Below are 232,250 nucleotides of genomic sequence, written 5' to 3'. Positions count from 1 at the left end.
TCAAGCTACCTCTGGAATAAAACCTTTCCTTGATGCCTTAAGAAAAAAAATCTCATTCTGGCTGCTGTGTAGAGTTGGATTTTCGGGGGAGGAGGGTGAAAAAGAGTGGCTGTGAGTAGATCGCTCTTGTGCAAGTCTTTTGTTTTTTAAAAAAGGTCATGTGACTTTCTAAGATTCACGGGGTCAGTAAATGAAATGGCTGGGCAATTACACCCAGATTGTCCAAAAATTTTCCAGGATGACTTTTTATGAATCCTATGCCTTCCAAAGAATACTGAGACAATGGGGGTTCTGAAGGGTAACAATAGACTCTGTTGCTGGTAACTGAATCCGGAACTAATGTTGGGGGGGTGGTGAGGAATGCCAAAGGCATTTAACGCCATTCAGCAAACACAAGTTTTGTTACATTGTTGTGGGAGCTTCAGCATCTGAGTGATTTGCAGCATACAGTCCTGAGAAGAAATTCCAAGGGTTCCTGCTGAGATTTTCATTTTTGTGACTTTGAAGCTGGGGCAAAAACTTTTTTGGTGAAGCAGATTTTTTTTTTTTTTTTTTTTTTTTTTTTTTTTTTTTTTTTGCTGTTCATAAGATTACTTCTCAGGTAATGCTTCACAAGCAAGTTTTTGGCTATTTCTGCCCATGATTGTTATCAATTTTGTTTTCTTACACTCTGTGGTAGGTTGAATTTTTACCCACTTGTCCCAGTTCTTTATACTTCCCTGTATTACACTCATGTTCTTTCCCTTGTGGCTTTGTGATTGATTCGTCCTACTATGGGTAGAATATTTTCCCCTGCTCTGTTGATACTAAGGTTGGCCATATGATTTGCTTTGGTCAACGGAGCATGGAATGATGTGAGGAGAGCACAGAGGCTTTCAATGTATTTGTATGGTTTGGCTTGGCTCTCTTGCTCTGGGAAGCTGTTGGTGCAAGGAATGTGAGAGATACTTGGACCAGACTAAAACCTAAACTACAGCCAAACCCTGCTGACCTGGAGTCTGAAGCAGATCCACTGAACTGAGCCCACTCTAGATCAGCCAAACCACAGTTGACCTATACAGATCCAAGAGCAGGATAGTAGGGGCACCTGGGTGGCTTAGTGGGTTAAAGCAGAGGGCCCAGACCATTCCTGCTCTTTTCCAATAGACTGCACCATCTGTCTGAATCCCTACTGATGGAGAAATTCTCCAATTATGCTTCTATGATGGTCTACTCTATAGCAAGGGAGAGCAATGACCCATATCTACATATATCAATCTGAGAAGGTCTCCAAAATAAAATGTCATTTGAAAATAACCAAGATGCTAAATGACACATACTCAGTAGGCAATTGGTGCACTTTAAAAAGAAAATAACATTGAGTGTGCTTAGGTGGCTCAATTGGTTAGGTGACTGCCTTTGGCTCAGGTCATGACCCTGGAGTCCTGGCATCAGTCCCGCACTGGGCTCCCAGCTCAGCAGGGAGTCTGCTTCTCCCTCTGCTCCTCACCCCTCTCATGCTCTCTCTTTCTCCCTCTCTTAAACAAATAAATAATATCTAAAAAAAAAAAAAAATACAGGGCGCCTGTGTAGCTCAGTTGGTTAGACATCAGACTCTTGATCTTAGTTCAGGTCTTGTTCTCAGGGTTGTGAGTTCGGTCTCCGCTTTGGGCTCCATTCTGGCTGTGGCGTTTATTCAAGAATAAAAAAACAGGGGCACCGTGGCTCAGTGGGTTAAAGCCTCTGCCTTAGGGGCATGATCCCAATGTCCTGGGATCGAGCCCTGAATAAGGATCTTTGCTCATCCGGGAGCCTGCTTCCCTTCCTCTTTCGCTGCCTGCTTGTGGTCTCTGTCTGTTAAATAAATAAATAAAATCTATAAGTAAATAAAATTTATAAAAAAATAAAAACAATAAAACCAAAATACGTATCCTTTCTATCTGTGAATGCTGGCAAGTAAGCACTGTTCAAGTTTCTCCTCCTGCTGGCATGTTGAAGTCAGTCTCCCAAAGATTCTGAGCAGCTGCAGAGTTCTTCATGGGAGCTTTCAAACAGCTGATGAGTCTGAGGAGCCATTTTGAGCAATGCAGAAAGCTCACGGACTATGTGGTATAATGAGAGAGCCAAACACTAAGTGCTTCAGGGGGCAGGTGCATTGGAGAGTTGTGGAACCAAAGAGAAGATTCTCAAAGACCTGGTGCCCACTTACTTGTGAAAAAGACTTTTTGTTGGTGACATTAGAGAAGACACTGAAGAACATCACTTAAGAGATTATTCTGAACACTATGGGGAAATTGAAGTCATTGAAATCATGGCTGACTGAGGCGGTGCCAGGAAGAGAGTTTTTGCTTTTGGGATCTTTGATGACCATGACAAACTGTCGTGGTCAAACTGTCATTCAGAAACACCACACTATGGGGCGCCTGGGTAGTTTAGTTAGTTAAGTTTCTGCCTTCAGCTCAGGTCATGATCCCAGGGTCCTGATATTGAGCCCCACATAAGGCTTCCTGCTCAGCGGGGAGCCTGATTCTCCTTCTACCTCCGCTTGCTGCTCTGCCTACCGGCACTCTCTATATCTCTCTGTCAGAAAAGTAAAATCTTTTTTTTTTAAAAGATTTTATTTATTTATTTGACAGAGATCACAGTTAGGCAGAGAGGCAGGGAGAGAGAGAGAGAAAGAGAGGAGGAAGCAGGCTTCCCAGTGAGCAGAGAGTCCAATGCGGGGCGATCCCAGGACCCTGGCATGACCTGAGCCGAAGGCAGAGGCTTTAACCCACTGAGCCACCCAGGCGCCCCAGAAAAATAAAATCTTAAAAAAAGAAAGAAAGACCTGCTATGAATGGCCACAACTGTGAAGTGAGGAAAGCCCAATCTAGCAGGAGATGGGTAGTGCTTTGTCCAACCAAAGAGGTTGAAGTGACTCTGGAAACATTGGTGGTGGTCATGGAAATGGTTTTTAAGCTGGAGAGTCTTTTTTTTTTTTTTTTAAAGATTTTATTTATTTATTTGACAGAGATCACAAGTAGGCAGAGAGGCAGGCAGAGAGAGAGAGGAGGAAGCAGGCTCCCTGCTGAGCAGAGAGCCTGATGTGGGACTCGATCCCAGGACCCTGAGATCATGACCTGAGCCGAAGGCAGCAGCTTAACCCACTGAGCCACCCAGGCGCCCATGGAAATGGTTTTGATGGGAATGACAACTTTGGTCATGGAATAGCTAGTGGTTGAGGTGGCTTTGGTGGCTGCCATAGCAGTGGTTGCATATGGTGACAGTGAGGAGGCTGTAATGGATTTGGTAATAATGGAAGCCACTATGGAGGTGGCAGAAGCGATGATGATTCTGGCAATTACAACAATCACTCTTCAAAATCTGGATCCATGAAAGGAAAACACTTTGGAGGCAGAAGCTCTGGGCCCTGTGATGTTGGAGGCCAATACTCTGCCAAACCACAAAACCAAGCTGGTGATGGCAGTGGCAGAAGGTTTCAATTACTGCCAAGAAATAAAGCTTAGAGAGGGAGGAGAGCCAGAGAAGGAACAGGGAAGCTACAATAGATTTATCTGTGAAACCCCCCAAACACCATGGTGGCAGAACCTAACTGCTACAAAGAAGACAAGTTTTGGGGCACCTGTCTGGCTCAGTCAGTGAAGCATCTGCCTTCAGCTCAGGTCATGATCTCAGGGTCTTGGGGTCGAGCCTCGCATTGGGCTCTCAGCTCAGCGAGAAGCCTCCTTCTCCCTCTCCCTCTGCTAGCTGCTCCCCTGCTTGTGCTCTCTCCCTGTGTCAAATAAATAAATAAAATCTAAAAAAAAAAGGGGGTAAGTTTTAGATAATATTCATGTGTATGGACAAAAAACATAAGGACTGTATTTGTGACTAATTTTTTTTAAAGATTTTATTTATTTATTTGACAGAGAGCGATCACAAGTAGGCAGAGAGAGAGAGAGGAGGAAGCAGGCTCCCTGCGGAGCAGAGAGCCCGATGTGGGACTCGATTCCAGGACCCTGAGATCATGACCTGAGCCGAAGGCAGCGGCTTAACCCACTGAGCCACCCAGGCGCCCTGTGACTAATTTTATAATAGAGGTTTTTCTGTTTGTTTCTGTCAGTAAAAAGTTGAAGCATTCCAATAAAGTCTTTTTTTTTTTTTTTTTTTTTTTGAGAGAGAGAGAGACAGAGATAGCCATAGAGAACAGGAGCTGGGGAGGAGAAGCAGGCTCCCCACTAAGCCGGGAGCCTGATGCAGGACTGGATCCCAGGACCCTGGGATCATGACCTGAGCTGACGGCAGAAACTTAACCGACTAAACTGTTAGGGTCTGTAATCAAAGGAGCGAGACTGATACAAAGCGAAGGTCAGGCAAAGCTTTATTTCACACCAAGCATCGAGAATCAAACTGACTGGTCAGGGCCGTCTCTTGCAAAGAGGCGACCCCTCCCCGCCTCACAGACTAACTCTTATAGAGGTAGTTTAGCAGGGCTATACACGCCAATGATATTGCAATACACAGGGAAAACTGCACAGTCACGCTAGGTCTGCCACACACAGAAAAAACTGCTAGGTAACACACGGGTGGCCAATTGAATTTCAATTTACACTAGTAGATATATGCGTGCCCCACTGATTGGATGTCTTCACCTGGCTTGACCCGCCCTTTTATCTAGGCTTTGCAAGTAAGTTCCTCTGGGAGAGGCGGGGTCAATCTAAGTTCACTATGTAAACACATAATGACTCCCTCTGGCCAAGCAGGCCCTTAGACAAAACCACCAAGGCACCCCCCCCAATAAAGAGTTTTAATATAGATTTTCTTTTTGCGTCCATACTTTTCATTGCTAAATGTAATCATCTGATCATGATGCTGAATAAATGTGTCTTAAAGCCAATACAGAGGCAGTTAGTAGCCTCAGTCGGAAGAGCATGACTCTTGTCAAGAACTCAAGCTCCACACTGGGCATAGAGCTTACTAAACAAAATAATATAAAAATAATATTGTGTTAAAAAAAAAAAAAAAAAAGGGGCACCTGGGTGGCTCAGTGGATTAAAGCCTCTGCCTTCGGCTCGGGTCATGGTCCCAGGGTCCTGGGATCGAGCCCCACATCGGGCTCTCTGCTGAGCGGGGAGCCTGCTTCCCCCTCTCTCTCTGCCTGCCTCTCTGCCTACTTGTGATCTCTGTCTGTTAAATAAATTAAAAAAAATAATATTGTAAGTTGCTTATATATAGAGAGAGAGACAGGAGTTAGGGGACTGAAGGACAAATACTAGCCTTCTGACAGTGGCTGTCTCTAAGGAGTGGAGCAGGGATATAATAGGGACTGATCATCTCTTTGGCCTTTGGTGATACCCATAAGGGTTTATTTCTTTTAAACATGACAGGAAGCAATTTGAAAAATACTAACCCTTGTTAATTCTGGATGGTAGAAATATGGGTGCTTATTATGTTCTTTTTTTTTTTTCCTGCAACTTTTATATTTCTTAAAAAAAAAAAATATTTTTCTCACCCCACAGCACTCCTACCTATATCCTAAAACTTGCCAGTCTGCCTCCTCTCAGTTCCTGACCCATGTGTCTCTCTCCCCTATCTGTCCATGACCTTCCAGAGGACTGGCTATTTTGTGTCCCATGGTGCTCAGGCAAGCCATGATACATTGATCTGTTCAATAAGCAGTTATTGAGCGTGTGTGTGCCAGGGATGTGCAAGGGGCTGAGGATGGCAAACAAGACCTGCTCTCCTGAAGCTCACAGGGGAGGGGTATCCTGGGGAGTGAGCAGGCAGCTCAGAGGGTGGGGGAGTATATGCACTGAGGAAGCATGTAAGAGGGATGCCTGCCAGGCAGTGGTGGGGACAGAGCTGGAAGGGGCTGGGGGAAACCTTCAGAGATCTGAAGTACAGGCAGTTCAACGAAGGGGTGGAGAAAGAATATTTCCCGCCAATGTGACAGCTTTCCTGCAAAAGCTTTAAGGGAAGAGACAGCATGGAGGATCTGAGACACTAGAAGAAATTCAGGGTGCTGATTCAAAGGGGAATGAGGCTGGGAGAGGAAGATGTGGGCAGAAATGCTGATTTTGATAACACAGCCTCACAGTCAGGAGGAGGCCTGTGTCCTCATCTATAAAATGGGGATTACAATGATTTACTCCAAGTTGCTGTGAGAATTCAAGGAGAACATAAGCACAGAATGCTTGGCCCTTGGGCAGGGCTCAGTAAATGGCAGTTATTATCTTTATTTGGGTATGAGGACAAAGCCATGAAGAGATATTAAGAGGTGGTTCTGACAAGGGCGAAATTGTGTTTCACAAAGATGGCTTTTGTAGGCAGCAGAAGGGGAAGGCAGCCAGACTCATCAACTGCTGCAATGCTTTGGGAATTTACCTCTCTGTTTTCACTATTTCAGGAACCACTTCACCATCTTCAAGAGTCTGAGATTAAAAATGCAAAAGAATGGGGTGCTGGAGTGGCTCAGTCAGTCAAGTGTCTGCCTTCAGTTTAGGTCGTGATATCAGAGTCCTGGGATCGGGCCCCATATCAGGCTTTCTGCACAGCGGGGAGTCTGATTCTGCTTTTCCCTCTGCCTTCTCCCTGGTTGTGTTCTCTCAAATAAATAAATCTTTAAAAAAAATGCAAAATAAAAAGGAGAAAAATTCCCAAGAGGATTCCTGTGCATGGATGGGATTTTCTGCCTTCCAGCACACCACACTTATGTCCTTGGGCCAGGGATGCAGTCTCCAGGTTGGGTTGCAGGTACCACCTCCCAGATAGGTAACCCCACTGCCTGCTGCCTCTGCAATGGGTAACTCAACTGGCCCCTCCCCGCTTATGAGCTACAGCCAATCAGAAGGCGTGAGACCAGCTGTAGGTGTGGCTGCAGCCGGAGCTGGGCAGAGCTGGGCAGAGCTGGGCATCAGAAGAGTTGACCAGGGGCGCCTGGGTGGCTCAGTCAGTTAAGCATCTGCCTTGGGTTCAGGTCATGATCCCAGGGTCCTGGGATGGAGTCCCACAGCGGGCTTCCTGCTCAGTGGAGTCTGCTTTTCCTTCTCCGCCTGCCACTGCCCGTGCTTGTGCGCTCTGTCAAACAAAATCTTAGCAATAAAAATAAATAAATAAATAAATAAATAAATAAATAAATTTTAAATAAAAGAAAGAAAGAAAAAAGAAAAGAAAATGAAAGGTGACCAGTTCTACCCTTTGTATCTGGGTAGCCACAGGCTGGGTCCCTTGAAGAGTCACTGAAGGGAAGAATTACAGGGCTTTCACATAGCCAGAGTCAGGGGGTTGAAAAGGACTTCACCAGGTCGGCGCCACAAGAAGTTCTGTGAAAGCAGCCTATTCATTCACCCATGACATGTTTACACAGCTCCTCCCATAATATGTGAGGGGCTGTTTAAGGTGCTTCAGGAGCCAGGAGAGCCCAGAGTGAATAAAACAAAGTTCCTGACCTCAAGGAGCTTACCTTACAGGAATGAATATGTACGAAGTTACAAGTGCTGCAGAGTATAAAGTACATAACGGTGAGGCAGAATGGGTGGGGATACACCTTTAGGAAGGGTGATCTGGGAAGGCAAAGATCTGAGAGAACATATAGAAACATGGGAGAACATTCTGGGCCCTGGAGACAGCAAATCAAGTGAATGTATCATACAGTGGGAGCATGCTGTTCAAGGAACTGCAAAAGGTCTGTATGTGAGTTCTATTCAAACTGCTTCTATCTCCTCAGTGTAAAGGGAGAAGACACTGGAAGTGTAAGATGTTATGACTCATCCATGACCTTGGAAGTTGCTTAAAAATTAGAATTTTCTGGGGCACCTGCGTGGCTTAGTGGGTTGGGCCTTTGCCTTTGGCTCAGGTCATGGTCTCAGGGTCCTGGGATCAAGCCTCACGTCGGGATCTCTGCTCAGCAGGGAGCCTGCTTCCCCCTGCCCTCCGCCTGCCTCTCTGCCTATTTGCGGTCTCTGTGTCAAATAAATAAATTTAAAAAAAAAAATCTTAAAAAAAAAAAAAAGAATTTTCTGTAACACTTCTTGAGAAAAGTCCCAGAAGCAACTGCAGAGATGAGGTGTCTGTCACGGCAACAGGGCAGGACATCACAGAGGATTCTTAATCAGCATGGACCAGTCCTTATTCTCAGGAGGCCCTACCAAGCTAAGATTCTGTAATGGGATTCGCTAAAGAAAGAACACTTAATAGATGATTAGTTTCTCCCTTCTAAACAAAGAAAATGTGTAGGAGAGTACTCTTCTCAAGTAATTGTGAAAACTAACAGAAGCACAGCTGCAAGGCAGAATGTTCCCCAAATGTAAAAGACTACATGGATGGAATTGTGTTGTAGAAGCCCAAGAATTAGAAAAAGCCAAGAAGGGACACTGGGCACTGCTTTTCCTCTGGACAGAGGAAGAACATCCTCAGAAATCATGCTTCTCTCTGGGACATGTCGGTGTGTTAGAGAGCCATGTTTTCAGTCATTTGGTGGAAAGAGGGAGCTGAGAATGGAGGGCTCGCAGCCTAACTCATGGATGGATAGGAGGATGTGATAAAAGGCAAGACCCTCTTTACAGTAAATGAACGAACTTATTTATACTCTATCTAGTTTCATTAGCAAGTCAAGCTCTTACCCAAATAGGCTAGTATTGGAAACATATTTGACTTGAATTTGTAACTGCTTTCTTGCCCCTCTGCCAAATGAGAAAGTAAGGTGCACTATTTAAAAATCATACCTAGGGGCGCCTGGGTGGCTCAGTGGGTTAAGCCTCTGCTTTTGGCTCAGTTCATGAACCCGGGGTCCTGGGATCGAGCCTCGCATTGGGCTCTCTGCTCCCTCTCTGCCTATTTGTGATATCTGTCAAATCAATAAAATCTTTAATAAATTATAAATAAAAACATACCTAATGAGTGCTGTGAATTGTGTAAGACTGACGATTCACACACCTGCACCCTGAAGCAAATAATACATATTAATTAAAAAACCCATCACACCTAAAATACTGCTCAGCAACCCTACCCTACATGGTATGACTCAGATCTGAATGAGTCTCAGTGGTTTCTGAATACCAAATTCTCTCACAAGATAATTTGTTACCACTGAGTAAATTTTATTTTGTTTTAAGACTTTATTTACTTCAGACAGAAAGAGTGAGAATGAGCTCAAGGAGGGAGGGGCAGAGGGAGAGAGAAAGAAGTAGACTACTGGCTAAGCACAGGGCCTGATGCAGGGTTTGATCCCACCACCCCAAGATCATGATCCAAGCCAAAGCCAAGAGTCGGACGCTCAACCAATTGTGCCACCCAGGTGTCCCCCACTGAATAAAATTTCAAAGGTTCACTGCAGGATCAGAAGGTCATGCAAAGCAAGAGTCCTTGGGGCAGTCTTCAGAAAATGGTGAAACCTCACGACACTTGAGGTAAAATTTTAATCTATTACCAAGCTGTAAGAATAAAATAAGAGGAAAAAAAAAAAAGAATAAAATAAGAGGGGTGCCTGGCAGTCTCAGCCGGTAGAGCATGTGACTCTTTATCTTGGGGTTTGAAGTGTGAGCCTCAAGCTGGGTGTAGACATTACTAAAAAAAATTTTTTTTAAAGATTTATTTTGGGAGAGCGAGTGAGCAGAGGCAGAGGGAGAAAGAGCATCTCAAGCATACTCCATGCTGAGCAAAGAGCCCCACGTTGGGTTTGATCTCACAACCCTGAAATCATGACCCAAGCCAAAAATCAAGAGTCAGACACTTAAACAACTGAGCCGCCCAAGTGTCCCCCCTCTTTCTTTTTTTTTTCAAAAGGATGAAATAACAGCCTTGAGAGTTATTTGAAAGGTTTTCAAAAAAAATTTTATTTTCATAAATTAACACACATAACAGTGGGAATTTTAGAGTCACAAACTACCAAACAGAAAAGGAACTGCAGGGGCATCTTGTATGCCAATGTTACCAAAAATGTACAAATTTCACTGAACTATTGACCATGATAATATATAAACACTTCAGGCAGCTATTTACTGGCCCAGACCAGCCCAAGGAGATGCTGAGGCCTCTCACCAGGAATTCAAATCCAATTCAGCACCAGGGAGGGGCTCATGAAGACACACAATGAACAAGCATCAAATCTGAGAATATGCTGTGCTAGACGGAGGGCTTTATGGGGACCCTCACTTTATAATCAAATTAGCATTTGCTGCTCAATTTGTGGTTAAATGGTAATATGAAACTTTGATTTTTGTAAAACTAAGCCTTCCTCCGAAGTCCGCTGTTTGCATTAAGAAGTGCAGTTGTGGTAAGGCACCCTTCCCATGGATGAATCCAGGAAAGGCTATTCCATACCTCTGGCCAATTATTTAGACTTTGGATACAGCCACCCACAATGTGGTGTTTAAGAGGTCCTTTCCATGATACCAGGGGAAAAGCTTCCAGAAACAAAACAAAACAAAACAAAACAAAACAAAACAAGGGAATTAAAGAAAGCACCAACTGGGTACTTCTCCCTCGGGTGGTGGGAGAAAAGTATCACTTACTAAAAGTTGGTCTTTCGCAGATCTTACTATACATGGAATTATGAGATGGAATCCCAGCCTGGGGACGGAGCGCTGGCTGTGCGTTCCATTAGGCTGTGCCAATGCCTTGGCTCTGCTGCCTTAGTCCCACACACTCCACAGGATCTCAGTCTGGTGGGCAGGGAGTGAACCCTGGGGGGAGGGATCATGCCCAGATGGTAGGAACTGGAATTTACCTCAGGTTGGCTCTGGTGCCCACGCGAAAGACCCTTTCAGGCAAAACTGTGACAAAGTGTCATGATTTTCACAGCTCGTGAAGGAGCGCTGAGTTTGGGGATTCACAGCATGAGTTTCTAAGCTCTTCAGGCTCCAAGTAAGGCAAACGCTACATGTCTTTCCATTGTACCTCCCTCAGCTGTAGCTCTTAGAGTAAGGTCACTAAGAAAAAGTGGACATAATATGCTTGAATAGGTGATGAGGTACATTTAAACGAATGGAGAAACGAAGCTGGAAAGGTGACCAAAAGAGAAGGGGAAAGTGGGTGGGGAGCAGATGAGAGGAAAATGTAGCTATAAACTGAAAAATGGGGAAAACAAAAACCCAAAAAACAAAAACAACAACCCATCTTTGAAGTTTCAGTGAAAAGCTGATGGGCAGAACCCTGATTGGACCTGAGTTTTTTCCTCTCTTTCCTGTATTAAAAATACTAAACCTCTGGAGTTGAGTTATAGCTGAGTAAGTCACAGTTAATTTTAACTTCCCACCACTTGGGGTAGGAAGTCCCCAGACTCAGAAGTTGTACCAGCCTCCAACCCAGGAGACCTCCAGTAGCTCTGGACAGGTGGTGTGCCAGCAGCTGACTAATGCCTCCCATTGCAGGCAGCTTCCACAGGCTCCAAGGACCACAGAAAGCATTGAAGCTGGCCAGGCCAATGATGAAAATGGATGCTAAGACAGGTTGGCTGAGCGTGGTTAGAAGTTGATGTGTCGACTTCAGGCAAGCAATTTCAAGTTTGCAATGGGGGCCCCTTCTTAATTTTGGAGCAGGGGAAAGCCCCTAGTCCGGGGTCAGGCCAAGATTTTCAAGGATAGGCAGGGCTGCCTCAGAGCTGCTTCTCTCCCACATGGCCAGGACAAGGAGAGAGCCCAGGCCTCACTTCCTCCATCCCTCCAGTGTTCCAAATCACTGCTCCTGGCTCTTCCAAGTGCCATGCCTATAAAGGGCAAACTTGAAATTGTGTTTCTGTAATGGTGGTGATGCCATAGCTGTGCTCACTCAACTTCAGTCTGGTGGAGGACATGGCTGCCACATTACTAACTGGTCTACACTGGCAATGGAGCTGGCAAACAGGGCTCTGTTGAGTTGCTAGGAGTTTGCACGCTGTCCAGCAGCACTCCCTAAAAACATCTGTCGGAGGATACAATGGATTACTAATCCCACTCCTTTAGGCAAAAAGAGAGAAGCATTTAGTGTCTAAGGACCTTGTCCTAGGAAGGGAGAGGTACTGAGGTGAAACACAGGTCGTGTCTATACAGTCTGGGCAAAGCGGATGTAGAACGACAGAATCTGGTTCACATCATTTAGAGCCAGTGTGGAAGTGTGGCCCTCTTCTAATGCTATTTGGCCAAGGCCTTAGAAGCCTCCGCGGGTCACCAGGTATGTATCTCACTTACTAAATGCTATGTCTGAGGCAGCGGGCCTAGAAGATAGACGTGGCACTTTTTTTTTTTCTTGCTCATGTCAGTTCTTCTGCTCCAGTGCAGCATAGACTGTCAACCTGCAAAGGAAAGGCACATAGAGACCCCCCGCCCCCACCCCATCTCCCCACCCACTCACAAATGGGGAGACAAAGGAACCCTAGGAGACAACACTCCAGGACGGCACCACGCACTCTTCTCTAACAGACTGGCTTTGAAAATATCTCTGGAGTTCTGACAGTCCCTAGGGGCGGATGCTTCCCAGCAGAGGCTCCTAGGAGAACGGGAAGAGGTGACCAGTGTCCTGAGGCTGGGGGTCGCATCTCACTCACCAGCCAAGGAATGTTAATTCTCTGAACTTTTGTTTTGATAGCAAGAGAGAAAGAAAGATATAACACAAGGGAAGGAGGTAGGGGGAAGCAGGGCAAGGGCACACAGGAGTTAAGTGGAAAAGGAATGACACCTCTGGGCCTGGCTGATCCACAGAGTGTCCTTCTCAGCCACGGACTCCTGCAGGCCCAAATAAAGGACTCTGCTAACTCTGGCACTCCACAAAATTTCCAATAGGTTTGACACAGCCCCCAATACGATGGTGTCCTCAGAGAGGGCTGGTGGTGGAATTTCATGATCCAACCACAAGGATGCATCACTGGCTCTGGAATTTCTGGGTCTGAACCATGCCCTGTCTCACTCCCCACTTCTGGAACACACTCTGGGTTGACCTTTATCACAGCCTGAGCTGTTATGCCCAACTTTGTTATATACTACCACTTCAGATATAACCCATTAAGACCACACCCAACATTCCTATTTTTTAAATGGCTGGGAGGAAAACCTGCTCTTACTTCCATCATTAAAATAAACACATCAACTTAAGGAGCAAGAATGAGAACCCAGATGAAAAAGTACTCCCTCTAATGAGTTACACCGGAAGGTAGAGATGGGGAAGGGGCTGCTTGAAACACGTGATGGAAAAATGTCTCTCCATTGTCCCAAACCATGCACTGATACACTGGGTCAAATGCCTGTCATATATTCTGAAGACGTGTATTGTCTTTCTCCTTGATGTCTTAAAAATTTTGTTTTAAAATCACATTTAAAGGCTCCAAACATGCAGCAATAATACAAAAAAAAAAGGAAATAAAACAAATGAAAATAATCAACACCACAACATTAAAAAGTGCAACTTACTTCGAATGGGGCCTGGACGGGCTCCTCTGGCACTAGTGACCCACAGTCACAGGGGGGAGAAAATGATGGGGAAAAAGCCGCACACACACACACACACACACACACACGCACATGGTTCTAGGCAGACAGACTCAGAGGATTAGGAAACACAACAGCTCATCTTTCCTCAACTACCAAAATGAGCTGGTGTGACCACACAGGATAGGACGCCAGGTCCCCCTCCCTAGGCCATGTCTCTAAATAATCTTGGTCTAGCACCACCGTAAACAATGCAGAACTTTCACATGGACGTGCAAATGCTGTGAGTCCTTGGAATCCTAGTGTTACTGAAGGTGTGCTGTGTCCTCCTCCTGAGGATGGCGAGTGGCGGGGGAGGAGGCCAGATGTCATTCAGGACCATTTCTAGGATAAAGGGAGCATTCCTGAGGTTCAATACTCAGCAGTAGAAGTAGAGGACCCTCTTTCACCATTTCCTAAAAAGGTTGCACCTTAAAATAGGTAAAAATCCATGGACTGCATCTTGAGTAGTTTGGGTGGTATGGCAAAATTAGGCAACCTCTTCCAAGGAGCCTGGAAAACCTAAAATCGAGACCCCCAAACTGAATTGCTTCTCAACAACCAGATGGTCGCTCCTGATCCTCCTCTTCCTTGGCAAAAAATGTCTCCAATTCCATTAGTTTCTGTATCAACAGAGCATCGAGCTCCCGACTCTGCAGAGCTGCCTTCTGCGCCCTGGTAAAGCTGCCTGCCACCTTGACCTTACCACGCGCTCTCCTCTTTCGTGGGACGGTAAAATCCTGAAATTCTAGAACTCGTTTTCTCTTCTGTTGGCTGATTGAGATTAGCGTACCATTTCGTTCCTTAGGTTCCTCAAAGATGGTCTCCAAACACCTGAGAGCAAAGCACAAAAAACAATCAACACGCTGACTCATGTGGTGCGTCTCCTGGGCCACCAACCCTTCTGGTTAACTGGGGCTAAAACTAACAACTACTTACTCAACTCTGGCCAATATTTCTCTCTTTTGTATGAAAAAATATATATATGGGTATGTAATATATGAACACATAGTGAAAAAAACTGCAACTGGACAAAAGGGTAAAGAATAAAAGGCCAGCCCTTGTCAGCAACACCAGCAAATTTTTTTGTGTATCCTCCCGAAAGTCATTCAATGCACAGACACACATATATAAGCATTTATTATCAGAGGTGAGCTCTTTTACATAAAATGCCAGAGTAAACATTTTAAAATTAATAAGCCACATAGGACTCTACTACATACTCTTCTTTTCATTTTTAATTTTTTTTTTTAAATTTATTTATTTGAGAGAGAGACAGTGAGAGAGAGCATGAGCGAGGAGAAAGTCAGAGGGAGAAGCAGACTCCCCATGGAGCTGGGAGCCCGATGTGGGACTCGAACCCGGGACTCCGGGATCATGACCTGGGCCGAAGGCAGTCGTCCAACCAACTGAGCCACCCACGTGTCTTTTCGTTTTTAAACAACTCTTTAAAAATGTAGAAACCAGGGCGCCTGGGTGGCTCAGTGGGTTAAGCCGCTGCCTTCGGCTCAGGTCATGATCTCAGGGTCCTGGGATCGAATCCCGCATCGGGCTCTCTGCTCAGCAGGGAGCCTGCTTCCTCCTCTCTCTCTGTCAAATAAATAAATAAAATCTTAAAAAAAAATAAAATAAAATAAAAAAATGTAGAAACCAAAAAAAACCCCACCAAAAATGTAGAAACCATTCTTTGCTCATAGACTATAGGAAAGAAAAGAAACAGGCCATTGGCTGAATTTGGCCTGTAGTCTGCTGACCCATGACATTTATCTTCCACTTTGAGTTTTTTCTCTCTTACTCAAATGGTAGCAAATTACATACACTATCTTATGCACTGTGCCTCTCTGACTTGCTAATAACCTTTTTTTAAAATTAAGATTTTATCTATTTGACGAAGAGAGACAGAGCACAAGCAGGGTGAGCAGCAGAGGGAGAGGGAGAAGCAGCCTCCTCCCTGAGCAGCTCGATCCCAGGACTCTGGGATCATGATCCAAGCCAAAGGCAGATGCTTAACCAACTGAGCCACCCACGAGCCCGATTCATCTTTTTTTTTGTTTTATTTTTAAATAATTTTTTATTTTTTAATTAACATACAATGTATTATTAGCCCCAGGGGTACAGGTCTGTGAATCACCAGGTTTACACACTTCACAGAACTCACCATAGCACATACCTTCCCCAATGTCCATAATCCAACTACCCTCTCCCTACCTCCCTCCCCCTGGCAACCCTCAGTTTGTTTCCAATTTATCTTTTTAATGGCTATACAGTACATTCCATTATAAGGCTGGATTACAATTTAATCAAAACTAGATTAGTGAATATTTTCAGTTGTTTCCAATCCTTTCCTATTATTTAGTAATGCTGCAATGAATAATCTGTACAAAAGTCTTAGAGCAAATGTTCAATTTACAGGATAAAATCCCAGAAACTCTCTTGCTACAACCTGGACACAATAGGAATTAAAAAAAATGTTCCCTGACTTAAACTGAATTCAGACTCAAAGGCAGCCAATGAAATTTGTTCTGTATTTGGAATCATATCTGAAGACTGACCATTATTAGTCCTGAAGAAGAAAACTGGCATGTTTGCTAAAAACACAAGTACAAATTGAAATAAGACGTTTTCTGTACCTACATCACTCAACGCACATTCACGTCCCATCCTACCACCAACCCCGGTCCAAATGCTGGGAAGTAAAATAACTGAACATAAAACCCTTTCCGAAGGGAAAGGATTGGAGATTTGCATTGATCATTTCAGAAGTCCTCCCAGTCTAATTAACTCCTACTCACGTACCCACCTGTTTGCAGGAGGAGACTTATAATTCTTATTGGTATAGATTTCTTCTAAACTAAACTCTTTTTTCTTCAACCTGAAAAGAGAACAAAGTAAGTTCTTCATGCCTTTTTTTTTTTTAAAGACTTTATTTATTTATGAGAGACAGAGAGTGAGAGCACGAGCAGGGTAGAGGGGAGGAATTGACTCCCCCCATTGAGCAGAGGACCCTGGGAGCATGACCTAAGCTTAAGGCAGATTCTCAACCAAGGAAGCCGCCCAGACACCCCTCTCCACTGAAAGATAAACTCTTCAACGTGAGGCAGGAATCCGTCAGAATCCTAGAGGAGAACATAGGCAGTAACTTCTTCGACATTGGTCACAGCAACTTCTTTCAAGATATGTCACCAAAGGAAAAGGAACAAAAGTGAAAATGAACTTTTGGGACTTCATCAAGATCAAAAGCTTCCACACAGCAAAGGAAACAGTCAACAAAACAAAGAGGCAACCCAGGGAATGGGAGAAGATATTTGCAAATGACAGTACAAAGAGCTGATATCCAAGATGTATAAAGAACTCCTCAAACTCAATACCCAAAACACAGATAATCATGTCAAAAAATGGGCAGAAGACATGAACAGACACTTCTCCAATGAAGACATACAAGTGGCTAACAGGCACATGAAAAAATGTTCATCATCACTAGCCATTAGGGAGATTCAAATCAAAGCCACATTGAAATACCACCTTACACCAGACAGAATGACCAAAATTAATGAGATAGTAAACAACGTGTGTTGGAGAGGAGGTGGAGAAAGGGGAACCCTCTTACACTGTTGGTGGGAATTAAGTTGGTGCAGCCACTTTGGAGAACAGTGTGGAGATTCCTTAAGAAATTAAAAATAAAAATAGAGCTACCCTATGACCCTGCAATTGTACTACTGGGTATTTACCCCAAAGATACAGATGTAGTGAAAAGAAGGACCACCTGTACCCCAATGTTCATAGCAGCAATGGCCACAGTTACCAAAATAGTGCAAAGAAGCAAGATGCCCTTCAAATGGATGAATGGATAAAGAAGATGTGGTCCATATATACTATGGAGTATTATGCCTCCATCAGAAAGGATGAATACCCAACTTTTCTATCAACATGGACAGGTCTGGAAGAGATTATGCTGAGTGAAATAAGTCAAATAGAGAGACAATTATCAAATGGTTTCACTTATTTGTGGAGCATAAGAAATGACATGGAGGATATGGGGAGATGGAGAAGAGAAGGGAGTTGGGGGAAATCAGAGGGGGAGACAAACCATGAGAGACTGTGGACTGTGAGGAACAAACTGAGGGTTTTGGAGGAGGTCTTTCAGCTCTTCCGCAATGAGTTTTAGATGGCTCATGTGCACAGCACAAACTAGATTTTTCTTTTCTAGGCTGCCAATTTTCAGCTTTATGAAATTTTGTCCATTTATACTTACTGGCAATGATATAACTGTATTTGTATCTATTATCATATTTTACAGCTTCTTTTAATCCTACCTTTTCAATGTTTTTCTTCTCCTTGACTGACTGTTTATTTTCTCTTTTTTATCCCCCTTACTGGCTTGGAAATTATACATTCCTCTTTTAGTGGTTGGCAAGAGTTTCAGTAAGTATTTTTAACTTAGAAAATGAAGTACATCACTTTTACCCTTTTCCCAAACACAGGTCCCTGGAATTTTTAATCCCAATCAAACCCATCTCAATTTGTATGTTACTCATGTTCTATTTTTGTCTGTCTCCCTTTTCGTTTTGTAATTTATTTGGTAAAGAAACCAGGTCGTTTGACCTGTGGCTTCCCCAGTCTAGATTTTCTTGATTACACCTAAACAGTATCATTTAACCTGTTCCTCGACCCAAACATATGGGAACTACTATAGGTATTTCCTACAGACTGACGATTAGATATAGAGGCATAATCAGATTCAGGTGTTTTGATAGTAAGATTTTTAGATGGTGGTATATACTTAAATCATGAGGGACTTGTTGTTGACTTTTTCTGTAATACTAATAGCCACTGAAAAAGGCTGACTACATCTATTACTTCTTCAGGGTCATACAAGGTGATCGTCTATCACTCCTCCAATCATTAGGTAGAATTCTTCTATCTAAATCGAAAAACCTCATGCTCATCAATTACTTGGTAATCCTGAGGTACAACGTATGCAGGAAAAACAAATCATACTTGGTTCTTTCCCCTTATTTACTGATTTCCAAAACAATTAATTGGTTCTCTAATCTCATCCAAATATGGCCAATGGATTGTAGGGGCATCTGGGTGGCTCAGTCAGTTAAGTGTCTGCCTTTGGCTTGGGTAATGATCTCAGGGTTCCGGGATCGAGCCCCACACAGGGCTCCCTCCTTAGCTGGAAGTCTGTTTCTTCCTTTCCCTCTGTGTTCTCTCACTTTCTCTCAAATAAATAAAATCTTTTAAAAAAAAGTGTCATTATAAACTACAGCACTTAAACATATTTCTTGTGCTTTAATCTTTTCAATGCTCAGACCATTTCATCTGTGGCCAGTGGGAGTTCCAAACTGGTTCCTGATCTATTTGATATGACCTTAGTAGTCTTTGAGAGCTTTAGCACTTCCTGGTAAGAAAAGATCTTCTATATGCATCTTTTTAAAAAAACCAAACAAACATTTTATTTACTTATTTGAGAGAGACAATGAGCAAGCAGGAGCAGCAGAAAAGGGAGAGGGACAAGCAGACTCCATGCTGAGCACGGAGCCCAATGTGGGGCCCAATCTCACAACCTGGCGATCATGACCTGAGCCAAAATCAAGAACAGGATGCTTAACTGATTGAGCCTGCCAGGCGCCCATATACTCATCTTGTACATTTTCTGCTGTAGAACTTTAATCAGTCCTCGAGAAGTCTTGGTTCATATACCATAAAATTCACCCTTTTATTCATTTGTTTGAGTATACTCAGTTCATTTTGGCTACACTATGTGGAAGAGGATAGCTGCAGGTCACCACGCTTATCTAAGTAGAAACTTATTTTCAGAGAGCATAACTTTTACATTAACTATTATGAAAGAGCAAATCACCACAATGTTTCTGTATATTTTAAACCTGTCATTCAGATAAGAAAAACAGTCTGCAGAGCATGTCAATTAACTCCGGCATCATGTTTTAGTTTCTTTCTGAAAATCTTATGAGGTTTTGTTTGATTCAATTTCAATTCAGCAAAGAACATGATCATGGAAGATACACAAAAATAAAAACACATATATAATTTTTAATAGTGATTAAGCACTGGCATTCCAACAGCCAGCAGCTATTCTGCTTCTTACTGGTAGCAACTGCTATATTAAAGATGTCCGATGGGCAGTCTGAAAGTGAAAGTCATCTGATTGGCAAATCAGGGCAGTATGCGTCATTTCTGCGCTGAGGTGAAAGATGGTAAGCAGAGCTCAGATTCTGGAATTTCTGGCCCTTAACAAACTCTGCCTTCTTCAGAGAGGCTTCACTCAATGGAATGATGCAGTCTGCCTCAAAAGCACATGTTCTGTGGAGAGACCACCTTGCCCAGAGTGGTTTTGGTGAGAGTCTACATTTGAGTGTCTTCCCATCTGGTGGGTCCTCTCTCCCTCATCACTTGACTTGTTTTTATGACTTGCACCATGAGGAAGGCAATTTCAGAGAAAACTCTCTGTGTAAGGTGTGGTCTTGAGGCTGAGATGTGCAGATATATACGCTAAGCAGAATACAGCAACAACTTTTGATGGCACCTGTTTTCTGGCCTAGAAAATGATTAGAGACATTGAATCCCTAAGGTGACCAAACTGCTTGAGTAACAATGACTTTTATATTCTGAGGCAGAGAGAACAAATCTGTACATACAGCCAAAGACAAAACATCAGGCATTTGGGGGGGTAGGTTGAAATTCTCATTTTGAGCAATCACATCCCTCATTTATAAATGTTTATAGAAGACACGGCTGCAGAAATGGTCTATATAAAACAAAGAAGTCTTAAGAATTCCTATTTCCCGAAACCTCCATTGTTTTATACATTCCACAGACAATTTTTGCTCTAGCCAACACTACCTTAAGACACTGATTATATAAAATGGTACGTCTTGGGGTTTTGAAAGATTATATGGCATTCTGTTTTTTTGAATAGATGTACCATAAATTATTTGATCAGGCCCATATTTTTCTTAGTCTTCTGACATTATTATGATGTTGTGAGTTTTATACACGTCATTTCCTATACATGGAAGTGTATCTGTATCAGAAATACCTAGATATCCAAAGGGTCTGCACATTTCTAATTTTGATACAGCCCTCCAAACAAGCAATGTGGTGTTATGATCATTTGTTCCATTTGGGTAAGAGCTATTTTCACTTTCTTACCTGTGGGCCATCTATCTAGTCACATCCTTTGCCCAGTTTTCTGTGGGGATTTTCATTTTCTCTTATCAATTTGTACAAGTCTGGTGTGTTTCTACACACAAGCATATGTATGTACGTAAATTAGACTTTTGATAGGAGTTTATGGTTTCTTAAAATTTTAAAATTTTACTGCTTTTTTTTCCAGCTTTATTGACATATAACTTACAAATAAAACTGTAAGACATTTAAAGTGTACATCTTGAAACTCTGTTATGTGTATACATTGTGAAAGGCCTCCTCCCATCTAGTCAAATAGAAGTTGTGGGTTTTTTTTTAAAGTTTTTATTTGAGACAGAGTGTACGTGTGCAAAAGGGCGAGGGCGGGGCAGTCTCAAGAAGACTCCCCACCAAGTGCAGAGCCCGTAACCGAGGCTCGGTCTTAGGAACCGAGGCTAAGTCTTAGGACCTAAGATCATGACCTGGACTGAAATATAGTTAGGCACTTAACTGACTAAGCCACCTAGGTGCCCCACAAGTTGTGTTTTGACTTTGTTTATGGTATTTCTTTTTCTAGCAGAAGTGCTAGATTTTTATGAAATATATTTCTCAGACTTTTATTTTATGGCTCTGGACTTTGTATTCTAGTCAGCCACTCCAGTTAGAAATTTCCTATGGGCAGAGGCACCTGGCTGGCTCAGTCAGTGAAGCATGTGACTCTTGATCTTGGGGCCATGCTGGGGGGAGAGTTTATGTTAAAAAAAAAAAAATTCCTATGGTTTCCTCAAGTATTCTTTTTTTTTTTTTTTTAAGATTTTATTTATTTGTCAGAGAGAGAAGAGCGAAAGCGAGCACAGGCAGACAGAATGGCAGGCAGAGGCAGGGGGAGAAGCAGGCTCCCTGCCAAGCAAGGAGCCCGATGTGGGACTCGATCCCAGAATGCTGGGATCATGACCTGAGCCGAAGGCAGCCGCCCAACCAACTGAGCCACCCAGGCATCCCCTCAAGTATTCTTACAGTTTGATTTGTTTCTGTTTAAATCTGATTCATTTGGAATTTCTTCTGGTAAAAGGTCTAAGATACAGATTCAACTTTATTATTTTTTTTGAAGATTTTATTTATTTTTATAAGATTTTATTTTTTGAGAGAGTGAGAGAGTGAGCAGGAGAGAACATGAGAAAGGGGAGAGGCAGATAGAGGAGAGACTACCCACTGAGTAGGGAGCCCTACAAGGGGGTCAATATTCCAGGACTCCGGGATCATGACCTGAGCCACTCAAGTGATCCCCAAATTTTACTTTTAAGTGATCTTTATACCCAACATGTGGCTTCAACTTACAGCCCCGAGAACAAAAGTTGCATGTTCTACTGACAGATAGCCAGGCAACACTCCCCACCAAGTTTATTACTTTTAAAATGGCTACCCAGTTGCCACTGATTTGAGGGGATACCGTGATCACATACTAAATCTGTGTTTGTGTCTAGTTCTGGACTTTCTATTTAATTTATCAATTTGTATATTTATGTTCTGGCACTACACCATTCTTATTTACTGAGACTTTACAATATATTTTATTATCTCTCAGGTTAGTACCTCTCTTATTTCACTCCTTTTTAGAATTTTCCTCCCGATTCTTGCTTCTTTATTCTTCCATGTGACTGTGTTAAATACCACTTTTCCATTTATTTGAATCTCTCCTTAAAAGGACAGTCTCTTGGTCAAGTGAATGGCATTCATATTTCTGGTTTATACTGGCATGTACCAGCTATCAAATTATTGCTTCTTAGATCAAAATGTACCTTTTAGTACCTACTCTGTGAAAATGGAATCTTGGACTCTCAACACATTTCTTCTTTACAGTAAGAATGACGCTAAAAGCTTTGGCAGAAGAGGGCAACTGGGGCAACACTGTAGGAGGAAAGGAGCTTCTCTTCCTGGTTCTGGTAAACTCCCCCCAGCCCCTGTCACTGTGTGTGCTTGTGGGAATGTCAAGGAGGGGCATTTGGAGTGGGATCAGCCCTAGCTGTGTGGACAGAGCATGTAGTCCTTCAGTGCTCTGGCAACCCTAGCCTGGCGATCATGTCACATGTTTCTGTGTCAGGAAATACGTGGCACTCCAGGCTATAAGCTTGCACTCCAACTTCCTGAGGGTTGTTTCCTGTGGCCCTCCTGAAAGAAATACTACGTACTCCAGGACTTATATCCGAAGCAGTATCCCCTTCCCCTGCATGCCCACCTACCTCAGCTTGTCTGCACCCTGCAAAGTTGCTATTTCCTGCTTGCCTAACTCTGGCCTTAGCAACCCAGCCATCCAGTGGGTTGCAACTCTACCCTCTCCAACAAAGTCTAAATGGCAACTTAGGGAGGTGTCCCCTCTTCCAAGTTTATCCTTCTCTGAGTACTTGCCCTCAGTCTTAGGGTACCCTCAGAATTCTCTGTACATCTTGTGGTTACTCTCCTATTATAGTTTAAGATTTTATCTTACCATTTCCCTATTTAACATACTGTGTAGTTTGTATAGTTGGACTGAAAGACACATGAACTCCCAAGAGCTAAATAAGGTTGCTGTTAAATACCCTAGACCAGTGACATTCACACCAGTGTACCAAAAGACATGCCACAGAGTACATGAATACCCTGTTTTAGTGGAAACTATCTCCCAATCTTTAATTTCCTAGAACTTCTAGTCATATGTTTGAGAAGTGTCTTTGAATGTTTATGCAGATTTCTCCATCCCCACGAATTCTTTCAGAACAGCACCTATCCATCCCGAATGTTACTTCAGTAAATGAGTCAAATCAGTGATCTTGCTGAGTCCCCTTCAGTAATTAATGAAATCAGAGTAAACTTGGATTGGATTGGTCTTTCCCTATCACATATAGTTCCAGTAAGAGAGGAGTGGCTTTAGAAATAGGGTACTTTGGGGCGCCTGGGTGGCTCAGTGGGTTAAGCCGCTGCCTTCGGCTCAGGTCATGATCTCAGGGTCCTGGGATCGAGTCCCGCATCGGGCTCTCTGCTCAGCAGGGAGCCTGCTTCCCTCTATCTCTCTCTCTGCCTGCCTCTCCATCTACTTGTGATTTCTCTCTGTCAAATAAATAAATAAAATCTTAAAAAAAAAATACCACTGAAATGTTTACCAAGACTATCAAACATTATTAGATGAAGTGTGTAAAACCCACAAACAAAAATTTTAAGTAATTTCCTTCAGTTAAGGAATAAACTTAACAAATCACATTAAGAAAAATTTAATTTGATTATTTAATCCTCATCTTATTTTAGCCTATAAAGTGTTGTAACTTCTACACCTGTTAACAGCAGCAAAAATTACAGGATACTGCCATGTAAGCTGGTTTCATAGTACATTTTCTCCTACATTGAATATTGAAGCAGTCCTAAGATTTACATAAATAGGTTTATTTGATGTTTTACATGACTCTTAATTGCTCCTAAAAGTCCAATAACATTGTTTGATTCATGTATGCATACACATTTACTGAAGCAGTATCATGCTTTTACCACACTCCTCACTTCATTATTTATTTATTTATTAAAAATATATTTTATTTATTTATTTGAGAGAGACACAGTGAGAGGGAACACAAGCAGGGTGAGCAGGAGAGGGAGAAGCAGGCTCCCCGCCAAGCAGGGAGCCGAATTCGGGGCTCAATCCCAGCACCCTGGGATCATGACCTGAGCAGAAGGCAGATGCTTAATGATTGAGCCATGCAGGTACCCCCTCACATCATAATTTATTATTCTAACTACACATTACATTAGCTTATTACAAATCCAGTAATGACAAACAGCATTACATGTTATTTTAATAATGTGCAATTAAAATAAATTATATATTTGTTATATATGATTTTAATTTTGACTTACAGCTTTTACAAGTAAGATATTTTCAGAACTTATATCTATATATAAATGCAAGATATTTTACTAGTAAGATATGTTCCATAATTTATTTCTCAATGGTCTGCATAATGTTCTTAAGTGCGAATTAATACATTTACTTGAGTTGGGACACAAAAGTTAGGGAGTAAGAATGATTTGGCTGATGGGCTTGAATAATAAAAACTGTGTTTGCCAATTTAGTTATATGTTAAGGGGTGGGGGAATGTACAAAATGGGTGAAGGGGAGTGGGAGATTAGGGTTTCCTGTTATGGAATGAATAATCACAGGGATAAAAGGTATGGCACAGGGAATATAGTCAATGGTATTATAACAGCATTGTATGGTGACAGATTAAGAGTTACAACTGTGGTGAGCACAGCATAATGTGTAGTCTTGTTGAACCAGATGGGAAACTAATGTAACATTGTGTCACGTGTATTAAAAAAAAAAGTTGAATGTCAAGGCTTTTCCATACATTTACTACACTAAATCTGTAACTTCAAGGTTTTTTGACAAAAGATGATGGGAATAAAAAGCACTTTATCAAAAAGCATCTTAGACTAAGGTTTGTTAAAAATCTTATTTTTTCAACCTCTTTCATTATATTGACTTAAATAAAGTATCTCTAAGTGAGAGACCGGCATACAAATTATTGGGCATCTGACACTTACTGGTCAGATCTTTTTGGTGTGTTGCTTGTACAATGAAACACTCACTGCTTCAATGCCTGGTAACAGAACCTATATGAGTCAGCACTTGTCAATTCTTTGCTTTTAATAAAATTAGGTGATAAATAATTAAATGTAATTTGATGATAGATCACTCTGGGATTTTTTGGCTAATAATATTACTTGAAAGAAGTTTAAAGGAATGTCATTATTATATTAACTGTCTCTATTCCCAACTACTTATTTATCATAAAAAGGTTTTTCAGAACTTATATCTATGTACAAATGCAAGATAGAATACATCTAATTTTGAATCCTATTTCGTTCTAGTAATAAATACTATTCAACCTAGGATATCTGAAATATTTCAAAATTTCTCTTATAAAGACATATGGTAGTATGATCAATAAAAGAACTGTAAGATAAAAATATATTAAGACAAAACCATGGGGGAAAAGTAGGTCAATTATGATTATAGTAATAATTATTGCATTTGTGTTGTGTGAAGCAATGTAAGAGACACAGTACACATTTTTTCTTCAACTGGACTGTACAGCAATCTTAAGTGTTAGGAATTCTTACTACACTTTATAGACACATTCTTGAAGTTCAGGAAGGTTCAATAACTTACCTGGAGTCACTTATGGGACTACTGTTAGACTTCTGTTTGCCAGTGAGAAATGAAGGAGTGAAATCCACCACAAGAAAATGTAACTCTGGAGATCTTTTATAAAATGTTATTTTCATAGTGTGTCTGTATAATGTACAGTACACCAAACACCTAATTTGGTAATCTGTTTTTTCTTTCCACTTCCTGTTTTAGGGTTAGCAATTATCTCTGTCATAAAAAATAAATCTTTAGGGCACCTGGGTGGCTCAGTGGGTTAAACCGCTGCCTTCGGCTCGGGTCATGATCTCGGGGTACTGGGATCGAGTCCCACATCGGGCTCTCCGCTCAGCGGGAAGCCTGCTTCTTCCTCTCTCTCTCAGCCTGCCTCTCTGCCTACTTGTGATCTCTCTGTCAAATAAATAAATAAAATCTTTAAAAAAAAAAAAAAAATCTTTAGAAACCAAGTTTTTAAAGGCCATGATATAGACCATAGCATGGATCTGGCATTTTCTTTAAAAAAAAAAAAAAAAAGAGAGAGAGAGAGAAAGAAAAAAAAATTTCAACTTCTTTCTCTCATGACATTAGGTCGCTTGTCAATTTGTACCAGCATGTTGTGAGCTTGGGCTGTGGGTTCGGGTAAAAACCATGTGAGAGAGAAGCCGCCTGAGCCACGACTGACACCATGGCCTAAAACAGGTGTCTTAAACACTAAGCCCTGGCATCCTCATCTAAACCTGGGAGCAACAATTGTACTGACCTCTCAGCACCACCGGGGGACAAACAGACTACGTACATAAAGGGACAGAATAATATCTGGCAGACTATGTACATAAAGGGACAGAATAATATAATATCATAGTGAGCTTGCTAAAAATTATTAAGAATGCAGAACAATATCCCTGGCACATAAATCTCTGGTCGTGGGGCTCCTGGGTGGCTCAGTGGGTTAAAGCCTCTGCTTTCTGCTCAGGTCGTGATCCCAGGGTTCTGGGATCGAGCCCCATGTTGGGCTCCCTGCTCCGCAGGGAACCTTTCTCCCCTCTCTCTCTGCCTGCCTCTCTGCCTGCTTGTGATTTCTCTCTCTCTATCAAATAAATAAAATCTTTAAAAAAAAAAAAAAATCTCTGGTCGTATTACCAATTAACTGTTTTGGATAAATTCCTAGAAGTATAATAAATAGCTTAGAGTATATGACCATTTAAAAGGTCCTTATATTTTCCAAAAAAGCAGACCTATGTGTATTAGAGAAGGAGCTCACCTTTTGGGTCGAGGAAGGCCCATAGGGGTAAGATTAGGGTCTGGCTTAGGAATGGTTTTCCGGATACGAATCTGTGAGACTTTCTTTGGCCTCTTCTCTGGCTCAGCCTATTTTTAAAGATTAAGAAGAAAGACGGTCAAGTTGTAAGACATTTTAAATACAAAAAGTCCTTTTTCTTGACACTCTAAGATTTTGCTTCCTCAGTTTATAGATGACTCTAACTCATAGTTTATGACAAAGCTCTACTTACTCCTGCTGACAGTGTTCTCAGCAACCACTCCCTTTATATTATTAGAAGAGAATCCGTACATTCAGCTCAGATATTGAGATTAGCAATATGAAAGCCTGTTAACTGTTGGAGACAGAGAGAGATTGCAAAATTGAAGAATACCATTGTTCACTCATCTTTGAATGCATGAAGCAGCTCTTTGGTCTAATACTCTAAATACTGTTAAATGCTATCATTGAACAAAAGGGACCTGTAAAACAATGCAGATTCAGAGATCCAGAGTAGCCTTCAGCGGCCAAGCAGAAAAACCCCTGCTTTGGTAATCTCCAGCACTCAGCTGAAGCTAACAGTGTTAAGCAAAGACACCCAGGGGCCTGTGTACCCATCATGTGATATGCAGACCTCAATGGACGCTTCCAGTACTGCCCCCAACTCTATCAGCTCTTTACATTTACCTCCTTCTCTTCTGAAGGGCTGCTCTGTGGATGGGGGCATGACGCTGCCACACTATCCAGCTCATCAAACTCAGGAACCTGGAACTCGGAGGCTGAAAGCAGGAGCTTGCTGACAGCTGAGTCTGTTACCAGGCAAGACTTTGGTACCAAGGCAGGGAATGGAGGCTCTAGTCTAGCACCATGGAAAGAAAAACGGAGAAGGAAAATATGAGACAGGTTTCGCTTTCTACCTGGGCAAATACAACTCCTTAACATCAGACTAAGGTTGAAGATCTTCCCTTTTTCCAGCAATGATGTTTCCAGCCAAGGAATTCTCTAGTTATTTCTGGACACAGCCTGTGTCTACATATTTAAAAAAATTATGAGGATGTGGCCAATCCTTTCCTTGGTGTAGAACAGTTTTATAAGGAAAAATATAAAAAGGAACAGATTCTTTAGAGGAAAAGGCATTTAGTGAACTGAACAAAAGAACTGTGCTCAGATAAGATCAATCCCATCAAGGCAAAGAAGATCGCTTAATGACCAAGAGATAGCTTGACAGGGAATCTGTGGTTCAAAGAGCTGGCTAATGATTTTGACTTTTTTTCAGTAAATGGTACTGATTACACATCCTTAGGTGCTACTTAGGATAAAAGGTATCTGAATCTCAGATCATGTTTGGAAGGAAAAGATGTCAGAATCATACTGTGCTTGATGTATACCATCTGCCAGCGTGTCCTTAGGTGCTGTGTTTGGTTGCACATTCACTCTTTCCTTGGTCTCCCACACATGCACACACACTCGTTGCAAGCCCTCTGTACCAGGTGCTGCTGGAGGCTTACCTCATCTGACTGCCACTGGTGTTATAAGAAGCTTCCATGCCTGGAAGAGGCACATATGGTAACATGGTGTGGCTGAGGTGGGGCAAAAGTACAAAAGCAACAGGTTAGGGCAGTGAAACAACAGGAAAATTTTGATGCCACTGTGGTACTCAAAGGTTTTGATGCCCCTGATAGCACATGATATGCAATTAGGCCCCAGGAAGACAAGAAATGTCCAGTCACTCAGAAAGAAGAAAAACCGCCTCCAGTCATGAGAATTACATTTGCATGCCCACCACTGGAATAGAGGCAGGCTGATGGGAAGATATTTTCTAACTTATATGGGAAGAAGATAGAGAGAGTAATAAAGAGAGGACAGTAAGAGAATGGAGGGGAACAAGGATGACTTGGAGTCTTGCATCTTCTGTTGTTAAATATACATCTTAAAAGATTTCAAAAAACGATTCACAGATAAAAAATCTTATATTATTCATCTCCTTATTAATGCTATTAAAATAAAATCTAATTTTTTAAAAAGGATTTTATTTATTTGACAGAGAGAGAGAGAAAGAGATCACAAGTAGGCAGAGAGGCAGGCTGAGAGAGAAAGGGGAAAGCAGGTTCCTTGCTGAGCAGAAAGTCTGATGCTGGCCTTGATTCCATGACCCTGGGATCATGACCTGAGCCGAAGGCAGAGGCTTAACCCACTGAGCCACCCAGGCACCCCAAATAAAATCTAATTTCTATACCCTTAGAGAAGATTATGAAGAAACCTTGTTTTCTTTAAAGCCAAGTTCCACAGAAAACATGGTTATGTAGAAGAAAACCACTAACAGGGTTAGCTCCTTTGTAATTAAGCTTTTATTTTTATAAACGAAGCAATAGTATTCATCACTTATAGATAAATCAATACGTGATGGTGGAGAGCTTTTTGTGCCTCTCAAAGTAAAACCTGTATCAGTTTATACTGAATTTGGAACACAGTACAGGTTTAATTAATGGGGTGTTTGTATGGCTGTAAAACAATCCATCTTCTCTTAGAAGTAGATTTGCTCAATGACTAGAAAATAAAGATAATTCAGATTTTTAGAAGGTTTAGCACTAATTCAGGATTCCTTGACAGGTACTGATAAAAGGAAAGAGGCAGGGTGTATACTGGAAAAGGAGCAGACCAAATCAGAAATCAGGAGACCCTGCGTCTAGGTCTAGTTCAGCTGAAACACTAACCTGATTTGGGTTAGAAAAAACCATGTGTCTCAAGATCGTCATCTATAAAAACAGCGAAAAAGAGGACCATTCAACCTATATTATTGAGTGCTTAAGGTTCAAATAAAATCTTATGGGGGTGCCTGGCTGGCTCAGTCAGAAGAGCAGGCAAGCTCTTGGTTTTAGGATTGTGAGTTCAAGCCCCACACTGGGTGTAAATTAAATAAATAAAACTTAGAAAAAAAAAGTCCTATGGGTTGCCTGGGTGGCTCAGTTGGTTGAGCATCTGCCTTTGGCTTGGAATATGATCCCTGGGGTCCAGGGATTGAGGCCCACATTGGGCTCCATGCTCAGCAGGAGCATGCTACTGCCGCTCCCTCTGCTGCCTTACCCTGCTTGTGCACTTGCTCTCTCTCTGTCAAATTGAAGGAAAAAAAAAAATCCTACAGAAACAAATTAACATTTCTTAAGTCCTGCTTTTTTGGGTTACCCAATTTATCATGCTTAATATTTCTAAGTGTGTTTAGAAAAATAGCAAACTTCTAAACCTAAAGTCAAGACATATGATGTTAAGGCACTTCTAGAACCAACAAGAAGGAAAAGTCCCTACAAACAGCCCCCACCCCCACATTACACTTGAACTGAACTAAAAAACACAAAGTAAAATGCTAGACAAAGGAAGGGAGGAAGAGAAAAAATATCCCACACTAGGAAACAGAAGTCAGGAGGGAAAAGAGTTCTGGATGAAGGAAAAGGCCAAAGGCCATACATCTTCACACCGTACAACAAAGAACTGGCCTGCATTCGAACCTCAGGCATGAACATAGCGTAGAGAAGGTACAATTTAAAGCTGTGTGTCAAAAATAAATAAAGCTACGTGTCAGACACTGAGCAAAGTGTGTTTATGAGATCACAGAGGCATACTGACAAAACAGACAAAATAAAAGGAATACACTATCATTTAAAACAATCTGAGTCAGGGGTGCCTGGGTGGCTCAGTCAGTTAAGAGTTTGCCTTTGGCTCACGTCACGCTCTCAGGGTCCTGGGATTGAGCCCCGTGTCAGGCTACCTGCTCAGTGCGGAGTCTGCTTCTCTCTCTCCCTCTGCCCTCCTCCTGCTTGTGCTCTCTCTCTCTTGCTATCGCTCTCTCTCTCAAATAAATAAATAAATCTTTGAAAAAAGTTAAATAAAAAAAAAAACAATTTGATTCATTCCAGTGTATTTTTTGTGACTACACTATACGAACATTTTTCTATTAACTACAAGACAAGTACTTAGAAGAGCATTCATCTCTCAATTTCCATCAGCCACATTCAGGTTCTGGGGTGTTCTTCTGAAACCCTTTGATTTAGTTCGTTTTCTGCTAAGACACTCAGGGAACTTTGCAATATGCATCAGATAGCATTTTAGTGACACAGAATGATTCTGCACAAGAGACTGCACAGACACACAAAAAACAAGGCCTCTTCCAGGCTATTTGTAATTTTAAGGCTTTGACGGTGCTGAGTTTTTAAATTATAGCAACGATGAAAGATAATTTTAAAAATGTTCAGTTTCTATTGAGGGATTACAAATAGAAGGATTTATTATATCTGAGACAGATCTTAGGGAATTTAACTCTCAAATTCTTTTTCCTCTTATTTTTATAAGGAGGTAAAATGAGGGGCACCTGGGTGGCTCAGTCAGTTAAGTGTCCAAATCTCAATTTCAGCTCAGGTCATGATCTCAGGGTTGTGGGACTGATCCCCATGTACGGACTGGGATCAGCAGGGAGTCTGCTTGAGATTTTCTCTCTCCATCTCCCTCTTGCCCCAACTCCCTCTCTAAAATAAATAAGTGAAATCTAAAAAAAAGAAGAAGAAAAAGAAAAAAAAAGAAGGTAAAATGATATTGGTGAAATGATTTACAACTATTCTAAGTAGTCAAACTCCTCTTCTCTGGCTCACTTAAAATTCTATGAATTGTACAACTATAGTATGTAAATGTCAATCTTTGAAGACTCTGCTCCAGGGAGAAATCCAAAGGTTTGTGAACTAGATTTGGTGATGCCTACATAATTAGTTTATTTACTTAAGAAGTACTTATTCTGAGGGTGCCTGGGTGGCTCAGTCGGTTAAGTTGTCTGCCTTCAACTCAGTTCATGATTCCAGAGTCTTGGGACTGAGCCCTGTGTTGGGCTCTCTGCTCAGTGAGGAGCCTGCTTCTCCCTTCCCTTCTGCCTGCCGCTCCCTATGCTGTGCTCTCTGTGTCAAATAAATAAATAACATCTTAAGAAAAAAAAAGTACTTACTCTGTATCCTTTATATATCAAACATCAAATCAGTTGCTGACTGAATAACACTTTGTCAATAAGATATAGTTAGAAGCCATTGTTTGTCACTATTTTCTTTTTTAAAAGATTTTATCTATTTGACACAGAGAGAGAGATCACAAGTAGGCAGAGAGGCAGGCAGAGAGAAAGGGTGAAGCAGGCTCCCTGCTGAGCAGAGAATCTGACGTGGGACCCGATCCCAGGATCCTGTGATCATGACCTGAGTCTAAGGCAGAGGCTTAACCCACTGAGCCACCCAGGCGCCCCTGTTTGTCACTATTTTTAAGTCTTTGACCTGTAATGGTGTTTGCTCTTTGCAAGGCAGGGGCATGGATAGAAGAGATTCAAAAAATTTGATGGTTTGCGAATGACATGGACAGAACATAGAATGGTAAAAATACTTAAGACTTACAGGTACATTTTCTCAGCAGAGATTTGTCAAGGTAAACAGAAAATGCAGACACAAGAACTCTAAATAGCCTTGCATTTCCAGCCCTCAACTTTCCCCAGAGGTTGAAAAGCAAACATGGATTTTACCTGCTCATGGTGCTCAGAGTTGGCTGCTGCTTGCTGTGAGTGGAATGAAGAGTAGAGATTTCGAAGGGGCAGGCAGAAGGCCCATGCTGGCTCCAAATGGAAAGCACTCGGCCCACCGAGTAGGGAAGAGAACAGAAGACCTTGTCTGCTATGGAGGCTGGAGATCTTAACCCTTTTAAGCCCTGTGTAAACTGGGTCATGAAGAGCCTCTGCATGGTAGGCATGTGACTAGAGAAGCTCCGTTTTTTTGTCCAGATTCTGTAACATCCAGGAGAACAAAGTGCTAGAAGTGTGTGAAGGCCAAGTACAGAGCAGCCTGCTCTGGTCTGGACTATGGCAGTGCCTCCATAGTCTTGGAGAGGACCTGAAGACTGTGAAGGAGCCTGGGCACATGCCTGACCACGGAGGCCAGTGTCTTCCCTGAATGTGGCCATCCCAGGACAACTGTGGGACAAGAAAAAAGAAAAGGTCCACTTGGGAGGTTGAGACAGGCACCTTTGGGCCTCTCCTAAGGCGAGCCTGGCTGGAGCACAGTGCTCAGGAAAAGTCCTTGGGGACTCGGTCATGCACTCAGAGCCTGATTTCATGTGAAAAGATACTGGGAAAATTTCCGAACCAAACAGCAGTGATGGCACCTTGTTGCTCAAATCTATGAAGCTCATTTTGATGGCTTCGAGTGAATAAAGTGTCAAGGGCTTACTGTTAGGTCTCTTATCCCATCCACCAGCTGCCAAATAGGGATTCAGCTGCATTGTATTGTATGAAAATCCATCCAGAAGCCTTTTGTATCTGAGCCGCTTGTAGCTTTTAGCCACTGGAAGAAGTTCAGAGGAACACCGCCGATATCTTAGTTTCTGGGTCTTTGTGGCTGGGACCAGTCTGGAGGCAAGAATGGACAGCTTGCTAAGTAAGGCTGATTCTTTGGTAGGCTTCCTAACATTCAGGCTCCTCAAGGAATGGCATGGAGTCGCCTTCTGCTTTGGTATGTGGCTCGTTAAGCTCCTGGTTGGTTCTCTTTCATGTTCCAATTGTGCAGGTGCAGGCACGGCACATGAACTGAGAAATCTGTGTGCTTTTGTGGGGACAGTTTCAGAGGAACTCTTGAAAAAGGCAGAGCTTCTGATTTTACTTGTTTTTTTCCCCATGTTGACTTGCTCCTGACAGGAAACTTTCTTACATGTTCGATGGGGCTGCTTCTTTAAGGGAAGCACTCTTTTCTGATATGAAGTGTTCCCAAAGGCACCGTGTATTTCATCACACCCAGCAAAATCGGGGCCTTGTGCTTTCTGAGGGGCACCATGAAGGCAAGGACCTGTGCACGACTCCATGGCCCTTTTTAGTGGACAACACAAGCTTTCCTCCTTTGGATCTTCCAACTTCTGGAACTGTGCAGCTCTGCTGCCCTGGGCCAGCTTTGCTAGGGTGATTTCCTTCATCATGGTGGACCCACCTTTGCAATCTTTAGCTTGGTTCTTATCTTGCAACTCATCTGATAACATGTTAGATGATGTGCATTGTTCCAATATCATGTGTACTTCTTTTTGATGTATATATTCCTCTTCATTCTGCAACATGTAGTCCAAAGCCCTCTGCCTTTGCTGCTCTTCATCACCAAGCATCTTCTGGGACTTAGAGGGGGTCTCTCTTATTTTATCACCATGACCAGCTTCTCTGGTAATCATCTCCTCAGACTCTTCGCTGACAGTTAAGTGACCCACGGGTCCCCTCTGATGTTCTTCAGTTTTTTCTCCTCTCAATTTAGTTCCCGTTTCTATTGTCAAAGACAAATTTTGCACACCAACGTCTATTCTGACTCCTTCACTAGAATTACTCCCATCTCCTGGTGCTCTTTCCTTCGTCTCAAGCAGGACGGTGTGATGCCCCACGTTTTCACAAAGCATTTCACCATCTTTTGGTTTAAAAAGATTTTCCAGGTCAGTTTCTTCACTATTAACATTACTTTCTGAATTTTTGTGAGAAGACAGATATGAAGGCATTATCTCAATGGATTCCAGGCTCCCTACGGGAGCAGGGTTCTCATCTGGACATCCAGAAGATAGCAACTCTTTCGAGGAAATTCCAAAGGTACTGTCCTTATCAAACTCAGAATTTATTTCCAGTCTTGATCCTTTAATCATTTCTTCTATTTCTCTAAGAGATGTTTCTTTAACTTGCTCTTCATGATGAATATAATTTAAGGACACATTTACTCTATCCAGTGTTCTTGTATTTGGTTCATGATCTGCAACAGACTCTATAACATGGGCACAAGAGTCTGGGCACACTTCCATTTCACAATCTTTTAATGATCTGCTTACTTTCTCTTCACATGATTTTTTAATTTCCAGAGGCTGCCCTGTAGAGGACGTAGCATCTGGGAAATCTGAGTCCTGGCCAATCATTCCGATAAATGCAGCATTCAGTTCTCCTCTCTGAGACAGAGTACTCACCAAGGTTTCCTGTAACCTCAGTCTATCTTGCCCTGCACCACTGTCAAGAGTACTAGATGCTCTGAAGTCTAACATGCCTTCTGTAGACTTTTTACTGCAGTTCGTGTGGATGATGTCTAGCATGTCATCTGCGGACTCCTCACTACCAGAAATATGTTGAGAGTCTCCTTTCAAATTGCCTTTCTTTGAACTACCACTGGACAATGGGTTGTTACTGGCTGAACCAACTAGCAGATCCTTTTGGTTGTGGCTTACGTCTCTATTAGGTGCTATGACAGTCTCTCTCTCTTCACCATCTGGTGTCTCCTTAGCTGGTTTATCTTCATTCCTGCATTCATCTGGTCCATTTTGATTATGCTGGCGGTTAAGGACTTCATCTCCTTTCTGATCAAGAGTTTCAACTGCTTGGCTCCTGTTTTTGAAACTGGAGGACATAATAGTAAGACACTGGTCCAACAATTTTTCAGGCCTTGGAATGTTTGCAGGTACGTTTAGTTCTGGTGTGGCACAGTCAGAGATGTTATACTTGCAAAACACAGTCTCTTTAGGTACATCCTGTTCCTTTCCTTCTAGCCATTCCTCACTGGGCTGGGTGTGACTAGTGGGGGGAATGGCCTTGTCTAAAGCTTCACTATTTAACATGCCTACTGCCATTCTGTTTCTCATCTTATCTCCTTTAGTTTCTTCCCCAGAAAGTTCACTTCCCTCCGAAGTATAACTCACTTTGTGGGTGCTACTTTCTGTGGAGTCTTCTCTTCCTTGTGAGTGGTGACTGCTAAGCTGAAATGCATCTTCACACTTGGTTATCAAAGAGTTTTCAACTTTTGTGATGATTCTGCTGGACTCAAAAGCAGCACAAGCAGAACACATACTCTCTTCTTGTGCATTTTTACTTACACAAGGACAGCTAGAGAGATCCTGAGATTGAACACTATGACATTCCATAACAGAGACCTCTTCAGGCAAGCCTGCTGATTCTTTCTTACTTGAGGGAAGTCTGGAATGTAGATCGACTATTCCAGAATCAGTCACTTTACTTTTTCTTTCTAGACTTCCTGGTTTGATGTTTAAGGTGGGGTTGTTTGATGAGGCACCACAGGTTTTGTTACCTGATGGAGAGACATCTTTCATTTTTGTCTTCATGGAAATGATTTGGGTGTCAGCAATGACATCTGCTCCATCCTCTAAAGGAGGGTGATGGCTCTGTTGGGAATCCTCACTTGTTGCTAAAGGCATCTTTTTTCGAGCTGGCAACTTAGTGTGGTCTTGAGAATTAAGGGGCACTTGATTTAAAACACATTCACTTTCTATTTTGTTTACAACCAGTTCATTGGTACAAGGAAGTTCATTCATCTCACAGGCAATGTTCTGTTCATCTAAATGTGAACTATCGTCCTGTGCAGCCTGTATAGCTTGTTCTGACTTGAGTTTGTAATCAAATTCTAGGGATGGTGGTAACTGAGCAGTATCTTCCTTGGGTTTTGACACCTCATTCACAGGACTTATCTGGTCCTCACACATTAAACTCACAAGGGATTTTCTTTCAATCAGAAATTCATTATATGATGCTTCACTTAACTGGGTGTCGCCTTCCAGATTTCTCTGGGAGCGGAATGAGTTAGAGTCTTTACAGTAAATCTTTTCAGTTATCGTTCTGGGCTCTATAGTGGTTGTCTGTTCTGGCTCTTTAATTGGCATTAAGGAGGAAAAGCTGCTCTCTTCAGAGTGTTTGCCTAAATGGCTCGTATCAGTAGAAGTTTCTCTATGGTCCTCATGGTTTTTCAAGCTACCTTGAGTGTCTAGAGTGATTTTCAGATCATTTTTTTTTAACATTTGTTCCGTGGCTTCAGTGAAAGAACCAGGCATTGAAGAACTAGACCTGTCTGTCTGGATACTGCCTTGAACACAAGAGTTACCACTGATAGTCTCTTTGGGGGAGGCAACAGTCTCTTTTTCACCAGGACAATGACTGCTAGCATCCTCTTCTGGTTGCCTGGCGTTAACAAGAAAGAGTTCCCCTCTTTCACTCTGGGGGTTCAAAAGCTGTTCATTTTCCTCTCTAGTAGCCACGTTCTTGCTTTGATCGTCCCCATCAAAACAGGAACTGCCTGTCTTTTCAGCACATCCCTTTGGCAAGCCATCACCTTTAAAACCACATGTTTCTAAGGATGGTGTTCTGGATTGTGGACCAGACAAACTTGAAGAGAAATAGGAAATGCCAGAGTTTTCTCCTAAGGGTTCTGTAACAATTACATTTCTCGTGGCTTTGGGACTGCCATGGGCAGAACTGTGTTTTTCATTATGGTGGCTGAGAATCTGTTGGTGATTGTCATCTGCTTCACAGACAAGGTTTAACTTACACACCTCTTCCTTCCCATTGTCCACTTTGGAAATGGCACTGCTCCCTGGTAACAATGACAACCAAGAAGGACAAGTTTTTAATTCTTCACATTCTTTTTCTTTAGAAGTTGCTTCTGTTAATCCAGGGTCCACAAAGGTTAAAGGCTCTAGGGAAACTAATGTGCTGGTTTCTGAAACCTCATCACTGGCCATGATTTTGTCTATTTCTGGGTATTCGCTGCACCCAGCTGAGAGACCTTTACTCACATTGCCATTCTTGTGTCCTTCATTATAATCCGTCTTAGTACCATTGACCTTTATACCTTGTACTTCAGTAGATTTTAGAAGAGTTCCAGTTGTAATTTGTACATTTCCTTCTGCACGAGAGAAAGAAATCCAAATCAGTATGCAATTTTAAAAAAATTAGCTACACTTTCATAAATTTAATTATGTGATCAATAGCAATAAAAAAGATCCAACTCAAAAAGCAAATTATAAAATTAGTGCATTGTACCATTGGTTTTGTTCTTTTATGCAAAATACGACACAGGGCCAAAAGTATACTCGCCTAATTTTGAACAACTGCCTTTCTCTAAGTATTACTTATTTAAATGTACTTACTTATCTGGACAATTGAATATGGAGACATACATGTAATCCAGAGTCTTAAGAAGTTTCCATTTTAAAAGATTAATAAAGCAGACCCACAATATAACATCTTATATTATTCAATGAGCATCTTCTTATTACTTGAATAATACTGAGACATAAATAAATTACCTCTTTGTAAAAGAACAGTTTTACACAAAATCTATGTAAAATAAATGTATAAGTTAAATATTAGTTCTGAACTGAATTACTTAGAGTAACTGCTTCCCTACAAGACTAGTTATGAAAGCTGAGTGAGAGATACATGTGGGTTTAGTATACTCGCCACTTTTCAATAAATTAAAAATTTTCTATTATGAAACATTAAAGATAAAAAACCTTTTTAAGCAGAAGGTAAATGTAATTCATAAAGAAGTATTACTATACAGTGTCCCTGAAAACCTAGGTAAAAGATGCAGTATAAACAAGTTCCCCAAACTTGTTAATATATAAAAAGTTTTTCATCCTTACTTTCTTTTTAGAAAACACAGATATACTCATACATATGCATATATGTATATTTGCATGCACACATATATATAACAAAATACGAGCACTAAACAGATAAAGCTAAAACCAAATCAACCTAAGATCTAATTCTCACTAGAATATAAACTCTGTAAGTAAGGATCATGTTTGTCTTGGTCTCTTCCTTTCCCTATTGCCCAGCATAATACCCAGTACAAAATAGCACTCAATAAATCTGGGGAATTAATAAATGGTTAGGTCAAATCAACAAATGCTATGAATACTGTCTTTCTAGAGCTTCGCTATCCATTTCTCAACTGGTACTGAGAGCAGCAATTCTGAGAGAAAGAACAGCAACTCTGAAGGCAGGTGGGCTCTGTGATCTTACTTACCTCTCTGAGTTTGTTTCCTCCTCTGAAAAAGAGGGTATGAAATACACTTACCTCAGTGCTACTTTGAGGATTAAATTAAACAATACATGTAAAACACCACCTGGTACAGTGCCTGCCATTTAAAGAAAAAGTGCTTTTCCTTTGTTCTGCTTTCTTTCTTATCTTACTGGACCTGAGAACAGTTAAAATGATAAACTTAATAACTATGCTAGGACAGGACACAGTGTTTAAAAATACTGGGAGTCAACAAATACTAGATGTATAAATACATACTGGATTCCACAAGCCTGCACAAATTCCAATTATTGAATTATTATGGCCTTGAAATCCTAATGGCCCACACAATATTTATCTTTTTGAAACTAGCTTACTTTCCACATCATAGCAGATAACCCTACCTATTCATGAATTTCTAAGTGCATTTACCCCAAATGGTTTAGTGTACCTCTTCACTGGACAGTATGGCATTAAGCCATTCCTGTAAACTCCGGTCCTTTCCACGCTGGTCGAGCACCATCCTAGTCAAAATCCTTCATTTTATCTGCTCAAGAAAACTGCCAAACTCTTCACCCATCCCTAAAGTATTCACTACTGTGCAAGGCACTTAAGGCAAGATTCCACCTCAGAGCCCTTACCTCCTAGAAGAACACCTGTTCTCAACTTAGCTGAGAGTCTTAGGGGGAAGCAGGGGAACAGTTGCTTCTCAGGTGGTATTAACACTGAAAGCTGGGTGGGAAACAGGGGTTGTGTACAGCTTGAAAGCAAAAGGATACTCTACCAATCTTTTACTTGATTATAATTAACCATGTTGACTTGGAAATGTCGAAGAATTTTAAAGGAGAGTTTGAGGCAATTATGTTTATAAGAAAGTTCTCTAAAGGCTATGGAACACTGACCCAGTCCTCTCCTTTAATATGGGGAGAAAGATGGTATCCCCTTGCAGGACTTGTAAAGGTGAGTCAAGTGCTAGAGTTCACACTTGGTTAGGGCTAGGAACTCCTTTGGGCTTCCACTCCCTTGTACAGGATCTCTACTAAAACCTCTGTGATACTGTTTCTCAAATATTTGTTTAATATATCACCTCTGTGAGACTGGAGCTATCTGAGGGCAGAAACAAGACCTTAATGATCACTGTGGACTGAATACCCGACACTGACCTTGGCACACAGCAGGTACATAATAGATGTTGTCTGAATGAAGAATAAGAAGGTTAGGGAAGCTGATCAAAGTATTAGATATACTCCATCCAGCAACCCTACTTCTGGGTATATATCTAAAGGAAATGAAATTACTATTCTGAAAAGATATCTGCACCCCATGTTCATTCCAGCATTATTTACAGTGGGTGAGACATGGAAACAACCCTAAGTATCCATTAACAAATGAATGGATAAAGAAAATGTGGCATATTAAAAAGAAGTATTTAGGTATACTGGAGGGTAAAACATGTATTTTGTGAGGTATGGGTCTGTTTTTATTTATTTATTTTTAAAGATTTTATTGTATTTATTTATTCGACAGAGACAGAGACAGCAAGAGCACAAGCGTGGAGACAAAGGGAGAGGGAGAAGAAGGCTCTCCACTAAGCAGGGAGCCCAATGCAGGCCTAGATCCCTGGACCCTTGGATCATGACCTGAGTTGAAGGCAGCTGCTTTACCAACTGAGCCACTCAGGTGCCCCAGTCCGGGCCTATTTTACAAGCATTGGGATTTCATGACCTCAGCTGAAGGCCCTAGATTTATTGTTTTATTAAATGGTTATTAACAATTTAAAAAGTGCTTACATTTGCAGAAACTGACAAACTAAACCTAAAACTCAAACAAAAATGCAAGGGACACATAACAACTGAAATGCTCTTGAAAAAGAACAAAGATGGGGTGCCTGGGTGGCTTAGTCATTAAGTGTCTGCCTTCGGATCAGGTCATGATCCCAGGGTCCTGGGATCAAGTTCTGCATTGGGCTCTCTGCTCAGAGGGAAGCCTGCTTCTCCCTCTCCCACTCCCTCTGCTTGTGCTCCCTCTGTCAAATAAATAAATAAAATCTTAAAAAAAAAAAAAAAAAAGGACAGAAAGAAAGAATGAGAAAGAACAAAGATGTTAGACTCACACTTCCTGATTTCAAAAACAAAGTTGCAGTAATATAGTGTGGCACTGACACAGGATGGATTTCATGAAGAGCAAGGAAATCAGAACTGAGAATCCAGAAAGAAACTCAAACATTTAGAGCCAGTCAACTGATTTTTGACAAAGAGACCAAGAAGAATGGCTTTTCAATAAATAGCTCCAGGACAACTGGACATCCACATGCAAATGAACACATATGGACGCTGATTCACGTCATACAAAAAAATTAACTCAAAGTAGATCAGAGACCTTAATATAAGAACTGAGAGTATAAAAGCCTTACAAGAAAACACAAGAGTAAATTTTCATGATTTTGGTAATGATTTCTTAGTTAAGATACCGAAGCAGTGATAAAAAGAAGACTGGTAAACTGGACTTCATCAAAACTAAAATCTCGGGGAAACTGGGTGGCTCAGTTGGTTAAGCATCCAACTCTTTTTAAAAAAGATTTATTGGGACGCCTGGGTGGCTCAGTTGGTTGGACGACTGCCTTCGGCTCAGGGCGTGATCCCGGAGTCCCGGGATCGAGTCCCACATCAGGCTCCCAGCTCCATGGGGGAGTCTGCTTCGCTCTCTGACCTTCTCCTCGCTCATGCTCTCTCTCACTGTCTCTCTCTCTCTCAAATAAATAAATAAAATCTTTAAAAAAAAAAATAAATAAAAAAGATTTATTTATTTATTTGAGAGAGAGGGAGAGAGAGCAAGCATGGGGAGGGAGAGGAACAGAGGGAGAAGAAGACTTCCTGCTGAGCAGGGAGACTGATGCAGGGCTCGAAGGACCCAGAGATCACGACCTGAGCTGAAGGGAGACACTTAACTGACTGAGCCACCAAGATGCCCCAAATAAATAAAAAAAATCTTAAAAAAAAAAAAAGAGAACTGAAAATTTATGTCTACACAAAATCTATACACAAATGCTGACAACAGCATGATTAATAATAGCTAAAAGGTGGAAACAACCTAAATGTCCATCAGACAAATGGATAAATGGAATATTATTCAGCCATAAACATGAATGGCGTACTTATATATGCTAGATCATGGATGAACCTTAAAAATCTTTATGCCAAGTGAGATCAGTCATAAAATACCAGGTCTCATTTACAAGAGCAGATTAATGGCTGGAAAAGGTTGGGGGGTATGGAAGAATGGAATGAAAAATGAATGCTAATGGATACAAACAAGGTGGGAGTAATGAAAATTAAATTAGGGTTATGGTTACATGCTCTAAGTACAGAAGAAAACCACTGAACTGTATACCTCAAATGGGCAAACTTTATAGTACATAAATTGTATCTCAATAAAATTATTTTTTAAAAAGTGCTTACACTCCAATTACAAGTAACTTAAAGATTAAAGTAAAATATAAGTAAAAATAGAAGTAAACTTAAAGATTAAAGATCAGAAAACTGAAAGATCTTTTTTTAGGTGTTATTTCCATATAACCATATAACCATAATTGGGGACAGACATGCTGGAGGTTGACAAAGATTTAATTGCATTTCTGTCAAAACCTTCTCCTAAATCAAAACATTAAGTGGTTAGACTATGGACACTAAATATGACATCCAGGGGCACCTGGGTGGCTCAGTGGGTTAGGCCTCTTCCTTCGGCTCGAGTCGTGATCCCAGGGTCCTGGGATCAAACCCCGCATCGGGCTCTCTGCTCAGCGGGGAGCCTGCTTCCTCCTCTCTCTCTGCCTGCCTCTCTGCCTACTTGTGATCTTTGTCTGTCAAATAAATAAATAAAATCTTTAAAATAAATAAATAAATAAGACATCCGTTTTTGGCACATCCTACATCTCGTTTTAAAAAAGATGTGCAGGGACGCCTGGGTGGCTCAGTTGGTTAAGCGGCTGCCTTCGGCTCAGGTCATGATCCCAGGGTCCTGGGATCGAGTCCCACATCGGGCTCCTTGCTCAGCGGGGAGCCTGCTTCTCCCTCTGCCTCTGCCTGCCACTCTGTCTGCCTGTGCTCCCTCTCTCTCCCTCTCTCTCTCTGACAAATAAATAAAATCTTTAAAAAAATAAATAAATAAAAAATTAAAAAGATGTGCAATGGGTTAGCAATATTGTAATGTCTTATAAAAGGAAGCTCTCCTGTGTGGAGACTCACAAAGACTACCTACAGGGAGGAGTATAGCAGACAACCCTAAAAGCTATTGTCACCTCCCCAGCTTCTCTGACCAACAAACATCTGGTTTTCCAAACGAATGAATTAACAATAAAAAAGGATTCAAGGGGCACCTGGGTGGCTCAGTAGGTTAAATCCTCTGCCTCTGGCTAGGGTCATGATCCCAGGGTCCTCGGATCAAGCCCCACATCGGGCTTTCTGCTCGGCAGCAAGCCTGCTCCCCGCCCCCCCCTTTATGCCTGCCTCTCTGCCTACTAGGATCTCTGTCAAATAAATATAAAATTAAAAAGAAAAAGAAAAAGGATTCAACTCCTTAACTGGAACTCATATACTATTGGTCCCAAAGGGTACAACCACTTTGGAAAACTGTCAGTTTCTTATAAAATAAACACACTTTCCAAATGACCCAGCAGTGTCACGCCTAGGTATTTGCCCAGGTGAAATGACAGCTCATGTTCACACAAAACCTCGTACACAAGCGTTCACTGCAGCTTTATTCCTAACTGCCCAAACTGGAAACTCAAATTTCCCTCAGTGGGAAATAAACAAGCTGCGACAGAAATTTCCCTCAATGGGAAATAAACAAGCTGTGATAGAACCAGACAACAGGATACTCTTCAGCAAGAAGAAGCAATGAAGTACTGATACACATAGCTGTATGGATGAATCCTGAACGCACTATGCTAAATGAAAGAAGCCAGACTCAAAGGCTTCTCCTCTATGATTACATTTAGGGACATTTTGGACAACATAAAACCATACGGACAGGGCGTCTGGGTGGCTCAGTGGGTTAAGCCACTGCCTTCAGCTCAGGTCATGATCTCGGGGTCCTGGGATCGAGTCCCGCATCGGGCTCTCTGCTCAGCAGGGAGCCTGCTTCCTCCTCTCTCTCTGCCTGCCTCTCTGCCTACTTGTGATCTCTCTCTGTCAAATAAATAAATAAAATCTTAAAAAAGAAAAGAAAAGAGGGACGCCTGGGTGGCTCGGTTGGTTAAGCAGCTGCCTTCGGCTCAGGTCATGATCCCAGGGTCCTGGGATCGAGTCCCACATCGGGCTCCTTGCTTGGCAGGGAGCCTGCTTCTCCCTCTGCTTCTGCCTGCCACTCTGTCTGCCTGTGCTCGCTCGCTCTCTCTCCCTCTGTCTCTGACAAATAAATAAAATCTTTAAAAAAAAAAGAAAAGAAAAGAAAAGAAAAGCCACACTGGGGGCACCTGGGTGGCTCAGTGGGTTAAAGCCTCTGCCTTCGGCTCAGGTCATGATCTCGGGGTCCTGGGATCAAGCCCCGCATCGGGCTCTCTGTGAGGCAGGGAGCCTGCTTCCTCCTCTCTCTCTGCCTGCCTCTCTGCCTACTTCTGATCTCTCTGTCTCTGTCAAGTAAATAAATAAAAAAACAAAAAACAAAAAACAAAAAAAAACCATACGGACAGAAAAAGATCAGTGGATGCTAATGACGGAGGCTGGCCAGAGGGATGCACTATAAAAGAAATGCGAGAAATCACTGGGGTGATAGAAATGTTCTGTATCTTGATTGTGGTGAGTCACACAACTGTGTTTGTCAAAACTCACAGGGCTGTACACACAAACAAAAGTGTGAATTTTAGGGTAGGTTAAGTTATACCTTAATTTTTAAAAATGATTTTATCTATTTGACAGAGGGTGAAAAAACACAAACACAGAAGTGGTAGAGGGAGAGGAAAAAGCAGGCTCCCCACTGAGCAGAAAGTCCGATGCAGGGCTTGATCCCAGAACTCCGGGATCATGACCTGAACTGAAGGCAGACACTTGACTGAATGAACCACCCAAGGGCTCCTACACCTTAATCTAAAACAAACAAACAAACAAATAAATAAATAAATAAATAAAAATAAAAAAATTTTCAGTTCCCAAAAGGTCTGCACTTCTTTCATGTTGTCTATTAAATGGGAGTGGTACTGGCTAATTTTTCAACTTTTCCCCCCCTAAAATATAAATTATAGGAGGACAATGACATAAATAGGGAATATAAACAGGAAATATTCTTTCCAAATTTTATATATATATATATATATATAAAAAGAATCAATAAACTCCAATAATCTAGATGAATATAGAGCATAAGAAATTTATTGATAGGGTTCTTTCCATCTACTTAAAATGCTTAATTGAATCGTATGACAGACATAGAGGGCTTTGAAAGATAGTTTCAACTTGAATTCTTCTAAATAGTTCAAACTACCTAGTTCCAAAAATTACACAAGGTATCTTTTCCCTCCTTGACTGCTTTTACCTCTGCATCATAATGTATTCCCTCAAATGCTCTTCCTATTTCTTATGACTCTCCTACTTCAGAGAATTACTAAATAAGCCTTCATGGAGACTGCTACTCTGGGAATTAAGTCATAAACTTCCCAAACCAAGCCTGTTACAGGGAACTTGTGGGGGAGAAAACCACAACAGAAACAAACAAACAAAAACTTGATAATGTCAATTCTATAAAATACTAAACAGAATTACGGTGAAAAAGCCAAATTAGAAAAGCCACACTGGGGCGCCTGGGTGGCTCAGTGGGTTAAGCCGCTGCCTTCGGCTTGGGTCATGATCTCAGGGTCCTGGGATCGAGCCCCGCATCGGGCTCTCTGCTCAGCAGGGAGCCTGCTTCCTCCTCTCTCTCTGCCTGCCTCTCTGCCTGCTTGTCATCTCTCTCTGTCAAGTAAATAAAATCTTAAAAAAAATAAATAAATAAAACAAAAGTAGGAAGGATATACTAGTTTTTATCACGAAGATCTACCTCTAAAATGTGTGGGACCAGGATCTGGGGCAGAGTGAAAATTCTGCAGCTGGGGACCCCCGAGGCAGTGCACCACTAAGTCTCCAAGAAATAGTAAATGACAGGTTGCCAAATGCTTTACTTTAAACCTGGCAAACTGAGCTGAGATGCTGGCCACATGACAATACAGCATGTACACTTGTTTAACTGAAATCCATGGTGGCAGCCTGTGTGTTCATTTCTTTCACAGACCTGCCTTCATAGAACTTTCTTTCTGGCTTGAATGATTGGTTGGGCAGAGCCTGTTTCCTCCTGTGCAACAAAGGGACAACTCGCGTGGCTCTTTGGGGACTGAATGGAAGAACACATCACAGACAGGCACACTAGGTCACTGCTACTAAAAACTCTAGTAGAGCTGCTATTTTCAAGTTTCTCCATCTAAAACTGAGAACCTTGCACATGGCTTTGGGGAAAGAAAAATAAACCATATTCCCAATTTAAGTCATTAAAGAATGGTATTAACTCAGGAAGAAAAATGTCACAAAGTAGTTTATCTGTGAGTACTTTTCAGAAGAGCTCATCTTATCCATGTCCAATGTAGACCAGATTTTTTGGTGGACAGTAACCAGGTAAGTCTGAGAAGGCAGATTTCCTCACTGAAAAGAATTCTCTTTTCTTCTCTTGTTTTTGTTTTTATTTTTTCCCAGTATTTTTATTTTTTTAAGATTTTTTATTTTTTTTAAGTAATCTTTACACCCAATGTGGGGCTCAAACCTACAACCCCGAGATCAAGAGTTACTTACTCTACCAACCAAGTCAGCCAGGCACCCATTTTTTTGCGTGTTTTTTAATTTATTTATCTTCATTAAGTAATCTCTATGCCCAACATGGGGCTCAAACTCATGACCCTGAGATCAAGACCTGTATGCGCTACCAAATAAACCAGTCAGGCACCCCCTAATTCTGTTTAAAGGTCAGTTCAGTTGTTAAGTGAAAGTGTCTTTGGTATATTTGGTATGTGGGTGAAAATATACCAAATACACCAAAGACTCAATACAGCAATACTGGAGCCCTCCTAAAAAGATATTTGAGGTGGGGGGTGGGAGGGTGGCTAAAATGGTCCCAAGTAAGGCCCTAGGAACTGGGTGAGACATGTACAAAAGGACATTTCTCATCTTCAGAGTTTTAATCTATACTGGACAGCCAAGCCTTTGAGCCACAGAGGAAATCTCCAGCAGCAGGAAGCAGGGTGATAAACTGGGACAAGTGCCCTTTCTCCTAAGGACAATTTGTGCTTCCTTTTCTGTCTGGGCTGCCAAGAAGCAGAGAGTCAAATATGATGTTTTATCAAAGTAACAAAATGTTCATATAATTAAACATACTTGCTCTATTTTCCTTTTTTTGTGGTTTTGATTACTCCGTATTTTTAACTTTAATTGCATAATACATACACAGAGTCCTCTCTAAAGTTACATATGATTATTTTCAGCCTGGGGAGAAAATCTTGGCTCAGCACTCTTTCTTTGGGTCTCAGTTTTCTCCTCAATCAATCAATCTAAAGGTGGTATCTCAGATGCCTATATCTATTCATTATTTTGAGGAACAATACAAAGCAATGGAAATGAAAATGCTTTGACGGTTTTCAAGGTGACCTGGAGTGAACACTTTCTCCTATCCCTGCCCAGGTGAACAGAAACAGGATGCACTCCACAGTGCTGAACTGGACTCGGTCAATTTCTCCCCATTCATGTTAACCTTTCCGAACAGGCAGTTTAGTTTTATAAAATCAAAGATTTCACATCAATAGGGGTTCATTATATAAAAGGGGGAAGCAAACTATTGTCAAAACCAAGGCTCTGCTCGGGGTGGCTATCTGGCTCAATTGGAAGAGCATGTGACTCTTGATCTCAGGGTCATGAGTTCAAGCTCCACATTGGGGGTAGAGTTTACTTAGAAACAAAAACAAAAGACGGGTGCCTGGGTGGCTCAGTTGGTTAAGTGTCTGCCTTCAGTTCAGATCTTGATCCCAGGGTCCTGGAATCCAGTTCCACACTGGGCTCCCTGTTCAGAAGGGAATCTGCTTAGCCCTCTGTCTCTCCTCTTCCCCATGCTTGCCTGCGTGCTCTCTCTTTCAAATAAATAAACAGGGGCGCCTGGGTGGCTCAGTGGGTTAAGCTGCTGCCTTCGGCTCAGGTCATGATCCCAGGGTCCTGGGATCGAGCCCCGCATCGGGCTCTCTGCTCAGCAGGGAGCCTGCTTCCTCCTCTCTCTCTGCCTGCCTCTCTGCCTACTTGTGATCTCTCTCTGTCAAATAAGTAAATAAAAAATATTTAAAAAAATAAAAAAATAAACAAAAATAAATAAACAAAATCTTTTTTTAGAAAGTTGAAAAAATTAAAACAAAAACCAAAAAAACACAAGAAAATCTCAGGCACTGCTCAATAATACTAAGTGTCTTCAAGTATGTCTGTCGGCAAGATCAAGAATTTCTACAGTTAAGTCCATCTTGCAAGGCAGGGACTTGCATTCCCAATGCAAAATAGAAACCGTGAACTAAAACAGTGTGTGTAATAAGTAGAAAAAGGAAAAGACTGGAGAAAAATAAATACCTTTGCTTCTTAGACAGTCTTCAGGGAGGCCCGTGCATAAACGTTCTCTGCTTGACTGCATCAGGAGGTCTTCCTGGAGGAAGAAAATCCAGTGGTCAGGGAGGATTCAGAGATACCTGACCATGAATGCAAATTACCATCTGAGAAACTTCTTTATGACTAGTAGTCATAAATTTTTGCTAGCAGTCACAAAGATTGGCAACTGAAGGAAACCTCAAATTTTTTTTTTTGAAGATTTTATTTCTTTATTTGACAGACAGAGATCACAAGTAGGCAGAGAGGCAGGTAGAGAGAGAGGAGGAAGCAGGCTCCCTGATGAGCAGAGAACCTGATGTGGGGCTCAATCCCAGGACCCTGGGATCATGACCTGAGCCGAAGGCAGAGGCTTTAACCCACTGAGCCACCCAGGTGCCCCAGAAAACCTCAAATTTAAAGAAATAAAATCAATAAAAACTGCTCTTCTCTAGAATTTGAGCTTGAAAAGCCAAGTTTCTCAAGGTCTGGACAATAACAGAGGCTTAAAATGCTGACCCTATTAAATACCTTCTGAATAAAGAAACACATTGCTGCAATGTAACCTTAATTTCATCCATTTACATCCAAAGTGGATGTATCTCAATCCTCAACCACTCTAGAGATCATGTATGCATTTTCTTTCCAAACTTCTTAGAAGGGCTATTTTTTCTTTTCATCTCCCTTCACTGGAGGAAGAGCATGCAAAGAAGAAGACCATCAATGACAACCAGTTTTCTCCTACAGAACAAATTCAGAAAAATGGGAGGGGTGACAGCAAAACGTGCATGTCATGGCAGCAAATGGCTTCAAGCCCCATGAAGGAAAGTTTACCAGCTAGGAGATGCCGAAAGAACAAAGATCGCTGCTTATGCTAAGCTCTCCTTCTGAGTCACCTCTCTTACCCTACCCCAAGATTTAAGTTTTTTTTTCATACTGATTTAATTGCTAAGTGCAAGATACTGACATGGTACATATCTAAATTCATGGATAGTGGTATCATTACTATAACTTGGTAATTTTTATAGCACTTCAAACAAACTCAAAACTAGCAAAAGCCAGGGGCACCTGGGTGGCTCAGTGGGTTAAGCCCCTGCCTTCGGCTCAGGTCATGATCTCAGGATCCTAGGATTGAGCCCCACATTGGACTCTCTGCTGAGCAGGGAGCCTGTTTCCCCATCTTTCTCTGCCTGCTTCTCTGCCTACTTGTGATCTCTGTCGAATAAATAAATAAAATCTTAAAAAAAAAACCCAAAAACCTAGCAAAAGCCATCTGTATCCTAAGCAAAGTTCTATCGTGGAAACAGAACCCAGGACGGAGAGGGAAGATAAAAGCAGTGGCAAGAACTGGTGGAGACAGGCAGAAATAAAACATCACCACTGAAATTGACAGCATGGACTATCTCATATGAAGGACTATTTTTTCATTTTCTTAGTGTGGAATACTTTTGCAAGGCATGAACTTAAAAACAAGCATCTCCCAGATAATTTACAGTAACACTACCATGTTTGACAAAGCATGAGTTCTAGCATGATGCCAGACTGAACTTGTCTGCAAAGGAGGAGAAGAGAAAGCTCTTACTTACCGTAAAAGGAATCATGGAATTAGAAAATCACCACTGGGTGACCACAGTAATAATAATCTCAACCAACAAACGTCAATGGATGTTAAAGCTAGTGGCTAAAAGTTTGAATGAGAAACAGAAATATTTACATAGCCTCAAAGTATCTTTCCATGAGATAACTAATAATTTCATAAGGGAAAATAGTAACTGCAGTGGAGAAAGCTGGCAGCCCCCACCTGAACCAAGTGATAGACTTGACCTCCCAGGAATGAAGCAACCCAAAGCCACGTGCCTCCTAAGAGGATGGACCAAGAAGAACCAGCATCACTTCTGTGGGATTCCTGCTGCCAAAATGCATAATCAGAATCTAATCATGAAAAGTCCAGACAAATCCAAATAGAGGGAAATTCAACAAGATAAATGGCCTGTATTCTTCAAAAGTGTCAAGGTCATGGGCTGAGGAACCGTTACGCATTATAGGAGGTTAAAGAGACATGCCAACTGAATGCTACAAGTGATCCTAGGTTTTTCCTAGACCGCCCCCTGCCAAAAAATTTACTTTTGCTTCAAAACACATCAGTGCAACAACTGGCCAAACTTGAATATAGTCTGTCGATTAAATAAAAATACATAGATCAGTGTTAACTACTTGATTTTGACTAAGGTACCGTGTGATCATGTATCACAATGTCTTTTTTTGCTAGGAAATAATGCACACTGAAATATTTAGGCATCGTGTCTGCAATTATACTCCCAAATTACTCGGGGGGGGGGAAGCAAAAGTGGAAAAATGTTAACATGTAGGGAATTTGCATGAAGGGTATATGGGAATTCTTTGTACTATTTGTGCAACTTTTCTGTAAGTCTCAAATTACTTCAGAATAAGAAGTTACAGAAACATCTTTATTTGTAGTTACATTTGCTTCTTTCTCCAAAATGGTATTTCTCTTGCTGTTCCAGTTCTCAGGCTGAATGTTTGGAATGTGACATGAGATGCTATTTAGAATTATTTTTTCAGGGGCGCCTGGGTGGCTCAGTGGGTTAAGCTGCTGCCTTCGGCTCGGGTCATGATCTCAGGGTCCTGGGATCGAGTCCCACATCGGGTTCTCTGCTCAGCGGGGAGCCTGCTTCCCTCTCTCTCTCTCTGCCTGCCTCTCCATCTACTTGTGATTTCTCTCTGTCAAATAAATAAATAAAAATCTTTAAAAAAAAAAAAAGAATTATTTTTTCAGGTTAATACTTTATGGAAAAGGCAGAATGTTGGAGTAAAAGATTATGGGATGAGGAGTTAGAAAGGGCTCTGTTCCAACCTTAGGACTCCTACGTATTAGCACTAAGAACAAGCTTGTACAATCAACCATACAGACTCCTGCTCTGTGAGGGGCTCCTGGAATTTTAGTTTTGCTCCACCTGTTACTCTAAGGTTCTTAATTGGAGGACTCAAAATACCCTGGTGGAGTGCCAAGCCAACTGCTTCAGCCATGTCCCCTTCTTCTTGGTTTGTCATGATTTGTAATAGGGAAGGAGAGAAGCAGAAGCTAAGAGGAAGTGAATCCCCTCTCCTTCTGCCTTGCTGACTTCTCTTAAAAGGTTTTGAGTTAAGAAGACCATATAAAGTTTGAAGTCTCAAATATGATAAGAAGTTGACTGTGCTGAAAAAAAAAAAACAAACAGAGTGTGAGGCTGAGGTCAGATGTGAGATACCTCCCACCCCCAACAACCACCACCACAGTGGTGGGTCGTCTCCATATCATATGGGAGCTCTACAAAGTATGGGCCTCAAGTGCGGCTGACAGAACAGAACAGCCCACCTGCAAGCAGTACACATGGAGCATAATGATCCTGTCATTCTCCCAACCCCATCACGGTCAGATAGTCATAAAATAAACACTTGCAGAAATTTATCAATTCCTTTTCCTATAATATTTTATAGGCTAAATGTTCTAACTTTCAGGATTTTTAGAAGTGGAGTCTAAACATTTTCTCTTCCACCTAGATTCTGCAAAATCTGTTTTGAATGAATCAACTTCCAAGATGAAAGTTCACATGGTTCCTTCCCTCTGCTATAGTTTATAATATGCTGTTAGCTGTATAGAGTAAGAATTGCCACGGTACATTAACAATTCATTTTTCAAATCGACAGTAAACATTCTTTGCCTTGCATATACAATATACCATGCTCTTGCCAAATGCTTAGAATCAAAATCAACTTTTGATACTTCAAAGTTGTGGCAGATTTTAGAAAGGTCTTGAAAAACCATTCTTACTGCTCATCTGTGATCTTATTTCCCATTAAAAGTTGTTATGTCCTGGAAAGGATGCAATTCTCTGATTCATTCCTGTGAGACTAGTTTAGAGTAGGAGAACACAAATGTTTCAAAGAAGAAAATAAATATAAATCAGATTCTTCAGCTTTTTACACGTGGTAAGTTACAAGCTCTTCAGGGCCTGATTTATCTCTGAGCTGTGAGCCCCACTTGTAACCAGACTCCACTGAACTCTTCTAAACCTGAGCTTCCTGAGCTGGAGGCAGAGCTAGATGAGTAAGGATGGTCAGTGACCACCCCATCTTCAGATGGGACTGTCTGTACACTGAAGTGTGCAATGACAGGGCAACAATATGGAGCAAATGAGATTCTTCCTACTACCTGATCTTTATGGAAATAGCCATGATCATGTTCATAGTGAAGAATACTTTGAAAATAAAAGAAACTTTTGTATCTCTAGGTGGATCTTTGAGTTTCCTGTCTCTTGCGTATTTAGAAAGGAACAGCTGAGGGGCGCCTGGGTGGCTCAGTGGGTTAGGCCGCTGCCTTCGGCTCAGGTCATGATCTCAGGATCCTGGGATCGAGTCCCGCATCGGGCTCTCTGCTCAGCAGGGAGCCTGCTTCCTCCTCTCTCTCTCTCTCTGCCTGCTTCTCTGCCTACTTGTGATCTCTCTCTGTCAAATGGATAAATAAAATCTTAAAAAAAAAAAAAAAAAGGAACAGCTGTTGAACAGTAACTGTAAATCATCCTTACTGAGCTTAAAAAGGAATTTTCCTTCACGTATTTCAATTCAGGGAAACAACTGGTAACTTTAAATAAGGCACTGATCACCTTAGCTGGGAGAGGCATTTGATAATAATCCCACCTCCCAATAATTATATGAGAACTCTTCTAATAATTAGGAGAAAGTTCTATCTTAGTCTCAGCAATATGCCCTTTGTGCTTAGGGCAATTTTCTGTCACTTTTTTTTTTTTTTAAAGATTTTATTTATTTATTTGACAGACAGAGATTACAAGTAGGCAAGAGAGACAGGCAGGGAGAGAGAGGAGGAAGCAGGCTCCCTGCTGAGCAGAGAGCCCGATGCGGGGCTCGATCCCAGGACCCCAGGATCATGACCTGCGCTGAAGGCAGAGGTTTTAACCACTGAGCCACCCAGGCACCCCTCTGTCACTTTTAACATCATAAGATATCAGAGGGCAAACCATCACTGTGGGGACAAGAGTGCCCTGGCAGACCTGGAGAACAGGTTATGGCCACCAGCTTTACTAGTAACAGCATGAGGTTCAGACTTTTTCCACCTTTAAATCACCAAAAGTGAATTCTTTCCACCAAGATATCCTTTCAAGCAAATAGCAAGCTCCTACACTCAACCGCAAATTTCGTGTAGGATCACAGACTCTTAGAGTAAGATGTAAATAAGTTTAATGGGCATTTACTTCAGTGGACTTTCATTTAAGTGAAGTCACACAAATTGCACAAGTTTGGGTCTGATGAACATGGCATTAAAAAACAAGTTTCTTGGGGCGCCTGGGTGGCTCAGTGGGTTAAGCCTCTGCCTTCGGCTCGGGACATGATCCTGGGGTTCTGGGATCAAGCCCCGCATTGGGCTCTCTGCTCAGTGGAGAGCCTGCTTCCCCCTCTCTCTCTGCCTGCCTCTCTGCCTGCTTGTGATCTCTCTGTCAAATATACAAATAAAATCTTTAAAAAAAAAAAAAAAAGTTTCTCCAACAGCATAACATGGTTCAAGTGATCAACAGCCATTGTGCATCCTTATTTGATGTCCCCTGTCCAGATAGCTTCAAATATATCTGTCAAAAGTGTACAATGACTCTTCATGTGTACAGATAACAGATGATCAGAACTTTTTTTTTTTCCTATGTCTGTGTTGAGCACAAATAAAGTATCATATCCTGGAACTAAAGCTTTTGTAACATATTCAACCCAGGCACCTCAACCACTATGAGAGGGAAAAAAAAAGTAAAATACATAAAAACTTAAACACCTGGGGCACCTGGGTGGCTCAGTCATTAAGCGTCTGCTTTCAGCTGGCGTTGTGATCCTGGGGTCCTGGGATCCAGTCCCGCATCAGGCTCCCTGCTTGACAGGAAGCCTGCTTCTCCCTCTCCCACTCCCCCAGCTTGTGTTCCTTCTCTGTCTCTCTCTCTCTCTCTGTGTCAAATAAATAAGTAATATCTTAAAAAAAAAAAACCAAAACCAAAAAACCTTAAACACCCTACAGCTAATATCTAAGCACCAGGAAAAACAAAGAACAAGCATATGTTGGGGGGCGGGGGGACCAACCACACACTGAATAAAGAGAGTTTTCAAGGTTAAAATCATCTACATGGAGTATCACATTCTCATCTCTATCTTACTCTTAAATAACACTAACATTGTCCACATCCTCGCTATGCACCAGAGTTGTCGACCTTTGTCCGACAACTGAGTTCTGAACTGAATTCTCTCTTTCACCATTCAGTCTGGCTCTTGCAGCTGTCCCTGCCACTGAGTCTGTTCTGATACTTTCCCCTCCTTCCTTTTTGTCTTTCTTCTCTCTTCCTCAGTAACAAAGTGGTTTCTTGATCAAAGCATCAAATTATTAGTTGTAAGCTTTTATGCCTTTCTGACACAATCCTAAGTCAGGAAAGAATTATTTTTTGTCAGTTTCCCTTTACATGACTGAAGCATTTCAATGACTGAAGTATTTCATGGTAAGAACATTTTAATTTTTTTAAGTGGATCTTTAAAAAAAAAAAGTTAAGTGCAGTCACAGAAGGACAAAGAATGTATAATTCCACTTAGATGAGGTCCCTAGAGTAGACAGATTCATAGACAGAAAGGAGAATGATAGTAGCCAGGACTGAAGGGAGGGTCTAATGGGTAGTTAGCATTTAATGGGTAGAGTTCCAGCTTGGGAAATGAAAATAGTTCTGGAGATGGATGGTGTTGATGGTTATATAACAGTGTGAATGTGCTTAATGCCACTGAACTGTACATGCACAAATGATTAAAATGGTAAATTTTATGTTATGTGCATTTATCACAATTTTAAAAAGGCAAAAAAAAGTTAACACCAACATTTAAAAATATCCCACTTTGGGACGCCTGGGTGGCTCAGTTGGTTAAGCGGCTGCCTTCGGCTCAGGTCATGATCCCAGTGTCCTGGGATCGAGTCCCACATCGGGCTCCTTGCTCAGCGGGGAGCCTGCTTCTCCCTCTGCCTCTGCCTGCCACTCTGTCTGCCTGTGTTCGCTCTCTCTCCCTCTCTCTCTCTGACAAATAAATAAAATCTTTAAAAAAAAAAAAAATCCCACTTCATAAAATAAGATATTGTTTTTTCTTTTAACAACAACAAAAACCTGTAACGACTTCAAATGCAATTAAACAAGTCAATGAATTAAACAAGTGAATTAAAACCAGTGCAAACTTCTAATTATAAAAATGAGTGCTGTCCTTCTCCTTGAACTGGGAAGTTCACCAAGGAAACTGGACTGTTAAATTCATTTGATACATACTATGTATGCCCTGGAAGCCTAGGTGGCTGAAGCCACTACTTTTCCTGTCTTGATGGATTTTGGTCCAGAGGGAAGAGAGAGCAGTGGGTAAGTGGTAATCTTTGAGTATTCACTGTGCTACAAACCTGCGGCAGTGCCCAGCTGGGCCTCTTTGCTGGTATGAGATGAAGAATAGCCAAAGGAAAAGAACTTTGTGGAATGCTGCTGAAGGCTATTAGAAATAAATCACAGAACCTTGGGATGAGAAAAGAACAGCTCTCAGGTTGCCTATCCAAACTAGATCCCCTCTGCTATATTCCTGACATTCAGTCATTCTGTCTCTTCATGAACAGGACTTCCCCACACAACCTAACCTATTTCTAAACTGGCCTAGAAATCTATTGATTTAAATTCTGTTTCCCTTAAACAAAAAGAGTTTTTTTTTTTTTTGGTTGTTTTTACCATTATTATATTTAAAAATTTTAAATGTTTTTTTTAACAATTCAGAGGTAATTTCCCTCAGATGTATAAAAAAAATTTTAAAAGTTGGCAAATACTGTTCAAAAAATTTTCTGTAGGGGCGCCTGGTGGCTCAGTGGGTTAAGCCGCTGCCTTCGGCTCAGGTCATGATCTCAGGGTCCTGGGATCGAGTCCCACATCGGGCTCTCTGCTCAGCAGGGAGCCTGCTTCCCTCTCTCTCTCTGCCTGCCTCTCCATCTACTTGTGATCTCTCTGTCAAATAAACAAATAAAATCTTTAAAAAATTTTTTTTTCTGTAGTCTTCATCCAGCTTTCCTTAATGCTACTATCTTACACATAACCACCATACAGTTATTAAGGCCAGTAAACTATTATTAATATAATATTTACAGAATTTACTCAAATCTTATTAATGGCTTCCCAAGTCCCTTTTCAGGACCTGGATCCAATCCGGGCTCTCATGATACCTTTAGCTATCATGTCTCCTTAAGTTCTCCCTTAAACTGAGATAGTTCTTTAGATATTCATCTTTGTGACTTTGACAATTTTGAAAAGAAAGTCCCTTGATTTGGGTTGATGTTTCATCAGTAGATTCTGATTATGTATTTTGGAGGCAGGAATCTCACAGAAGTGATGCTGGTTCTTGGTGGATTCTCTCAAGAGGAACATAGCTTTGGAGGGGGGTGTTCTCAAACCTCTGGAGCCAAACTTCTAACACTTGGTTCAGGTGGTGTCTGTCAGGTTTCTCCACTGTGATTATTTTCTCCTTTGTATACCTTGTAATGATTCTGTTACTATAAAATTACTAAGTATCTTATGGCGGAGGTATCAGGAGACAATGTAAATACTTGTTTCTCATTTAAACTTCTAGCCATTAGTTTTAACATCCATTGAGGATTCTTGCTTGAGATGACTATTACTGTGATGGTTGCCCAATAGAGATTTATTTCCATGATTCCTTTTATATTTATGAATTAGAATTCTTTTTTTTTTTTTAAGATTTTATTTATTTATCAGAGAGAGAGAGGGAGAGAGAGCGAGCACAGGCAGACAGAATGGCAGGCAGAGGCAGAGGGGGAAGCAGGGTCCCCGCTGAGCAAGGAGCCTGATGCGGGACTCGATCCCAGGACCCTGGGACCATGACCTGAGCCGAAGGCAGCTGCTTAACCAACTGAGCCACCCAGGCGTCCCATGAATTAGAATTCTTTAAGAGCTTTCTTTTTCCAAGTTATTTATTCAATTATTTTATATCAACATGGGCTCATGATACTTGCTTTATTCTCTGGGTTATAATTCATTATCATCATTATTTAAGCTCAAATTGTCCCAGTCTTAGCCACTGGGAGTTCTTTCAAGTTGGCTCCTGGGTCCTTTTGTTATGTCTCCTAATTTTCTAAGCAATTAACCATAAATCGTTCTTAGCTCATCTTGTATTTTCCTCTGTGCCAGCCTCTAAAACATTTCCCCCAAAAGTCCTGGTTCCTTTAATTGGAAAATGTTACTTAGGAACCCAGAACTGGGTGCTCACTGCTGAGGTGCCACTAGATCTAGATCCTACCTCACATACTCATATATTTAAGTACATTTCTTTATCTATCTACATATATTAAAAACTGGAAGTTCATACTGATAGCTCCAGTTCTAGTTTCACACCATAGGATTCATTCTAGTCCTCAACCCCCACCCCCCATCTATAATTTCATTTTGTTAGTGAGAAACCTGGTTCACTCTCATTATTCACAGTATTTACCTATTTGCTCAATCCCAGAACATAACTACAGCAGTTCAGGAACTGCTAACCCTCACCCCTGTGCAAAACAAATTACTAAAATTAAGGCAACTTAATTTTAGTAATTAAGTGGCTCAATTGGTTAAGTGTCGGACTCTTGATTTTGTCTCAGGTCATGATCTCAGGTCACTGAGCCCCAAACTGGGCTCTGCGCTCGGCATGAAGCCTGCTTAAGATTCTCTCTCCCTTTAGCTCTGCCCGCCCTCCCTACATGCTTGCCTGCTTGTTCTCTCACTCTTAGGGAGAAAAAAAAAAAAAAATTTGGCCTTGTTGGATTTAGATTTAAAAGTACAGTTAAAATACTGTTTCCCAAAGGTACTCGGGTTACTTTTCTTTTTCATCCCCCCCTCCCTTAATGTGGTTTCATTATTCATTTGTAATACAGTTAAGAGTTATTTGTTAAGAGTTTTTATTCAATTCTGGGTTCCCCTCACACCCAGGTTGTCTAATTAGTTATTTTTCAAGAACAGACTCAAAATTATACAAAAAGATGTACTCAGAGAAGTGTCACTTCCTCTTGTTCCTTCTGTCCTATTCCTACTCTCTCTACCCTGCTCCCACTGGCTTCTTATAAGTAGCCAAACCCATTCATTTATGCTTTATTCTTCCTACATGTACATGTGTGTGTTTTATACAAACCAGTAGATACCTGTACGTACTCATCTCCCCTTATTTCTTGAATGAAAGCGAGGATACAAACAATTATTTACTTGCCCTTTGCTCTTTTCCTTTACCAGTATATCCTAGTTTGCAGAAGAGAGTTAACAAAGCAGGCCTGTTATCCTTACAAAGGCCTTGCTTGCAAGGGTGGCCTTGGCTCATCTGAGAACTTAGATTTGGGGAGAGTTTCCAACATTCCCTAGTGGGAAGAGTGGCTCGGTGCACCTATATGACAATGGGGTTTATGCTGAACACCTGCTTTCCTTCTGGAAGTCTGGAATTTTGGTATGTGCCAGCCAGAGGATGCCCACATGACCAGCCCCAGTAAAAACCCTGGGCTCTAAAAGTTTCCGTGGTAGATATTACACATGTGTTGTCAGTTTGTTCCTGGAGAAGGCTGGGTATATGTGTTTGTGTGTGTGTGACTACAATGGGAGAGGACTCTTAGAAGCTACCACCTGATATCTTCTGGACGTTGTACCATGCTTCCCCCGCTTTGCTGACTGCTAATATTCTTTGTTATAATTAAATTTAGCTACAAATATGACCGTATACTGAGTCCCGTGATTTCCAGTGAATACTGAAACCTGGAGGTGGTCTTGGAGAGCCACAGTACTTCTGGAAATCCCTCCATATCAGTACACAGAGATCCTCCTTGATTCTTTATTATAGATGCATAGTGCTCCATGTATAAATGTACCGTATACTACTATGGTTTAGTCAAACTTTCTCCTATATGTGGACATTTAGGTTGCTTCTAACATTTTGCAATGCTGCAAATAGTAACTTTGGGTATATGTATTTCCATAATTTGGGAGTGTATATTCAGGGTAAATTCCTAGAAATGAGAGTGATAGGTCAACAGGTCAGAGTATGTGCTTTCTAGTTAGGTGCAGCCAAATGCCTTTTCTGAAAGGTTCTATCAGTATGCATTCCCACCAGCAACGGGTGAGAACACTTTCCCATAGCCTTGCCAACCAGACATGTTGCCATCATTTTTCATTTTCTCCAGTCTTACAGGTAAAAAAAGTGGTATTTCAACCATTTAAAATTACATTTCTCTAATTATAACTGAGGTTGACCATCTCTTCACATGTTCTTAAGAACACACACATGAACACACACATGCACAATACTAATCATCTATTCAAGTCTTTCCTTCATTTCTCTATTGGGTTTTCCATTCCTCAATCTAAGAGTTCTTTATATATTAGTAGGGTGCCTAGTTGGCTTGGTCAGTAGAGCATGACTCTTGATTGAACCTCAACTTAAAAAAATCTTTAAGGGGCCTGTGGGTGGCTCAGTGGGTTAAAGCCTCTGCCTTCGGCTCAGGTCATGATCTTGGGGTCCTGGGATTGAGCCCCACCTCAGGCTCTCTGCTCAGGGGGAGCCTGCTTCCTACTCTTTCTGCCTGTTTGTGATTTCTGTCTGTCAAATAAATAAAATACTTTAAAAAAAGAGAGAGAGCTCTTTATGGGATGCCTGGGTGGCTCAGTCAGTTAAGCATCTGCCTTTGGCTCAGGTCATAATCGTAGGGCCCTGGGATAGAGCCCTACTATGGACTCCATGCTCAGCAGGGAGCCTGCATATTCTTCTCCTCCTGCCCCGCCTCTTGCTTATGCACTGTCTCTCTCATATAAAATATTTTTTAAAAAAGAGAGGGTTCTTTATGTATTAGAGAGATAAATCCTTATCTGTGATATATACCGCAAAACGTTTTCCTAATTCATCAGTTGTGTTTTGTCTGTTTGTGGTGTTTTGCCAATCTAGAAAGAATTCTTATCTTGGGGTGCCTGGGTGGCTCGGTGGGATAAGGCCTCTCTGCTTTTGGCTCAGGTCATGATCCCAGCGTCCTGGGATAGAGCCCTGCATCGGGCTCTCTGCTCAGCAGGGAGCCTGCTTCCTCCCCTCTCTCTGCCTGCCTCTCCACCTACTTGTGATCTCTGTCAAATAAATAAATAAAATATTAAAAAAAAAAAAAAGAATTCTTATCTTGATGTCAAAGATGTCTGGGCTCTCAAACCTTCTGAAACAGTAGTCTACTTTTATGAAAGATATGCAGCATTCATTCCGATTTTCAAAGGGTCCTGTGACCTAAGAATGAGCTACCACTGTCTTCTACAGAGCCTAACTGCCCAACAGAACCATTTCTACTTGACAGCTTTGCAAATTCTTGAAGGCGTCTCTTGGTTTTTTTTTCATAGGACACATCCAAGTGAGTGGCCTTCAGTGGTGTATTTTCAGGTTTGTTTTTTTTTTTTTAAAGATTTTATTTACTTATTTGACAGATAGATCACAAGTAGGCGGAGAGGTAGGCAGAGAGAGGAAGGGAAGCAGGCTCCCTGCTGAGCAGAGAGCCCGATACAGGGCTTGATCCCAGAACTCTGGGATCATGACCTGAGCCGAAGGCAGAGGCTTTAACCCACTGAGCCACCCAGGCGCCCCTATTTTCAGGTTTTGTCATTAGTGTGAACTCTTTATCATGAATGCGTTTCTGGTTTTCTATATTCTTCCTACACATGATACATGTGACACCAGGCTCAGCATGGGGAGAGCACAGGATCCAGTTTGGCCAGTGACCCCAACACCGACACATTCCTTGCTTTCTCTCTGTCCTTCCCACTCCAGGGGCATCTTGAGCTCATCTGAGTGCTGGAGTGGGAAGAGGGGACTGTGAGTGTGATATTCTAACTATAGATTAACCAACACACAACAGACTATAATTGCTAGTTCTCAGTCCAAGTAACACATTTCTGTTCATGAACATTTAAGAGCAAATTGGCTTTTCTTGATGGCTATCCCACAAAGCCAATTCTAATTGAGTAGCTAAAGCCTATAGGTCTTTTGTTTTTCCAAAAGTACTTCTGCTTTTTTCTCTTTTTTTCCACTTATGCAGTTTTTGGAACGAAGTAAAAAAGTATCACATTTATATCTATTAAATTTAATTTTGCTTTACACAATTCAAAATAGTATTTATCTCTGGTAGAGCTGGGAGGGAGAAAGGAACAATAATTTTCTAGATCTTAGGTTGGGAGGCATATATATGTGAATGTATGTACTGTATTCATTATGTACTTCATAATTTATGCATATGTACTTTTATTTTACACCAAATACCACATGAAAACGTCACCAAATTACAGAAAAATTTCATCTTGTTAGACTGAGCCCACCGTATCAAGAAGTTAAGAAACTTCCAGATCCTGAATCTGTTACCTCACTTATATTTTTAAGGGTAGCTTATAATTACATAAAATCAGATACATTACTTAATTGTTGTTATCTAAAGCTATTCCTAACTATGGTCAAAGTATAGAGACTATTAACAATCAATTTTGCCCTGTAACCTGTGTAAACAAATGACATATCTGTAAGATGGGAAATGGAACTTAGCCCAGAAAGCCCAGGCAGTATGAATTTATTTGTAGGTTTAGGGTGGGGGCTGACAAACTATACCCCCATGGGCCAGCACCTGTTTGTAAAAAAGGGTTTACTGATATATGCCACACTCATTCATTTATGTATTGTCTATGCCTGCTTTTATGCTACAAGGGCACAGCTGAGTAATTTTGACAGAGACCCTATGGCCTACAAAATCTAAAATATTTACTACATGGCCCTATACAGAAAAAAGTTTGTTGAACCCTGGTCTGAGGCACCACCCAGAGAAAGTTAGTTTTCTAGTGTGCTTGGCAGGTATATTCCTTTAGGAGTCTGGGTTCCTCAGGCTATCACAGCTCACTAATCATTAGTTTTACCTACCTCAATCTTAATACTCTAATTTCACACTTACAAAGAGAGATTTGATTTCCCATGTAGACTTGCCTACAGGAAGAAGACATACTGACCAGCCAGTGTGACCATTCCTACCAAGTTATGATTCCACTTTTCACGCGAATTAAAGAACTGGCTTTCTGATTTATGCTTTAGTCTCTCATGAAATGGGTTAGCATGGGTCATTCCTTTGGAGATGATAATCTCTGATATACTAAAAAACAAAAGTTAAGTGTCTGGACCTGCAGAGCTAAGGACTGGCTCCTGAAATAAGGAGATCGTTCTAGGGTATTCATCCTATGAAGCCCGACCTGGGTCAACAGTTTCTCAGAGATTTCTGTGACATGTCCCTCCATCCTATTTGTGATGCTACCAAAACTTAAGGAATGAATACCCATCATTTCTTAAAACCAGATGCACAAGTATCACGACTACCATAAGACTCAACATTCCACATACGGTAGCTGCTTCAGAGAAGTGACACTTTTTCATTAGATAAGTACTTTCTCTCTTCAAGTGTCTGATGTGACACAAATGTTTTAAAAAAAAATCATTAAAAGAAAGTTAACATCAAACTCAACTTTTTGGAAATATTTCAAGAACAAATCATAAGCTACCTGTCAGCATCTGTACTTTACCATGTGAAGTGTTACACTGGAAAGCTGTCATTCACACTCATCTGAATTGAGATCTCATGTCTTACCTGACTTAAGCTGATCTTTTCTTCAGCAGCTGTGGAATGTTGATGTGGGTCTTCCTTTGCTCCCTCACAGGGGTCTCTTAAAATTTCCGCCTGGTCCCCTTGATCTCTGAAGACCTTTAGCTCCATGCTCTTGATTTTCTTTTCCCTATCCAAGATCCCAGAAGCCATAGAACCTCCTGCTGTGGAGTCCACCAGCCCACACCGCCCAGGTTCACCCCCATGATCCAAGGTGCCAGAAGTTTCTTCACAACAACTTTCCGCATGAGTCCTCTGCAGCTCCAAGGGCACTGCCCTACTCTGACTTATAAGAGAGCTTGAGGCTCCGGGTTTTACATCTGGAATCACACTTGGCTCAGGGTCAGCATGAAGCTCTTTGGAGACACTCACAGGGAGTTCAGAGTATAATTCCTGTACCACGGCAGACATGGAGGAATCAAGTGGAACTGGCTGAGTCTCTACTCCGGATGACAGCATTAGGGCAGATGGAAGATTATGGAGTCAAGTCTTTTACATCAAATGGTTCACCCTGACACAAATCAAAGGAAGGGATAAAAGTTTAAAAGCTTGCAGGGTAGAAGAAAGCTGTTTCAGCTAAAACTGGCTAAAATAAGGACAAAAAAAAGATCCACCTCAAATGCTGACAACATCTGGCACCAAAACATCTTCTTTAAAGACTGTGAATTAGTGGAAAAATAAATAACTTACACCTTTAATAGACATCTGTCTAATCTCAATTGAAATACTGCCTTATGAACAATTCTCAATTGTGGGTGAGCGAGGGACAGCAATGTGGATGAGAATAAGACATGTTTTAAGCATCCAAGGATAGAAATGATGTAAGTTAGAAGATAAAGATAATTTTCTACCTGTTTTCAGGGTATGAACCTTGCCTGTTGTGTTCACTGATCCCCACTGTTCACAGGATCCCCACTGCCCAGGAGAAGTGCTTGGCACATAGAAGGTACTCAGGAAATACTTGCTGAATGAACTTATACCGAGAGATTCTGAGGAATTTAATATACTGACTTTTCCTCAAGAATAATTCTCTGTAGGGGCGCCTGGGTGGCTCAGTGGGTTAAGCCGCTGCCTTTGGCTCAGGTCATGATCTCAGGGTCCTGGGATCGAGGCCCACATCGGGCTCTCTGCTCAGCAGGGAGCCTGCTTCCTCCTCTCTCTCTGCCTGCCTCTCTGCCTGCTTGTGATCTCACTCTGTCAAATAAATAAATAAAATCTTTAAAAAAAAAAAAAAGAATAATTCTCTGTAAAGTAAAGTTTATAGACAACAGAATTCCATTCCTTTATTGCTTACCAAACACTTGAGCTGGGTCTACCCACTCTGGCACAAGACACTACTAAACCAGAACTTTAGCAAAGTCCTCTCTGACTTCCATTCAGCATCTTGAAATTTTCCAAGTGCCTTCACAGACACAACTAATTCGATTCTCACAACCCTGTGAGCAAAGTAGAGCAGCTATCACCATCCCATTATAGATCCTAACATCACACTGAAGAGGTAAAAGTGACCTGCCTAAAATATTATAGGGTTATCTGAGGAGAGATGGGGGGATACAAGAGGCTTCCACAGTGTTGGAAATGTTTCACCTTTTGCACTAGAGAGTGGAAACAAGAGTTATTTGCTAAAATATGTATATTTGTGGGCGCCTGGGTGGCTCAGTTGGTTAAGCAACTGCCTTCAGCTCAGGTCATGATCCTGGAGTCCCGGGATCGAGTCCCGCATCAGGCTCCCAGCTCCACAGGGAGTCTGCTTCTCCCTCTGACCTTCTTCTCGCTCATACTCTCCCTCACTGTCTTTCTCTCAAATAAATAAAATATTAAAAAATAAAATAAAAAAATATGTATATTTGTGTAATTCATAAAACTACATTACTAAAGTTACACACACACAAACGCACACAGCTACGGAATGGTACACTTGGACCTAAGGTTTCCTGATTGGTAACTTTTTCATTTTAGTCTACCAAATGTGGGCAGTTTCCACAACAAAACTCACTTCGACCTGACCAAGGTGGAAACTGGCTAACCAAGAAAGATACTACATGCTTTCATTCTTGATGCTTTCCCTAATCTAAACAAAGGAAGAGAAAATGTGAGAAATTTCTGGCAACTGAGTTCATAACAAGGATTTACCTGAGGCTATTGATGGCAAATCCCTTTGGCCAAAATGCACACAGGAAAGGGTATTTCAGAAAGCCAGCAGATTTCTACTCCTACCACTTTCTAACATCCATCTCTTCCCAAAATAAACATATTACATACAAGCAAAATCCATTGTTGGCTACCAAACTGTTTTGACTACTAAGTTGTCTCATCTCCTCTCTCTCAATTGACCACATTCAGATTTCTGAGCAGGAAGGACTCTCCAATACACCATGTAAATCTTTACAACTCAATTTCCTTGGACACTGTCTCTATTTCTGTCCTGATTTTCTTGGGAAGCCCACACATGTTACTTATACAAAAGGCACTTGCTCTGCCTCCCCGTCAAGAAGCACCTACTCCTTGGATATTCCTGGGTTTACAATCTTTCCTCCTTCCACAGAAGATCCCATCCATTGACCTGAGCTATCAAGACTGAAGCTGGGGGATGAGTTGGGACCAAAGACAGATCCTTTCATTTTGCACCATTCTGCCTTTCTGGTTTTCCAACCTGTGGTGGATAAATTTACTTACTCATGTTCCTATGCTTTTATCCACTGGGTGTCCTTATTGTTTTGAAGGACTTCTCCCCAAAAGTTAAGACATGACACTACTAATTTAAATCTTAGAAATTATAGGAAATCAGACTACTGGTCCATTAAGTTCGGAGAACACAAGAGGGCCGATGAAAAAAAATGAATCCAAAAAAGCAGCAAGGAGAGATAAACTGTCGTGTCCAGGAGTATGGTGACAATCAAATGAGACACTTTAATAAATGGTGCTGACAGAAACATATCCTTTTTGGAGCTACAATCTTCCCCATTCTCCTCTAGCTCCTGGATATTTTTAGAGGCACTTTAGATTTTAGGCCACTGAGGGGGGGTTGGTTAACGGCTAAAGTAGAATTGCTATTGGATGCCAAAAAAGGGAGGAGGTGCTCAATTTTCATTTGGCTCAGTTTCCCTTTCCCAACAACAGATACAATCCAGTTTTTGGTTATCACACCACATACAGACCAAAAGAGTAAGTGCAGGAAAGGATACCGTAGAAGAGCAGATTTGTTGATGGAGATCAGCTCCCTGGGTCTCTTGCCCCCATGTGCTCAAGAGCTCCTCTCCCTTACCGCCACTAAGGTGTTGAGTGTTCTCAAAAGTTTAATCCTTGGGGCGCCTGGGTGGCTCAGTGGGTTAAGCCGCTGCCTTCGGCTCAGGTCATGATCTCAGGGTCCTGGGATCGAGTCCCGCATCGGGCTCTCTGCTCAGCGGGGAGCCTGCTTCCCTCTCTCTCTCTCTGCCTGCCTCTCCATCTACTTGTGATTTCTCTCTGTCAAGTAAATAAATAAAATCTTAAAAAAAAAAAAAAAAGTTTAATCCTTGATATGCCTCGCATTCCAGGCTTCACTTTTTTGATGCCCTCACCTTTTTTGCAGCCTTTCTGCTATGTGGATGACTCAAAACTCTCCCTTTAAGTACAGGTAACCATATGAGCCAAAAGTTCCACTCCTAAGTATGCATGCACAAAAACTAGTACACAAATGTTCACAGCAGCGCTATTCACAATAGCCAGAAAGTGGAAACAGCTTTTATGTCCATCAACTGATTAATGGATAAGCAATGTGGTACACCCATACAATGGAATATCACTTGGCTGTGAGAAGGAAGTGAATACTGATTTGTGATAGAATATGGATGAACCTTGAAGACATTACAGTAAATAAAATACACCAGTCAAAAAGAACCATATAAGATCTCATATATATAAAATATCCAGAGTCAGCAAATCTGTGGAGTTGGAAAGTGAATTAACGGTTCCTTAGTGAGGGCTCGAAAAACTGGGAGTGACTGCTAATAGTTTTTTTGGGGGGCATAAAAATGTTCTAAAATTGATTGTGGTGATGGTTATACAACTCTGTGACTATGCTAAAAACCACTAAATTGTATAGTTTAAATTGCTGAATTGTATGATATGCAAATTATATCTGAAAGCTGATTTAAAACAAAAACAAAACACCTATCCCCAGCTCCCATGTTTTCTCAAATTCCTGACCTGTGTTTCACTTATATGGATGGTACCTCTCCCAAACTTAACATTTCCAAGATAGAACCCACTCAACCCAATAAATAATTGGGTCTCACTACATACAAACAACAACCAGAATTGAAGGTAAGTAAGATGTTCTCAGTAAACTTACATACTTATTTTTTTAACCCATTGCCTCTCTGAGTAACAATACCCCCACTATTCTAGAGCTCAGACTTGAACCCCAGACACAACTGTATCTGACCTTCCACCTGTTGTTCCATTAGCACTTGTAGACCACAAACTCAACTCCCATGGTGTCTCTAACAAATCCCACTCCTTTCCATCCCCATGGTCCCAATTCAAGATTTGTTTCAAACACAGGATCATACACAAATACACATTTACTAACAGATCTGTATCATGAAGAGGCAATATTGATAATCACATAGAATGGTTCAAAATATTCATCAAGGAAAACAGAGCTATTATGTTTCTTGTATATGCTTCTATGCTATGAACTGGCATTGGCCAAAACAGAATTTTAAAGCTTTGGTCACTCCCAAATAACCTCCAATTTACAAAAGCCAAACACCACAAAGCTACCACTTCTTGAATTTTCTGTTTGGAAAAGGTACAATTCTAAGAATTTTCAATCTGTAAATCACCTAAGCACATTGACTGTTGAAGCAAAACAGACTTCTCTCCTTTTCTCCTTGCCCCATCCTGGGTCCTTGAGTTTCTGAAGAGTATCTGCAGTTGAGTCACCTAGGACAGGGGAGTGTCTCAGCTGGAACCCTCAGAGTTGAAGTAATATTTAGATGTAAGCCTAGAGTAGCAGATTAAAATTATTCTCAGCTCACTAGCTTGTACCATCAAATACTGGAAATGCCACAGACTGCAGGAACAGAACAAAATTTTAAGAAGACATTCAAATTCTTTAAAACTAAATTTCTAAATACACCGGAACAATTAAAAATGATGATGTAGAGAAAGAACTCTACAAAGGAGGCTGCCTGCGATAGCTGATCAAACTAAACATCAAAACTCTTTTATTATGGTAAAATATACACATAAGAAAACTGTCTGAAAGAATAGAATTCAAATATTAACAGTATTACCCTAGGTGAGAAGATCACCAACAACTTATATGTTGTACTTTTTTTTTTTTTTTTTTTTAAACAGTGAGTATATATTACTTCTGTTAAAACATTTTAAACATTGTTTACCAAGATCCAAACAGGAATAAAGAATAACTGGTATATGGTTTCACTTATTTGTGGAGCATAACAAATAACATGGAGGACATGGGGAGATGGAGAGAAGGGAGTTGAGGGAAATTCGAAGTGGAGGTGAACCATGAGAGACTATGGACTCTGAAAAACAACCTGAGGGTTTTGAAGGGGCGGGGGTTGGGAGGTTGGGGGAGCCAGGTGGTGGGTATTAAGGAGGGCATGTATTGCATGGAGCACTGGATGTGGTGTAAAAACAATGAATACTGTTATGCTGAAAAGAAATTAAAAAAAAAAAAACTGGTAAGTGGGATGCCTGGGTGGCTCAGTTGTTTAGCACCTGCTCAGTTCATGATCCCAGGGTCCTGGGATCGAGTCCCGCATTGGGCTCTCTGCTCAGTGGGAAGCCTGCTTCTCCCTCTCCAACTCCCCCTGCCTGTGTGTCTCTCTCTCTCAAATAAATTTAAAAAATATATATTTTACTTTATTCTTTTAAATATTTTTTTTCTTTTTTTTTTTTTTTAAAGATTTTATTTATTTATTTGTCAGACAGAGAGGGAGAGAGAGCGAGCACAGGCAGACAGAGAGGCAGGCAGAGGCAGAGGGAGAAGCAGGCTCCCTGCCGAGCAAGGAACCCGATGTGGGACTCGATCCCAGGACGCTGGGATCATGACCTGAGCCGAAGGCAGCTGCTTAACCAACTGAGCCACCCAGGCGTCCCTCTTTTAAATATTTTTTAAAATTTTATTTATTTATTTGATAGACAGAGATCACAAGAAGGCAGAGAGGCAGGCAGAGAGAGAGGGAGGGAAGCAGGCTCCCCGCTGAGCAGAGAGCCCAATGAGGGGCTCGATCCCAGGACCCCGGGATCATGACCTGAGCCCGAGGCAGAGGCTTTAATCCACTGAGCCACCCAGGCACCCCCCCACCAAAAAAAAGAATAACTGGTAAGTGTATTATCCCTTTATTTTTATCAGTTATCTTTCCAAATGTCAGCTCTCTGCCTCAACCATAAAAATTTTTACATTAAAGTGTTAAGTAAACTTGAAGAGAAAACAGTGAGTTACACATGCTCATAAAATGAAGGCAGGGATTTATAGTTTAATCCTTACTAATGACTTGTAACCAACCTACTGGGTTAGCACACTGGGTAATTATCTAGTTTGAGGTATAAGCAAAAAATAAATAATAGATTCACAAACTCTTAACAGCTGTTACTGGCTTGTCATCTTTACCATGACAAAATTAGATTTAGACTGCTTAGGGAATGGACTTAGCCCTGAAAAAAGACCCATATTTATAGGAGTATGCAGTAAAGTTATCCCAATAATGGAAGAAATTCTTTTGAACTGAGAACAATCATCTCAAAACCTTTCCATGTCAACTGCAACAGCAATGCTGGGAAGCAGTCTAGTTGCTGGTCTCCAAACTGGGAGATCAGGGTCCCTATCCTGCTGCCTGTATGGTCTTGAATGTCACTTAATTTTTCTTCCATGTTTTTCACATGTAAAATGAACAAGTTAAACAAAGTAACCTCAAAGGGTCCTGCCACCCGTAAGAATTCCATGACTCTAAATGATAACTTTTCTATTTCTCTTTGTTTTTCAAAGTACATCTATAGATATCAATAATGGTGATAGAATTCCAACTAAGCCCCACTGTGGCACTCAGGGTTTACACACAGAAAGTTTTTTCTTAGTGGCAACATTAATTCCTATCCTACCAAATAACAAAAACGTGAAAAAAAGAAAATAAACTACCAGTGAAAGATTAACACTGCAGCTCTCAATCTCATTAGAAAACATTTTATAATATAAAAAACCTGACAAAGTGGCCCTTTCAGTTTAGTAGTTCAAACACTCCCTAAAACAAAAGTTCTGGGAGTACAAAGTTTACAGCAGTAAGTAAAACGTAGAAAAAACAATCAAACAAAGAAAAAAGCGGAACAGAAAACCATGTGCCCAATAATCCCCAGTCTGAAGGTCTCCCCTCCCTTTAATTCCAATGCAAAAGGGCTGCTCAAAACGAGAACAGTTAACACTGGGCGCTGCCACACTTATGTCAAGGGACAATACTCACAATATCGATCAGGCCCTCAGAAGTTCACAACATTCCTTTCACCTTGAGAAAGGGGCTTTCTTTTCCAAGTTTCGGACACTGTAGCCAATGCCTCCATGAAGGCATTCGTAGAAGGGGCCTCTTCTTGAGGGACAGAGAAAGAAGAATCTTTTAACAAGATCTCTAGACAAACAGAAAGTAGGGTAGGGAAGTCTGTATACTAAACAGGGCCCAGCTCTTCAACATGGGAGTGTGCAGGAAATCTCAAAAGCATCAAGCACTGTTTCCCTTTTCCTTCCTTTATTAGCATGCAGAAAAAGGATCCCTCTGTCTCCACATGGGGAGTGAAACAGCGAAAATGCTCCTGATTTCTGACAAAGGCTTTCTGCATAAAATATTTTCGTTTCTGTTTCAAAGGATGAGGAGAAGGAAACCATCTGTGCCACTCTAAATACACTGCAGGAAAGACTCCTCCTCTCAAAGGTAGAGTCTTATTTTCCTTGGGAGAGAAAGAAAAAAGAAGTTGGAACTCCCTCTTTGAGGAGGGGGAGGTGTGTAGATAGCTGGAAGCTTTTAAATCACTACAGCAGGTAGGGGGAGTGGGTGAGGACATCTCTAACCAGTCAGGAAGTGATAGCTTCTGTGGACAAAGGGAAAGCTGGCTTTTAGTATCTGTCCTCCCTCCCTCTTGGAGTACAGACCTGTTTCCAAAAACAAAGTCTTTTCTCTTGATTATTCTGAGGCCCTCTTTGTTAATCTGGGGAGCATGGAGGAATCTAAAGGGAGTAGAAATGCCTCTTTCTCCACCCCAGGATGGGGAAAAGTCTCCTTTCCAGTGGGAAAGGATGGATTGAACACCTGTGATGTGGGGGTGGGGACGGGAGGCGGCATGCATGGAAAAATCTGGGTCTCTATGAAGATACTAGTTTTCTTTCTTTAAAAACAACAGTAACAGTAGCAGCAAATTTAGTAACAATGACAGCAACAATCTACCAAAAGCTTATTATGTCCTAAGCACTTACACAAATTCTCCCTTAGCCCTGAAGACCATGCTTTCTACAAAGAGGACCCAAATTTCGAGACTCAGGAAGGTTGAATAACTAAGCAAGGTCACGAAGATGGGAAATGGGAAACAGACTCGAAACTACCACATTCCAGACGCCATGCTCTTAACTGTGCAAGGGAAAGGAGCTCATTGCACACCAAGAGACTTGCGGAAAGAGAAGAGAGCCTCCCTCTGGGGACGTGATTGGGGGAGGGGGGAAGAGACTGACTTCTAATACCACAAAGTAAATTCAGGGTCTTTCTCTCTATATCTAGGGGTAAAGGTGAAAAACAAAAGAAAGAAGGTAAGTCTCTCTTTTACAGGGAAGGAAGACACCCCCCTCCCCAACACTTTTAGGCAAGTTGAATCTCGCTCTTCATCGAGAGCGCTGACCAAATCGGGGGAAAGGTCTTGTTGAGGGGTTACCTACTACCGCTCCTATTGAAATAAGTTTAGAATCGCCCTCTCGCACCCCGGGAGCGGGTGTCGCATGGCTGACAAACGCACAGGAGCTGGGGAAGAGCGTACGCCCACAAGGGGCGTCGCCCTCCTCGAGAAGTTGGGGGTCCCCCGCCGTATCGAGATTGAAGAGGAATATCTCTCCCCCGTCGGAGCCATGACTCGAAAAGCCGTTTCCCCCTCGCGACGCGGGGCCTGGTCTCCTCCCTCTCCCCAGGTCGTTCCGCCGCCCGCAGAGCAGCCTCCGTTCCCGTCGACACCCCAAGAGGGAGGGGAGCCCGGGCTCCCCCTCAGCCTGCAACGCCCGGTGAAGGGTCCCCTCGGGATGGAGTGGGGCGGGGCGGCTGCGCCCGAAGCCTTCCCGCCCCCGGCCTCTTACCCTGAGGCCTGCTCCGCGGCCCGCGCTCGCCCCGCCAGGCCGGCCTTTGCAGCCGCAGCCCCGCCGCCGCCAAAGCTACCTGAGCCTACCGAGCCGAGAGAGCCCGGGGGCGCTCCAGCCGCCACCGCCTCTTCGTCTCTATGGTTTTCTTCCTCCTCACCACCCCCCCCACCCCGCACTTCCTCATCCGGGACCCGAGCCAGCCATGCGGGCTCACCCAAGTCCCGCCCCCGCATGCCGCGCGCGCAATCCTAGGGGCGGCTCTTCCCGCGTCCAGTCTCGGCCCTGGGCCGGCCCCAGCAGCCTTCTGCCCCGCCCCTGCGGCCAGGATTCTTAAAGGGGAAAGCACCTTTTGCCTCAGCTCCTATTAAACCTTAGGGCCTATTTTCTCCCCTGCTGCTACCCTGGCCTAGTCCACTGTTTTCCTGGCCCGAATGGCTGCAATTCTAGGGGACTCTCACTGGCAGCCCAGGAGATCTTTTTATAACTCGAATCAGTGTGTTAGGTCATGTCAGTCCCCTGCTCCTTCCAATCACATTGAACACTAAGTCTAAAGGGCACCTTCGCCTCCAGTCCTGCAGGGCATCTTGTTTTAATTTCTTCAAGGCTTAAAGACTGGTTGAAATTGCCACGTTGCAACTGCTTATTGATTCATTCATCATCCGTCCCTTCCCATGCTTGTTCATCATTCTATGGTCAGCGCCTAGCATGGTAATAGGCATAAGTAAATGTTCAACAGATATTTGAAGGAAGAAAGATGGTTTATTCAAAAGGGAATCAAAGGGGTGCCTGGGTGGCTCAGTTGAAAAAGTGTCCAACTCTTGATTTTGGCTCAGGTCATGATCTCAGGGTCATGAGATCAAGCTGGTATTGAGCTCCATATGGGGCTCTGTGCTTGGTGGGGAATTTGCTTAAGATTCTCTCCGTCTCCCTCTGTCCTTTTCTTCTGCTTGCACATACTCTCTCTCAGATAAATAAACAAATCTTGGGACACCTGGGTGGCTCAGTCGGTTAAGTTCTGCCTTTGGCTGAGGTTGTGATCCCAAGGTCCTGAGCTCCAGTCCTGCACTGGGCTCTCTGCTCAGTGGGGGGCCTGCTTCTCCCTCTTCCTGTTCTGTCTACTGCTTCCCCTTCTGGTGCTCTCTCTGACAAACAAATAAAATCTTTAAAAAAAAAAAAAAAGGTTAAAAATAAATAAACAAATCTTAAGAAAAAGTGGGGTGGATTAAGGAAGTTCAGAGAATGGAAAACCAAATCACACAGCCTTATATTAAACACAGAAATCTGTTGCTTTTTGGAACTTGATAACTTGGCTGCCTATAGAACTAGGGATTTGGAGGTTTATGAGAGATTTTAATTCTCTTTTCTCTGATCAGGATATCTTTGAGCCAGTCAACATGTGGACCATTTTGGCAAAGATAGTGGTTTTCCCACTTTTGGTCAGGGCTGGCGATAGATAAACCCAAATGTCAGCTCTGTTATTTTACAGCCCGTGAGTGCAAAGATCATCTGTATATATGTACAATTCATACATAGGCTACTACAAAAGGTATTGTGATGAATTTTTAAAAAATATTTTATTCATTTATTTGACAGAGAGAGAGAGAGATCCCAAGTAGGCAGAGAGGTGGGCAGAGAAAGAGGGGGAAGCAGGCTCCCTGCTGAGCAGAGAGCCCAATGCGGGGCTTGATCTCAGGACTCTGAGATCATGACTGGAGCCAAAGGCAGAGACTCAACCCACTGAGCCACCCAGGCACCCCTTGTCTTTATTTTAAAATGTGATATTTTGGGGGTTCCTGGGTGGTTCAGTGGGTTAAGTGTCTGCCTTCAGCTTGGGTCATGGTCCCAGGGTCCTGGGATCAAGCCACACATCAGGCTCTCTGCTCAGCAGAGGGCCTGTTTCTCTCTCTCCCTCTGCTGCTCTCCCTGCTTGTCCTCTCTCTCTGTCAAATAAACACACACACACACCTTTAAAATGTGATATTTTGGAGGTACCTGGGTGGCTCAGTTGATTAAGCATCTGCCTCTGGCTCAGGTTATGAACCCAAGGTTCTGGGATCAAGCCCCACATTGGGCTCCCTGCTCAGCCAGGAGCCGGCTTCTCTCTCTGCCCCTCTTCCACACTCGTGCTCTCTCTTTCTCTCTGAAATAAATAGATAAACAAATCATTTTACAAGTGTGATATTTTGGGGTGCCTGGGTGGTTCCATCAGTTCAGTGGCTGCCTTCAGCTCAGGTCATGATCCCAGGGTCCTGGGATTGAGCCCTGCATCCGGCTCCCTGCTCAGTGGAGAGCCTACTTCTCCCTTTCTATCTGCCAGCCGCTCTGCCTACTTGTGTTTTCTCTCTCTGTCAAATAAATAAAATCTTTTAAAAATGTGATATTTTGTTAATAGTGGGCTTTTGTATTAATTTTTATTTTAGGGCGCCTGGGTGGCTCAGTGGGTTAAAGCCTCTGCCTTCGGCTCAGGTCATGATCTCAGGGTCCTGGGATCGAGTCCCGCATTGGGCTCTCTGCTCAGCGGGGAGCCTGCTTCCTCCTCTCTCTCTGCCTGCCTCTCTGCCTACTTGTGATCTGTCTGATAAATAAATAAATAAAAATCTTTATAAAAAAATAATTTTTATTTTAAACATTATATTATTTATCTTGTTCCCTGAGCTTTTTTTTTTTTAAATTTTAAAAGATTATTTATTTATTTATTTGACAGATAGAGAGTACAGGTGGGCAGAGCAGCAGGCAGAGGGAGAAGCCGACTCCCCGCTGAGCAGGGAGTCCGATGCGGGGCTCCATCCCAGGACCCTGGGACCATGACCTGAGCTGAAGGCAGTCGTTCAACAGACTGAGCAACCCAGGCGCCCTTCCCTGAGCTTTTCTGACATCTCCTTAACATTTTGTGCCCTAAGATAAGTGTCTCACTAGTCTTACCCAACTCTGCTCCCAGCTCTCTATTAGGCACAAAGAAGTCCAAAGGAAGGAGCACATATATCATTCAATCCCCTGAAAGTCGTGGAAAGCTAGTTGCCTAATCAATTCCATGCTTGCCAATAATACTCTGCATTTATATATATAACATGCCCATCATTTCATTTTGTCTTTAAACACCTTGTGAACAAGGACATACAGGTACTTCTTATCTCCATCTGGCAAGGGAGAAAATTGAGAAAAGAGAATTTGGTATAAAGCCACACTGCCCAAAACAGGCTATTGTGCAGGTGGTTGTCGCACAGTGATCTTAGAATCGAGAATCCCCTGTCCAGGAGCTAACTGCTCCAGCCGTCCCTAACCTTGACCAGGCTTGATAATTTTTTTTAAAAGCTCAAAACCTATTAAGGTTTTTTGTTTGTTTGTTTGTTTTTTAAAGATTTTATTTATTTATTTGACACGGACAGCAAGAGAGAACAAGTAGGCAGAGAGGCAGGTGGAGGGAGAGGGAGAAGCAGACTCCTCACTGAGCAGAGCAGAGTCTGGACCCCGGACTCTGGGATCATAACCTGGATGGAAGGCAGGTACTTAACTAACTGAGTCACCCAGGCGCCCCCGTTAAGATTTTGTTTGTTTGTTTTACAAGTTTTTGCCAAATTAAAAAGTGAAATATTTGCAGTTCTAAGATATGACACCAATTATAGACATCTCTCAGGAGATGGAATCAAATTTCAATGAGGGCCAGTGAGAGAGAATCTCCTTAGGCCCTCTGGAATGAAAGACTTCCCACCAGCCACTGCTTGCTAACAAAACAGTCAGGGGGATTTGAATGCGTCCGCTGAATTAGCAACATTGAAGTCTTTTATAGTTAACTTTTTATCCCTGAAGTTTTTGCAACTGTTGCAGTTGATTACATGTTTTTACTTATATAAAAAAAAATCACAATTATCTTATAGTTTTAACTTCTGAATCCTAAAGCAAAAGTATGGATACCGAAAAGAAGCTCCTCTCTTCACATACCTCCCCACCTTCCCCCGCCCCCGCCTTCTCCCAATCAGGTCTCCTTTGTGCCACGCGTTTTCATCTTTAAACATTCAGAAAATTTCCCAAACCGTTGTCAGTTAAATGGAACTGGTAACTTGTCAGAAGTCCTTGGCGAGTTTCTGGAACAGTCCACACAGCTCTAAATTTTCTTCTGGAGAACAGAAACATGTCCTGAAAGGGTCTTAGGAAGAGCTCCTCGGTATGTGAGGAGGATGCTCGTTAGAAGCTCAGCCTTCAGAGCCAAGCTGAACTCGACTGGGTCAGGATCCATCCTTGCTTCCTTCTGAGGAGTTTCGTGTCCCCTGCCTGTTTACCTATATGTGAAATACAACGTTCCTGCCCCCTAATAGGGAAGTGACCATTTAATAAGGATGTCTGTGAGAGGGTAGCTATTAACCAGGGAGGCACGCAATTCATTTGGGGTTTCGAGGGATTTGAAAAGTACACCCCAAAGTGAATGCTTTTCAGCAGAATCCGTCGCTCTATCCCAAGACCTGAGCCCTTTGCATTTTACAAAAGTTCTCCCAGAAACTCTTTTGTGCTTCTCAGCAGCCCCGTGAGGCCAGGCGAGGGTCCGCAACACCGTTTACAGATCCGAGGAGACTCGTCTGTGTTTGCCCTGTTGGGCGGGGGGGAGTCACTAAATCGGAAACGAAGTTCTTGGGCATGGAGCTATGTGAGACCGTCTGGAAGAAAATCAATTTTCTTCCCATGGCCGGCTACCGCCCTGCCTGCGAGCGGAAAACACAACAAGCAGCCGGAGCTAGAAGCCACACGCAACGCCCCGCCCCGGCGGCAGCCCCGGATAGGGAAGTGGCGCGGACACCGAGATGAGGCGGAGGTCGGGCCAGAGCGGCCCGGGGCGTGTGGGCGGGAAGGGGGCGGGGCTCCGGGGCGGAGCCACCAGAGCTGCGCGGGTTCTCAGGTGAGCACACTGTGGCCGGGGCGGGCCGGCAGGAACCTTGAGCTTGGGCACGGAAGCCGCAAGGGCTGTGGGGGCGTAGGCGGGGCGTCCAGAAGAGGCGCTGGGGACCGTGGGAGGGTCCGGCCCTCGGAGTCCCGGCTTGAAGAAGGAAGGGGCTCCGGAGCTGTGGGTGAGTGGGACTGCTCGCCGGGCCCGGGTTTGTGGAGTATGAGGGAGGGGGTGGTGGCCCAGGTTCGAGTTCTGACCCCACTCTCCATGCTGCTGTGTGATCTTAGACAAGTCTCCGAGCCTCTCTGAGCTTTAGTGGCCGCAGCTGTGAAATGAGAGTGGGGAGGAGGAGTCGCTGAGAGTTTGTACAAATGGACATTGAGGGAACGAAGCCCTGCCTTCCTCCTGTTTATCCTCTCCTTGCCCTGGACACTGACTGCGAAACGTGAATGGTGGGAGTATCTCAGTCTCTGAGTGACCTTGGACAAGTCCCTTGCTCTGGCCCACCCTTTCTTCATCCACAAAATGAGTGCGCTAACCTGTTTCAAGATCTCTTTAGTATTTGGGTGTTTTTGCTTTAGATAGAGACAAGGTAGTGAGTGCCCAATTGACTACAAGTTTTCCATTTAGGGGGTGATAGAATATCTTCTTGGAGGTTGGAATAGACCCTGGGCCAAATTTCCTTTAGTTTCCAGATTCTCCGTTTTGCCCTTTAACCCTCCTTGTAATTGGAGGAGTGATTCATTCATCCAAGGGTTGGTGCTACCTCTTCTCTGAACAATACCAGTATATTCAATGGCCTAAAATCAAAGAGCAGTTGCAAAGAAAAGTCTGACATTCTAGCCTTTTTGTGTTTCAGTGGCAGAGAGGCAAGATGACTTCTCTCCCCCAAGCTTGGAACAGCTGAAGGAAAAAACAACAGTACAAGATGAGAACAACTAAGGTCTACAAACTTGTCATCCACAAGAAGGGCTTTGGGGGCAGTGGTCAGTATTGATTGGTCTTTGGGGGTTGTGTAAGTTGGCTAAGGTTCTTGATGTGTCCAATGCCTTGAAAATGACACACTGACTCACATGACCATAGCGGCTAGAGGCAACTTAACTGAGTGAAACAGCAAGTATGAAATAGTTGCAGGGAGGACAGTAGCACCAGAGAGCACAGGCCCCTGCTAAGAGCATTTCTATTCTGACTTTTAAGGAACATGGTGAATGTTGCCAGTCTACTACCCTTCATTTATTTGTATTTTATTATTTATTTATTTAAGTTTTAAAAGATTAATTTATTTATTTGACAGGAAGAGAGACAACAAGCAGAGAGAGCTGGAGGGGGAGAAGCAGGCTTCCTGTCGACAGGGAGCCAAAGTGGGGCTTGATCCCAGGACCCTGAGATCATGACCTGAGCCAAAAGCCGATGCTGAGTCAACTGAGCCACCCAGGCGCCCCTATTTGTATTTTATGTTACATGTTTATTACATATATCTTATAAAATCTTTGTATGCACTGGTTTGGCAGATAAAAGAAACTTACATTATATGAGAGCAGTAGTAGACACACATTAGACAGGTCTGATCAAGGCATGAAACTGCCTGGCTGAGAGGCATAGTGAGGAGGGGCAGGACAAAGCATATTGTTCTGTATTAAACCAGATTTTTCAGCTCTGCCTTTAACTTTCCCTGTGACCTCAGGCAAGCCCTTAGTTTATCTTATCTACAACTTCAAGCGCATGAGAACAATTTCTCTGTTTTTCTTAGCACATTGTGTCTTTTAATCTGCAGAATAGGATGGCGATTAGTAATATGATTTTTTTTTCTTTTTGTAAAGAAATAATTTTCCTTTTTGTCTTAACAATCTTATTTGCTTCAGAAATTGAAATTAACAACACAATGAGTCTTTTTAAAAATGTATTTTACTATGCATTTGCTCTTGTATATGTGTAAGCCTCCCAAGGGCAAGGATTCCCCAAAAAGGAAAAGACTAGTTTGGATATCATAAAGTATGTGAGGATTGAGTAAGATGATATATGTAAGGTATTTAGTAGAGTATCAGACTCAGTGCTGCTGAGTAAATGTAACCATTACAATTATCAGGGCAAGGATATACCAGGTGTTGCTGTATTTAAAACACAATTTCTGCTAAAATGCAGAGTCTGTTGTTAATACTAGATTTTGTATTCTGTTGATGCTGCCTGAACACTTGTGGGTAGAATTGAGTAGAAAACAGAAACAACTTTTTTTTTTTAAAGATTTTATTTATTTATTTGTCAGAGAGAGAGCGAGCGAGAGTGAGCACAGGCAGACAGAGTGGAAGGCAGAGTCAGAGGGAGAAGCAGGCTCCCTGCGGAGCAAGGAGCCCGATGTGGGACTCGATCCCAGGATGCTGGGATCATGACCTGAGCCGAAGGCAGCTGCTTAACCAACTGAGCCACCCAGGCGTCCCCAGAAACAACTTTTTTTTTTTTTAAGATTTTATTTATTTATTTGACAGAGAGAAATCACAAGTAGACGGAGAGGCAGGCAGAGAGAAAGAGAGGGAAGCAGGCTCCCTGCTGAGCAGAGAGCCCAATGCGGGACTCGATCCCAGGACCCTAAGATCATGACCTGAGCCGAGGGCAGTGGCTTAACCCACTGAGCCACCCAGGCGCCCCCAGAAACAACTTTTGACAGACAGAAGAATAAGAAGATACAGTGTATACAGTGTATATACAATGAATACATGTCTACTTTTTCATTTGTGTAAGAGAAAGCTAGGTGTTATACCCCGTCTCCTGTAGGACTATAAATAAAAACACATCAAATGAAATTAGGTGCATATCTGTGCTAAATGTAAAGGTTATGAATATGACAAGGCCCCTTGTCCCTAAGGAGCTTTTAGCTTGATGAGACAGATATGCAAAAAGGAAATGGTAAAATGAAACAGTGGAATTAGTGCTCAGGGATTTTAATTCAGAATATGGAAGTTAGGGGAAGGCATCATAGTGGATTTGGCATAAAACTATCAATGGAAGCAATATACCAAATAAAATTTGGGATTAACCCAATGCTTTGCTTTCCTAGGCTGAATTTTTATGGAATCTGATTATATTTGAAATTTAGATATACGTATTTGTCATGGTTTTAGCATAATTAAAGGCTGTAGCTTTTCCTCAAAATCAAAACAACAACAACAAAAAATCACTCCCTCTTTATGATTCTGAGTTTGTTATATATGAAAGGATTCTCTCCACTCCCAGTGAGTGTGGAGGTGGGGGTAGATAAACATATGAAACACACGTCCTTCCTATATTTTAAGAGTTTCATTGGACCCTAATGTGAACTAGTATCCAAAATTTTTCCCTGATCAAGTGCTGCCTTCCAAAGTGTAGGGTATTTTACTTGGCTTGTGGGATTTTGTTTTGTTTTGTTTTATGACATATGGGAGGTGGTGGGCTTTAGGCAGAAGGAATCCTGAGCTAAGGGTGCCTAGGTGGCTCAGTTGTTAAGTGTCTGCCTTCGGCTCAGGGGATCAGGCCCTGCATCAGGCTTCCTGCTCAGTGAGAGGTCTGTTTCTTCCTTTCCCACTTTCCCTGCTTGGATTCCCTCTCTTGCTGTGTCTCTCTCTGTCAAATAAATAAAATCTTAAAAAAAAAAAAAAAGGAGAGAGAGAGAGAGAGAGAGAGAGAGAGAGAATGAATGAATCCTGGGCTAGTAATCAATCTTGGCTGTGCTGTTATTAGCTGTTTACCTTTAGGCAGGTCACATGATCCCCTAGGTCATTTCTTCACTTCTGTTAGATCTAAAGATTTATTGTGAGAATCACATTAAAGACAGTATTTTTAGAAATTCGTTGAACACTGTATAAATATCAGGGATTGTGCTGCATTTGTGGGATCAGGCTGTTTTGTTCCTGGTATAGGCCAGGTATGTGATAATTCAAGGAAGTAAAGTGTTAATCCCAGAGGTTTCTTTTTCCCATTGGGGTGGTAATAGAAAGAGCATGGGCTCTGAGGACAAAGGCCCTGAACACTGTCCAACTCAGCTACTCACTAGTTTTATGTCTCTCTGTGAATCCTTAAGTTCACCTGAATTGCAATTTAGAATGGAACTTCATCTTCGAGATGGGGTAGTGATACTAACCAATGAGGTCACCAGGACCCAACATGAGAATGTATACCACAGCTTGTCGTCCAAGTTAGTCCGTTTTCTACTTGAGGTTGCTGACTTGTCTTTCAGATGATGAGCTAGTCATGAACCCTAAAGTGTTTCCTCACATCAAGCTTGGAGACATTGTGGAGATTGCTCACCCCAATGATGAATACAGGTAAACATCTCATTAGGATCAAGGGGACTAACTGGGCAGCCTGCTGTTTCCAAATATTTTGTTTAAGGGGCATGCAAGGCAGGACAGCTCTTAGCCTTTACATGAAACTGTTCCTGCCCTCTGGGATTTGATAAAGCAATAATCTTTTAAAAAGTAGTCTATTCTTTCTGATTTTAAAGTCAGGATGACAACTCTGTGAAAATTGTGTAGCATTTAGCTGTTTCCTGGAAGGCAAGTGCAGAGTTTCTTTGTTTCTAAGAGAACTTCTCCCACTTGTTGTGCTGTGGGTTACAATATATCCAGAGGGATCTCTTTGCCTTTTGTAGGGGGTGAAGAAAGCTGGTTAATTACAGCTTACAACATCCTATCTCTTTGTTGCTTTCTCCCCCAGCCCTCTGCTTTTGCAAGTCAAGTCACTTAAGGAAGATTTGCAGAAAGGTAAGAATTTCATCTCTCTTTTCTAAGGTTTTTATGTTTACACTTGGAGAAACTGTTCCAGAAACTGTAAGGAACATGTCTCTTCATAATATCAGGGAATGAGGGCATAGTACTTCTTTCCTTGTCAAAATGTGTGCCCCTAAAAAAATTGTCAGATTTCAAAAGTGCCAAGGAATCTCGCTTGTCAGCATCCTGAGGGCACTGAAGAAACTGTCTTTATTGTTAGGAGGAAAGTTAATCTGACTAGGTAAAGCTTTATTCTTAACTTCAAAAAAAAAAAAATTGTTGGCAAAACATGCTTTCCTAAATATTGTATTTTTTCACAAGATGTTTGTTAAGTACCTACTCTAGGTGAGAGAAGATAACCTATCACAAATGTAGGACAGTATACTGGGAGCTTTTTGTCTTATTTATTTATTTGAATTTTATTTTATTTTTTCAGTGTTCCAAGATTCATTGTTTATGCACCACATCCAGTGCTCCATGCAATACGTGCCCTCCTTAATACCCTCCGTCAGGCTTACCCAACCCCCACGCCCCTTCCCTCCAAAACTCTTCAGTTTGTTTCTCAGAATCCACAGTCTCTCATGGTTCATCTCTCCCTCTGATTTCCCCCAACTCACTTCTCCCTCCTCCCAGTCTCCTCCATGTTATTCCTTATGCTCCATAAGTAAGTGAAACTGGGAGCTTTTTGTAATGTCTCTTTCTTTTTATCTTCCCACACAACTCTTGATTGAGGGAGGGAACTTAGTCTCACTGAGGTAAATTGGCTTGCCTGACGTCAGTAAGTAGAGGAGCCAGAGCAGCCATTCTACTTACTCATTCTGGATCTGATCCTTTCTTTTTTCCTCTAATGAGTGTACCTCCAATGAGCTGTTCAAGGAACCAAAATGTTAATTGATAGCAAATAAGGTAATTTCTTAAATGGTACTTCGAAGAAAAAAAAAATTCTGATTTGCTCTAAAGTATGGTGATGCTCACTACTTTTAGAATTCAGTATGATGGGGAAGCATTTTATAAAACCCAAATCATGGGGTGTCTGGGTGGCTCAGTTGTTAAGCGTCTGCATTTGGCTCAGGTCATGATCCCAGGGTGCTGGGATTGAGCCCTGCATCGGGCTCCCTGCTTAGCAGGAAGCCTGCTTCTCCCTCACCAACTCCCCCTGCTTCTCTTCCCTCTCTCGCTTGTGTCTCTCTGTCAAATAAATAAATAAAATCTTAAAAAAAAAAAAAAAGACCAAAACCCAAATCCTAAGAGTTTTCTCCTTGCTCTCACCACTCCATCTCCTGCCATCTGGTATGTTTCTTACTTACCAGCTGTAACAGCTCATTGAAAAGTTTGTTTCTCCCTTAACTACCTCGGCTACTTTAATTCCAAATGAGAAATTGTCTCCTTCTGAATTTTCACAGTTCTTTGAACTTTTTTTATGTTGCTCCTTGGTTTCTTTAATTTTCTCTCTCTGTCTCCATTTCTGTTTCTCTCATTTTTAATTGCTGGAGGCTTGAGTCTTATTTCACATGCTTTTTTCACCTAAAAAGCTTTCAGATGCTGGAAGGCAGAGAATTTTTCTTGCCCATGGCCAAGAGTCATTTGTGTTGCTTGTCAAATGACTACAGATTAGAATATATTTGCCTGCTTTTTCAGAATATGTTATCTGATCCAGATTTCTTCTGTTTCAGAAACTATTAGTGTGGACCAGACTGTGACTCAAGTGTTCCGATTAAGACCTTATCAAGATGTTTATGTGAATGTTGTAGACCCTAAGGTATGTGTTTGTTCTGGACTTGAGTATCTTTTGGGAATGATTAATACTGTTCCCAAGAGGTTGGGTCTCTAAGGAAATAATGAGTTACTTAAGTATAGTGTTGGATTATTAAATATGTGGTCATATATAGGTCACTTAGATTGTAGGTACATATAGGTTGCACTTAAAGTCCTCACTTTTTTGTAAAAGCTTTCCTAAAAAGATTCTATGTATATAGGTACGTGTCAAGCTCAATGTAAAATTTGCTATTAAAATACTGTAATTTCTCTAGGTGTTCTTATTTTTTTTTTTTCCTGAAATGAGAAATGGTGCTATAATAGGTAAAAATCATTGTTTAAAAGACACCACTGACATTATCTAGGGAAATAAAACACAGAGCTCAATGTCCTGTGTAAGTGCCGGAATCAAGACTAAACACAGAATTATTACTTTGGTACTCTTTGCACTTAGTCATGATCCAGCTGCTGTAGCATCTCTTGTAGACTTATCGTCTGTACTCAGAAGCCTTTTCTGGCAGGCTGAAATGCTGTTTGTCAGTGTTCTGTTATCAAATGTTATTCCAGTAGTTTTCTTGTTTGCTAAAAAGTTTCTCCATGCTGAGCGTGCCTTATCTTAAGATGAAGTGTGGCAGAGTAACACAGAGAGATATATTTGATTATCCCCTTTAGGATGTGACCCTTGACCTAGTGGAATTAACCTTTAAGGATCAGTATATAGGCCGTGGAGATATGTGGCGACTAAAGAAAAGTTTGGTAAGATGTGATTAAAAAAAAAAAAAGTCTGTTACTTTTCCTGTTATATTAAATAATCCATTTTCCTTGTAGAGATTTAATAGGGAGAAGGGTATAAAATCATTTCTAAAACCAGCTTCACAGATAATTATTGTAAACTCTTTGTGTATTTTCTTCCATTCTCTTTGTGGTTTTTTTGAGCTTTGTTTTTCCTTGTTTATAGATTTTTACTCCACATTTTTGGTTCAAATGGGAAATTATAATATTACCTTCCATTTGAGTGGAACTTTAGCTTTCACATGTTCATGTCATTCCCACGGATAGCTATTTATTACCCTTCATTTATAGATGTGAAAATTGAGATTGAGAGGATAAACGATTACCCAAGACTAAAAAACTATAGTCAGCAGTTGACACCAGGCTAGAATCCAGATCTTGTTGCTTCCTGGTTAAACTGCTTTTTGCCGTACCCTCCCATTTTCCTGATCTATTTATTTTGAGTTAACGTTTTCCACTTAAAATCAATTCATTGTGAGCTGATGCTGAAAATTTTTCTTACTGGGCATTTTGAGCATTGTGAAGCAATGAATTATAGATGGAATTTCCATAACAGTGAATATTTTCAGAAAAAAATATGTTTATTCATTTTTTATTGGATAGGGAAGGGTTCCATTCTATAAAATGAGAGCTAAAATGAGAAATGAATGTTGTGTAATTAAATAAGCATGTAAATAGAGATATGTATGCAAACGTATGTGAAGATAGCATGTTAGTGAAGCTGGGCACTTATTTTTCCACCTGGTCTGTATTATTGTCTATACTTGTCACACTCTTAAGAACCTACTGTTACACTTGCCCCAGCAGGTTTGCCTATAGGGTAAATCTATTACTCCCTTGTTAATTGAACCTTTGGTTGTTAGAAGAAATTAAAAAGGCAGGAGACCTTCTTTGTGACCTTGATGTGTTGTTGAATCTCATATTCTCTCTGTCTATCTTCCTTAGGTCAGCACATGTGCCTATATCACTCAGAAGGTGGAATTTGCTGGCATCAGGTAGGTATTACATCACTCTTGACTTATCAGCTAATATCTAGGAGTAGGATCTAGTGCTGTAACTGGGATACGTACTGCATTTGAGGTGTGCGGTCCATATAATAAAATACATGATAGCTTAAACGATTAGACTGTTGTTGCTAAAACAAAACAAAAAATCCCGAAGTACACTACAGTAGTTTTTTTTGTTTTGTTTTTTTCCCCAATTTATTTATTTTCAGAAAAACAGTATTCATTATTTTACACTACAGTAGTTTTAAGTTGAGTGGAAGTTGCTGAAGCCACATGGTATTCTGTATCAGAGCAGGCATAGCCTCATAATTTCAGAATAAGAGAAAGCCTTAGATGAATGTATTTAATCAAACCTTCTATTTTACAGATTCAGAAACATACTTGGAGATACAAAAAGACTAGCCCAGTAGTTCCTGATTTGCTGCCTTTTAAACCATATTGCACTGCCCTTGATTTATTAAAATGATTCCTAGATTTTAGTTTGTAAAGAAGAGAGAAAAAGGGATTTTTTGAAAGCACTTTTAATTTGAAAAGCACAACATCCACAGAGTAAAGCCTTCAACAGGGCATAAAGGTATATAATGAAAAACAAATCCTTCTCCTTAGAAGAAATGGTTTCTTTCCTGAAATTTGTTATGTATAACACAAGCATGTTTACATCTGGTTGACTCATATTTTTTTTTAAGATTTTATTTATTTATTTGAGAGAGCGAGAGTTCACATGTGAGCGAGTGGGAGCAAAGGGAGAGGGAGAGAGAGAGAATCTCAAGCAGACTCCATGCTGAGCATGGAACCCAAAGTGGGGCTCAATCTCAGGACCCCAAGACCATGACCTGAGCCAGAATCAAGTCAGACACTCAATCCACAGATTGAGTGTGTACAGAATACACACTCAGGTGCCCTGGTTGACTCACTTTCAGTGGCACTAGGATTGATCAGTGTGTTCCAGTGAGGTAGTCTGGTCCTCCATTATGAAGTTCCCCATCAACTTTTCACCTAATGGTATCATCCATTGATGATCATTGCATGATAGTGATTTTCTGATTCAGTCATTTCTCCTACCTCTGTTAGCCAGAATCCATTCATTCGTCCATCCATTAATCCTGCCATTCATTTCTTTCTTCCTTTTTTCTTTCTTTCTTAGATTTATTTATTTATTAAAGAGAGTGAGAGAGAGAGAGATAGTGCATGTATGCAAGCACACAGAGAGAGAGGGAGAAGCAGACTCCCCACTGAGTAGGGAGCCTGATGTGGGACTTGATCCCAGGACCCTGGGGATCATGACCTGAGCTGAAGGCAGACACTTAACTGACTGAGCCGCCCAGGCACCCTCAGAATCCCTTTTATAAAGAGCATTTCATCATCAACTAGGGCTAATTGGTTAGTCTGAACTACTGATCCTAAAGGAAAGAAAGGATAAAGGATTAATTTTTTTTCCCAAAAAGGGGATGGTTTAAAAATTGGAGGGTCAAGATTCTTTGAGAAATCTTAGTAAAAGATTATAAAGCACAGCCCAAGAAGTGACTAAGCCTTGAGCTAAACAAGAAATGTAACCTAGATTCATTCTTTCCGGTACAACTTAGTCTCTCCGAGGTGGTGGGCCAGGAGTCAGGAAACCTATAATCTGTTCCTGTACTGCCAGTGATTAGTGGGGTGATGTTGGGCAGGTCAGGGAGACTCTGAGTCTACTCCTCTGCAAAATGAAATGGTTGGTTTAGAATCTTTTTCCATAAAGGACCAGAGAGTAAATATTTTACGCTTTGGGCTACATGGGTCTCAGGTCTCTGTTGCAATTTTTTGTTTTTTGGTTTTTTTTTTTTTTTTAGCATTTAAAAATATAAAATCCATTCTTTAACTGTGAGCCACATAAAAATAGGAGATGGACTGGATTTGGCCTGCGGGCTATAGTTAGCTGAGCCCTGGTTTAGAAACCCACTCAGATACCTTTCATTCTTAAATTTCTTGTTTTTCTGTGCAAGTGCCCATATCCACATAGTGCCAGATACAGAAATGAGAACCCTGACATAATGTCAGGCTTAGACTTTTAAAGATCTGTCCTAATATTTTGCTCATTCATGGTTAAATGTAAACCACAGTCTTCTGCTATTTCTCTAGAATATTTACTTATAATCTTCCTACACTGAATCAAAAGTCACTTTCTTTCCTATAAGGAAGCATGCAAATTAAGAAGACAAAAAGAAAAAAAGAAGGAAAGAAGGAAACTAAAAAAAAGATAGTCTGGGCCTCACATAACAAAAGATAGTCATTATTTACATAAAGTCATAATTATTGAAGTTTTCTGTAATTTAGCCTCTTTACTTGGTAATTTATTTAGTTCTTAAGGACATATGAGACAATTTCATTACCTTGAGACCTTGCCTTTGAAGCATCATTTTTCCTTCAAAGGTAAACATTTTGATTTTCTCAGACTAAATTCCCAATGTATTCTTCAAAATGTTGAAAGTAAACCCTGCAATCGATAATTTTAAAAAAATTAAAATTTTAAAAGAAAAATGCTGCACTAAAGTCCTATTTCCTAAAACTTAGCATTTTGCTTTTTTTAAAATATGGAACTTAAAAACCTAGTCCATTTGATTTCATCATGAAGTTTTTCCAGGTAGTTTTGGGACTGCTGACTAGCTAAGGTATCTTTTTTTACTGAAAAAAAATTTTTTTTTCCTGATCAGACTCCAGAGGGAGCAACACCGAATAATTTTTGGCCTTGACTTCTCAGCTGTCCAGAAGCAGACAGACCAGTGTGGAGAGTCATAGTTAAACCCCCTTGAAATACTCAGTTTGGGTGTTTTCCTGCTAGATCTGCTGTATCGCAGATCTGGAATCTTCTCTGACTTGAGTCTTCTCTGGTGGCCATTCTCTTAGAATGTCTTCTCTAACTATAGTATTAGTACTAAGTACCACTTGTTTATCACATGTTAGATACCAGGCATATGTTAAGTATTTTTTATATATAGTATGTGTTCAATATAGGAAGTTTGAAAAATGGAAAAAAGAAGCAGGGAAGAGAAACATAACATTACTACTCAGAATCAACAACTATTAACATTTTGACATAGTTCTGTCAAAATATTCTGCTTTTTGGCTTGAGACCATGTAGTATATGTGATTTTATATTCTGTGGAAAAAAAAAAAACCTGAATACTTTGCTTTCATAATTTGAAAAAAACATTTATTCTAGAAAATTTGGGTATTACAGAGAGTATAAAGAAAAAAAAACTTGGGGTACCTGAGTCTCAGTTGGTTGTGCTTTTCCTTTCAGCTCAGGCCCTGTCTGAGATGGAGCCACTCATCAGGCTCCTAGCTCAGTGGGGTTCTCTTCCTCCCTTTCCCTCTACCCTTACCCCCACTCATGCTTATGTGTGCATTTTTTCTCTGTCTCAAATAAATAAATAAAATCTTTAAAAAAAAAAGTGGGGTACCTGGGTGGCTCAGGTGGTTAAGTGTCTGAATTCAGCTCAGGTCATAATCCCAGGGTCCTGGGATCAAGCCCCACATCAGGCTCCCTGCTGAGTAGGGAGTGTGCTTCTACCTCTTCCTCTGCTGATCCCCCTGCTTGTGCTCTGTCTCTCTCAAATAAATAAATAAAATCTTAAAAAAAAAAGTAGAAAACTTACGGTGGAATATAAGCTAACTATGTATAGGTAAACACTATTAAATTTTAGTGTGACCTTTCAGTAGCGAATTATCCTTTTAATGTATTATTGAATGCTGTTTGCTAATATCTTTTTTAAAAAAATTTTTATTAACATATAATGCATTATTAGCCCCACAGTAGAGGTCTGTGAATCGTCAGGCTTACATACTTCACAGAACTCAGCATAGCACATACCCTCCCCAATGTCCATAACCCAGCCACCCTCTCCCTGCTCCCTCCCCCTGGCAACCCTCAGTTTGTTTTGTGAGATTAAGCGTCTCTTATGGTTTGTCTCCCTCCCAATGCCATCTTGTTTCATTTTTTCCTTCCCTACCCCTTAATCCCGCCACTTTGCCTCTTAAATTCCTCATATCAGGGAGATCATATGATAATTGTCTTTCTCTCATTGACTTATTTCACTCAGTATAATACCCTCTCATTCCATCCATGTCATTGCAAATGGGAAGATTTCGTTTCTTTTGATGGCTACCTAGTATTACATTGTGTATATATGTATATACGTATATACACACCACATCTTCTTTATCCATTCCTCTATTGATGGACATCTAGGTTCTTTCCATAGTTTGGCTATTGTGGACATTGCTGCTATAAACATTCAGGTGCACGTGCCCCTTCAGATCACTACATTTGTATCTTTAGGGTAAATACCCAGTAGTGCAATTGCTGGGTCATAGGGTAGCTCTATTTTCAACTTTTTGAGGAAACTCCATACTGTTCTCCAGAGTGGCTGCACCAGCTTGCATTCCCACTAGCAATGAGGAGTGTTCCTCTTTCTCCCCATCCTCACCAGCATCTGTCGTTTCCTGACTCGTTAATTTTAGCCATTCTGACTGGTGTGAGGTGGTATCTCATTGTGGTTTTAATTTGTATCTCCCTGATGCCAAGTGATGTGGAGCACTTTTTCATGTGTCTGTTGGCCATCTGGATGTCTTTGCAGAATTGTCTGTTCATGTCCTTTGTGCATTTCTTGATTGGATTCTTTGTTCTTTGGGTGTTGAGTTTGCTAAGTTCTTTATAGATTTTGGGTTCCAGCCCTTTATCTGATATGTCGTTTGCAAATATCTTCTCCCATTCTGTCAGTTGTCTTTTGGTTTTGTTGATTGTTTCCTTTGCTGTGCAAAAGCTTTTGATCTTGATGAAGTCCCAATAGTTCATTTTTACCCTTGCTTCCCTTGCCTTTGGTGATGTTTCTAGGGAGAAGTTGCTGCGGCTGAGGTCGAAGAGGTTGCTGCCTGTGTTCTCCTCAAGAATTTTGATGGATTCCTGTCTCATATTGAGGTCTTTCATCCATTTTGAGTCTGTTTTTGTGTGTGGTATAAAGAAATGGTCCAGTTCCATTTTTCTGCATATGGCTATCCAGTTTTCCCTATACCATTTGTTGAAGAGACTACTTTTTTTTCCATTGGTCATTCTTTACTGCGTTGTCGAAGATTAGTTGACTGTAGAGTTGAGGGTCTATTTCTGGGCTCTCTATTCCGTTCCATTGATCTCTGTTTCTGTTTTTGTGCCAGTACCATGTTGGCTCGATGATGACAGCTTTGTAATAGAGCTTGAAGTCTGGAATTGTGATGCCACCAATTTTGGCTTTCTTTATCAATACTTCTCTGGCTATTCGAGGTCTTTCTGGTTCCATATAAATTTTAGGATTATTTGTTCCATTTCTTTGAAAAATGTGGATTTTTTTTTTTTTTTATGGATGGGTTTTTTTTTTTATGGGATGTTGATAGGAATTGCATTAAACATATAGATTGCTTTAGGTAGCATAGACATTTTCACAATATTTGTTCTTCCAGTCCATGAGCATGGAGCATTTTTCCATTTCTTTGTGTCTTCCTCAATTTCTTTCATGAGTACTTTATAGTTTTCTGAGGATATATTCTTTGCCTCTTTGGTTAGGTATCTTATAGTTTTGAGTGCAATTGAAATGGGATCGACTCCTTAATTTCTCTTTCTTCTGTCTTGGTAGTGGTATATAGAAATGCAACTGATTTCTGTGCATTGATTTTATATCCTGGCACTTTCTGTGCATTGATTTTATATCCTGGCACTTAACTGAATTCCTGTACAAGTTCTAGCAAATTTGGAGTGGAGTCTTTTGGGTTTTCCACATATAGTATCATATCATCTGCAAAGAGTGATAGTTTGACTTCTTCTTTGCCGATTTGGATGCCTTTAATTTCTTTTTGTTGTATGATTGCTGAGGTTAGGACTTCTAGTACTATGTTGAATAGCAGTGGTGATAATGGACATCCCTGCTGTTTTCCTGACCTTAGTGGAAAAGCTCTCAGTTTTTCTCCTTTGAGAATGATATTTGCTGTGGGTTTTTCATAGATGGCTTTGATGATATTGAGGTATGTACCTTCTATCCCTACACTTTGAAGAGTTTTGATCAAGAAAGGATGCTGTACTTTGTCAAATGCTTTTTCAGCATCTACTGAGAGGATCATATGGTTCTTGTTCTTTCTTCTGTTAATGTATTGTACCACATTGATTGATTTGCAGATATTGAACCAACCTTGCAGCCCTGGAATAAATCCCACTTGGTTGTGGTAAATAATCCTTTTAATGTAATGTTGGATCCTATTGGCCAGTATTTTGGTGAGAATTTTCACATCTGTGTTCATCAAGGATATTGGTCTATAATTCTCTTTTTTGATGGGGTCTTTGTCTAGTTTTGGGATCAAGGTAATGCTGGCCTCATAAAATGAGTTTGGAAGTTTTCCTTCCATTTCTTTTTTTTTTTTTTTTTTAAAGATTTTATTTATTTATTTGACAGAGAGAGATCATAAGTGGGCAGAGAGGCAGGCAGAGAGAGCGGGGGAAGCAGGCTTCCTGCTGAGCAGAGAGCCCGATGGGGGGCTCGATCCCAAGACCCTGGGATCATGCCCTGAGCTGAAAGCAGAGGCTTAACCCACTGAGCCACCCAGGCGCCCCGTTTTCCTTCCATTTCTATTTTTTGGGACAGTCTCAGGAGAATAGGAATGAATTCTTTAAATGTTTGGTAGAATTATCCTGGGAAGCCATCTGGCCCGGGCTCTTGTTTGTTGGGAGATTTTTTGATCACTGCTTCAATCTCCTTACTGGTTACAAGTCTGCTTAGGTTTTCTATTTCTTCCTGGTTCAGTTTTGGTAGTTTATACGTCTCTAGGAATGCATCCACTTCTTCCAGATTGTCAAATTTGCTGATGTATAGTTGCTCGTAATATGTTCTTATCATTGTTTGTATTTCTTTGGTGTTGGTTGTGATCGCTCCTCTTTCATTCATGATTTTATTTATTTGGGTCCTTTCTCTTTTCTTTTTGATAAGTCTAGTCAGGGATTTATCAATCTTATTAATTCTTTCAAAGAACCAGCTCCTAGTTTCGTTGATTGGTTCTACCATTTTTTGTTTGTTTGTTTGTTTCATTTTCATTGATTTCTGCTCTGATCTTTATTATAATTTCTCTTCTCCTACTGGGTTTAGGCTTTCCTTGTTGTTCTTTCTCCAGCTGCTTTAGGTGTAGGGTTAGGTTGTGTATTTGAGACCTTTCTTGTTTCTTGAGAAAGGCTTGTATCGCTATATAGTTTCTTCTCAGGACTGCCTTTGCTGTGTCCCACAGATTTTGAATAGTTGTGTTTTCATTTTTTATTTATTTCCAGGAATTTTTTCAGTTATTCTTTAGTAGGATGCTCTTTAGCCTCTATGTAATTTGGGTTCTTTCCAACTTTCCACTTGTGATTGAGTTCGAGCTTCAGTGCATCGTTGTCTGAAAATATGCAGGGAATGATCCCAGTCTTTTGGTACTGGTTGAGACCTGATTTGTGACCCAGGATGTGATCTGTTCTGGAGAATGTTCCATGTTTAGAGAAGAATGTGTGTTCTGTTGCTTTGGGATGGAATGTTCTGAATATATCTGTGATGAACATCTGGTCCAGTGTGTCATTTAAAGCCTTTATTTTCTTTTTGATCTTTTGCTTGGATGATCTGTCCATTTCAGTGAGGAGGGCATTAAAATCTCCCACTATTAGGGCGCCTGGGTGGCTCAGTGGGTTAAGCTGCTGCCTTCAGCTCAGGTCATGATCTCAGGGTCCTGGGATCGAGTCCCGCATTGGGCTCTCTGCTCAGCAGGGAGCCTGCTTCCTCCTCTCTCTCTCTCCTGCCTCTCTGCCTATTTGTGATCTCTCTCTGTCAAATAAATAAATAAAATCTTAAAAAAAAATCCCCCACTATTATTGTATTATTTTTGTTGTGTTTTTTTGATTTTGTTATTAATTGGTTTATATAATTGGCTGCTCCCATGTTAGGGGCATAGATATTTAAAATTGTTAGGTCTTCTTGTTGGACAGACCCTTTGAGTATGATATAGTGTCCTTCCTCATCTCTTATTATAGTCTTTGGTTTAAAATCTAATTTATCTCATATAAAGATTGCCACCCCGGGGCGCCTGGGTGGCTCAGTGGGTTAAGCCGCTGCCTTCGGCTCAGGTCATGATCTCAGGGTCCTGGGATCGAGTCCCGCATCGGGCTCTCTGCTCAGCAGGGAGCCTGCTTCCCTCTCTCTCTCTCTGCCTGCCTCTCCATCTACTTGTGATTTCTCTCTGTCAAATAAATAAATAAAATCTTAAAAAAAAAAAAGATTGCCACCCCAGCTTTCTTTTGATGTCCATTAGCATGGTAAATGGTTTTCCATCCCCTCATTTTAAATCTGGAGGTGTCTTTGGGTCTAAAATGAGTTTCTTGTAGACAGCATATTGATGGGTTTTGTTTTTTTTTATCCATTCTGATACCTGTGTCTTTTGTTTGGGGCATTTAACCCATTTACATGCAGGGTAATTGTTGACAGATATAAATTTAATGTCAGTGTCTTGCTTCTAAGGTGAGTGTTACTGTATATTGTTTCTGTTCCTTTCTAGTCTAGTACTTCTAGGTTCTCTCTTTGCCTAGAGGACCCCTTAGAGGACCTGGTTTGGTGTTTACAAATTCTTTTAGTTTTTGTTTGTCCTGGAAGCTTTTTATCTCTCTTTCTACTTTCAATGATAGCCTAGCTGGATATAGTATTCTTGGCTGCATATTTTTCTCTTTAGTGCTCTGAATATAGTATGCCAGTTCTTTCTGGCCTGCCAGGTCTCTGTGGATAAGTCTGCTTCCAATCTAATATTTTTACCATTGTATGTTACAGACTTCTTGTCCCAGGCTGCTTTCAGGATTTTCTCTTTGTCACTAAGACTTGTAAGTTTTACTATTAGGTGATGGGTTGTGGACCTATCTTTATTGATTTTTGAGGGGGGGAATCTCTGCACCTCCTGGATTTCAGTGCTTGTTCCCTTAGCTATATTAGGGAAATTCTCTACAATAAATTCCTCTAATGTACCTTCTGCTCCCTTCTCTCTTTCTTCATCTTCTGGAATCCCAATTATTCTAATGTTGTTTCATCTTATAGTATCACTCGCTTATCTCTAGAATTCTCCCCTCATGGTACAGTAGTTGTTTGTCTCTCTTTTGCTCAGCTTCTTTATTCTCTGTCGTTTGGTTTTCTATATCACTAATTCTCACTTTTGCCTCATTTATCCTAGCAGTAAGAGCCTCCTTTTTTTATTGCCCCTCATTAATAGGTTTTTAAATTTCAACTTGGTTAGATTTTAGTTCTTTTATTTCTCCATAGAGGGTTTTTATTTCTCCAGACAGGGTTTCTATAATATCTTACATGCCTTTTTCAAGCCCAGCTAGCACCTTGAGAATTGTCATTCTCAACTCTAGATTTGACATATTACCAATATCTGTATTGATTAGGTCCATAGTCTTTGGTACTGCCTCTTATTCTTTTTTTTGTGGTTAGTTTCTCCACCTTGTCATTTTATCCAGATATGAATGAGAGAATAAAATAACTAAAAGGGTGGCAAAGACCCTAGATACATGTATGCTATCCGAATCAGAAGAGACCCCAAATCAGGGGGTGATGAAAGGGGGTAAAAGGGAGTTTTAAAAAAATTTAAAATGAAATAAAAAAAAATACACACACACACACACACACACACATATATATTAGACTGGTGAATAGAACAGAGCCACCCACTTGATTTTGGGTGTATTTTGTTCTCTTAGAAGAAACTACTTCCCAGAGTTTTAAAGAAAGAAAAACTTACATGTATACGAAATTAAAGGTAAACACGATAAAGGAATGAAATATGACTGTAACGACGAAAATTTACAAAAAATTTCTAAAAAAGAATTGGTAAGATACATTGGTTGGTAAGAAAGAAAAAGAAGGTGGAGAGAATTTGGTCAGGCTGGAGACTAGAACAAAGCTCTGTGCTAGATTTAGGGTTTATTTTGATCTATTAGAGGAAATTTTATCCCAAAATTTTTTTAGAAGAAAAACCCTATATGTATACAAGAAATAAAGTTAGATACAATGAAGGTTAAAATGTGACTATAATTTGCAGGTTTAAAAACATTTTTTCTTTAGAAAGGTATTGTTAAGATAAACTAGTTAAAAAATATTGCGAGAGGAAAGAGGAAAAGTTAACAAAATTAGAATAAGAAAAAAATTAAATTAAAAAAATTTAATTAACCTTGCAAGACTCAAGAATAATGGGGAGAACGCCATGCATTGCATGCTTTGCTTTTCCCTCCTCTGGAATTCCACTGTTCTTCTTGATCAGTGAGCTTGGTCTTGGCTGGATGTTCCTGCTGATCATCTGGGGGAGAGGCCTGTTGTAGTGATTCTCAAATGTCTTTGCCCAGGTGGAATTGTGCCGCCCTGCCAGGGGCTGGGCTAAGTAATCTTGGTTCGCTCTATGGAGCCTTTGTTCTGCTAACGCTTTCTGTAGAGCTCTGGAGGACAGGAATTAAAATGGCGGCCTCCCACTCTCTGGCCCGGAATAGCCAAGAGTTTGGGCCCCACTCCTCAGTGCATCCTTGGAGAAAAGTGCTCAGTCACTCCCTCGTCTCCGGCCGCACTCCTAGCTCATCTGGCCTGCGACCAAGCATTTATGTCTCTGGCACTCAAATCCAGCAGATTGCTGCCGCTCTGCTTTTCCGGCAAATGAAGGTGGATTTCTCCGGATCTGCCACTTATGGGGTCCCTGCTCTAATAGCAGTGGCCTGTCTGTGCCATGGATCACGGTTTAAGGTAACCCTGAGCTGAGAGCTCACTCATCGGCTCTGTCTCTGTAGCCAGCTTCCCCACTCCGATACCTGCGAGTTCTGCTACACTCAGACACCCCCAATCCTTCTGTGACCTTGCGGGACCTGAGACACACTCTCCCTGTGAGGGCTCCACCCCTGCTTAGCCTCTAGAGCAATGTTCCTCAGTGGAGCAGACTTCTAAGGGTTCAGATTTTGTGCTCTGTTGCTCCACTGCTTGCCGGGAGCTGGCCTCTCCCTCTACGGTCTGTCTTCCTGTTGCTTTGGATTCATTTCTCCGCATGTCGTACCTTTCAGAAAGTGGTCGGTTTTCTGTTTCTAGAATTGCTGCTCTTCTTCTCTTCGATCTCCTGTTGGGTTTGTAGGTGTTCGGAATGGTTTGATAAGTATCTAGCCGAACTCCTGCGACCGATGTCATCTCAGTCTGCTACTCCTCTACCATCTTGACTCTTTCTTTTATTTTTTTAAAAAGATTTATTTATGTATTTAAGGGAGAGAGAGAGATAGAGAGTGAGCGAGCGCGCATGAATGAGAGGCCGAAGGAGAAGCAGACTCTCCGCTGGGCAGGGAGCCCAATATGGGTCTCAATTCCACAACTCCAAGATCGTGACCTGAGCCATAGGCAGTTGCTTAACTGACCGAGCCACCCAGGTGCCCCTTCTTTCCTTCGTTCCTTTCTTTTTAAATTTTTGATTAAGTAATCTCCCTGGCCAAAGTGTGGCTTGAGCTCACAACCCAGAGATCAAGAATCGCATGCATGACCTACTGTTTGAATCAGGTACCCCTCAATGTTTTTTTCATGCATACACATGCATGAAATTTTTTTATATAGATGAATATATATATATGTGAATCTATATTTTTATATAGATGATGATACTGTGTGTACTATTTTGTATCCCTTTTTTCTACTTAAAAGCTTATAAACACTTCTGGTGAAGTTAAAACTCCTTGTAAACATGAGTTTAATGGTTGCATGATATTCTGTTGTCTGGTTACATCATAATTTACTTAATCTGTCTGCCATTATTGGACATTCAGGTTGTTCAAAGCTGTGTTACACAGATAACAGGATAGTGACCATACTTTGCATTTATTTTAACTTCGTATTCACAGAAGGATGAAATTTAGTTGTAAAAGATAGTGGACGTCACTGATCCCCAACAGCTCATTCGATAGAAAAGGGAGGGGAAGTGCCCTGCCTAAGCTTCTACATAAATCAAGGGCTAGTACCCTGTAGGTTAACTTCATCCTCAAGGCTTGGCAGTGTGCCCTTCTGTCTTGTCGTAAGCCATGTGTGCTCTTAGGTTCTGTCCTGGGGGATAATGGATTTTGTGTTTGCATTGGTCAGTGGCAGTTTTTCTCCCCTTGAACCAGCAGAAAAGAGAAGAAAATCTACCTCAGGGCCATTCTCAGTTCCTGTTTGGCAAAGGGCAGATTTTAGGTTTAGGAGTAAAGGTCAATACTGCATTTTCTATGTGTGTTTTATTTTTATGTTTATTTTTTAAAATTTATTTGACGAACAGAGATCACAAGTAGGCAGAAAGGCAGTCAGAGAGAGAGGAAGGGAAGCAGGCTCCCGGCTGAGCAGAGAATCTGATGCGGGGCTCGATCTCAGGACCCTGAGATCATGACCCGAGCCGAAAGCAAAAGCTTTAACCCCCTGAGCCACCCAGGCGCCCCTCTGTGTGTGTTTTATAAGGAACCATTTACATTGGAATCATAACTGTTTCACAGTACACCAAGTACTCTCATTTACAGTGATCTCATTTCCTGGATCTTCTCAAGAGCTGTAGAAGATGGATGAGGCGATGTTCTTATTAATCAAATTTACTGATTTTTTTAAAAAACTGGCTCAGAAAGATTGTGACTGGGGGGACCTGGGTGGCTCAGTCTGTTGAGCGTCTGCCTTGGGCTCAGGTCATGATCCCAGGGTTCTGGGATTGAGTCCTGTATCAGGCTCCTTGCTCAGCAGAGATCCTGCTTCTACCTCTGCCTGCTGCTCCTCCTGCTTGTGCACTCACACACACTCTCTCTCTGGAAAATAAATAAATAAAATCTTTGAAAAAATGCTTACCATTGTTACGGCTTCTGCTAATACAAGTAGCTACTAGTACTCTTAACTCTGACACCTCCTATCCCAGCACTGTCCTGAACAGTTTCTCCACAGTATGTGGTTTAATTCTCTGAATACCTCTATAAAGCAGACGTCATTATTTCCTTTTTTAAGGTAAGGGTGCTGGGCTTCAGAGTTATTTCCCTATGGTCGTTCATCTACTTAAGGACACTAAGAACTGAGATTCCTGCCGCGAATAGTTCCACTCAAGGCTGGTCAGCTCAGAAGGACATACTCTTTGAACTATGCTATCCATTTCATGCCCTTAATAAGTTGCAGAGCCAAAGACATTAAGCCCCAAAGTGCAATATCAAGTCGCCATGAAAATTTTTCAGAGTGGCCTCTATTGAATAGGGACTCTGTCACATGCCTCCTAATGGCTTGTCTTCCAATCCTGATATTAAGATGGATTTTTGTTTTTGCTGATACTCATCATATCAAAGCTGGGATTAGCAAAATTGTTTGTCAGTTCTTCCTAATTATTTTTGTGACATGGACCCTCTAGAGATTTGACAAAAACTATAATTCTTTGCCCAGAAATCTTTGCATGATTTCAGAGGATTCATGGATTTCCTGAAGCCCTTCCTGAGACTTGTGTGTTGCCTATGGATTCCCAGATTAAGAACTGTCATATAAATTCAGTATACTCTGAGAATTATCTTTTTTTCCTTCTATTTTTAATGACAAAACAGATCTAAAACTGGAGCTTCTGGAAGAACCACTTGTTCTTGCTTGTCTCATACTTCTTCTCGAACTTGACCTTGGCCTCTCTTCAGGCCTTGTGTTTAAGAGTAGGGCCTCTGAAGATGTCCTGTTGATGACAGTTTTGTCTGAGGGGGTATCCACAGAGTACCTTGTGGGCATGAAGTTGTTTGTAGTTACCAACTTTCACAAAAGACTTGATCTTTGATCTCTTGGTGATTTTCTTCTTGCCCATGGCAGCTGTCACTTTGTGGGGATGGTGGTCCTTTTCAACCACCAAAGTATGACTGCAGGGACAGTTTGAGGTGCCATCATCAATGCTTTGCGTCTGGAGCAGTGTCTGGCCAGGAGCAACACCACCTAACTGGGTTTCATGAACTTGTCCATCTTGACACCAGCCACTCTAGCCCATAGCAGAAAGGAAGAAAGGGCACTTCCACTCCATTCTGAGAATTCTTTATGTTGCGTAATCTGTTCATGGCATTTCCTCTGGAAATTGGTAACTGGGCAGGTCATTTAGGGATAAGTATCAGAGTACAGGGAGGCACCCTGAAGTTATCCCTGTTTCTTTGTGTTTTACATAAGACTTGCAATAACCTGTGTGTCTGTCTTTTCAGGGCACAGGCTGGTGAGCTGTGGGTCAAGAATGAGAAGGTCATGTGTGGTTATATCAGCGAAGATACTAGGGTGAGACTGATAAAATGCCTTTTGGTTTTGTTTTTTCATACCATTATGTCTGAGTCCTGAAACCAAAAAGAAATCAGAAACAATTAAAAACTTGATTCTCTCCTGATGGGTACTGTTCACCCTAGTAAATAATATTGTAATATTGTTAAGGACTCCTGGAATTCTTTTTTTCTTTTTTTTAAAGATTTTATTAATTTATTTGACACAGAGAATTAGAGATCACAAGTAGGCAGAAAAGCAGGCAGAGGGGGAGGGGGAAGCAGGCTCCCCACTGAGCAGAGATCTGGATGTGGGGCTCAATCCCAGGACGCTGGGATCATGACCCGAGCCGAAGGCAGAGACTTAACCCACTGAGCCACCCAAGTGCCTCAAGGACTCCTGGAATTCTAATGTTTTATAGTTGGAGCTCTCCAGTTTGGGGTCAGTCTTTGTTTTCTCTTCTTATTTATTTATTTATTTATGAGAGAGAGAGAGAGAGAGAGAGAGAGAGTAAGCGTGCGGGCACAAGTGGAGGGAGGGGCACAGGGAGAAGCAGACTTCCCTCTGAGCAGGGAGCCTGGTGGGGGACTCAAACTCAGGACCCTAGGATCATGACCTGACTGGAAGGCCCATGCTTAGCTGACTGAGGCACCCAGGTGCCCCTTTGTTTTCTCTTCTGAAAGAGGTCTAAACATGGAAATGCAGTGTCTAGTTTGCAGGCTTTGATGCTTGCTAGTACATATAGCAAAGGTTAAACTCAGTAGAAGACTGCAGTTGGTAAACATCAACAGAGACTTTTGTGAAGGAATTTCCTTCTTTGGTTCTCTATTCTAGTTGGCAAAATCCAAACTGAAGAGCTGTAAACATTACCCATGCTGGTGAAACCACTTGTCTGCTCTTCCTTGTTCTTATCCCCTGCCTCCTTTGGGAGTGGTGGTTTAACTAGAGGGTTATCTTGCCTCCACTGGGGTCTTTTGGCAATGTCTGGAGACATTTTTATGTGTCACAGCCAGGATTTTGTGAAGAAGAGTGGTAAACATGATTATAATGGATAAGACAGATCTCCAGAACAATGAATTACCTGGTCCAACATAGCAGTGATGTGATGGGGGGCTGTCTTATGCAGTATGGGATGTTTAGCAGCATCCCTAATTTCTGTGCACAAGATACCAATAGTACCCTGTGAGTCACGACAACCAGAAACATCTCCAGATATTACTGAGCGTTCCCTTAGGGAGCAAAATTGCCTCTAGTTGAGAGCCAGTGCCTTTATAGGTAACTGCTATCTGAATTCTATTTTTGTGTATTTTTCATGTTTACTTAGTAACAAATACATGTGTGTTTTACTCTTAACAGTATATTATTTGTTTCACTAATTTTTGAGCTTTATGTATTTATTTATCTATTTATTTTAATCAGAGAGAAAGAGGGGGAGAGAGAGCGAGCAAGAACAGGCAGACAGAGTGGTAGGCAGAGACAGAGGGAGAAGCAGTGGGACTCGATCCCAGGGTCCTGGGATCATGACCTGAGCTGAAGGTAGCCGCTTAACCCACTGAGCTACCCAGGCATCCCTTGAGCTTTATTAAGGCAAAAAAAATATAGTCCTTTTTAGCTAGATTTTTGTACCTAATACTAATATATATATATACTTTTAAGATTTATTTATTTGAGAGGGCAAGCACAGGTGTGTGAGCAAGGGGAGGGGCAGTGGGAGAAGGAGAGGAAGAGAATCTCAAGCAGATTCCCACTGAGTGCAGAACTCGATTCAGGGCTTGATCTCACAACCCTGAGATCATGACCTGAGCTAAAATGAAGACTTGGACACTTAACTGACTGAACCACCTGGGAGCCCCTTTTTATATATTTTTAAAGATTTGGGGTGCCTGGGTGGCTCAGTGGGTTAAACCTCTGCCTTCAGCTTGGGTCATGTTCTCAGGTTCCTGGGATCGAGCCTTGCATCGGGCTATCTGCTCAGTGGGGAGCCTGCTTCCTCCTCTCTCTCTGCCTGCCTCTCTGCCTGCTTGTGATATATCTCTCTGTCAAATAAATAAATAAAATCTTTAAAAAAAAAAAGATTTATTTATTTAAAAGAGAGAGTGTGCAGAGGGGAGGGGCAGAGGAAGAGGGAGAGAGAGTCCCAAGCAGACTCTACGCTGAGCACAGAGCCCAACCACAGGGCTGGATCTCATGACTCAGATCATGACCTCAGCCAAAACCAGGAGTCAGACACTCAACTGACAGTGCTCCTCCCAGGTGCTCCCCTAATACTATATTTTTAACCTATAATTAGGAGTGTATAGGCCATAGGTAAGATAATTAAAAATTATTTTTCAAAATCTTTGGATCAGGTAATATTCCTAATAGCAATATATATAATCTCCTGTTATTTTTCATTTTTTCCTACATTTGGTATTAGATTTTTATTTTTATTTATTTATTCATTTATTTTTAAAATATTTTATTTATTTATTTGACACAGAGAGAGAGATCACAAGTAGGCAGAAGGGAGGCAGAGAGAGAGGGGGAAGCAGGCTCCCCGCTGAGCAGAGAGCCCAGATGTGGGGCTCCATCCCAGGATCCTGAGATCATGACCAGAGCCGAAGGCAGAGGCCCAACCCACTGAGCCACCCAGGCGCCCCAGTATTAGATTTTTAAAGTCTTTGCAGTTCTAATGGGCACAAATTGTTATTTGATAGTGATCTTGTTTTGCTTGTCCCCACTTTCCTAGAAATTCACTCTTAAGCATAATTTACAAAGACCACAATAATTTGGCATATGCTTGTTTACCTCTTCAACCTCATTCATTCACATATTTAAAGATTTTTAAGATTTTATTTATTTATTTGTCATAGAGAGCACAAGCAGGCAGAGTGGCAGGCAGAGGCAGAGAGAGAAGCAGGCTCCCCGCTGGACAAGGAGCCTGATTCGGGGTTCGATCCCAGGACCCCAGGATCATGACCTGAGCCGAAGGCAGCGGCCTAACCGACTGAGCCATGCAGGCATCCCTCATTCACATATTTAATAAATAATATGGAAGCACCTTCTGAGTGCTATTGTGCTTTTTTTTTTTTAATATTTAAAGGAAGTATTAATTAATTAAGTACTTAATTTGGGGGGGGAATTGGTAGATGGGTACCTGGCTGGCTCAGTTGGTAAGCATGTGGCTCTTCATCTTGTGATGAGTTCAAGCCCCAAGTTGAGTATAGAGATTAACTATTTAAAAAAACCAAACAAATTGGTATAGAATGTTATCCATGAGCATCCTTCATTCTAAAGATTTTATTTATTTATTTGTCAGAGAGAGAGAGTGTGCACAAGGAGGGGGAGCGCTAGGGAGAAGGAGAAGCAGGCTCCCTCCTGAGCAAGGAGCCTGATGCAGGACTTGATCCCAGGACCCTGGGATCATGACCTGAGCAAGGCAGACACTTCACTGACTGAGCCACCCAGGTGTCCCTATGAACATCCTTCATTCTAGAGGGGAATTCAGAGTGGAGCACTACCACTCAGTGGGGAGGCATGAGTGAACAGCACAGATGCGATCCCTCCTGGTAAAGAGCTTACACACCCTAGTGGGGAGACAGATGTAAGTAGACACCCAGTGCATAAATGTAATTATAGATTATGATGAGTAGTCCAAAGGAAACTAGTTGGGTAATGAGAAAGACTAACTGAAGGTGGCCTTCTTAGTAAACAAATGAGATAAATTAAACATTCATAGGGAAACAGAGCATTGCGAGAGAGAGTAGTAGATCTCCTTTACAAAGATGGTCAAGGAGGTGTCTCTGAAAGACGCCAGAAAAGTGAAACTTAGCCAGTGTATGGAGGTTGAGGCAAAGAGCTTTCCAGGCAGAGGAAACAATTGTGAGAGGCCAGTGTGCAGAAGCATAAGAGATAAATAGGAAGAATGATGTCAGTGGGAAGGTGGACTGGTTGCAGCCAGTTCACATAGGTCCTTGTAACTGGGGTAGAAGGACAATTGGAATCTATTGAAGGATTTTAAGTGGTTGAGTGATTCCCGAATTATGCTTTCAAAAGATCATTTATTCATCCAATTGTTTTTTTTTTCTTTTGTTGTTGTGTTGTTGTTACATTAGTTAGCCTATTTATTATAGGCTAGAGGTGTTTCAAATGATGGAGCTTCTGCTGGTCTCTGAATTCCTTTCTTGCACTGATGGCTGCCTTCGCTATGATGGCAGAAGGGGTAGTGTAGGTCCAGGCACCACTGGCTACTGTTTTCATGTAGGAACCATAGTGCCAGATGCCCACAGCTCATCTCTTCATGTTAGTTTTGCCACGGAAGGAGCATGTGTACTTGATGTGCTGACTTTTTCAATTTTCTTCATCATTTTCCTGAGGGAGACCCTATAATGGGTGCTGTTATTTACCAATAGTTCTGACCTTCATGGTGCATTTAGCCATGTCACCAAAAATGAGGTCCAAGTTCAGAGCCATTCAGTTGGATTTTGTTGAACAAAAAAATCCCAAAGTAACAGCGGCAAATTGATGTTCCAGAGTCAACTTTTTTCTCTCTGATAAAAGAAGTCCATGGGAAGACCATTCCTGGCTGGAATGGCAGTGTCACAATTATTGGTGAGCTAAGGCTCTATTTATCTTCCTGTTCTTCCATCCTCAGGACTGGGCTTCCATGGTACAGCTGGAGCTGCTGTAACCACATTCATATTCCAGGTAGAGGAGAGAGGAAGGGAAGAAAGTCAGGAGGGATTCACCTTCCAGCCATGTCAGCTTCCGGATATGACATTTTGTTTACATCTTATTGGCCAGAATTTAGTCACATGTAGCTACTCAGGAAGCTGGGAGGTTTAGTCTTTTGACTGGGTGCCTTGCCTCTTGGAATAGAATCAGCTTCCCATTACTTAGAAAGAAAGGTTGTGGCATATGCACCCATAGTATTCTGCTCTGTGTAGAGCATTGTTTGTAGGGGCAAGAGTAGAAGCAGAGAAATAATTCAGGAAGATAGAAGACTATGGTATGGACTAAGGTAGGAGCCCTAGCAATGGAGGGATGTGGGCAGACTTGAGATGCATTTTGGAGTAGAGTTCACAAAACTTAATGGTGGATTGGGTATGAGGAGTGAAGGAAAGAGAAGAATTGATCAGCTTGTTGGACAGACGGTGATGTCTTTTATGAGGTGGGGAAGACTGGGGGGGAGACATTTGGGAGCAGTTGAAAAAAGTTGTTTGTAAGATACTTGTTGGACTTCTGAGAGGAAAAATCTGCGGAGACATTGGAATCTGGAGCTCATTTTTTCATTTCTCCCATAAGTCCCTCTATTGCATGCTGTCCTGCCCTTGGGAACCATTTGCTGTTCCTCAAACATGCCATGTTCTGTCTTGTGTCCGTGTCTTTGCACATACTTCTCTACTTCTTTCTCCTGTCTGGAGCATTTAGCTCCTGCCTTCTCCCCCTTACAAGCTACTCATTCATTCCTCTGTACTTGTCTTAGGCTCCCTTACTTTTGGAAAGCCTTCCTGGTTCCTTGAGGCAGTCTAGGTATGTAGGGTGTGTCCGATGTGAATTATAATTAATAATTTATTAGACTGGCAGCTCATCAACTGGCATGTCTTACCCCAAGTTCTGTATTCATAATGAGGTTTTCTTGACTATCCTAGGTAGATTTACTGCCCCCTCCACATTTCTTATGAAAATCTTCATGGAATATTTGTATATGTTGCAGTCTTTTGTGTGTTTTAATCCTCTACTCTAAGCTCCTAGAGGGCAGGGACAAGATCTTCTCTTCGTGGCTTTATGATGCCAGGGATGAAGCTTGCTTTTAGAAGTTTCATGTCACATTTAAGAAAAATCTTCCATCATTGCCTTTTTTTTTCTTTTGTGGTAAAAAACATGTAAAATATACCATCTTAACCATTTTATTTTGTTTTATTTATTATTTAAGATTTTATTTTAAGTATTCTAGACACCCGGTGTGGGGTTTGAACTTACAACCCTGAGATCAAAAGTTGCATGTGGGGCACCTGGGTGACTCAATTGGTTAAGTGTCTGCCTTTGTCTCTAGTTCAGCATTGGTCTCCTTGCTCAGTGGGGAGCCTGCTTCTCTCTTTGCCTGCCCCACCCCCTGCTTGTGCTCTCTCTGACAAATAAGATCTTAAAAAAAAAAAAGTCCCATGCTCTACTGATTGAGCCAGGCGGGCCCCCCCATCCTATCTTAACCATTTTATTTTATTTTATTTCTATTTTTTAAAGAGAGAATGAGAGTGAGTGGGGGCCAGGGGCAGAAGGAGAAGAAGAGAGAGTCTCAAGTAGGCTCCACATCCAGTTCAAAGTCCAACACTGGGCAAGATCTCATGACCCAGAGATCAGGATCTGAGCGGAAATGGAGAGTCAGATACTTAACTGACTGAGCCACTCAGGTCCCCCGTCTAAACCATTTTAAAGTGTGCAGTTCAGTAGGGTTAAGTACATTTACATTTAATTGTTGTGAAATGGATCTCCAGAACTTTTTCATCTAGCACAGCTGAAACTCCATACATCATTGCTTTTTAACGCAATTAACATTTTTGTTTATTTCAGGTGGTGTTTCGTTCTACGTCGGCTATGGTTTACATATTTATTCAGATGAGCTGTGAAATGTGGGATTTCGATATTTATGGTACTGTTCCTAAGTGCTGGTTGTAGCTGCCATTGGGTTGACATTTTTGGTTTCTCCCAAGTTGGTATCATTTTACAGTAAGCTATTGACATTCTCTAAAAATCTGTCCCGAGATCTTTACAAATCATTAAATGCCAAAATAAACAAATTGAAAGGAAATATTTTACATATGTATATTTATATGGTGAATTCCATGAAATGCTATAAAGTATTAATGAAAAATCTGACTTCTCAGATCTTTAATTATCCTGCAAGTATGGGTTGAAAAGACATAAAATCACTCTATGGCTAGGAACAAACTTTCTTTGATATTATTCATTTCTCTTCGTGTCACTCAGAACTCTCCATGTTTGTCTCATTTTTATTTTTTAAATTTAAAGATTTTATTTATTTATTTGACAGAGAGAGATCACAAGTAGGCAGAGGCAGACAGAGAGAGAGGGGGACGCAGGCTCTCTGCTGAGCAGAGAGCTCGATGTGGGGCTTGATCCCAGAACCCTAAGATCATGACCTGAGCCGAAGGCAGAGGCTTTAACCCACTGAGCCACCCAGGTGCCTCTGTTTGTCTCATTTTATTAGAGTTATTATGTAATGAGTAGAGGGCAATATAGCTGCTATGAGGTGTGGCTACTGTGTCCAATACACCAGTCCTATGGTACATGTATTTCAAATTTGTGTTTAGCAAAATTACAAATTAATTTCTTTTTAAAAACTTTTTATTTAAATGGAATTAATTAACATATAGTGTATTATTAGTTTCAGAGGTGTGGTTCAGTGATTCATCAGTCTTACGTAACACGCAGTGCTCATTATATCACATGCCCTCCATAATGCCCATCACCCTATTACCCTATCCTCCCAAACCCCTTCCTTCTAGCAACCCTAAGTTTATTTCCTGTAATTAAGAGTCTCTTATGGTTTGTCTTCCTCTCTGGTTTTGTCTTGTTTTATTTTTCCATCCCTTCCCCATGATCTTCTGTTTTGTTTCTTAAATTTCACATATGAGTGAGATCATATGATAATTGTCTTTTTCTGATTGACTTATTTCATATAACATAATATTCTCTAGTTCCATCCATGTCTATAAACTAAACTCTTTTATGGGTCATCCAAGTCATTCAAGAACAGTAGGAACTGCAACTGATAATTCAGTGAATGCCCAGGGTCATCTTCTAACCAACTTTAAACATCGTGAGAATACTCACATTTGGAGGTTAAGATGGTCCTCTCATTCTGAAGGTAACACTGCATTTTTCAGTCATCAAAGCATTTTCAATCTTGGCTTTTACCTTAGAGCTACAGCTTCTTACTAAGTGAGGCAAATACTAAATTTGGCTCTGTGGAAAGTCTAGATTGAAGCTACTTTTATACACCTGACTTTTATAATCTTGTTTTAAGATATAGCAGAACCTACCCTGTCTTTGGTCCCATTCCTGCTACATTACTGAGAGCAGATATTGTAAACAAGAAATAAAGATAATCTTCACCCTCTTCTCGTTGTTGCTTTTCAGGGGATCTATATTTTGAGAAAGCTGTGAATGGTTTCCTTGCTGATCTCTTTACCAAGTGGAAGGTATGTTTCTTACACACTAAATCTCATTGCATAAACATTACTATTGCGGATTTTAGAAATACACCATTTTTATTAAGCTACCTTTGGATTTTTTAATTTAATTTAATTTATTTATTTGACAGAAAGAGATCACAAGTAGGCAGAGAGGCAAGCTGAGAGAGGAGGAAGCAGGCTCCCTGCAGAGCAAAGAGCCTGATGTAGGGCTCGATCCCAGGACCCTGAGACCATGACCTGAGCCAAAGACAGAGGCTTAGCCCACTGAGCCACCTAGGCGCCCCAAGCTACCTTTAATTAAAGTTATCTCCCATCCAAGTACTAACCAGGCCCGACCCTGCTTAGCTTCCGAGATCAAACGAGATCGGGCGCGTTCAGGGTGGTATAGCTAAAGCCTAAATTGATAAAACTCTAGATTTACATTACTTTAACTACCTCGACATGATAAAGTATTTGTGAGAAACCTATAGGTGACATCAGATTTAATGGTGAAAGACTAAAAACTTTCCCCTTTAAGATTTAGGAACATTAGGGGGCCTGGGTGGCTCAGTTGGTTAGGCATCTGCTTTTGGCTCAGGTCATGATTCTGGGATCGAGTCCTGCATTGGCTTCCCAGCTCCACAGGGATTCTTCTTCTCCTTCTGACCTTCTCCCCTCTTATGCTGTCTCTCACTTTCTCTCTCTCTCTCAAATAATAAATAAAATCTTAAAAAAAAAAAAAAAAGATTTAGGAACACAGTAAGGATGCCTGCCATCACCATTAGTATTCAGTGTTGTACCAGAGGTTCTAACTGCAGCAATTAGGCAAGAAAAAGAAGTAGAATGCACCCTTATTGGAAAAGAAGAAGTAAAAGTACCTCTATTCACAGATGAACTCTTATATGTAGGAAATCCTAAAAAATCTACAAAAAATCTATTAGAACTAATGTAAATGGATTCAGCAAAGTTCAGGGTACAAAATCAACACACACCATCATTTGTGTTTCATCGGCAATGAATAGTTTGAATAGGAAATATAAAAACATAGAATTAAGTTTTATTTGTTTTTTTATTTTTAATTTATTTTTATTTATTTATTTATTTTAAAGATTTTATTTATTTATTTGACAGACAGAGATCACAAGTAGGCAGAGAGGCAGGCAGAAAGAGAGAGAGGAGGAAGCAGGCTCCCCATGGAGGAGAGAGCCCGATGCGGGACTTGATCCCAGGACCCCGAGATCATGACCTGAGCTGAAGGCAGCGGCTTAACCCACTGAGCCACCCAGGTGCCCTCTCACAAGGTGTTTTAAAGCATCTATATGTAGTATGGTCTCAGTAGGATCCTGGTCTCAACTGAATCTAAGTCCCATCTTCCTCAGCAACACCGAAGCAATATCCTTCAGCTGTGAAGTGTATAGATGTAGAAGTACAATGCTTGCCCCCAGAGAACTTACAGATCTGCTGGGAGCTTGCATATGTGTATTTGAAGCAATAGCAAACTATATGTTTTAGGGGTTGAAACTTTATTTACTTTTGAATTTGGGCCTGGAAGGCCGAGGAAGGTGTTTGGATGTTGGAAAGGAAGATGGAGAGGGTGTGTCAGATGAACAGTTCGAGCAAAAGGATGTAGACAGGTGTGAGAGTGGGGAGTGGTCTAGGCAACTTCACAGAGGGTTTATATGGGGTATAATTAAGTAATGAGGTGGATTAGAAAGATAGGGTCATATTGAGCCAGGTAGTTTTGGACTTGACAGGAAGTATGGGAACTATTACAGGTTCTCAGCCAAGATATCACTATGATCAAAGCCAGGGAGAATTTGAGGAAAGAAGAGTCCAGTGGCCAGGAGCAGTTTGGTGAAGGGACACACTGAAATTAAGCAGACCAACCAGGAGGCTTCTGCAGTCATGTGGTTTAACCATGATCAGGCCTTGGTGTCTGCCAGAGCCTAAAGCTTGGGGTGGGCTGAATAGTGGTTACCTTGGATCTCATAATGGCCATTTCATTATTGGGTCTGTGAAAACCTTCATTTCAGGTCTGGCTCAGTTGTGTCTTAGATGTGGACTAACCCAAGATTCTGTAAGTGGATATGTGATTAGCTATAGGGGCAGAATTTGGCATAGGCCCAGTCATTAGTTTACAGGATTTTGTTCTTAGGATTTGTTTATTTTTTTAAAGATTTTATTTATTTATTTATTTATTTTTATTTGACAGAGAGGGAGAGAGAGAGAGTGGGAGGGGCAGAGGGAGAAGCAGATTCCCCGCCGAGCAGGGAGACCGATGCAGGGCTCCATCCCAGGACTGGCATCATGACCTGAGCCGAAAGCAGTTGCTTAACTGCCTGAGCCAACCAGGCACCCCATGAATTTGTTCATTTTTTAAATTCAAGAACTTGGGTTTTTTTTTTTTAATTTTTAAATATTTAAATTTATTTATTATTTGACAGAGTAGGCAGAGAGGCAGGCAGAGAGAGAGGGGGAAACAGGCTCCCCACTGAGCAGAGAACCCGATGCGGGGCTTGATCCCAGGACCCTGAGATCATGACCGGGGCCAAAGGCAGAGGCTTAACCTCTGAGCCACCCAGCACCCCTTGGTTTTATTTTTTTTAAGATTTTTATTTCTTTGTGAAAAAGAATGTGAGAGAGAAAGAGAGCACAAGCTGGGGAAGGGCAAAGGCAGCGGGAGAAGCAGACTCCCCCTTGACCAGGAGCCTAGTGTGGGACTCCATCCCAGTGCCTGGGATCATAACCTGAGCTGAAGGCAGATGCTTAATGCCTGAACCACCCAGGTGCTCAAGAACTTGGTTTTAAAGCGGGAGCTTGAAAATGAATTAACTTTACGTAACTACTCTGTATTGATTTAATGATTTTAGTGAAGGTTGTCTATTCCTCTTGTCTAATAACTTAAAAGTTAGCACTGTGGACAGAAGGATTGAGCATGAGAGTTCATTAATTCATTTCAGAGCCCAAAATATAGTGGTGGTGGGAGTAATAGTAGTAGTCTGAGTTAACATTTATTGAGTATTTTGACATAGCAGGTATCTTGATAAGTGTTTTGTCCACATTATCTCACTAAACTCTTGCCACTATTTTATAGGTAGGGTAAGTACAGCTCAAAGAGGCTGGGTAATTTGCTCATGATCAACAGCATGTAAAAGCAGAATGAGGATTCTAATTGGTGCCTTCCATTCACCCAGAGGTAGCCTGAGATCATAACCTCAGTGCTATCCTGTCTGTATTATTATAGTCCCAGGTCATGTTGCCTGTCATATATTATCCCCGTCATCACATGAGTTGAGAGGCTCATATGGCCACACCAGCCCATTGTAAGGCATTTTTTTCTGTATATCACTTATACCAAAATCAGATAAATCAGGAGTTGAGTTTGGAGCACTGGGTATCCAATAAATTTGTTGGTGGCTAATGAAGATGTGCTCTTTCCTAGCACTCTGCTCTGGGTACTGTGGCTTGTATTTAGGAATTTCTGTCCACTTGAGGTATATCCATGGGGTTGTATAAGGTGGATCATGTTGTATATATACCTTACATGGTAAATGGTGAATTGTGTAGTCAGTGAGTATGGTCAGTTAGAGATGGGTCATTGTAAGCTCTCCTCTTTGAAGATTGGGAGGAACTAAAACTGGGCTTGCTGTTTCACTGGTGCAAGCCAAATTTCATGCCATCTGTGAACAGCCTATTTCCAGAACGTTGATCTCCAGACTCTGTGGAAATGTATTCTCACCAAAACCCGTCCCCATCCAAAGGTACTTCATTGCCTTGGCTTCGACTCCTGCATCTCAAGTAGCTCCCAAGCCTCATCTTTATGGCCGTGGTAGGATGTTGGGATGTGTTTGATTCTCACATCTACCACCATGGGTTTTATTCTTGTTTCTTAAGCTACTTTTCTGAAGAAATTTTAAAAACACCATGAAACAGGTACAGGTACCATAATCCTTTGACACTGGGCTAATCTAGTTCATGCCAAATCAAGAGCTGGGAGATAGTGACCCATACTTATTGGCAATTTGCAGTTTTTAAGCACTTTTTGCACTTCTGGGACAATAGGTAATTTGCCCAAGGTCATGAGGTGGTAAATTTCAGAGCCAGGACTCAGTGCAGATCTTCTCACTCCAGCAGTGCTGTGTTCACTGCATTATGCAGCCTCAGTTACGTGATATCATCTAATACAGTGTGCTACCACTGAGCCTCCTACAATTGAGACTATTATGTTCATGCAGACTCCTTCATTGTGAAGTAAATGAAATAAATGTAAGCCTTTTTTTCTCTACTCATTCTAGGAGAAAAACTGTAGTCATGAAGTGACAGTGGTCCTATTTTCTAGAACTTTCTATGATGCAAAATCTCTTGGTGAGTAAGTCTTCTCCTCTAGTTTTTTTTTTGTTAAGCTTCCCACCCATTCCTTACATCTTTCCCTTCACAATGCTCATCTTTCATACTTTTTCTGTTATGAGCCCAGGGTAAAATAGAAAATCTTATAGTCTATTAGTGGATGCCGAGGGTCTGCAGGCTGTGATTAGCCAACTTTATATATAATTTTATTCACTCATTTATTTTTCACTCTGATTTATGTGTGTTGTTTCTCGTTTTCAGATGAATTTCCTGAAATAAACCGAGCCTCAATTCGACAGGATCACAAGGGACGGTACTATGAAGACTTTTATAAGTATGTTTGAGTGGTTTGCTGTGCCTTTTTTTAAAAAAGATTTTATTTATTTTATTGAGATAGAGAGAGAGCAAGAGTCGGGGGGAGGGGTGGGGGGGCAGAGGGAAAGGTAAAAGCAGGCTCCCCACTGAGCAGGGTGGCTGATGTGGGGATTGATCCCAGGACCCTGGGATCACGTCCTGAGCCAAAGCCAGATGCTTAACTGACTAAGCCACCCAGGTGCCCTCTATGCTCTGTTTGTTTGTTTGGTTATTTCTTTCCTAACTTAAAAAAAAGTTAACCTTTTCATTTTGGAATAATTCTGGGTTTACAGAGAAGTTACAAAGATAGCCCAGAGAGAGAGTTCCCATATACCCTTTACCCAGTTTCCCCTGTTAACATTTCATAACCAAAGTCCATTTGTCAAAACTGCAAGATTAACCCTGGTATATTACTATTAACTAAATTTCAGGTGGTTTTCAGATTTCATTAGTTTTTCTACTTTATGTTCCAGGATCTAATCCAGGATACCACACTGCATTTAGACTTTACAAACTTTGTACTGTGAAAACTGTCAATCTCCCAGAAAAAAAGAATAAATAATGCAATGAATTCACATACCCAACAGCTAGATTGAACAGTTATTATTATGCCATATTTGCTTCCTCTGTTTTGTTTGTTTCTTTCTTTATTTTGCTTCATCTTGTTTTTTTGGCTAGCTTTTATTTTAGCATAAATTGCAGATGTTGTGACATTTTTGTTCTTTGGTATATCTAAAAAATAAGGGCATTTTTACATATAACCACAATGTCATGGCTATGTTGAACAAAGTTAATTCTAATATCTAATATCTAGTATATATTCAGATGTCATTAATTATCTCTGAAATAATTTATGTTTGATTTGCTTGTTAAGTCTAAATCTAAAGCAGTTTTACCCTTCCTTTTTGCCCCCAAACATTTGATGTGTTGAAGAATCTCAGTTTTACTGTGTGCTTCCCCAACTTCCATGCACAGGTGAATCATTCCAGGGGATCATGCCGATTCCATTAAGTTCAGGAGTCCTGGAGTGGGTCTGAGATTCTGCTCGGTCTAGCTAGCTCCTTTGCTTGCGTAGGTTGGTCTTTGTATCCCGTTTTGAGTAGGGAGGCTGTAGAAGACCCCTTCTGGATTGGTCTAAGTGCATCCTTATGGTGGTGTAGATTTATTTTCTGTAAACCAGAGGCTCCACTGGGGCAATTTCCTTGCCACCTCTACTTACCCAGCACATTTGGCACTGTTGAGAGATTTTTTTTTTTTTTTTTTTTTTTTTTTTTTACCGTCAAAATAGTGTGCGGGAGGTAAAAAGGGGAAATTATACAACTGATATCTCCTGGAGAGGCCAGGGATGCTGCTAAGTGTCCTACAGTGTGCATAGGACAGCCTGCACAGCAAAGTTACTTAGCCCATGATACCAGTAGTGCTGAGGTTGAGAAGCCCTCTGGAAAGACTTGACTGGACCTTTTTAGTTAAGACTTACCCTCTTTGCTGATGCCCTGTACTTCTCATACCATCAGCACAGAATTCAGATCAGTCCAGATGTCCTGAAGTGCCTCTGAATAAGGGGACGCTTTGTGAGATGCTAGAAGCATAGCAGATACAGTCGGATGGGGATTGCTCAATGGGCTGGAGCTAAAGGGCTTTGATCTTTTAAATTCTCAGATCCTTGGAGAAGTTTATCACATGACTGTTGACACTTCAGGTGGATGATAGAATAGATCTTGAGGCTTTAGAAAGCCTTTCACTTTGTAGAGTTTAAATGGATTGTTTTATTTTTGCCTGAGGTACCAAGATTTTTTTTTTAAAGACTTTATTTATTTATCTGACAGAGAAAGAGAGAGCTAGCAGAAGCAGGAGGAGCAGCAGGCAGAGGGAAGAGGGAGAAGCAGGCTTCCCACCAAGCAGAGAGAACCCTATGCGGGGCAATCCCAGGACTCTGGGATCATGACCTGAGCCAAAGGCAGATGCTCAACTGACTGAGCCACCCAGGCATCTCCCAAAAATTTATGTTTAAATAAAAAGGAACTCTTTTGATACGAAGCGTGTTTCCTCACCTTACTACACTTGTTAAAGCCGGTAGAGACTGCTTCTCTCAAGCACATGACTCTGTTACTGGTTCATTCTTGCTGCCTCAGACTATTTATTTCCTTCTGTAACTGAGAGGAGCTCATTTCCCTTACCATCTCAGACTGGGAAATCAATGTCTCTCTCTTTTGCAGAAACAGTTTACTATGTGGATTTAGTTTTTGTCTCAGATGGCCATTCTTCTCCCCTACCCCCAACCTGGAACCTTTAACATTTCTTTGTAGCTAGTTCCTTCCTAAGTCCCAAGCCAGCACCAAATGCCAATTTGTAGAGTACTCCCCCCACCGCGCCCCCATTCTCAACTTTGTCGTAACATTCCTAAAGAAGAAATTTTTTATTCTTTTATAACTGTGTGTGTGTGTATATATAGGTATATATATATATATGTATGTGTATATTATAATGTATATGTGTATATATATATATATATATATACATACATACACACATATTATCATTTGTATTCTGGACTTACTATGTGTATGTATATGTGTGTGTGTATATATATATACACACATAGTTATATTTTAAACTGTGGTTGCGGATAAGCCCCAAAGAACGACAGAAGTTACGGACACTTTCTAGGCAGTTTTTTGGGCAACCTTTTAAAATTTCTATCTCAAAAAATTTTAAGTTATGAGAAAGTGGAAGGAAGAATATAATGAATATCTGTATACTTTTCACCAGATTTATCAATTATTAACATTTAATAGACACATGATTATCTTATACTTCATTATTTATCTCCTTAGAGCAAGGACATTGTAACAGTGCTAATTGTCCTAATATTCCTTCTTGAGATGCTTTTCCTGATCCAGATTTCTTTCTAGGATCATGTATCATTTGTAGCTTAGGTAATTTTCTGTTTGTTTTTATAGTATGTTACTGTGAAAATTTTCAAACAGAGAGACAAATTGATTGAATTGTATAGTGAACACTCATATACCTACCACCTGGGTTCTTTTTTTTTTTTTAAAGATTATTTATTTATTTATTTGACAGACAGAGATCACAAGTAGGCAGAGAGGCAGGCTGAAAGAGAGAGAGGAAGAAGCAGGCTCCCCGCCGAGCAGAGAGCCCGACGTGGGACTCGATCCCAGGACCCTGAGATCATGACCCGAGCCGAAGGCAGAGGCTTAACCCACTGAGCCACCCAGGGGCCTCCACCTGGGTTCTATAATTAACATTTTGCTGTACTGTTGACCCTTGAACAACATGAGTTTGAACTGCATGGTTCATATATGTGGATTTTTTTGACAGACACAATACAGTATGTAAAGGTATTTTCCTTATGATTTCTTTTTAAGATTTATTTATTTGAGAGAGAGGGAGCACTGATGCATGTGAGCAGGGGGAAAGGCAGAGGAAGGGACAGACTCGCTCTCTGCTGAGCACAGAGTAGGACACAGGGCTCTATCCCACAACCCTGAGATCATGACCTGAGCTGAAATTGAGTCAGACGCTCAACTGACAGAGCCACCTAGGTGCCCCCGTTTATGAGTTTCTTAATTACGCTTTATTTTGTCCAGTTTATTTTATTGTGAGACTATAGTATAAAATATCTATAACATCTATAGCATACAAAATACATTAATGGGCTATGTTATCAGTAAGGCCTCTGGTCAGCAGTCGGCTATTAGTAGTTAAGTTTTTGGAGAGTCAAAACATACACACATTGTCAGTTGCACAGGGCAGGGGCGTTAGTGCCTCCAACCTCCATGTTGTTCAAAAGTCAACTCTATTTCCTTTATCACTTACCAAATTACCTTTTTCTGTCATTTAAGAAATAATGCATCTTCATTGTAGAAATTATGAAAAATCTATAGAGGAGCATAAGATAGAATATAAGAGTGGCTCCACTCTCCTATTGAGATGGTAATAAGATGATAATAGTTATCATTTGTATTCTGGACTTACTATATATAGGACACTTGCTAAGCACTTTAGTTATCTTGATTTCATTTAAATATCATAGCATTCCTTGTGATGGTTGCTGTTATCCCATTTTACAGATGCAGAAACTTGGACACAGAGTTTAAGTAACATATCCAAAGTCCATGAAAGATTAAGTGATGGAGTATGCACTTGATGCAGACAGTGTGGTTCAGAGTTTGTGCTTTTGACCAGTGTATTCTTCAACCCCATACTGATCATACTTTAAATTATTTGTCGATTTTCTTTTGGGTCCTGTATTGTAATGGGCCATTTCTTCCCCCAATGTCACCATTTATATCTTCATGCTGTTAAATTCATCATACCACTTCAGTGGATCCTAGAACTTTTTTATTTGATTTTTTTTTTTAAGATTTTATTTTTAAGTAATCTCTACATGTAACATGGGGTTTGAACTCATGACCCTGAGGTCAAGAGTTCTATGCTCTTCCAATTGAGCCAGCTGATTCCTGGAACCTGAGAACCTCTTTTGGCCTAAGAATATATGAAGTTATTTCTACATAATGAATATGAATGAGTATGAATTCACTTGAGGATAATTATGGGCATATTAAAACAGATTGTAGAAAGCATGAATGAGTTACAAGTATAGATTTACATATGTAAATATATCATTAATATATCATTATACATCATCATAAATATATCATTAAGATAATATATAAGATATAAGATATCATTAAGATAATATATCACATTTCCTCACATTATTAAAAAATCAGCCCCAACATTTTTTAAATTAAAAGAAGCTTTGGTTATATTTTCCTTACTATAAAAACAATACAGATTTATTTTTAGGAAAATCATGAAATATAGTTAGGTACAGAGTAATACAATATAGGACACCCTCAATTCCACTTCCCAGATGCAGTCATCATCACTTGGGTGTATCAAACCCTGTTCTTTGTTTATAGAGACAGAGTAGTTTTCACAGAGTTGTGGTCACAGACTCCCCTGCTTTTTTCACATGATGTTTTAAACGAGCATTTTCTTTTTAAGATTTTATTTATTTATTTATTTGACCGACAGAGAGAGAGAGAGAGCGAGAGAGGGAACACAAGCAGGAGGAGTGGGAGAGGGAGAAGCAGGCTTCCTGCTGAGCAGGGAGCCTGATGTGGGGCTCAATCCCAGGATGCTAGGATCATGACCTGAGCTGAAGGCAGATGCTTAACAACTGAGCCACCCAGGCACCCCAAAACCAGCATTTTCTACTAACTTCATCACAAATGCCATTCCATGTCAAATACTCTGTTTCCACAGCATCATTTTTATTGCTCTGCAGACATTTCATTTGATTGCTAACATTTATTGAACACAAGTAATTTTCAACTTTCCACTACTGTCAGAAGTTCTACCAGTAAATGGTCTTACAGTTTTTAAGCATTAGCTTAGTTATAACCTTAGCATAACCTTAAGCATAAACTTAGGACAAGTTCCCAGAAACGGAGTTATTGGGTTAAAGATATTCTGTTTCTGTTAAGGCTTTTCATTTGTGTTGCCAGATTGCCCTGCAAAACCACTGAAGTTAAAAAAAAATCTGTTTTCCCAGTAGTTATGTTATTTCTCTGCCCTTTCCAACACTGAATACTATTTTCTTTCTTCACAGTTAGAGTGGAAGAACAGTTACCTCACTAAGTCTTAATAATCATTTCTTTTATTACCAAGAGTAAATATTTTCTCATGCTGATTGGCCTTTGTATTTCTCTTTTGCAAATTGTATATTCATCTTCTTAGCTAATTTTTTCATCTTTTTTGTTTTTTGTCTTATCCTCCCTCGTTTGACTTTGTAATCCAGAGGGAAGTACTTTTAATACTGTGGTATGTTTCTCTAGGTCTTTTTCTATTTGGCCCATTTTATTTTATTTTTTAAAGATTTTAGTTTATTTTTTAAGTAATGTCTACACTGAGTGTGGGGCTTAAACCTATAATCCTGAGATCAAGAGTTGCATGGTCCACTGACTGAGCCAGCCAGGTACTTCTGTTTAGCCTGTTTTAAAATTGGATGATTTTTTTTGGCTTGCTTTGTTTTTAATAAAATCAAATATACTTGGGTGAGAATAGCATTGTGAACCTTCATGACTCATATTAAATGGCTATCAAAGAGGATTTCATTTTTGATAGTTATATATCTATTGTAGCCTGAAATTTTATCATATCATATCATATCATATCCTTATTGTTAGATAGTTAATCTTTTTCTAATTTTTATTTTTCTAAATTTTTATTTATTTATTAAAGATTTTATTTCTTTATTTGACAGAGGGAGAGAGAGCACAAGTAGGCAGAGCGGCAGGCAGAGGGAGAGGGAGAAGCAGGCTCTCCGCTGAGCAGGGAGCCTGACGTGGGGCTCTGTCCCAGGACCCTGGAATCATGACCTGAGCTGAAGGTAGCTGCTTGACTGACTGAGCCACCCAGGCACCCCTCTCATTTTTAAAAAGATTTATTTATTTCCTTGAAAGAGAGAGAGAATGAGCAGGAGGGGCAGAGGGAGAGGGAATCTCAAGCAGACGATGCTGAGTGCAGGGCCCAACACGGGGCTCAATCTCACAATCCTGAGATCACGACGTGAGCCAAAACCAAGAGTTGGATGCGCAATCAACTGCACCACCCAGGCACCCCAATCTTTTTCTAATTTTTAAATTAATCAACATCCACTGTGATATACAGGTATATAGTTATGCATTCCTGAATGTTTCTTGCTTTTTTTAAAGATTTTTTAAAAAGATTTTATTTATTTATTTGATAGACAGAGATCACAAGTAAGCAGAGAGGCAAGCAGAGAGAAGTGGGGAGGCCGGCTCCCTGTTAAGCAGAGATCCCAATGCGGGGCTTGATCCCAGGACCCTGGGATCATGGCCTGAGCCAAAGGCAGAGGCTTTAACCCACTGAGCCATCCAGGTGGCCCTATTTTTAAGATTATTTGTTTATTTATTTGACAGAGAAATCACAAGTAGGCAGAAGTAGGCAGAGAGGCAGGCAGAGAGAGAGGGAGAAGCAAGCTCCCTGCTGAGCAGAGAGCCTGATGTGGGGCTTGATCCCAGGACCATGGGATCACGACCCAAGCCGAAGCCAGAGGCTTAATCCACTGAGCCACCCAGGCTCCCCGCCTTTCTTTTTTTTTTTTTTTTTTTTAATTAAGACTTCTAATTTTTTTAGAGCAATTTTGGGTTCCCAGCAAAATTGAGAGAAGGTACAGGGATTTCCCATACACTTTCTCTACCCACACCTACATAATGCCATTCTCATATTATCAACATCCTTTACCAGAGTGATGGCATTGTTAGAACTAATGAACCTACACAGATATACCATAATCACTGAAAATCCATAGTTTACCTTAGGACTCACTCTTGGTATTGTACTCTCCGTAGGCTTTGACAAATATTTAATGATATGTCTCCATCATTATAGTATCTTGCAGAGTATTTTTACTACCCTAAAAATCCTCAGTGTACCACTATTCATCCCTTCCCCCAAAGCCCTAACCCTTGGCAACCACTGATCTTTTTAGAGTCTGTACAGTTTTGTCTTCTCCAGAAAGTCATGTAGTTGGAAGCATACAGTATATAATCTTTTCAGATTGGCTTCTTTCACTTAGTAATATGCACTTAAGTTTCCTTCAAGTCTTGTCATGGCTCATTTCTTTTTAGCACTCAGTAGTATTCCATTGTCTGGGTATACCACAATTTATTTATCCATTCATCTACTGAAGGACATCTTGGTTGCTTTCAAGCTTTGGCAGTTATAAATCAGCTTTTTATAAACATCTGTTTGTAGGTTTTTGTGTGGACTGAAGTTTTCATCTCCTTTAGGCAAATATGAAGGAGTTTGATTGCTAGATCATATGATTAGAGTATGTTTAAGAAACCACCAAAATGTCTTCCAAAGTGGCTGCATTATTTTGCATTCCCACCAGCAATGAATGACAGTTTCTGTTGCTCCATATCCTTACCAACATTTGGTGTTGTCAGTCTCCTGGATTTCAGCCATTCTGATAGGTATATAGTGGTCCCTTATTGTTGTTTTAATTTGCATTTCCCCGTATGACATGCTGTGGATCATCTTTTCATATACTTATTTGCCATGTGTGTATCATCTGAGGTGTCTTTTTAGGTGTTCTGCCTATTTTCTTTTAATTTTTTTTTAAAAGATTTTATTTATTTGACAGAGAGAGATCACAAGTAGGCAGAGAGGCAGGCAGAGAGAGAGAGAGAGAGAGGGAAGCAGGCTCCCTGCTGAGCAGATGGCCTGAGGTGGGACTCGATCTCAGGACCCTGAGATCATGACCTGAGCTGAAGGCAGCGGCTTAACCCACTGAGCCACCCAGGCGCCTTGGTGTTCTGCCTATTTTGAATCGGGTTGTTTGTTTCTTATTGTTGAGTTTTTTGTTTTTTTTTTTTAAGATTTTTAAAATTTATCTGACAGCTATCACAAGTAGGCAGAGAGGCGGGCAGAGAGAGAGGAGGAAGCAGGCTCCCTGCTGAGCAGAGAGCCTGATGCAGGCCTAGATCCCAGGTCCCTGGAATCATGACCTGAGCCGAAGGCAAAGGCTTTAACCCACTGAACCACCTAGGTGCCCCTTATTGTTGAGTTTTAAGAGTTTTTTGTGTATTTTGGATGATAGTCCTTTATCAAATGTGTCTTTTGCCAGCATTTCCTTCTAGTCTGTGGCTTGTCTTCTCATTCTCTTACCATTGTCTCAGAGCAGAAGTTTTTGTATTTTAATAAGATCTAGCTTATCATTTTTTTTGTTTCATGGATTGTGGCTTTGGTGTTGAATCTAAAAAGTCATCATCCTACCCAGGGTTATCTAGGTTTTGCGGTACGTTATCTTTTAGGAGTTTTATAGTTTTATTTTTTTTTAAGATTTTACTTATTTATTATTTGAGAGAGAGAGAGATTGATGAGTAGGAGGAGGGGCAGAGGGAGAAGCAGACTTCCTGTGGAGCAGGGAGCCCAATATGGGACTCAATCCCAGGACCCTGGGACCATGACCTGAGCCGAAGGCAGATGCCCAACCAGTTGGGCCACCCAGGTGCCCAATATAGTTCTACATTTTATATTTAGGTATATAATCTGCTCTGAGTTGGTTTTTTAAAAGTTTTCTGCCAAAACCCAAGATCAAAGCATATTTTTTAGTTAATTTTTATGAAGAGTGTAAAGTCTATGTCTGGCTTGCTTGCTTGCTTTCTCTTTTTTTTTGCATGTGGATGTCCAGTTGTTCCAGCACCGTTTGTTGAAAAGAATATCTTTGTTCCATTGTGTTATCTTTGCTTCTTTGTCAAAGATCTATTGATATATTTTGGGGGATTCCATTTCTAGGTCCTCAATTCTGTTCCATTAATCTGTTTGTCTACTATTTCACCAGTGCCACACTGTGTTGATTACTGTAGCTTCTTGAAGCTTCAAAGATGTCCAACTTTGTTCTCTTTCAATATTGGGTTGGCTATTCTGGGTCCTGTGTGTTTCTTTTCTTTTCTTTCTTTCTTTCTTTTTTTTTTTTTCAAGATTTATTTATCTTAGAGGGTAAGAGCTGGGGAGATAGGGGCATAGGATGAGGGAGAGAGAGTTTTGTTTTGTTTTTTAAAGATTTTATTTATTTATTTGAGAGAGAGAGAATGAGAGAGAGAGCATGAGAGGGGAGAGGTCAGAGGGAGAAGCAGACTCCCCTCCAAGCAGGGATCCTGATGTGAGACTTGATCCCAGGACTCCAGGATGATGACCTGAGCCCAAGGCAGTTGCTTAACCAACTGAGACACCCAGGTGCCAAGGGAGAGAGAGTCTTAAACGGACTCAGCACTGAGTGTGGAGCCCAACTTGAGATCATGACCTGATCCAAAACCAAGAGTCAGACACTAACTGACTCTGCTACCTGGCCACTCCCTTTGTCTGCCTTCCTTCCTTCCTTCTTGCTTTCCCTCCCTCCCATTTTCCTCCCTCCTTCTATCCTTTCCTTTCCCTCCTCTCTTTCTTTCTCTCCTCCTCTCTTTCTTTTTAAAAAGATTTTATTTATTTATTTGAGAGAGATTTCAAGAGAGAACATGTGCAGAGGCAGGGGAGAGGGAGAAAGAAGCAGGCTACCCACCGAGCAGGGAGCCCAATTCAGGGCTCCATCCCAGGACCCCAGGATCATGACCTGAGCTGAAGGCAGATGCTTAACCAGCTGAGCCACCCGGGCACCCACTGCTGTGTGTTTCTTTAGGATAAGTTCCTAGCATTAAAATTGCTAGGTTAGGGGCACCTGGGTGGCTCAGTCAGTTAAGCTACTGCTCAGGTCATGATCCCAGGGTCCTGGGATGGAGCTCTGCATCAGGCTCCCTGCTCAGCTGGGAGCCTGCTTCTCCTCCCCTGCTACTCCCCCTGCTTGTATTCTCTGACTCTATCCCTCTGTCAAATAAATAGATAAATTAAATCTTTAAAAAAAAATAAAATTGCTAATTTAATGCAAATGTATATATTTTCATTTAAATTTAAGTTTTACTTTTTGTGGTACATTCACATAGTTCAGAAGGTCTATAGTAAACAGATTGCCTCCTATCACTTCTTTCTTTTCTTTTTTTTTTTTAATATTTTGTTTATTTATTTATTTGACAGACAGAGATCACAAGTAGGCTGAGAGGCAGGCAGAGAGAGAGGAGGAAGCAGGCTCCCCGCTGAGCAGAGAGCCCTATGCAGGGCTTGATCCCAGGGTCCTGAGATCATGACCTGAGCTGAAGGCAGAGGCTTCACCCAGGCGCCCCCCCCCCTTTTTTTTTTTGTTTTAATACTTTATTTTTAAGGAACACCTGGGTGGCTTAGTTGGTTAAGTATCTGCCTTCGGGTCAGGTCATGATCTCAGGTTCCTGGGATCAAGCCTTGAATTGGGATTCCTGCCTAGCTGCTCGGCACCTCTCTCTCTCTCTCTCAAATAAATAAATACAATAAAAAAAAAATTTTATTTTTAAGTAATCTCCATGCCCAAAGTAGAGCTCCAGCTTACAAACCTCAGAGTTGCAAGCTCTACTGACTGAACCAGCCAGGTGCCCCATTTGTATTATTTGTTTATTTAGATTTATTTATTTATTTGAGAGAGAGAGAGAGCAGGAAAGCATGAGCAGGTGAGGGGCATAGGGAGAGGTGAACTAACTCCCTGCCAAGTAGGAAGCCCAACGTGGTGTTCGATCCTGGGACTCCAGAGAGAGAGAGAGGAGGAGGCAAGCCCCCCCCGCCGAGCAGAGAGCCCGATGTGGGGCTCGATCCCAGGACCCTGGGACCACGACCTAAGCCGAAGGCAGAGGCTACAACCCACTTAGCCACCCAGGCGCCCCCAGATATTTTCTTTTAGGGTTTTTTCCCCCTAATTTCCCTAATTATAATTCATTATGTGAAAATTTCATATTCCTACTCAATGCTAGGCATTAATACAATCTCAAGGCAGTTTTTAAATATTTTATTTTTGTTTTCAATCTGTGTGACTGTTTATGTGATTACATTCCTTTGTTAATGTTTGTTATTTGCATTTGACTTTAATACTTGTTATTATATGGTAAATTACCCTAACCTTGGGAATCCCATCTTCTCCTTTCCTTCAAAACCCTGTGAAGGACCTGATGTAAATAATAAGCTCTTCAGTATTTATGACAATATTCCTTTCAGAGTGGTGGTGCAGAATGAGAGGAGAGAAGAGTGGACTTCACTCCTCGTGACCATTAAAAAACTCTTCATCCAGTATCCAGTGTTGGTGCGACTGGAACAGGCAGGTACTGCATACATATGATAGGAGGTGTGGCAGGGAAACGAGGATGGAGAGATGAAGGAGGGGAGGTGAAGAGGTTCATGCTTGCTTCCCTCCCAGTGCTGGGCATAGTTTCTGCTTCTGGTCGGGTTTCCATTTCTAGTTGTGTCCACTTGTTCATTAGGTATGCAGTAAGTTCAGTAATGTTCCTACTACAGGGTTGGGGGGCCCCGTTCAACCACTTTCCGCTTGTTCTTTTAGAGTTCATCTTTCATGAGATACTTTTCCTTCTCTTGTGTTTTTTTTGCTTCAGAGGGTTTTCCTCAAGGAGACAATTCTACCTCAGCACAAGGAAACTACCTAGAGGCCATCAATCTGTCATTCAATGGTGAGTAAGGACACTAGCCATGGTGAGCTGGCATCTTGTTTACCACATGGCTATGAACTTCTTTTTTTTTTTTTTTAATTTTATTTATTTATTTGACAGACAGAAATCACAAGTAGGCAGAGAGGCAGGCAGAGAGAGAGAGGAGGAAGCAGGCTCCCCACTGAGCAGAGAGCCCAATGTGGGGCTTGATCCCAGGACCCTGAGATCATGACCTGAGCTGAAGGCAGAGGCTTTAACCCACTGAGCCACCCAGGCACCCAGGCTATGACTTCTTTTTACTATCATCCAAAGACCTAGATCCAGTTGATAATCTCCCCACCCACCTACCTCAAAGATTAATTAAAAGCAGTAACTTCTGATTGGATGGTTTTAATGGCCAACATTAAGCTTTTGGGTCTGCTGTTCTCATCTGCTTCTCATGGTAACCTGAGAGTAAAGAGCTGGAAGGAATCTTCCTTGGGCTGTTTTACTAAAACTGTGTTCTTGATATTTTCTACCTCATCCCTCAATTGCTTCTAGGGAATTAAAAAAAGATTTTTTTAATTACAAAAGGAACTCATGTTTCTAGAATTCAAATAATCAGAGGTATATCAAGTAAAAAGGAAGATCTCCCCCCTCCCTCTACTGTCAGTTCCCTTCTAAGAGGGAACCTTGTTAACAGTGTGGTGTGATTTCTTCCGAAGGTTTGTTCCAGCATATATGTGTGAGGTGATACACTTTGTTTCCAAATAACTGAAACCTACTGAATTGGTTTACACAAAAAGGGAAATTTTCTATATCTCAGGATATAGAAACCTGGTGAGGCCACCAGGGAAGGCTTGAACATCATGCAGAAGAAGGTGGGGACCAAGGTGGCTCTAGGAACTGCAAGAGCAGGTATTCCTAGAACAGTGGTCAGCTCCCAGCTCTGCTGTCAGCTCTCTCCTCTCTGTCCAGAATTCCATGTTCCCAGCACAGTCTCATCGGCCCAGCTCTGGTTAGGCATCCATTGGCACTGGCTAGTGGTGGAAGTGATGATGTGTGGTCACTTCACTGCATATAACCTGCCCATGGGTCTACACCCAGGTGTGCTGGGGATTCTAAAGCACAGGGTCTTGTGTTAGTTTTTTAGTCATATTGGAACATCTTTGGTTTTCTAAAGTCAGGATTGTATAGGACAGAAAGAAAAATTAACTTGCCAGATACACAAAGTCCACTCTTAAATATTGTCTTATATTAATATTCGATTTTTATGAATTTCAATACAGACTCATTTATGGATTGTTTAAGTTAATGACATAAAATTTGAGCATTTAATGCTGCAAAAGGCAAGTATTAGGCATCAGTGATGGAATGTTACTAAAGGCAAATGTGACATAGTCTTGTGTTCAAACACTTCTTAACGTAGGTGGGGAGAAGCAGATGTACACACAACTAACTAGAATTCTGGTGAGAATGTCGCTGTAAAGAAACATGGGCAAAATACCCTGAGGGCACAGAGAGGCTCACCAGTGGCTGGTTTCTGAGAAGCTGTAACCTTTTCATTTGAGAACTTTTGCTTTCTTTCAAGTGTTTGACAAGCACTACATCAACCGCAACTTTGACCGAACTGGGCAAATGTCTGTGGTGATCACGCCTGGGGTGGGTGTGTTTGAAGTGGACCGTCTACTCATGATCTTGACCAAGCAGCGGATGATAGATAATGGTAATATTCCTTGGTTTGTGCTGTCTCTGAGTGTTTATAGCCTGACTTACCCGTAGAACTCTGAGCTTTCACTGGTTCTGTGTGTCAGAGATCCTGGAGATGTGAATAGTGTTAGCGGACAAAAAAAGTTCCGTGGTCAAATTGGTTTGGGAAGTGCTGGGTCATACACAGTTTAGGCAGATTCCCTAATTGCAGGTTTTAATATGTTAGTGTATCTTGTCTATCTCTAATGGTACTCAGGGTTTTGCAAATATAAATGACACTGGAGAACTCTTTTTGGGGGGCTCGTTTCAAGGAACTGGTGTGCCATCAGTCTGCCTTGGGGAGGACCATCAGATCCTCTGATCCTGTCCTCCCTCCATGATGTGCCCTGCTACCCCAGCTTGTAACCCTGGCCTCATTAAATTTGTGCTTCAACAACAAGATGGAGGTGGAATATAGATCCTGATTGCCAGTGAAGAAGCTCCATTAAATGATATGGATTGTTTTGCTTTTTTACTGAAATAACAAAGTTCCTGTTCCTTTCTGGCCTTGAAACTTGAGTAATGGGATCCTGGGTTGTCTTTTTGACCAATCATGATTTACAAAGCAGTCAAAGGCTAATTGTTAAGGATTTAATAATTGCAGGCTATGATGGGACCTAGTAAAGAGGAAAGAGACAAAAACGCATCTATTTATTTCTCTGCTATGTAGGCAAATGAGGTTATAAATCATAGGATGGGAAGTCAGCTTTGCCTCATACCCTGACCCGCTTAAATAGTATTGTTAATAGATTAGGACACTTATCTCTACTTTTCCCACCTCCACCCCAAACTCTTTTTGTCTTCTGTCTTTTTTAGGAATTGGTGTGGACTTGGTATGCATGGGGGAGCAACCATTACATGCTGTCCCGTTGTTCAAGGTAATTCGATTTTGGAGTTATTCCTAAACCTATTTCCTAGTACTAGGGTGGTCTTGAGAATACTGCTGAATAAGGGCGTCTGGGTGGCTCAGTTGTTAAGCATTTGCCTTTGGTTCAGGTCATGATCCCAGGGTCCTGGGATCGAGCCCCACATCTGGCTCCCTGCTTGGTGGGAAGTCTGCTTCTCCCTCTCCTATTCCACCTGCTCGTGTTCCCTCTCTCACTGTGTCTCACTCTATCAAATAAATAAAATCTTGAAAACAATAAAAGAGCGAATACTTCAGAACAGAAAAGTTGAAGTGAGTTTGGGGAAATTGGAGGGGGAGATGAACCATGAGATACTGTGGACTCTGAGAAACAAACTGAGGGTTTTGGAGGGGAGAGGCGTGGGGGGTTGGGTGAGCCTGGTGGTGGGTATTAAGGAGGGCATGTATTGCATGGAGCATTGGCTGTGGTGCATAAACAGTGAAGGCTGGAACACTGAAAAGAAATAAAATAAAATAAAATGGAAAAAAAAAAAACTTAAAAAAAAAAGAAAAGAAAAGTTGGAGCAGTTCCATAGCCTCCTTGTTTTCTAGCTGATCTGTGACCTGGCTTTTTTCTTCTAGCTACATAATCGAAGTGCGCCTCGTGATTCTTGTCTGGGCGATGACTATAATATTCCTCACTGGATAAACCACAGGTAGGTGTGACCTTGATTCGTAGTAGATGATGTGGGTTTTGAGTAACTTCCTTGCCGTTTTCTCTTCCCATCTATAAAGTTCCTTTTTTTTTTTTTTTTTAAAGATTTTATTTATTATTTGACAGAGACACAGCGAGAGAGGGAACACAGCAGGGGAAGTGGGAGAGGGAGAAACAGATCTCCCTTTGAGCAGGGAGCTGGATGCGGGGCTCAATCTCAGGACCCCAGAATCATGACCTGAGCCGAAGGCAGCTGCCTAACAACTGAGCCACCCAGGCGTCCCCCCTTCCCCCGCCAATCTGTAAAGTTCTTACCATAGAAACTTTTGTCCAGAAAATGCAGAGACCAAAGTTCCAATGTTTGCTTTGAATTTCTGTACATGCCAAAGCGGTGGCAGTAACATAAGAACAGTCTAGAGTGAAAAAATAAAGGCAAATTTGAAGGACTTATTTTTATTATTAGCCCTAGCTACTAAAATTCCCAGCTCCCACAGATTATAGCAGATGAACATTCTGCCATTCTCTGTTTGTAGAAAAATCCCCAAGCCTCTTCTTCACATGGGACAAGGCCTCAGTGTTTCTGCTGACTGAGACTCAATGGGGTTATCTCTCATGCCTCTCTCAGTGCTACTGCCTTCTCCCATCCTCATCTTTTTGAATATTTGCAATATTTTTAAGATTTTATTTACTTGATAGCATAAGCAGGAGGAGCGGGAGAGGGAGAAGCAGGTAGCTCGCTGAGCAGAAAGTCTACTGTGGGGTCCTGGGATCATGATCTGAGCCCAAGGCAGATGCTCAACCGACTGAGCCCCCCAAGTGCCCCGGATAACTGCAGTAGTCTTTTTTTTTTTTAAGATTTTGTTTATTTATTTGATAGAGAGAGAGATCACAAGTAGCAGAGAGGCAGGCAGAAAGAGAGCAGAGAAGCAGGCTCTCTGCTGAGCAGAGAGCCCGATGTGGGTCTCAATCCCAGGACCCTGAGATCATGACCTGAGCCAAAGACAGAGGCTTAACCCACTGAGCCACCCAGGCGCTCTGCAGTAGTCTTATTAGTGTGTCTATTTCTGATCTCTCTCCTTCAGTCCATCCTTTAGATCAGGGTTTTTCAACCTCAGCACTACTGACATTTTGGGCCAGATCATCTTTGTTGTTGGGGGGCTGCCCCATGCCTTGTAGGAAGTTGAGCAGCATCCCTGATCTCTACCCACCAGATGCCAACAGCACCCACCCCCAGCGTGACAAGGAAAATGTCTATGAGAACTGTGGCTAAGTGAATTTTCCTATCAAAAAACCTGGAGTGAGTTAACTGTTCCTTTGAAATCTGCCAGTAGAGCTCATAACCTCCTGGAAACTAACTATGAGAACTAGATATCCTCAGACCTGCCAAAAGTGAAAAGACTTGAGCTATTATTCTTTTTAGTGTTTTATGATTTTTTAAAAGAATGCCTGCAGGTTTATGGAAAGTGCAGTCGAAACCATTGGAAACTGAAAAGGGAAATCATTTAAATTAAAAAAAAATTTTTAAAAAAATTTAAAAATTCCAGTGTCTCCTGCAATGCCACATGCCTCCCGGGTGGCAGAATCCCACCTCATTCCCCATTCCCCACTTTGAGAATCAGTTCTTTAGGCCAGTGGTTTCTTCTTTCCATTTTTTTTCTTAAGCAACAGCCTCCCCACCTTTTTTTTTAAGTATAAGTCTTACTTGCAACCAAGTATACAGTAGTGAGAAAGTACTCTTTTCAATTTTGTATAAGGAAAAGTTCACTTTTCCTGATGTAGTATGCCCATATGTCACCCCAAGGAACCCTGGGGGTTGGGGGCCAGCATCTGTTAACTACCATTCTACCTGGTTACCAGAGTCATTTCATGAAAACTAAATCCCATTGCTTTTCTTCTCTGATTACTCATACCAGCTTGATGAAGACTGAAGTGTTTGACATCTGAGGCCTCCTTTCCCCCTTTTGCCCTCTTTTATTATGCATAGCAGATGCATACTTCCCCTCTTTTGAGTCTACCTAGAGGGCCTCTCCACCTGCCCTCTTCCTCACAAATGCCTATTTATCCTCTAAGACCTGACCTCAACAACTCTCTCCTATGAGTTTTTCCTGTGCTGTCCTGGAGAGCCAAAAGCCACCTTCTCTTGAGTGCTTCTGGAGCATTCTGCCTTTCCCTGGTTTGTCTGTTTTAAGGCGGCATTCTGTGAGGGGCAGAAGACTGCTCGGCTGTTCCCCAAGCTAAACAGAACCTGTAATTTTGTCTTCTGTTTAGTTACAAGTCTTTGCTGGAGACCAGCTTGAAAATTGATCACAAATGCTGATTTTTGGCCTTCTGGTTTTTTCTCTACCTTTGCTATGGGCCAAGTTGCCCTTGTATGGTAGTTGCTCCCAGTCAGCTGTAATCATTCATAGGTGAAGAACCAAGAAGGAATAGTGGTTTGGCCATCCGTGTAAGGATGGTCTGGTCACCCAGTAATTATCCTGTTTTGAGTATGCCTCTCCCTTCGCAGCCCAGTGAGGGACTCTTTGGCTGGTCATCCATGTGATTCCATTATGTACATGTGTGTGTAACTGTTCGGTGATGTTCAGTTTTGTATGTTGTCATTGCATTGCTTGACGAAGTCACTTTAAGAAAAAGTGCCTGCTTTCCAAGAGGTTGCCTTCAGAATCTTTCTCATCTTGTATTTATGTTACTGTCGTTTTAAAAACTTGGTCCAAGTAAAATAGTATTTTGAACTTTTTTGATTTTTCACTTATTTCAGGGAGCAATGTATCTTCTTTTTTGTCAGCCCTTTAATTAGTTTTGGCTTTGTAATCTTTAAATAGACATTCAGATTCTTTTGCCCATAAGAAAATAGCTACTGTTTAATTATACACCATATTTCATGGTTTTATGTTTAGTTTAGGAAATAATTAAAAGACAGAGTAGCTGTAGCACACAAAAAATTATATAAGAAGTTAAGCACTGTAATTTCCTCAAATTTTAATTAATAATAACTTGAAGGTTTCCTGATGCATCACTTTATTTTTCATGCCAAATTGGCTCTCTGATGCCATTTAAGATGGATGATAGATCCAGGTGGGGCTTCAGAATTTGAGAGCTGGGATGGCCTGAGGCCTGCTTTTCACTTCTCATTGTGAGCCTTATTTGCTTGAGCCATCCAACGACAGGAGCAAAGAGGGCTGGCTGCCTGGGCTACATGGCTGCTCACAGAGGCCATTGTTCTCATTCTGTCCGCAGCCTCTTCAAAAGCATCCCACAAGGCCAGAGAGCTTACCTGAAGCATAAACAAATTGTCTTCAGTGAAAAATTATCACTCTCCAAGTATTGCTGGTTAGTAATGAAAATAGACCCAAAAAGTAAATTAATAGCAGATATGTAAAAGTTATGAAGGTGGGGGATATCACCGACTATCCCCAGAGACATTTTGGAGATCATAGAGACCTCTAGTCACACTGTATAGGTGAGGAACCTGAGTTCCAGAGAGGTAAAGTGGCTTGTTGAACAACAAATTCATGGCAAAGCTGAAGCTATTGGTTTAAACCATTTGAAATTGTGATAGGAGACTGGTTTTGACTTTCAAACACAGCAATTTCATGTGGATAAATCTAGTAGAAACCCATTGTTCTGGCTAACATCACTTTGCCACACAAATTTTTAAATTTTTATTTATTTATATTTTTTCAATTTTTTATTTAAATTCGAGTTAGTTAACATATAGTGTAATATTGGTTTCATGAGTAGAATTTAGTGATTCATGACTTCCCTCAGATCTTTTGTAATTAATATCTGGAAGCAGAGCTACATCTTCTACATGGTACTTTCCTTGGTACCACTTGGAGTGGCCAAGTGCCAGGAGCTGGTTGGACTCCAGGTCTTACTGTAGTTAGTATTCTTACGTTCTTGTGCACATAAAGTGTTAGTTACTAGGATTGCCCTAAAGTCTGCTGGTTATCTATTGATCCTGCCCTTTTTTTTTTTTTTTTTGGCTTATGATCAGAGTTATGATGGAAGGTGGGGATTGGTTAGTATTTCGAACATCCTTCCCATAAATTAATTATAGATTAAAGAGGATGCCAGAGAAATGGAAAAGGCTGTATAGCCTCTATTTACTCATTCATTCAGTATACCCAGGGCCAGCTTGGGTCTCCCAGTTTTCTTTTGTGCCTGACATGACAAATGTGATTTTCAAAGTGGTAGGAATTTGATGGTTTGTGTCTTCTTTTTTTCAATTAGCAATAATCGCGCCTCGGATAAACCTCATTGGCTACGATACTGCCACTGCGCAAAGCTGTGTCTTCTTTTTTTCCCTTTCCTTTTTTTCTTTTCTTTCTTTCTTTTTTTTTTTTTTCTTTTCTCTTCCTTTCTTTTCTTTTCTTTCTTCTTAAGTAGATTCCATGGCCAGGATAGAGCCCAGTGCAGGGCTTGAACTCACAACCCTGAGATCAAGATGTGAGCTAAGATCAAGAGTCAGATGCTCAATAGACTGAGCCACCCCTGTGCTCTCTTTTCATGAGATCACTTTTTTCTTTCCTTGCATGATTTATTCTTGCTTACCAAATACTATTCAACCAATAAGGAGCGCCTTTGGGCCCAGCATCATGCCAAGTATCAAGATGCAAAAGTATCATGGTATAAATAGATTTAAGGAGGAGTTTCTCAGCCAGTTAGGAATCAGGGCTAGCATGAAACAGTTTATGGAGAATGAAAGAACAATAATTAAAACCATATTTAATGTTTTATAGTAATTACAAAACAAGTTAGAATTGGGGGAATGAGCGAAGCCTGAGATATAGGCAGTCATGAGAGGGCTAATCCACGGCTGCGTTTTAATTGTGTCTTGAATTTAAAATGAAAGGAGCTTAGATTAATGACCTTTTCTTCTTTCAGTTTCTATACATCGAAAAGCCAGCTCTTTTGTAACAGTTTCACCCCACGAATAAAACTGGCAGGAAAGAAGGTAGGTGTCACCAACCTCCAGAGCCTTCAGGGACAGTCCCTCACCAACATGGTTATTTTGATCCCGAGATATGCCCTTCTCCCTTACGGTCATTAATATGTTTAAGATACTCGTCTTAGAGCTTTGTAATTTTCCACATTAAATACATCAATAACAAGGCAAACCCTCCCAGACCATAAGAAATATCTTTGGGAAAAGTATGACAATTATTTGTAGTTCCTTAATAATGAAAAGAATTTTAGTTATGATGTGACTGGTTTATTCAGATACTGGGACCTCTCAGATACCTTTGGGGACAAAGACATGGGCATGCATTGCAGCAAAGGGGAAATATGAAAAGATCAAATCTTAGTGGTAAAGAAATGCAAATTCAAACAAGAATAGGATTATTTTTTGCTCACCAAATGGGTTTATTTTATTTAACTTTATATTTAAACATTTCATTTTTAAGTAATTGCTACACCCAGATTTAACAACCTGAAGATCAAGAGTCACATGCTGTATGGACTGAGCCAGCCAGACACCCCTGCTTACCAGATAACCTTAAAACAAAATAATTATACTAAGTCCTAGAAAAAGTGGTGAAGTTGGTGCTCAAGTACCTGGTTGTTGTACCATACTTATGAAAAGCATTCAGCCATGTATATCAATGGCAGTGCAAATGTTCATGCTACTTAATCAGATAATTCCATTTTGGCAATGTGGTCTAAGGAAATAACTGAGCTGTATTGAATGCAAGTGAAGTCTTGGTCCTGTATTATTTATAATAGCTACAAGTTGAAGATAACAGGGAAATGACTAAGTGAGCCATGAGATATCCTCTCGATGGAATATATTCACAGCCAATAAAAATGCCAGTTTTAAGAATCTTAAAGGGTGTTTTTGATGTAATATGAAGAGAAGAACAGACTGTTAGGTATGTAGGTGGTATACCAGTGTGCTCTCACCCAGCTGCCTGTTTCTACCAGAGCTAAACTCTGAAAGTTGTCCCATTGTCACTTTGTTAGTAGTATCAGGGCCATTTCTTCCTTTCTGGGGAAAAATGGGGGGTTAATGTTACTTGTCTAATAAGGAAAATGTTAATTTCAAGGACTAGGAGGATTCCTCCTAAAATAGGCCATGTCAAGTAGTGAAGTGCTAGGAGAAGGGACTCTACCCAAAAAGGGCCACCTCCTGTCCTCTGAGGGTTTTTGCCTTCATCACAACCCTTCTGGGCAAAGAGGAACACAGAGGAACTTCTCTACAACATGACCATTTTGTCTTTTTTTTTTTCCCACAAGATTTATTATTTGAGAGAGAGAACAAGAGCACTCATGCTGCGTGTAAGCGGTGGGGAGGGGCAGAGAGAGAGACAGAGAGAGAGAGAGAGAGAGAATCTCCAACAGATTCTCTGCTGAGCATGGAGCCGGACGTGGGGCTTGATCTTACGACCCTGAGGTCATGAACTGAGCTGAAATTGAGAGGTGGAAACCTAACTGAGCCACTCAGGTGCCCCTGCAAAAAAAATAAATAAGTAAATAAAATAAAATAAAAATAAACAAAATTTTATTTTATCTTGAAGATTTTTTAAAATATATTTGAGAGAGGGATAAAGAGAGAGAAAACGAGTGGGGTGAGGGTGAGGGGCGGAGGGAGAAGCAGGGTCTCCATTGAGCAGGGAGCCCCATGTTAGGCTCAATCCCAGGACTCTGGGATCATGACCTGAGCCAAAGGCAGATGCTTAACTGACTGAGCCACCCAGGCACCCCAACATGATCATTTTTTTTTCCAATTTATTTATTTTCAGAAAAACAGTATTCATTATTTTTTCACCACACCCAGTGCTCCATGCAAGCTGTGCCCTCTATAATACCCACCACCTGGTACCCCAACCTCCCACCCCCCTGCCACTTCAAACCCCTCAGATTGTTTTTCAGAGTCCATAGTCTCTCATGGTTCATCTCCCCTTCCAATTTACCCAAAAGCACATACCCTCCCCAATGTCCATAACCCTACCCCCCTTCTCCCAACCCCCCTCCCCCCAGCAACCCACAGTTTGTTTCGTGAGATTAAGAGTCACTTATGGTTTGTCTCCCTCCCTATCCCATCTTGTTTCATGGATTCTTTTCCTAACCACTTAAGCCCCCATGTTGCATCACCACTTCCTCATATCAGGGAGATCATATGATATTTGTCTTTCTCCGCTTGACTTATTTTGCTAAGCATGATACGCTCTAGTTCCATCCCAACATGATCATTTTAAAGAAGAAACAATGAGTATTGTTATGAAAGTTTAAAGGGTCCTGAAAAATATTTATTTGGGTGGAAAAAAAAAGCTCCTTCTGTTTTCTATCTCTGTATGCCATTTCAGCAAATTGGGTAATCCACTCAGTGCTGAGCTCTTGTGGGTGTAGGCAGACCGGTGAGAGTACCATGGTGAAGGGGGAGTTATGCATGCAGGGCTTAGGGTCAGGTAGGAGCAAGCCATGGTAGGACATATACACCAGTGGACTGACCAAGAGCATGAAGGGCTGGGCTTGGATTTTGGCTCTGCCAGCTGCTAACCATGTGACTTTGAGCAAGTCCCTTTTTCTCTTTAGAATTGAATATCCTTTCCTGAAGGTGGGGTGCATATCCCCATTGAATAGAGTTTTGAGGGTGACCAAGGTGTAAAGTGGGCCGGGTAGGGCCTGATACTGAGGTAGGTGGGCCTCAAGTGTTCCCTCCTGCCTTTCTGTCAGTTTCATTGAGGGGGAAGGCATGGTCCCTTCCCTGGGGAGCAGCCACCTACATATTGTGCCTTGTGATAAGTTCTGTTCTGGCAGAGGAGACAGTGATTAATTATCTATTTAATTTTACAGCCTGCCTCTGAGAAAGCAAAAAATGGCCGTGATACATGTGAGTATTTTTGTGACCTCCTTTCATCCCTTTTAGAAAGAGTCAGCTAAGCCATGGCAACAAGATCATGTGAGGTCGCATAAACAGTTCACCACCAAGTTGGGAAATTGGAGTTCCCTTTGGAAGGTCCCTTAACCACCTTGTATATTTTTGTCCCATCACCTGCAAAATGGATGGTGACAAACCTTGTTTTTCTTTTCAGTTGTAGGGATTGGGTAGAAAATTTTAAAGTACTAACTGTGTTACATATTAAGATGATTTTTTAAAAGTGGAATCACAGAAGAATGAAATATTGCCAAAACCTTCCCTTTATTTAGTGCTATATTATTTTCTTATTTTTTAAAAAATATTTTAAAATTTATTTTGAGAGAAAGAGAGATTGAGAGATAGAGAGCAAGTGGGTTGGGGAGAGGCAGAGGGAGAGAAAGAATGTAAAGTAGACTCAACGCTGAGCGCGGAGCCCTATGCGGGGTTTGATCTCAGAACCATGAGATCATGACCTGAGCCAAAATCAAGAATTCGATGCTTAAGTGAGCCACCTATGTACCCTAGTGCTAGTGTTATTTTCTGTATCACTTTGACATGTAAGTCATTTAATTTCAACAACCTGATGAATGGATTATCATCTCGCTTTTCTTGGGCGGTCATGATGGTGGTCATCTCTGCCTTGCAGATTTTGATGAAGACCCTTCGAAGGCATCTGGTTGAAATGTGTTTTAATGACTATTTGTGTGATTTATGCATTTTAGCTCTTGGGACACCAAAAGAACCTGAGAATGCCCTTCCCATCCAAGTAGATTATGATGCTTACGACGCCCAAGTCTTCAGGCTACCAGGCCCATCCCGGGCTCAGCGCCTCGCCACCTGCAGGTTTTTTGCCAGATTCACTTTGGGGTGTATATAAAGGTTGCTTGGAAAAAATCTGAGGGCCTGTGGGGACCTTCATGAGTACAACCCTGAAATTAATTAAATTAATATTAGCCATTGGAAGCTATACCATGTAGCTCATTGGGGATTTTGTTTCCAGGTTCTCTGGCCCACCCATTTTGTTAGCTATATTTGCAGGAAGTATTTTCTCCAAATAAAGAGAGTGTTCTGCTTTTTCTAACCAACAGAAACAATTCACAGATTCTAGAATCTTTTTCTCACTGGGCTGCTACTAATATGTATAGATCCTATAGATCCACAGTTCCTTTTGGCTTTTTTATTCCCAGAAGGCAAGAGACTTCTCTTTAATTGCTTTTTTTTTTTTTTTTAAAATAAGATTTTATTTATTTATTTAGTTGTCAGAGAGATAGAATACAGGCAGGCAGAGTGGCAGGCAGAGGCAGAGGGAGAAACAGGCTCCCTGCGGAGCAAGGAGCCCTATGTGGGACTTGATCCCAGGGCGCTGGGATCATGGCCTGAGCCGAAGGTAGCTGCCTAACCGACTGAGCCACCAAGGCATCCCTCTTTAATTGCTTTTTAAATTGCTCCATGGTGTTTGGTCATAAGCTAGTCTTTAAGAGTGATGTAGTTAGATTTACCAATATATTAATTTCTGAGTATTATGTTAAAAAAAAAATCCATACCTATCCCAGGGCTTCCTCCTGCCCTTGTGAACCAAGTACCACAAACCCATTTTCCAGATTTCTTAAATATGCAAGTTTATTTAAGCACAAGTGATTGGAAAAATATGCATCCCTTCACATTGATAAATGAGCTTATAGTGGCCACATGATTATCTTTTGTCCTTTTTCCTCATCCCCAAGATGAAAACATTTAGAGCTCAGACAAAACATTTCCTAAATGTTGAGAACATTCAGTGCCATTAACTACAGCTCTCCCACACATAGATGCTGCTGAGGGGCTCGGTCGTGTTTTCATTTGGAGTATTTTAAAATGCTTTCATGGTCCAAGATCCTTGGTTTTCCTTTTTCTAATGAAAGGTGGCAAGACCTGGTATTTCAGAGACCTAGGTTATATGTTCCCTGAGGGAGCAGACCATGTTTTAGTGCTCTGTACCCTGTGCAGGACTGAGCATCCACTAGTGTCCATATATTTACTGTTGCAATAATGTACATATGGTCAGCTCAGGGGATCTGTTTTCAGGCTGTTTAAGCTCTGACTTAAGGCAAAATCCTTCCAGGTGGAAAGCAAACAGCTCTGATGCCAGAGAGGGCAAGCCTTATCTATAGTTGCTAACTTTTCCTTTTTGTCTCCCCATTGGGCTTCTCCCCTTTTGATACTTCCTCCTACTGCTTTCAGAGGCTTCCCCCTTAGGGAGTTTTATGTTTTAATAAGAGTATACTGTTTTTTAAACCTTTATTAAGGACATGTTTGAACATGTTCGAACAAATGGAGTAGTATAATGAAGAGTGCTTAGTGTCTTGTGAGACTCATTTCATTACTTTCCCCACATTTTGCATTTTGCTTGAGCATTCTAAAGCAAATCCTTTTTTAAAAACCTGTAAATACTATAGTGTATGTCTCTAACAGAAACGAATAAGTAATCACAAGTACCAAAATTAACACTAATTCTTTCATATCTTCTATAGCCAGTCTATAATTAGATTTCCCAATTGTTTCAAAAATGTAGTTTTAGTTTGAATTGGGATCTAAAGGAGATGTAGACATTGCATTTGATTGGAATATCTTTTTTTCTCTAAATGTAGTTGTGTTGCTTTCTTCATTTGGCTGATTGTTATGTTATAATGTTTAACTTCTCCTCTCTTTTCTGGATTTCCTATAAACCAGCAATGACCTCTAGAGGCTTGATTAGATTTAGGCTCAATTTTTTCATGCAGGAAGCTTCTTGAGGTGGCACCGTGTACTTTTCTCTTGCATCATATCGTATCCTGCTTAGTTGTCCCATTTTCAGTGATATGAGATGGATCAGTGGGGATCAAGCAGGGTCAGACTGGACCAGTCACTGCTTGACAGCAATGACCCTAACACTTGGGCCATTTGAAAACAGTCAGTTCTTAACATAACATCTCAAGCTGGTCAAGGCAGAATACCTCCTACAATATTTCCCACTCATAGATCACAGTGGGGATTTTTGTTATTGGTTTCCCAAGTATCTTGGGGTGGCGACTAATTTTGTGTTTTCAGTTCTGGGTTGGGCAGCATCACTTGTTGGTTGGTAACTCATTGTCTCTCATCTCTCAGGTCTGTGCGAGAGCGGGAGAGTCACCATCGGAAGAGTGCCAGCTCCTGCGACGTCTCATCCAGTCCTTCCTTGCCCAGCCGCGCACTGCCCACTGAGGAAGTGAGGAGCCAGGCTTCTGATGACAGCTCCCTGGGCAGGAGTGCCAACATCCTGATGATCCCACACCCCCACCTGCACCAGTATGAAGTCAGCAGCTCCTTGGGCTATACCAGCACTCGAGGTCAGAGAGCTGAAGCATGGGCACAGCTAGGGACAGATGAGGACAGCTCCCTTCCTATAGCAGGGGCTGGGGGGCACGGGATTTGACCAGGTGTGGGGTGTAAGTCCCATATCTTAATTATTTCCATGCCAGTGCATTGAGCTGTATGTATGTGCCTCTGACACCTTTCCCCCCTTCACTGTAGCTGTATACCTTTCCTTCTGTTAATGTAGATACTTTCTTAGGCCTAGAGTCAAAGGTGTTTGCTCATTTCCTTTTTAAAAAAATTTTTAAATTTTTTGAAGACTTTATTTACTTGAGAGAAGATGAGAGAAAGAGAGAGAGAGAACACAGAGGCAGAGGGAGAAGCAGACTCACTGCTGAGCAGGCAGACTCACTGCTGAGCAGGGAGGCTGACATGGGACTCAATCCCAGTACCCTGAAATTATGACCTGAGCTGAAGGCAGACACTTTTTTTTTTTTTTTTTAAAGATTTTATTTATTTCTTTGACAGAGAGAGAGAGAGAGAGAGAGCGATCACAAGTAGGCAGAGAGGCAGGCAGAGAGAGAGGAGGAAGCAGGCTCCCCGCCAAGCAGAGAGCCCGATGCGGGACTCGATCCCAGGACCCTGAGACCATGACTTGAGCCGAAGGCAGAGGCTTAATCCACTGAACCACTCAGGCACCCCTGAAGGCAGACACTTAACCAACTGAGCCACCCAGGCACCCCTGTTTACCTATTTCCTTATCACTGTCATTTGTGCCATCCCTAAAACAGCCTCTGCCTCATATTCTACTTTAAGATTTCTCGCAGTCACCTGCTAACCTGGCTTGCAGTAATGAGTGTGGGTACTGCTTTTTCTGTATCTCATCCTGCCATTCGACCGCACCTGCAGCTGGAGTCTACAGGCCCCTCCTGAAAAAACTTCTATTTGAAATCATTATGGATTCATGGAAAACTGCAAATTACACACGCATGCACACACATAGGGAGGTCTTATGTACCTTTCATTCATTTCCCGATGGAGACATGTATAATTGTAGACAACCTCACAGTCACAGAAACTGACATTGGTACAAGCCCACAGCGCTTATTCAGATTTCACCAGCTTTGCATGTACTCATTTGTGCATGTGTATGTCTATGCAGGTTTTTTGTTTTGTTTTGTTTTTTTGTTTTTTTTTTTAAAGTAAGTACCATGCCCAACATGGGTCTTGAACTCATGACTCTGAGATCAAGAGTCATATGCTCTATGAACTGAGCCAGCCAGGCACCTCCTGTGCAGTTTTATCATGTGTGTAGATTTATTTATTTGTGAGTATCATCATAATTAAGATACCAAACTATCCCATCATCACAAGGCTGTCTTGTGCTACCCCTTTATAGCCACACACTGTCACTAATTCTCTTTCTCTATAATTTTGTTAATTTCGAAGATGTTCTATAAATGTAAGCATAGCCCTTCTGACTTTTGACCAGTGACTTAGGAATGTTGTATACATGCAGCTTCCCTCTGTTGCCCTCCTGGAAGGATTCCTGAAGGGTGAGGACTGTTTTCTGTGTGCCGGGATATTGAAGGGGAAGGCATCAGCTCCATCATCATATACACTGTGCCAAAGGCCTAGGACATTTTTTTGTTTTAATTTTATTTATTTATTTGCAAGACAGAGAGAGAGAGCATGAGAAGGGAGAAGGTCAGAGGGAGAAGCAGAGTGCCTGTTGAGCAGGGAGCCTGATGCAGGATTTGATCCTGGGACTCCAGGATCATGACCTGAGCTGAAGGCAGTTACTTAAGCAACTGAGCCACACAGATGCTCCAGGCCTAGGAAGATTTTTGACCGCAGGAAAAAGTTTGTTTTTTAACTGGCTCAAAGTATAAAAAGGAAATGCTGAAAGAGAAAGGAGCAGATATTTAATTGCATGACTATAGTATATAACCTATGTATATAACCATTCAAAGGAATTTTAATACATTTGAAATTTTCTAGGTTATCTTTTTCCCACTTTCTGGAAATATCTAAGTTTGCATGACAGGTACTGAATTTTGCTGAAAATATTCTTGGTAGGGTCTGTAACAAAAGCTAAATTAAACTAAATGTTAATTCTTTCAAAACGCCTTTTTACTCTAAAATCCAGCTCTCTGGGGAAATAACATTTTAGCTTTGAAATTAGCTTTGAAAGTAGCTTTGAAAATAGTTTTCTTAAAAATTACCTGAATAGTAGAATTGATTTCAATGTCCTTTAGTGATATTTGGGAGTTTATTGAGAAAGCCAAAAACCAATTCACTGGAATATTGTAAGGCAGTACAATCTACAGGCCCTTAGTTTACTATTTCTCTGCTATGTTCAGGGGGTCTTATCTATTTACCTACCCAACATAGCATAAAAAACATTTCCCCATTCCTCTACATGTATTTTTGACCCATTTTATCCCTTAGTCATATTTCTCATCCTTTTCAAAGCATGAAATACCTTTTTAAAAAATTGGGTTTTCTCCTTTTACTTTCATGACAACTAATTAGACCATATTCTTTTTTACTTGGTAAACCAGATCATCGGTTCATTAACTAACAGTGAAAAATACAGCTTTTACGGAGATCTGAATGTCCTCTTCTTTTTCTTTTTTTTTTTTTAAAGATTTTTTTTTTTTTTTTTTTTGTCAGAGAGAGAGCGAGCGAGCACATGCAGACAGAGTGGCAGGAAGAGAAAGAGAGAGAAGCAGGCTCCCTGCTGAGCAAGGAGCCCGATGTGGGACTCGATCCCAGGACGCTAGGATCATGACCTGAGCCGAAGGCAGCCGCTTAACCAACTGAGCCACCCAGGCATCCCTGAATGTCCTCTTCTTGCATGCAAATCAGCTTTGAGGAATTAACTATTACTGTATACCAGGTTCTTTGGTAGGCATTGGCTAAATATTGGTGGACAAGACAGATTCCTTGATGCCGTGGAATTTGCATCTGTTGGATCCCCTTTCTAATGTGGGTGATTGCTTAGTGAACATGGGATGCACATCAGGGATGCTGGTTGTGGGTTTTAACTCTCTGATCCACTTAGGTTATGTAGCCTGTGGCCTCCATCTCTATAATAGGGACCTGTCTGCCATTGGATGGGGGACAGGTTGAGTCTAAATATCATGCCACCTCCTTGCCAGGTCAGCACTGGATGCATCCATTTCTTTATTCTTTTCTCCCAAGAATTTTTTTTTAAACACAGTGGCATTTGATTGCTTTCTTATGTCCAGGTCACTGAGTCAGAAGGAAGGGGTTCTGATCCACCCAGTCATTAGGGCCCCAGGATCCTTCCATCCTGGGATGCCATGATCATTAGCACTGGTCTTCAAAGTTGGCACAGTAGGGGAAAAGAGAAGGGATAATTATGAGTGGAGATATTTGTGGTCTAGGCCTTCAGTTGGAGCATGTCACTTCTACCAGTGTTCTCTTGGCTAGAACAAAGTTTTTTATTTTATTTTATTTATTTTTATTTTATTATTTCCAGTATAGTTAACATACAGTGTTATATTAGTTTCAGGTATACAGTAGAGTGATTTAACAATTCTGTACATCACCCATTGCTCGTCAGCAAGTATACTCCTTAATCCCCATGCCTCCACCCACGTCCCCTCTGGTAACTATCAGTTTGTTCTCTATAGTTAAGAGTCTATTTCTTGGTTTGTTCCTCTCTCTATCTCCTTTGCTCATTTGTTTTACATTTTGCTTAGTGTAATACTCTCTGGCTCCATGTCATTGCAAATGGCAAATTTTCATTCTTTTTCATGGCTGAATAATTTATCATTGTATTTATATACCACATCTTTTTCCGTTCATGTATTGATGGTATGATACTTGGGCTGCTTCCATAATTTGGCTATTGTAAGTAATACTGCTATAAACATAGTATAAACATAGGGGTGCATGTATCCCTTTGAATTAGTGTTTTTGTATTCTTTGAGTAAATACCTGGTAGTGTGATTACTATATCATAGGGTAATTCTATTTTTAATTTTTTGAGGAACCTCCTTACTCTTCTCCACAGTGGCTGCACCGGTTTACATTCCTACCAATAGTGCAAGGGGTGGAATGAAGTTATTTGGCCCCAGCAGAAAGGGGCTGTAGTCTCGTGTGCCTACACATTTGCTCTCTCTGCCAGGACCTGTCCTCCTAGGCACCAAATATCTATTTTTTAAAATTTTTTTAAAGATTTTATTTATTTGACAGAGAGGGACATACAGCAAGAGAGGAAACACAAGCATGGGGATTGGAGAGGGAGAAGTAGGCTTCCTGCCAAGTAGGGAGCCTGATGCGGGGCTTGATCCCAGGACTCTGGGATCATGACCTGAGCTGAAGGCAGACGCTTAACAGACTGAGCCACCCAGGCGCCCCTCAAATATCTATTTTTATTGTTCCTTCCATATAGAATATACTCACCCTATCTCCCAGGGAATTGTTGCATTCAGCTCAAAGTATAAGGTCTCCCACAGATGTGTGTGTGGTCCTTCCCATCAGGTTGTGGTGTGACTTCATTGGGCCAATAATTTAGGAACCAGAATGCCCTTCTTTCAGGTACTTGTTTATTGAGAAAGCATGGGGGAGGGGCAATGGGAGAGGGAGAGAGAATTGCCCCACATAGGGCTCAACTCTCAGGACCCTAGGGCCATGACCTGAGCTGAAATCAAGAGTCAGACCCCTTAAGTGACTGAGCCACCCAGGTGCCCCTCTCACAGGTATTTAAAAAGCGAATCAAATCAGTGATTTTACGTGTTTCTCTCACTCCCAACATGTATGATATCCAAAATTCTGGTCAGCTTGGCTGATTGCCTGCCCATTCCTGGTTTCACCATGATCTGTGGTTTCTCTTTGTGCCCCTACCATCACTGACAGATGTCCTGGAGAACATGATGGAGCCACCACAGCGAGACTCAAGTGCACCAGGGAGGTTCCACGTAGGCAGTGCGGAATCCATGCTGCATGTTCGACCCGGGGGATACACACCCCAGCGGGCACTCATTAACCCCTTTGCCCCCTCACGAATGCCCATGAAGCTCACCTCCAACAGAAGGCGCTGGATGCACACTTTTCCTGTGGGTAAGTTGGTTGCTCGGGAAAGAGCCTAGGCTGGGAGCTGCTGGTCCTGGTCCTTGTCACTAACCAACCATGTGGCTTGGTCAAGTATTTCAACTTGTCTACCCCTCTGGTGCCCCACGCATGAGATGGGGATAACCATGGCCATTCTGCCTATCCCAGGGGTTCTTGTGAGGATTCTTGAGGGCATTCTTGGAAAGGGCCTTGTAACGACCGAGCTATGTAAACCTAAGGGCTTCTCATTTTTGTTTGCAAAGAACTGTACTTTGTCACCCGCCTTCTTTCTTAAGGTGATTGCTCCTCATTCTTGTTCATTCCTTCCTCTCCTAGCTCTCTCTCTGGATAGTGATATTATTGTCTTGCTTACACAGAAGTTAGGTTACTCTGTGTTATCTCAGGGGTCTCTGACAACTGAAAAAAACAAAACAGGACATTTTTTGAGAAATGGGTGAACCTTTTTTTGTTTGTTTATTTGTTTTTAGTTCAAATAAGTAAAAAAAAAAGTGTAAAATAAGTGGGTTCTATTTTTTATAATGAGATGCTGTACAGAAATAAAATTGAAATACAACCATATACAAACCTATGTTGAAATTTACAAACATAATGAAAGAAGCCTGACATAAAGAAGTACATTCTGTATGATTCCATTTAAATTAAGTTCAAAAGCAATCAAAACTTAAGAAAATTTTTTTCTTCAATTTCACTGTTTTTCCTGGTCCGTCCTTTTTGATCTGTGTTCTGTCCTGCAGAGGATGACAGTAAGGTTTTATAAAGCTGTGGCTAAAATTAAACTTCAGCTTAATGGGCTCTGACTGGGCTGGGAGGGAACAGATGCATTAAACTCCAGGGTTTTTTCATGGAGGCGATCCTGCTGAATGCCTGCACATGTCTAGTTATTTCTTCCACTTGCTTTTAGTGTTAAAAGTTGAATAAGTGAGAAATGAGTCTGGTTGTTTGGGCTGTAATGGGGGTTCACTCCCAAACTCCTCTTTGACCCCCTTCTCCCTGCCATAATCAGTCGCATGATTTGTTTCTTCCCGATGTCTCTTTCCCTACGTTGTTATCCCCATGGGCTCCCTTCAAATTCTCTTATGAGAACTGTTGATGTTTGTTGTGTGACCTCTAGCTCTTCTTTCTCCCAACCATTAGGTGCTCTTTCCTAATACAGGACTGTCCGGCCCCACTTCCTCTGTTTCCTCCTACTGCCTGCCCAGCCTGCTCATAGCTGAGGCCCTCCTTTGCCCAACTCCCCAACTTGGCGTCCCCTTGCTCCCATCCTCAGAGGTTCTGTTCTTCCCCAAGCCCATCTGGTGGTCTCCTGCTTGTCTTTTGGCTCCTCCACATTTGCGATTTCATACACATTGTTTCTTCTGCCCAGGTAGCCACCCTCTCTTTCAGTTCCTGCTAACCTTGCTGAACACTCACCTCTGAAGCTTCTCCTTCCCCAGGAAGCATTTTATAGTAGATTTCACCCATGGTGATTTCTCTTCCGCCCACCCAATGTCTTTTCTGCACTTGCTCATCCTCTGCTGCTTAGAGTTACAGTTGTCACTGCCTTATGTGTTAACAGAGTCATTGGCATTTCACTTGTTGTGTTCTTTGTTTAGTTTGTGTTAGCCCTCCTGGGAGGGGCCCTGTACTCCTATACGTCAATATTTCTCCATGGTGTCTCAGCTTGACATGCATGAGACAGAGGCTCCTAATGTATTCTGAGGCTAAACAGGATGACAAATGTGAGGCCCCACAGGAGGGTGAGTCCTGCTCAGAAGAGGAGATGTCCTTTTGGGAAGCTGGAGGGTCATGTGTGTAGTGTTGCCCTTGGAGTGCTCTCTTGACCGTCTCTCCCAGCACCCATGTCCCAGCAGCTGGCAAGAAGGAAGAATCAAGCTAAGTACAAAGCACTGGCTGTTGGGTGGGAATGATGCTCAGTGGATCTTTGTCTGGGTAGGACCATCCGGAGAGGCCATCCAGATCCATCACCAGACCCGGCAGAATATGGAGGAGCTGCAGGGCAGCGGGCAGAGGGACCCAACTCACTCCTCTGCAGAGCTGCTGGAGTTAGCGTATCATGAAGCAGCTGGAAGGTGAGGATGTGCGTAGGGCTCCAGAAGGTACCTTGAGAAACTCCCCAATACCCAGGACCATGGCTGAATAGTCTGCCAAGTATTATGTTTCTATGACTTGAAGGGGCAGGATGAGATCAAACCTTTCCTTTGTCAGTGCCATTCCTTTCACTGGGCCAAGTGCAAAGCAAATAGCCTGACACTGTTGCCACATGTGTTACCCAGGCCCTGCTGTAGCTTTCATTTAAAGCATACTTTGTAAACCTCAAACATGAGCTTCGTCTAAACCTTAGCCAAGGGTGAGACCGAGTGCTGAGGCAGGTGGTTCATGCTGCGTGTTTCAGGCAGTCTGTCTATGACTTTTGTCGTTTTGGTCACTGAGAAATTCCACTGTTGAGTTTAGAAGTTGTTTATGCTAAAAGCAGTGGAAATCAAGGCCTGCATTTATAGAGACAACTCTTCTGAACCTGGGCTATGAATGCGGTACAAGGCAGCCAAGAGAGTCAGTGTAGGAATAAAGTCACTTAAGCCTTGACAAACATGAGCTGGGGTGACCTCCAGCCTCACTGTTCCTCTGATGCTTTAGGAGACACTTGGCAAAGGGCAATCTTCGGCCCCCTTTTCAGTCACCTCGACATGCCATGGGTTGGATGAGATAGGGCAGGGCCTGACCCTCTTTATCAGCTTAAGTTACCTTACATCCTTCTGTCCATGTGAGCTGGGGAAGGCTGAGGACAAGAAAGGGCTGCCCTGTATGGCAGTTGGAGAGTAGTTTTGAGGGGGCAAGGGCAGGACAAACAGGCCACGGGGGAGGCCAGAGCTGGCCCACATCCTGAGCACGGCAGCCCGGTAGCCTGTGATATGGCTCCCAGTTGTTGCCAGCCCATGTGGCCAGATATTCAGAGCTGTTTTTGATGAAAACTCCTGGGATACAGGGTAAGCAGGATGAAAGAGGTGATGGTCTGCATTAAGCCAGGTGGCTGGGCTCTGTTCTCTGCAGGCACAGCACTTCCCGTCAGCCTGGTGACAGCATGTCCTTCTTGAACTTCAGTGGAACAGAAGAGCTTTCTGTCAGCCTGCTTAGCAGCAGTGGTGCAGGTAACCAGTCCAAGAGGTAACTTGGGATGCTCGGAGTTGCAGGCTCACATCTAGAAAAGACCCGGGGAACCAGAGAAGCAGGGCCAAGTCTATTCTGGGATCATTTCAGCCACGATTTTGGGTGACCTATTTAGAAGCAGTGCTGTATAATGCATGGAATTAGAAATGGGCCGCATGTTACATTTTGAGCCAAGAACACATTGGTCAAGCCACATTCATCATTGGCCTGTCAGTGAGTCGTGACCAAGGGCTGCATATGAGCTTGGTGGGGAGGGAAACACCCTTGGTGTTGGATAGCAGGAGAAGCCTCTGCTCTCAAGGAGCTTCCAGATCTGGGAGTAGGGGCCTCACCCAGCAGCGTAAAAATAATCAGAAGAAGCCCAAAGTGAAACAGTGTGATTCCAGTTGTGCAATCAAAAAAGAGAAGGGTGGCATTTTTACTTCGAGAAGTGGGCAAGCACCTCAGAGTTGAAGGCATAGAATTTGGTTACCTAGAGAGTTAGCAGGTGAGGGTTCTAGGTGGAAGTGGGGAGAGGATAAACTTATACAGGTTATATGATTTCTGGAAGCACTTGTATATCTCCCCTGTCATGCAGTCATCCTAGGAGGACATATGCTCTTAAATATTTTTTGCACATGGGGCAACTTAATGCCCAGAGGTGTAGAGATATTACATGAATCTCTCAAGCCCATGGCCAGGTATCCTGACTCAGACTGCTGTTCATCATTTCGACCACACTTTTCAGAGTACCATTAGGATGTAGGGGAGTAGGAGTTGGGATGGGTGAGCACAGATTTTGGAAGGCCTCACAGGACAGCTGTTGTTCAACATGAGTGTGAAAAACATTAAAACTTGGGGGTCAGGGTGGAAATGGGCTGCTCTTAGTTTTCTGTAACTAACTGCATTTCTATAACTTAGCTTAAAGAAGGTATAGTGAAAGTGAAATTGTATGAGATTGCTTGTTTGAAGTGTTATTTCCATTCGTTGGTTGCTTTATCCAACAATATTTCTAGAGGTCTGTGGCTAAGCATTGAAAAGCAGTTGGTAGTAAATGAATCCCTAAAGGATTATAATTAATTCATTTTCTTCCCTTCTTCCCTCCTTCCCTCCTTCCTTTCTTCTCTCCCTCTCTCTTTTATTCTTTCTCTTTAAATGAGAAAATGAACTGAATAACAGTTTGGGGATAAGATTTTTTTTTTTTTTTTAAGATTTTATTTATTCATTTGACAGAGAGAGATCACAAGTAGGCAGAGAGAGAGAGAGGAGGAAGCAGGCTCCCTGCTGAGCAGAGAGCCCGATGCGGGACTCGATCCCAGGACCCTGAGATCATGACCTGAGCCGAAGGCAGCGGCTTAACCCACTGAGCCACCCAGGCGCCCCTGGGGATAAGATATTTTTTATGCCTGCACTCAGGGTTCTGAAAATGTCACTGGGCTACCAGACTCCTGTAAAGTACTTTCAGAACATCGTTAAGGCAACCTTTCCATTTTGCTAAGCCAAGGGGCCATTTTATAGGAACCTAGACTTTGAACTTCCCAGGCTGTTTGGAGTGGGTTGTACCAATGAGGACTGTTCTAGGACTCACAGGACTATAGTTTGACCTAGTTTTCCTGAAGCAAGGGGATTCTGGGTTCCAATGGCAACAACATCGAGATTTACCCTGACTAGTCTTGGAGTGGTTCTGGGCCTGGGATAGAAAAGGTAGACCAGATGATTTCTCAGAAGATGAATCTTTTGGAAATTTGAAATCTACTTTGAGGAAAACAGGAAGTTTCAGAGTCCTTACTTGGGGATGGTTGTGGAAGATCCTCTAATGACACCATCATGCTTGCACGGATCACCTGAGGGGCCTCTCTGCTTGGATGACTCCCGAGTACCTCATCCTTAGTGTACTGACAACGAAAATCACGTCTTGAGGTTCCCCTACCCACTCTCCCTCTTCTGTTCCTTCCTTCTTCTGACTCTGGCCCCTCCCCTCCATTCTCAACTGCCATTGCTTTGGTTCAGAAAATACTCCTGTCATTTCTGGCCATGATTATGATAGCAGCCTTCTAAGTGATCTTCCTGATCCTGTTCCTGTCCCCTCTGATTCATCTTCCTTGCTGTTACCAACGACATAGTTCCAAATGCAAATTGATCAGCCACCCCTTCCCATGTATAAAACCCTCCCTTGGTTCATGGCTCCTGCCTGCCTTGTGTCCTCATTTGTCACCACGTCCGCACATCACTGCATGGAGAAAGAACTCAGGCTGTCGACTCTTTGGATGTGAGTCCTGACTCCACTTCTAATGAGCAATGAGGCACTCAGGCCAGGTAACCTCCATGTGTCTCACTTTCTTCTTCATCATTCAGTGTGATAATCCACGTACGGTGGTTGGAATAGCGCCTGGCATGCTTGGGGCATGCTCTGTGAATGAGAGCTGCCATTATTGGGTATGTTATGAGATGTGCATATGTTATATTCCAGCCATTGCTTGTGGCTCCTCCAATGATGCTTGTCCTCTTATTCCTTTGCATGGACTAGTCTGCCTGCAGAATGCTTTTCCTCTATCTTCAGCCCTCATTCTCTCTGGCAGACATGAGCTCAGTCTTTATGATTCAAGCCCAACAATACCTTCTCTTTGAAGCCCCACCCTGGTGGTTTGCTCTCATCCCCAGGCCTTCCCAGGAGATGATAGACATGTTTCCACAGAGCTCCACATGCATAACGCAATTGTACTACTTGGCATATCATGATCCCGCTGTTTGTTTCTATGTCTGTCTCTGCACTAGACTGAGAGAACTTATCTTTATTCATTTTCTCTCCACAGTGTTTAGCACATTTATTGACAAATGAATTTGTGCTTCCACGATCAAGCTGCCATATGTGAGAAGCATTTGAACAGCCCCTGAAATTATTTTCTTTAATTGGTATGCAAGTGCGTAATTACATAAATATGTTCTAGAATGTGTAGCTTCTTAGAGAAGGTGTGGGCTCCTTGGAGTCTTTTTCTAGTCAGGGTGAGAACGTTAAGTAGGATCATCCTTAACTTTGCCTGGTCTCTTTATGATTGGTAGCGTGTGTTTTCAAAGAGGCAAGAGGTCATTAGGAGGTGGACTGAAGAATTGGGCTCCTATAGGAATTGAATTCCCATCTTTGATCTTGTGCTTCCTGATCAATTATGTCAGCCAGCCACAGAAAGGATTAGGTAAAAATCATTCTAATTTTTATTACCATGTATAATAACCAATTAATGTCAGACCTATCAGGATATATCTTGAATCTTTCCATATGGTATCACTGCCACCAGTCCCAGCCCTGTCCAAGGTACCTTCATATTTTGCTTGACTGTTGCAGTATCCCACTAGCTGGTCTCTCAACTTCCTCCTTTTGTCCTTTCATGTAGTTTATTTCCAGCACAGCAATTCTGAGTGACCCTCTGAAAATAGAAGTTAGATCATGAAACTTCTGTGCACAAAACCCCCTGGGGCTTCCCAGTGCACTCAGATTAAAAGCCAAGGGTGTTATGGTAGCCAACAGAGCCCCCTGCCTCTTGGGACCCCTTTGTTACTCTCAGACCTCATCTCCTCATTTCCCCTTGCACTTCAGTAAAGTGGTTTCCCAAATGTATGAGGCACACTCTGCATCTGAGGCACACTCTTGCTCATCCCTTTGCTCTGCTGTCACACTGAAGAGCTTTATGGGTAAGGTCTGCATGTCTGAGTTTGCCCAGGACAGTCCCTAGTTTGAATTCACTGTCCTGTATACTTATTAATAGTGTCTCCTTTTCACTCTTGAAGGTGTCCTGGATTGGATGATAAATGATATGGCCATCCTCCCCACAGCTTTTTCTATTCCTTCCATTAGGTCTTACCCAAATTGCCTCTCTCTACCCTGGCACTCCCCATCCATCTTCCATGCCTATTATTTCTCTAGAATACCACCTGTTATACTAGATCTTTAAATTTTGTATTTTTTATTGTGAGCTCCAACAAGTCAAGGGTTGTTTCCCTCATGGCTGTATCTTCAGAACTTAAAACGGTTCCTGGCACATATCAGGTAGTTGAATGAATATTAAAAGCTTTCTGAGGTTAGCTTTTCCTCCACTAGAGAGTGCTTTTCTTTCCTGTCTTATAACCTTCTTGAACAATGAACTGGATGCCTTTTATTAAAGGCTTGGATAGTGTTTTTCTGCCTTGCTTGTTTCTGAAGTGACTTTCCTTTCAAGCCATCCTCAATCTTCCTGGAATTTGGTTTGCTTTCTCAAAACCCACCATACTCCTACCTATTCCAGAAATGTTTATTGAACTGTAGGCACTGTGCTAAGGCCTGAGAAGAAACAAAATAATTAAGGCACCAGTTCTCTTCACCTCAAGGAGCTCTGGCTCACCATTCACTTGCAATTCTGTTTGAAGCAGTTTTATGCAAGATAACAACCATGAAAGGGAAGCCCTCTTGTGGGGAGCTAGACCTAGTGGTTTACAGTGCAGTTTGAACATGTGACCTCTGCTACATTATGATATGATAGATGAAGGAGTGCCCCAGCCCTGTCCCTCATGGTCTTTAGAGTTTAGCCTTTGGTTCATCATCTGTATAATGGACATAAAGATGTTCACCTTCATGCCTGCCTCACAGGGTTATTGTAAGGAGCAAAGGTAGATTGGGCTCCTTAAGGGCAAAATTGTTACAGTAGGTTCTCATCTGGGGACAAAGTGGGGTCTAACTAAACAACTAGTTATCTTTTTATTCATTAAAAGGTAGAAAAGAAACAGAACCTCATATGTGACCCCACCTTTACCTCCTGGGCTTGACAGTTTGCACCATCTGCAGGCACTCAAGCGTGACTCATATTTTCTCCTGCCTTTGGACGTGATTCATCTGCAAGTCACGATTCACAGGAGTGGTGCCTCTGTGGGTTTCCCTCCTGGCCCTTTAGAATTTCATTTTAAGCATTGTTGGCTGGGGCTCATACCTGTACACTTCACTTGTTTTTCACCATGCTCCCCAGCAGGGACCAGGTGGTTGATGAGGTTGGGGGAGACCATCTTTTTTTTTTTTTTTGAGATTTTATTTATTTGAGAGAGAGACCAAGACAGTGTGAACGAGCATAAGCAGGGGGCGGGGCAAAGGGAAGGGTAGAAGCAGACTCCCTGCTGAGCTGGGAGCCCACTGCGAGGCTTGATTCCAGGACCCTGGGATCATGACCTGAGCCAAAGGCAGATGCTTAACCAACTGAGCCCCCCAGGCAGCCTGGGGAGATCATTTTTATCCCTCTTGTTTCTTTAACTGGGCACCCATTTATAAGACTTGTCAGTCACTGTCATTCCCTTCCTTGGGGATAAGTGCTCTAGATGATTTTGGAAAAGAAAACAACTGGATGCCATGCTTTCTTTCCCTGTGGTATTGGGACTCAGAATCTGCAACTTGGTATTTGTGTTGAGTATTAGGTACTTGTGGCAGCCTGATAGCTCAAGTAGAGAGGAAATCGTAGCACACTGAAGCTGGAGAAAAGGCCCTCAGAGTCATTCATCCAGGCCAGGTTGGGATTTTTGTGGGTAAGTTCCATCTCTGTACCCCAGGGAGGAGAAATGACTAGCCCCACACACAGGTTTCTAGATGTCACCAGGGACCAGTTCCGAAGGCTCCACACTGATTACCTGTTTTGGCCTGAGGTTAGCAAGCAAAGGATATGTTCATACTTCTTCTTCTTCTTTTTAAAGATTTATTTATTTAATTTTGAGAGAGCGAGAGCAAGCATGTGTGTGCCTACGAGCAGGCTGAGGGGCAGACGGAGAGGGAGAGAGAGACTCTTAAGCAGGCTCCCTGATGAGCGTAGAGCCCAATGTGGGGCTGTATCCCACGACCCTGAGATCATGACCCGAGCCAAAATCGAGAGTTGGATGCTCAACTGACTAAGCCACCAATATGCCCCAAAATTCAGATTTCTTGACTTTGAAGAGTTGTCAAAAGACAAAGCTAAGATGGCACTTTTCAGCATTGTTTCCCCAAGTTGAGTGAATATTTGAATATGTTAGGTTGGAGCAGAGCTAACTGACCATGAGGTGTCACCTTGGTCACCTTAAGTTGTGAGGCTGTCACATGCCAGTAGCCAGTCCATTTTTATTGAAAGTAAAATCTTAAAGGCAGAGCTGGTGGGAGCAGCAGTTCGTTCGGCTTGAACTGCGAGAAAACTGTGAATAAAGAGCCTCATAAAAGAGCACAAAATATCTTTCTTTTAATGTTTTTCATTGCTGTTTTTTAAAATTAAAGTGTGTGTGCATGTGTGATAAAAGGCTGGTGGCCTTAAATATGCTTTTGTCCATTAGAGATGGCATAGTTCTACTTTTGGTCTAGAAGCCAGAGCTGCTCTGAGAATCCCTATTGGTTTGCCTCTTTGCACTTAAAGAATTGCCCACATAGTTATAAGTTGAACTGTTTCTTTATTAGTGTAAGAATTTCAGTTCTCATAGACCCAGTCTGGATTTGGGTTTTCTTAAAAAAAAAAAATATATATATATATATATATATATATATATATATATGCTTTAATGACAAAAATTTAGCATCTCAATCTGTGAGGTAATAATGTATTTAATAATTTCCTATTGCTCAGAATACATTTGTGAATGAGATACTTTGAGGTGGCTGGTTTTATACCAGTTGCCTTCATACTGGTTCTCAGGCTGAACAAGAAAATCCACTTTGTGGCTTTTTTTAAAAAAAAAAATATTTATTTATTTGAGAGACAGAGTGAACACGACTAGGGGGAAGGGGAGAGGGAGAGGGAGAGGGAGAAGCAGGCTTCCCACTGAGCAGGGAGTCCAACTTGGACTCCTAGGATCATGACCTGAGCCAGAGGCAGACATTTAGCTGTCTGAGCCACCCAGGTGCCCCCACCTCTTTGCTTCTTAAGAGCCATGCTTTGTGTTGCATGAAGATGGATGTTATCAGCCAATATCACTTTTTCAGAAAATTTAGCTTCAAATGGCTTTTGGCTGTTGACAAAGAACAGCTAACATTTTCAATAGCCGAAAACTGGTGTCCCAGATGGAGAGTCAGGAAATGAAGCATCTGTAGAGTTGAGCAGAGTCTAAATGCATCTTTCCCCTATTTACTGTGTTATCTTCCCTAAGTTAATTCTCTTCTCTGAGCTTCAGTTTGTCCATACAAAAGGAATAGTACCTACTTCATACCTGCCTCGTAGCAGGGGTTTGAATAAAATGAAACACTCAATTTGTCTGACTTAGTTTTATCTCCTTATTCTGATGACTAGAAATTAAAAAAACGAAAAATCTGCTGAAGGCAGTTCCAAAAAAAGAAGTCCTAAAACTGTTTTGGTCAAGTGCCATCATCTTTCTAAATTTAAAAAAATTTTTTAATTTTAGAGGCGCCTGGGCGGCTCAGTCAGTTAAACATCTGTCTCCTGCTCAGGTCATGATCCCAGGGTCCTGGGATTGAGCCCCAGGAGCTTGCTTCTCCCTCTCTCTCTGCCATTCCCCCTGCTCGTGTGCACTGTCAAATAAATTTTTTGAAAGTATTAATTTTAAAATTCATGCAGTAGAATTCATTCTTTTTAGTGTACAGTTCTGTGAGTTTTTAACAAATGTGTACAGTCATAAAACTACTAACAAATACATCAAGCAAGATACAGAACACTTCCATTACCCTCCCCCGCCGATTCTTTGTGTGTGGCCCCTTTGTATACAACCCCACCCCCTGTCCACTGGCAACCCCACTGATCTGTTCTCTGTCCCTCTAGTTTGGTCTTGTCCCAGCATGTCATGCACATGAATCATACAGTACGTAGCTTTTTGAGCCTTGCTGCTTTTATTCAGTGTATAATGATTTGAGATTCATCCAAGTTGTTAAATGTTCATTACTTTTTATTGCTGAATTGCATTCCATTGTATGAATGTATTAATTTGTTTATCCCTTCACTAGTTGCAAGATATTTGGGGTGTTTCCAGGTTTTGGCAACTATGAATAAAGCCGCCATTTACAGAACAGGTTTTTGTAAACATTGGTTTTTTTTTTCTCTTGAGTAATTTCCTAGGCATGAATTGCTGGGTCAGATGGTAAATATCTTTTTAACTTTTATTATTATTATTTTAAAAATATTTTATTTATTTGTCTTTAGAGAGCATGTGTGTGCCTGCAAGCAGGGGGAGGAGAAGGGGAGAGAGTAGGAGGGGAAAAGAATCTCAAGCTGATTCTGCCCTGAGTGTGGAGTTTCATGTGGGGCTCGATCTCACAACCCTGAAATCACAACCTGAGCTGAAACTCAGGAGTCCAGCACTCGACTGACTGAGTCATCCAGGTGCCCCATTAATTTTACTTGTTTTTTTATTTTCCAAATTTTCTTTGTTCATTCATTCATTCATTCTATTTTTTTTCTTTTTTTTATTAATTATTTTTATTAACATATAATGTATTATTTGTCCCAGGGATTCAGGTCTGTGAATCGTAAGGCTTCAACATTTCACAGCACTCACCATATCACATACCATCCCGAATGTCCATAACCCAGCCACCCTATCCCTCCCCACACTGCCCCCAGCAACCCTCAGTTTGTTTAGTGAGATTGAGTCTCTTATGGTTTGTCTCCCTCCCGATCCCATTTTGTTTCATTTTTTTCCTTCCCTACCCCCCAAACCTCCCACCCTGCCTCTCAAATTCCTTGTATCAGAGAGATTAATTTTACTTTTGTTTAAAGTTGATTTTTTTTTTAGTAATCTCTACACCCAACACGGGACTCAGACTCAGGACCCCGAGATCAAGAATTGCGTGCTTCTCCAGCTGAGTCAGCCAGGAGCCCCTGTCTGGGTTTTTTTTTTTTTTTGGTCTGTTTAACTTAAAGAAACCAACTGTTTCCCAAAGTGGTGCACCATTCTGCATTTCTACCATCAATGTGTAGGGTTTTCCATGGTCCCACATCCATATTCACACTTGGCATGACTTGTCATTCTAGACATTGTAAGAGGTTTATAGAGGTAATTTCTTTTGTGGCTGAGGATGTTGAGCATCGTCTCCTGTGCTTTTTTACCTTCTGAATATGTTTGGTGAAGTCTTCAAATCTTTGGCCCAATTTCTCTTCAGATTATTTTATTCTTGTTCTTGAGTTTTGAGGTCTCTATATATTCAGGGTCAGGTCCTTTGCCAGGTAAATGATTTGCAGATGCTCTCTCCCATGTCGTGGCTTGTCTTTTCAGAGTTTCCATAATGGATTTATACATATTTATTCTTGTTATAAAAGAGTCACATGACACACAATATCTAGAATAAAAAGTACGAGTTCTGGTTTACCTCCCAGTACCTCCTCCACCTTTTTCTTTCAGATAGCCACTGTTGACAGTTGGGTGAGGATTTTTTCAATCTTTTTTATAGTATCATAATTTTCTAGTAAATACATATTTAGAAAGGGACCTTTAAATATTGATATGTACTTTAAAATTAATTCTGTTACTTTTCAGGCAATAAGTTGCATTTCAAAGAATCTTTCTGTTTTTCCTTTCAGACCCCCTATAGGGAAAATCATTGTTTTTCCTTAAAGTGGTGAGTTTTGATGTGTCCTAGGTCATATTCCAGAAAACCAAGATTTGGAGAAGAAAAATCCAGATGATAAGGATGACTGATGAGTGAAATGAACTTTAAGTGGGTCATTTTATATTTGCTAAAGTTTTCTCCAGTTAGTTGAAATGACTGAAAAGTGGCAATTTCCTTAAATAAGTGGTGGTTTGCTTTTTGCCAGTGCGTGTGTGTGTCTGTGTGTGTGCATGCACATGTATGTGAATGCTAACTGTCATTGGGCGAAGAGTGGTATTGATAACCTCAAAGTAAAGTTTTGGCTTATTCTCAAGTTTTAGATTGTTCATTTTTCTTGGATTGACTCTTTTATGCTATTTGAAATATTCAGCATAAAACTTGTACTTGATTCACATTTTTATTTTTAGCTATAACTTTGGGCTCTTTCAACCATAACTGGCCATAACAGTTTTTCTGCAGAATGAGCCTTATTAAAACAACCTGTTTTCATCTTTCCATAGGTATGAATCCTAGGACTCAGAATAAGGATTCCCTAGAGGACAGTGTTTCTACCTCTCCAGACCCAAGTAAGAGGGGGCAGCTGATTAGGGTGGGGTCAGGGTGGAGGTGATCAGAACATAAGGAAACAAGGGGAACCCTATGGGCAGTCTACACATCTCTGGGGTACCAGAAGGCAGTGTGGTAAGGGAATACTCTGCAGCCTCTCCAATGGAAAGTGAGAGGGGCCAGATAACCTGTTCTGGAATGTGATTCAGGGCATGTGGGAAGGGTAACGGAATTCCCATGAAGTCCTTACGCTGGTCCAGAGCTGGCCTTAGCCCTTAAAGGCTCTGTGATGGCTCTGGAGAACAAAGGAATAAGAGGGACTGGAATTGTTTATATACCTGTAGTTGAAATTGTTTGACTGGGTTGCATTTAAAAAAAATCATCTTTATCTGTTGAAACATCTGTGCAGGAAGAACACATCTCAATATCTGTAACAGCGTAAATCCTACCACCTGATTGACTTTATTTTACTTAGCTATAACCAGTAGAGATATATTATTGAGTCTTTTTCCCCTGGCTTATGATTAACATAATAATCCTTTTGCTTTTTCTTCAGCCCCCCCCCAACCCCCCACCCCCCACCGCCCTTTTTTGAAGATTTTATTTCTTTGTTTGTCAGAGAGAGAGCAAGCACAGGCAGGGGAGAGGCAGGCAGAGCAGACAGAGGAAGAAGCAGGCTCCTGGCTGAGCAAGGAGCCCCATGTGGGACTCGATGCCAGGATTCTAGGATCATGACCTGAGCAGTGGATTAACGAACTGAGCCACCCAGCCCGTCCCTCTTCAGGGCCCCCCCCCTTTTTTTTAAAGATTTTATTTATTTATTTGACAGAGAGAGATCACAAGTAGGCAGAGAGGCAGGCGGAGAGAGAGAGAGGAGGAAGCAGGCTCCCCGCTGAGCAGAGAGCCCAATGCGGGACTCGATCCCAGGACCCTGAGATCATGACCTGAGCCAAGGGCCGCCGCTTAACCCACTGAGCCACCTAGGCGCCCCACCTCAGGGCCCTTTTTAATAGCAATGTTAAACACATTACATCCCAGTTTGAATATTCATTCATTATTGGTGACCATCTGGGTGGTTTCTAGTTTCTTAGCAATACTGTAGAATGCAGGTGTAATGCATGATGCAGTGGGTATAGCTTTTCTTTCCCTTCACATCCTTGGAATATATTTTCCCCAAAGTACAGTTGGCAGGCTGATTATTTTCCAGCAATGAATAGATGAGCCTGTTACTTCTGTTCAACCCTAGGACTGGATTTTGTAATCCATGTTTATCATTGTTAATGGTTTTGATGCGGGTCCTCCTCAAAGGCCCTCTTTATAGGGCCTGAAGATGCTGGAGTTAGAAAAGAGACCACAGTCTTTTCCCAGGGAAAGAACACCATTAAACTAAGAATCAGGAGCTTTCTCACCATGGGATTTGGGACCACGCATTTGAATTCTCTGTGTCTTGGTGTGTGCTCAGCAGAAAACATTTCTGAAAGATGTTCATGATCCTGAGGGATAGGACGCTAACGAGAGCCAGAACAATCTAAGAGGGCATGAAGATAAACTGTCTTGTGCTTCTGGCTTCCCACTGTGGTTTTGATCTGGTGTCTTCCTTCTGCTCCTGGTCCTAACAAGGAAGTAGGAACAAGCTCACCCCTTCATCTGCCATTTAGGGAAATTGGGGTGATCAGTTAGGCTCTTTTGGGTTGTGTTTTCAATTCTGGAAGTGTTAATAAGTTAACGAGGCCTGTGTATAGTCAGACTCGTAGAATGAGTGTGGAATGGTGGTTACTAGGGGTTTGAGGAGAGGCAGACATGGGGAGGTACTGATCAGTGGTGTAAAGTTCCAGTTATGCATGATGAATAATTCTAGAGACCCGTACAGCACTGTGCCCAAGTTAACAATATTGTGTAGTACATTTAAACATTTTTAAAGAGAGTTCCCATGTTAAGTGAGCTTACCACAGTAAGATAGAATTCAAACATACAAACAAAATACTCAGACTTGTGTAGACCATGGAGTTAGGCCTCTGGCAGGTCAAATCATCTTTCCCAAGGCAGTGGCTACATGGGGCTTGTCTCCCACTATGACTTAGCATACGGGTCCTTTTCTTGTCCTTTAACTCTGCTTAAGTGGGACTCTGTTGTATTCGGTAGTATGTGTGTCTCTGTCACTGCATGGTGGGAAGATCCCTAAGCAGAGAGGCTTCTGATCGAGTAACCTCTGGGAGGTTTGGCTTGGCCAGGTGTTTAAAGGGGTTGATGGTATTGCAGTCCCTGCTCCAGGGTGGCCATGTGAAGGCTGATGAGACAACAGGGGTGTATCGTGCTGTGAGCCACATTAGCACTGTGCAAAAGATACAGTGTTGAAGGCGTCCCATGCTTGAGACTCAGAGGCAAAGAAAGGCATGGAGTGTTTCTGTTTCCTATTGCTCCCTTGTCTAGAGATTTGAAAAATAATCTTTGCTTAAATTATTTAAAGAGATAACTGCCCTATTACCTTGACTTAGTGATTCTCATCTGGGGAAGGATTTTTGCTCCCCAGGGGGACATGTGGCAACAACTGCGGACATTCTCGGTATTTACACCCAGGAGATGCCACTGGCATCTAGTAAGTACAGTCCAGGAATGCTGTCCAACATCCTGTAATACAAAACACAGCCCCCCATGACAAGGGATTACCCAGTCCAAAATGTCAGTGGTGCCAAGGTGAAGAGACCCTGCTTTAACCAAAGATCAGGCAATTCAGGGCAGACCCGTGTGATTGGGCCCGCTCTGCTGATTGCAGCTTTCCTTTCTAGATCATTAAACTCTGTCTCTTGAAGTCCTGGCCTTGTAACTTTCCCAGACATCCTTCTTTGACTTCTCCTACCCTTTTGGATCTGTGGCTTACTTTTGCAATTCTGGAAGTATTCCTCAATTCTGCTACCATATGCTCTTTGCTCCCAAATCAGGCTGAGCTCTTCTTTCCCCACCAGCCACACTGTAGTCCTCCAGAGAGGCTCTGGCTGGAACTCTTGGAATGTTGATTTGCTTCGACCTGTAACTCTGCCTGCGCTGCCCTGCAGTAACCTCACTGGCATTGTGGCTGTAGCTTAAGATCAGCAGAAAATGAGTACCAGCTGTGAATCCCATTTGCATGATGGGATTGAATGAGCACGTGCACTGCATTGTCTAACAAACTCTGTTTCTCTCTTTCTCCCTCCCCCCCACCCCCTTCCTTCTTCATCCCCTTTCCTGGCCATTTTGTCACTGTTCACTGTGAACTCCTTCCCCTCCTGCCCCGCCCATGTCCCACACCTGCCCTGGCGACCACACGTGCCTTTCTCCTCTGTTACACGAGGCAGTTCTGACACTGTCTGCTCCCCCTGTAGTGCCAGGCTTCTGTTGCACAGTTGGAGTGGACTGGAAATCTCTCACTACTCCGGCGTGCCTCCCCCTCACCACCGACTACTTCCCCGACCGCCAGGGCCTGCAGAACGACTACACGGAGGGCTGTTACGATCTCCTTCCAGAAGCAGACATCGACAGGTCGGTGTCAGAGGAGGGTTTTGGATGCGTGTCCAAACACTGCATTCTCAAACCTATGTCTTCCTTTTCTGTTCAGAGAATTTCATGAAGTAAAAACTGTCCATTTTTTTCTTTGGGGTTCTGTGTACATGCCTTCTCTAACCATTTCTCCTCATGGGTGCTTTCTCACATTTTTCTGTGGCAGTTGCTCTGGACCCACTAGATAGGATCTTTTTTTTCTAAGATTAGCTATCTGAGCTATTCTAGGAACAGCTGTTAGCTATTCCCTGCCTTCTTCCTCTGCCTCTTTGAACTGATCATTTCTCCCCAAACTGGCTTGTAGATTGTTAGTTTTATGAATCACCATGGAGTGCTTATCAGGGCTGGCTTGTGGAGTCAAAGCAAAACAGAGGATGGGAGTGTGGACTCTTTGAGTGTCACTTCGCCCTGGACCAAGCATGTCCATGTGAACAACCGTCTGTTTTCTCAGGAGGGACGAGGAGGGTGTGCAGATGACGGCCCAGCAGGTGTTTGAAGAGTTCATCTGCCAGCGTCTCATGCAGGGCTACCAAATCATAGTGCAGCCCAAGGCACCGAAGCCCAACCCCACTGTCCCACCCCCACTGAGCAGCAGCCCGCTCTATAGCCGAGGTGAGTTGTTCTCTTTGGACTTGGATTTTTTCCTTTTCTACTAAATTCATATAAGTAGGTTCTCAAGATGGTAGGGAATAGGTAAATCCAGGAGAATTACTTTTCAACACAACATTTTTTCTTTCTACAGGAAGAATAAAGTCTCTGCTACACCCAGATTTATCTTAAAGCTCTCTTTAATCTACTGCTCTCCTTTTAAGGAAGGGGTGTGACCCAGTTCAGGAAGGTCGCAGCCTGGCTTTGGCAACACCTAGGAGTAGCAGGCACCTGAGCCAGGCCTGAACTATCAATGTACGTTGTGAATGTTTTAGACCCGATATTTATTTCTAGCACAAGTCCTGGACACACAGCAGGTTCTCAGATGTTACTTAAACCTGGAATTTATACTCCCCACCCCATTCTGGCTGCATCTTCTCTTGTTTGTCACTGAAGCTTAGCATGATGAAGCAATACTGGATCATCTGTGAGTAGTAGAGACTAATAAGTGACAGAGACGCAGTGAGGCCAGTTGAGGTTCAGCCAGGCTCTGGAGAGTTTTTCTAAAATAAGTCAGGTAGAGAGAATAAAGTGTAGGTGCTTAGGATCAGAAAGCAGTGATTACTTCCCAGGACAATCCATTACTCTCCCACCTTTTTTTTTTTTTTAATTTATTTATTTGACAGACAGAGATCCCAAGTAGGCAGAGAGGCAGGCAGAGAGAGAGGAGGAAGCAGGCTCCCTGCTGAGCAGAGAGCCCGATGTGGGGCTCAATCCCAGGACACTGAGATCATGACCTGAGCCGAAGGCAGCGTCTTTAACCCACTGAGCCACCCAGACGCCCCACTCTCCCACTTTTTTTTGTGGCTACTGAGCCTCCCCACTCTCCTAAACTCCCAGTCCAAAGCCTCAGATATCTTTGGCCCCATGAAAGTGCTTCGGGCCAGAGGATCAAAGCAGTGTGATGGGGAGCTTGGTGGTCCTGGGTGGACCAGTTGTTGCTTATGATGAGGCTTTGGACTCCCTCTGGATGTTGTTTGAAAACCCATTATGATATTTATCACTTGTTGCCTTCTTTTCATGTTCTAGACTGCACTGAATATTAATCTTCCTGAGTGCCAGGACTCTTTCATCTTCATGTTTTTATCTCCTGCAATAAAAATGATTGTGCCTGGTATACAGCAAAATGGGTTGATAAATATATGAATGAATGAATCGCCATTTATTCATTCATTCATTCAACAGTGTCCTTGTACTTACAGCCCAGTGAGGAAAATAACATTCCCAGTGAGGAAAAATAACATTAGTAAAACTTGAAATATAATTCCTCATTGTGATAAAGATTGTGAGGGAAAAACCAAAGGGCTATGAGTATTTAATACAGGACTTAATCTGGTCTAGAGGGTCAGGGATGGCTTCCTTGAGGAGGTGATGTTTGAGGTGAGACCTAAACTATGTGCAGGAGTTACTTGGAAGAGAAGCAGTTTGGGAGTGGTGGGCAGGAGTAGGTAGGAAGAGCATGCCAGGCAGAGGGATTAGTATGTGCAAAGGCCGAGTGGTGGGAGGCACCGTGACACTTTCTGGGCACTCAAATGAAGACTGGTGGGGTGGAGCACAGGAAGTAAGCTAGAGATATATTCAGACATGTCAGGAGACCGAGGCCTCACAAGGCCACATGATTTTGTCCTTTATCCCAAGAATAGTGGAATGAATTCACCTTTAGTGTCAATGGCCCCGTCCAGCCTTCCTACCACTTTTCTCTAGAGTAGCTGATCAGTGTCCCTTAGTGGTTCATAATTCCTCTGGCATCTAGTTCTGCTCTGGCTGATAAATGAACCTTGTGTCATGGCTAATTAGCCAGAGTCTACAGAAGACCCCTTCTGGCTACTTTTCTCCTTCCAGTAAATTTAATCCTTTTATTTCTGTAGTAACAGAAATGGTATCATTGTTGTTATAATTACTGGAAAAGTAATTATAAGTGACATTGTGTCTGATTGGAGATTTGTTGACTACCGGTTATGAGAGGGACACTGTTCCGGTAGTGAACAGAACAGCCCTGTCCTCAAAGTTAATGTCTACTGGATGAGACAGTCGTTGAACTAATAAACCACAAGTATTTATTTGATCACAGGTTGTAAAGAGTGCTGTGCAGAATAAAAACAGGAACTAATTTAGAGTGGGGTCGGTACTGTGCTAAGTGCTCGTGAACATTGTTCCATGACTTCCTGACAGCAAGCAGGGGGTTGCAAGAATGAAGGATGCAGGGATGGGGGGCAAGACCTCTTCCTTCCTTCCTTCCTTCCTTTCTTTTTTTTTTTTTTTTAAAAGATTTATTTATTTATTTATTTATTTGACAGAGAGAGATCACAAGTAGGCAGAGAGGCAGGCAGAGAGAGAGAAGAAGGGAAGCAGGCTCCCTGCTGAGCGGAGAGCCTGATGGGGGACTTGATCCCAGGACCCTGAAATCATGACCTGAGCCGAAGGCAGCGGCTTAACCCACTGAGCCACCCAGGCGCCCCCTTCCTTTCTTTTTTATTAAAGATTTTATTTATTTGAGAGAGAGAGGGAGAAAGAGAGTGTGTGGTGGGGGGGAGGGGCAGAGGGACAAGCAGTCTCCCTCTTTGACGTGGGGCTTGATCCCAGGACCCTGAGATCATGACCTGAGCTGAAGTCAGATGCAAGCCCACTTTCTAGTTGCAGAAAGGGAGACTTAGAGACTTGACGTCCAAGGTCACACCGCTGGCAAATGGAAGTGCTGGGGTTTAACCCACGGTCCTCTGAGTCAAAGCCTGACCTCTTTTAGACAGTGTGCCCCTCACTGTCACCTAGAAAATTTTCCACAGCCTCTGCTATCTTCTCTTGTCCTAATAATTCCCATGCTGCCTGCGCTGTATGACTGTCTCTCAGAACAACACCAGAGGAGTCTTTAATTTTGAGATCATGGGAATCTTGTCTTGGCTCCCTTGTCTGTTGAGGCACTAGTTTTACTCTCTTGAGAGCTCGTATTTTTCTTGATTTTTCGTAATTTCTCTCTTTCTGATGCCCAACTCAGTTCAACTAATATTTTCAAATACCTGCTCTGGGCATGGCACTTTGCCAGGTGCTCTGGAAAATTTAAAGACAAACGAGATTTGGACCCCGGCCTTGTGGAACTTCCAGTTTGCAGGGTGTGAGATACACACATGGGGAGCCACATCTAAAGTAGAATTCAGACGGCGGATAGAATCTGCTAGCTTTCTGGAGGAAGTGGCATTTGACGGTGACCTTAAATGACCCATATGATCTTGATTGTGGCCCAGGAAGAGAAGGCAGAAAAAAAGCAATAGGAGCCAATTTTTGGAGAAGAAAGTCCTTTAAGACAGAAGCAGGGTTGCTGTGGTGTGGGAGTCATTGAAGCTGATGCCAGGTTGGCCGCCACCCTGGGGTGAAGACCTCAGCTGCCAGGGTGGCAGCTTGTGCTGGAGCGGAGTGGAGCTCCATTTCAGTCCCAAAGTTGACTTTTGGCCCATTAACATCTAATCCAGAACTTTCCTTCTCAGAGGCTGAGGAGTCAGGCTGTTCACCTTTGAGTGCGTCTTCTGGATGCTGTCAGCACTTCTGGGCTCTGTCTGCTGCTGGCTGGCTTAGTAACAGAAAATTCTGCCAACTTCAGGACTTTTTTTTTTTAACCAAGAATAAGTCTTTTCCAGGAAACTGTTCCTCAAGAGAAAAAGTTGCTTCTTCTGTTTTTCCTTTTCTGACTGTATATGGAAGGGAAGTTATTGTCTGTTAAAGGAATGAACCTCAACCAGATAGAGGAAATGATTCCACCCCCTCCCTCTATTAGGCCTTGTGTCCCGAAGCCGACCTGAGGAGGAGGATCAGTATTGGCTGAGTATGGGCAGAACATTCCACAAAGTGACGCTGAAGGATAAGATGATCACAGTGACACGTTACCTTCCCAAGTGAGTCCTTCCTTGGAAATCTCAGGTTTTCTGCTACTGTCCTGATTTGTGTCCATATCCTAACTTCTGTTTATAACGCCTGCTGTGCACCTAGTGAATTCTGTGACACATTATTAAAACCAACACAGGTTGAGTGGTTGGTTTTCCTGTTCTTGGAATTACTATTTTGTTTTCTAGGGTTATTTTACTGTTGTAGTTCACCTGCCTCTAAGGGATTTGACTCAGCTTGTAATGTTTAGCTTGATTCTTAGCAAGCCCATTAGAAATAAAGAATGGGAGGATAAAAGAATGACAGAGTTTAAGAAAGGAGAAATTTCCATTACCAGTCCCCCCGGGATGAGTTGGTTACCACACTTGAGGATTGAATGCCAAGGATGGTGCTAACTGTATTGAGATGGAAAGGGGTGGGAAGGTAGTGATTTTCTTTTGGACTTCTGGGCATGCCCTTTGTTTTTCAGGTACCCTTATGAATCTGCCCAGATCCACTATACCTACAGCCTCTGCCCTTCCCACTCGGACTCAGAGTTTGTCTCTTGTTGGGTGGAATTCTCCCATGAGCGGCTAGAGGAGTACAAGTGGAATTACTTAGATCAGTATATCTGTTCTGCCGGCTCTGAGGACTTCAGGTCAGAGAATATACTTTGGCTTTCCATCTAGCTACCTTGTGTGTGCCTGACTTTGAACATGTCTGTCCTTTTTTTTCTGATTACAAGATGATGTTTGTTTTAGAAAACATGGAAGAACAAAAGCACATCTGCATTAGTTAAGAAACTCAGCAACAAGGTGGGTGGTGGTGTTGGTTGCACAATAGTGTGGATGTACTTAATGGCATAGAATTATACACTGAAGGATTATTAAAATAGTACATTTTGTTATGCACATTTTACCATGAAATAACAGAAACCTCAGTGATGAAGTCCTCTTCGATGGAATGTCAGTGTAGATCATGTTCTTAACCTTTTCCTAACTACCTGTGGTATCTCATTTTTGATCTTTAATTTTTACGTGTAATTTAAGATTGTGGTGATAAAAAGCCACAACTCCATTGGGTCTGGGTGTACAGAACTGTCCTGACATCTCTGGGATGTAAATTAAAAGTACCCTTTGTGATCTTCCTCTAGAGCTGTGTTTCAAATGAAGCCATGAGATGTAATATCAGACAAACATGTACTCAAGGGGAGAGGGCCCCTCACATACATGCTCCAAGGACAGGCTTGAGATGGGACCTTCACTGGGAGTGCCTTTTTTTTTTAAATTTTTTTTAGAGAGGCAGAGGGAGAGAAGCAGACTCCCCACTGGATATAGGGCTTGATCTCATGACCGTGAGATCATGCATGACCTGAGTGGAAGCCAAGGGTCAGACACTCAACCAGCTGAGCCACCCCGGTGTTCTGAGAGTGCTTGCATTACCTGCTTTTGTTCACCACCACCCCCTGTTCTCCCTTTGGCCCTTCACAGCTTAATTGAGTCTCTGAAGTTCTGGAGGACCCGTTTCCTGCTGCTACCAGCCTGTGTCACTGCCACAAAGCGCATCACAGAAGGGGAAGCCCACTGCGACATCTATGGGGACAGGCCCCGGGCAGATGAGGAGGAATGGCAGCTCTTGGATGGGTTTATCCGCTTCGTGGAGGGTTTGAACCGAATCCGCAGGAGACATCGCTCAGATCGCATGATGCGGGTAGGGCTCTGTAGGCCCCTTGGGGACTGTGCTTGGTCTCCTCCTATCTTAGGGGCCTCTCTCTGGCCAGTTTATTTACTCTGCAATTTATTTTAAATCTAAAACAGTGTGTTCTCCAGTGTAGGGTGAAGGAGGGAGGGATAGGGTACCAGGCGGCCAATGGCAATGTTCTGTGGCCCTGAGGACACACAGCTCCTTCATGTGCTTCCCAGGTGAGACCTCATGTCAAGCCCAGCGGCTTCTGCTGGGTTACTGAGTAAAAGTCACTCAAGAGGGTAATGGCAGCAATACTTGCTTACTGTTGTATCACTTTTAGAATTTCCAGCACCTTGGGCATTCATTCACCCACACACTACCCAGGGAGGTCATTGAAGCCCATGGGGTGGGGATATGGCTGAGGACACCATCTGATAAAGGGCAGAGCCGGAATTCTGGGTGTGTGTATGTATAGTTCTATAAATTTTAACTCTTTTTTAATATATAGACTCACATAATCAGGATACAGAGCAGTTCTGTCACTTCCCCAAAAAACTCCTCATGCTACCCTTTATCTCACACTTTGCCCCTATCTCTAACCCCGGCAGCCACTGATCTGTTCTCTGTCACTATACTGTTGTCTTTTCCAAAAGTCATACGCACATCATCACATAATATAATCTTTTGGGAAACTGCCACCTTTAACTCAGCACAACGCCTCTGGGATTCATCCAAGTTTTCGCTCATCTCAGTAGTTCATTCCTTTTTAGTGTGAGTAGAACTGCATCATCAATTATGTTTTTAACCCCAAGTTCAGTGTTCTTCCCCATATACCGGCTACCCTTTGTCCACAGCCTTGCCTATGACGGGAAACATTGCAAAAAAAAAAAGAAAGAAAGAAAGAAAGAAAAGATTTCCTAAAGACCCTGCATGGTGGAAAGAGCTCTGGTCTTGAAACCAGATGATTAGAGCTTGACCTCCAGCTCCAGTGGGATTCACTATAAGTCACTTAACTTCTCTGGGACTCAGTTTCTTCTTCTGTGAGTTAGAGAAAACATTATTTACTTCCTAGATCCAGGACAAGGGTGAAAAAATCTGTGGAATCCACCTCAAAGAGGCAGTTTATTTTGAGTCAATAGGCATTCAAGCCTTCAGCTTAAGCAAAAAGCAGTTTTCAGCATTTACCGAATAACAAGGGTCTGTGTTGCTTGCCTCTGTGAATTGGATTCCCAGAGGGCCTGACGCACAGCAGTTGCAGGAGGCACTCTCTGGGCTGTGAGTGGCATCCACTGAGGGAGCCCACTTGGGCTGATGGCCTTATTTCCTCTTCTCTGCTTTAGAAAGGGACCGCCATGAAAGGTTTACAGATGACCGGGCCCATTGCCACACACTCCCTTGAGTCGGCCGGCCCCCCTGTTGGGAAGAAGGGAACCTCAGCTCTGTCCGCCTTGTTGGAGATGGAGGCCAGTCAGAAGTAAGTGCTTGCTTGGGAAGAGACTCATCCCCACCCCACAGGCTCCACAGGTTTTCAGTGCCTCACCTGGTGAGTGAGGGTGAAATATGATTTCTATCTGCAAGGAGCCTGAAATTAAGAAAAAGAGGCATACATGAGCCAGAAAGCTGGGTTAATACCCGGTAAGTGTCAAATAACATGAAATATGCCAGACATTATAAGCTTGCAGTCTGGGGCTTAATTTGAGCTACAGATACATTTGCTTTGGCCCACAAAGTGAGGTTTCTGTTTGTTTCTTTGTTCTTTTTTAATAGATTTTATTTTTTAGAGCATTTGTAGGTTCAAAGCAAACGTTAATGGAAGGAACAGAGATTTCTCATATACACCCTGACTCCCATACCTGCATTGATTCCTCCATTGTCAACACCACCCTCCAGAGTGGTCTGTTTGTTAGAACTGACAAAGCTGCGTTGACACATCATCATCATCCAGTGTATATTCTGTGGATTTCAGACAAATTTATAATGACATGTAGCTACGGTTACAGAGTAGTTTCACTGCTGTAAAGGCCCAAAATATTTTTAAAATAGCTGAGCCACATTTTTTAGTTTGGAGATTTTGAATACAAATCTGGATTTTACAGGAAATTATATAGTATACACAACATGATACATGATTATATTATATATAAAACTATGTATTTTTTTTCCAATTTATTTATTTTCAGAAAAACAGTATTCATTATTTTTTCACCACACCCAGTGCTCCATGCAAGCTGTGCCCTCTATAATACCCACCACCTGGTACCCCAACCTCCCACCCCCCCGCCACTTCAAACCCCTCAGATTGTTTTTCAGAGTCCATAGTCTCATGGTTCATCTCTAAAACTATGTATTATAGACAATATACACAATACTGTATTATAGATAATAGATAAAATCCAATCTTTTGAGAAATAGAAGAGCCTCAGTTATAGTGCTGCATGCATACTCACATGCCTACCCAGCCATGGGAGGACTGGTGCTTTAGAATGGGCACATGCCCCCTGATTTATTGGAAAACCAGCACACCCTCTGGTCTTGGGCTTGCCCTGTTCCCTCAGGCATGTGACCTGGTTAGCTTCTCTAGGCATTTGTGTGGTCCCTTCATAAACAGTAAACACTCCATTTCCCAGGATGCCAGTGGGGCCACATCTTGTCTGGGAGGGCAGTGACAGCATCACAGGAGGGGGGATTTGAGTTGGCCTTGCAGGAAAGGAAGTATCTATACAGAGGGACAAGGGGGGAACCTGGGCAAGAGGAGAAAATACCTCTGGGTGCAGGTGGCACCCACTGTAGGAGCCTTTCCTGCCCCTCTGTCCTCCCAGCCAACTCAGATTCTGTGCTTCCCAGCATCTTGGGCCAACACGCATCAGAGCCCTTACCAGAATTCTACCAGGATTTACTCATGTTCCCCCTGGCTTGCCTGTGCTCTGAGAGTAGAGGCTATGTGTTGTGCCTGGAATATAGGACGTGCACAGTAAATAGTCATGGAATGATAGAGGAAGGGATACTGGGGGTCCCTGTACAGGTGTTAGGAGAGGCTAGACCTTGTCTCTCTGGTGTGAGAGGCCATGTGGTGTCCAGCAGGTACCTGTGTCCATTAGGCTTCCCACGTGTCACGTCGAATGACCTTGAGGCATAGTGGAGTTGCAGTTGGACAGACAGGTGGGAACTTGGATGCCAAGCTATCCTTGCATGTTCTCATAGCAAGAGGGATCCTTTGCAAGTTTTTTTGTTTTATTTTAATGGAAAATTTCAAACAGATAAAGTAGACTAGTATAATAAATCCCTGTTTACCTGTCACGGCAACTTCGATGATTATCAACTCATGGCCAGTCTTATTCCATTTATATCCCGTTTGTTCTCACCTTCCCTTTTTATTCTTTATTAAATTTCAAGCATCATATCTCTTTATTTAAAATATTTCAGTATATATCACTGAAAGAGAAGTACCCCTTTAAAAAAAGTCCCAATACTGTAATTTGTCTAAAAGATTATAGTCATTCCTTAATAGCATGAAATATCCAGTCAGTGTCTTTGACAGAAGTATTTTCAGAGATGAGCCCCATGTATAGGAAGGCCTGGGACGTGGGCCTCAAGAGACAGAGACTCTTTGGCAGGCTCTCAGTAGTCAGGCAAAAGGCCACAGAAGATGGAGAGATGGTGATTAAAAAAAAAAAAAAAAAAAAAAAGGAAAGGAAGGGAGACAGGGAGAGAAGGGAACCTGGCGGGGACACTGGGGTGGTAAATGAGAGGAAGAGAGCAAATGTAGGTTGGGCTCATTACTGAGGGAACTGGGTCCTCTTACCTTCGTCTGACCAAGGGAAGAGCTCAGAACTCAGCCTGCAGGTCCTCCCTATAACAAATCACAGATCTTTCCTGCTAGAAAAAAGAACAAGGAACATATGTTGCTGGGAGGGGTGTTAAGCTGGGGGTGGGGGTGGGGATCTTATTTTAATTTGTCAGTGAGTCACCATTTAGTATGCTCCAAGGAGCAGCTTTCTGCTCAGACTGGAAGAAGCAGGGTAGTTGGGGTGGGAGTGTCCCCCCCATGTGTAGGGAGAGTCTCTCAGCTAACCCCCCAGGAATAGGCAGGACAGAGAGACCCAAGACTTATTCTCTCCCCAGATGACTGCTCTTGGGTGACTTGCTGCGTTTTCTCGTGCAGGAGGTAGAGCAGAGGGAGCCAGACCTTTATATAATGTTTGCTCACATAGCATTTTTTATTTGTGCGCTTTTCTTTTGCTTTTGCTGCACTAAGCAGATCCAATTTTGTTTATTATGAAAAATAATGCTAGAGCAATATGGAAAAGAATTTTTAAAAATTTCATCTATAGTCCTGCCATCTTAACCATAAACTGTGTTTCTTTTGTTTCTCTTCTAGTCTGTATCTGGGGTCAATGTTTAGTCAGATTCTTGTGGAAGATAGAGGCCCCCAAAGCCTCAGCCTTCTGCCCATTGTCTTCATGACTGGGACCAGTCTGGGCAGCTGGTGCTGGCTCAGCTGCTCCTCTTAATAGACGAGCATAACCTGATGACAGCTAAGTCAGGGCAGAAACCACCAAAAAGCAGTTGTCGCTGCTTCCGTAGAGGTTTGGCCGGCAACCCCATCCCAGCAGAAGGCAGCGTGTCTCTGTGTATGTTTTCACATATACATATGTATAGTAGAACTGCTCGTTTTCGGGCAGGTCCCCTTCTTCTGAGCCATCAGACAAGGAGCCTCCAAACAGGGTTTTACTCGCCTCTGAATCCCTGATTCCTAGTCCACAAGTCCCCACAAGGAAGACAACTCAGTAAATGGGAATTGTCATGTGCATCTGAGGGGACACGGGAGGGGGTGGGAGGTGGTAACCAGGGCTTCCTGTCCCTGCAGCCTTGGGGAAGTACGAGAGAATGTCACAGTGTGCATTTGTGAATGAAGCTCAGAGGAAAACACACTTCAGTGTGACAGAGACAGTGTGGTGTAGGGACATGGGAAAGAATTGAGCATTAGTTCTGCTTTTCCTCTATGAATTACACCTCAGAGTAACAAAGTAATTGGTGTAGGGAGGTTTGTGTTTTTTCCAGTATTACAGCTCATAGGTACAGAAGGAATGATAGACTATTACCATGTGTGATCTTTAACGAACTTCTGGATCTAACAGCGTTCACCAGTGGCCATTAATACCACCAGAGAGAGAGGGCCAGACATTACAGGCCTCCAGATAGAAGTACACAACACCACTTAAGAGTTCTTGCCCAAAGTTGAACCTGAATCTGCTCAAGCCATTAGATAAAACTTCTAGTTCTCAGGAGGTAGAAGGCACAGAGGAACATGATAAACAGTAAAGGGAGAAAATAAGCCCATCCAGGCTATGTGAATTTACAGGACAAATGATACTTTCTTCGATAAATAAATTATAAAGATATAAAGAGAAATGAAGAGGAACTTAGGCCTTAAAAGAGGGTTAAGAAACATAACTTAGTGCAACGTAGGAACCTTAGTTGAAACCTGCTTTGAACAAACAAACTGTACAAGATTTTTGGGAGACAGTTGAGGAAATACTTGATACTAGAAAATTAAAAATTTTCAAGTGTATTGGAGTTGTGGTTGTGTTTTTTCACAAGTTATTTTCTTTTAGGGATACAGTGCATACTGAAGTTCTTATGGGTGAAATAATATGTGAGAGTTTTGCTTCAAAATAATTGGGATGTGTAGCTAAAGGGTATAGATGAGTCATAAATGGCCCTAAGTATATAATTTGTAGGGACTCATTATCTTGGCCCTTTTACTTGTGTTTGTGTTTGAATTTTTCATAATAAAAACTAGAAAAAAAAAAAGAGTGTAACAGGTTACCATGGAAACTGATTTTTAATCTCTGGTATGAGATTACTTGACAATCTGTAACAAACGTGTCAGAATTTGAGAGTAGGGAAGTCTTACAGACTGGGTTCTTGGGGAGGCAGCCTGTGATGTTTATTAAGGAGAGTCAGTGGGATCAGCTTGTGTGGGAGGGAGGAGGAAGCAAGAGTGGACTGAGGGAGAAGCCCAGGTGCAGCATAGCCCCAGGGACAGCTTTGGGCCACCTCTGGAGCTAGAACAGCCTTCAGAGATGAGCCCAGGTGGACCAACATGGCCAATCCTGCACACTCCCTCGTGGGCTGCTGTGGGTGGTGTGGCAAGAGCCTGAACAGGCTGCTGTGCAGTTGGGGCTGTCCCCGAAGGGGCTGACAGGTGAGCTGGCTGGACAGTATGCCCAGCTACCATGACAGCAAGGCCACAGCAGAGGGATCTGGGCAGTGCCTGACAGTGCCCACTGCAGGAAGTATATTTTGCAATAATAACGAATATTTAAGACTATATATAACGTGAGACTTCTGGAATCTTCCAAACAAAAATTCAGTGATGTGTTGAAGCAGTCTAATTTGGGGGAACATTTAAGTTATGATAGCTCATAGTTATTTTTAGTACAGATAGAAGGAAAATAAACGTGGAAGTATACTTTTATGTACATCAGAGCTGAGAGGGATAAGATGTTCTAAGAAACCATTGTTGTCTCTGGTTATGAGATAGTGTCTGTTAGATTTATGTGGCTGGGGGGCGGGGCAAGGAGATCAAGTGTGTGCATTTGAAAAATTAACATGTAAACCTTTGAAATGTATGGGGAGTCAATGCATTTCCCCATCTAGTTTATGCCACGTTAATGCAGCCCTAATTTTCAGAATGTGCTTCTGCTGGTATATTTAATTATTTAATACAAACAGAACAAGTCTTCCCAGTGGATTAAAAAAATGGTGTTCTTGGATGGAGCCACTCACACCATGTTACTTCACTTTTCAAAGTAATAGGTACTGCCATAGTGCTTCTTAAATTTGGCTCTTTTCTTATTTATCTTGGGGGACTGGTGATTGTCCAGGAAAATGAATGCAGTTAAGGGTATTGTGTTGGGCCTGAAAGAGAAACAAAGCAGAAGTCTATATTTCAGAGGTGACAGCTGACCTGTCTTCATTTCATCTTGGCTGACATGGCCCTTTACTAGGGACTTTCAGCAAGCTACAGGCGTGTTTTTCCATCTTTCAGGTGTCTAGGAGAACAGCAGGCAGCTGTGCATGGTGCCAAGAGCTCCTCCCAGCCAGCTGAGAGCAGCAACGTTGCCATGACTCCCACCTACGTGGACAGCCCACGAAAGGTAAAGGGGGCCACTCCAGCAGGGAGCTGCCTTGTGCTCTCAGGGACCCGAAGTGGAGAAGAAAATGAAGAGTGGTTCGAATCCAGGGATGAATGTGCTGAGGATTTGGATGAATTCTACCCTGAACCCTCTTAAGCATTGCCATTTCTGTAGAAGCCGTTTCTGCTCGAAGTTGTAAGGAAGTTAGCTGCTAGATAAATGCAGATATAACACAGTCAGGCTAAACTATATTGGTCAGGTCCCAAGATCTGGCTTGAGCTGTGAAATTGGCCATCTGGTTTTCCTTCAGCTACATCTTTGGCTCTCCCAGACAGGAGGTAGAAAGCTAGTGGGGTAGCTCCTATGAGAGCTCACTGTTTGATAAAGAAATTCCTATCTGTTTGCTTAAACTCCTGAGAAATATAGTCAAATGGAGGCATCCTCTCGGGGAAAAGATCAAAATATGTGGCCTTGGGCCTCTCCTATAGAATAGCAAGTACAAAACTCCATAGGTCAGGCTTTTTGTATCCTTTAAGAGCGATACACTTGACTCTGTCTACTCATTCAGGGAAATTCAGAATGTGAGATCATCTGGTATGGGAGTCAAGGTGAGCTGACTATGCATTGTCTTATCTGGTCTCTATCACTAGAAGATGAAGGAGACTCAATAGATGTATTTTATTTTTCAAAACTGTGGCTAACTTGCATGCTTGTAAGTCTGTATATGTATTTGTATTTTTAAATTTCACTTCCATATCTTAAAAATGTCCTAGTCAGTTAACTATTTTTTCAAAACATGATTTTTAAAAAATACACAATATTTCATCATATAGATAGACCTTCATTTATAACTTACTTTTTTGTTAAAAGTGTAGATGGTTTCTTTACCAAAAAGAATTTTGGTAATTATTCCTTAAATTTTTACCGTTATTCTGCACTGTATCACAATTATAAATAATAATGCAAACAGCACCCTTGCACATAATTATTTGACCACATCTCTTTTTATTTCTTTGGGATAAATATATCCCATGAGGATGGAGGGATTAAAATCTGAGAAAGAGTATCATCTGAGACTATAGGCAGCTTATATATTCTCTAGACCAGAGGTTGTCAAATCTAAATAAATATTTTAGGCTTTGTGAGCCAAGAGGCAAGATCAAGGGTATTATGTAGGCATTTTTTTTTAATGTAGGTACTTCTATATTCATTTAAAATTTTAAAAACTACCCTTAGCTCAGAAACTATAATAAACCAGTAGCCAGATCTGCAGGCTGTAGTTTGCTCACCCAGCTCTAGGAAGTGACTTTACGTACAGTCCCAAGGATATGCAGTCTCTGCATAAGGAATGATCTGTCAGTTAAGAAAGAATCTTTTCATGTGTACATAAATCTCAGCAGCATTAGCCCATCTGATTCTCTATGTTCTAGTGGAGAAGGGACATGGATGAAACAATGAGATTGCAAAGGCGCCCTGCGTGCTGCCCGCTAGCTGTTACCCATAGTTATTGCCATCTTTGAGGATTAGAACTAGTCCCTGGGACAGGCCTGAGAAGTAGAGAACTTATAGAACCACAAGCAGTAAGGTTAAAATGCACCAATGGCCAAATATTAGATTGCTGTTCAGAACATTCTTCTCATTTTCCAAATGAATGCTAAAAATCCGCATGGATGGTTATCATTTGTGGCCGATGTAGATCCCCAAGCAATTAAAGGAAGTGAAGGTGTTATGAGATGGTCAAAGCGAAGACCTCTGGGTGACATACTCAGAAATGCCAACAGTGTCTCCAGTCAGCATCTTGTGTTAGGAGGCGGAGAGTGGTCCCTGAACTTGCATCTCCACAGCCACACATTCCCATGATTTATTACTTGACTTCAAAGAGGTTGATGGGGAAATGGCAGCAGTATTGATGAAATGGACCCTCACATAGTTCAGTGATTCTACTTTGAGAATTGGAGAAAAGTTGTAAGAAAGCAGACTTTCAGATTTATCAAGTGCCATTTCTGAATTTCAGTGATAATGTGTAAAAAGTAAAAGTATTTGGAAGGGACAAGAGGACACTTAATGATTTTAAGAAAGATGGAAGGAGGGGTCTTCGGGAAAGCCAATTTTGTTTCAAATACATGGAATCCTGTACCCCACAAGGGTAGGGTTCAGCAGGGAAGGCAGCTTGAGAGCTCTCCCACCTCCCCTCTCCCATCCTATGAGTGCTTATGTTTCTGACACTATGTGTATTTCAGCTTCTTGGTTATTTTGTTATACAACCAGTGGAGGAGAAGGTATTGCTGCTTCTGGATCCCAACTTTGCCTGCATTGAATCCTTTCCTCCCATCTGGCTGCCGTGTTTATTAACTGAAGACCTCAAACCTCTGTATCTCCCCAAGAGGGCTGCTGGTCACTCAGCCAGGTGGGAGGCCAGGAAGTGACCCCTACAGGCTTTCCCTCACCTCCTCACCAAGCAGCTCTGTGGCCTTTTCCTCTCCCTTGACATAGGTCTGAAGAAAGTTCAGAGCTATGTGGGAGGGTGCAACATCCAAGTGAGGCTCTGATGAGACCTCATGGAGCTTGGACACACCTTCTATCCCTGTGTTTGCTCCCACACAGATGGGACATTCTGCCTGGGAAGGTGTGAGTTCCTGCTAATGCTTTGCATTTGGATATAGTCTTTCTGGGTGGATCGCTCCCCCCACCCCCCCGCCCCCCCACCTCCCCCACCGCTTTCTCTCTCTCTCTTTTTGTTTCCTCTCCATTCCCCTCATGTGCCCTTGTTTCTCTCCTTCCCTCCTTGTTTTTATTTTTATTTTTTTCTTTCATACCCCTCTCCTTCCCCTGATGGTTCATCACGGGTCCACATTCGTCCCTTCGCTCCCTTGCATTTGCTGCTGCCGCCGCTGCTTCCTCCTCCTCTGACTTCAGGACGGGGCCTTCTTTATGGAGTTTGTCCGCAGCCCGCGCACAGCATCGTCTGCCTTCTACCCACAGGTCAGTCAAACTCTGAGGGCTCTGCAGCCCATGCATGCCTGTCCCATCAGCAGACGGCTTCTGCTCAGCTCTGAACAGATAGACTTGGGCTGAAATTGAGTTTGAAGAGCAGCTGAAATTGAATTTGGCCTCAGAGGTGTGCATTCCCTTCTGTTGGGTTGGTGGCGACAAAGGGGAATGCAAATGATGAATGCAGGAGAGCAGAGGAACCATGAGCATCGATGCTCGGTTTCCCGAGTCTGCTTCTCTCTGCCACGTAGTTGCCACCAATTCTCTGCCACATCAGCAGCATCTTCCCTTTCAGGTGTTTTGTCCATCTAGTAGAAGCAATGTGAAATATGCTTTCTTAAGAACTGAGCACTTACTTTTTTCCTCATAATGCAACCTGATAAATTCATAGGAGTGTGGCAGGAAGTGGTCAAAAACAGCAAACATTTATTAATAGGGCATACGCTTCATCATAGGTTTAATGATGGGTGACACTGGGCAGCTTGCCTCACCTCTGGACTTCCCTTAACTAAATGAGTCCAAATAAAGGGTTTGGACCAGACCTCCATAGGCCTTCCAAGACTAAACCGTCTTGGAAGTCTTAGTTGCTCTGTGCCAAACACATAGTGTTCTCTCATCTCATTCTCACTAACTAACCTGTGAGTTAATTTATCATAAGTTGATAACATGGAGAAATTGAAGGACAAAGAAGTTGTGCTTTATACAGTACAGGGTTGAGCTGGGATTTAAATCCAGGACCAACAGGCTTGACTTGTGACCCCTGCTCTGTGATTGGCTTTAGTAATTACTGTTCTGACAGGACCTAGGGGAAGGGAAACCGGACTCTATACCCTTTTTCAAGGCCCCTAAGTATACAAAATTGACTTAGTTACAGAGATTTGAAAGAATTGAGAGAGTTTAGGGATGCTTGGGTGGCTCAGTCGGCTAAGCGTCTACTTCGGCTCAGGTCATGATCCCAGGGTTCTGGGATCGAGTCCCACATCGGGCTTCCTGCTTACCAGGGAGCCTGCTTCTCCCACTTCCTGCTCTGCCTGGCATTCCCCCTGCTTGTGCGTTTTTTTTTTTTTCTCTCTCTCTCTTTGGCAAATAAATAAAATCTTTTAAAAAAATAATCGACAGGGCTTATGCAGAGAGAGATGGACTAAGGAGGACAGGACTTCGGAGGTTCAAAGGCAAAGGTTAAGGGATCCCTATCTGGTGATATTCAGAAAGCCAACATTGATTTAGTCCTCACTCTGCCAGCTACTGTGCAAAGGGTTTTGCACACGCAGTCTTCACAACAGTCTGTGAGGTGTTGGTGTTATCACCCCGTTTTCTAGATAAAGATACTGAGGCTTAATACATTACCTGGTCAAAGGCATACAAGTTGTGAGTGGCTGAGCCCCTGCACCATTTAGCACACGTACCTGGAGGGAAAGGGGGTAATGAGCATTGGAGTCTTCCCTTTCTTAAGAGGTCAGATGATGCTGTGCCTGTCTCTGCAGGTCTTCAGAGGTCTGCACTTGCCTCTTCCCAGTGAACTGTGTCACCCTGGGCAAATCCCGATGGGAATCTCTGAGTTCTAATCAAGAATCTCTGATCTCTGAGTGTGGGAGGCATGCTGCATTTTTGGTTTAAATCAAACTCAGGGTGGACTTACTAACCTTTTACTTTCTAACAAGAGACTCTGTTGTGAAAAGTTTTTGACTTGGATTAGAATTTAACATAAGAAAAATCAGCTGAGCCAGAAGGGAATTATTTTATAAGTCCCATAACAATGTAGCAGTCCACACAGCTTCACTTGGCGGATTTCCAGGTGAAACAAAAATGGACAAGTTCCCACAGTTGGAAATCACGTATAAAAATGAGCTGTTGGGAGAGGCACACGAATAAAGTTTGTATTAGTGACCAAGTGTGTTATTAAGCTTACACATAAATCAAAAGATTGTCTCTGCTTATATATAGTAAGGGATCCTCTATACTGACACAAAATGAGATTGTGCTCAGTTTGTTTTTGTTTGGTTTATTTATTATTGTTGTGTTAAAATATACGTAACATAGAATTTGCTGTGTTTGTTTTCTACCATGATGTGTGGAGAGTGGAGAGGGGCACTGGAGTCAGAGGGCTCCTTTCAGATTTCGTCTTCAGCACTGTACCAGGGAACTGCGTTAGGCATGTGAATTAACCTCCTGAACCTCAGTTTCCTCATTTGAATAAAAATATCTTCCTTGTAGGGTGGTTTTGAGGATTATAAAGAATATGCATTTCTCAACAGACTTCAAGGGAATGAAACCCCGTAAAGCATTTTTCTGTGCACGGAGCAGTTAAGTAACAGGTCAAGGACAACTAGATAACTAGAAGAGCCCTACATATTTGGAAACTAGGTAACGCGCTTCTAATAATGCCTGAGGTAGGGACAGTGTTGCAGGCTGCATGGGATGTGGTGGCTGGCTAGTGGCTGGGATTAGCATAGGATTCCTACCGTGCCAGGTTTTTGTGTCCATTTGGGACAGCTGCTTATTAGAGCCTATTCGCCATTCCAGCAGCCTCTGCTCTCCACCCCAGTTCCCAGACCAGGAACCGCAAAGAATGGGTCATGAGCTCCTTAAGAAGATGGTGCTACGTGTTAAAAGACTGTCACTCCCTACTGAGCACCTGGGTGACTCAGTTGTTTGGACATCTGCCTTCAGCTCGGGTCGTGATCCTGGGGTCTGGGGATCGAGCCCTGCATCAGGCTCTCTGCCCAGTGGGGAGCCTGCTTCTCTCTCTCCCTCTCCCTCTGCTTGCCACTCTCTCTTTCTCTGTCAAATAAATAGATTTTTTTAAAAATCTTAAAAAAATAAATAAATATAGACAGTGTGTAGGCTCTGGCATCAGACTGATTGTGAGCCTTTTGGCAGCTGCATTAACCTCCCTGAACCTCAGATTTCTCATCTGTAGAATGGGACTAGTCATGTTTTCTTTGTAGGCTTGCTATGAGAGGGAACTGAGATGAAGCTTCTGTGTGGTTAGTTTGGACCCTGGCACGTAGTACATTCCCCCATACGTGTATCTGTGTGTGGGAGAGGGGAGGGAGGACAGGGGCTGAGAGTACCAGGTAGTGACCCAGCTTGATTGGGCCATCAGCTGTTTTTCCTGAGTGTGTGTGTGTGTGTGCATAAAAATGCACTGGACGGGGGTGACGTCTCCTGCGCCTTTTATCTCTGAAATTCGGGATGACCCTGTAGGACCTTGCAATGTAAGTCCTCCAGCTCTGAGTCGCCAGGACTTTGCCTTGATTTTTGCCCTTCACAACAGCTTTCTACTGACAAGGGGTTCCTTCTGTCAAAGGGGGTATGAGGGAATCACCCAGACTCTGACTCTGCTCAGGGAAGAAAGTGCCTGTAAAATTAAAACAGACAGCAATGTGTAGAGGGTTCCAGGTAACAGGGCTGTGCACCAGCCGTGGAAACTAGTTCCTTGTGCCACCAATTCATCATTCTAATGATAATGAACCTGTCACTCTATCTGATAACCGGAACAGAGCTACACAGTGCTTTCTGGAAATCGATTTTTATCATCACAAACTGACACAAGCATTTAGAGGGCATGAGAAGCCCTTGGTAATGAAATTTTCCTCAGAATTCAGCCTGGTATCTTTAGTCTGTGGTTTGGAGCTGGAGGGAATATCATAGTCAAGAGGACAAGCTCCTGCCACCTGAGGCCTGAGCTTATGTTAGGCTTTGTTCCCTCCCCAATCCTCTGACCCCCAGCCCGTTACTCTCAAAGCAGGCATGGGTCTCAGAGGCTCACCCCAGCAAGGACTCACCTCCTTTTCTCCTTCATTTCTATCACCAGTCCTCCACCCCCAGTCCCTGTGACCATTTCTCACGCTGGTCCTGAAGGAGCTTCCAGCGTGGTCTCCTTGCTTCCATCCTGGCTCTTGGCAGTCTGTTTTCCAGCCCAGGGTCTTGCTGTAATGGAATACCATAGACTAGGGGCTTAAGGGGTGCATTGGCTTCTTCGAGTTCTAGAGGCTGAAAAGTCCAAGATCAAGGTGCCAACACATCGCTTCCTGGTGAGGGTCTCCTTCTGGCTTGCAGATGGCCTGCCTTCTCTTATGTCTTCAGGTGGCAGATATAGAGAGCTGTGGTCTCCTCTTTTTACAAAGACATTAATCCCATTATGACTTTACCCTCCTGGCCTCATCTAAACCTAATCAGTTCCCAAAGGCCCCACCCCCAAATATAATCACATAGGGTTTAGGGCTTCAATATGTGAATTTTGGGAGCACCATATTCAGTCCTTAACATTTGGCTTTCTTCCTTTAGGATAAAGGCCAAAATCCTTATGATGGCCTGGAAGGGCCTGCATGATCAAGGCTCTCCCTCCCTTCCCAACCTCATCTTCTGTCATCCTCTTCATCACTCTTGGACTCCAACGACAAGAGCCTTTCTCCACACTGCTGTAGGCACTAGGTTTCCACCCACAGTGCCTTGGCATGCACTGTTCCCTCTGTGCCTGGTTAACTCCTAGCCATCTAATCAAATCCTATATCTTAAAGATTCATACAGCTCCCGTGCCCCTCCTTTCTGCTCTTCTCTCTGGTTTGTTCACAGAACAAACACTTTTGTGTTTGTATGGCTGGGATTTGATTAGTGCCCAACTTCATGAGACTGTAGGCCTGTAGGCTCCCATAGGGCAGCTGCCATGTCTGTGTTGCTCACCGTTGATTCTTCAGCATCTTCCTGGCATTTGGGTGGAGCTCAGTAAGTACTGCCTGAGATATACTAATGGGGGAGATAGACACGAAGATGTTTATTTGAACAATGGAACAACCCCCCCCCCAAAACCCTTTTCTGTGGATAAATTAATTTCTTTTCTGTGGAACCATTTTGGCTTAAGTATGCGGGGGATTGGAAAAGGCTCCTAGTCCCCAGCAGGTGTGCCCTGTGATGGCCCCAGAGATGCTCCCATAGGCCCCCAGGCTGTTGCAGAGTGCACTTTGAAGCCACAGCTGTTAGGGCCCCAGTTTTTGGCATGCTTGTGGGAGCCCAGGGAAGTCAGAGTCAGTGACCAAAAGTGGACTTTTTACCTTTGATCTGTTTTCTCTCTTTGGAGACAAGAGTGAACAAAAGGCTCATGTCCCTGGGGGCTTAGTTCCACCCTTCCCCCAGAGGACCTTAGGGTCATATTAATCAACCGTTGCCCTCACCTAAACTCTTCACCATCAGTCAGGCTCTTATCAGAAATCTCTGTGCAAGGCTTTTGCCATGAGCACAGTTTTACCTGCAGGACATTCATCTCATTCCCAGCTCCTGAAAACATGTTCAGCCTTGCTGTGCATTTTTTAACTCTTGAAGTGGTTGCAAATACTTAAAAATCAGGAAATTTCATACAGATACACAGGTTTCTGTCTTGTGTTATAAAATAAGCAAGATGTGGGTCCTGGTTTCCTTCCCAGCAGTGTGGCCTTTCTTTCTTTTTTTTTTTTTTTTTGGTAATAGTCAGCTATGCCGATATATATCAATAGTCCCTATACATATTTTCATTTGCCATCTTTGCTGTAGAACAGTGTTGTCCACTAGAACTTTCTGTCATGATGGAAGTGTTCTGTATCTGTGCTGTCCAACACAGATGGTTAGTCACACATGGCTAGTGAGCATTTGACAAGAGGCTGGTGCAACTGAGGAACTGAATTTTACATTTTATTTTAATTTATATTTGAATAGCCACAGATAGCTAGTAGTCACTGTATTGCATGGAACAGTTCTAGATATTTAAAATGTTACCATTGAAGTACTTATGGATACTCTAGAATGTCACATTTTCCCTACCCTTGTTTACTTTTTTCCTCATTTTTTTCTATCCTTGTTCACTGGATTTTCTCATATATTTATTTGATCTTATTGTATGTCTATTTATTGATAATCTCTTCCTTTTTTTTTTTTAGAGTGGTGCTGAGATATGAAAATATAAATAACCATTCAGAGTCAGGGGCTAGGATGGACGTATGGAAGAGGGAAGCTGTACCTGTGGAGAAAATGTGGTTCAGTTGAGATCAGAAATCCCAAGCTCTTCCTAGGCATAGGGCTGTCCTAACATGGGCATTCCTTGTCTAATGTCTGTTTTTCCTTCCCATACCCAGATGGCAAGCTCCATGAGGGCAGGGGGGCAGAGGTTTGATTTGGAAGGATATTCCAGGGGCACCTGTGTGGTTGGGTGGTTGCGTTGGGCTCAGTCATGATCCCAGAGTCCTGGGATCAAGCCCCACACTGGGCTCACTGCTCACCCTCTCCCCCTGCTTGTGTTCCCTCTCTTGCTGTGTCTCTCTTTTTGTCAAATAAATAAAATAAAATAAAATAAAATAAAATAAAAGATATTCCATCCTTCCCTGATACTATAAAGCTTGGGAAACCTGGCTATGGAGCTGAGAGTTATTCCCAAGCTCTCTGAATATGAGATTCTGTCATGGGTCCCTTTATGATGCCTCTAAATGCCCTCAAGGAGCCAGGTGAGGGGAAACCAGGTATGCCACTTAGTCCACTTTGTCTTCAGAAAAGACAAAGCAGTATGTTCTGTCTGCCACCCTTGAGGTACAGTTAGAGAGCTGGGCTGGCAGATGTGGCAGCTTTCTGGTGGCTGATGGTCTTCCAGCATCAGAAAGTGGGGCTGTACAGGCACACGAGTTGGAGGTTCCTTGGGGGTGCCTGTTGTGGATGGTGCGAACCTCTAGGGCATCCCTGGTGGAGCTTCATCCCTCATCTTCTCCCATGGCTTCAGGCATAAGGGAAGGGGGAATGGGACTGGGCATTGGTGTTGCTGTTTAGGGTTGGCTTGTTAATAATTAACTAAATACCAGACTTTATTTGGGTTTCACCAGCTTTTCTTTTAATGTCCTTTTTCTGTTCCAGGCTCTAGTCCAGGGGCACCAAGTTGCATTTAGTTTTAGTGTCTCCCCAGTGTCTTCTGATCTGTGACAGTTTCTCAGTCTTTCCTTGTTTTTGTTTTTTAATTATGTGGAGAGTCTTGAGGAGCCCTGGCTAGATACAGTGTAGAAGGCCTCTGAATCTGGGCTGGCTTGATGTTTTTCTTCTGGCGGAGTTATGGATTCTTGACAATAGCACAGTGGTGAAGTATGCTTCTCCTCACATCATACTAGGGGGTTCATGGGATCCACACAACATCATTGGTTACAGGAGCCTTCATCACTTGGTGTTGTAGTATTTGTCAGCGATCTCCATTATGAAGTTACTGTTTTTCCCTTCCTATACTCTGTTCTTGAAGCAAGTCCCTAACTGTAGCTTACTCAAAAGAGGATGGAGAGATTCACCTGCAGCTTCTGGAGGTGGGGGTGTCTATGCAGGTTTTGTGGAACCCCTCTGTAAGGAGGATTTGGAATAATGTTCTTAAAATGGAGTTGCCTCTGGGGTGCCTGGCTGGCTCAGTTGGGAGAGCATGTGACTCTTGATTTCCGGGTTATGAGTTGGAGACCCACTTTGGGTGCAGGGACTACTTTAAAATTAAAAAAAATAAAAAATAATTTTTTTTTTTTTTTTGTAAATGGAGTTGCATCCAACACCAAGCACCTCCCACTACTTGCCTTTTCTAGGCCTCTGTGCAAATTCTGCCCTTCTGTCCATCCAACTTCCCTTGTCTTTCTGTTTATTCCAGAAAGGTCCTTCAGGTGGGTTACGGCAGTAAATGCAACCTCCAGAATAAAATGTGACTAAATGAGGAAATGTAGGAAAAGAAAAACTTAAGATAGGATATCATCTGAGGTCTTATAAATTATCTAGAGTTTAATGCTAAATTCAGCCCTGAACTATCTCGGAGCCAAAGAAAAGTGGGAAACATCTATTCTAGGATTCAGAGTGGTCATAAGGTAAAGGCAAACCATTTGCCCTGGAGAAGCATAACCTTTCATGGTATTAAGTTCTAAGCAGTCTCTTGAAAGATGGACATTATACTATATAGTGCAGGGGGTCAGGAAACTATGGGACAAATCTGACCCACATCTGCTTTTGTAAATAATTCTTACTGGAACAGAGCCACACCCATTCATTTACTTTATTGGGCTGCTTCTGTCCTTCTTACTGAATTGAGTAGTTTCAACAGGGCCCTGTAGCCCACAAAATCTAAAATAATTACTCTCTGCTCCTTTATAAAAAATGTTTGCCAATTTCTGATTCAGAGGGCCTGCTAAAATAAAGCTATAGGAATCATGTAAATTTCTGGCAGTTTAGGCTGGTGGGGCAATTCTCAGGTGCTGTAGATGAGAGTTAACCCCGCTATCGGGGTCTGGAAGATAGGACCTAAGAGCTGGGTCTAGCCCCATCAATTAGCTTCTTCTCTTTTAATTTTTTTAAAAATTTTATTTCTTTGAGAGAAAGAGAGCACATGAGAGGGGAGAGGTCAGAGGGAGAAACAGACTCCCTGCTGAGCAGGGAGCCGGATGTGGGACTTGATCCCAGAACTCTAGGGTCATGACCTGAGCCTAAGGCAGTTGCTTAACCAACTGAGCCACCCAGGCGCCCTTCTCATTTAATTTTATGGTCTAGTACCTGTTTCTAAGTCTTGCTGGTTAGAGGCAGATGGTGATTGGTAATTGCAAGCTGCTTCTTGCTGCATTTCTCTGTGTATTTATGGCGCTAGCAAAGTCTGTGTGGTCTTTTTTGGAAATATTGAGCCTGATGTAGGAGAATGGTTCTTTAAGAACTGGTGGCTACTTTATTTCCCAGGGTGCATTCAGTTGTATCTGGAGGTATTTTTAATTGTCACAGCTGAAAATGGAGGGCTTGGGGTTGCTGGTGTTACCAGCATCTAGTAGGTGAAGGCAGGGTTGCTGCTCAACATCTTATAAGGTATAGGACAGTCCACCCAAAGACTCATCTGGCTCTTAGTGGCAATGGTGCCAAGTTTGGGACACCCCATTTTAGAAGGAGTGATTTTTACAACATCCAACAAAATGATAATAGAAGGCTTTATTCTGAGGTACTTAAGAAACACATATTAGAGGGACTAGGAGTCAGATTTTTCCTGGAGTGCTCTGGAAGTGCTGTTCTCTCCAGGTATCTGCTGTAGGGTACAGTACAGCCCTTCTAGGTGAACAGGTCATAGTCCTGCGCTCTTAAGATGTTTAAAGGGAATGAGACCAATAAAATATTACATGAAGCAAAAATTGGCAGCTGCCAGGAGGGGGTTATAGAGATCCAAAGTAGAGAGTGAGAGAGATGGTTTTCCTTTGGGAGCTGGGGTGAGTGTGAGTCAGAAGACATTTTACTGAGGAAGCAGCATTTGAAATAGCACTTAAGATGATGGGTTTTTAGCTTACGGTTATAGGGAAGGGCACCTCGAGTCGGCAGAGCACACAGACGGGATTAAACACACGGGGTCTGATTTGGCTGGAAATGTGTATGTGGGTGAGTAACCGGCTGTGCAGGGCCATCACCAACCAGGGTTGTTGGTGCTGGACCTGCAAGGCTCTACAAGTTTGGTAGCTCATGGGGAGACCTGAATGATTTCAGAGTCATGGAGCGATGGGATTAGAACTGCTTTTTTTAGGAGGATGAAAATGGAGGTGGCTGGCAGGTAGGGTCTTCAGGGATGAGAGGCTGCTGTTGGTGGTCAGGTAGGAGACTGTTATAGCTTCTCCTGGGAGAACAGGCATGATGTGGAAATACATGTGAATCGGCCGAGGCAAGACTGCAGAACTAGGCCTCTGTTTAGAGGTTAAGCTAGAGAAGGAAGGGAGCTATCAGAAGCCCCTGAGGGTTGAGCCTGTGCACTTAGAAGGTTGATATCCTGCTGACAGACACAGGAAAGGAAGGTTGGGGTGGCAGGGTAAGCCATGTGAGGGAGGGCGTTTGCTAGGATATTCACCCGTTTGTCTCTAATTGTATTCTCTCTCTCCCACTTCTCAGTCTCACAGGAGTGCTGCCTTTCTTACTATTTCTGTGGAGTTTTTTTTTTTTTTTTAGTGTAAATCTGTGGCTTGAGTCAGGTGCTGGAGCCATTTTTTGGTTCTGGGGATTCACTGTGAATGGCGATTTCCTATCAGCTGTGGTGTGGGGTGCAGGAATTCCCATGGCTCTGATAGAAGGCAGCCCACATGAGACTGGGCTGGGCTCCTTTAGCTCTTCACCACAAACCACTGAGGGTTACGAAGGAGAGAGGAATGGGGAGGATCACATATATAAATAGCCTTAAAGAATTTCATTGTTTTGTTCATTTTCAAATCTCCTTTAGGTGTCTGTGGACCAGACAGCTACCCCAGTACAGGACAGCACCAGTTTGGGGGTAAGCACAAGCCAGTCTGTGGACAGAGGCAACAGCCAGGCCTTTGGGAACTCCCAGAACTCAGGGGAACAGAGCTTCCCCCCTGCAAACTCCAGTGACAGCAGGTGAGACTCAGAATGGCCAAACTCATGCACTGGGGAAGCACTGGGGAGGGTCTGGCCTCAGAGGCTATGGAAACTGAGTCCAGAGTCCCAGGTCCACTATCTGACTCAGCTGTGAGTTCTACCTGGAACTCTACCTGGAACTACCTGGAACTACCTGGAACTCTCTACCTGTGTAGTTCTACCTGGAAACCTGCTAACTCAGGTCTTAGCGGCACCTGTTTGATGGGGCCTTAGATCCTTAGATCTGTGCCCTGCCTTCCTTCCTGGATAGCTGACAAGTGCCCACAGAGACTCAGGGAATTATCAGGCATTGTGCAGGAGTGGGCTTTGGGAAGGGATCCTGGACCCAGTCTATCCTGTTGAGTGTGGCACACCTGATGCCTGACTATGGACAATCAGTATCTGCAACTTGAAGAAATGAACAGCAGATGAGTGGCTGGTTGTGCCCCAACCATGGCTGTCCTTTTTCTATTCCTGAGTATCTGAGGAAAAAAGAAGCTGCTTGGACCTCATTTACTTGAGAAAGTTAGCCCCAGATTTTATTACGATTTGTTACATCTGAAAAACAACTTTTTGATTTCCTTCCCAGCTGTGTTAGCCCTCTAATATTCTGCCCAGTCTATTCTGGTTGCCTCACTGTCCTGTGACCTGAGCAGTCCTTGGTGCAATGGTTTCAGATGTGACTTTTGCATGCCTTTATCCGAGAGCAAAAGGGCCCCTGCGGCAGCTCACCTGGCTGGCCCCTGCCAGCGGCCACCCACTTTCCTTTCTGTCCCGTGGTCTGCCAGTTTTCCCTGCCTCTGGTGCAGGGCACCTCACTCACTCTGGCCAGGAGGGCTGAGGATCACGTCAGAGGCAGCAGGCAGTCTGGACTTCTTTAGTCTCATTTGTCCCCCCAGGCCCAATATCCCCATCAAGCCTGGCTGATTTTTCGGCTCTGGACGTGGAGGAGAGTGGAGGGGCTGCCTAGGGAGGGAGTGAATTTCTCTGCTTCCTCATTGAGTGGCAGGTTTTGTTCTGCTTTTGGAAGAAAAGAGGAACTGGGGATTCTTAGGCTGGAGATGAGAAGACCAGAAGTGTCACAAATCAGGACCGATGATGAAAATGACAAAGAATAGGTCCCATTTTGTGATGAAGAACTGACTAGCAGTTGGTACTGCCCTGGGAAATGGGCTGCATAGAGGAGCTAATTTCTCTGCCATCGAAGATGTTCCTGCAGGCGGGACAGACTCTTGTTTGGACTCTTGTAGGGACTCAGGACTTAGAAGGAAGTTCACTTCATGGGGGAGTGGGTGGTGTCTTCACAGGCTTTTTAAAACCTGAGATTCTGAAATGCTCCACGGAGTCCTGGACCCTCCAAATAGGAAGAGGTGGCTGAGACTGAGGAAAGGGAGAGGTTTTATGGATTTGAGGAACTTCTGGAATAAGCTCCAGGTTTGGTATGGTGGGCGGCTAGGAGTATCCCCCACCCAGTAATCTGGGCTCAGCTGTCAAGTATTGCACATGTTTAAAGCTAGACCACTGAGGAGGAACTAAGGTGATAGGTGGTAGAAAATTCTGGGCTTTGGAAACAGGCAGACCTGGATTCAAACCGGACCCTGATACCTCCCAGCTCTTTAACCTTTATCTGTTCCTTTAACCTCTCTGAGTTTCCAGTTGACATTATTGTTATTATGTTCAGTATTGTTCACCATTTGAGACTTTGTAGGTATCGCCCCTACACTCAGTATTTTACACACATTAGCCTCCTGGCACCCCCAAAAGATAAGGAATAGTATCACCCCCATCTTCAGATGAGGGAACTAGAGTCCCTTCAGCTGGTAAGCGATGATACTGGAATTCTCTCTCTCCTGCTCTTACCAGGTTACCTAGCGTTCTCTGGTGAGATTAAATGGTGGGGAAGGCCTTGGGGGTAAAACCAGAGTTGTCCAGGGAGATCTCTCGGAAGTGGCTGAGATGTTAATTAAAAGGGGAGGTGCTTATTAAGGGAAACAAGTTTGGACACAAAACCACTTGGATTTTTTTTTTTTTAATCTTAACATGTACGCTTTCGAAGTAGGAAACCCCCCATGAGATATCCCTAGGATATAGTGACCAGCATTCGCTTGAATGCCTTCAGTATCACTATCATCCTTGGCCTCCAGCTCTGTAAGAATGGTTCCTGAAGGTCATGCTCTTGAGTGCACCTGTGTCCCCATGCTTTGCTGACTGGACATTCTGTTTACAGCTCTCAGCAGCTGGCAGCAAGCTCCTTAACTTCATCCTCCACCCTGACGGAGATCCTGGAAGCCATGAAACACCCCTCGTAAGTGGTTTGTTATGTGTATGAGTGCAAGGGTAGGAAGATTTCAGAGCCCTGAGACCCAGTGATGCTCGGGCAGTGTGATTTGGTGGATTCAGCTGGCTGTATTGTTCAACAGCTGTGAGACCCTGGATAAGTTACTTGATCTCTCTGAGCCTATGTTACCGTCTTTGTAAAATGGGATACTTGTGGTTAAGTTGCAGGCTTAGTGTAAGGATTCAGTGAAATAATTATGTAAATTACCTAGTACAATGCTTGACAGCTATAGGTAATTCTCTTAAGTGTCAGATTCCTCTTCCTTCATCATCTTCTTCTCCTTCATCTTCTCCTTTTCCCTCCTTTTGTCCTATCTTGCAGATTTCTGTGGGTTTAGGAATAGTGAGAGAAATTATACTGTGCAGAGCCTTACTTCAGAAATTAAATGCTCTAGTGGGAGTCCCTTCTTTTTCACCTTCTCTTTTGCTTGTTGCCACCATGCACGCATACCCTGCTCCCTGCCTGCCATGTTGCAATTCAGGACGGGAGTCCAGCTGCTCTCAGAACAGAAGGGCCTCTCACCGTGCTGCTTCATCAGTGCAGAGGTGGTGCACTGGCTGGTGAACAACGTGGAGGGTGTCCAGACACAGGCGATGGCGATTGATATCATGCAGGTGAGACAGCACTGGCAGGGCCCATGGGACCGTCTGCTCAGGCCCCCCAGGAAACCAGAGCTGGTCTCTGAAGCAGCTGTCCTTTCCAGTAATGGGATCTATGAGTTGTGGTAAGGCTCTGCTTTTAGTAAATATAAGGCCTATCTGCAGTCAATGAACGTGCAGGTCTTGATTTGAAAGACACTATACTTTGACTTAAAAATCCAGCAGAATTGGGGAGGGTATGTGCTTTTGGGTAAATTGGAAGGGGTGGTGAACCATGAGAGACTATGGACTCTGAAAAACAATCTGAGGGGAGTGAAGTGGTGGAGGGGTGGGAGGTTGGGGTACCAGGTGGTGAGTATTATAGAGGGCACGGCTTGCATGGAGCACTGGGTGTGGTGAAAAAATAATGAATACTGTTTTTCTGAAAATAAATAAATTGGAAAAAAAAATCCAGCAGAATTTATCATCTGAACTGAAGTGTTCTGGATGGAGTCTGTGCTCTTGAACACTGGAGGAGTCTGTGAAAGATTCCCAGGGAATGCCTTCTCTCTGACCTCCAGCCCCCATTTCGCCCGGGGCCACCTCCTTTTTATTCAGGATCCAGGTCTCTGCCTCAGGGACCTTCTGGTGCCCTGGTCTTACTGTGTCAGAGCACTTAGCACAACAGAAGGAAGATGCTGCCTATCTCATTTCATTGTTTCCCACCTTGACTGGGCTCCTTGAGGGCTGAGCTATCTCTTGTCTTCCCATTTCCAAATCACCATGCTGTTTGGCACACCGTAGGCACCCAGCAAACACTTGCTGAATTTAATGACACTGTTCAAAACTGGAATCACACAGGAGAGGAAAAGAACAGGAAGGTCAGGTTGGCTGATGGGGTTCATGCTGTCCTGTCCACACAGAGGCCCCCACTGAAAACAGTCCCAGCTAACTTGTCATCCCTGAAACATAAAATCAGTAGCTGATTTGAATAAACACGCAATCCTCATTTCCCTCTTTGAGGGTCTCATTAGGCAGTTTTACATGACCTTTACCCATCCCTGAAAATCAGATTTTCCTTTTTACATGGTAGAATACTTCTACAGCCCTTAAAATGAATGAGCATGAAGGATGCATTTAACAACATGGACAGTGTCTGAACCATGATGTTGAGTGAAAATCCAATATGCAAACTGATAATTGTATCATGCCATTTATTTAAAATTTACAGTCTCACAAAAACACCTCATATTCTCTATCAGTCCTTGTGCATATAATAAAATTATTAAAAACATGCATGAGAATAATGTTATACTAACCATTTATTTCTGGGGAGAGAGGAAGAGGAGTGAGACATGGGAGGGTCCACAGAATATTTTGTTTTGTCTTCTAATTAAAAGACTGAAGTCAATATAGCAAAATGTTAAGTTTGTTGAAGTAGGGTAGGGGTATACCTGGATCTTCTTTATACTTTCCTGTATGTTTGAAGTAATTGATGATACTATAATAAGCCTTTGAATTGTGTAATATAATTTACATCAGGTGCAGCATTTATCCTAGAGCAATCATCATGGCTGATGGGGGGTGAAGAGTAGGGTCTCCTCAATGTTCTGGTCACTTCCTTGACTCCAGGGAACTGAGGGCTGCACCTCAAGATGTCTCTCCACAGTAATTTCAGAGTTTTAATGTCTCTCCTTCTAGAAAATGCTGGAAGAGCAACTCATCACACATGCATCTGGTGAAGTCTGGCGGACCTTCATCTATGGCTTCTATTTCTACAAGATAGTCATGGACAAAGAACCTGACCGAGGTCAGAGATAACACGAATGCTGTTGCCCATGGGGGGCAAGTGTTTTTCCTGGTGACTTGCTTTGTCAAATGATGGTGGTTCTTGAGTTCCTTGTGTGACTTTGTATTCTAAGTAGACAGATCTGTCAATTTCCTGAGCATTTGTACTTAATTTAAGCATAACCAGAGTGACAAGTGTTTCTTAAAGCTATGGTATGTTCTTGGTCAGAATGGTGTGGATGGAAGATAAACCTAAAAGAGGCCAAGGGATCTTGGTGTGAGGAAATTCCCATTAGCCAATTTTGGTTACTAATTTGAGTAATAGTGCTCCCTCTCCCGCCCCTATCCAGTGCAGGTGGTTCTGAGTATAGACAGGGTCTGATCTGTAACTTTCAGCACTTTTTACTTGCTAGACTCCCATTTCTTACCCCAGAAAGACTATCAAATCCTAGCAAGTTTTCTAAGATACATTTTAACTTTTTTCTTTTAATGGGAAAACATAATTCCAAGAGGGTACCCATTCCAGCAAGGTCAGAGGTAGCTCATGTCGTGCTTAAGGCACCCAGGATTCAGAGCCATGGCTCTAGTCCACCCAGAACCCACAGGGACCTTGGCTGGAGGTGACTCCCATCCTGCAGACAACCGGCTTCTCAGCCTCTGGGTTTTGGGAATCAGATGAAGCGGCGAGCACCCTCACTGTGCTCTTTTATCCAAGAACATGTCAGAAGTGGATCTGTGCAGGTTTTTTCCTGGTACCCAATAGCATGTCCACGGCCACCTCTCCCCTTAAATTCTCACTTGGACTAATACCAATTTTACCTTCAAGTCGGGGGGGAAAAAACAAAGCTGGTTACTGTTACCTGCTCTGAAATTAGAGATATGAAACTGAGGGAAGGAAAATATATATTTTTTTAAAGATTTTATTTATTTATTTATTTGTCAGAGAGAGAGAGAGAGCGCGAGCGAGAGTGAGCACAGGCAGACAGAGTGGAAGGCAGAGTCAGAGGGAGAAGCAGGCTCCCTGCGGAGCAAGGAGCCCGATATGGGACTCGATCCCAGGACGCTGGGATCATGACCTGAGCTGAAGGCAGCTGCTTAACCAACTGAGCTACCCAGGCATCCCAGGAAAATCTTTTTTAATTGAGGAAAAGTTCACGCAACATAAAACAAACCATTCTGATGGGAACACTTCTCTGGCATTTAGTATGTTCCTGGTGTTGTGCAAACCCACCACGTCTGTCTAGGGTCCAGATCATTTTCTGGACCTGAAACGAACCCTTGTGTCCAGTGACAGTCACTGCCAAACTCCAATCCCCCCCCCACCCCTGGGGGGATCTGCCTCCTGTCTCTAGGGAGTGGCCTATTTTGGATATTTCATTCAAGTGACACCCTATAACATGTGGCCTATTGTGTATGGTTTCCCTCACGTAGCATTGTGTTTTCAAGTTTCAGCCCTGCATCGGTACAAAAATGAGCATTTGTACTGAGGGCACTTTCTTTTCCCTTTGCTTTTCCCAGTGGCCATGCAGCAACCCACCACCTGGCACACAACGGCAGTGGAGGACTTTGCCAGCTTCCAGCGCAAGTGGTTTGAGGTGGCCTTTGTGGCCGAAGAGCTCTTGCACTCCGAGATTCCGGCTTTCCTCTTGCCCTGGCTGCCTAGCCGGCCAGCCTCCTATGCAAGCAGGCACAGCTCCTTCAGCCGCAGCTTTGGAGGGCGAAGCCAGGCAGCTGCGCTTTTAGGTAGGTGCTCAGCTCAGATGGGGCCTGGGGATGATGCCGGGAGCTGAGGGAGAAGGGCAGTCAGCCAAGGGGACAATGCCACATGGACCAGGATTAGAGCCACTGCGCCTGTCATACAGGTAGTCTGTCCACAAGGTGGACTCTTGTATTAGCTCCCACTGACCTGAGGGGGTCAAGATCGTTATTATCCCAACCAAGAAACAGTGTCCAAGAACTCTCAAATGAGGGCACAGTGCTAAACCTGCATAAACAGGAGAGAATAGACAGTGGGGCCACTTTTCCCGAGAAGCAGCCAGACTACAGGGATTGTGAGCTGCTGCTCACTCCTGGTTTAGGACCTGCCAGAAGCCTTCCCAGGACCTTAGTGTCTTAGGATGTCTGAAGAGAAAGGAATCTCCGAGGTTATCCATTCCAGACACTGAGGCTGAGCATGAATCTTTCTTCCAGGTTTCTTCCCCAGATGTGCTCACCACATCAAGGGATGTAAACTAGGAGTCTTCCCTCCTTTCCTTGGTTCCTGCAGCTCCAAGGAATATCTTGAAATATGTGGATCCACATATTGAATGATAGTGACCTCTGTTAGGAAATGGGACCTCTGCTGTCAAGGACTGGACTGATGGGTTGGGCTGTAAACATCTTTAGGCAATGCATGCTCTAGGCAAGCAGTCACAAGATTTACCTCAATGGCAGGTTGGAGAGATCCTAAAAACCCTCTGGAAAGAAGGGAGGAAATGTAACATAGATCAAACTCCAGGGAAATTCCACCTTCTGCCTAGTTTGCCTGGAAATGCCCAGCTCATTAGAATTCTTACCTAGCTGGTAGAATGGAAATGCTAAGAGTCATGACGGTTTCCAGATCATCAGATTCTCTTGGATCCAGATGTAGCTTTGAACCTTGCTTTATACCTTCACCCCAGCATGCCCAGCACTGTGTGTGAGAATTGGGGTGGGGGGGCATGGAGAAGACAAAACTATGAAGAGAGTGGCTCCCTGTCCCCCAGTAGTCACGACTTACCCACTTCCTTGCATTGCATTTTTAACTCTGTCCCTCCTTGAAGTCTTTTGGAAAAAAAGAGGCCATCTACTCCCTACCTACTAGTTACCAGTAGCACACCACCCCCTCCCCCCTGCCCTCCACACCACCACCCAGTGAGGCAAAATATCTCCTGACATTGTCCAATGTCCCCACTTACTCCTGGGTCAGAGTTACTGTTTTGGGAACTGTCCCCTTTGCATCATCATTCTGGTTCTGGAGGCTCTCTTGACAGTTTCTGCATATGCACATCCTCATTAACAAAGTCTCCTCCTTCAGCAGGCTGGTGGAACCCTCTCCTGTCTGCCATAGTCCTAAGCTTAAGGTGAGATTCAGATTATTCATTTTAGCTTTGATTCTTAGTTACTTCAGAAAAATTGCACTTAAAGAGGAGCACCGTATGGAAAAATAAGTCATCTGCTCAAAACAAAGGGAGAGTAAGGGGGAAGAGAGGATTTAGGTCTTCATCAGGTGATTTATTAAGCAGGTGTTCTTCACTTGGGGTTTGCATGTGGGTGTTACGGTGTTGGCATTGATTCTGAAACCAGAAGGAATTTCATATGTTTGCCTCTTTTCTTGAAGCTGTCCTTTCATTAGTTTTCCAGTGGCTCGCAGGATTATAGTAGAATTTCACTCATCCGCTTCTTTTCCCGTTAACCCCCAGCCCCCACAAGAAATGTGTTTCTTACCGCTGCTAATTCTATCCAGCAACACCCCTCAGACCTCTGTGTTAGGATAGGAGCTACTTCTTCCCAGCCTTTTTTTTTTCCAGGTTAGAATGTAGACATTTACTTAAGTGAGAAAGATGAGTTATCTTTGAACTGGACTGTCCTCAGTGTTGGTTTTTTTTCCCCTCAGGAAAGAAAAAATTAATCTGGTTTATAGGGGGAAGAAGAGGTGTGTATCATTTATGACCTGCTCCCCTTTCTGTTTTTTTCGGCGTGTTCCTTTTCAAACCTTTCAGATTCTCAGTTGGAAATCTGCTTTTCTTAGCAGAAAGACGTTCTGATATTCCTGATGGGTCACAGTCTTGTCTGCCCTGGCCCATGGTCGCTCCCACTTCTCCCCTCATGTTGTCATTTGTCGCCTACCTGTAGAAACTACAAGGGCATCTGAGACCCGGGGAGAAGCAGCACTGTATCCCTTAAGCCCACTCACACACCCTTGACTTCTCAGTTTTTTCTTGATAACCCCACTGGGTCTCAGGGTCAGAAGAGGCTGCCACTGATGCGTGAATGTTTTCCATCCCACTCCTAATAAGTGGGGAGCCAGCTACTCCTTGAAAACTACCCCCAACACGGCACTCACTCCTGCGACTGACTACTCTTTCCATTTTGGGGCAGCTCTGGGTGTGACTATTGATCTCTGGTGCCCTACCTGAGACTGCAGTCTCTTCTCCTCTAGTGGCACTGATCCCCTCCCAGTTCATTGTCAGCCCCCTTGCTGTGACCCGGGGCAAGGACCCTCAGCCTGTTCCTCCACTGGGTTTGCCCCAACTCAGTGTAGCTCACTGTCCCAAGGTGAGTAAGTTTGTTCTTATGCAAGTAAGGAGTGATTCAGAGAACTTGCTGGAAGCTGCAGCACAGCTGGGGCCTAAACCTTTGTCAGTATTGTTAGCCTACTGGCCATGTCCATACTGTCGAATCTCACCCCTGAAGTAGTGAAAGCTAGTGGTATCTTGAGCCTGTAACCACTTGACTGAACAGGATACTTCCTTGGGCTTCCTCAGACTAGCCCATTCTGAACTGAATATGCCAGATGGGAGAGAGGAGATGTGTGAGGTTCTCTGCTGGTGTTTACTGAGTGCCCTTTCTGTTGTGACCCTGGCTTTTCCCCCCCGGGAGGACTACCCCATCCAAGACCAGAGAGCAAAGCTTTATTCCTTTGATTGGGGCTATTAAGTAAAAGGCTACTGTGGTTGGGCCATGAATCAGGAACACAAGGCCGAGACAGAAACTAGTCCTGATGAGACTTCTAGCATTGGAGCCACCATGTTCTATAGCCTCAAGTGTCCCAGGTGGCTGAGCAGTGCCCATGGGAGTCATGGAAATGCCTCATATTGAGCATTGGTGAGCTTGTAGCTTAAATGGGGGAGGAAGGAATAACAGGAGGGTTTCAAGTGGGGTGGCTAAAGGAGAAGGAAAGAGGGGGGGGTAGTCTACAACCTCCTGGCAGCCATGTTTTCCTTGATCCTCAGCCCTCCTCCAGGAAGCAGCTGGGTGGACACCACCTCAGTTTGCAAATGAGGAACTAAACCATTAGAGCTGAAGCCCTGTCCTCAGGGGCACCTGGCTGAATGGCGGAGCATAGACCTTCCAACTCCAAAGGAAGAACATTTCCCATTTTGCACATTCTGGCTATGTGAGCATGATAAGCTGTATACCCAGCAGCTGAATATCAGTCCATCCCGGGGCCATTCAGCATCCTGGCTGTAGCTCCACTGCTGCTCAGCAGGAGCTGATTAAAATTGCTGATTCAAGAGCCACTTTATCCTTGTCAGTGGTAAAAGCCACTCAGGGCTTCTACCTGCAAAACCCAGAACTAAGCTGATGGCTTCAGATAAAGGGATACCTTTGGGTTCATGGGGCTAAGGAGAATGAGGAACTGATAATAGTTTGTAGAAACCCTACGTCTGGCACTGCCCAGTCAGGCAGAGCAGAGCCCTGATCTTTCCATTACTTCTGAGCCTCCTTCAGGCCTTCAGTCTGGTCAGGAACTTGATTGATCCATCCTTAAAACATCCCTATCTTGGGTTGAACAGGATTTCTGAGCAAGAATTCCAGATAGGATGAGCTAGTTTGATACCAGTCTAGAATCTGAGCAACACGCAGTTGATGGAACAGGGTGTTGAAATTCATTATGAGGTTTCAGTGCTTGAGAAAAGATTCTAGAGCTATTGTCTTCCTGGGCCGAAACCAGAAAAACGAGACTTCCTTCTCACTGTGGTCTGGGCTGTCTGTCCCATGGTGTCCCTTTGTGGGTCACTGGAGGGGGAAGATCTGGGGTTCAGCCTGGCTGAGGTTCTGACTCTGATCTTCGTCAAGGCATTTCTCCTTCATGCGCTGCTGTTTCCTCATCTGCAAATGAAGGAGTTGGAGCCAATGGGGGGAGGCAAACTATGGCTTAACCGGCGAAATCTGGACTACCATCTGTTTGTTTGCTTGTTGTATAATAAACTTTATTTTTAGAGCACTTTTAGGTTCACAGCAAAGTTGAGTGGAAAGTACGCAGAGTTTTCATATACTCCCCGCCCGATCACATGCGCAGCCTCCCCCACTGTCTATGCCCTGCACCAGAGTGGGGCGTTTGTTACCGTTGGTGAACGTACGTTAACAAGGATCCCCCCGGGCCTCTGGTTTACATTCGAGTTCACTGCTGGTGTTGTATATTTTGAGTTCTGATGCATGTGTAAGGATGTGTTATCCACCATGATAGTTTCATACAGAATAGTTTCACTGCCCTAAAAATCTTTCTGGTTTTGTAAATAAAGTTTTACTGGAACACCGCCTGGCCTATTCATTTACATGTCTCTGGCTGCTAGTGCACTGCAATGGCAGGGTTGAGTGGCTGAAACAGAGACCACAGAGCCTATAAAACCCAACATATTACCAGGCCCTATGTAGGAAAAGTTGACTGACCCCTGAACTAGATGATTTTCAGGAAGCTTCTAGAATCTGTGATTTTCTAGTAGGTGATTCTGCAGATGTGTATCTGGATGCCTAGCTGTTTGTTCTTCCACTTCATCCCACTCTTTCTTCTCCCTCTCTCTCTCGGGGCCCCTTCAATGTGCTGATGTAGCTGCCACTGTCCCAGAGCAGAGGACTGTGACCCTGGACGTGGACGTGAACAACCGCACAGACCGGCTGGAGTGGTGCAGCTGTTACTATCATGGCAACTTCTCCCTGAATGCGGCCTTTGAGATCAAGCTCCACTGGATGGCTGTGACTGCCGCGGTCCTCTTCGAGATGGTGAGCCTCCTTGTGTTGTGGTCAGGGCCTTGGCTCACCTTACCGAGGGGCACAGTGGATGCTTGGTAGAGATTTGTGTCACTTTTTTTTTCTCCTTGGGTTCAGGCTCCGATTACCTTTCACCTGGACTGTTTGGAATAGCCTTGTAAAAAATTTAAACACAATAAAAAATTGAGACAGTCAACAAAGAACTAGGTCAGGGTTTCTCAGCCTTGGCACTCTTGACATCTAGAGAGGGATAATTCTCTGTTGAATGGGGCTGTTCTGTGCATCATAGGATGTTAGGCAATATCTAGGACTTCTACCCTAAATGCCAGGAGCATGCCCGCCTTGTGACAACCAAAAATGTCTCCAGATAATGTTGCATGTCCCCAGGGAGGAGGAATATTGCCCTCAGTTGAGAATCCCTGGTCTCGAGTGAAAAGTAAATCCTTCCCCCACCCTTACCCCGTTCCCAGGGATTTCCATCTAAAAGCAACCACCCAGAGGTGGGTGAGGGTTGGGCTAAATGGGTGTTATGTAGTAAGGAAGTCACTTATGTTTAGCACGGGTGTTATATGTAAGTGATGAATCACTAAATTCTACTCCGGAAACCAATATTACATTATATGTTAACTAGCTAGAATTTTAAATGAAAATTTGAAGAAAAAAATACAGGCAGCCCCCTGTAGCACCTGGCTGGCTCAGTCAGTAGATTGATCTCAGGGTTGTGGGTTTGAGCCCCATATTGGGTATAGAGATTACTTAAAACAAAACAAAACAAAAACTTAAAAAACATTTTTTTAATGAATAAATAAAAACAGCCACCCCACCACTTTGTTGAGTGTACTTCCAGAGATAGTATAGGCACATACAAAGCCTTGTTACCTTTTTTTTTAAACAGCTATGGTAGCTTGGAATACTGTAATTGACACTTGAACAACAGGGGTATCAGGGATGTTGACTCTGTGCAGTCAAAAATTCAAGTAAAACTTTTGACTTTCCAAAAACTTAACTACTAATAGGGTGCTGTTAACCTGCAGCCTTAAAGGTAACGTAAACAGTTGATTAACACGTTTTTTATGCTATATGTATTATATATTGTATTCTTACAATAAAGTAAGCTAGGAAGAAGAAAATGTTATTAAGGAGATCATAAGGAAGAGGCAATGCATTTACAGTCCTCTGTTTATATATATATAAAAAAAAACCACGTGTAAGTGGACCTATGCAAACCTGTGTTGTTCAAGTGCCAACTGTATTTGCAATGTGTTTTTTGTCCTACTACTATTACTATTACTAGTGCTATTACTATTACTATTACTATTATTATTTTTGTCCTGTTACTATATCCAGTATGGGTATAAATAAGTCTGCTTCGTTGTGTTTCAAACAGTGTGCTTCATTGTTTTTAAGTGCTACAGAATATTCTGTTATTTGTTTGTATCATTGTTTACTTAACCAGCCCCTTGACAGTGACTATCACTGCCTTTAACTCTAGCTCTCAACGGGGGTCGGGTTGGGGGAGAAAGTGTGATTTTGTCCCCGTAGGAGCATTTGGTAACATTTGGAAACATTTTTACTTGACACTAATGGTAGAAGAGTGCCACTGGTGTCTAGTGGGGCAGACACCAGGGATACTGCGCATCACTCTATAACACCTCACATAGGACAGCCTCAATGACAAAGAATTAATCAGCCAAAGTTGAGGGCCAAAGCTGAGAAGCTGTCGTCTAATTGGTCTTCTGTCTTTTGTCCTTCTAGTCAGTCTGGCCAGTCTGTCTAATCGGGTCACTCACTGCTCGCACTGAGAGGCCAGCCTGGCCACTGCCATCGCTGGTCCCAATGTTTTTAGAACAAGCCCTCCTTAACCAGGCTGTCAGAATCTTCCAGGTGCCCTCTTGAACCATCTTTGCAGCTTGCCACTCCTTTAATACACTCTCCCCTTCAACCCAGAAGAATGCTTTTCTGTGGCTTTAACGGAGTCCTGCTGTCCTCCTACATTGGCGCAAGCATCTCATTGCTTTGCTGAGAGCAACCAGAAGGTTCAGGAAGACTTTACAGAAAGCTAAGAGATGACCAAAGAGAGTGAGCATGGCATCAGCTGGCCGCATATTGTTTTTCTCTGAAGGGCTCAGAAGCCTAGTTTTGTCCCACAGGGCATGATACCCTGGGGAAGAGATTTGTCTTTTTCTCTGCCTGCCCATCTCCAGTCTGCCTCTGCATGGCATTAGTGCCTCTGTGGACCCCTTCCCTGCAACACTGGAACATTCTTAAGGTCCAAATCAAAAGAGATGCCCCGCAGAATGCTTGGGTGGCTCAGTTGGTTATGCATGTGACTCTTGATCTCAGCTCAGGTCTCAATCTACGGTCGTGAGTTTAAGCACCACATTGTGGTCCACACTGGGCAGGGAACCTACTTAAAAAAAAAAAGACACCAAGCCACCTGTCTGGCTCAGCTTTCAGAGGACACTGGCTCTTCTCCAGCCAGTTGACACTGGGATAAACCACTCCCTCCAGGCAGAACTAACCCTCTGACCTGGTAAGCTAAGCCTTCTCCTTGGAAGCCCTACCAGATAATCCTATCTCAAACAACATGACCATAACATTCATAGATGCACACGTATAGTCACAGTTCTGGGGAAAAGAGTATCTCCCCCGGGGAATAGAGCAACTGTCTTTAAAAATACACTTTTCACACCAATTCATGTAAAACCCACTGAAAGCTGCTAATCCCTTTATCATTACAGATTTGACCCTTGAATAGCAGGGGTTTGATTTTTAAATCAAATTTTTAAAGTATATACAAATACAGTACTATAAATGTATTTTTCTCTTATGATTTTCTTAATAATGTTTTCTTTTCTCAAACTTCCATTATTGTAAGCATACAGTATATAATACCCATAATATACAAATATATGCTAATCAACTGCCTGTCTTATTGGTAAGGTCAACAGTAGTCTATTAGTTAAGTTTTTGGGGAGTCAAAAGTTATACTCAGATTTTTTTACTGCATTGGGTGTTAATGCCCCAACCCCTGTGTTGTTCAAGGGTCAACAGTACTTTTTAAGTTTTTAGAAATCTGTAGCGTATATTAATTATTATTTTAAGGGAGTGTCCAAATTTGTTATAAATCACATTTTATTATGTAATTTTATAATATGTAATATTTATAATATTGTAATGTATTTTGTAATATTAGAATATGACATTTTAAAATATGACATAAAATAAAAAGAGCCTTAGAAATTATTTTGGTCAGAGGCACATGACTGGCTTAGTAGAGCACGCGACTCTTGATCTTGAGGTTGTGGGTATGGGCCCTGTGTTAGGTGTACAGATTACTTAAAAATAAAATCTTTTCTTTTTTTTTTTTTTTTCAAGATTTATTTATTTATTTGACAGAGAGAGATCACAAGTAGGCAGAGAGGCAGGCAGAGAAGAGTGGGCTCTCCGCTGAGCAGAGAGCCCGATGCAGGGCTCAATCCCAGGACCCTGAGATCATGACCTGAGCTGAAAGCAGAGGCTTAACCCACGAGCCACCCAGGCACCCCTAAAAATAAAATCTTTAAGAAAAAAAAAAAAAAGAAAGATTATTTTGGTGAAACAGAAATCTTGGTTTATGTTGTTGATGTGTTGTTGTTATGACTGTTTCTAGGGAAAAAAGCTAAGAGTGGTCCCCTTCAATTTTTAACGTAACCGTATCTGTTTAAATTAAATTATGGCTCAAAATAAGTAACTAAATAAATAAATACACACACACACGCACTTATATATTTTATTTATATTAGAGAGATACTGGGAGCACAAGCAGGGGAGGGGCAGAGGGAGAATCAGACACTCTGCTGAGCAGGGAACCTGATGCAGGGCTTGATCCCAAGACCGTGGGATCATGACCTAAGCCAAAGGCAGACGCTTAAGTGACTGAGCCACCCAGGCGTCCCTTGAAATAACATTTGACACATACCTCATCTGTATGCCAAAGCCACATACATCAGTTTTGTTTTGTTTTTTAATATATGTAGTTTTATGGCTCAGAAAGTTGTTTTTGTTTTTGTTTTACAGATTTTATTTATTTATTTGACAGACAGAGATCACAAGTAGACCGAGAGGCAGGCAGAGAGAGAAAGGAGGAAGCAGGCTTCCGGCTGAGCAGAGCCCAACGCGGGGCTCGATCCCATGACTCTGGCATCATGACCTGAGCTGAAGGCAGAGGCTTTAAGCCACTGAGCCACCCAGGCGCCCCTAGAAAGTATCTTAAGATGTAGAAATTTGCCATTGTTCTCTAAGGAAATGGTACTGATGGGGAAGTTTGTCTCGCTGCCCCAATTAACTTTGGTTCAGAGTCTTTGGACAGACGGCTTTTGGGAGTTTGCCGGAGAGAGACTTTCATTCCACCAGGTCAGGGCTTATCACTTTTGGCCAGAGGCCACCACAGTCATCTTGTGCCCTGCGTCATGTCCCTTCCAGCCAGCCTGAGTGGATTGTTTTCCTATTTGATACTTTGGGCTTAGTAAATTTTTGATAAAGGACAAATTTAGAAGGACTTAACTTATATCCTGTGACCTTCCTCCAACATCCTATAGAATGAGAAGGCCATTTAGGAGGCAAGAAATAGCTCTCTCCCGTCGCTTCCTCCCAGAAGAAACACTGAAGTTGCCGAAGCTTGAACTGGGAGGAGGAGCCACTTAACTCACAGTTCTTCAAGTATCTGTCAGAGGAGCTTAAACTGTGCTGTTTCCTGACCAGGACCAGTTTGGAGCCAGTGAACATGAATAAATGAACACGCCAGTCAATAGTATGCCGCCACAGTGGCGGCCTCGCTCCCTAGGAAGTATTTTCTCTTGTCTGAATTCACTTGGAGATGACTCTGTTTCTGTGCTTTCCACCAGGTCCAGGGTTGGCATCGCAAAGCCACTTCCTGCGGCTTTTTGTTGGTCCCTGTTCTGGAGGGTCCCTTTGCGCTGCCCAGTTACCTGTATGGCGATCCGCTTCGAGCACAGCTCTTCATTCCACTCAACACCAGCTGCCTGCTCAAGGAGGGCAGTGAGCACTTGTTTGATAGTAAGGACACTCCCCTTGGTTGTTCTGTATCCATGAGTAAGACCCCCCTCCCCCAAGGCCACCCCTCTAGGCCAGTACACAGAGGGAGCCTTTGGACAAGGGGGCTGAAAAGATCTGGGTCTCATACTGGTTCTTTACTTAGGGTCTGGGTAACCCTGCACGAGTCACTTAATGCCTTAAATTCCTTATTCCTCAAATGAGAGCATGTCAAGTTTAACACTGCCTTGCCAACTCAGGAAGACCCTTGTGAGGCCGGGAGCAGATGGTAGGTAGGAGAGGGTGTGAGACACTGTAAATCACGAGCAGCTCTGGTATTCTCCCAACACTCTCCTTTCCGTGCTCTAGCCTAACTGGCTTAGGACGGTGGGAATTTGAACCTTATGGGAGGCTTGAATCTGCTATTTCATGCAAACGGACTAAAAAAAGTGTGTGGGGGGGAGCATTGAATGCAAAACAGGATCCAGCATCCTTTTGTGCAAAGCTGTAGCGTGTCAGCACCTGGTACACACATGTGGCTTGAGTCCAGCGTCTCAGGGAAGACAGAGCAGAAGGGAGCTTGGAGGAGGAAAGCAGGACTCTGAGGACAGCCTTTCCCCTGGGACAGGGGGAATTGGGAATGGGCAGAGGCAGGGAGTGGGTGGGGCTGCCTTGCTGCCCCGCCCTTGCTCCACAGATCTCTGAGGGTAGGTGTAGGACAGATCAGAGGACGAGTTTTACTTCACATGGCACATTATTTATCCCCAATTAATTGCTCATTTCGATGAACATATAAATAGCCCCTACAGAGCTCTTGGTGAGCTGACAAATGACCTTTTTGAAAACGAAAAGTTAGAATTGCTGCTAATATGTCAGTAGCCCTTTCTCAGATGTAGAAATTATAAATGTGAAATGAAGAATTTTTTGGTGTGAGGGAGATGGTTTCTTCCCGTGCCTGTGTTAGTCTGTGTAATGGTGGAAGGAGAGAAGCAGCCCAGGGGTGAGAGGTCTCACTAGGTCAGGGAGGCCTCACTAAATGTTGCCACACTTTTCCTGTGAAAAGGCTGCCCGGGGATGCAAACAGCTTGTGTTCCAAAGACCCATCTGTATATTCTTTGTTTACGCCTCAGAAGACGTTTTTATACAGACACTGTTTTCAGTGATGGTTAGGGTTTGAGGCAGGTTCCCACAGAACCCCTGGAGGCTATAGGTCCCATGATCTGTAGAGTTGACACAGTGCTCTACACACACACACACATACACACACACACACCCCTTCTCGTGTAATCTCCCAGTGGCTGACAGAGGACCACTGTGGTCCTGAAATGCCACATGATTCTATTCGTATCTGATGATTTCAAGCCAGACAACCGCCTCATGCTGCTGTTTTTAATATGCTCAGGAGACACGTTCCCCCACACCAGCCAGCCCTTCTGGGGTTTTCCACCTTCACTGTCACAGCACAGGATTGCTGGCAAGGCTGGCATTGGAGGACATTTTTGTATGAGCTGCTGGTTTTCCCTGCCTGTTGTAACCAAGGCTTCAAGACCAACATCCTCTGTTGGTTGCCATGGTTACAGCTGAAGAAAGGAGTCCTAGTTTAAAGCAATAAGGGCGTGAATCTAAAAATCAATTTTCTTGCATCCATGCTGCTTCTTTTCCTGTGATCTCCCCTTCCAATAACAGTGGATTTCAAAGCTTAAAAATCTGACAAGGAATCTGCTCTTTGTTTTTACCTGTTAAGGCTGAAGTATTTTTTTTTTTATTTGCTCTTTAGTTGCCTGCAGCCGTCAGATGTATTCTAGATAGAAAATTCCAAAGGTAAAGAGAGTAGAGAGAGCGTCCCTATTCTTCAGGATATCTTGTGCAGTTGCTCCTCCAGCCCTCAGCGTCTCAGTCCCAAGAGCAGTGCTGGCCTGTTGCCTGTTGCCGAGCGACAGCCTTCCTCAGCCCTCCACCTCCTCCTCAGCTCTTGGTCCTCACACCAGTGCTGCAGAAGGAGCGAGGCTGGAGCCATGATATGGGCGATGGAGGAAGGCTCTTGTCTGCTCCCCTGCCCTCCCCTAGCCCGTCACTTTTCCAAAAATAATTTTTAATATTTATTTACTTCAGTTTCCCCACCCCTAAAATAGAGCTTGTACCATTGTCTTTCCTTGTAGGGAAATTGAAGATGGGTAGTAAAATTTTTTTTCTTTTCTCCTTAGAAGCAGATAACATGCATTTAAAGCTTATCTTTTTTTGGTATTTTTAATGTCATGTTCCTTTCCACTTTGCGCATAGGAAGTCATTAGAATGAGTCTTACCTCGAGTTCTGGTAGCTCACACTGGTTGCTGAGGACTCCTATTCAGTGCCTTTCTAGACCCTGATAGAGCTTCAGGGAAGTGGTGGTGAGAATGCACCTTTGTTCCTTGGGACGGAGGGACGGAAGCTGGTGTCCCAAAAGCGGTTAGTGTGGAAAACAGCACTGAAGCTCAGAGGGGAGGAATGGCCAAGAGAAGTGAAGGATACAGAAGGCCAGATCCAGGGAAACTTAAATACCTTGGGATCAAACCCTGGCATTTTTTTTTCTTCTTTCAGGCTTTGAACCGGAAACATACTGGGATCGAATGCACCTTTTCCAGGAAGCCATTGCACACAGGTTTGTCCCTTAGCAGGAGGGCATCATGGGAGGGCGTTAGTGACTGTTGTGAGTAGTCAACCCAAACCCAGTTTGTTTCATTTCTGGGGAAGCGGATCTAGTTCACCAAAGACCGACTCACTGCTGATACCCTACAGGACCCTTTGCCTTGGTTTCAAAGATAAGAATTACCCCTCCAGTTCCCGTAGCTGTTGTTTCTCAGACCACATTACCATCTTCCAGTTGAGCGGAAAGCATAGAGCTTCCTCCTTAGCCTCCAGCAAGACTTTGAGCCAAGCTGTCAAGCAGATGACATGAGATGAAAAACTATAAAATGCTTCAAGAGCCCCTTGACATATGCTGAGAAGATAATGGGGGTTAAAAAGCAATGGATAGGTCCATGGGTATTTTTTTCTTAAGATTTTATTTATTTATTTGACAGAAAGAGATCACAAGCAGGCAGAGAGGCAGGCAGAGAGAGAGAGGGGAAGCAGGCTCCCTGCCGAGCAGAGAACCCAATGTGGGACTTGATCCCAGGACCCTGAGACCATGACCTGAGCTGAAGGCAGAGGCTTAACCCACTGAGCCACCCAGGCTCCCAAGTCCGTGGGTATTTACTGGCACTAGGATATGTGCCAGGGAGGGGCTTCCCTGGGCTTAGCTGCCCTGAGGCCAGTCCAGCTTTGTCTCTAGAATGCGCCACTCAGTGTTCATTTGCTGCTTTGTGTTAACCATGGCAGAAGCAAGTCCTCCATTCCCACTTCCATAATCCTCTCTCTTGGCACTGTCTGCAATGTCCTGCCATCTCCTTATTCAGCTGTTACCACCCCATCTCACATCCCACTCCCGCCCCTGGCCCACCACAGACTGGCTTCTTCCTTCCAGCAGGAGAGGGCGCTGACTGGGGGCAGAAGGTGGGCAGCACAGTGGGTGGGTGGCAAAGGGTGTCAATCCAGAAAGCAGAGAGGCCTGGCTCACCTCCACCTCCACCAGCATGCAGCTGAGGAACCATGAGCAAGTTCTGGAACTGTTTCACCTTCATTTTCTCATCACTTGCTGGGTTGTTGGGAGGGTTCTCCAGAGTTCCCTGTACCTAGGAAGCCCTGGGTAGACAGTAGGTATCATTAGGAAGACCCCAGCTGACCGATGAATTTATAAGCAGGTCTGATGCTTCCCTTGGATGATATCGTTGGGTGGTGATTGGATTTTGCTGGCTACATGTCACTCGGGACATGGCCTTTTGATTTTTTTCATGTCTTCTGTTTCATCCCCACGAATCACTGCATGGACTCTGCTGGTGTCCCTGCACCTAAACATCGCGGTCCCTTCCCCACCTGGACCCACCGTCCTTACCTATATCTTACCCCCACATTCTCCTCTAAACCCCACCCCCTTCTCCATCTATCAGCCATATTCTACCACAGATTCCAGGTCCCTGCTCTCTCAATTTCTCCTTCCCTTTTTTCCCAACACATTCTGTCCATCTATTACCCTAATGTAGGGGCCCCTGGAGGACAAGGGTATGCATTTTTCTCATTTTTGTTTCCCTTTACAGCACCTAGCAAAGAGCCTTGCCCAGAGTAGCTTTTGCACAGTGGAGAACTCTAGATTGGAATGTGGCTCTGAAATGAAACATTAGCCCACCCATAAGGTTCATTTCTGAAAGAGTTAGAAACCGGTCCAGTAAATAAAAATCTATAAAAAAGGAAGAAGAGGAAGAAACTGGTCCACCTTCCCTGGACCTTCCCCAGCTTCCCTGCTGTGGCTCCCCAGCTCCTTCATATGGGTTGGTTGGGTGCGCCCCACCCCAACCCCACCTTTGCTGTAGTCCTTGCTCGAATGTTTCCCAAGTGGACAATGAGGGAGCCAAGTGCTATGTGGTTAATTGCCGTTTTAAAATTAAAGGTCTTCCCTGGTGACCTAAGGAAGAAATGAGGGAAAATTCTGGTCAGGCTGATCCATGCTGAGTAAATAAACAGCCTTGGTTGAAAAGTAGAGGGGAAGAAAGGCAAAATCCAGAGCCATTCTTATACATGATAGAATCAGCCTACAGATGATGGGGCTTGCTGTGCATGTTAGCTGATCCGTTTAACTTCCATATTTGACTTCATGTGTTCTTGATAAATAGTTACTGAAAGCCGGTATAAAGCTGGCAGCTTATACAGAGAATGCAATGGAAGGAAACAGGTGCTTTACCTCCTTTAGTTCTGCCCACATCACTGCGTTCGTTACATAAACCTCTCAGACTCAGAGCGGGAGCTACATCTGTTAACACGTCCTTTTCAGCAGTTAACAGGTAGAGCTGTAATAAATGTGTTTGATGGAAATAGAAAAACCCGGAATAGAATAAACCATAGATGGGAAGCAGAATCGAGTAAGTCACAGATGAAAAGTGGCTCCTGCTGCCCATTTCCAGAATGGAGCAGCGAAGCAGAGAGCCCCAGATTTCGTTCCTCATTTTTAAGAAGAGGATTTCAGTTAAGAGGTTTCATTCCATTTCACTTCAGAGCCTTCTTTGAGAACCCACTATGTGCTTAGAACTAAGGGAAAGAGGTGTGGCTAAGATGAATTAAGATAAGCACCTTACAGGGCACCTGGGTGGCTCAGTGGGTTAAAGCCTCTGTCTTACGCTCAGGTCATGATCCCAGGGTCCTGGGATCGAGCCCCGCATTGGGCTCTCTGCTCAGTGGGGCGCCTGCTTCCTCCTCTCTCTCTCTGCCTGCCTCTCTGCCTACTTGTGATCTGTCAAATAAATAAATAAAAATCTTTAAAAAAAAAAAAAAAAGATAAGCACCTTCCCTCTGTCGTCCTATGGGTGGGAACCCAGCATGGTGAAGGATCCAGTGTGGATTCTAGGGAGAGAGAGAGAAGAGGGGTGGGATGGGACAGTGCAACAGTGCCCAGGGGAGGGACTGACTGGACAGGTGGAGGGGCAGAGACAGGGCTGGATGTGGAGTGCAGCTGGTGTGAGGGCTCTTCCCCACCTGGAGACGATGGGAGGCCTGTGGGAGGAGGTCTAGTGAGGGCGAAAACCAGAAGCCTGAGTGTTCAATCTTGGAAGAAATTTTCCCAGGTCCATGTAGCTCAGGCTGTCAGGAAGTCCTGTTAGCCACATCTGCTCTCCCTGTCCCTTTAGCTAAGGAGGCCCTAATCTATGTGTCTTCCTGTGCTTCCCTTAGGTTTGGGTTTGTGCAAGATAAATATTCCGCTTCTGCTTTTAACTTCCCCGCTGAGAACAAGCCTCAATACATCCATGTTACAGGTGAGACACTCTAGGCAAAATGTGGAGTAGGTGGGTTCCTGTCGCGGGAGCCTGTGCACGAGACCCTCTCCTCATGATTGAGCCTATGTCTGCAAAGCCCCTGCAGCTGCCCAGGGGTGGGGGAGCCCTCCTGGTGGTGGTGACATGGGGCCTCCCCTTGCTCCCCAGGAACAGTGTTCCTGCAGCTGCCCTACTCCAGGCGCAAGTTCTCAGGACAACAGCGGCGGCGGCGGAACTCCACCAGCTCCACCAACCAGAACATGTTCTGTGAGGAACGGGTCGGCTACAACTGGGCCTATAATACCATGCTGACCAAAACATGGCGCTCTAGTGCCACAGGGGACGAGAAGTTTGCTGATCGGCTGCTCAGGGATTTCACGGACTTCTGCGTCAACCGCGACAACCGGCTGGTTATGTTCTGGACGAGCTGCCTGGAGAAGATGCATGCCAGTGCCCCGTGAGGCCAGGCTGCACCGCGGGCCGAAGCACAGCCGAAGCACAGGGAGGATTCCGTTCTTGTTGTCCAAGTCCAGTAGGGGCAAAGGGGCTCTGGGCAGCAGGCGGCAGTGCCTCCGTCGGTGAGTGGGGGCCACTGCTGCTGCTTTCCCTCCCTGCCCTGCCAACAAAATGTTCTTCTCCTCGAGGAGAAAGACTTGGGAAGAAACTTGCGCTGAGAGCAGGTGGGAGGCCCAGATGGTCCGTGGGAGGACCTCAGTACTGGGGAGGGGGGCGAGCAGCCCCCATGAATGTCCTTGGAGAAGGGGTGGCTCCTGAGAGCATCCTTTCTTTCCTCTAGCCGTGGGCTTTTCGGAGCCGTCTGCTGATTCCCGCCCAAAAGTATGCACAGGATGTAAGATAGTTTTGTGAAATAGTGTACCATAGGCTCACACCAACTGTATATACCTGTACATATCAGAAGCAGGAATAAAGTGCCACATGCAGCATCTCTGGCCCCCGCCTTGTTCCTGGCAGCAGCGATCCCATCCTCGGCTGGGCAGTCAGGCCCTGTTGGCAGGGACATGGTGGCAAATGAGGCAGCCACAAAAGGTGAGGAGGACTTTGAATTCACTGTCTTGGGAGAGTCTGGCTGGGGATTTCCTGAAAGATGTCTTTTCATAAGCCCTTGGGCAAGAACAGAATAGTTTCTTTCAGACCTAGTGAGCAGAGCAGATAGTACCACGCACAACTGCAGGCTTGTGCTGTCAGAATGAATCTTGCTAAGTGGGTGAACCCAGGTGTGGCACGCAGATGTCCTGGCATTCTGAAAAAAAAAGTGGGGGGAGTCTCTACTGACGCCAAGGTTTAGAACCTACTCCTTAAAGGGATAAGATTCAGCGTGGGGCCTCAGCCTCAGCACCCTTTCCTAATCTGCTAATGGCAGGGGTGAGGGGTTGTGGGACAAAGGGGGCATGACTAGGTACTGCCACTGCCTCCCCCTCCATCTCTCCACACAAGCCCTGTTGATTTCTGTCCTCAGTAGCTTGCAAAGCCACCCATTTCTTCCCAGCCTTCTGCTGCTGCGCCCAGCCCTGCACAGCCCTCCTCCATCATCCTCCTCCTCTTGCACGGCTAGGAGAGCCCCTAACCCATCTCTGCTTTCCCTCCAGGCCATCCTCCACCTGGCAGTCAGAGTCTTATTTAAGAACCACTCTGATTGTGCCCACCACTTACTTAGACGTCTTTGGGAACTTGAATTTCAAACATCCTAGACATAGCCATGTACTATCTGTCCTGGGCTGTTCCTCCAACCACCTGGAACATCACAGACTCTTTAGCAGCTCAGGTCCTTTGCACATGCTATCCCAGTTGCTAAAAACACTCCTCTCCAGGCCCACTCTGCTTGCTAACTCCTGGTCATCGTTCATCTGCTCTCTGCTCACGTGGTACTACCTGTCAGGTCTTCTTGCAGCACCTTGTACTTCCCAGGCAACACTCGGCACATTTCCATGCTAGCATGACAGAAGCTTGCCTATTTTGTTCGTCTCTGTGTTCCTAAACATGCAGTGTAATAGCAAATGCTGGAGAAATGGGGTTGGCTGAATATGTGGAGTGAATGAATGAACTCTGGACTCAAGGACTTGGGGGCTGGGTGTTGCATCTGAATCTCCCCGCGCTGGGTTCTTAAGTTACTTAATGGAACACCTTTCCTCAAATTGGAGCTATTTACGCTACACTTAGAGATTTTGAAAGAATAGATCTGTTAATATATGTGAAAGCACACGGGTTGATTCCTGGTGAGGAATAGGTCCCTGATAAAAATCCCATTTTCTTTCCCTTTCTCACCTTCCCCTCCCTCAGACAAACCTTTACTCTTTGTTAAGCGTCCATACCCTTCATTTGTAAAATGGGAAACTGTCTGCTAGGATGGTGGGAGGACCAGAAGACAGAGGTATATGAAAGCACTTACTACCTGGCAGGCAGTAAACAAACAGTGGTTCTGACATTCCTGGATGGAAAGTCCTCTTTGCCATGTTTCTGATCCAGCTTCCTGCGTGATTGTTGCCGGATGTGGCGGCATGATTCTTACATGATTGTCGATGGATGTGCCTGTCCGAATCAGATCATGTGGCACAGATGTGTGTGGTCCTCAGTGATCTACTCTCCACCCTCCTCTTCCAAAGATGACCCAGGAAAAGAAGGCTCAGTGATTTGGTGGAAGAAGGCAGCTGACAAGCGAGAATGCTAGCCACTCATTCTTCAGAGCTGGGCCTGAAACACCTGTGCCCTTGAGACCTAGTTCCCCCACATTCTTCCTTTCTGACCAGCACCTCCTTCCACCCACTTGTTCAATGCAGAATCTGGGAGTAGAACTCAATCCTCTTTCAACTCCACCATCACCTAGTGCTCCCACCTGTCCCCGGGAGGGAGCCCGCCCATCTCCCTCCGTGCCTGCTGCTCAGATGCAGAGAGAGCCCAGCCTGAGGAAGTATGTGGTTTGGGTAGATATGAGGGATGTGTCCATGCAGATCGGAGGCCCCACACCAGGTGTATAAATGTGAATAACCATTTCTTGGTGGAGAGAGGGAGGCGGGAGGCTTGGGGCCAAGAGGACCTGGGTTTAAAGCCCAGCCCTGCCGTTTCTTTGCTGTGAGAGCTAGGGTGTTCTGGCTCTAGTTCTGTGAGAGCTAGAGTGCGGTTCCTCACCTGTTAGAGACTACATGGCCTCACCTTTCTTCCCAACCCCAAACAACATACATATACCCCTACCTCTCTTGAGTGTTGCTCTAATTCTGTGCTTGCGACAATGTAATTATTTGCTGACCCCTTTCAGCCCTCTAGGCTGAGAATTTCTTCTGGCACACTCTCCAGTCACTGAGAATTGAGTGGGTGAGCTGGTGAGACTAAGGGAGTAGGTGCATATGGCAGGGACCCTCACAGGGTCTAGCACAAAGGAAGGACACATGGACTATAAGGAGGACCTTGATGGGCTCACCAATCTGGTTCCCTAAATTAAGTCATGGAGGGCGCTTATTCATGTTCAGAAGTGGGGCATCAAGACCCAGACACATGCACAACATGACTTGGGATCACCCCAGTGTAAGGGGGATGAGGGTGGCCAAGTAAGTAAGACAAGAGCCTTAGAGCAGAGGGGTTCTTGGAGATCTGGCCCAACCCTTTCATTTTCTCTCAGTTAAGGAAACATGGAGTGACCTGCCCTAGGCTCTAGGTGGAACTGGGACAAGGGCCAGGTCCTCCAGTTCCCAGGCCCAGTGTTTTTCTAAGCATTTGGTTGTAGTCAGCAGTGTGGCGGTTGAGAGGGCAGGTGCAGGAAGCAAATGGCTGGATTCAGATTCTAGCAGGGCCACTGGCCAGCGTGTGAATCTGAGTAAGTTACTGCATCTCTCCAAACCTCAGTTTCCTCATCTATAAAATAAAACACTACTACCACCTCCCAGAGTTTTGAAAACCACATGAGAGAATGTGGGTAGAGAGCTTGGACAGTGCCTGGAACATTGTGCCCCTCCCTCAACTTCAGCTGTTAAAGTGATGGCAATTGCCCCAGACTCTCTGAACACCAGGAGTTTAGAGAAGGGAATAATCAGAGAGCTGGAGTGGATGGGCTAGTCTTTAAAAAGGAAGTGGCCCTGAGCCTCGTAGGATGGACAGGAGTCAGAGTGGTCGAGAGACTAGTGTCCCCACTTGGGCCGGAGGGCTGCACTCCACTCACTAGTTGCTGTGGTCATTCTGCCTTATCTAGGTGCCAAGAACCTCTGTTGAGAAGTTTTTTCTCTTGTCAGAGGTGCCACATTGCCAAAAGCATGAAGAGGGCCTTCTGACCATGCCATGCTGGCTCCTTGTCGTGAACAGGGCTGTTGACCAAAGCTGAGCAGCTCTGGAGACATTTCTCAGTTCTGTGGTCATGCCAGGGTGTACCCAGGCCCTCGGACACCTGGGGAACCACCAGACGACCTCCTGAATGTAGAAATGAATCCAGGGTGGGGAACCACACAGAGTGTGAGATGCAGAAAAACCTGATGGGAAAAGAGATGAGATAGAGTAACACTTGCACCGTCTACCAAAGGAATGGAAAGAAGCCAAGAAGTCTTTACAGCAGAAGTGGTAGCCATGTTAGTCCCCCAGCTGTGGTTCTCCAGTGCTCCTGGGTGAAGGAGCTTATATAAACTGCAGATTCCAGAGCCTCTCCCGGAGATTCTGATGCGGGGTGTCCTGGGACTCTGCGCTAGAAACAGACACTCTGCTCTCAGTGGCTCATTTGAGAAGCCCTGTTCCAGATTCCTCTCTGGGCTTCTTCGTGAGTACTCTATATGCTGCTCTAACTATCCTAGAAGTCTGATTCTTGGACCAAAGCAGATTAGAAGCCGCACACTGAAAGGCAACACGGTAGAGGCAGAGAACTTGACACCTGAGGGAAATGACATCTGATAGTAGACAGAGAGTTGCCTGGGCTGCCCAAAGCACAGGACCACCAATGCCTATGCAGCTGGGCCGGGAACCGCCAAGTACTACATGGGATGGTCATGGGAGCCCGTATCCCCCATGTAGGAAGAGACCCATCCAGATACTTAAAATGGAAACTTGAGGTATTATAAGGAAGAAGCAAATGACATACGCTTGATGCTAAGGAAGTCTGTGAGGCTTTACCAATGTGGATAGGAAATAGTGGGGCAGAAAGCTGAATAGAAGCCAATTTAAGCCTGCACATTTCAGTTATATATAATAATGGTCACTCCATTTCTTTTTTAAGATTTTATTTATTTGACAGACAGACATCACAAGTAGGCAGAGAGAGAAGAGGAAGCAGGCTCCCTGCTGAGCAGAGAGCCCAATGTGGGGCTCAATCCCAGGCCCTGGGATCATGACCTGAGCTGAAGGCAGAGGCTTTAACCCACTGAGCCACCCAGGCGCCCCTCCTTTCTTTTTTAAAAATTTTTTAAAGATTTTAATTATTTGAGAGAGAGCTAGTCAGGGGGAGGAGCAGACTCCCTGCTCAGCAGGGAGCCTGATGCGGGGCTCAATCCCAGGAATCCTGAGATCATGACCTAAGCCAAAGGCAGACCCTTCACCGACTGAGCCACCCAGGTGTCCCAGACTCTCCATTTCTTGAGTGTTGGCTATTCTGGGCAATGTAGCATACATACTTTATGTTCCACTGCATTGGGTAATCTTACCAGCCATCTTCAGACCAGATGAGAGTGGAAGGCCCAGGCAGGGGAGCCCAGGGCCACACAGCTAATAGCAGGGCTGGGAATCAGGCCTGTGGGATCCCAGAGCCCAGCCCCCATCCACTGTGCTGTCCCCCTCAGCCGGGTCAGTGAGGTGTCACCTCTGCTCTGACCTGGGGCTCTGGCTAGGGGCCCCGTATTCCTTTCAGCTGACTCTAGTGTGTGTGGTACGGCTCTGCTGGTGTACAGATGTGTAACACATGAACGTGGCCTCACATATAGACGCTCTGCTGGGAGTACCCAGTTATTTTGAGCGTCTGTCAGTGGCTTTTGCTCACCTCCAGGCTCCTCTCTGGAAGGCCCTGTCTGCTCCTTCCCTTCCAGCCCCACACCGACTTCAGCTTGCAAGTGCATTGGGTACCTCCTGGCTTTCAGGCCAGGCCACACACTTTCCCAGTGCCTGGTCCGGATTGCATGGGTTGAGGGGGGCAAAGCAGGCACCAAGGACTCATTCCTACCCATCTTTAGATTTGTTTTCCCTCTGCTTCTCTGGCTGCAGCAAGATTCATCTTTTTCCTCAGCAAATCAGCACATAGTCCTTCCAGGAAGAAAATCTCTTCTCACCCCGGTGGCAAAGCACAGGGTGTGGGTGGGGGGAATTGCTATAAGACCACCAGTGAACCCCTCTCTCCGGGCCCCAGTATTTTCATCTAAACTCCTCTGGCAATGAGTCTGGGAGAAGCCTTGGGGAATCACAAGATTTCAGATCTTTCCCCTCCTCAACTAGCAGAAGAGCTGAGTGCCAAGAGGGAATAGGAGTCTCTTTCAGTCTCCAAGGCTGCTGGTGGCAGCTCGGATGGGAGCTGAGTCCCTTACCTCCTCTCTGTCCACTGTGGATTGTACCAGATAGCTTATCCAGGCCCAGTATCTCCCCGTTAATCCTCGGTTGTCTCTTAAAAAGAGAGAATTTTATTTTAAGCCCAGGGCATTCTGGGAGAGAAACATCTTTCTAATGTCTTTGTTCATCCAACACTAGTAGCTCACATTCTGGGTTCTTCTCCTCCCCACAGTCTGGGAGCAACAGATAGGTGTGACCAGGCGCTGTCCTGGGAAAGGCACCTCTTCACAAGGTGAAATGTCCTGCCTCATCCTGTGTGTCCTCAGAAGCTGAGCAGACACAAGCTTGAGAGGGCGGGTGGGGCTCTGCCCGAGAACAGCCTGTGACATTTCTGTCCTGATGCTGTCTCAAAACCCCCACCCTTTTTCCAGGCGGTTGGATACAGCACTGGAGAACCAGGAGCTAGCCAGGGGTTCTCAACTGGGGGCTATTTTGGCCCCCCTTTGAGGGACATTTGGCAATGTCTGGAGACAACTGTGGGAAGTGCTACCAGCATCTCGTGGTTGTTTTTAAACACCCTGTAATGCACAGAACAACTCCTACAACAAATAATTATTCAGCTCCAAACATCAATAGAGTCGAGGTTAGGATACCCTGAACTAGATTCTGATCTGGTAAGAGGCCCAGATGGCGGGCCCCTCCATCCTGTGACTTTGGAGGAAAAGATACATGCCACTTGCCCCTGATTATGGAGCTCTAAATCCTTTTCTGATGGCAACCCCATCCCCAATCTCCTATAGCTATTACTCTTGCTATGTCCCAAGGCCAGAGTGGCTAAGGGACCTACTTAGGGCAATACTGCAAGTTGGGCAGAGAACCAGGATTAGAATCCTGGTCATACTGAGTGCTTACATGCAGTGCCATGGCCTTTGTGTTTCTCTTTCCTTGTACAAAGAGCTTGTCTCTCCAGTAACATATAATCTCCTGGAGGGCAGAGAGCACATCTTGCTCATCCTTGTGTCCTCCACGTTGAGCACCCGTCACACATAGGGGCTCAGCTCATTTAGCATTGGTTCAATTCATTCATTCGACCATGTCAGCCCTGCACTCTTCGTGGAAGGACACAGATGTAAAGCACTACAGAAATAGAGGAGAGGGGCCTAATTCTATGTGGGGGAACTGGGAAGACTGGAGAAAGGGGCATTTCGACTGGGATTTGAAGGCAGGCAGGTGAGGAGGGTGGGCCAGGGAAGGGATTCTGGAGGGCACCAGATCAAACAAGAGAACGTGACTGCCTAAAACCCGACAGGTAGGAAACTGGAGAGGGATTTCTCCAAACCCGCCCTACTCAGTGCCCACTTCCAACAGCTGATTTCCAGAGGGAGTTTAGTGTGGTCAAGTTCCAGGGTACAAACCAGAGTGACACATGGTCTACTGTCAGGAAGCCCTGAGCCAGCCTGGGCCCTGGGGTCGCACCTTGGGGAGGAGGGGACAGAGACACGACACCTTGCTCACCTGTCAGGCTTTGCTCTTTCTGGTCGTGGATCTGAAGAGCAAGCTCTAAACATACCCAGGCTCCAAGGAGGGGGCCGACATCCCTGATGGGGCCGGCAGAGAATGAGCCTCTTTGATTATCCCCTTTCTCTTCAGTAAGCAAGAAACCCTGCTCGTAGTTTTGGCCTGTCCAAGCTCCCAGAATCATGCTGAGTCTAGGGGATGGGTGTGAGACCCCTGGCGGGGGGTGTGTTATGAAATATTTTAAGAACTTGCACAATCAGCGGGACTCCCTACAGTTCTTGTCTGACTTGAGTGCCCACGACCTGTGCGATCCTGAGCAAGTCCGTTCCCTGGGCTGGACTTCAAACTTGGGGGCAGGGCAAGAATGATGTTCCTTCTGCCTTTTTCAAGGAATTGGGAGTTGGAGACCTAATGCCATCAGCTTTGCGAGGTGGTCTGGATGGGACACAGAATATGCCATAACTTTAAGGCCGTGCTGTAAATACACCCCTCATGGAGACCAGACACTGTTTTGGATGTGGCTGGCAGATGTGCCGGGAATCTGGTCCAGCACAAGCTGGTCTGAAGCTTGGGAAGGGAGTGACAGAAAGCAGAAGAAAGGTAATAGCAGGAGCTCTTAACACTGAATCCCAAGCAAGTGCGTGCCCATGAGCCAAGTGCTAGTAGCCCGAGGACAGCCTGAGGGAGGCGGCTAGGTGGTGGTACCCACTCCGCCAAGGAGAAACTGAGTCTCGGGGTAGTAGAGCGACTTAGCCAAGGTTACTGAGTGTCCACGTGGCAGGGGAGGGATTGAACACAGGGATCCTTCACCCCCAGGACTCTTCCCTAGAGAGAAAGAGGCGGGGGCATGGCAACAAGAAGCCCACTGAAGGTAGCTTCCATGGTGGGGCAGCCGTGTCCGGGAAGGAGGGAGGTCAGGGCTTGGGGCCTAGGCTCCCCACATGGCAATGAGGGCCACATTCCCAGGCTCTCCAGTGCCTCATCTCCACACTGGCCGCAGCTGGTGGTTGGCGCTAGGACGGGAGCCCTCCTGGGTGGTGGGACACACAGGATGTGTCTCGCCTCAAAGCAGAAGTGAAACGGGGTCCACTTCCCCTTGCGACACGAGGCAAGTCTGACCACCACTCCCTCGCCACCATCTCCTGCAGAAACTAGGAGATTGGCAGCCCCTGCTGGGGTCTGAGATTGGGGTTGGGGGTGGGGGCACTGAGAAGCCAGCCTGGTCTGGGGACCTAACCCATGCTGGGAGCTGGGTGTCCAACTCCCAACACACACAGCTTGGGATCTCCTCACGCATGCCTCCTTGGACAGCATCTGCGTGATTGGAAGGTGCTGTTTCTCCCAGGCTCTATGATTTAGACCTCAAAGGAGACGGCCCTTTATACAAATATTCTGTCTCCTGGCAGGATTGCAATCAGCTCGTCTCTGCAAGAGGGAGATTCATTTGTGGCTCACTCTCTCATTCATGTTCACAAGTTTGGTCATTCTCCCATCTACAAACATTGAGAGCCATCTTTGTGTCAGGCATCGTGCGGATACAGGAGGGAGAATGATGGTGAACAAAACGTTACATAGCTCACTAGTGTTATGGTTGTGAAATAATTCATTGTGAAAAGTGCAGCAAAGGCAAGGAGAGGTCGCTGTGAGAGGTTAAAGAGGAGCCCCCAACCTGGTCTAGGACTCAGGGAAGGCTTTCTAGGCATTTCCATGGAAATCTGATGGATGGCAGAGCTTGCAAAGGGCAGAGGTGGGAGGAAAGGAAGAACCTAAGAGGGAAATGAAGCTTGTGAGCCCCGGGGAGAGGAGGTGTGGCTGGAGAAAGCAGAGAGATGAGGACACGCAGGATACAGGCCACTGAAGGGGGTCCCCCTGTCTGATACATCTTCAAGAGAAATATCTGGAAGGCCCGGTAACTTTAGGCAAGACTCTCTTCTCTGGACCTCAGTCCCCTCTTTTCGATGGGAATATGTTCACCATGCATGCAGGGTTGCTGAAGAACCCTCAGTTGAAGCACGGGCTCAGTGTCTGGCAGTACGGAGGTTCCTGGTAAGTGTAGCCATTAGTCTAACTGCGACAGAGCCAGGCCCGGAATCCAGGCTCCAGGCCCAGCTCCCACACTCTGAGGGCTACTTTCACCCCAGAGCCACTTCTAGGAGACACGGAGCCTGGTCACCCAACCTGCTTCCTGCTGTAGCATCTCCCGACTTTGCCTGCCTGGGAAAAGCCTTCAGTTTATAGCTATGGCTGGCCCTAGAAGCGGATGCCCCCCTTTGTGCCTCCCCGCCCCTACATGGCCCCAGCTGCCTGACCAGACAGACTTTGCAGACTCTCCCTGCCATGCAGGTGAGGGACGGAGGTGGCACAGAGCTGGCAGCCCCAGGGTGGAGTGGCAGCAGAGCTGCCTTGTTCCCCAAGGGTAGAGCCGCTCTGGAATCCTTTTCTTTTGATTCAGGGAAGAAATCTTCCTGAAGGAGGAAGGAAGTAGTATTGATCACATGCCTGGAGCTGTGTGGGGTGCTTTTGCTTGCCACCTGGTTTATTTCTAGCAACAACCCCTCGTAGTGGGCATTACTGGCTGCCTCTTATAGAGGAGTACCTGTAAGGATCAGGGTCACCCAAGGTTACCCAGCTGGCATGTGGCAAGATCTGGATTCTACACCAGGTCCTATAACATTACCCTGTCCCCTGGCCCTCAGAGGTGGACCTTTGGGCTATGTTTTGTTGTATTTTGTATTTCTTCTAGTGCAAGCCCGTTATAGGAGGACTGGAAATGAAGTGGTCAGGCCCGAGTTTTGATTTCTTCATTTGGCCATTGGCCATAGGAATATCACACAACGATCCAGGGGGAGCCATCTCAGTGAAAGGTAGGACCACCCCCCTCCTGCTCCTATTTTACAAAAAGGAAACTGAGGCCTAGAGATGGGGAGCAACTTGCCTGAGATGACAAGGTAGCTCAGCAGAAAGCTGGGCCAGGCCACACTCTTCTTCCGGACTCCCTTCTCCAGCCATTTTCCTTACCCTCTCTTACTGACCTCCACGGCTCTGTACAGTCTCCACACACTGGAGGATCCCAGGCTGTGTGGGCACTGGATCTACGTTCTGCATTTCCTTCCTTGGGCGCCCTAGTCTCGTGATTCTAACCACCAGCTACTTAACCAGGCTCGTGTGTCTCAACCTGAGATCTCTAGCGCCAACCCCACTTCTGAACTCCAGCCTGTCAGTCCAGCTGCCTTCTCAGCCTCTCCTGAGTGATCTCAGAGGGTGACAAACTGGATATGTGTAAAACACAACTCTTGATTTAGCTGTGTCCTCCTGGCTCCCACCCAAACCTGCTCCTCCCACGGTCCTCCCCGTTTTAGTCTCTGTACCATCATCTACCCGGTTTTTCAGGCAGAAAACCTTGGGGTTATCCTGTGTTTCCTTCCCTCGGCCCCACCCACATCTAATCCATTAGCAAAAATATATTGTAATCTGACCTTTTCACCACCTCCACCTTCGTTTGATGCAGCAGCATCCTGGCTGGTCCTCCTGTGTCCTCTTTTGCCTTGGAGAACGTATTCTCACAGCAGCCAACGTGCTCTCTTTTAAACATAGAACAGGTTGTGCCATTCCCCTGCCTGAAACCCTCCAGTGACTTCCCATCAATTCAGGATGAAATCCCAACTTCTTGCACAGCCCACAAGGCCCTGTGGGGCCTGGGCTTCTGGAACTGTCCATCTCCATTCTCAACTTTTCCTGCTCACTCAGAATGATGCAACATCTCTTCACTCTGTTCCATGAACACCCCACGGTTGCCCCTGCCTTGGGGCCCTGGATGACTCTTCTCTTTTCTTGGAACCCTCTTCCCAAGGTCATGGCTCAGTTGTTTTCTCGTTGTTGGTGTCACCTGCTGCCTTCTCAGTGAGGTCTTCCTTGTCTACAGAGGCACCACCCCCTACCTCCCCTACCTGTCACTGCCCAACACCCTGCCCTGTTATCTCTCCCTTACAGTTCTTTACGTCACCTGCAATTATCTGCATTGTTTGCCTACTTGTGTGTTGTCTTTTCTCCACACTGGAACGTAAGTTCTGGGACTGTTTTTTGGCCCTGCCAAATCCTCAGTACTCACCTCAGTGTGCATACATAGCATGCGGTAGGTGCTCAAACCACATGGACTCAGGGCCCAAGTCACACATCAAGTTTATTAGAGGTTGCTGTCCCCGGACGTCTTTTGTATGGGATAGCGTTTTCTGGTCCTAGGACTTCTTTATGAGACCAATGTCTATAGGTGCTCAGAGGTCACTCCCTTATCTGCCAGCTCTACCACCTATAAGCTGTGTGACCTTGGGCAACTTACTTACTCTTCCTGTGCCTCAGTTTTGTCAGTTGTGAAGCGGGGATATTAATAGTGCCCGCCCCACAGCGCAAACGTGAGGACTGAATGAATGGATGCATAAAGAATGCTTTGTGAAAGCAGCATATGGGACATAGTGTTCAGTAACACTAGCTCTGTTATTAGTTTTATCCATATTATTATCACCACTACTACCATCATTACTGTTTTTTTTTTTTTTTTAAAGTAGTTTCCACACACCATGGAGCCCAACAGGGGGCTTGAACTCACGACCCTGAGCTCAACACCCGAGCTGAGATGAAGAGTCAGACACTTAACTGACTGAGCCAGCCAGGTGCCCCCGCATTGCTGCTTTTTTAAGTTGATGTATACTTGACATAATGCATCATGTTAGGTTCAATCCAGCATAATGGTTCGACATATGTCTAAGTTGCAAAGTGATCAGCACGAAACTGGGTCAACATCCATTCCCAGTTTCCCTCCTGGAGGAGGCAGGTGTTTGCCGCTTTGCTTACTCAGTCCCATTCAGTGGTCTCCTATTTCAATTAAGAAAAAGGGCCAGTGCCTTGAAGTAGCCTGTGAGCCCTCCGCCTACCTCTCTAGCATCATCCTCTTGCATGTCTTTTCCAGTGCTTTCCCCCTCTGTGGTCACACCGGCCCCATTTTAGCTCTTCCTGTGATGGATGCCAACACCCAGGCAGTTGGCCTGCAAGTTGCTTTTCCTCCTTCTTCCCTGGGTCAGTCAAGACTTGCTCTTCATTCCCATCTCAGCTTGGTCATTACCGCCCCAGCATCTATGACCACGGAGGAGCAGAATTTCCCTATTTTTGTGCGATCCAGGCAGCATGTGTCTCTGCACCAGCTCTCGTCACACACACAGGTTTGCACCCACCCCCTCCATTGGGTTAATTTCTGCCTTTCCTAATAAACTGAGCTCCACAAGGGCAGAGACCAAGTCATTCCTTGCACTGCCGTTGTTAGCACAGTGTTTGCATACAGTAGGCCTTTTTAAAACATTAAAGAGGAGAATGAATGAGTGGCAAGGAGGCCTTGGGTCAGAGGCTTTGGGCAGAACAAGCCCAGAACTGCCCCAAGAGAAAATCTGCTGTCGTTGCAGAACCAACCAGGCTTTGTACCGGCCTTCCAGCCGCAACAGTCCTCCTGACTTCTAGTAGGTTCTACCATTAAGCGATATGGTCCTGGGAAGCTCCTGCATGCCGCATGCCTTCAGGGGTGCCCACTGAGTTACGAGGGTAGGGAGAGACTTTGCTCATCTAAGCCAAGACAGAAACTGGACAGGAGGCTGTGACACAATGGAGAAGTCTGTCTTGCTTCCTGAACTCCGCTATCCCACGGAGCCAGACATGTTCCCCTTTTCCTTCCCTCTCGAAACAGTGTCCTGAAGGCAGGGCACTCTGTTCTGGGTTTTCTGGCTGATGGCATTTTCTTTAATTGGTTGGAGCAGAGGTCCTTGCAGGCTGTAGACCTGGGCCAGTCCCCCACAGGGTCTGAGCCGGGACACGGTGAAATGAGAGAAATGGGGACAATGTAGGGAGTTGTCGTAAAGGTAAATTAAATCTCAGATTGTCTGCCCTACTTTTTACGTGTCAGGATGCCCTTTCTTTTATGAAACAAGGGTGATGGGAGGTGGTGATAGGGTTTCTTTCTTTTTTTTTTAATGCCCTTGTTTGTCAAATCACCTACTTAATTTTGTTTTGAAGTGTATTGGTCTGTGGACAGTGGCTGAGCCAGGATAAGAACCCAGGCTCTCTCTATTTCAAGGTTAGTGCTCTCTCTGCAGCACCCCCAACCCCAAGAGAATAAGATGTAGGGGAGACATGAGAGCCGGTTGTAAATTATTGACAAACTGCCATGTGGAAAGAGGAAACGTGCTTGTTCTGGTCGTACAGGGGCAGAAATGGGGTCACTGGGTAGCAGTTGCAAAGTCAAAAAGTGCCTTTCTGAAACTGCTACACAGTGACCCCAAACTTCACCTTGGTTCAGAACAAAAGTTCTCTTCTCTCTCTCTCTCTCTCTCTCTTTTAATTTCTTTGAGAGAGAGAGAAAACACACAAGGAATGAGGAGAGGAAGAGGCAGAAGCAGACGCCTTGCCAAGCAGGGTGCTTGACTCGGAGCTCAATCCCAGGACCCCGGGACCATGACCTGAGCCGAAGGCAGACACTTCACGGACTGAGCCACCCAGATGCCCCTAGAATAAGGTTCCTAACAGACAAGTATTCAGTAATAGGCTAGGTCACTCCACACCAGCAGTATTCAGGCACAGGTAGAGTGGCTACAGCCAGGGCTGCTGGAGGAAATATTCAGACTGGCGGTGAATGCCAATTAAGGACCATAGATTCAAATCCACAATGCTTCAGCACCCGGTTTTACAACTTACTATGTGACCTCAGGCAGGAGTTTCCAGTTTCCTATTCCTGAGGGGCCTGGGTGGCTCAGTGGGTTAAGCCTCTGCCTATGGCTCAGGTCATGATCCCAGGGTCCTGGGATCGAGCCCCGCATTGGACTCTCCGCTCAGCGGAGAGCCTGCTTCCCTCTCTCTCTGCCTGCCTCTCTACCTACTTGTTATCTCTGTCTGTCAAATAAATAAATAAAATCTTAAAAAAAAAAAAAAAAGAGTTTCCTTCTCTTGACAATAGGGGTAATCATGCCTCCCTCAGTCTCCTGTAAAGATTACATGAGTGAGTATGTTTACTATGCCACAGATTGGCCTTCCCTAAGACGTGAATCCTGTCCCCTGGGAGCTTACTTAGAGTATGGTGGAGAGGAAGACTCGAGGAGAAAGGATAACATGAAGAAGTTTATGAGCAAAGACCAGCAAGAGTGGCTCAGGCTTATGTGCTGGGCAGTTCTGAGGATGGGAGATCAGGCACGGGCTGGATAACCAGGGAAGAAGTGACGCTTGAGACGCCGCTGGACTCTGATAAGTAGAGAGGAAGGAGTATTTTTTGCAGGAGGAGAGCATACAGTGGTGTCTGGCACACAGTAGTAAGTGTTAACTGGATGTAGCTATTAATATCTGAATTACAAGGGTAGGGGTGCCTCGGTGGCTCAGTTCGTTAAGCATCCGACTCTTGGGGCACCTGGGTGGCTCAGTGGGTTAAGCCGCTGCCTTCAGCTCAGGTCATGATCTCAGGGTCCTGGGATTGAGCCCCGCATCAGGCTCTCTGCTCAGCGGGGAGCCTGCTTCCTCCTCTCTCTCTGCCTGCCTCTCTGCTTACTTGTGATCTGTCAAATAAATAAATAAAATCTTAAAAAAAAAAAAAGCATCTGACTCTTGATTTTAGCCCAGCTCATGATCTAGAGGTTGTGAGATTGCGCCCCATGTTGGGCTCCCTGCTGGCTGTGAAACCTGCTTGAGATTTTCTCTCTCCCTCTGACCCTCTCCTGCCTTGCAAACACACACACACACACACACACTCTCTCTCTCTCTCCCTCTCTCTCTCAAAAAATAAATAAAAATAAAATAGGGGCACCTGGGTGGCTCAGTGGGTGAAAGCCTCTACCTTTGGCTCAGGTCATGATTCTAGGGTTGTCGGATCCAGCCCTGCATCGGGCTCTCTGCTCAGTGGGGAGTCTGCTTCCCCAACCCCTCTCTCTCTGCCTGCCTCTCTGCCTACTTGTGATCTCAAATAAATAAATACACTCTTTAAAAAAAAAATAAAATAAACTTCAAGGTCATCATGATCTCTCTTTCCCTGGGCTCTGACAGCACTGTGGGCACATTCCTGGTACATCAAACATGCTTGGTATATGTTAAATGAATAAAGGGTGGATAGACTAGCCAAGAATAGAGGGAGATATGATGAGGTCTAATTAAGCTGGGAAAAATGAGAGTCTCCATCCATCCATATATCCATACACCCACCTACCTATCATCCAGTAATACCCACACACATACATAGACCCACTGATCTGTTCCTTCATCCATCCATCCATCCACATATATACCTGTTCATCTATCCATCCATCCACTCATCCATATGTTTAAGGCATAGAACAAGACAAAGCCACTGCCCTCATGAAGCTTATATCAAGTGGGGAAGGGGTTGCAGATATGAATTAAAAAATTACATGGATAAGTGTAAAACAGCAACTGTGATATTTGCTACAAACAAAAGGTGTATATAGTGCCAGGAGAGCCTGAAATAGGGCAATTTGACCAATTCAAGGAGGTCCAGAAAGCCTCCCCAAGAGAGTGACATTGAACAGAGAGCCAAAGGGTGGGTAGGAGTAACTAGAAGAACTGGGGGACATGGTAGGGGTGAGAATATTCCAGGCAGCTAGAGCAGAGCACATGGAAGGACAAGATGAAGTTGGGGATATGGGACTGACAATGCAGGCCTCCGGGGCATGTTAAGGATTTTGGTTATTATACTTAAAGTCTCTAATCAAGCCTCAGGTAACAGGATCAGATTTGTATTTGTAAGACACCGTCTGGCTGCGGTTATAGAAAATGGAAGCGGGGGATGGGATGAGCAAGTGCAAAAACAGGAAGCCCGTGAGAAGCCAACTGTTGTCCAGGAAGTTCATGATGGAACCTCAGCTGGGGAAAGCGGTGGGGGGAGGGGAGTAGTGGGAGACTTAGAGGCCATTTAGGAGATGAAATGATTAGGCAGTGGGTTTGGTGGGAAGGATGAGGGTGAAGGAGGGGTCTCTGGGATGACACCTAGGTGTCTGGAGAGAACTGTTGCCAGGCAACAGAGTAAAAGACTGAAGAGAGTGGGGAACAGGACGGACACATTTTAACTTGAAGTTATTATGCCCGTGTTTGCAAAATTAGGGGCATGAGAAGATGGGTGTGCATAGCTCTCTGATTGCCTGCACAGAGGTGAAAAGTCTGGTTTAAGCAGGTTGCACCTTACAGGCTGAAGAGTTGAGCCTGGGAGTTAGGGCTTCTAATCTTGGCTCTGCATCTATCTTCCTGAGTGACTTTGAGGGGGCAGCTTTACCCCTCTGGGCCTAGGCCCTAAAACTCATGGCCCTGCTGGTCTGGCATTTTAAGGGCACAAAGCAGTCTGAGTCTTATTTGTGTCCACTGGCACCATTTATAGGGCTCCCCCTGGGAAACTTATTCCTTGTAGATCTGCTTTTCCAGAGCCTGAAGATTAAATGTGCATTAAGTCTAGAATGAGAGATCTGAAGGGAATCACAGAGGCCATTTGCCCAGTCTTCAAATTGTACGGAGAGGGGCAACACCTGTGTCTGACCTTGATCTTGATCCCCCTTTGTACCCTGCCCCTGGGGGGAGAGGTGTTGCAGTTTGTGCCAAGCCACAAAGCTACAGGGCAGAAGAGCATTTTTGGGGGGGGTAAGCCCTGTGTTCCTTTTCTTACTTTGGGGCGGGGTGGGGTTTTTTCTGCAGTCTTCAGTCATTTCTTAGGACAGATGGGGCTAGGTAGATCCGTGGGGATGGGCTAAGATCAAAGACATAAGTGATGCTGAGTGTATCGTGGAAGCATAATGAAGAATGTCTGAAGCTGCGCTGTGCTAAGCTTGGGGTCCTTTCTCACTCTTTGAAGATGCCTCTTATCGTGCACCCCTAATGCGACTCCTGAATGTTCTCCCGGGGTTGTGAGATGCTCTTTGTCAAAAAGGAATGTAGAAAACCCAGCCTACCCCCTCCCCATCCCCCTGCAAAGGAGGCATGGAGATAAAACGCAGTTGGAACCTCAGGGCTGAGGTTTCCATGGTGGCCCCACTCTGCTGCTCTTCCCATTGGCCAGTCGTCCTGCTGCCAGCTTTAGCAACAGAGGCTCAGATACCCATCTCCTTCCTGATTGGCCAGGCTGTGCTGCAGCACCATGGCAACAGGGGCAGAGGGACCAGTCTGCAGAACTTGAGTCACCATCTAGCTGGGGTGGAGTTGAGATCCAAAGGGGGCGCAGGGGATGCAAAGGAAACAGGTAGCCCCATCCTCAGCTCACAGTTGGGTGGGGAACCCTCCTCCGTGGGTTGCCCAGGGGTTTGGGAGGCTGGTAGGCTTCATCTTTTTATCTCATCTGTCTTGTATCTGACAGTATCTTCCCTGGCCCTTCTCTTGCCCTATGGCTCCTGTCTCCTGCAGAAGAAAAACCAAGCCCCTGTCAGTAACAAAGACTAACTCATTTGCCCGGAATCATGCAAGTTGCGATCTAGAACTTGACCTCGTATTATACTGCTTAATTTAAAAGCTTTAGTTGTTGTTGTTGTTGTTGTTTTGCTAGAGAATCCAGGTTTGTTTCTTTTTAAATAGACTTTATTTTTTAGAGCAGTTTTAAGTTCACAGCAAAACTGAACAGAAGGTACAGAGATTTCCCATAGTCCTTTCAGTTTTAATAGTTTTCATCAGACAGCTAATGCTTTCCAAAACATTCTTGCATCTGAATCATTATCTGATCCTCCAACCACCCTATGAGTTGGTAATTCAGGGATGAATGACCCATTTTATAGATGAGGACACCAGACAGAGCCCAGAGAGGGCAAGTGACTTATTCCATGTCATACAGCTTATTAGTGCCAGACCTGGGCCTCCAACCATGGCCTCCTGAATCCCTACCAGGCCTCTACCCCCAAACCATTGCCTTTTCCATTCCGGGGGTGCCCCACGAGGGTTGGAGGACTGCTCTGAGGGGTCCTCTCATAAGCCTTGTGAAGAGCGCTAAGTAGAATCAGGCATTCCAGTGTTTCCAATATGGACCAACGGGGTCACAGTGTAAACCGAGTCCCTCACTGGCAACTCCTAAATGTGGCTCCAATCCCCAGGAATGGTCTGAGTCTTACTCAAATCTTGCTCTCCACACACGTCGCCCCCCCACAAACCCCAACAGCATATGGAGAGGTAAGGAAATACTCAGAGAACTGAACCGTTGATCAGTTCTGTCGCTCGGCGCCGTGCTGCGCATGCGCAATCTCATCGACCACCCCTCCCTCCGACAACCAGCACAACTTTAGACTTTCGGTTTTCATTGTGTGCCGTCTGCAGATGCAGAAGCTGGTGCTCAGCGAGGTTAGGTAGCGCACCAAAGTCACACAGCTACCCAGCAGTGCAGCCAGAATTTCAACATGAGCCCACCCGGCAGGAGAGCTGCCTGGTTTGGACAGTGGCGATGCGCTCTCCGCCCCCACAGAACGCCGCACGGTAGCTTGAAGAGACATCTGATAGCAGATTCTTTTGCTCTTGGATGTGCAGTTTTCCCTCAGTTGAGGTTGTGGCTTTACCCAGTTTTTGGCACTGGAGAAAGCAGGCTCGGAGGATCTGCTTTGTGTTAGGGACTCGGAAATCCTTGGGCCTCTGAGGAGTGACTCAGTGTCCCCGACACTGTCTGCCATTGCCTAGATCTTCAGCTTTGTGATTTTTCAGGAGAAATGGCCAGGCGGCTGGTGATCGGCAACGGAGGGAGAAAGCCAGTGATGTCCTTGGTCTGAATCCGAGTCCTGCTGAAAATGAACGTTTTGGCAATTTCCTTTCATTCCTGCTCAACTTGGGCTCCCTGAAGCTCTTGCCCATGAGAGAAGCCTGGACACCTGGCCTTACCTTCCTGACCTCCCAGGGGCATTGGTTTTGGAGGACGCAGCCAAGTGGGAGCTCACACCTACAACTCTGCCCTGGAAGTGCCACACCAGCAAGCGGCAGGCACATGTTTTCACCACCATCACCAACTAGGGGCATCTTCCTTGTGTCACACCCCATACAAGTGCTAAGGAGATGGCAGGGAACAAACCATTATGGCCCCTGGCCTCATGGAAACTGCTGTTGCATGGAGGAGAAGAACAAGTCCGGGAGTGAATATATCATGATTTCAGACGGTGCCCAGGACAGGACGAAACAGGATAATGGAGTAGAGAGGAACCTGTGGGGAGTGTGCTGTTTTAGCCAGGATGATCGGGAAAGGACTCTCAGAGGAGGTGACCTCTGAGCAGGTACTTGAATGAAGACGAGCATGTTATGGATGTCCACGTTACAAACACAAACTGTGTGACAAACCCCCAAACTTAGTGGCTTATCACAACCATTTATTATTTCTCATGAGTCTATCTTTGGCCTGGGTGGTTTCTCTGCCTGTTTCTCCTGCATGTAGCTGGAGGCACAGCTGGGCTGTAAGGTCCAAAAAAGCCTCACTCAGCCTTCTAGCAGTTGGTATTGGTTGTTGGCTGGGGCACCTCAGCTCCCTGTTGCACAGCCTCTCATCCTGCAGTTGGCCTTACATGGTGATTGAGGGGCAGCATTCTAATAGGGGGAAGGCAAAAGCTGCACTGTCTCTTTAGGCTTAGACTCTGAACTCATAAAATGTCTCTTCTGCCACATTCTGTTGTCAAAGCAAGTCAGAGGGCCAGCCTGGATTCAAGGGCTCGGGAGAGACACCACCTCTTGATGGGGCGAGTGGCAAAGTATTTGTGGTCATCTTTCATCTCCTATCTTCCCAGAAGATTCAAGGGAAGATCTTTTGGGAAGAGTGCTTTGGGCAGAGGGAAGAGCAGGTGAAAAGGCCCTGAGATAGGATGGAGTCCAGAGACCTGAACCACAAACATTTGGTTCCACCACTTCCTTTGTTTGCTGTTCTGTCAGGTGGGAATGAAAGATGCTTCACTATCTCCTTTATAGGCATAGAGGATGCAGGAGGCTTTGCTTCAGAGAGGGGTTAGGATTTGGTTCCTGACCTCTGAGTAGGGGGAGAATCAGACACAGGAGCTTGGTTTGGTATCCTCCAAACTCACTGGCATTTTTTGACTATCCTCTGGCAGGAAGGTACCGTGCTGGGCACTGCAGGTCACAGGAGAGTCTGAGGGGTGTTGCTCTTGCTGAGTTTATGGGATAAAAAGATTGCTCGCTACACTGGAGAATGACTGAACTGGCAGGATCAGGTCCTGAGGAGGCCTCAAGGAGGTTAGATTCCAATAGGGTCTTGGGTGGCATGTAGGATTTAGCTGATAGATGTAGGTGCGAGGGCCTGTGGAATTTAGCAATCCAATATAATAAGTGTTTAATGAGCCTCTCCTCTGCACCAAGTGAATGAGACAGGCAGAGGACCTTCCCCAGGCACAGTGGGAACCCAGGGGAGGTACCATCTAGGTTTGGAGAGCCAAGAAGCCTTCCAGGAGAAAACAGCAAGGCTTCAGAAGCCCGAGGATGGGTCAGATGAAGCACAGTGGGGCAGTGACAGGAGGAAGAGGTATAGAGAAGGTCCCAGTGGAAAGGATAGCATCTACAAAGGCAGAAGAGAGGGAGAGCTTGAGATTCTCAAGAAAAGCCAACAAGCTGTTTCTGAAGCAGAGAGTTCATGTGCAAGAGAGGGAAAGGATGAGCTTGGGGCTACAATGGGCCTCATGGGCCAGTGAAAGACTCTGATCTTTTTTCTGAAGGCTGTTTGTGTCAGAGTGCCAGATTTAGCAAATGAAAATACAGGTTGTCCTGTTAACTTGGAATTTCAGATAAACAATGAAGAATTTTTAAAAAAGATTTTATGTATTTGAGAGAGAGAGAGAGAGAGCACAAACAAGGTGGGGGGTGGAGAGGGAATGTGGGGATCGATCCCAGGACCCTGGGATCATGACCTAAGCTGAAGGTAGACGCTTAACTGACTGAGCCACCCAGGCACCCCAAACAATGAAGAATTTTTT

General features: G+C 43.3%; 2 protein-coding genes and 2 pseudogenes across 15 annotated transcripts; 1 reads left to right on the top strand and 3 right to left on the bottom strand.

Moving 5' to 3' along the window:
- Positions 1 to 9,769: 9,769 nt before the first annotated feature.
- Positions 9,770 to 72,595, bottom strand: PRR14L (proline rich 14 like). Of its 5 annotated transcripts, none has more exons than XM_044243850.1 (10): positions 72,527 to 72,575; positions 70,665 to 70,787; positions 63,178 to 63,703; positions 48,432 to 48,504; positions 32,523 to 37,689; positions 28,489 to 28,560; positions 27,668 to 27,839; positions 26,984 to 27,090; positions 16,198 to 16,269; positions 9,770 to 14,231 (listed from the first exon to the last, which is right to left on the bottom strand). In XM_044243850.1, the coding sequence occupies exons 3-10, from the start codon at positions 63,649 to 63,651 to the stop codon at positions 13,952 to 13,954; spliced, it is 6,417 nt and encodes a 2,138-aa protein (XP_044099785.1). In that variant the 5' UTR covers positions 63,652 to 63,703; positions 70,665 to 70,787; positions 72,527 to 72,575; the 3' UTR covers positions 9,770 to 13,951. The 5 variants fall into 5 exon arrangements, with proteins under 5 accessions (XP_044099785.1, XP_044099787.1, XP_044099790.1 ...); XM_044243852.1 differs by having other exon boundaries at positions 70,665 to 70,784; positions 72,527 to 72,569; XM_044243855.1 differs by lacking the exons at positions 63,178 to 63,703; positions 70,665 to 70,787 and having other exon boundaries at positions 72,527 to 72,595.
- A 4,783-nt stretch (positions 72,596 to 77,378) lies between these two features.
- On the top strand, positions 77,379 to 211,262 carry DEPDC5 (DEP domain containing 5, GATOR1 subcomplex subunit). 10 transcript variants are annotated; one of them, XM_044243840.1, is made up of 43 exons: positions 77,379 to 77,417; positions 78,265 to 78,391; positions 81,613 to 81,700; positions 82,092 to 82,138; positions 83,818 to 83,903; positions 84,572 to 84,655; positions 85,637 to 85,686; positions 99,935 to 100,004; positions 106,533 to 106,611; positions 108,123 to 108,184; positions 112,453 to 112,522; positions 112,766 to 112,838; positions 124,529 to 124,632; positions 124,921 to 124,995; positions 126,545 to 126,679; positions 127,519 to 127,580; positions 128,189 to 128,262; positions 133,149 to 133,218; positions 136,059 to 136,095; positions 136,845 to 136,965; positions 139,246 to 139,466; positions 144,322 to 144,525; positions 146,471 to 146,606; positions 147,586 to 147,683; positions 157,708 to 157,773; positions 161,086 to 161,269; positions 161,739 to 161,899; positions 165,702 to 165,819; positions 166,278 to 166,445; positions 167,278 to 167,497; positions 168,814 to 168,947; positions 174,528 to 174,636; positions 177,532 to 177,597; positions 187,814 to 187,968; positions 190,196 to 190,273; positions 190,788 to 190,920; positions 192,586 to 192,694; positions 194,191 to 194,415; positions 199,247 to 199,416; positions 204,291 to 204,462; positions 207,017 to 207,077; positions 210,236 to 210,318; positions 210,487 to 211,262. In XM_044243840.1, exons 2-43 carry the CDS (start codon positions 78,334 to 78,336, stop codon positions 210,777 to 210,779), a joined length of 4,809 nt encoding a protein of 1,602 aa, XP_044099775.1. In that variant the 5' UTR covers positions 77,379 to 77,417; positions 78,265 to 78,333; the 3' UTR covers positions 210,780 to 211,262. The 10 variants fall into 10 exon arrangements, with proteins under 10 accessions (XP_044099775.1, XP_044099776.1, XP_044099774.1 ...); XM_044243841.1 differs by lacking the exon at positions 77,379 to 77,417 and adding an exon at positions 77,443 to 77,586 and having other exon boundaries at positions 161,113 to 161,269; XM_044243839.1 differs by lacking the exon at positions 77,379 to 77,417 and adding an exon at positions 77,443 to 77,586.
- Positions 99,310 to 99,704, bottom strand: LOC122903235 (annotated as a pseudogene).
- On the bottom strand, positions 132,432 to 132,551 carry LOC122903729 (annotated as a pseudogene).
- Positions 211,263 to 232,250: the final 20,988 nt, after the last annotated feature.

The sequence above is a fragment of the Neovison vison genome, chromosome 3 (assembly GCF_020171115.1).
Source record: "Neovison vison isolate M4711 chromosome 3, ASM_NN_V1, whole genome shotgun sequence".
NCBI lineage: Eukaryota > Metazoa > Chordata > Mammalia > Carnivora > Mustelidae > Neogale > Neogale vison.
The sequence above is the reverse complement of the archived record's forward strand: the minus strand, read 5'-3'. Positions and strand labels throughout refer to the sequence as shown.

Coding starts and splice junctions, on each gene's coding strand:
- PRR14L (XM_044243850.1), bottom strand. CDS start 63,651: ATGCTGTCATCCGGAGTAGAGACTCAGCCAGTTCCACTTGATTCCTCC. Junction 28,561..32,522: donor ACTCTGAGCACCATGAGCAG/GTAAAATCCATG, acceptor GCCCCACCTCAG/CCACACCATGTTACCATATG. Junction 14,232..16,197: donor AAGTCTCCTCCTGCAAACAG/GTGGGTACGTGA, acceptor CTTTGCTCTCAG/GTGTTTGGAGACCATCTTTG.
- DEPDC5 (XM_044243840.1), top strand. CDS start 78,334: ATGAGAACAACTAAGGTCTACAAACTTGTCATCCACAAGAAGGGCTTT. Junction 167,498..168,813: donor GCTCAGATCGCATGATGCGG/GTAGGGCTCTGT, acceptor TCTCTGCTTTAG/AAAGGGACCGCCATGAAAGG. Junction 207,078..210,235: donor CAGGAAGCCATTGCACACAG/GTTTGTCCCTTA, acceptor TGCTTCCCTTAG/GTTTGGGTTTGTGCAAGATA.